The sequence below is a fragment of the Haliotis cracherodii genome, unplaced genomic scaffold (assembly GCF_022045235.1).
Source record: "Haliotis cracherodii isolate W230 unplaced genomic scaffold, xgHalCrac1.p SCAF_15, whole genome shotgun sequence".
Taxonomy (NCBI): Eukaryota; Metazoa; Mollusca; class Gastropoda; order Lepetellida; family Haliotidae; genus Haliotis; species Haliotis cracherodii.
In genome coordinates, this window is record NW_027266270.1 from 15422108 (window position 1) to 15710465 (window position 288358).

The 288358-nt window shown below is 40.4% G+C and overlaps 2 protein-coding genes across 5 annotated transcripts; one reads left to right on the plus strand and one right to left on the minus strand.

The window, feature by feature from the left end:
* Positions 1-44992: 44992 nt before the first annotated feature.
* Positions 44993-209187, minus strand: LOC139462312 (gamma-aminobutyric acid type B receptor subunit 2-like). 4 transcript variants are annotated; one of them, XM_071243946.1, is made up of 23 exons: positions 209118-209187; positions 151820-152494; positions 112825-112965; positions 95413-95595; positions 87996-88097; positions 87040-87105; positions 84257-84451; positions 82513-82722; positions 81054-81114; positions 80434-80511; positions 78700-78850; positions 74654-74786; positions 72569-72676; positions 64662-64784; positions 62857-62958; positions 61914-62138; positions 55600-55758; positions 54926-55064; positions 53737-53893; positions 52319-52456; positions 50230-50375; positions 46873-46931; positions 46314-46402 (listed from the first exon to the last, which is right to left on the minus strand). In XM_071243946.1, exons 2-22 carry the CDS (start codon positions 152051-152053, stop codon positions 46888-46890), a joined length of 2895 nt encoding a protein of 964 aa, XP_071100047.1. In that variant the 5' UTR covers positions 152054-152494; positions 209118-209187; the 3' UTR covers positions 46314-46402; positions 46873-46887. The 4 variants fall into 4 exon arrangements, with proteins under 4 accessions (XP_071100044.1, XP_071100043.1, XP_071100045.1 ...); XM_071243943.1 differs by lacking the exon at positions 46873-46931 and having other exon boundaries at positions 44993-46402; positions 82546-82722; XM_071243942.1 differs by lacking the exon at positions 46873-46931 and having other exon boundaries at positions 44993-46402.
* On the plus strand, positions 156382-159080 carry LOC139461546 (uncharacterized). Its single transcript, XM_071243028.1, has 2 exons — positions 156382-157140; positions 159072-159080. Exons 1-2 carry the CDS (start codon positions 156382-156384, stop codon positions 159078-159080), a joined length of 768 nt encoding a protein of 255 aa, XP_071099129.1.
* Positions 209188-288358: the final 79171 nt, after the last annotated feature.

Here is a 288358-nt window from a genome sequence, read left to right on the forward strand (position 1 = left end):
AAGCACAGCTTCACTTCATTTGATCGAGCGTATATTAAAGTGCAACACCATAATCAGCATCCCCATGGGTGATTCACTACACTCAAAGGTCAACACGGTCCGTGTTAAGTGTTACTTTGCTGTGGGTTCAAATCATCGACTTGACGCCCAGAATGATTTGTTGGTCGAATTCCGAGCAGCCTGGCAATCCCTCGACACTACCGTGAAGAAATATCAAAGCGGAAGCGGCGAAAATGTGTTCCCGTCTATTAGAGATTGAGGCGATACATTGAAAACGATGGACTAACGGAGATAGAATCGCCAGAGTTGACCATCGGTGACTAATTTAATTATCTGCGGTCATCAATCGAACGAGAAGCGACGCCGCTGAAAACGTCAATGTGCTCAACAGGCTTTCTGTCTCATGGAATATACATCGTGGGCTTAACATGTCTATAGTGTTCATCCATACTGCAGCGATACCTTAGGACGTACCTAAACAGTCCTTCAACAGGGTAATATCTTAGCATACATATGCGTCCTGATGGAGGTCTCAGACGTTTACCACTTCGGTGAAACCCACGAGCACGGGTATGGTGCTGACAAACCTAGGAACATAATCGGGGCGAACCGAGATTCGAACCCACAATCATCTGTGTTCTGGCGTGCCCAAGGGACGCAACTCTGCACAGCGAATCGCGACGCCTTAGACGACTGGGCCACCCGTGACTCCTGATGGTTAGTGAGTTGACCTAAAGCCATATGTGTTCTAAAGTGTTGTGTGCTCAGTCCAGTGGAATAGGTGATTGGTATAGGAGTTGTGTCAAATTACACCCCAACCTACCCTGACTCCGCCACTTGTGTATCCTTATAATATTACACTACAGCCGTGCAGTAAAAAACATGTAACCGTCCTCTACACGACAGCTATGTGGATTTAAATGTATTGATTATTCATATCTGATTATGATTGGGTGACCATGAGTTCGATAACCATGTGCAATAGTTACATGCATCAGGAGATTTTTTGACGAAGTTTATTACTAGAGATACTTCAGGTAAACAAAAGGGAACATTAACGTTATAAGGTCATTACCAGGCACTTCATGGAAATGAAAGATGTGTGTATGACTATTTTGGCGGAAGTAGCGTAGAAAATAATTCCAATTAAAACAGTACTAAATGTAACAGTTAACAAAGACTGTTCGCATTCCATTCCACTCCTCAGTGGCCTTAAACATTACTGAGTATGGGTTGAGTAGGCACAGTGTATGCAGTGGTGCTCTATGTCCATACTAGACACAGTTGTTTAAGTGACGGGTTCATCTACCTGATCTAGTAGAAATCTAAATGAAGGCTTCATCCATCACCACAGAGTCTATGGGAACTCGGTGTGATGGCAGTAAACGCTTCTGGTTGACTAGTTGCGTTTTGTAATTTATATTGCAAGTGTATATCTCCCTGCTTCAGCTAAAAAAAGTGGGCCTTCATTTTCTTTCACTGGACCTACAGCTTTTTTTAAATGCCGGACCTTAAGGGTCACAGTTTACTCTGCTGAGTTTCAGACATTGGATGAATAGTAATCTCTACCAACTGATTAGTAGATTGTACTAGTCTATGTCATGTTTTTGCGAATAACGAAGGAGGTACATATGTGAATAAATAACAAAAGATAGAACAATGACAATCTCATAGGATGACTGATTACCATCAGACAACATCAGGTTTAATGCTCTGTTTCAGTCTGAGTTGAAGTATCCTTCTTTGACATGATGTTTAAGTGAAATTAGTCTGTCTGTTAGGATGTTGATCAATATACGATCCCGATGGTCAAATAGTCCTCCTTGGACGTCATAGCGGGGGTTTTAGTTCTGGTAAGGCTCCCATATGCCGTCTCGTTGATCATAATGCCAATCGCACAACCATGCCAACCTTGAAAACATATGCACGATAAACATGTGTACACCCGCTAATCTGTCAGGCCTGATGAGAGAGCTTTAGCACGAGTAGGTACTGAACCCATTGCGCTCAATGCAAATCAGGTTATTGATGTTACAATTTGAACAAAAAATCATATACCGAAGGAAACATGTAAGCAATAACACAAGAACTGTTTCCTTCATGGACGTCCGGACACGAAAGATTTCGTATAGATGCCAGATAGACCACGTTAATTTGTGCACATGTCCACGTGCCAGTCAAGTCCAGATTGTCCAGTGACACAATGCTAACGGGAAAAGCCATAGATTATTTATCGGCAATAAATGATGCAAAAACGCTAAATTCATCTACATCCTAGACGCTTGCAAAACGAGCAAAGTAACGTGTGTGGGGGCAAGGTAAAGTTCAAGGGGACCAGTGAAACAGAACCAGATCCGCATCAGGTGACCTTTCGTTTTCGCATCTCCAGCGGGTGGCGAGTGAATGTTGTAACTATTGGTGAAATCACTGTGAACGTAACATCAAATACTGGACAAAAAGACGACAAAGGAACAACCAGTGACGTATAGATCTAAAGAAACAGCAAACGGATTCGTTCCCTTGGGATCGTCATTTTAGTACAAACCGATTTGTCGCCCTCTCATGGTTACTCTATCAACTTCCTTTCTTCTTCAGGCATAACGACATTACTCAACATGTTGTATCACATCCAACTTTGACATTTACTCTCACGTGGGTGTTTTTCTTAATATAACCGATCTCTCGTCCACAGGAAATGGAAATTCTGATGATTATAAACAAATTATTGACAAATTAGTTACTTCCCGACAGGTTTTACGTCTGCAGTATCATTGTCCAAGTCGAAGTGGTCTTTGTCGTCATTCAATGAGGCTTTTGATTAAGTTCTGTTTATTTAATTTTAACATTCCAGATGACACAATCTCGTAGAACTATGGATCAGGCAGTGCCCGTATGTGCTGACGAAGGTGCACGTTTTAGATGCCCGAAAAGCCTTATAGGTCAAATAGATTTAGGGTTAATGCCATAACTCTTTATGTCCGAATGTCAAGCAGATGGAAAGTACAAGGGTGTCCAAAAATATATGAAGACGACAGATTGATATGGTGATAGGGAATGTGTACTTTTCCTAATCAGTACTTTTTCCTAATCAGACAGACCCGTGTAGATTCCGGGGTAGAATAGGTCTTCAGCAACCCATGCTTGTCGTAAAAGGCGACTAACGGAATCGGGTGGTCAGGCTCGCTGACTTGGTTGAAGCATGTCATCGATCCCAATGGCGTGGATCGATGCTCATGGTATTTATCACTGGATTGTCTGGTCCAGACTCGATTATTTACAGACCGCCGTCATACAGCTGGAATATTGCTGAGTGCTGCGTTAAACAACAAACCAACCAACCAACCTAATCAGACATCAGACATTCTAAAACATGCCGGATGTCAAATCTATGTTTAAAATCTTTAATGATGCAAAAATGATGAAATGATGATGAAAAATATATTGATTGGTCTAACAAGAGATAAGATGATACCCCGAGTTTCTGAAACGGGATGCTTCAATGACTGGGCGTTATCTGACAAAGATCGACCCAATGGATGTTTGGTCTGAGGTCTGTTTACAACGTTGGAGGTATCACGCCTGCCTAAAGGTGAGGTGATGTGAAATTGGGTTTAACGTCGCGTCCAAGATATTTTCACTTAAATAGCGACGTGCATGCGCGCGTGTGTGTGTGCTTGTACTAGTCGGGACTGATGCCATGCCGCAATTTAACATGAATACAAAGTGTACTCACTCTAAACCGACCAGCCTTTGTTTTATCCCCTAAATGCCGAGCGCCAGACAAGATAACAAGTATCATCTTTTAACGTCTTTTGGTATGACGCAGCCGGGGATCGAACCCCGGGCCTTCCGCCCTCCGAGCGGACGCTCTACCACTAGGCCACAGCAGTGGTCGGCCTGCCTTAAACACAACAGGTATTCAATAAGGTGCACACAAAATCGACATGTCGAAATATGCCTTTCTATTAATCAGTTCATCAGCAAGGAGTATATGCTTAATGGTGTAATGCGAAGTTCTGTCAATGATAAGGTTGTAACATGGCTGGTTCACTTAAGTTTCCATGAAGAGACTGTGGACACCACAAAACCTTGGATACACCACCAGTGGAATTCGGGATTATATGTACATGGTTTGAATTCCAATTCGTCTCATGGTAAGGTTGCCGTCATTCACTCATAGCCTTATTCGCCATTACCACTGTCACCACCATCGCCGTCATCACGACATTCGCGACTTTACTCACTATCGCTGCATTCACGATAAACGTTATCCACATCACTACTCCAACAACCATCCCTCCAGCACCACGATCACAACCAGCTCAACCATTCCTAGTAATAAGCACCATCACTTCCATTCCCATCATTATCACCATCTCCATCCATTCAGTCCACACCATCATCACCATCACTTCCACAATCACACAGGGGCGGTCGGGTAGCCTAGTGGTTGAAGCGTTCGCTCGTCACGCCGAAGACCCGGGTTCGATTCTCGACATGGGTACAATGTGTGAAGCCCATTTTTGGTGTCCCCCGCCATGATATTGCTGGAATATTGCTAAAGTCGGCGTAAAACCATACTCACTCACTCCTAAATCACACCAACCTCTGTCAGAAACCATTTCCCAAACTATCATACAGCCAAGGTACGCATTTAATATTTACTAATTAAAAACTGAATAGAGGTTTCTAAAAGCCTGATTGTTGTTTGATATCTGGATGCTATAATACTGAATGTCATTTTAGCCAACGTGTTTCGATGCACGGTTTGGATATGCATCATTATGTAATTTTGTTATTAGTACTCAATTCATTAAGGCCTTTATCAAAACTAAAACTAAACCCAAATCAGTGCTTCCTGGGAATTATTATAAACAAGCCATAAAACCTACATTTATTTGTGAAACTCTCAGTCAACATCAGAAGACAGAATGAGAGAGAGGGGTGAGAATCTTAAAATGTGAAGAAAGCGTTAAATATTTACATCGAACGAAAACATTCAACAATTTCCCTTAGATACTCAAGAAACGCCGGAGGTAAAATCTGGTCTTATTCCGATGATGTTCTGACAGAGAATGAGAGCTCACTCACACATTAATAACTTTCACATTTAAATTTTCTAAGCATGAGAGGAGCCAATTAAGCGCGTTATGACTTGAAGAGAAACTTTATCTTTAGATAAAAGCCTCTCACGTCGGCTTGTAAGAGTGTCAAAAAATTAGACGAGCATTCAGAAGAAAAAGCCCGTGTTGTTTATGAAAAATGCAAGATATTGAAACGTGATACGCCCCTGACCTGATCGATGTCCTAAACGCATTCTCTTCTCAACCACGACCTTTTTTACATTATGCCACGTTGAACGGTTAATTAAATTTGCTCAAAATTAGCCGACTTTAACAGTTTCATAGTTAGAAAACCCTCGTTTACGCGTCGCTAGATTAAAGAAACCGGTGTATACATTACAACATGAATTAATACCGGAAGTGTCGAATCTTTTACACATGTGACCATGTGACCTAAACCAGAGGGGTTGGCGACGGATCTCATGAATATTGATACAATTATTGACCTCTTGACCTGAGATCTTAATCAAATGGCGAACGGCATTTAATCTCTGAAAATAAGAGCAATAGAAAAGCTGATTCTCTGGTTTAGGTCCCAGACTTGGCCTATTACAAGACTTGAATCAAGGAAGCTGATAATGTTTATATTTCTGCTCCCAGTGAGTGATCCCATTTTAGCTACCGAGGAGCACGACTATATGTGTGCATGGAGGCCTCAGAATAACTGGATGGCGTCATCCTTCAACAGATTACCGACACAGGCCACAAACAGCTGTCATTATAACATGCGTCTGTGCAGAGAGCGCCATTACACACAGACAACAATTAATCATGTCGGGAAAAAGTCGACGCAATGCGAGAATATTCTCTGTTTGTTTACAAACATACAACTCTCGTGTCTGGCATATTCTGTGCGTGAAATGAAATATTGGCTTCTTCACTCTGAAATAGGTTGTAAGAAAGAATTGAGACTGTTACAGATAGCCACTTGTTGGGAACGTGATGCTTGTTACACTGTTTGGCTCTGCTCCGAGTGGGCGAGGAAGTGAGTAGAAGAGTGTCCGCTCACGGGTAGTTACTGTTACAAACACTGACATGTGTCAACATGGGGAAAAAATAGATTTTCTAATAACATTATTTCACTACAACATACATGTATGCCATATGTTAGTGATTGTTTGTGTCGAAACATTCTAACAATGAATTCTGCGTTTGGCAATTAAACTCCGGTATATTCACTCAGATCTTATCAACTTGTGTGTGTCGGTTGTTTACAGTAGTATCTTTGCATAGTGAGTTGATCCCCAAAGTTCAGGCATTATAAATTCATATATCCATAATAGAGACATTCCACTGTAAACATAGTTAGCTAACATAATACGGAAATGTGTTAATCCTGACGATTTAATTGTGAACGCCTCCGTCCAGATTAACTTGCATGTACAGATTTTATCATCTGAAACCTATAGCTGTTCGATCTCAAAATGATTTTCCTAATTCTACACTTTGTTCATCAAACATCCAACCAAACCAGTTTACAATTTATTGTGTCCCTCATTTTCTGAAAATGATCAACCAGGTGATAGTAAATTACTGATTCTTATGTACAGTGCAAATCAGAGGATGCACACACGGTAGTGGAATAAATCTCCTAAATACGCTTCTCTCAATCGGAACAAAACACGGCTGATCTTAGACGAAAAACAAACCCAAATAGAAAACCTAATTAGTGTGTGGCCACAATATGCAACATCTCTATTGAACTAAATATAACTTATTAGAACCTACTGTGCAGCTATGCAAAACGTTTTGATAAGAGATTACAAAGAAAAGAATTGTGTAACAATGTTCAAAGAATACGAATTAAGTCAAGTGCAGCTTCGTCATAGTCAGAGTGAAGGTGCATACTCCAATAATCTCGCTCAAAGTGAAAGTCATTTCTCAAATAGACATGACGGACCTTTTCTTCGTCATCGCCTCAAAATGTGATAAATATATAGTGATAATAAGTAATAAAGCAAAGTCGCCAATAATTGTAATAAATTGAAAGAAGGCAAACAACTTAAACTTCACAAGTGCCCTCCAAAACGATTTTCCTGACAAAATAGGAAATAAGATATGATATTATAACACGAAAAACAAAGTTCAGTAGTCTTTAACATACATCTAACACATATAAGAAACAAATCTCGATTGTATGTATCTGTGTCGTTAAGTCACCAAGCACAGCTTTAGTTCGTTTGAATAAGGGTATATTAAAGTGTGACACCATTAATCAGCATCTTGTGGATATTTCACCACACTCAAAGGTCAACACGGTTTGAGTTAAGTGTTGCTTTGCTGTGAGTTAAAATCATCGACTTCTCCGCGTCAGATGCCCAGAATGATTTGTCGGTCGAAGTCCGAGCAGCATGGCGATCCCTTGACACTACCCGTGAAGAAAAATCAAAGCGAAAGCGGCGAAAATGTGTTCCCGTCTATTAGAGATTGAGGAGACACATTGGAAACGATGGAATAACGGAGATAAAATAGCCAGAGTTGACCATCGGTGACTAATTTAATTATCTGCGGTATTCAATCGAACGGGAAGCGACGCCGCTGAACGACGTCAGCGTCCTGTCTCATGGAATATACTTCGTGGGCTTAACATGTCTACACTGTGCTTCCATGCGGCAGTGACACCGTAGGATGTACTTATCTAGGCTATTCTTCTACATGGGAATATCTGTAGTCTTGAGAGTGTCAGCTAATTATAAAACGTTGAGTATGCGACGAAACAGATTCCACTGGGCGGATATGGCAAAATAGTGGCGAAAATTGTATGAATGGAGTTCCTGACGAAACGTGTGAGATGAGAAGGTGCACCACAAAGAGTAGCATGGATAGTGCTCCATAATGTGGTATGTGTCTTTGTAGAATAATGTCTCTATATACGAGGGGCATTCAATAAGATTTGCAACTTGGGCATTTGAGTTTACACAAACAATGTCAACTTGTGGCATGTGTGACACTAGTCATAACATCAGGTTGACACGTGTCATAACAAGTTCCAGACACATCAATAAGTTAGATGGGGTGGCTTCATTCACCTAAGGGTGGTCACAATCATGGATTCTCTCAAACATGAACTTAGTCCTGTAATAAAGATCCTAAACAAGGAGGGATGCAAAGCAAAAGAAATCCAGATGTGAAATGTGTGAATGTAGAAATCACCAACCCATAGACGTAGCCCCCAGTGACTATTTCCTGTTCCGGCTAATGAAATGGACCACACCTGGAAGACACTTCCAGGATGACAAGGACATAGCGGCTGCCACAGAGGCGCGGTTAGAGGGCCAATCTGCGCATTTCTATAAAAAGTGGTATTAAAAGCTGGAAGGACAAATGGCATAAGTGTATTGAGGTGAATGTGGATTATATTGAAAAATAAAACTGCAAAAGATATTCTGCGACTTGGTCTCATATTGAAGTTGAAAAACTTATTGAGCGCCCCTCGAATGTGTAATTAAGTCGCTTAATAAGTTACGTTTGCGTTACTTTGTAGATATACATAGATGTATGTACATCCCTACTGTAGCTCTCCCTCTGTAGATGAAGGTATCTCAATTAGCTTTAGTAAAGACGTATGTCTACCATAAGGATGGTTGTTTATTAGAAAGACTGAAAAAAACGTGAAAAACGCCAGTTAGAGGCAGCTCATTTTGTTACTAGGTTACCGAAATATACCACTGTGATGCTCCCTGTTATGAAACTGGTTGGAATACACTTGCAGAAAGAAGAAAACTGTACTTGTTTTAGAAAATTTACAATGGTGTAGCCCCGTTGTACTTTTTAGCCTTTGTTCAGCATTAAATCAAACTCACTCAATCATAAAAGTATACATTCTGTCATTATCAAAATTCTCAGATAAAAGTCATAGTTTAACGCCACTGAAACGGCCTGAAAAAATTTTGACCTGTTTTTTTGTGCTAAACTTACATTTGTATGAGTGAACATGTTTCACTTTAAATGACAGTGGGATAATACTGATGGACAATGTTGATCTAATAAGACGAAGTTGGGAGTGTTCATGAAGGACTCACACATGCAATTAAGAAACAGTCAATATACAATGATTTGAGAGACAATGATAGAGCGGACCTCAGGAACTGCACACAAATGTCTGAATACAAGTCCCGAATGTTCTATGTCCACACACGGCCGTGGTCGCTGTCTTTGCCGAACGTGACGATACTGTTATCATTACGACAACTCTTATATGTAAATTGTTCTTACCGAAAAGCGTAATTAGCAACGCTTGATGGTCTACCTTCGCTCTTACCGCAATTCATATATAACTATTTCATAATCGTTTGCATTTGTGAAAAACAAAATCGGCAGAACAAAAGCCTTTCGCAAACGGAGTTTTCTACCTAACCTTGTTTCAATTTTCATGAGAATCCTTGTGTGGGATGGACAAACCAGTGCAATTTGTTGTTCTTCTCAATTAAAAATCTGTTGATGTTTGATGGTCATATTTCTTTTCACATTGGCGTAAAGTATGTTTAACCGGTAAAAATCTGGTATGATTCCTGTGAAGCCTGTTTCGTCGGATAAAATTATATGTTTCTATTATCCATCGTAAATTCTTTTGATATGGTTTAATATGAACAAGCTAGGGATATCGGCCAAACAAATGTGTTCTAACATGTTATGTGCCAAGTCCAGAGCAATAGGTCTTCGAACATGTTATGTTTAATCCAGGGCAATAGGTCTTTCGAGATTTTATATTCTTTTAGGGACAGCTGCAAAACCAGTTATCTTTTTTTAATAAAACTATGAGTCTGCCTATTTTCGTAAGAAAAGCACTTTGTTTGACCGCCTGAGTCGGCCAGGCCTTGTTTTATCACCAGTCAGGGTAATAGCAACTTCACCCTTTTAACGTCTTTTGAAGTCCGAAGACCTTCTGCTCTCCGGGCAGATGCTCGAAGATGCCTACTAAACTACAGAGGCGGTCACAGAGCATAATGACACATACAAAACCAAGTCAGTAAGCCAAGTCAGTATGACTACCCGATACACTTTGTCACCTCTCACGACCAACAATGATGTGCTGGGGACCTATTGTTTTATAGTGCAAGCCCACTGAGCCGTATTGTAACAAGGATACCACCCTCTGACACATGATTCTGACTCTCTGAGCCGACACGTCCTTATCTTATCACTAAATGTCAAAAGCCAGTCAGGGTAACAAAAACTACTACCTTTCAACGTCTTTTGACGTGGGGGCACGGGTGGCCCAGTCGTCTAAGGCGCCGCGATTCGCTGTGCAGTTGCGTCCCTTGGGCACGCCAGAAACCTATGATTGTGGGTTCGAGTCCCGGTTCGCCCCGATTATGTTTCTAGGTTTGTCAGCACCATACCCGTGCTCGTGGGTTTCACCGAAGTGGTAAACGTCTGAGACCTGCATCACTTCGGGCTTTCCTCCCACTTTAAGCTGACACGCCGTGATATAACTGGAATACTGTTAAAAACGGCGTAAAACCAAACTCACTCACTCACTCTTTTGACGTCCACCGACCTTTTGCTCCCCTGTCAGAAGCACCACTCACTAAACCACGGAGGCAGTCACGGCGCATGATGACACGCACACAGCCAAGTCAATGAACCTGACTACCCGATACACTTTGTCACCTCTCACGACCAGCAATGGTGCGCTGGATACCTATTGTGATCCAGGTACCCACGGGGACCAATAGTAACGGTGTTGTCTTCACGTATCAAGTAACCAGAACTATTGGCTTTGCGCGCAATAGTTACTATCGGAAAATTACATCTCGGGAGGGGACTGAGGTGGGGACGATGTCAAATCTCACGCCCACCCACCCTGGCTCCGCCACTGGTGCACCCTGGTTGTGTTGAGACGCAGTTCAAGATCTATCTGACTGAACAAACCGTGAAGTTAAAACAACATGTAGCTGTTTTCTAAACAACAGATATGGCAGTGGAAATGTATTGATTATTCATATCTGGTCACGGTTAGGTGACCATGAGTTAGATTACCATCTGAAATTGTGTCTAAAACGTGGGATACTTGATGGCAATGAAAGAGAACATTAACGTTAAAGGGCCATTGCCAGACACTTCATGGTACATGTAATACAAGGTGTATGTATGAGTACTTTGGCGGATGGAGTATATGAAATAATTCCCATCAAAACAGTACTACCCGTAACTGTTAAAAGTGCCCGTTCGCATTCCATTTTACTCCTCTCTGGCCATTTACATGCTGAGATCAGTTTTGAGTTGGTCCAGTGTATGCATTTGTGACCTGTGTCCATAATAGTCAACCTGATGTAGTGGAGATCTCTAGTTATGCATACCCGTAACGACTGTGATTAGAACAGAGATAGCCACTCGTCGTCCTAAACATCAATGATGGACGGAAATTGACAACAACACACTTATTTAAAGGTCTAGTAGATTATACTAACTATCCTGTCTGGTAGATTGCACGAGGCAGTGGTGAGAGAAGGGGTATCCTATGTGGAGGGGAATGTCCAAGTAACTCTCCATTCAATTAAAATGATTGAGCCGCGCGCAACCCTCACCACCTCCGAAATTATGTAAATTGTAAATGCCAGGGCGCGACGGAGCTTGGTGCACGTGCAACAGTGGCAGAGAATGTATTCCTCGTGCATCACGTAGTATAAATACAAAGAGTTCTGGTTGATTTCTCAAATATTTTCCACAGGACAATATTTCGTCAAAGTTGTAAAAGTAGCCGTGTGTTTTCAGAGGGGAATATCCTCCTGAATTGGGACCTCGGCTACATTATTTTTCAAGTTTGAAGAAAATGACGTCACAGATGTGTTTTAATTCAGTTTCGGCGTCAAGACCACGTAACATTCCTCATTTGTTTATTTGATTTACCCGTCAATTACCTTTTAGTAGTATTTCTTACGTAAATAAACTTAAATGCCACAGAAAAAATCATTATATATTATCTTTCACCTGTATTGTTTATGTTGTTTACTTGTTTTTTGCAAATAGTGTTAAACAGCTGTCAACAGGGCCCCCAAAATGACCAAGAAGCGAGCCTTTGTTAAAGTGGAGTAAAACTTAATACAAGCTTAGTAAATATACTGAAGATTATTTGAAAGATGGATAGTAATCTCTAACTAATTGATTAGTAAACTGCACTATTATAGGCCGTGAAAAAAACATTTTGAATATACATGGACAAATGCCCTGTTCAGTCTGCAAGGTGCGCTTCACAAGATTAAACTACAAACTACAATTATAGTTGAATACATGGTTTTGCGAATAACGTAGCAGGTACATATATGAATAAATAACAAAAACAAAACAAGGACAATCATATGGGATGACATATTACATAAACAACTTCACGTTTAATTATATGTTTCAGTTTGGGTCGAACTATCCTTCTTTGACATGACCTTTAGGTGAAATTAATCTGTCTGCTTGGATGTTGTTCAATTTGTGTTCCACATGGTCCAATGGTTCTCCCCTGACGTGATAGCCGAGTTTTCTGTTCTGTAAAGGTTCCCATATGTCGTCTCTGATCATAATGGCCAATCTCACAACCATACCCGCTTTGATAACATATGCACGATAATCTTCAGTGAGATATATGCCACCCGCTAATCTGTTAGTCTTGATGATGGAGCTTAATCACGCGAACGCGTTCAACCTTTTAATCACGATGCAGATCATGTTAGGGACTGTCATAATTCGAAACAAAATCATAAAATGAAGAAAATCCGTAGGCAATAACACATGTCTTGTTTCCTTCATGGACGTCTGGACACGAAAGATGTCACAGAGATGCCAGATAGACCGCGTTATGTTGTGCACATATCCACCTGCTGGTCAAGACAAGATGGTCAGATCAGGAAGGACATTGACCATGCAAGCAGGTGTTCGTCAAGATGAGGCACTTGGACAGTCATGCACATTCGAATAATGAACTCACACAACACATTATACGACTTTACAATCCAACTCGTTAAATATGGTAAATGTGTTACACTACTTGTGGTAGTCTTTTGCCATGTCATGCATCACAATTACACTCAAGCAATCACATCCTCACTAGAGTTATTTAGTGAGTGAGTGAATATGGTTTTACGCCGCTTTGAGCAATAATCCAACAATATCACGGCGGGGGACACCAGAAAAAGGGCTTCACACATTGTACCCATGTCGAGAATCGAACCCGGGTCTTCGGCGTGACGAGCGAAGCTTAAACCACTAGGCTCCCCGGAGTTATTTAGTTGCCAATGGCTATGTTATACTGTGGTTCGTGTTATGTATCAAAGATACACGTGTCCTTTAAGCCTATGATAAACTATATATGACACGGTTCATATCAGGTAGGCGTATGATATATTTATATATATGATGTCTGTAAAAAATATGTTTTGGTACTGCAGTCCATAGAACAACTAACGAGTCAGGTCAAAACAGTATTTCTGAAATATCAAACAGAAACAAATACCTGACAATCATTCAAAATAAAAGACTTCTTTGTTATTGAATCACTCAAAAAAATACATCTCTTCCTTTATCTTCTAGTGATCTATCTATAAAAGAGAAATATCTACTCTCAAACAGCCTCTAAAAAGAATGAATGAATCATCGTTTGGTTGTCAAAATGTTCAAAACCATGTATGAGGTGAAGTGAGGTGAAATGTGGTTTACGTCGCGTTCAGGATTATTTCACTGATATAGTGCATAGATACCCCACTCATACACAGTATACTGGCTCGGAGCCGACCAGTCACAGTACATGTATGACGTTGATACTCGTGATGTTAATTCATCAAGAAATATTTAAGCAACGACATAAGGGTCTGTGGCCAGTTCTTGTTTATCCCTTAATGCCGATCGCGAACGTCAGTCAGGGTAATAGAAGTAGCTTCACTCAACATCCTGTGGTATGAGGCAGCAAGGGGATCGTAGCACCGACCTTCCGCTCTCTGTACAGACGCTCTGTCACATTAATACCAGTGTGTGAATATAAGTTTCAAATTATGAAAGACAACGAGTACAATTAACTAATACCTTTTTGCCTATGCCTGCAATTGCTTGTCAGTAATTCAAAAAACCCTACCACTATTATTGCTGGTTATTCCCATCCTCTGTTTCATAAATTACGACAAGCTAGTGATTTTATTAGTTCAACTTCGTCTAATTTCTAACAAACAGTAAAGTTCTATGGTAAATATCTCGATAATAAATATTTTTTCAAACAACGATGTGCTTCTTAACAAAGCAGACATCCTAACTCAGTGATTCAGTGATCTATTTTGAGACACACTTGTAAGCTGTGTTTAGTTAACAACGACTAGAGTTATCTCCCTTATGTTCTTGCTCTTCCCATGCCCGTTAGAATCCATGCTCATCGAATACTTCAGTCTCTCAACATAACACGCCCGACATATCGTGCAGATTACCCCCATTGAGCTTTGACTTGAATCACACATTCAATCCTACCCATCGAACAGTAATCAGCTAGTCACGTAACTGAAAGAAACGTCTCTGACACGAAAAGCCAATCGATTGGGGGCAGTATTTGTAGAATTTATACCTCTAGCTGACATCTGCTTTTGTCTTCCAAATGGCACAATAGTAAAGTGAACAGCGATATTTAGAGAACAAACTCTTCGATTCCAGTCAGAAGGAATCGCGGGAATGTTATCCGTATACGAGGGGACAACCTGATGCCACAAGGACTAACTCTTTCACAAAAGCACAAATTCATTCTTTGAAGGAGAATCTATAAAAGAAGTAAGGTTAGCCACACGGGACAGTTAGACAGTTAGACAGTTAGACAACACGTCTACCCTGTGTAATGTTCACCACGTTATTATTTGGTCGCTCAAATGTATGGAAGTTTCTCAACTGAACATTGATAAAGAACTTGATATTCTTTCCGAGGCAAGGGCGTCAACTGACCGTAAAAGTCCAGTTTCCAATCTTGTTAAGCTAGGCTGGAATTCCGGAGTTACATTTTGGCTGGACAAACGAGTCTGTGCATTGTCCAATCATAATCGCGTAACGAAATAGACATCCGATTCGTAAACAACAAGTACATGTATTTCAACGTGCATATTTCGGTCGACTTCGATTTACAAAGCATGTGTAACCCAACATATATTTGGCAAATCCTTTCATGTTTTTAATCAGGGTGGTCAAGTGATTTGATGCAGCTCGCTGGGTAAAACCCGTTTTATTGCGTTAATTAGCGATTGGATCGTCTTGGCTGGGCGCCGCCATTTTGTTTAAGGCAAAGGCAATGTATGTGAGAGATGGAATCCGATTGGTCAAAAGGATTGACATAGAAGGGACATAACACGTAAAAGGTTCTAGGATCGAGCCTGGAAATTCCAGCCTAGTTTGGCTAGGATGGAACCTGGACGTTTAAAGCATACATCTACATACTTCATACCTGTTCAGTGGGTTATAGTTTGTTTTCGTCCAATTTCATAGCCGAAGAACATTTATCGGCAATAAAGGATGCAAAAAACGCTAAATTCATCTAAATCGTATAAGCTTGCAAAACGGGCAAGCCAAGGACACGTTCAGGGGGAGGAACAGAACCCGAGAAATCAGACATCAATTCTGCATCAGGGGACATGCTCATGCTTTACATGCTCCCGCGGATGGCTTTTGAATGCTGTAACTATTGGTGAAATCACTGTGAACTTAACATCAAATATTGGACAAAAAAACAGTGTAACGCCTGATACGTTTAGATCTAAAGAAACATCAAACGGATTCGTGCCTTTGGGATTGTCATTTTTGACAAACCGATTGGTGATTTGTGGCCTTCTCGTTGTCATTCTATAAACTTCGTTCCTTCTCCAGGCATGACGACATTAGTCAACATGTTATATTACATCCACCTTTGTAATTTACTCTTACTTGAGATTTTATTAATATAACCGATCTCTCGTCCATTGGAAATTGAAATTCTAATGATTATAAACAAATAATTGACAAATTCGTTACTTCCAGGTTTTACGTCTGCAGTGTTCATTGTCGTTGTCATTCAATGAGACTTTTGATTTAGTTGTATTTAAGAAGAGGACACATAAAACACGGTTTCTCTCCTACGGAAAGCACGCTTTCGTCTACAAACTATTTAAAGCCAGTCTCAAAACAACGCCAAAATTGACAGGTTGCGTAAATGTAAAGTTGATGAAAGTTAAAACTATGGAGGACATGGATCTGATGTTTGTCGACCATGACCGTGCATCCTCAGCAGACAGCGCTTGTAGTGTGTGGTCTCCTCTCCGTCTCTTCTTTCGAGACAGACCGACATATTGTTCACTTGAGTGGCGGTTATAAGGGAACATGGGAATATTTGGGGAGCAAATAGTTAGAATTAAGAGACTTGGCAGACAATGTTTACAGTTCCATACATAAAACATGCTCTTGCAATATGTAATATAGATGTATGATCAAGCGTCTGTCTGTGCCTGATGGTTTAATAAAGTAGCCGGTAAGTGTTTGACGAATGTTAACAACATGCCATTACTCGCCATGACATAATTTCAACATTCCAGAGGACACGATCTTGTAGAACGATGGATCAGGCAGTGCCGATATGTGCTGACGAAGGTGCATGCTTTAGAAGCCCTAATATACTTAAAGGTCAAATGGATTTAGCGTTAATGCCATAACTCTATATGTCTGAATGTCAAGCAGATGGAGAGTGCAAAGGAATCCCAACATATATGAAGACGACAAATTGATATGGTGATATGGAATGTGCAGCTTTCCCTTTTAAGACAACTTACTAATAGACCTCCCATCAAACATTCTAAAACATGCCGGATGTCCAATCTAGGTTGAAAATCTCTAACGATACGTTTATTGTGGTTTATGAAAAATATACTGATTGGCCTAACTAGAGGCAGGATGAGACCCCGAAGGTGGTACCTGACAAAGGTCGATTTAATGTTTGGTCAGAGCACTCTTTACTACGTTGGAGGTATCAGTACTATCTGAAACTCAACAGGGCCCCGTTCCACAAAGCGATCTTAGCGCTAAGTCGGTCGTAACTCCCATTCTTTAACCATAACTTACGACAGTCGTAGCGCTAAGATCGCTTTGTGGAACGGGTCCCAGGTACACAGAATCATCATGTCGGATTACGCCTTTCTTTTAATCAGTTCGTTAGCAAGAAGTACCGCCCAGATGATCTTACAGCTGCATATGTAATGCGTAGCACTGTCAACTGTAAGGATGAAACATGTCTGGTTCACTTAAGTTTCCATTAGGAGATTGTGGGTATTCCGCGACACCACAAAACCTTGGATACACAATCAGTGGAATATGAGATAATATGTCCGTGGTTTGAATTCCGATTCTTCTCGTGGTAAGGCTGCCGTCATTCATTGCACTCGTAACCTCAAACACTACTATCATCACCATCATCCTAATCACGCCTTTCACTACCATAACTCACTATCGGCACAATCACCAAAAACTATTTGCCACTTCACCACCTCCACTCCACCATCATACGGAAGCGTAGTAGGGCCAATGACCAATGTGATTTTTTTGGTCTAAGTATCTCCTACGTAGGACTTAGTACGGACTGGAATAACTATCTCCTTCGTAGGAAGTCCTACGTTGGAGATAGTAAGTCTTACGTAGGAGATACTAAGTCCTACGTTGGATATAGTAAGTCGTTCGGAGGAGATACTAGGTCCATTGTAGAAGATACCAAGTCCTACGTAGGAGATAAAAAGTCCTACGTAGGAGATATTTAGACAAAAAGAAATCACCGTGGCCCTACTACGCTTCCGTACCATCATCACCATACAACTACTAGTATATCCACCATTCCTAGTAATAACCACCATCACTTTCATCCTGACAGCACTGCTATCTCCACTCTCCCGACCAGATCCCTACATTCCACACATCACCACTATCTGTACCGCCATCAAACACATCACCCTATCAACAACAGTCAGAAAACATTCCCACACTAGCATACAGCCCAACTGCAATTTAATGTTTACGAATGTAAACCTGATAAAGGTTTCTGAAAGCCTGATCACTGTCTTACATCTAGATGCTATGATGCTAAATGTCACTTTAATAACCCGATTTCGATTCAATACAATGTAAAGTTGTTTTTGGTCCTAATGTCATTTAAACTAATATTCAAGCAAAATCAGTGTTTCCTTGGAATTATTATAAACAAGAAACCATTAAATCTACATTTATTTGTAAAACCCTCAGTCAACATCTGAAGAAATGGGGTGTGAATCTTAAAATGTGCAAAAGCGTTAAATATTTACATCGAATAAAAACATTTCCCTTAGATACTCGAGAATCGCCGGGGGTAAAACCTGGCCTGGCTCCGATAATTTACTGACAGTGAACGAGAGCTCACTCACATATTAATAACTTTCACGTTTAAATTTTCTCAGCATGAGAGAAGCCAATTTAGCGCGTTATGGCTTGACAAGAAGCTTTACCTTCAGATAAAAGACTCCTAAGTCGACTTGTAAGTGTGTCAAGCAAATTAGAGGAGGATACAGAAGAAAAAGCCCGTGTTGTTTATGGAATAATGCAAGATACTGAAACGTGATACGCTACCCTCATAATCAATGTCCTAAACGCATTCTTTTCTCAACCACGACCTTTTTACATTATGCCACGTTGTACTCGTCTACGCGTCAAGAGATTAAAGAAACCGGTGTATACGTTACAACATAAACTAATGGCGGAAGTGTCGACTCCTCTACACAAGTGACCACGTGATCTAAATCAGAGGGGATGGCGACATAAAACGGGCGCTGTTGCTCATGAATATCGATTCAATTCTTGACCTCTTGACCTGAGGTCGTATTCAGATGACGAACGAAATTTGATCTTTGAACTAAGAGCAATAGAAATGCCGATTTTCTGGTTTAGGTCCAGGACTTGGCCTATTAAATTTGTTTGTGTGTTTGTTGTTTATCGCCGCACTCAGCAATATTCCAGCTATATGACGGCGGTCTGTAAATAATCGAGTCTGGACCAGACAATCCAGTGATTTGCATTATGATCGATGAGTGGATCGATGACATGCATCAACCAAGTCAGCGAGCCTGACCACCCGATCCTGTTAAAAGACTTGCATCAAGGAAGATGACAATGTTTATATTTCTGCTCCCACTGAGTAATTTCTTTGCAGCTACCGATGAGCATGACTACTTGTGTGCATGGAGGCTTCAGAATAACTGGATGCCGTCATCATTCAACAGATTACCGACACAGGCCACAAAGAGCTGTCATTATAACAGAGAACCTTCTCTGTTTGTTTTCAAACATACAGCACCTGTCTGATATATTCTGTACATGAAATGGAATATTGTCTTTTTCACTCTGAAATAGATTGTAGGAGAGAGTTGAGACTGTTAAAAACAGTTCCTTGTTTCGGAACGTGATGCTTGTTACAGTGTTTTATGGCTCTGCTGCCAGTAAGTGAGAGAACGAGTGGTTCTTTTTGGAGAGTGTGTGAATGAGTGGAAGAATGTATTGGAGTTTTAAGTAATTTCACGTAAAACCTCCTCAGTCAGTACCTCGTTAGTCCGGGACCGTTCCCTCAGTTTCTGCTACAAACACTGACATTTGTTAACATGGGAAAATGGAGATTTTGTGATAAAAATATACCACAACGGCACATGCCATATGATAGTGATTGTTTGTATCGCGAAATTATAACTATGTGTTGTTTACAGTGGTATCTCTACATAGTTAGTTGATCCTCAAAGTTCGAGCATTATAAGTACATATCCACAATAGAGGCATTCCACTGTAACCATGGTTAGTTAATACGGACATTTGTCCTGATGATTTTATTGTGAGTGCCTACGTCCAGATTAACTTGCATTTACAGATTGTATCATCTGATCATGAAACCTTTAACTGTTCGATCTGAAAATGCCCTTCCTAATTCTACACTGTGTTCATCAAACATCCAACCAACCCAGGTTACACGATTACTGTGTCCCTCGTTTACTGAAAATGATCAACCAAGTGACAGCCAATTACTTATTCTTATGTACCTTTTTTCAGTACAAATCAGAGAATGTCACAGTGCAGTGGAATATATCTACTAAATACGCTTCTCTCAATCGGAACAAAACATGGCTGAACTTAGACGACAAAAATCCAAATCGAATACCTAGTTAATTGTTCTTTTTGGCCACAATATGCAATAACACAACTTGAATACAACTTATTTGAACATACAATGCATATATGGCAAACGAGGTCGGCTTTTCAGCGATTGTTCTGCCGTCGTGACACTGAGTGCCGCATGAATTTACTGTAAGTTTAGTTTACCATTCCATGACTTTCGCAACAGTACACGTTACGGTTTTGGTATGGCGCGTTGGTTAATGAAAAAATCATAAAATGTCCAGAAGCGTAAGAAAGTCATATTCTGACGTTGAAACGTACTTAACAGGCCATATGGAAGTGATGCAAACACGTCCACATTCCTGCCCCTATCTCCCCGCTAACTGCCAAACATTGATGAACACAGAACATTGTTTCTGATCATCAAGAAACTTTATTTAATCTGTCATCGCCTTTTCGTTAATTCAGTTAGAGTATGTCCGTGGATGACATCCACACCGTCTAAACTTGAACCTGGATACCTGGATTATACGTTAGAATTCAACTACAAAGGATGATCCTTTTGGTTATGTTTGTCACTGCTAAGCTCATATAATGTTTTGTGAGGAACTATTTTATTCAACAGTATACCTGGTTGTATTGTGGCTATCAGATTACACACGAGGAAACACGTACCAAATGAATTTGTATTTACATCCTTCGAGGTACCAAAATAGGGCAAACGCGAAAGTGCATACGGATTGTCCCATAATGAAAGTCATTTCTCAAATATACATGACGACCTTCTCTTCGTCATTGCCTCAACATGTGATAAATAAATATCTGGAGATAATAATTAAAAAAAGAAAGTCGCCAATATGTGTACCTTTGTTTCAGCTGGTTGATAGAAAGCGGATGTGTCACAAACCTTTCACCGGTAAATGAAACAAGATTAAACATGTAGATTAGGCAGTGCATGAAACATGTCACACAGGGACGCAACTACATACACAGTCAAATTCCAAATTCCAAAGTTATTGATTGGCCTGAACGTGGTATCACGTTTTGAGTAATGATCAAAAACACCTTTAAAACCATTGCCTGAAGGAGTTTTGTAAGAATGATCTCTGAGCCATATATGTCCTACATATGAGGGCTATATTTGTAAACTTTATGAACCTGATCGTTCTAGTTGTTGCCTTTGAACAGGTGACTGGTGAGTTTGTAGGATACATCTGTAACGTACAAACAAACAAATTAAGCAAACATCCTGTGTGTTCTCATAAATCCTGTGATCGAAACAGCTTTTCTGCAATAGAAAAAAGAGCTGGATGTCCCTCGTCAAAATGGGCCATTGGATAGCTTCGTGCGTAAAGCGTTCACTGGTAACGATGAAATGGCAGGTTCGATCCGCGAAATGGTTATTACATGAACTTTCTCCGCGTCCATTACCACGAGTTTGCAATATCACAAACATCAACTTAAAAGTTACATCAATATCTGGTAGAAACCGTGAAGTCATAAAAGTAATATATTGAAAGAAGGCAAACAACGTAAACTTCAAAAGTGCTCTCCAATACGATTTTCTTGACAAAAATAGGAAATTATAGATGATGTTTTAACACAAAAAACAAAGTTGTGTAGTCTTTCACATAAATCTAAAACATATGAGAAACAGATCACGAAATCGATTGTTTGTAACTGTCGTCAGGTCACCAAGCACAGCTTGAGTCCGTTTGAATGAGGGTATATTAAAGTACAACGCCATTAATCAGCATCCCGTAGGTATGTAACCACACTCAAAGGTCAACACGGTTCGAGTTAAGTTTTACTTTGCCGCGGGTTCAAGTCAACAATTTCTCCGCGTCAGATGCCCAGAATAATTTGTCGGTCGAAGTCCGAGCAGCATTGCGATCCCTTGACACTACCAGTGACCAAAAGTCATAGCGGAAGCGGCGAAAATGTGTTCCCGTCTATTAGAGAATGAGGAGATACGTTGGAAACGATGGAATAACGGAGATAAAATAGCCGGAGTTGACTATCGCTGACTATGTCAATTATCTGCGGTATTCAGTCGAACGGGAAGCGACGCCGCTAAACGGGCTTCCTGTCTCATGGAATATACTTCGTGGGCTAAATATATCTACGTTGTGCTTTCATACGGCAGAGACACTGTAGCATGGAATTATCTAAGCTATCTTTCTACAGGGGAATGTCTGTAGTCTTGAAAGTGTCAGCTAAATATAAAACATCAACGCCAGAGATTAACCTTGAGTATGTGGCGAAACAGATTCCACTGGGCGGAAAAAGCAAAATTATATAAAAGAATGAAAACTTGGCCTTGTGTACCGAGTTTCTGAAGAAACGTGAGATGAGAAGGTGCGCTACAAAGAATAGGATGTATAATTTTCCATAATGTGAGATGTCTCGATGTAGAATAATGTCTCTATACGTGTAATTAAGTCGCTAAATGAGTAAAGTTTGCGTTTTTAGATATATGTACATCTCTACTACAGCTTTCTGTATAGATGAAGGTATCTTTATTAGCTTTAGTAAAGACGTAGGTCTGCCATTAGGATGGGTGTTAATTAGAAAGAATGAAAAAAGCCAGTTTCAGGCATCTTGTTTTGTTACTGGGTTAACGAAATATGCCCCCGTGATGCTCTCTATTATAAAACTGGTTGGAATACACTTGCAGAAAGAAGAAAGCTGTGCTTGTTTTAGAAAATTTACAATGGTGTATTCCCTTTGTCCTTTTTTTTTTGCCTTTGTTCGGCATTTAATCTAACTCACTCAATCATATCTGTCATTATCAAAATTCGCACATGCAAGTCGTAGTTTCACGCAACTCAAACAACCTGCAAAATGTTGACCTGTTTTTTATCTGCTAAGCTTACATTTGTATGACTGAACATGTTTCACTTTAAATGGCAATTGGATAACACTTAGGGACAATGTTGATCTAATAAGACGATGTTGCGAGTGTTCATGAAGGACTCACACATGCAATTAGGAAACAGTTAATATACAATGATTTGAGGGACAATGATAGAGCGGACCAAAGGAACTGCACACATATGCCTGAATACATGTCTCGCTATTTTTGCCGACCGTGACGATACTGTTATCATTACGACAAATCTTATATGTAACTTGTTCTTATCCCAAAGGGTAATTAGCAGCGTTTGATGATCTACCGTCGTTCTTGCCACAATGCATATATAACTATTTCACAATCGTTTACATTTGTGAAAAACTAAATCGGTAGAACAAAAGCCCTTGTTCAATCTATGTTCAGCTCTCGCATGCGTAGTATTCTTTCCAACCTTGTTTCAAGTTTCATTGTAGGGAATGACAAACCAATGCAATGTTTTGTTCTTCTCAAATGGAATTCATTTGATGTTTGTTGGTCATGTTTTTATTTACATTGGCGTAAAGTATGATTAAAAATCAAGTAATAACCATGAGAAGCACGTTGTGTTTGATATAGAGGAGTAACCACTGTGTTCAGTTGTTACCGAAAAATATACACACGAGTGATTAATCTGTCACGATTAGAACGAGCCTTTTGGCAGATTAATCACGAGTGTGTAGATTTTTCGGTAACAACTGAACACAGTGGTTAATCCTTTTTCACCCATAACAATACGCCATAAAAAGTCGAGCTCGTAGTTGAAGATTTCCCGTGTTGAGTAACCACTCGGGATTCTCCCCAGCCTCGTTTTCGAATATGCTCACTAAGACAACTGCACCATAAACAGGTAAAAAGGATCTAGCGAAGACAACTCACACGAGTTTTCCGTGACAGGCAAACCACTTGTTAGCATTCATGTTATGTTTTTTTTGTTAACTATTAAAAGCTGATGGGAGTAACGTTTTGAGAATTAGTAATGTGATTTGATATTTGTTAATGGTTTTGGATTACTCGGCCCATATCTTTATTTGCATTCGTCTCGCCGTGACTATCATTCTCAATGCGCAACACTAAATAGGCCCACTTTTTAGTGTATGTAAATACGTTATTCGTTTATTTGTTCGCTTGAAACAAATTTTATAAACCCAATTAAGAGGAAATTAAATATTGTCTTGTATATTGTGAAATATTGTTAACGAAAAACAAGGGCCCAAAGGAACTGTCAGCAGGATTGATCAGGCAAGATTCTATAAATACCAACACAGGCAACTAATCAACTGATGACATCTTCTCAAATCCATCAATGGATTGTAATATTTTTGGACGAAATTTCCTTGTTAAAACTCATTTTACAGTGAATAATTTGATATGTAAAATGATGATTATTTCATGTCATCTTTTTTTTTCTTTTTCTTTTTTCCTGAACATGGTGAGCACGTGTTTTTATTAATATATATAAAAAAAACTTATTCAGTGGACAATTTTTCTTTTGAACATAATATTTAACATCATGACACCAAAAATGTTACTAAATGAGTCATTTAATTTCCCCATATTTGTGAAAGACAAGAAACAATGTGAATTTGACAAGCACAATACTTTATTATGTGTGAAACATAAATACATAGGATATATGTAAACAATAAATCATCATTTCAGTAGTTCTACAAATATTTGCATTTTAATACCCTTGTAATTTTACATTGCTATTTTACTGCAACAGTTACCTCCAAACTTTATTCTTTTGTTATTTTATCAGATTAGAAGTTAAGACTTACTGATAATAGGTAATTTAAAATTAACATTTTCTTCTTTTTAATCTTCATGAAAACAAGACATAATAATAAATATGTATTTTAGTGACCTGTTCATATGTGATTTTTTTTGGAAAAAGTATTAAGATTAAAATTAGACATTGCTAATGTAAAGAAATGAGGTTTATGGTAAAATGTTATAAGAGGACCTCTTGTTGGTCACTTCATCACCCATAAATTTGAGTTTTTCTTTATTCTGAAAATAATTAACTGTAATATTGAGTTTCTACCTAAAACTAATAATATAAAATTAATTTTGAGATTATTTCATCCTTTCTAAAATACAAAATATATTTTAAGATGTATACATGTACATCATTGTTGCAAAAAAATGTTGTTGTTTTTTTTAAATACATAATAAGGTTGATTGGTGCCCACCATCTTTATCTTCATCATTTTGTCTGCTCCCTATAATAAATCAAAATAGCTAAGAAAAAATATAAAGACATATATTACCTTCTGGAGTTTATTTAGATTTAGGTATGACTTAATACATTCAAGTTTAAACGGGGTAATGTTGTTTTTTTCATATTAACGAGTTTCTTAATTTCCTGAGATAGTATGTTTAAATAATTGAAGTCTTCATGTTTAAAAAATACCAAATAATTATAGGCCAAAATACATTAAATATAACTCCACCTGTTGAAAGGGGTAACAACTGCTGTGGTTGCAAAACATCTCGGTCGTGAGGTGTAAGGTCCGCCCGGCAAAGATTGATCGTTTCCTGCATTAAAATTGAGTATTGCTTTAGATCCAAATTTTCTGAGTGTTTATTTTCTTAAAATATGAAATTTAAGTCTCGATTATTCTAATATAACTATGAATTATGTTTTTGATCGATCGGCTCTAGATCAACACTTCGTTATAACGTGACATTTCTTATGTGGTTGACAGTTGTTTTTAGAAAAAATACCAAACAATATGGTTTTGTTTCACTATTTCATCGGTATTTTTACATGAATTAATTAACTGTTTCATTAGCTTTGTTATTAGCCTTCAAAACGCCCAGTAAAGAATGTACAGGAGTTGCTCACCTGGTCCCGTAATATCGATGCCGTATCTCGCTTTGGTTACCGTCTGCAACTGAATCTGGTACGTTGGGAAGCCGAAATTCTCTGATATATCTTCACATATCACACCCCTTCTTCCCCCACAAATTTTCTCTCATTCACCAACTTTCGGCAATGGAAACATTGTCACTACGGTAATGTTTTGCCAGCTGGGGATTTCCTGTACTGGACGACCTCGGGTATCCCCGATCCGAAAATAGTGCCGTCAATTATTTTTAGCCAGCCAATCAAAACGCGATGACACACTCTCCACTCTCAGCCAGCCAATCAGATTGGGTGAAAAAAAATAAACCACTGCGAATAAACCACTGCTGGCGATTGAAGATCAAGCAATGTTATGGGAGAAAAGATTATACGCTATTCTTATCCATTGTAAATTACTTTGATTGAACTAGATAGTGATATCGGCCAAACGACTGAAACAGCAGTGACGTGTAAAACATCCTCAACTATATCTTGGCATACATTTGCCTTTCGATGGTTACTGAGTTTACCCAAAGCAAAAGGTGTTCTAACATGTTGTGTGCTTAGTCCAGTGCAATAGGTCCATGAATATATTGTCATTAATCCAGGGCAATAGGTATTTCAACAATGTTGATGGGATTTTTTAGTGTGAAGATTTCGTAATTTGTTTAGATGGAGCTTCAAAGCAAGTTCTTTCTGACTATTTTTATAAGAAAAGCACCTTGTTTGACCACCTGATCCCTATCATGTTTCGCTTATATAGCGACGGGCATGGGCGTGTGTGGCTGCTTGTACTAGTCCAGAGTGTAACAAGGATACCACACTCAGACTCCGAGTCGACCAGTCCTTGTTTTATCACTTAATGCCAAACACCAGTCAGGGTAACAGCAACTTCAACCTTTTAACATCTTTTGATGTCCGAAGACCCCCCTTCTCTCCTGGCAGATGCTCTACCCACTTCACTACGGAGGCGGTCACGGGGCATAATGATACGCACAAAACCAAGTCAGTAAACCTGACTACCCGATACACTTTGTCACCTCTCACTACCAGCAATTGTGTGATGGCTACCTATTGTGATCCAGGTACCCAGGAGGGCCAATATTAATAGGTGTCTTCGCGTATTATTTAAGCAGAATTATAGGTCTCTATAGCTCATATCGAAAAATCACATCTGGGGAGGGGACTGGTGTTTATGTGTGTGTGTGTGTGTGTGTGTGTGTGTGTGTGTGTGTGTGTGTGTGTGTGTGTGTGTGTGTGTGTGTCGTGGTTGACGAATCAGACGCCCACACACCCTGGTTTCGCCACTGGAGTATCCTGGTTGAGTTGGACTAAGACGCAGTTCAAGATCTATCAGAACGTGCAGTAAACAACAACATGTAGCTGCTTTCTAAACAACAGCTATGATTATTCATATCTGGCCACGGTCAGGTGACCATGAGTTGGATAAGATCTGTGTCCATAATAGTCTCCTGATCTAGTAGAGATCTCTAGTTGTGCATACCCCTGTGATTAGAACATAGATCACCACTCGGTGTCCTAAACATCAATATTTGACGGATATTGAAGACAACACATTTATCAAAAGGCCTAGTGGATTATACCTACTATCCTGCCTGGTAGATTGCACAAGGCAGCGGTGGGAGAAGGGGTATCCTATGTAGGGGGGATGTCCGAGTGACTTCCATAACAATAAGTGCAGAGCGCAGGGATCGCAAAATGACCAAGAAACGAGCCTTTATTAAAGTGGAGTAAAACTTAAGTCAATATGATATACTATTACAGTTAGTACATTATGAGAAGAGTATTATCTGAAAGATGGAGACAGTTTTGGAAATAGACATTGGTCATAGGCCCACAGATTTGTTCACGGGCTGATAGTTTTAAATTTCAGCAGGCCCTTAAGCAATGCATGGTTTTGCGAATAACGTAGCAGGTACATATATGAATAAATACGGAAAAATAAAACAATGACAATCTCACGGGATGACATATTACTTACATACAACTTCAGTGTAATGTTATGTTTCAGTTTGGGTCGAACTATCTTTCTATGACATGATCTTTAAGTGAAATTAATCTGTCTGCTGGGATGTTGTTTAATGTGCGATCCAGATGGTGCAATGGTTCTCCCTTGACGTGATAGCGGAGTTTTCTGTTCTGGAAAGGTTCCTAAATGCTGTCTCTTTGAACATAATTGCCAATCTCACAACAATACCCGCTTTGATAACATATGCACGATAATCTTCAGTGAGATATATGCCACCCGCTAACCTGTCAGACTTGATCATGGAGCTGATTCACGCGAACGCATTCAACCTTTTAATCACAATGCAGATCATGTTAGGGACTGTCATAATTTGAACAAAATCATATAATGAAGAAAATCCGTAGGCAATAACACATGTCTTGTTTCCTTCATGGACGTCTGGACACGAAAGATGTCATAGAGATGCCAGATAGACCACGAGATGTTGTGCACATGTTAACGTGCTGGTCAAATGCAGATGGTCAGATTGGGAAGGACATTGACCATGCAAGCAGGTTTTCGTCAAGATGAGGCACATGACATTATCAACTCGAGTTGCACACCAGATGAGATACCACATGGACAGTCGTGCATGCACTTTCGCACGATGAACTAACACAGCACCTTACAGACTTTACAACACAACTTGTTGACTATAAAGGTTTACACTACTTGTGGTATCTTTTCCAATGTCATGCACCGCAATTACACTCAAGCAATCGCAACCTCACTGAAGTTATTTAATTGCCAATTACTATGTTATGTCTAGTAATGTATCTAAGAAATATCTACTGACGTGTCTTTTAAGCCTATGTCTATATATGACACGGTTAATATAAGATAGGTGTATGAAATATATACATAATGTCTCTAAAACCTCAGTTTCGATAATCTGCTTTCTTGGTACTTCAGTCCCAGGAACAACAAACAAACCCGACGAAAACTAATGCTGGTTTTTCAGCAGTATCAAACAGAAACAAATACCTCACATTCATTCAAAATAAAAGACTTCTTTGTTATCTAAATACTCATCAAAATACATCTCTTCCTATATCTTCTAGTGATCTATTTATAAACTGTATTTCATAAGTAGAGAGAAATATCACCAATTATCTGACAGCATCTAAAAAGATCTTGTTTCTTTTCAATCTCTGTTGAAATATTATGTCACGACATTAATTTTCTGTCTCGAATTGCCTTCTCTGAAACAGACATTGTGTTCATTTAGATTTGGTAAATACGTCAAGACCGCCACGTGTTTGAGGTGTGGTGAGCTGCGGTGAGGTTTAACGTCGCTTTCAAAAATATTTCACTTATTTGTGCATGCACGTATGTGAGTGTCTGCTTTTTACTAGTGCGAACTTATGCCAGCTTTAAAGTGTAAGCCCATTGAGACACCACGCCTCAGTTTAACACGGATCCCCCACTCAAATACAGAATACTGACTTCGAACCTGGCAGTCACAATTCATTGTGTCCATGCTTAAATTTTTTCTAGATAATTTAAAAAATAAATATCACGAGTGTCAGATATGCACTATTCTTTATGTCTTTGCTGTAAAGATGCATATAGGGAAGTACATGTCTGACGGTGACGCTCGTGTTAATTGATCTAGAAATATTTAAGCAACGGCATTAGGGCCTGTGGCAAGTCCTTGGTTTAGCCTTTAATGCCAATTGCGAACCTCAGCCTGGGTAACAGAAAGTAGCATCATGTAACGTCGTTTGGTATGATGCAGCCAAGGAATCGAAACACCGACCTTCCGCTCTCCGTACAGACGCTCTATCCACTTGACCCCAGAGTGTGTCAATACAAGTTTGAAATTATGAAACAAAACGACTGTAAGTAATCAATACCTGTTTGTATATGTTTGTCAATTCAACTTCGTCTACTTTCTAACATGCAGCAAAATTCTATGACGTCTAAATTTTGATAATAAATATTTTTCAAAAGACGATGTGCTTCTTAACAAAGCAAACATTTGAACTCAGTGATTCATTGATCTGTTTTGTGACATACTTGTAAGCTGTGTTTAGATCACAACGACTAGAGTTATCTCCCCTATGTTCTAGCTCTTCCGATGCCAGCTAGAAGCCATGCTCATTGAATACTTCAGTCTCTCAACATAACACGCCCGACATATCGTGCAGATTACCACCACTGAGCTTTGACTTGAATCACACATTCAGTCCTTCCCATCGAACAGTAATCAGCTAGTCACGTAACTGAAAGAAACTTCTCTGATACGAAAACGCAATCGATTGGTGGCCATTTTGTTTAAAGCAAATGCAGTGGACATGAGAGATGGAATCTGATTGTCAATAGGAGGGACAGAGAAGGGATATAACTCGTAGTAGCCACTTGTGGCACTTCGATCGAGCCATGTAATTCAAGCCTTTTTTTTGCAAAGTTGGAAACTGGAATCCCTGAGATTCGGTGGTGGCACGTGGTCCTGTGCACAGCGCACAAATCACTAATCAGGTAAAGTTAAACAACGTCGGTCTCGGAGAGTAGATGGGTGGGTGACCACTTTAAGCAGCTTGACTCCTGAGAGTTTCTAGGGCTTCGGTCCTGCCCCACACTGAAGCACACGTGGTGTCTCCTTAGACAAGTGACTTTGTTCAAAATGTGCCTCTGTTTACCCAGCAGTGAGTGGGTACCCGGTAGGATGAGGTGATAATGTGGCTGTTAACCTTCTAGTACCTTACATGCAGCTTGGGCACGGGTGGCCCTGTCGTCCATGGCGCCGCGATTCGCTGTGCAGCTTTGCTTCCCTTGGGCACGGTTCGCCCCGAAGAAGCCGCCAAAATGTCAATTTACAAATCAATAGCGTGTGTGTCCACCTCTGGTTGCGATGCAAGCAACACATCTTCGTCTTATGGAATGCACCAGGCGTCGCACAAAGTCCTGTGGGATATCTGTCAATATCTGCTGGAGCATGTTTCGAAGTTCCTGGAGTGTCTATGGAATACGTGGTTGACGTCGAGGGCGCCAATCCATCTCATCCCATTTGTGCTCGATTGGTGAGAGATCAGGAGAGCGAGCCCAGCCAGGGGATGACATTCAAGTTGTTTTGTTGAAGAGAATCCCGAACAAGTCAAGCAATATAAAGCCTGGCGTTGTCATGTCGAAAGGTAATGCCTGGGCAATGACACGCAAAAACGGTAGAACAACAGGGCCGACGATCTCGTCGCGGTAGCTCTGTCCATTGAGATTTTCTTCTACCACTATCACACGGGTCCTCTGTCTTGTTGTAATCCCACCCCATACCATAACGCTGCCGCCCCGAACCGATCTTCTTCCATGATACAATGATTGACGTAACGTTCACCTCGACGTCGGTACACTGGAATCCGTCCATCGCTGTGACTGAGTTGAAAACGAGACTCGTCAGTGAATAGAACTTGTCTCCACTGCATGGACTGCCAGCGTAGACGCCGTCTGCACCACTGTAGACGTGCTTAACGGTGATTTCCTGTCAAAATTGGACGTCTGGCGGGTCTTTTTGCGACAATCCCTGCACATCTGAGGCGACTACATACGGATTGTGAAAATATTCGTCGAAGGCCAAGGATGCTTCTTGCTGTCACTGTTGCTGGCTGGAATCGATTTCGTAGGTGTGTTGTTCGAATCCAGTTGTCTTGTCGATTATTGGTTACGCGTGGCCTGCCACTCCGAGGATGGTCTCTGACTGCATTCGTCTGTTGCAAACGTTGTCATAAACACCAAATGGTGTTTCTGAGGACGTTACATTGTCTTGCAACATTGACTCGATCCTGCTTCAAGCATACCAATGGCCCACAGACGCTTATTTTTGGACAGGCGGGGCATTTCGTAATGTTGAATAATTGCGTAATTTTGTTGTTTTTCTGAGTGGTTGTTGTCAGCACGATGCTAAACAATGCATATCGAATCCCGTTAACGCATGTTTTTATACCAATCCTTGGGTAGTGAAATGCATTGGACTTGCATAAAAGTCAACTTTTGCCTGGAATGCATGCTTTTCTGTAGCAGTTGCGTTTTTGTGACTTGATTCCATACATGTACTACAATGTTGAAAACCAAACTTTACTTGTTTGAAAAAAACACTAAAATATTGGTGTCACAGGAACTTTTGTTGTTGAGTATATATGAAGACGACAAATTGATATGGTGATATGGAATGTGCAGCTTTCCCTCAACGTACTGGTAGACTCTCCGGCTACCTCCCATCAGACATCCTAAAACTTGCCGGATGTCCAATTTAGGTTAACGATACGTTTATTGTGGTTTATGAAAATATGCTGATTAGCCTAACTAGAGGCAGGATGAGGCCCCGAGGGTGGTACCTGACAAAGGTCGATTAAATGTTTGGTCCGAGCACTCTTTACTACGTTGGGGGTATCAGTACTATCTGAAACTCAACAGGCTTTCACTTACTGGCACACAGAATCAGTATGTCGCATTACGTCTTTCTATTAATCAGTTCATTAGCAAGGATTATCGTCCAGATGATCTTACAGTTGCATATGTAATGCGTAGCACTGTCAATTATAAGGATGTAACCTGGTCTGGTTCACTCAAGTTTCTATAAGGAGATTGTGGGTATTCCGCGATACCACAAAACCTTGGTTACACAGTCAGTGGAATATGAGATTATTTGTTCATGGTATGAATTCCATGGTAAGGTTTCCGTCATTCATTGCACTCGTAACTTCATATCCCACTATCACCACCATCACCGCAATCACATCCATAACTCACTATCGCCACAATTACAATAATGATTACCCATATCACACCTCCAGTCCACCATAACAATAATCTCCACCATTCCTAGTAATTACCACCATCACTTTCATCCTGTCATCACCAATATCTCCACTCTCCCCACCAGATCTCCACAATCCATACATCACCACTAACTCTACCGCCACCACAGGCATCACCACTATCGCAACTCTCCCAACCAGATCTCCATAATCCATACATCACCACTATCTCTACCGACATCACAGACATCACCACTATCGCCACTCTCCCAACCAGATCTCCATAATCCATACATCACCACTATCTCTACCGCCATCACAGACATCACCACTATCGCCACTCTCCCGACCAGATCTCCACAATCCATACATCACCACTATCTCTACCACCATCACAGACATCACCACTATCGCCACTCTCCCAACCAGATCTCCACAATCCACACATCACCACTATCTCTACCACCATCACAGACATCACCACTATCGCCACTCTCCCAACCAGATCTCCACAATCCACACATCACCACTATCTCTACCACCATCACAGACATCACCACTATCGCCACTCTCCCAACCAGATCTCCACAATCCATACATCACCACTATCTCTACCACCATCACAGACATCACCACTATCGCCACTCTCCCAACCAGATCTCCACAATCCACACATCACCACTATCTCTACCACCATCACAGACATCACCACTATCGCCACTCTCCCGACCAGATCTCCACAATCCATACATCACCACTATCTCTACCGCCATCACAGACATCACCACTATCGCCACTCTCCCGACCAGATCTCCACAATCCATACATCACCACTATCTCTACCGCCATCACAGACATCACCACTATCGCCACTCTCCCAACCAGATCTCCACAATCCATACATCACCACTATCTCTACCGCCATCACAGACATCGCCACCACAACCGCTGTCAGAAAACATTCACACATTAGCATACAGCCCAGCTGCAATTTGATGTTAACAAATGTAAACCTGATGAAGGTTTCTGAAAGCCTGATCGCTGTTTTATATCTAGTTGCTATGATACTGAATGCCACTTTAATTTTGGTGCAGAGTTTCGTTTCAATATAATGTAAAGTTGTTATTGGTTTTTATGTCGTTTAAACTAATATTCAATCAAAATCAGTGCTTTCTGGGATTAATTATAAACACGAAGCCATTGAACCTACATTTATATGTAAAATCCTCAGATAACATCTGAAGAAATGGGTTGTGAATCTTAAAATGGGTAAAAAGCGTCAAATATTTACATCGAATAAAAACATTTACCTCAGATACTCGAGAATCGCCGGGGGGAAAACCTGGCCGATAATTTTCTGACAGTGAACGACAGCTCACTCACATATTAATAACTTTCACATTTAAATTTTCTCAGAATGAGAGAAGTCAATTAAGCGCGTTATGACTTGACAAGAAGCTTTACCTTCAGATAAAAGCCTCCTAAGCCGGCTTGTAAGTGTGTCAAGCAACTTAGAGGGTCATTCAAAAGAAACATCCCGGTTTGTTTATAGCATAATGGAAGATATTGAAACGTGATACGCGCCTGACATGATCAATGTCCTAAACGCATAGACTTCTCAACCACGACCATTTTTTTCAACGATAAATCAAATTTGCAACAAATTAGCCACCAGTAACAGTGTCGTCGTTAGATAACCTTCGTCTACGCGTCCAGAGAATAAAGAAAAGTTTAACGATGTATACGTTCAAACATGAATTTATAGCGGAAGTGTCAAATCTTCTACACAAGTGACCACGTGACCTAAATCAGAGGGGATTGTGGCGTCAAACAGGCACCGTACCTCATGAATATTGATACAATTCTTGACACCGTGACCTGCCGTCGTATTCAAATGAGGAACGAAATTGCCACGTCTATTTTTGATCTGAAAATTAAGAGCGATAGGAAAGATGATTTTTGGTTTGGATCCCAGAGTTGGCCTATTACAAGACTTGACTTGACAATGTTTGTATTACTGCTCCCACGGAGTGCTTCCAGTTCAGCTACAAAGAAGAATGACTTCTTGTGTGCACAGAGGCCTCAGAATATCTGGATGCCGTCATCATTCAACAGATTACAGACATAGGCCACAAAGAGCTGTCATTATAACATGCGTCGGCAACGAGGAATCACGTCAGACAACGTCGATGCAATGTGAGAACCTTCTCTGTTTGTTTACAAACATACAGCTCTCGTGTCAGGCATACACTGTCCAGGAAATGCAATATTGTCTTTTTCACTCTGAAATAGATTGTAAGAAAGAGTTGAGACTGGTAAAGATAGCTATTTGTTGGAACGTGATGCTTGCTTCTCTGCTTAATCAACTCCTGCGAGTAGGTGAGTGAGTGAGTTAAAGGAAGAATATATTGGGCTTCCAAGACATACGCTCGTATAACGTAAAACCTCCTTAGTCAGGACCCGGTTTGTCCGGAATCGTGTTAACATGTGTTAACATGGGTAACTGGAGAATTCATTTGTTCATAACGATACATAAAATGGACATAAAATAACGATACTCCCTAACATACATAAAATATGTTAGGGATTGTTTCTATCGAGAAATTATGACAATTAACTTTTCGGTTGAACAATAAACTCCAGTGTATTCAATCAGGTCTTGTGCTGATGCGTGGGTTGGTTGTGTACAGTAGTACCTCTCCATAATGAGTTGATCCCCAAGTTTCACGCGTTTATACATGTATTCACAATACTGACATTCCCCAGTAACCTTTGTTAGTTAATACGAAAATTCGATTTCAGCGTCCCTGTCACAGTCCAGATTGACTTGTCTTTACATTATTTTTATCATCTGAAACCAATAGCTGTTCGATCCCAAAATGAATTTCCTAATTCAACACCGTGTTCATCAAAGATTTAACCGGCTCAGTTTACAAGATACCTGTGTCCCATATTTACTGAAGTCAGCAATATGGCTAACATCAACTTAAAACTCCCTACATCAATATCTGGTGGAAACTGTGAAATTTGTAAAAGTAACAAATTGAAAGAAGGCAAACAACTTAAAGTTCTAAATGAGTTTAAATATGAGTTTCAAAAGTGAGTGAGTATGTTTCTACGCCGCTTTTAGCAATATCACATCGCGGGACACCAGAAATGGGCTTCACACATTGTGCCCATGTTGGGAATCGAACCCGGGTCTTCAGTGTGACGAGCGAACGCTTTAACCTCAAGGCTACCCCATCGCCCCCATCTAATACCAGTAGGTGTTTCATCACACTTAAAGGTCACGGTTCGAGTTGATGTTTTGCTGTGGGCTCAAATAATCGACTCCTCCGCGTCAGATGCCCAGAATAATTTGTCGGTCGAAGTCCGAGCAGCATGGGGATCCCTTGACACCAACCCTGAAGTAAAATCAAAGCGGAAGCGGCGAAAATGTGTTCCCGTCTATTACAGATTGAGGCGATACATTGGAAACGATGGAATAAGGGAGATAAAATCGCCAGAGTTGATCATCGGTGACTAATTTAATTATCTGCGGTATTCAGTCGAACGGGAAGCTACGCTAAAAACGTCAATGTTCTTAACGGGCTTCCTGTCTCATGGAATATACATCGTGGGCTAAACATGTCTAATTTGTGCTTCCATACGGCAGAGACACAGTAAGACTTACTTATCCTTATAGACGAGCTATCCTTCTATAGAGCAATATCTGCAGTCTTAAGAGTGTCAGCTGAATATAAAACGTCAACGCCAAAGAAACACCAGTCATGATTATTCGACGAAACAGATTCCATTAAGCGTTAAAGCCAAAATAGTGGTGAAAATTATATGAAAGGGTCAACACTCAATCATGTGTACCGAGTTCCTGAAGCATCGCGATAGAAGAGGAACTGGAAGGTGCACTACAAAGAAACGGGATTATAATGCCCTATACTTTAAGATGTCCCCCTGTAAGAATAATGTCTCTATTATAAGAGTAACGCTATATTTCCGGGCATTATCATTTGTAGAAGGTCGGGGTCTTCCATTAACTGCCCGACGAAGGAGGGCAGTTGAAAAGATCGAGGGCTTCTGCAAATGATTATGCCCTACAAAATAGCGTTACCGTTATTATAGCTAAAATCGATAGAATTTGTTATCAAATAAAACAACAATATCGATTTAGTAACGTTTAGTGCAATCAATATGAATTTCACTGACCCACTTTTACAGATATGGAAACGTCATAGAACAATCCAGATGAGGTCATCATTGAACGTAACGTCACCTAACAACGGGCGTGATTGTCGTCAAACAATATGAGGGCATTATCAAGTTACAATGATAACATTTTCGTTGTGTTCATTGTAATTCCTGCATTCTGATTAGCTTAACTGGTCACTAGTTATTGCATTAATTTCCCAATGAATGTAAAAAATTAAGCCTCGCCCACCGAGGCGCACTTCTTTTATGTCCGCGGAATATCGGGGAATCTCAAAATTACAGTCGAGGGAATTCCCTTTCTGCTCACGTGTATCGCCAGGCACAGGATATTTAGAGAAATTCATGCATATTCATTGTCCAAACTACCTTTTGAACCCGAAGGCTAAGAAGGAGTGAATCAGCAAACATGCAGGCTCGTTCGCCTGTTTTTTTCCCCGCTCCCCTCGATTCCACAACTTTCATCTTCGGGTTTCCTTTTTTTCATTTTTTCCAACACTGTGTTTATCCCGTTTGCAGGGAACTAATGTTTGAATCTGGCGGTAGCTGACCATGTCATTTGAAGCAGCTGCCTTCTCCCGGACATATTTGTTCCGGTTCATAACAGTCTGACTGTTGCAACTCGTCTCTCTTTTGCCTTAATTGACAGGTCCTATGAACATTGTTTTGATCCTACTCTTCACTGATTGGCTACTGACTGTGTAGGCGTGTCAGGTTATCTGCATAAATTAAACGATCCCCTGATTCTTGCCACGCCACAGTATGTATTCCTATACCTGGAATGTTTATCAATCTCGTCAGTTTTGTCTGTTTTGATATATACAACTGTTTTTGATTAAACTATTTTAAATAAAACATGTTTTACGTTGTCGATTTAATTATAAGGATTGACTGTATTTTTTTCGGTACGCTGAGGTATGAATGGAAAAACCGATGTGCAAACCTTTGTAAGAGTCCGCTAAAATACACAGTCAATACTGAAGTAGCCCGCTCATTTCCGATAACATGCGGGCGTTTTAATGATAATTCCATCCATTTTAGCTACAATTATGTGTTTTTAAGTCGCTGTTTATGTTATGGGTTTCTATTTAGATAGATGTGTGTCCCCGTCTAGATGAGGATCTCTGTTTAGATGTAGGTCCGTGTACAGTGTTGATCCCTGCAAAGATGGGGATTTCAGTATGGAGATGGACCTTTGTATAGCTGTTGTAGGTTTCTATTTAGATAGAAACGTGTCTCGAATTTAGCTTTTTGTATAGATGTAGGTATCTCTAATTGGAAAAAAAACTGGAAACATTCCAGTCAGAGGCAGGTCGTTTTGTTACGGATTGACGGAAATATGCTCCCTGCGATGCTTTCTATTTTTTGACTGGTACACCTGTAGAAAGTGGCCCCCTCCTACGTGTGTACTTGAGTGAAATTTTAACAAGTACTGTTAATTGCATATCTGTGTTCAAGTTACGAAATGCACGAAATGTATATTTTCAGTACAATTGAACAAAACATCATGTAGGTCTCTGTTAAGATGTCTGTCCCAGTCTAGATGAGGATCTCCGTTTAGATGTAGGTCTCTGTATAGACATAGGTCTCTATATGGCTGTAGGTCTCTGTTCAGATGTAGGCCTCTGTCCAAATGTACGTGGAGGTCTCTGTTCAGATGTAGGACTCTGTTTAGATGTGTGCCCCTGTCTAGATGAGGATCTCTGTTTAGGTGTGTGTCTCTGTTCAGATGTCGGTCCCTGTTAACATGTTTGTCCCTGTCTAGATGAGGATCTCTGTTTAGATGTATGTCTCTGTCTAGATATAGGTCTCTATATGGATGTAGGTCTCTGTTTTGATGTAGGCTTCTGATTAGATGTGTTTCTCTGTTCAGATGTAGGTCTCTGTCTAGATGTCTAACCCGGCCTAGATGAGGATCTCTGCCTAGATGTAGCTCTCTGTCTAGATGTAGGTCTTTGGACTGGTTGAAATACACCTGAAATATTACCAATACTGTTGATGGCATATCTGTGTTCAAGTTACGAAATGCACGAAATGTATATTTTCAGTACAATTTAACAAAACATCATGTAGGTCTCTGTTAAGATGTCTGTCCATGTCTCGATGAGGATCTCCGTTTACCTGTAGGTCTCTGTATAGACATATGTCTCTATATGGCTGTAGGTCTCTGTTTAGATGTAGGCCTCTGTCCAGATGTAGGACTATGTTTAGATGTAGGTCTCTGTTTAAATGTGTGTCCCTGTCTAGATGAGGAGTGAGTGAGTGAGTGAGTGAGTTGGGTTTAACGCCGCTTTTAACAGTATTCCAGTTATATCGCGGCGTGTCAGCTTAATGTGGGAGGAAAGCCCGAAGTGATGCATGTCTCAGACGTTTACCACTTCAGTGAAACCCACGAGCACGGGTATGGTGCTGACAAACCTAGAAATATAATCGGGGCGAACCGGGATTCGATCATAGGTATCTGGCGTGCCCAAAGGACGCAACTCTGCACAGTGAATCGCTGCGCCTTAGACGACTGGGCCACCCGTGCCCCCGTCTAGATGAGGATCACTGTTCAGATGTAGGTCTCTGTCTAGATATAGGTCTCTGTAAGGATGTAGGTCTCTGTTTAGATGTAGGTCTCTGTTAGGATGTGTGTCTCTGTTTAGATGTATGTCTCTGTTTAGATGTATGTCTCTGTTAGGATGTGTGTCTCTGTTAAGATGTAGGTCTCTGTTTAGATGTATATCCCGGCCTAGATGAGGATCACTGTTTAGATGTAGGTCCGCGTACAGTGTTGATCTCTGCAAAGATGTGGATTTCTGTATGGCGATAGGCCTTTGTATAGCTGTCGATCTTTGTAACAACGTACATCTCTATATGGATGAAGACATCGATCTATATTTCGTTCTTTGTGAAGATCTAGGTATCTTTTCAAGTGTTGGTCTATGATTATCTATATCATTCTTTATAAATATATGTCTATATTTAGATATTGGTCTTCGTCTCTGTTTAGACGTCGGTAAATGTTGAGACATGTATCTCTGAATAGATGCGGGTATCTATGTAGAGATATCTTTATATATAGGTTTCTACACATATTGGTCTCCACTTAAATATAGGTCTATATATATGTAGATTTCTGTTGAGATGCAGGTCTCTCTTTAGAGAGTATTGTGCTGGTGGTAATAACTTACATCAAGAGTGTTGTTCTGTTGATGGTAATAGCTTACATCAGGACTGTTGTTGTGCTGGTGGTAATAACCGACGTTAGGAGTGTTGTTGTACTGGTGGTAATAACTTACATCAGGACTGTTGTTGTACCGGTGGTAATAACCGACGTTAGGAGTGTTGTTGTACGGGTGGTAATAACCTACATCAGGAGTGTTGTTGTACTGGTGGTAATAACTTACATCAGGACTGTTGTTGTACTGGTGGTAATAACCGACGTTAGGAGTGTTGTTGTACTGGTGGTAATAACTTACATCAGGACTGTTGTTGTGCTGGTGGTAATAACTTACATCAGGAGTGTTGTTGTGCTGGAGGTAATAACTTATATCAGGACTGTTGTTGTGCTGGTGGTAATAACTTACATCAGAACTGTTGTTGTGCTGGAGGTAATCACCTACACCGGGAGTGTTGTTGTACTGGTGGTAATAACCGACGTTAGGAGTGTTGTTGTACTGGTGGTAATAACTTACATCAGGACTGCTGTTGTACTGGTGGTAATAACTTACATCAGGACTGTTGTTGTACTGGTGGTAATAACTTACATCAGAACTGTTGTTGTGCTGGTGGTAGTAACTTACATCAGGACTGTTGTTGTGCTGGAGGTAATCACCTACACCAGGAGTGTTGTTGTACTGGTGGTAATAACCGACGTCAGGACTGCTGTTATGCTGGTGGTAAAAACCTACATCAGGAGTGTTTGTGTATTGTTGGTAATAAACGACGTGAGGAATGTTGTTGTGCTGGTGATAATAACTTACATCAGGACTGTTGTTGTGCTGGTGGTAATAACTTACATCAGGAGTGTTGTTGTGTTGGTGGTAATAACTTACATCAGGTGTGTTGGTGTGCCGGTGGTAATAACTAACATTGGGAATGTTCGTGTGCTGGTGGTAATAACCTACGTCAGGTTTGTTGTTGTGGTGGTGGTAATAACTAACATCGGGAATGTTCGTGTACTGATGGTAATAACCTACGTCAGGTGTGTTGGTTGTAATAACTTATATCAGGAGTGTTGTTGTGCTGGTGGTAATAAACGACGTCGGGAACGTTGTTGTGCTGGATGTAATCACCTACATGAGGAATGTTGTTGTGCTGGTGGTAATAACCTAATTCAGGGCTGTTGTTGTGCTGGAGGTCATAGGTTACATCAGGACTGTTGTTGTGCTTGTGTAATAGGTTACATCAGGACTGTTGTGGTGCTGGTGGTAATAACTGACGTCAGGAGTGTCGTTGTTGTGGGAATGACACAGATGTTTTGTGGCCGTAAACACACCCGGTGTTTGGTGGGGGCAGTGACAGTGGAATGTTTGGATAATGTCCCCATGCATTTTGGGGTGGTAATGTTGTGGAAGCAGTAATGGCACTAAGAGTCTTGTAATAGTAATGTCACCAGGGATATTGTGGTGGTTATGGCATCAGGTGGGTTGTGGTGGTAATGAAAACATGGCATTGACACTAATGTAATATCGGCATGTGTATTCAAAGCGGATTGAGTCAGCTAATAAGTATAACAAAGTATGTTTTGTAGTAATCGCAATGAAACTGTATGTGTTGTGGTCATCAGGACACCACGTTTGCTGTTGTAATGGTACCAGGGTTGTTGTGGTTATGACACCAGGTGTCCCAGGTACATGCCGACACAATACGTCTTGTGTAAGCAATGACACCATGTGTGTTGTGGTAATGGCACCACAGCGTTGTGGTGGTAATATCAGCAGGTATGGTGTGGTGGTGATGACACCAGATGTCTTTTTACATAGAGGCGCAATATGCCTTGTGTAAATAATGTCACCAGGTGTGTTGTGGTGGTAAGGGCACCATGTGTGCTGTGAGAAAGTCATATGTGTTTTGTGTGTGAAGTGATTACATATGCACAGTGTGGTAATAACTTGCCTTTGTGAGAAAGGCATATGTGTTTTGTGTGTGAAGTGATACCATTTGCGCAGTGTGGTAATGACACCAGATGCGCTGTGTGGTAATAACACCAGATCTGTTATTGCAATACTGACACCAGGAATGTTCTAATGCATTTGTGAAGCAGAAATAAATATTCCTGATCGGATGAAACCTAGCATTACTAGTGTTACTTCTTGATAGATCTACTTAACTAGAATTACAGTAAACTACGTTTATAACGAACACGCTTATAAGGAACTGACGGATATAACGAACTTACATTTTTGTCCCGACTATTTGTTGTAGTTATGCTATATCTGTATATAACGAACTACGGTTATATCGAACTAAAATTAATGGTCCCATTGAGTTCGTAATAACCGTAGTTTACTGTAACATACTTATTCAAGTTAGTTGAATGGTATTGTCAGTCCTGACCATTTGTAACATATTCTCGAGAATATAGGCATTAAATTCGAAATAAAAATTTAAACCGGTATCATATATCTCATTTTATGTGATGCTCGTGTTTGTGGTTCCTTTGTAACGGAATATCCTATGTTACCTTTCCGATCGTGTAATACGGAATTAGGATTGGCATTGTGTAGCTTGTAAATAGAATGTCATATGACTTTTGCTAAAGTACGGAGTATAAACCTTAAACTCTCAAGACTTTGTTTTCGTGTTTTTTATTCTTTCATAATACTGCAGGGATAAAAGAGCAACGGTGAAAAGGATTAAAACTTCATGTTCTTGCCTATCGGTTTCTCTCCCTTTTCCAATGCAGTTTCAAAGTTTTAACAATACATCGTGGGACTACTCCGACAAGATCACATTAAAGTATTGGGTTCGCGGCTCCAGTAGATCAATGACTGCTTGACATGGAAGACGTGGGTGAGGTAAATATACAACTAGGTGCAACTGGTACAATATGTTCTTTTACACGGTATGCCGCTCAGAAATGAGATGGCTAATCCGACATCTGATACGCAATGGAGCCACCTGCAGGCATTAGTCAGCCTAAGCACGCGCAGTAGGTGTGTGTTTTATATCACGTTAGATTATCCAGGCACTGATATATACAACCTTCTCACTAATACTGATGAAAAAGAAATGAAGGAAGGGACACTGCACACTACACGAATAAATCCATTTCCATTCGTGCCATTGGATTTGGTGTGGGTGAGAACAGTGGGCACATTGCCAAAACATTTATCGGAGGTGGTTACGAAATTCCAATCAGAATGAAATATTAAAAGTCGAAAGAAACAAATAAGGAATACTTAAAAATATATTAGGATTTTATCTACATTACTGCTAATTCCTCTTTTCAACGACAGGAAGTGTTTTACCTTTTGTAAGAGCATGAACTGTACATTATTTTTCATCAGTAATTGTAGTGCAACACAGTGAAAAAACAAGATGTTAACATAACGCCGCGTCATATATACATTATACACACATACACACACAAATACACAGACACACTCACACACACACATACACACACAAACAAACACACAGACACACTCACACACACACATACACACACAAACACACAGACACACACAAACAAACACATACACACAAACACACATAAAAACATACAGACAAACACACACACAAACACAAACTAAATCACATATAAACACACACATACACACAAACACAAACACACACAGGCACAAACACACACATACACACAAAAAGAAATATTCGGCAAATAGTTCCACATGTTTCCTTATTCAACTACGTAAGTACACACACACACACAAACACACACACAGATAGACACACAGACACAGGCATACAGACACACATATACACACATACAAACACACATACACACAAACACACACAAGCACACTCACACATACAAACACACACAAAACCATATACAAAAAAAACATACATACACACACATACACATACACCAACATACTTATACACACATACACACACGCATACACACACTCAAACACAAACACTCACAAACACACGCACACAGACATACACAACACACAAAGTAACAAATACACACAAACGCATACACACATAATCACACACATACACACACTCAATGTTTGTGTCCCTTTAAATCCTACAATTTAATAAAAAATATGTATATGTCAGGTTTTATGCCTAAAGGAGGCCACTCTGCACGGGTAATTACGGCGCCTTAAACGACTGTGCCCCCGTGATTACACAATAGCACAATCTGTAGGCCTGACAATACACATCTGAAATGAAAACCCTCCATTATTATTCATGACAATTCATCAACTACAGACTCGACTAGTGGTAGTCAAGAGATATTAAAAAATACTTTTCCCTAATGAAGCACATAACACAAAGAAGTAACATATCAACCATTGGATCATCTACCACGCATGTGTATAACATTTACCTAAAACGGTCTACGTTACATCACCGCAATCGTGAGGATTACCACCAACACATTGGGCATATTTGTTCAACGCAGAGGAGAGCATTGAAGATAACACCAAAACTATTTCTTGTTTATTACTTGATTTACGGAAAATTCTGCATAAACAGGGTATCCGTTGTCGAAATAGAATCAGAATATCATTGCAGAACAACAGCTTTTTAAAGTGGTCAGACGATAGTATATATGGTTGGGTTAATAGAAAAACATTAACAGTTTTAGAGCAACCAAAGCTCTTTGATACCGTTTACATTACGGGCTTCGAAAATAGGTGTCATTTTAGTTAAATATATTCACAGACAGGAATTAAAGTGACTGTCTAGGTTCAATTTAATTTAACATTTGTCAAATTAGGGTTCGATGGTAAGTGATAAATCACAAACGCCTAATTATAAGAAAGAAGGTTGTCCTGGGATTCGTCATGATGCTTGTCACAGTTCCACATGGTAAAAGCATGCTTCAGATTTTATTTGTAAAAAACAGACACGTGCATCGTTTCCTACAGGATTTATATATAAGGAAAGTAAAATCAATATTGTAGTATCATCATCGTCCTTTGTTGGACCAAAAGCCTTAATTCCAATATGTGTATCGAAACTCTTGATAGACGTCAGTTACAATCAAATGTTTTATGACACTGTGTGTGTTTTGTTTAACACCGCTCTGAACAGTACGTCAGTTATACCATGTCCTGTCAGCTTGATTTGGGAAGAAATCACCAAGTGACGCAGGTCTCATAAATCTATTCCAGATTACACAATCGATAGTTATCCAATGAAACCCAGTGCTATCCAATGTTAACCTGGAAATAGTTTCGACTCCGGGACATTTTGAAATCCACGGTCAATCCACACACAGAAAGTTTGTAAATAGAGTTCAATCCATGTTGTTTCCCAGCTTGGAAAGAAAGCTTTTTCGCCCAGTGTTTTATTACTCGACGATGTGATCTAAGATATGAGAGACGTAAAAACTGTTACATATTAACCACGGGGGTTACACACGAACATTTTAAATGCGCCTTTGGGTGTTTTCGTTTCATGTTGACAAAACATATATCATGTACATGTCAATTGCAAAAAAAAACGCATTAAGGTTAGAGTAAAAACTTTTATAGCAATTAAAAACCCAAAGACATGTTGTTCCTACTGGCCGGGGGGAGCCGGTCTACAGACTGATAGTGATGTCACCGAAAGGCATCTTGTCCTTACGTTTGAAATGCTGGAACACATGTCAATCAACTTGCATAAATTAAACGTCACCATAACAACAGCCAATCAAATATCAGTTTGAATCCCAGATCTAGAGCGGAAAATAAAATGATCGTCAACTATTGGCTGCCTCGTCCGTGCCTCTTGATGATGTGTGAATGCTCGATGCGCATGCGTAGTCCAGTGATGCACACATATACACACATTTGGAGCGTGCATTTCTTATTGCCACAGCCACATTGAGTGTAGGGCAGAATATACCAGTACACGGTGTCCTCAATCGTTTGCTTCCCATAAACTTATGATGATGTTTCCGTTTTCGATGACCACAAGAATCCACAAAACGATGCCACCAAAACACGCACCTGAAACCGTCTATGTCGGCTAAAGGTATATTTTCTTTTTTTCTCACCACACAATTTATTCACAACCCTCAAATATCTTCCACAACGTCACACTGAAACGTCACTCTGTGAGGGGACAGCTGTCGAGTGAGTTTAGGTTTCGCCCACAGTCTATCCATAGCTCTCACGCATATTGGGGCTTTCTTGCGGTCATTTTTCACAATGTTTTCTTGCGGACTATTTTCCGTCTCACTCTCTGTCTCTTCTGTAGCCTCTGTGATTGGCCAAATATTGCACGGGGCACTGTGACGCCTCCCGCGTCCTAATTTCGCTGTTGAGAGGCGCGCTGTTATACCTGTTTATTGTTAAAAATTATTAGTGGGTAATATACAAATGACACAACTCATGCAACGACACAATGACGCATGCTCAAGTAGAAGTTACACCAAAATGGTTACATAGTCTAACAAATACTTACAGACTTACCTGTAATTAGAACAATACTATCAGAACAGGTAATAGATAATTACTATCTACTACGTCTAAATAAAGCGCACAATTTAAACTAGGAATGTTATGCTGTTAAAGCTTAATATGCCTGATCTACAAACTAAACAATATGATCTGAGTTGCCTAAATGCTAACTATGACGAGATATGTCAATGAATGACAATGACGACCTATCTCAATGCATGACTATGAAGACTGCTCTCAATGCAGGACCAACAACAGTGTTATGTTAGTGGGATAGGAGTACGTTAGTGGGACAGGAGCAATGTAACAGCAAGTGTTAGTTCAGGACGAGCATAGCCCGACAAAACATACCGCCAAACATGCATACTATGAAAGCAGCGACCTGGTCGGGTCGACATCGTCATCATTCTCTGAAACAACCAAGGCGTTAGTTATGTTAGTGAAATGGAAAAGGGGATGTTGGTCGACCTTGCCACACACCATTCTGTATTGCTGCATCCTGAACCCTCTTTTTTTTAAATTCTAAATTTTGAATTTCGGCTGCGTCACTCCATCGTCGGTATAATCTCAGTACATCTTTTTTTTCAAAATACAAAGCCTCTTCAGATAAAATTTTGTATGGTTTTACATGTAACATCAGAAAAGTATCACAGCGTGATTCAGTGATGGTCTTTGGAACTTGACTTTAACAAACCTTCAGACAACTGGTGGTATGGTGACTTATGTGGCAAGACCGAGAGCATCAGACGGCAGCGTCGTGTTAGTAGAGTTAATAAAGACATCCTTGCTGTTGGGAACGTGGGCTAACAGTAGCGTCTCGCATTAAGCATTGTTGTCCCAACATCCAAATGTCAACTTTTATAATAATGCCAGACATGAGACAAGTTGGCCTACACCCAACAGCAAAGACAGAGCAGTTCGTTAGCATCATGCTTAATAGAGACGTACTCTCAAATGTCACGCCTTATAAGCCCTGAATGGACGGGAGAATGGCTTGCATAGATTTAATTTAATCAATATTGTTTCTTATTGTAATGACAAAAAGCTGCAAACACATTTCTGGTGAATCCATCTCACTGTATATTTGTATCTGAATATTTTCTTTATCAATATCTTGTAAAAATCATATTTTTTCTATCAGTTTAAAATTTGTAGCGAAATTTGAAAGTTCAGAAGAAGTCAGAATTACAGAGACATTAAAAGTGGCTATATTTGGATGTCTGTTCTGCCTACAGCACTTGAATTCTCCTTCTGAATCTAAAGTGCACTGAGTTTCTTATAACTGAACGTCAGCTGATCTTGTGCAATTCTGAGTAGGTTATGGAAACACCTTTTTATGTAAACTTCTATGAGATACACTCTATAAGACATTTCCACAACACAACATTTTGACTAATTGAATGCTTTTTTGCTGAATTTAGCAAAACTATTTAATCAGGCCGGAACCTAGATCGTACTTCCTAACGACTGATTCTAAGTTACCGCTGGAGTCAAATATAATTCATATAAATACTGGAGATGACAGTCTGAATTGTTTCCTATGGGTTGCTTTCAGCTAAATAAATGTAAGGTCCTTGCTCACAGTCGTATATTTACAAACTTATATTACATGCTGAAATGGTAAGTCACGTGATCATGCAGAATTCACAAAGCAGAACATGAAATGCACGTACACAGCGTGGATGAATGAGTTGTATGATTTAAAGTCAAACCACGCACACAAATCGTACCAAATTGCATTCAGTCTGAAACAAAGAATTCAGAAACTGGCATGCCGACGTAATTGACAAATGGGTATATAGACCTCCTTAAACCGGATACTTGTATATTAACACTCCGGATTGAGGAGGTTTCAAGTTCTTGAGTATGATGATAATTATGGATCCGGCAGATGTTTGTGAGTTGCATATGTCATGTAGAAGTTGCATATTGTGCATTTTTCGCGTGTCATGCCAGGACTTACATAAACGGTTGCTGGGTAACTGCCATTGGTGTAATATTCATATCTATCAAAAATGCTTGGAAATAATCCAGTCGACTTTTCTCTTTACGTGCGTCTAATCACATTTTGCCATCTTCGACTGTGCGCAGTGCCACATGTTTCATCCCATTATTCATGGTGCTTTGTCACTATCAGAAACCAGCTGCGTAACATTCGAAATTTATTTTCGTTTGAGACGACGAAAATTAGGTTTCTATTCAAATTTTCAACGATGAAGGCACCGTAATTATATCCGAGGTCAGATGACTTGTATGCAAAAATATTGATTAAAAAAACACAGCTTCGTGAACGAAATACAGACCAAGTTGTTGGTGAAGGTTAACCAATACGTTTTCAGTCAGTCGCTTCACGTGTTGCGCAGGGTGATGTCGTGACAGTTGCATCAACGAAAGTTTGTAAACTGATAATCCTCCGGCGGCAAATAGAGATTAACATTGAACATTGAAGTCTTATGTTTCGTTACAGAGCAATCTGGAGCTTTCCATCTGTGTTTCAGTTGGATAATTTTACTAAAAAGAAGAGTCTATTACTGTTAGTGGATATATGGTCGAATCACTGATCATGAAGAGTCATAATTGCCTCTTTGAAGGCTTAGACGGACTGAGGGATCAAATCGACCCCTTTCTGGCCGGCATTTCACATATTTGTCTTGTTTTGTTCCTGCCGATGTCTCGCTTGGCTTTAATCTATCTCACGACAATTACGACCATTTTCCGGTCGATTACTACGCGTGCGACCACTTTACGGCTACGGCGATATTGTCATAATTCCATTACACACAGCGTGTGTGATTAATGGCCCGTTTCTGCCAGGGCTGAGTCAGTCTACTCAAACAAAGAGATTTGCCTGCCGAGTGACGTTAGCGCGACATCGATGTAATTAACTAGACAAACGTAATTAAGAGTAAGATATACCCTGGAAGGTGCGTCCGTGACCTGTAACATCAATGGCCGATATTTCTCGCCAAACTCGTGCCAAGATCTAAAGGAACTCTTGACCACAATCCTGTCTACATAGCCGGGCATAACGTCATAGGTCACACCCGAACAGCTTCATCTTAAGGAACTCTGTCAGCAAGTCTCTATTCCATCCCTCATCCTCATCCCTGAGAAAACACTTTTAGGACATTGGGCGTCCTCCTCCGCCTCCAGACAGTATTATCTTTATATGGCGTGCGGCATCACATCATGGCCAATATTGTTTGTTTTTTAAATTGTATGTCTAAAGCATCTGTCTGTGTAGATTATTGTAGTATGTTTAAAACAAACGTTTATTATTTAGATGTATTCAACGTTTTAAATTTTGGATTTATATGATTGCATAAGAAACTGGTATTGTTTTAAATCAAACGTATTTTTTGTGTGTTCAATATTTCAATTTTCGTTTTCAATTTTGATATAATTGCATTAGTAAGTAATATATATACGCTACGACACACGATAACTATAGTAAGAACACCATGCACACAACATATATATATATATCACACGTTAGGAGATACTCATATACTAGTATTAAAGAACATTCCACAGTAGTTTGTTAGTGCAGGCAGTCTACATGTACGATTGGGCACGGAGGTTCAGTGTTACTTTCACAATGGTTCCTGTGAAAAATAACATTGTCCTTTCGGCACAATCTCATACTGCCTTAATGTTAGTGACAGAAAGTCAAGATAGGAAATAGGGTTCGCTTGCACATGCGCAGACCTTGTAGACTGGGAACGCTGATTGGCTCACTGCGATCTTGATCAGTCTCCGAGGAAACGTCCGAGTCTGCGCGAAGCCTGGAGCAGGAAGGGCGAGCTATGCTTTCTACTGTTGGGTGCTCTTCTTTTGCTATTCTATCAGGCATGCTGCAAACAGAACCATGATTAACATTCGATTAACATGTGAAAGAAAACGTCTTTCCTTGTCGTTTTTTGCTGTTGAAAAATCGATGCGATGATGGGATTTGCGAACGACACGTGTGAAGCGGGAAACAATGTAGTTTTTCACGTGGCAAAAAGTCACCTGGTTACAGAGGGAACGTGATATGAATCTCACTTATAAGATATCTATAAAACTGAAAAACATTAAATGAATTTATGGTTTATCTAACGTATGTCTTATATAACTTCTTCGATATAACTTCATCATTTCTTTCATATGTTTTCGCCCTGAGACATTTGTCATGTAATTGAATAAGCATCGCTGTAAGCACAATCAACAACTACAACAGAAAAACAACGTGAGCAAGATGCTCTTTGATCAATCCATGAATGAGTGAGGGAATGCAATTGGTTTAATGCCCCTTCGAACAGTATCTCAGTTGGAAAATATGTTTCGAACCCCTGACAGCGTCACAGCACAAGGTGTTAACAGATGGTGCTTGCTGTTGCCTTGTCTGGCGAGCGACATTAAGGGGATAAATCAAGGACCTGTCGGCATACTGTGTCTGAGTGGGTATTCATGTTAAACTGAGGCATGGTATCTCAGTGGGCTAGCACGATTAAGCCAGCATAAGTGCAACAGACACACATACACGCACGCACGCACGCACGCACGCACGCAAACGCACGCACGCACGGACACACACACTCACACGTGCATACACATCGTTGCATAATCTTGAATCACTTCACCTCACCTGAAATCTATGACAGATATGACCTGCTTGGGCGTACTGGCATAATGATACCATCGGCGGTGCTTAATCAAACACTACACTCGGGTCAATTGTTCGTCAAAGGACAGGGGGCAAGGGTGGCCCAGTCGTCTGTGGCGCAGCGATTCGCTGTGCAGAGTTGCGTCCTTTGGGCACGCCAGAAACCTATGATTGTTGGTTCGAACCCCGGCTCTCCCCGATTACATTTCTAGGTTTGTCAGCACAATACCCGTGCTCGTCGGTTTCACCGAAATGGTAAACGGCTGAGACCTGCATCACTTGGGGCTTTCCTCCCACATTAAGCCGACAGGCCGTGATATAACTGGAATACTGTTAAAAGCGGCCGTAGACCCAACTCACTCACTCGTCCAAGAACAGGGAAATCTACTATCGTGTTGATAAATTGACCCAATTCGCTCTAACTATTTAAGACCTATGTCTCAATTTCATGTAAGTGAGTGAGTGAGTGAGCGAGTTGGGTTTAACGCCGCTTTTAACAGTATTCCAGTTATGTCACGGCGTGGCAAATTAATGTGGGAGGAAAGCCCGAAGTGATGCAGGTCTCAGACGTTTACCACTTCGGTGAAACCCAAGAGCATGAGTATGGTGCCGACAAACCTAGAAACATAATCGGGGCGAACCGGTATTCGAACCCACAATCATAGGTTTCTGGCATGCCCAAGGGACGCAACTCTGCACAGCGAATCGCGGCGCCTTAGATGACTGGGCCACCCGTGCCCCCAATTTCGTGTAAGACACAACTTGTCATCTGGACGGGCTCGGCGGTCTCAGGCGTAAAGTTGCGTCCCTTTCGGTGTGCCAGGAACCTATGATGGTGGGTTCGAATCCCAAATTCGCACTGACTACGTCTTTTAGGCCCCAAAGTGGTAAATGTCTAAAACCTGCAGCACTTCGTGTTTTTCCCCCACATCAAACTGACATGCCATGATACATCTGAACTACAAAACGGCGTTAAACCCACTTAGTCCAGGTAAGAAAGTTTCCGATAATATTAAAGAAAACCTTCCGACCCATGAACCAATGTGCCAAGGTGAGACGACAAGGTCATCAGATGTCCATGCAAGCTTTTGTCTCCGATTCTCACTTTATTAAGACCTGTTACACATATACATGTACACGTTATATACTTACCTATCAAAATTAACTTTAGCTTTAGGTATGTCTACTTCGGGAGGTCCCAGATAGACACCTCCGAACGGGTCATCGTCGTCTTCCTCCTCCTCGGCCGGAGATAACACGTTGCAGGTGCGCGAAGTCATACCCTTGTTTCTTAGCAACAGAAAAGTACTTATTATGAGTTAACATCTTTGCGCGTCATATGCTATTTGATGTATTTTGTATGTTGGAATATAATCAAGCCATAACATCAGAGTGAGAAATACCTCAGCATATGACCATTCAAGACAATGGTCAATAGCGTGATCATCAACCCATACTCTCATGGTATAACGTCACACAACTAGCTTGGTATTAACGCTATATAAACCGTTTCGTCTTTAAAGTTGCCTCTTAGAACTTGTCCTATAATTCGAAGACTTAAGAAAGAGTATCACCATACAATTGATTTATACATCGGGGCTCCATTTCACAAAACGATCTCTACTTCTTCTAAATGTGTATTGTTTAGATTTCTTGTTGATACCCACTCCATACAATATTATCTGAGAAAATCAGTTCCAGTCATTTAAAGAAATATATATATTATATATATCCAAGTTTAGGCATTCATTCCACATGTTATCAATTGAAACTAGAAGATACAAAGGTTTACATTTATCCGATATGATATGTCAGGTATGTCCCCTAGAAACAGATGATGAATCTTATTTTATTCTTAAATGTGTATGATAACCTAAAGAATCTGTATATAAAGCAATACTATTGGATAAACTGTCTGTATTTAAACTGACAGTGAGTGTACAGTTATTTACTGTTACCAGTGAAAAGAAGATGTCTTCTCTTGGCAAATTTCTTTATTGATATCAACTAAGAAATAATGAATTACTGTCCATGGGTATATTCGTCTTCAAGCACCTGCATTGACAGTTTAAACATGTAATGAATGCATTGTAGTGATATGCTGTAAAGATTAAGGTCAATAAAGAATTGAATTGATGCTAGGGTAACTATTTTCGAACGTCTTGGCAGAGAAAAATGAGTTCCGCCTGTAGATTACTCGATAACATATCTACAATAATCGAAGAGCAAATATCCCTTTTGCAAAACCAGGGCCCACTTACAGATTGATTGAGTAAGATTTTATCCCGCGTTTAACAATATTCTATCAATATCACGGTCGGGAACACCAGCATTGAACCCGGGCCTTCGGCTCGAATAACGACCACTTTAACAGATAGGTCATTGTATAGCGCTTTGTAGAAGAGGTACAATCGTAACACCATGGAAGCTTTATGAACCTCGGTCTTAGCGGCACGACTTCGGTGACTCCCATTCTTTAACATAGGCGCAACAACGTTGTCGCAGTGGTAATGTCGTTTCGTTGAACGATCCCCGGAGCCCTAATCTGTACAGAAACTACATGAGCCTACCTGAGATCCGCTAGCTCTATCACCTCTGGTCGAAGTCTGTCAGTGAGTAATCGGACTTTGGAGGTCCTCGCCGGGGGCGGGGAGTCGGCCCACAGACTCGTGGTGCCACTGACCTCGGAGTACGTGGAGGTGCAGTCAGCCTCAGAGGCACTGGAAGCTGACAGGACATTTCAGCATTAATGATTCAGCATTTTGTCAGTGGCTATATACGTGCATGGTACTGAAAGTTCAAAGTACGGATGATGAGGATGACAACATCTGGGATGCATACGGTGAACGTGAATCCGGGTACAGGAGACGGTTAATTGACGGTATGCATACGATGTAAGGAGGCGGTAGACGGTGATTTTGGGGTGTAGACGATGTACAAGACAATGGGAACTCAACCTGATTAAAATCGAATCTTTTACTCCGATACGAGTGAGGGAGTTGGGTTTAACGCCGCTTTTAACAGTATTAATGCTATATCCCGGCGTGTCAGCTTAATGTGGAAGGGAAGCCCAAACTGATGCAGGTATCCGACCTTTACCACTTTAGTGAAACTTAAGAGCACGGTATGGTGCTGATAAACCATAAGAAACATAATCGGTGCGAAATGGGATTCAAACCATAGGTTTCTGACGTGCCCATGAGACACAACTCTGCATACCGAATTGGTACGCCCTAGACTTAATGGCCACATGTGTCTCCTTCACTGATACGATACCTCTTGGCGCGGAGAGGTATAGTATCGGAGTAAAAGATCTGATTTCAATGAGATTGACGGGAACCAGGTTGTAGACGGTGTACAGGAGGCGGTAGACGGGAAACTGGGTCTTTGGGCGATATAGGGGAACTTGTAAATGATGTACTGGAGGCTGTAGACGGTGAACCGGGGCTTTAGGCGGTGAACATGAGGCGGTAGACCAGGAACTGGGGTTGGCAGAAGGGAATAGGGCTGTAAACGGAACGAACCATGATGGTCAGAGAACGGTGGGCGGTAGATTGGGAACAGACGACGACAGAAGGGGAAATGGGGGTAGATGAGGAAAAGATTGCTTGGGAACAAGAAGCCAGGGATACGACGACGGGTTACGGGAGACGGGCAACACACGGCGGAAGGACGATAGAGGTGCTGGCACGAGATGTAACCAGAGACGCTGGCACGACCTTCGAGCTACCGTGCACTACTAGAAACATGGTTACTTACAACGAGATATTTTGCTAGGCGAGACATCCGAGACCCTGAGCTCCAGCACCTTCTTGTGCACGGCGGATCTGATGCCTAGGTCATACGATGACGCCTCCTCGCCTAGCTGCTCCAGTATATGCTCTATCTCGGAGGCTCGCTGCAACAACATCACATCTTGAAAATACGCCTCAGCAATTAGAACGTTACTTCTCAGCTGCAAATCACAATTTAACGTCGAAATGGACGTTTATAAAAATGCTTCCCTCATGCACTTATAAAAAATATCGCGATCGATTTGGAGACGAATATTGATAGCTACTGATTTGTCTTCATCCGTTATGAACCGGAATGTAAAGTGTTTGGAATACGCAAGGACTGGACTAACAAGGTCCAACTAGAGTTCGCTCGTTTCAGTGTATGTTGTTACCGAAACAAGCGAATATCAGTATAGTTTTGTCAATTTAGTACTCAAGATCTTATCCATCTCCAATTCAGAACACATACAGAACATATCATGAACACATGTGTGTCTGGAAAGCAAAAATCAACATTCAACATGAATATATTGTCATCCACAAAAATATGTCATAAACGAACAACGTATCAGTGTATTTTCAGAACAAAATTACAGTTCCCTGACCATGAAACCGCACTTGCAAAGCTTACCGGGTGCTCACTATTACTGTACTTACTTGAGCTAAAATCTCTCTTAATTTCCTATTTTCATCTCCTATAGTTCTAATTTTCAGCTGGAGTTCGCTGCTATCTATGGCGTCTTTCTTCGACGTCTTCTTCAGCGTTGCTCGAACACGCGTGTCGTTACCTTTCGGGTTCCGCCGCAGTGTAATCATCTGTAACATATGCCAACATACATACACTGTACCAATACATGTTACATACTTATGTGGTACACAGCATGCGTTAACAGAATGCACACGAAAACGTACATGTTGTCCCTTTGACGTTTGTTGAATGGGCCTTTAAATAATCGTATTTCACCTGATCATAAATGTCATCAGTACAACATATTTCTCCGATTCGTTAAGATAACATTCCGGTATGACTCAAACACCCTGTGGCCTGACAAGAGATTTGACTTGCATACATTGACGTACATAACTTCTGAGATGATGTCTTTGGCATGTATGTATCTACATCATCCGCCATCTGGTTTCTTCTCATTTATGTACCATAAGGAACGTCAAGTCATAAGACGTTCAGTAGCGTAGGCCAGACCTATATGGACAAAGACGTTCAGTAGCGTAGGCCAGACCTATATGGACAATGTAAGTGCCTTAGTGTATCGCTTTAGTAATACCCTGTGGTCCACAGCCTGTAAATGCATAGCTGGTCAAGGCACAGTTGACTGTGATGGGGACTCCCATTATACACAAGTTGTTTTATGGCTTGACGCTGGGGCTCCCTCCAGACTGTTGCGGTTATGTAGGTCTGTCAATTTGTCTTGCTAGGAGCTGAATCTCACCAAACCATAAATAATCTAAGCTGAGCAGGTCCGTGGAGTCGATTGTGTGTGTTTGGTGGTGGGAATCTTTACACGCTGTTTATCGGTCCCTCGTGAAACATATTCGTCCTTATGACGACCAAAAGCGTGTCTGATATTCGGTAGCAGTAACTATCCTATGTAACAACGAAAATGTTTATTTCAACAAGCGACTATTATCTCGTGAATTCCCAGGTTTTAGAGGGTGGTTGAGAGATGCAATCATGTGGTTGAGAGAGAGAGAGAGGTAGAGAGAGAGAGAGAGAGGGAGAGAGGAGAGAGAGAGAGGGAGAGAGAGGGAGTGAAAAAGAGACAGAGACTGACACAGAGAGAGTGATACGATTTCAAATTTAACTGATCATCAAAGCTATGATTGAAAATCGTACGAGCGAAAGTTTCTATGTGAACGAAGTGTTAACAGACAGGCGGACAAACGAATATGATGGATGGCCGGAAATGCTGATAATAATGTCCTTAATATCAATAAACCTGACCGCATATCCTGTTAGTGCTATGTCTTAATGCACTTTCAAAAGAAAACGAAGTACACATTTCCGAATTCAGGATTTCTATAATAAATAGACGTTGCTGGTTTACTTGTTAGCATGCGCAGTAAGGCAATGATTGCTTTTGTGAAAAAATTAACATCCGTGAAAATTGAATATTTTCTTTACAATGATCCGACAATGGAAGAAAATAACTACTTTGGCTGAACAGGAAAAGCGTCATTGTGACAGTTCTAAGCGCAAGGAAATGGCAGATACCGCGTGACACATGGCACAACCGTAGTTGATGCCAAGAGCCATTGCCAATGGGCGAACATGTACGTTGAAACAAATATTGACATTATTGCAGAAACATCATTCATAATTCACTAAGTTCTTAGATCATTTTGCGATAATCGGGTTATATAATAATGAATATTTGAAATGGCATATTATGAAATGGTATTGGCTCGGTCTGGTCTTTGCAAACTGAAGACTGTGGTAGATGTAGAACTGAACGGAAGCCTTGGTCTTGATCAAGAGAGTTTGCAGACTTATACTCTAAAGAGATGGTGGGGTGAGGTGAAATGGGGGGTTAACGCCGCGTCCGAGATTATTTCACTTATATAGCGACGTGCATTCTGATGCCAATGTATAGTCTTTGCCCACTGAGATACCACGCCGCAGTTTAACATGAATACCCTACTCAGACAGAGTATACTGACTACAAGCAGACCAGTCCTGCCGAGTACCAACGTCTTTTGGTATGACTCGACAGGGGATCGAACCCCGGACCTTCCGCTCTCAAGGTGGACGCTCTACCACTATAGCATAGAGGCGGTCCACTAAAAAGATGCAGGCTGCACAGCGTCGATATGTTCTGATTGATATAAATGAAACGACAACGAATATATTCGATATGTATAATTTCTCTAAAATTTTGCGAAATACATATTCGCTGCGTCAGTTTTACTTTTTAGAAATGAACGATCAAAATGTCCAGTGGGCTCCTGGCTCAGAATCAACGACAAGAACAACAAAGTGACGTCATCGGAATGGTTTAATGTGACTGTGAATATATCCCCACCAGATGAAGGTTTCAAACGTTAACCTGCTTTGTGAAGTACCCGGGAAAGGGTATGTCACCTTGAAATGACGTCGACACTCCGTCAAGCCTCTGGGAAAGGGCATCTCAACTTGCGATGACGTCGAAACTACGTCAAGCCTCCTGGAAAGTGTATGTCAACTTGAAATGACGTCGACACTACGTCAAGCCTCCCGGAAAGGGCATGTCACCTTGAAATGACGTCGACACTCCGTCAAGCCTCTGGGAAAGGGCATCTCAACTTGCGATGACGTCGAAACTACGTCAAGCCTCTTGGAAAGGGTATGTCAACTTGAAATGATGCCGACACTACGTCAAGCCTCCGGGAAAGGGCATGTCCACTTAAAATGACGCAGACACTACGTCAAGCCTCCGGGAAAGGGTATGTCACCTTGAAATGACGTCGACACTACGTCAAGCCTCCGGGAAAGAGCATGTCAACTTAAAATGGCGTCAAAACTACGTCAAGCCTCCGGCAAAGGGTATGTCTACTTGAAATGGCGTCGAAACGACGTTAGTACAATGGCAACATATCCCTTCCACACCACGACACGACGAATACACCTATCACAAGTCGAGTGGTATATGTTAGCTCGGACGTCACTGGAGCTATATTCTGTTTGAAAGTAGGCATGAGTTGCTATCAACAAAAGGTCAAACGATGCTGTACATGACAGCAATGCAGTGTAAGTGGTCCATGTCATCACAAGGATACTTGACATACATTGTTATTACCTCTGCATAAACGACATACCATCCCACTTTCCATTCGCTTCACGACATCGTGTCTGCTTGCAATTTAGCTGTCAAACCCCCTTCTCAACGAATTGTATCGTGACAGTTCTATTTTCCAAAAACCAATCTGTTACTGCTTTTCATTTCTGAGTTATTGGCATGTACTGGTTTGGCACGACGAACAAGTCAGATTCGGAGTATCATAACCGCAAAAACTTGCCATTAATGGCGGTAGTGGATACTTATATTGGACAGGAGACGTAAACTTTGACGTCGTCACCGTTATGCATAATTCTTTACATAGATGAAGTGTCAGGAACCTGACATGACATATATACAGACAGTGACGTTATATTACCACAGTTGTATATGGATCCTACAGTGGGGATGTTATGACCATCCATTAGTCTGCTACATGTCAAGGACTTTGGCTCAGCAATTCGTCATTAATGTTAGCTAGGCTATACCCCTTCTATGCCACTGGTCAAGGTGGAACTACGAATGTGGCACAATGCTTCTTACTTAGCTATACAATAAATCCTCGTTATTCCGGAACCTTGGTTAAGGAAACAATTACTGTCAAGAATGTCTAAAACACTTCAATGGACATTATTCCGCGAACACGTTATCTTCGCAATCGACACAACGTACTTTTGGTACCGACAACTATGTAACGTCTCTTTTATCAGATGAGAACCAGTTTATCGTTGAAATGGTGTTGTTATGGAAATGGAATCTTAAATATGACATTTTGTAAAGGAACAATGTAACACTGACATTATGAAAAAGAACTAGCGAGGAATAGTTTATCCGTCTGTCTGTCTGTCTGTCTGTCTGTCTGTCAACTACAAGTCTTACGATTGTCACGTGGAAACAATGATGGAAGTTAGAGATGGAATGATATAACCTAACATATGTCACATGAAAACAACACGGTTTAACATCTTCTCGAGGAAACAATGTTGGACGTCAGAGGGGAAACGATGTGTCCTCATATATGTACCATGACAACAACAAGGCTTAGTAATGTGACGTGGAAATAATGAACGCCAAAGGGGAATAATGTGTCCTTGTCAATGTAACATGAAAACAAGGCTTTAGATATTCCAGAGGAAACAATGTTGGAAGTCAGAGAGGAATAATGTGTTCTTATCTATGTACCATGAAAACAACAAGGTTTACAATTGTGGCGTGGAAACAATGTTGGAAGTCAGAGAGGAATAATGTGTTCCTATTTATGTACCATAAAAACAAAAAGGTTTACAATTGTGTCATGGAAACAATGTTGGAAGTCAGGGAGGAATAATGTGTTCTTATCTATGTACCATAAAAACAAAAAGGTTTACAATTGTGTCGTGGAAACAATGTTGGAAGTCAGAGAGGAATAATGTGTTCTTATCTATGTACCATGAAAACAAAAAGGTTTACAATTGTGTCGTGGAAACAATGTTGGAAGTCAGAGAGGAATAATGTGTTCTTATCTATGTACCATGAAAACAAAAAGGTTTATGATGGTGTCGTGGAAACAATGTTGGAAGTCAGAGAGGAATAATGTGTTCTTATCTATGTACCATAAAAACAAAAAGGTTTACAATTGTGTCGTGGAAACAATGTTGGAAGTCAGGGAGGAATAATGTGTTCTTTTCTATGTACCATAAAAACAAAAAGGTTTATGATGGTGTCGTGGAAACAATGTTGGAAGTCAGAGAGGAATAATGTGTTCTTATCTATGTACCATAAAAACAAAAAGGTTTATGATGGTGTCGTGGAAACAATGTTGGAAGTCAGAGAGGAATAATGTGTTCTTATCTATGTACCATGAAAACAAAAAGGTTTACAATTGTGTCGTGGAAACAATGTTGGAAGTCAGAGAGGAATAATGTGTTCTTATCTATGTACCATGAAAACAAAAAGGTTTACAATTGTGTCGTGGAAACAATGTTGGAAGTCAGAGAGGAATAATGTGTTCTTATCTATGTACCATAAAAACAAAAAGGTTTATGGTGGTGTCGTGGAAACAATGTTGGAAGTCAGAGAGGAATAATGTGTTCTTATCTATGTACCATGAAAACAAAAAGGTTTACAATTGTGTCGTGGAAACAATGTTGGAAGTCAGGGAGGAATAATGTGTTCTTATCTATGTACCATAAAAACAAAAAGGTTTACAATTGTGTCGTGGAAACAATGTTGGAAGTCAGAGAGGAATAATGTGTTCTTATCTATGTACCATAAAAACAAAAAGGTTTACAATTGTGTCGTGGAAACAATGTTGGAAGTCAGGGAGGAATAATGTGTTCTTTTCTATGTACCATGAAAACAAAAAGGTTTATGATGGTGTCGTGGAAACAATGTTGGAAGTCAGAGAGGAATAATGTGTTCTTATCTATGTACCATAAAAACAAAAAGGTTTACAATTGTGTCATGGAAACAATGTTGGAAGTCAGGGAGGAATAATGTGCTCTTTTCTATGTACCATGAAAACAAAAAGGTTTATGATGGTGTCGTGGAAACAATGTTGGAAGTCAGAGAGGAATAATGTGTTCTTATCTATGTACCATGAAAACAAAAAGGTTTATGATGGTGTCGTGGAAACAATGTTGGAAGTCAGGGAGGAATAATGTGTTCTTATCTATGTACCATGAAAACAAAAAGGTTTACAATTGTGTCGTGGAAACAATGTTGGAAGTCAGAGAGGAATAGTATGTAATTATATATGTCCCAAGGACGCAACGAGGCTTGTGATTGTCACTATGGAGCAATGTTATATGTAACTAGTAAACAAAGTCGGTTTATGAATATCACGAGGAAACATTTTCACCTAACACATTAAGAAGGTAAACAATTTAGCCTGATATATATGTACTGGTACGACATGAGGAAACAATGCAAGGTTATCATTGTAAGATGATACCACGTTCACTTATTAGGCAGGGCAGGAGCAATGCAACCTTCTATATGTCGGGAAATAGTTGGGGTCTATCATTGTTACAAGGAGGTTATGTTCACTTCCTGAAGTCAGAAGGGACATAAGGAATCATCTTATATTATCACTGATATTATAAACACAGATTTCTTTATTACTTTTACAATGACACACTGTTGATTTTTTTATGGTGAGTGAGGAAGGTAAATTGTAGTGTTGAAATAATGAAAGGTATAACGTTACATGTGTGAACTTACCTTTGGCATAAAGACAAGGCACAGTGTGATTGTTGTACAGAACAGGATACAGAGGCTAATGATGATGAAGAAGGAGTTGGGTTGGTCCTTGATGAGGAAGGACACGGCACCCCCACATACGCACATAATGACCACGTTGTACACGCTCATGCCGATGTACTTGGAGTCGTTCAACGCGGGGATGCTCACGTGTCGTGTTTCCCACGCCAGAAAACAACCAAATACCTGAAAAATAAATATAACTTTACTGTTTTCATGTTTCTCTATATTTATAAAAAAAAAAACATCTATGAACTGTTTCTGTTAGTGCAAACAATTTGAAATTGCATTAATATTTTACATATTTTACAATTCATTAGTAAGTTTTATGTGTTAAAAGACGAACGTCTGAAAGGACGGTCGGGTAGCCTAGAGGTTAAAGCGTTCGCTCGTCACACTGAAGATGCGGGTTCAATTCCCGACATGGGTACAATCTGTAAAGCCCATTTTTGGTGTCCCCCGCCGTGATATTCCTGGAATATTGCTAAAAGCGGCGTAAAACTATACTCACTCAATCATTCAAACGTTTGAGCGCTTTTGGTTATTGGGACAGTATTGTGTGAAGGGCTACAGAGCTGACACCACCATCCTGGAAATGTGTCAAAACACAATGCAATGACACCTGCGTAAGATATTCAGAGAAGATGAAAATCATTCTTTAAATTCATTTACAATGAGCATACATACGATGACACTTTTTAACAGTTCGTATCACCTATTGGTGACATCTGGATTGTGACCCATGGCGCATGGGTCTCAACAAAGTGAGACACGTCAGGGACCTGCGTCACTTTGTATTTTCCTCCCCTACTATTGATACACCGAGATAGAAATGACATACTGTTTAAAGGTGCACTAACCAAACCCACTATCTCCATGTCGGGGAGTACATATGTTCACTTACTAGGAGCAGGCCTTTATATGCATATATAGATCCCAACCAGATCTCCATAAATTCGCTCTTGCAGTATTCTAACACAGGTGTTACACTGTAGTCATCATAAACCTGAATGAGAAAAAAAGGGAAAGTCATGAGAAACAGGCTTCGAGTAGCTTATCAATAGTGATGGGTATTGCCCCTTGAACCTGTATTGCAATACGTATTGGACACGAAGCCACGGTATACCGGTTATACCGCGCAACTCTACTTATCAATCAACCCATGTATATTACAACCTGGTGGGAAATCCCAAACTCAAACACCAGTATTCAGTATAATTGCAATTGTCAAAAGTCATTTATGCTAGGGAAGAGTTACATTACTGACATATAAAGTTACACACATTTTTCCCGTACAGAAAATACTCTCTACATTCACGATCCAGACCTGTTAGAAGAGGCAGAGATGTCTGTTCGTGTTTTTTCTTGTCGTTTTCTAATGACCATAAGTTGAGTTGCTACCAAAAAACGTGCCACTTTGAAGGAGGCCACGAGTATTACATTACTGTAAATCCATCGAGTTCTACAAACACGATCACACTGGAATAGGAGGACAAAACTAATTCAAACCTTATCTCGTTCACCAATTTCTAGTTTATATCGCAGAAACGTAAAGCGGTAACAGGGTATTACCCAAACGTGCCTCTAACCCCCTGACTCAGATTCCCGGTCCCCAGAAGCTGCCGAAGCATTGTGTCCCGCACGACGGGTTGTCTCAGCGCCAAGCAGCAACACCAGACTAAGCTCAAGCTATTGGTAGTGAAGGTGCGATAGTGATGGTGTCTCAGAAGTAATTGAATGTGAAGCTCTATTCCGGCACGGAACCACCGAATACAACACGAGCTGACCTCCCCATGAGAGTTCCACTCCTGTCGGTATAACCTTCGGCCTTCTCGATAACAGCCGGGTTGAGACTTCATACGTAATACACTCATTGTCTACGCCGGTGAAGACATGCTCCTGTTGTATTTTTTTCATTTCCTAGATTGCCCATCACCTTTTTAAGTCCATTTGAAAATTCACCCCAATCTAAATTGCCTATACATGTGTAGATTAACGTGTGAAAGCTGAAATGCGAGTTAACCACACAATTGTAATTATAGTAAGACAACGACAGTATATATAACTGATGAAATCCATCACTGTCACTACAGTCTACTGCCGAGGTTGATGTTGTCGTGGAGGGTGAAGTCGGAGCTATTTAGTGAGCTAGTGCAGCTTAACATGCCAACATTTAAATGGATATACATTTCAGTATCAGATGTAATACTCTTTGTGACAGCAGATGACAATATCAATGAATGAAAGTAATGGAACGGCTGTCATAGGCTTGAAGCAGGCAACACCATGGTCAAAGCTTGTACTCGTTATCTGGGTTCGATGCCCTAATTGGGGTCAACATGAAGCTCAATCTTGACACACTCACCTTTACCACTCCCTCAGTATATGTGCCAAATGGTTTTATTTTTTTAAGCATACCATGCCTTTCACGTTGTCTCTTTGACTGAACGTAATCAATTAGCACAATTACTACATCCTTGGTCCTCTGAATTGGGTTGTACACCTGTGCCAGGATGACAGCATCAGGTAGCGCCAACGTCCATCCCGAACAACTCTGAGCAACTTACCACCGGCGCCCGATCTTTTTTAACTCTCACCAACTCACCTCCGGTGCCAGGTCTTTCTCGGCCCTCTCTATGGGGTTGTACGCCTGCCACGATGGCAGCATCCAGAAGCACCAGCGTCCACCACCAACTCTCACCCACTTACCTCCGGCGCCAGGTCTTTCTCGGCCCTCTGTATGGGGTCGTACACTTGCCAGGCCACAAGGATGACAGCATCCAGTAACACCAAGACACACACGATCAGAAACAGCTTGTAGTCCTTGATAACCTGGGGATATACACATCGACCTCAGGAACATCATGAACGGGATATAGAGAGCACATGTGTCACTTAGTGGGAACGTTGGGTTTTTATCTTGGTTTTATAATAAACAACTTTCAATGTCCAAGCTATTGAATTTGTCAACAAATTCACCCTGATTTACGTCAGCTTAATGTGGATGAAAGCCCAAATTGATGCAGGTCGACGATTACTAGTTTTGTGAAACTCAAATGAACCATGGTGCTGACAAACCATGGCTCAATGACGAACCCACAGCTTGTTGCCACATATAAGGAAAGCAGCCTCCTTACCTTGAATCACGTAAAACATAAGGCGTTCAAGGTTCGAGATTCGCTCGGTTATGCCCATTGGTTTGTCAGCATCATACTCATAGTTGGTGTTTCAAGTGGTAAAGGATCTGACCTACACCATCCTAGGTTGACACACAGTAACATATGTATACGACTGTTAAAAACGGGGTAAAATGCACTCAGGTGAACAACTGACTTGCACTTGCATGTGTTTGTGACGGGTGCCACCGGCGGGGCAGGATATCCTCACTGGTATCATCACTATTAGATAGTGATTCACAAACACACGCTCATGATACAGTCGAAATCATACAATCGACTTTGTTTTTGACACATATTTTTTATGATTATAGAAAGGGTGTTGTGGCTTTTATTTATCATTATATAGAAGCAGCTTCCATAATATGTAACGTTCCTCCTAGTAATATGTCGCATGTAGTTGGTTGCGTCAATAATCAAGTAGATACAAGTACTGATTGCTATGTGACCCTTTTTTCCCGATGGTATGTGTGCCCATCTATCTCTTCGAACATTATGTTAGTTACATACTCAACAAGAAATCGTAGGGATCGTCAAACATGTATATATACCGTCCACATGTAGAGAAACTTCGTCTTCACTACAAAAAGATATCCCGAAAAATATTCATGTCCCTAACCTTTTTTGTTCTGTATATCGTGACGTACAGTTTCATGTCCAAGAATAAGACAGGGTGTGCACGTTTTGGCATGGTTCTGATGTACCAAAGTGTTTATCGGAGAGAATCGGAGAACGAAACTAAGGATCAGCGGATTCTGGAAGAAACAACTGCTCAGTGCACTTGTGGCTCTTGGGTCCATTTGGTGTACTCCGCACAAGTCAACGGGCAACAAAGGAGAAGTGATATGACATGATTTTACTTTTAGCCAGATCCTGCAGCATGTGGTTCAGGACAGGCTATTGACTTACTCGGGTAGAACCTTTCACAAATACATAAATGTTATATGTTACCATTTATATAAATGTCGAGAGTGCCGCGGGGTTGCATCACAAGTTCTCGTGTGTAATCCTGTGAACTTACGTAGATCAAACATGTGTTTTCCCCTGAGGGGAGTACGGCGTCTTGTATTGCTGGGTCAAGGACACCGGCTCCCCCGGAGGATGCTGAATTACGTCTTCAAAACGTTAAGACAACAAGAAAAGAAGAGCAAGTATATATACACGTAGGAGGCAATGTTTATACAGTAGGGTAGATATTGTATACTGGAGTAGAGAAGCCTGTTGTGTACCTGTTGTGTTGTGTTGCAAGCCACAACATCCAGTGGGAGAGAGTCACAACCCTCTACTCCAGTATACAATATCTACCCTACTGTATAAACATTGCCTCCTACGTGTATATATACTTGCTTACTGCACTCTGTAAATCACTTGCTTGATAACGGTGTTAGAACCTACACCGAAACGTCGCTCTTAATTGTAATAAAGAAGTTGTTCATCCATAAATTCTTATCCTTACTTAGTACTCCAACTTCTAAATGCATATCAAAGAAGTTTGTAAGCATAGTCAAGACACGAAGAAACCACTCGACTGACACCAGTACAATTTAATCTTCAACATGGCACTATACTTTATGAAGCTATGATCACGTCCGTATGTGAGCAATTTCAATCTTTTTAAAACACCAACATAACCTGAGGGCTTCAAGAAGTAAAAAAACGACGTCATTCTCTACCTATTCATCTGAGCGATAAGTACTATATAAGTCACATTAGGCGTAACCGTTTCACAAATTGGACATACACGTACCATTATTGTCAATCTTGGACGTCTCTATAGAACGTCAAGATCCTACACCACGAAGGCGTTCCAATAGCACGCATGAGAAGGTGGAATGACGGTAAAATACACATCAGAGTAGCTAGCTCCGTACTAAAGTGTATTCAAATTGGATGGAACCAACAATAAACCAAGCACAGCCTTCACCAGTCTCACAATTGACAACAAACAATATTTCATGTTATGGGACAGAGAATTTCTGATGTGTAAAGCGCATCATTGTGAACTAACTTTACAGTGCCGCGTCTAGACAGCCCAAACAGGCGGAACACTAAATCTCTCATTTTCTCCACATAATGCTGCTAACATTCTCTAATGCCAGCTTTATACGGGACTGATCAGGGCGTAAATATCCTTGACTTAAACTCAGCATGATCGAAATTTAAACATGGAATTCCGTTTTCAGTTAGAAATCGTTATTGAGCCCTGTGAAATGCCAGAACGCAATGCACATACTGACATAATCTATAGTTAAATTACCACCAGCAGTATGCCTATTGTATTGACCATCTTTGATGTACACGTTTGATGAGCAGCTAATGCAGTTTTGAAACATGTCGTAAAATGTTTTCCCTTGTAACTGGAGATTCACGAAATTGAATTATCATATTCACACATTTATTGAAGTAATTGTTCGTTATTTTTCCCATTTCGACGTGGGCGCTAGGGATACGGTATAACTCCGTGAAATGAGAGGCGGTGAGCACCGATCGCTTTACACTCCACTCGCAGATGGGACGACGTGTTGCTGAATTTGTTCTCATACGATGTTCTGAGGCAATTATTCTGTGTGCGGCCAATTAACGATGAGGTTTTATCTTTTTCGACATCGCCATTCTGTCTGAAGGGATAATTCATACACGACATCGAATACGAACATCTTAAAAATATACTGTTACTGTACAATAACCAAGACATGGCGAACACCATTTACGATACAGCATCCCTTGAGATGAAATGTCCACACACAATAAACTTGTCGCATGGTTGCTCTAGCAGGGAAATGAGAAGTGCTAAGTGGCTGTGTTGAGTGGAAGACGAAATGGTAAACATCCATTACAACCCCTCCTCAGTCCCTCACCCCACAAAACTTTCTGAGGTCATCGCGCCTTTCTAAAATCATGCCCTATTTTCCAAATCGGTCGCATATTTTTCTGCCTGACCCGTATATGAATTTACGGTTCTATTGTCGTTTAACGAGGAACTACTACATCAGCTACGTGGCCACGGGCTGGCCATCGCTCCTTATCCAGCCGCAAGTAATGACTTAATTGGGTGACCGGAAGCGAATAAATCCCAGCATTCCTTCCATATCCGGCGCCTTTTGACGCGGGCTCTTCAAGGCTCTTCAAGAACCCCCCTCCCCCCCCAAAAAAAAAAGAAAAAAAAAAAAGAAAAAGATTACACTTGAAATTTTATAACGTCATGCATCAATTTTGTAGGTTACTGTTCAACCTGTATCTCCTGAGAATTACATTAGCTGAACGTTTCTTCTAGCTGCGATGGAGATCGTTCACCCTTCAAATTGATGGCGCTCATTGCGGGATCATACCGCATCGCTAAGCATTCCTCGGAAGGGCTATATATAGCAGTTTGTCCATTTCATCTTTACGATCAATATACCACAGATTAATTAGCTTATCAAATTAAAAAGTATTTGTCGATTGCTCCATGAAGGCCAGGAATTACCCAATCCAGCAGTGTGGTCAGTCACGTGATACATCATTCAGAGCCCAGCTGAGGCTGACAAGGGGTATAAATCACTTTGATTCTTCCGATAATATAATTTACAACCCCAGAAATACCAACCAGTCACGGTATATTACACGGTATTCTTACTTTACGGAGAAATAAGATGAATATTCCCCCTGACTACATTCAGTTACTCATTGATCCAAAATTCCCTAGATCAAACAGTATCATTAAGGACCTTCTGACTTCCCAATTTCTGCTATTACATTAGTGGGTGTGAACGGTTTTACGCCGCTTTTACCAATATACAAGCAACGTCGCGAGGGAGAGAAAAGGGCTACATATCATACCCATTTTGGAATCGAACCCAATTCGTCATCGTAGCGGGCGAACGTTTGAACAACTTGACACAGCAACTACCTTCTGTTAAATAACGTTCTAATTCATTTTGAAGGCAGCAAACTGACAAGGCCTCTACTATGTTACAAAATTAGTGCCACAGTCATCTGGTTTCTCTTAGGCTAAAGACTCCTACTATTCAAGACTGTCTGTTACTGCCCGTAGTTGGTGTAAGTAATAGAGTAACACACAAGTGATTATTGATGTGTCCCTCCACCCAGCACTGTCTATCATTGTTACAGCGTTGATGGTACGCTAAGCATTGAAGACTGGTACTTTGTTGGTAAACGCTGGGTTTCACGTCCATACCATTTGGAACATTGCTCAACGCTATGGCTGATCATGGTTCTACGGCGGGACAAGAGCAGTCTCGGCTCGCCTAATGACTTTATTGATATTTATAACATCGCTTCCCAAATGGAAAAAAGGTATGAAACACCAAAGTACGATAACCGCAGGCGATAAGGATGCAACACAATTAAGTGTAAAATCTAATATGGTCGACATAGCGGAAAATCACGGATTTGACATCAACAGTCTTACAACGCTTTGATACTGACATAAGCATTCCGGCGCCGGTATAGAGGCAGGCCCCCGAGCACGCAATTTTAGAATAACAGCCCATATATAAGTCCTTGATCGTTGCTGTAAATCACCTTGAGCTAACGTCGGTAGATCGCTGGTATGTTTGGTAGGCGCCCGAACATAGGTATGTGCTTGTAGACACTGATTTCATGTTAAAGTGTAGATAATCAATTACTCTGAATACCATTACCTTCCACTTAGTGTGTCTGTTATAAGATATATACATGCCTCTAAAGCTTTAATGCTTGTAAATAGCTTGCACGCGAGCGAGGCCTTCGTTTTCTCGGTGAAAAGTCGACCAATGATACACCGTCGAGCATGCCATAGGTCGTGCTTATCTACCTCAGATTGATATTAAATGTACTACTAGTAATTTTTAAAATAGTGAAATATCATTGACGTTTTTGGGCCAACATTGAAAATGAAGACTGTTCACATTTACGTGTGTCAGCCAATTTAAGCGTGTGAAAAACTACTGCCATTTGCTTCTGTGTTTCAACAATTATCAATAAATGTCATATCGGGAAAATGGGGAAGAACACTTTTCAGATCGGATATGATCAGTAATGCCTCCAAGTTAAAGTGTCTTTACACAGACCCATTGATAATACTCTGTTCGATAAAACACGCGAGACACTGACATGCATCCGGGCCATCTGAGCCGCGCTGATTATAACCAGAAAGTCTCATCGGAATGGAGAATGAACATTCCTTAAAAACCAATATTAATCATAATGCAATTTCGATTTTATTATTTCAATATCCTAGTCGAGCTTATACTTGAAACAAATGTTTTGAAAACAAAGTAATAAAACTGCTTGGAGCTATTTCAATTTTCCATGTCAATAAATCCCCAACAAGCAACGGCATGTAACACTTGTACTTCCGCATTCTCTGCATGGTGAAGACCCGTGGCTCCAGCAAACTGGCACACGGAGCCATGTGCTTTTCATAATTCTGAATCTGAATATAACATTAAGCACAGCATAAAATCCTCATCTGCTGGTTCGGTTTGGTTCAAGTGGGGAGAATGATAAAATACGTAACCTATATCGATTTCTGTCTTTGAAGGAATGCGTAACATAATGGCATGGCAGTTGAAGACGCCAAAATGAAATCTCTGTATGAAATCCAATATGGAACGACTCAGTTGCAAGGTTTACGTAAGCAAATAACATGTTTGGGATATCTTAACTTCTATTTACCAGATGTATAAAAATACTATTCTCCATGCATGAGTGAGTGAATGAGTATGGTTTTTACGCCGCTTTTAGCAATATTCCAGGAATATCACGGCGGAGGACACCAGAAATGGGCTTCACATATTGTACCCATGTCGGGAATCGAACCCGGGATTTCCGGGTGACGAGCGAACGCTTTAACCACTAGGCTACCCGACCGCCCCCTCCATGCATGATTCTTAATTAGCAGGCATAAGAATATATGTCTGGGCATTGCAAACCTCACTTCTTTGGATTTCATAGTGATAATGAATATTGCAGTACGATATTAATAGTGAAATGTCTGAGGTTTTGCGAGTAGTCATGTGTTGAGGAATAGAAGAAATGAGGACACCTTTAATTTTATTTGTAATATCTCGTGTGCTTTCTACTGACATAGATACAAATGCATCTAGCAAAGGAAAGAGGATCGTAGAGGTCCTGCTTCAAAAGTTTCCCCAGCACAATACAACTCTACTGAGAATGAGGGATTGTGGGACAAATCAGGAAATATTTTCGAACAATAATTATGGAAGGTTGGTTTATAAGTGAAATCGAAAAAAAGCAATTATAAATTGCCCTGGATTGTCTTGATATGTATATTTTAAAATTTAAATAAAGAGTACGCCAATATCTATAACACCTATGTTTCGGATAAATGATAGATAAGGTAACGTTTTGACAACCAAATGTTAATTTCAATTCAAAATCTTAAATCCAAAGTGTGCTTAGTGTGGTCTAACGACAAGCATTGAGGTACAGTTTTACTCTTCTGACCAGCAGGGCCTATGTAGGAATTATAAAGAAACATCGAAATAATATAGAAAGTGTAAATACTTAGTCACAATCATAATGACATATCAGTGTAGATATAGAAATTCAAATTGATAACCTCACTAAGGTTACTGAAGTACCAAGTGAAGAAGTCAACGCTAGCAAGAATCTATACAGTGACTTCTTTTAGTTGACCAATATCAGAATATGCATCGAAAGTCTGGGATTAATGCTCAGCCTATGGAAATAGATTTGAAGAACTACAGTTTGGAGCAGCAAGGATAGTGACTAGACGTCAAAAGATTTCAAGAATAATCAAATGACGAATTATTCCAGGTATAGAAAGAATTCATTTGACGATAAGCAGTGATCATATCAATCAATCATGACATGATAATAGTCTGCTCAAAAATACATCCCAGGAACCAAAAGTTTCCAATAATGGTATACTGTTGAACCATGTTTCTGTTGCTACAGATAATGTCAACTTAGTATTGTTACATGTCCACGCCCTTCGCTAACGTATCACTACTATATCTGTCAAATGGTTAAATATTAGCGGTACTGCACATTGCACATATTTGAACATGTTTCATATTGATGTTATAACTAAAAAAAGACTGTGTATATTTCATTGATGCCATAGTCTTGAAATGCCAAAACGGAGATGATCTCGTAAGTGGATAACTTTTGTACAATCTAATTGTGTTTTGTATATAAACTACATTGATTAGACATAGGCTACGGTGTTCTTGCACTACAAAATACGTAATATGACTTTACGACTCAACAGGTTACCGTTCACATGCGTTCTGTCATGTAAGCCAACCTGACGGCAGTGATTGAAACAAATACCGCCATTCATTATACGTTTCCTCTGCCTGATTCCCAAACTTCTGTGTAATGACGCTCAGTGTGCTTGGTGATACATGCACCGTCGGCACTAATGGCCTATTTGAGACTAATCAGATACACAACAAAGGATGAATTTACCTTCTTATTGAGTTTGATGTTGGTGAAAATAGCGTGTACCCTCCACGTCTTACTGAACATGGCTCCAAATGCTAAAGTGAAGCCCAAAGCTAGCACCCAGGCACGGATCTGGAAGAAAACGTTACATGTTAAGGCTGTGGTAAAAACAGTGTTACTACACTTCATCTGATTTAACGCTGGATTGGTGTCAGGAAGCGATGTGAAACAACAACCTCGTCTGATCTAATGACCCACAGAGAACATCGTGTTAGCTGCCACGACTTACCAAAGGATCACAACAGATAGGCGACCTGCTCAGCCAAGCTGGTGTAACAAGGTTATCACGCTCACACAAAACACAGAACATGTCTCAAAGTTAGATTAGGACGAGCATGTACTATAGATACCAGAAGGTTGTGATCAAATAATGTTAGCAGTCGAGTTACATCACATTATGTTGTATTGACGAGTCTCAGACCGCATTGAAGTTGAAGTAAATGGGGTCATTACGGTCAGATAACACGTGGAAACTTCTGTCGCGGGACTCAAATGAGAATATATATCTACACAAAAATGCTTCTGAGGCTGCACCTAATAGAATGACTTTCGGAACAGCGTCCATTCCATTGCATTTGTTTGTAATGTGTTAGCAAGGTCGAGGAATACACGCAGGAGTATATTGACTGACAAGGAATTGAATATACGGGTAGTTTACGCGTATCTGTTTGATATAATGACAGCACATTCGAGGAACTGTTCTTCTCAAGGCCAATCAGATATCTGAAGAGGATGTTAATGAGGCATTGAAATAATGGCGCCTATCTATAAATCAATTAGAGGCTATATACACCTAACAGGCTCTCGAAAGATTACCGACATTTGTTTTGCATAGCGTACACTTCATATTAAGGACAACGGTTCTTTCATTCCTGAGTTTATCGCGCCATTAAATAATCAATACATGCACTCTTAACAAACTGTTTGTGGTCTTAATATATATTCAATGTTATGGTAATTTGTTTACATAAAATTCATAATTTATATCCTTACATGATTGATCGATAAGATAAATATGAATATCGACTGTTGAAAAACACAAAATGAGACCAGGAGCCTTGAGGGTTGTTGAATGTCCCTAAGTCAGGACGTAACACAATGTGCCCTCCATTTAATATAATTCGAGGAGATACTAGGTGGTTCATAAAAACATCAATGTTTATTGGGAAAATAAACATATTGTTCTCAAAAAATAATATCGAACGCGTCTGTCATGGATGCAAAAATCACATGAGGCATTGACGTCGAATTCAGGTGATTCGTCTCCACTCAGCTTTTTTTTTGTCACACTATATTGGCCAAAGCAACATCAATGCGCCATGCGGAAAATATACAGGAATATTTATGCATAGACAGTCTGACATGTTACGCGTACATTAAATATAGCTGGATTTCTTATTTAAAATTGACATCTGAATCTTAAGTATACATGTGTATAATATATAATAATATGATACCGTGGACGTACTGTATAGGTAGACTGTATACTTATGTATGCTGCTCTACACAGGTGTGCCATGATATATTCGAAAATTTATTCTGTAACTGATTATGAAAAACATTAATTTATTTCAAACGAAGAACATGTCATGAGAGTCTCTATGGAGTGCAACTGTGAAGCAACATTTCGAACATATTTGTGTAGTTAGTCACATTTTTACGTTGCTAAATGTGTGGTAAAGTACCATTTCATTACTAAAAGAAAGATTTTACAAATTATATAATTAAGAATCCAAATGTTTAAACATTATTGGTAATGGTAAAAAAGTACTTTTCCATCAATTAGATGTTAAATCAACACAGTTCACTTCAACGTATCATAAATATATTTCACATATTTGTGACATTTCAGCCTAGTTCAAAACATGTTCATAAATTATGTTTCACTCATATCTGTAGTCTTTATTCCTTCCTTTCGTGAATTTCATCTGCAATTTGAGTATGAATGATGTTTCTAGTGTAGTCATAATAATCCATGTTATATCCATCAACAAATGCTGGTTTAATCAACATCTAAATTTGTAAAAGTGAATGAAACATTTAGCTCACCTGACACAAATAGCGGAACAATGAAGGGGAGACAACTCCACCGTCCGTTCCCAACAGGAACACACTGAGGTAACACAGGATACATCCAATGATAATCAGGTTGTTCATATTTGGACTCGACATCTTGATATATCTAGAAAAAAAAACATGATAAAATTGGTCACAATCTTGACGTGACTGGTAAATAAGAACAACCAAAACATGTGTTTAATCAGCAGAAATCTCTACTAAACTCCGTGTCCATTGTACGATTCCGACTGTATGATAAGTAATACTATGTTCTTATGAATTGCTATCTAACAGTGATGACTCCAGGTGTTCGCCAAGAAATGTTCAGGTCATTCAGATTGAGACACCACATTAACATCACCGTGACATAATAGGGATTGTTGTACAAAGATTTGTGTTTGTTTGTTGTTTAAGCCATACTCAGCAATATTCCAACAATATGACCGCGCTATGCAAATAATCGAGTCTGGGGCAGACAATGCATTGATCGACATCATGAGCATCGATCTTCACAATTGGGATACAATGACATGCATCGGCGAGCCTGATCACCCGATCCCGTTTGTAACCCCCTACGACAAGATAGTTTGCTGAAGACCAACTCTAACACGGATATTGACGAGTCTGTAACATCGAGGGTAATATTTAGGATACATAATGCATGACTGCTTATTCTTTCTGCAGAAATTCTGCGTTGTCCAGAACTCACTAAGGTGTGTATATTTGGCAAAATGCCGAACTGTTTTCTGTGTATGGCCAGATGGTACGACTATGTTTGATAGTGGAATAATATTATAAGGTTTTTTTTCTGAAAGAAATGACCAGTCACAGCCTGAGATCCATTCCTTGTTGTAAAACATTTTTAGAAAAACACAACCAACCCATCTTTCAAAATGTCCCTCAATGACTTGCTGCATCAGGATCATTTGGCCTGTTTCTTATTTTCTTGTTAACTGGCCGTGTTCGGAGTACGTGTACGTGGACATTTTGATGTGACTGTGCATGACTTTTGATCCTTTGACTACATGATTGAGCACGTCGAGAGGTGACTGGAATGACATTCATTAATCAAATCTGCAAATTGTATATCACGCTTGTTTATTCTCCACTAATAATCTCTTGGTAATCGGCATCTGTTTGCAATATCAATATTTCTATTTGTACAGTCCTAGCTAAACTGCCGTTAAAAAGAAAGTATACACCCATATTTGATGGTGGCTAAAATGAAACGGACAAGAAATGGTTATTCGATGGTGATGTGTTTGAAACGGGTATCATAGTTGTGTTGTAGCCCTCAAGTTTTCCGACCGCCTCCGTGGTCTAGTGGTAGAGCGTCCGCCCGGAGAGCGGAAGGTCCGGGGTTCGATCCCCGACCGCGTCATACCAAAAGACGTTAAAAGATGGTACTTGTTGTTACCCTATATGGCGCTCGGCATTAAGGGGCTTAAACAAGGACTGGTCGGCTCGGAGTCAGTATACTGTGTCTGAGGGGGTATTCATGCGGCATGGTATCTCAGTGAGCTAGCACTATAAATGGGCATCAGTCCGGACTAGTACAAGCAGCCACACAAACACACACACGTACATGCACGTCGCTATATAAGTGCAATAATCTTGGACGCGACGTTAAACCCAATTTCACCTCACCTCACCATAAGTTTGCCGTCTTTCGGTGACGTTTTAATAATATTTGTATGTTTTGGTCAAATCCAAGTTTCAAGTGTACACTTTGCTTTTTCCCTCCAGTTAAGTATAATTATTGTTACAGCAGGATTTCTTGGTCAAATCAAATTTTCAAGTGTTTTCTTTCTTGCACCTTCTGTTATGTTAATATCAACCGAAATGTTTTTTACTTAGTGAATAATTGATTTGTATGAGAGCTTTGTCTTCTTATAGTTTACATCATCTTACACGCTTTCTATCATAGAGGCGACTTAGTGAGTCAACCTCGTTATGCATGACAATGACTGAGCTATAGAATATAATTTTAAACAAGGGAACAATGTTTTTCGATTTATTAAATTGCAATGTCTTGCAATTGGGAAAAGAACTCTGCAACGGCACACATATCGGAAAAGGCAAATTGATAGAAAAATATTAATTAAATCCATTTACGTTTCCTACTTCGCGACCAGTGTCGATGCGGCATCCATTATGACAATAGCTGCTGGGACATTAGAAAACAGAGAAAAAGGTTACCTGTTACTTACGTTCAGTACATCACACAAGATAGAGACATATATGATGCGTTTTTAAAGATATATAGTAGGTAATTAGATTCTTGAGTAAAACATCGCCTTCATCAGGAGCTCTGGTTCCCGGCTGATTACCATACCATGTTTGGCGGCTGTGTTCTCTGCCTCAAGTTCTGTATCACCCACACCATGACGTTCACATTGCCAAAGAGCGGATCCCCTTATTTGCATTTCGCTTAAGGAACTAACCCTTCGGTAATCACACACGTGGCGGCCCCGTCAGGTCATCAATAATGTCTTTTCTGCTGCACTTTGCGCTTTAATCAGGCCACAGACAATTGCCTGTCACTTTAACAACTCAAGCAGCCACGAGTAGGGCCCCAATCAAAGCAATTTATAGTCACCGGCTCAACGAATCCAGCCAACCAGCTGAATTTTTATGTGCAACTTTAATAATGCCAACCAACTTGCAAAATCTCAATCGGTATTGCCGGGCCCCAATCTCGGAGGAGTGATTTTTAGAAGTTTATGAAAATTTTGATTTGTTCAAGCGCCTAGGGCTGACGGTCTGAAATGTGTTGAAATCTGCATTTAGTCTTCCCAGCATTAACCCGTATTGGTAACGACATAGGATTTACGTGTTGAGGTTCTATAGTGAGCCCTCCTTCTGAAACCGGCGATTTCTGACAGGCAGGAATCAATTGTAGCATTTTAGATCCTATTATGCCGCATATTGACAATAAAATCCAATAATTCATTCGCCTTAGTCGCTGGATCGGCATTATGTCTAATAGCAGCTTGATCGACTGGGCAATTGGAAGGCAGTACCCGCTACGTCTAAGGCCTCTGCGAACTAGTTTAATACGGTGGAATAACGACCGCAAGGGCTTTGATTTTTTCTACGGTTTATGATAGGCCAGGGACGTTATACCCTCTTTGACAAAAAACTCTAATCTTAAACGTGCATAAGATCTGTCAACCTTCTAACGCTGATTTGAACTTTACAGCTCCTTTCAAAGTAAGGATATGATATACCGGCCCATGCTTCATCAGTTGACTGTCGTACTCAGCATGGTTTGTTGCAGGGATTTTTAAGCTTAACGTTGTAAATGAAATTTCGCCGTTTTCTCTTTCAGTGTTAATCTAATTATCAGCTAATATGCAGTTTTATAAGGGCCTGGATAATGTTGTTTGTGTAGAGGCAGCATTGATCAGGAAGGTTTTAAAGCTCTTATCACAATATTGTTACACATTCTCTGAGATGGCTAATTGCTTCTAAATAGTGTCCATTTGTAGACGTTGCGTTATGGGACATCGGTTCAGATCACTATATTCCCCTCCTGTCGGACTAAAGATGGCCTGCTTTATTCCTGAAAGTGGGAAGGTCGGATGCTTGATGATCTGGCACCAACGTTGGTGTCCCGCATTACACCATCAAACTTAATCTGGTATATTTTCCAGTCATAATCAAATACATTTGGCCTTCCGTAACGACACATCGAAAGGTTACAGAGGAGTGGATCAATGTCATGCAATTCTTTGCTCCTCGTCAAATTCGACACGAATGGCGCATCTCATTGGAAGGTTCGCATCAAGGACCGCATAATATTAGATTCCAGTAGATAAGGGCTCGTCTTGAGCGGGATATAGGAAGCGATCTGTCTCCGACGTGAGAGTCGCTGTCTGGATGAAAACGGACCAACAACTGATCAGCACTGGAGGGCATATATACTTCATATATATATATATATATATATATATGGACATTTGTTCTGAAACCAAACACAAAAGCCTAAGACCAACCATTTTGGAAGGGATAACTAACACAGAAACACATATCACCTGTGTCTTCTGTACAGAATGTTGAGTGTTAGAAAGCCCACTGCCATGATGATACCGAGGGCAGCCAACACACACAGGCTGCTGTACACGGCCACGGACACCCGGCGCATCTCCGGGTATTCAATGTTCCGGTCTTTTGGAGGCCCACTTCCTGTTAAAATTGAAATATTAAAACATTTCGAGTCTTATCCGTATATAATGTCTCAATTTAATAGCTCTATATAAAAAATAATCAGTTTGAGTTCAGTTTCCGATTATGTCCACGCTCATCAATCATACATGATTAGATATGTTTGTGTTGTTGGTCAGATTTAACACTGACCAGTATTTCAGTATGTCGGCCTGACATTGTTCGAATAGTGCCTCTGTTCACCCCACAGTGATGGGGTACCCGGTAGGATGAAATGGCAGTGTGGTTGTAAACTTTCTAGCGCCTCACGGGGAGCTGGGGTTGTATACTCCCCAGGGAGCTGAGAAGGGTTGTTGAGTGCACACTAATCCATTGACCGGAGTAATACATGTCTAAGCGCTTACAGCATGCTTATGCATGGAGTACAGCGCTATATAAATGGAATAGTTGTAGTAGTAATAGTAGTAGTAGTTGTTGTAGTAGTAGTTGTAGAAGTAGTAGTAGTAGTAGTGGTAATGGCAGTAGTAGTAGTAGTAGTAGTAGTTGTAGTAGTTGTAGTAGTATTAGTGGTAGAAGTAGTAGTAGTAGTTGGAGTAGTTGATGTAGTAGTAGTTGTAGTAGTAGTAGTAGTAGTAGTAGAAGTAGTGGTGGTAGTTGTAGTAGTAATAGTAGTGGTGGTAGTTGCAGTAGTTGTAGTAGTAGTAATAGTAGTAGTAGTTGAAGTAGTATTAGTAGTTGTAGTAGTAGTTGTAGCAGTACATGTAGTACTAGCAGTACTTGTAGAAGTAGTAGTAATACTTGTAGTAGTAGTAGTAATAGTTGTAGTTGAAGTTGTAGTAGCAGTGGTGGTGGTATAGTAGTTGTAGTAGTGGTGGTGGTGGTGGTGGTGGTAGTAGTAGTAGTTGTAGATGTAGTTGTAGTAGTAGTAGTGGTGGTGTTATAGTAGTTGCAGTAGTGGTCGTGGTGGTTGTGGTAGTAGTAGTAGTAGTTGTAGTGGTGGTGGTATAGTAGTTGTAGTAGTGGTGGTGGTGGTTGTGGTAGTAGTAGTAGTAGTAGTAGTAGTTGTAGTAGTTGCAGTAGTGGTGTTGGTGGTGGTGGTGGTAGTGGTGGTGGTATAGTAGTTGTAGTAGTGGTGTTGGTGGTGGTGGTAGTAGTAGTGGTGGTGGTATAGTAGTTGTAGTAGTGGTGGTGGTGGTGGTGGTAGTGGTGGTGGTATAGTAATAGTAGTAGCAGTATCCTTGGAGGAAAGCCCAATGTGAGGCAGGTCGTAAATGGTCACTACGATCACGACTGACAGACCAAAGACCATAAACTTGGATTCTGGAATCGAACCTGGGACAAGCTGACCCTGGCAGGATCAAAGAGAAATGCCACCTTTGATCAGTTGCTCATAACTACTTCAACTATTCCCAATTCGATAATTGAACCAGTGATGTACGAAGAATTTAGAAGATAACCATTTCCAGAATCATATGAACTGTCTATCAAGATCCCATTTAGATGATGGGCATGTATATATTATTCCCTATCAAATGTTGACGATGCAAGGTGCTCGCAAAACGGTGAAAAAGAAAGGCTGCATAGATTATTCGTAATCGTGTCACCTCTCCACTGGATTTCCCGGTGAAAGTTGAGACTATCTGTTGAGGCGTGGTATTCACCTATATCCACCATTTCCCCATCTGGATAAACATAAACGTCAAAGAATTTTCAGAAAACCAGGTAGTGAGTGAGTGAGTGAGGTGATAACATGTTAACACTTGTGCTAAACTGGCGGGCAAAGAAAGCACGCACCCATGTTTGATGGTGCCTCAAAATTAAACAACCAGGAAATGGTTATTCGATGGTGATGTATTTGATGCCGGTGTCAAAGTCGGGTTTTCGACTTTCAGTTTGCAGTGTATCAGCGACTGTTTCCAGCCTAGTAACGATTTGATAACGTAAGTTTTAGTCAATTCCAAATGTCAAATGTATTCTTTCTTTTGCCAGTCAGTTTACGATAATTATTGTTACAGCAGAATCGCCACTATGCAAGAATGAACCCACGTATCCACGTGAACATCAGTATGACAAACGGACGCATTACCTACAAGGCTACCCGCTAAAGATATATATTTTTAGGTAAAAGATAAGTTTACGTTAGTAAGTAATGTTGCAGGTATAACACGGCCAATCATCTTTGTATCCGTGATATTTGTTTTTAACAGACACTCAACATCCTCACCTGTGATTTGCCGGATGCGGATCTGCCCGAGACGATCGCCATTGTTGAATTGAACCCTGCCCTTGAGATATACAAGCAGGTGAGTATATCGTGGTGCAGATGCATCTTCATCACATTTTACAGAAACTCTTTATGACACATCTTACATGAGAATTTGTCAACAGCCAATCTCTCAAATGTAATTTTAAAGTTTACAAACTACAAAAAAAAATTTCGCTGAAAGGATCTATTTAAATTGTGCGTGTTTGAACACGATTTCTACTATATCAACTGGCAGGACAAATGTTTACAATACAACCACCTTGTAATAGCGTACTTAGCTACCGATGAAAAGAAACGATGACGATTATTTCTTTTGACATTTCGTGCACGTCAGTCTTTGATTATTGATAATCCAGCTGATTTAGGCATTCTTACAATGCCTTTTTTTTCTCACACATCAAGCGAGCCAACGTTAGATTGCGTTTTACTTTATACAACCTAAATCTATATCATCCCTGCGGCAAATGCCAAAACCTGGAACTTTATACACGATTACATCAGTGAAAAAGAAAATTCCAATCTGATCTTCGGTAACAAAGTCTTACAGAAACGGATATTACAACATAAGAAATGTCAGCAAACAGGAAACAGCGATTTTAACCCGCCTTAAGTAATATCCTGATTCATCAGTAAGGAAGAGATTTATAGGCTCACATATAATCTGTTCAAATCATTCAAATATTCGGTTTTTCATATATAGAGCTTAGAAAAATTATTATTGTGGGCGATGACAACACACTTTCCGAGTGTTTCAACACAACGGCGTTTTGGGAGCAATACATCAGTGTCATGCTGATGTAGCATACTTCTTGTTAACATGGTGTCAGTACAAAAGATTCTTCAGTTAATAGTGAGTGAGTGAGTGAGTATGGTTTCACGCCGCTTTTAGCAATATTCCAGCAACATCACGGCGGGGGACACCAGAAATGGGCTTCACACATTGTACCCATGTCGGGATTCGAACCCGGGTCTTCGGCGTGGCAAGCGAACGCTTTAACCACTAGGCTACCCGACCGCCCCTCTTCAATTAATATGTATTATAATGTTCAATCATTACCACATGCAACGAAGTCAAACAGATCCAGAGGAATAACTGACGTTCCTTCCAGATAAACAATGGATAATGGATGTAACGACTTTTGTTGAAGATGTTTATGTTAACAGAGGGATAATGAGTTGATATAATCGTAATTCAAAGAAGTTCGGATTTCACAAAGTCTCAAAGAGCATGCGCAAGTGATCGACTTTTCCTATGTCAATACAAATCCCTTAAGGGAGATAACTCACGTTACTTCTAAGATAAGTTTCAAGACCGGATGTAACAGACTGATTTATTAGGTTCCGTGGTTTTTGAAACAATAAATCAAATAGTCCCTAATTATCATGACGTATTGGGCCAGACTCTAAACGACTGTACCGTCACTCCGAGGAAGTTCGTCTCATTGAGCACCTTGCCGACGTTGGGCCCTCTGAACGTGTCCTCCGAGATGAGGTTCGGGCTGGTACCCACAAGAAGAGTGTCGATGGCTTTGGCGATCACCCACACACCGTCGTAGGCGTAGCCGTGAAACTTGCTGAACTGGGTACCGCTCCACTCTTTATAGAGGGCTTCGTAAGCCGCTGGACGCTGAAAGGATTAGAAACACAGTCAACGAGAGTGAGTGAGTGAGTTGGGTTTAACGCCGCTTTTAACAACATTCGAGTTATATCACGGCGTGTCAGATTAATGTTGGAGGGAAGCCCGAAGTGATGCAGGTCTTAGACGTTTTTCACTTCGGTAAAACCCACGAGCACGGGTATGGTGATGACAACCTAGAAACATAATCGGGGCCCACAATCATAGGTTCTGGCGTGTCCAAGGGACGCAACTCTGCACATCGAATTGTGTAGCCTTGAAAGAGAAAAATCTATCTATAACAATACCCTTGTCGCAGTACTGTATCAATAACATCATCAGGGATATGACAAAAAGAGCTTCACATATCGCATCAGTGATGGAATTAAATCTCAGGTCTTCATCTTGGTGGGAGAAAGACTGACCCAAGGCTCCTCTGCGGATCCATGTTTAAATAATGTTGTCAGGGACTTTACATGCGGGAGCGATATCTTTAATTCTAAAGCAACTTTGAACACTAACATTTAAATATATTCACAGGACTCAAATTGCATCCGAGGGATTTGACAGTTACATAATGAAGGGACTATGTCTACCCCAACCTCAGCTTAAATCTAGGTACTGAAATAACCTCATTGTGTGAAACTTGAACATTACGTCTGTGTAATAAGGATGTTACGTGAATACAGATATAGACAAATTGGGAATGAAGACACACTAAGCTGTTTTTAAACGACTGGAAATCTGTCTGAAAGGCATTCTGCTTCAGCCTTATGCTCTTGTAAGTTAATTATAGTGGAGCGGCGACGGGGTCAGTGGAACTGACAAAATAATACAGTTTAGACGCCTTCAACTTCATGTATGACTTTTGCAGAAGTCGACGTAACGCTCTATAAGTCCGGGGGCACGAGTGGCCCAGTCGTCTTAGGCGCCGCGATTCGCTGTGCAGAGTTGCGTCCCTTGGGCACGCCAGAAACCTATGATTGTGGGTTCGAATCCCGGTTCGCCCCGATTATGTTTCTAGGTTTGTCAGCACCATACCCGTGCTCGTGGGTTTCAACGAAGTGGTAAACGTCTAAGACCTGCATCACTTCGGGCTTTCCTCCCACATTAAGCTGACACGCCGTGATATAACTGGAATACTGTTAAAAGCGGCGTTAAACCCAACTCACTCACTCACTCACTCTATAAGTCCATAGTGCTCCACGCGTGCGAATCCTGTGTGAGATGTGTAGGGAAACAGGCAAATCTCATGGGTGAATGAGTTGGGTTTAACGCCGCTTTGAACATTATTCCAGTTATATCACGGCATGTCAGCTAACTATGCAGGTCTTAGACGTTTACCACTTTGGTAAAATCCATGAGCACGGGGTTGGGGTTGACAAGCATGGCAACATAATCAGAGCTAACCGGCATTCGAACACATCTCATGAAAGGCAGTCTGAGAAATGTGAATACATTAACAGTACATATTCAAGTCCCGTGAAAGATGGTTTATCTCATATGAGTCTAAAAGAAACAATTAGACGATTGGTCTTAAACTAACCAATCCAGAGACAGTTGTTTCGTTACTGCTGCTCAGCTCCAGGAGGTCGGTTGTTAGGCAACCGTGCACCGTATCATTCATTTCCGACTTTGTGCACGTGATCTTCGAGTCAGGTTTTCTCCACCATCCCATATCCTCGTACTCTCCAACAATCATCCACTGGTAGCGAGCGCCGTACATTTGTTTCTTGTGAGCCTGTCTTGAAGGATAGAATAGCACAGTGAGACCCCGACAAGACGCACCACTAATACAGTGAAATCCCGACAATACGGACCTCTAATACAGTGAAACCCCGACAAGGCGGACCTCTAATACAGTGAGACCCCGACAAGACGGACCTCTTATACAGTGACACTGTCAGTACCGATACCATGCCTTCCGATCGGTTTAGAAAAGTCTTCATATATGAAGGGCACTACATTATAATTAAATGATAAATGCGTTAATTGCACCAGTTGGCAAATGCACTTAGCTTAACTGTCCTGCCTAAAGGAGTTCCACTGTAATACTTATCAACGATTTATCAATTGAATGTCTTCCAGGACTATTGTTATTATAATAAGAATTCACACAAATAACTTTTTCATAGGAAATCATGAATCCATTAGTCTAATTAGAACTGTCCTTATCGACAGCAGTGTGTAATCTCACCAAATCTAGCACAATTTTCGATCGATGTGTTTCAACCAAAATAATGTCTTTGTTGGTTACGAACACATAATGGTCGCTGAACACAAATAAAGAATCTATGACAAGTAAATAACAGTCTATCCTGCTCAATCTTTTTCGATCTAAGACTGATGAAGATAATGGTTGCATAATTCTCACGTGCCTCTCAGATATATAATATTATTCTCAATGGTCTCTCTGACCGTTTAGAGTTATAGCTCCCACATGTTACCCCAGCTGTTTAGATATATGATTCCCACGTACATCCAGTGTGAGAGAGGGTGGCAGTGTTGGTTACGTAAATATGCTGACTGCACGAGCACATAGCAACGCCATGACTCCGGCGACAGTATATCTAGCCTCGTTGAGACGCTGCACTTGTGTTTACACAGAAGACGGTTTAGTGGTGCCAGACAAACTCCCTAACCGCAATCAATATAGAAATTATCCTAGAAATGGTGTTCAAACATCACTAAGCTGTGCACACGTACCTGAAATACGAGTTTGTAATTTTATGATGAAAAAGGCATTGTCCAATATCTTGAATAGTTGCGTTGCTGATAAATGCGGTATTTCTACATCCGGGTCAATTTCCCCTACCGTTCACAATAAACTGCGCTTTCATTCAGTCTTCTAGTATTGTCATCTATTTCCTGTGCATTTGTTCATTATTCATTATCTACTGAAAATTGTTTCTTTGGCCAACTTTGAATTGACCTTGACCTTACACCATTTGCGCCAGCGGCAGACATAATAAGACTACCCGTTTAGAGAAAACGTACCATTGTAAAACTGTTTGATTCGTGACATTATTATTGACCAATGCATGATTTCATAGATGACACTTCAACAAACTATATTCCACACAAAATAATCTAAAAACCATCTGTTTGTTTCTTCAAGCTTTTATGGTATATCGTTGGTGAATATATCCCTCAGCATGTTAATAGTAAATCCCTAAACCCACTCTGTAAGTACCATAGGCACTGCTAGCCATACCATTAATAGATCACCTAAATAACTGCGTGAGTGTGAACACTCACCAGTATAAACATTTATCTTCCAAAACTGGTTAATTTATACACACAGTAGGATATACATGAATGTATCCATTTACCCCCAAAATTTTGAATGGCTACCTGGTATGCATGTGAGGTTGTGATTGGTTGATTAGTATGCATCTCGTTAGGAACAACTTTCGTTCAAAGTAAGGAAAAGAATTTATGGATGAACAACTTCTTTATTACAGTTAAGAGCGACGTTTCGGTGTAGGTTCTAACACCGTTATCAAGCAAGTGATGTACAGAGTGTGGTTAGTAAGTATATACACGTATATACAAGTAGGAGGCAATGTTTATACAGTAGGGTAGATATTGTTATACTGAAGTAGAGAAGCCTGTTATGTATACACAACGGTAGTGATGACAATCATGGGTGACGTCAGGGACATAAACAAATGTTAATATTAATTCTTTTCCTTACTTAGTACTCCAACTTCTAAATGCCTATCAAAGAAGTTAAAATTTCGTTCATTAGACCAAAATGGGAACAAACACAACTCATTTAGTTATTCTTAATTAAACTGTTTTAAAAGTGCTACGGTTTGACATTTGATAACCGTTTTTACTCACGGTACTTTGATAGGTGTAATATATCTTGAAGAAACTTAACCACGTGCACTTTTTTGTGGGTATTAAGCTTTATAGCAATGCGCACTTCATCTGTGTTAATCCTACGCGAACAGACTAATATACCCTTAAGACACTGTCATAAAAAGTCTGCTTTCAAAAATGACTAAACATTATCAGTGAATTTACATGATAGATAGTATCTCGTCCCCGTGTCTCTTTATTATATGACTTTTATATACTAGTATTTGATATGCAAAAACCAAACGTAGACGCATCTGTGCATGCACTTACATTGCAAACGCTATCATACACCTCGTAGTTTCAGGTCATCCTTTGAAGTTTGGACTGAATTATTTATTTCATCCCAGCAATGCTTTCAACAAAGTAAACTCATTAATAGTCTATGACGTAAGACCTATCCAAAGTGCCTGCAGCCTGAGAACGAATGTGAGCTTGAAGCATGTTCTTGGCTACAATACGTACGGTACAGAAGACCCGTCTGGCGGTGCTTTCGTCAAAGTTCCCCAGTATTATCCGTATATCCTCCGCCTGCGAACATAAATAGTCCGTCAATGAATGCCCATACAGAAACATGGGCCTTAACGTGTAATTTTATCAGTTATTTCCAATATCTACCCATGACGACAAGATAACGTCTAGACTCGAAAGGCGAACACAATCTGGGATTTGGCTACCGGAAAGTACCAAAACATTTTCCTGCAAGGCAAATCCACTTTTGGTTACACGACGTCGTCGCGTACACTGTTATGTTTCATTCAGTATACTAAAGTGGCTGTGTAATAAACGCCGAGGAACATCGGAACAGTTGCACTGTAATTACCATGTCTGAAACTATGCACTCTCTTGTTGTCGTCTGTGGATCAAACAGAGATTTGATTATTACTCTTACGTGCATTATATGCCTAAACGATACGAAGTTTGTGTTCAAATCCCCTTTTGTACTCTGATCCATGGTTGATGTGCTGCATTGCCTCTCTTTTAACACATATATTGTCTTATGGAATTATGTTTTATCTTCTATATTCCCTTAACTGCAGAGACCGCCTCCGTGGTCTGGTGCTAGAGCGTTCGCCCGGGGAGCGGAAGGTCCGGGGTTCGATCCCCGGCCGCGTCTTACCAAAAGATGTGAAAAGATGGTACTTGTTGTTACCCTGTATGGCGCTCGGCATTAAGGGGCTAAAACAAGGACTGGTCGGCTCGGAGTCAGTTTACTGTGTCTGAGTGGGGTATTCATGTTAAACTGCGGCATGGTATCTCAGTGTGCTTGCACTCTAAATCGGCATCAGTCCGGACTAGTACAAGTAGCCACATACACACACGTGCATGCACGTCGCTATATAAGTGCAATAATCTTGGACGCGACGTTAAACCCAATTTCACCTCACCTCACCTTAACTGCAATATATTATTGTACTCACTTTTAATTTTTCTAATGCCGCCTCCGGGTCCACCGCGAAACTCTGTTCCTGGTCAATCTTTATGTTTGTCTTTTCTAGGAGTGTCACCAAGCGGTTGTGTGCCTGTTAGCAAGACAAAGAATGTATATTGTATGTAGACCTGTATGAACATTTGGTGATATCAATGGTGTATACAACAGGTTATAAACAGGTGTTCATATCGATTGCGTATACATACGTGTATGAACATGTGTATGTATATGGGCGTGTATAAACAAGTGTTCATATCGATTGGGAATAGAGACGTGTATGAAGAAGTGTTCATATCGATTGTGTACACATACGTGTATAAACACGTGTTCATGTCGATGGCGTATACAGCAGGTTATAAACAAGTGTTCATATCGACGATGTATACATACTTGTATAAACAAGTGTTCATATCGATCGCGAATACAGACGTGGATAATCAAATATCAATATCTATGATGTACATACAGAATCGTTTAAATAATTTTTCATATCGATGATGTCCATAAATATGCATGTACATGTTTCAAATTATTCATGTCCATAAATATGCATGTACATGTTTCAAATTATTCAATCCATCCTGCTCTGGCATTTTCACTGGGTGCCAGGCAGCCTAAATCCAGACCTTAAATACGACAAACCAAAAAAACCATTAGGGTTCAGGTCAATTGGTCAAAAAATAAATGCCGTCTGAAGTTTATATGAAATATGTGAAATGCTGGACTTCCTCATCTACGTAAAATTTGGAGTAAGACATTTCGGCAAGAGACAGGTATCATAAGGGGCACCAATTGTGCTCCCCTTCTTGCTGACCTATCTCTTTATGCATATGAATCGGAATTTCTAGTCGGATAGGAGAATCAGTTTGGTCAGGAAGTTTAACTCTAGCTTCAGGTTTGTCAAAGATCTGACATCGTTCACTAACCATCAAATAGACAATTCTGATTTACCCACCTGAACTAAAATAAGGACTTATGCATAAAGATTCAGAGTTACGAAAGACTGTTTGACGTGAGAGATGACTTCATCCTTCCAACAGGCACCTTTCCCTTCATGTCGAGCAATATTCCTGCAGGTCTAGCCTTTGTGTTTACATTTCACATCTTTTGAGGTACAATACAGCACGCTCTTTCTACCAAGATTTCAAACAGCGTCAAACTACTCTCGCTCAGTAAAGCTTTCAAAACGTTTGTGGTAGACATGTGGAGGACATTTCCAAATTTGACGCATCAGTGACTGAAATGATCAGATGAATAATTGACTTGCCTATACATTTGTTTGTGACGTGTGCCACCAGGATACGCTCACCTTTTCGCAAACACCTGGTATCATCACTATTTGATAGTGATTCAAAAAACACATGATCCCATATTGCTTTTGGCAGAGAAAGGTGTTTTGTCGATTTTATTGCGTGGAAATTATCTGCACTTGCCCATTTTATATAAATGGCTCCCCCATCAATGTAGGTGTTGTTTCATGTAACTGTCAGTGTTAACGTCTATGTCAAGTCTGCTTGAGTGCATCCAATTATGACATATAACATACATCCTGAACATAGTTAAATTCTTTTTGTGTGATAATATATGTTAACTCCAGCCTTTGATTGTGTTATGTATTTAGAACCAGGAATATTTACAGAAGCCTTGACGTTTATTGTGACTGTGTTTGACGTGCGTGTAGGGTGGTTGTTACAAACAATACCATCTCGTGGTGGTGCCGATATTGATTCAAGAAGCAAGGAGGTAATTGCAGTTCGGGACACGAGTGTATAATGCGATTACCACTCCCAATTACGTCACGTTCGAAAGCACGGACGTGATAGAAGGCAGCCTTCATTAATACAATTTTAGCAACACGTAAAAGGGGTGATAATTTCAATATCACACTTCCATTTAATAAATATGAAAGGATCTGTTCACTAATCGATGGAATCTTTTTGCCCTAATTTTCAGTACTAGTGGGTTAATATCTTTAAGCCATGACCCTGATTAAAAAAGGTTACCAGAATAGATCGTAATGGCATTAACGGCCTCTTAATAACACTCATTATAACTCTAGGTCATAACATGAAATATGACCTAAACAGGTGCTAAAATAGGTGCAGGAATAGCTCATCGAAAATGTGAAACTGGTGCATTTTTCCTGTTACGTTATGACGAAATATGGGACCAAAAATTAGTTGTTTATGTTTTGTTCCACTAACCTTGAGTATCCCATTTTATAAATGATCAAATCACTTGATATTTTCTTACATACCCATTTCTTTTATGTTTGCCACACTCATCTCAAGTTTCAAACACTTAATGCTGTTGATTCGCAAACGCTTGCCACCATACTGCCGCATGTAACACTCCTAGCCCCTTTATTCAAACGACTGAGCGTTTGATGAAATTAGTACCCCAACACCACCTGCAGGCCCATCTGTGCCGTATCTGAGTCGATACGTGTATTTCCGGCGGATTATCGAGAAGGTTTATTAGTCCATGTTGTGTAAAGAGAGGACTACTTCTTCCGGCTGTTCACCCATTACGTGGTGTTACTCCGCAGACATTACCGGATGTAACTTCTCAAGTGTGAAGCAAGGAGCACGAAGATGACAGTCCCGGTGGGCAACTGTCAAAAACTCTCCGATCTAACACAGGCGATCAGAAAACCGTTCGTCAGAAAAGCATAACGAAGGCCAGATGATGCACTCAACTTCATTCGACTGGGGAATGAATAAGGAAAAAGCAAACCGAAAACAGAATTAGATTCACAAGTTATACACAAGAAACAATGCCACCATTAATGCTTACAGTGATGATTATTTTAGTGAAGAGTGGTTTCAGCGCGTTTGGCAAAGTTCCAGCAACTTCCAGAGGGGAAACCATGAATAGAATTCACACATTGTATTCACGATGAGCATAGAACCTGGGTCTGCGGTGTGGCGATCAAACGCAATTAATCCAACCACTAATTGCGGTACAAAGGACAAACAGAAAAGATATGTCCTCTAAACGTAGACAGATAGACATATGTTGAATAGACATAAAGATGAAATGGGATCGACTGACAGGTACAGATAGACAGAGTAAGTGTGACATATACAGACAGAGTCAGAGTCAGAGTGAGTGAGTGAGTGAGTTGGATTTAACGCCGCTTTTAACAGTATTCCAGTCATATCACGGCGTGTCAGCTTAATGGTGGAGGAAAGCCCGAAGTGATGCAGGTCTCAGACGTTTACCACTTCGGTGAAACCCACGAGCACGGGTATGGTGCTGACAAACCTAGAAACATAATCGGGGCGAACCGGGATTCGAACCCACAATCATAGGTTTCTGGAGTGCCCTAGGGGCGCAAATCTGCACAGCGAATCGCGTCGCCTTTGACGACTGGGCCACCCGTGCCCCGTGAGAGTCAGAGACTGAGACAGACAGAGTCAGAGGGACAGCGACAGATACAGATACAGGAAGATACAGACAGAGAGACAGATACACACAGAGTCAGGGAGACAGGGACGGGAAGACAGAGCCAGCACCAGAGCCAGATACAGACAGTCAGTGAGACAGAGACACATCCAGACAGAAAGACAGACACAGAGACAAGGAACCAGAAGGATACAAAAACAGACAGAGACAGAAGGACAGAAGGACAGAGGCAGAGAGACATATAAAGGCAGACAGCGACAGAAGGATCGAGAAAGAATGGCAGAGACAGAAAGACATATACAGAAACAGAGTCTGACAGAGAGGCAGAGGGATCACTAAAGAGAGACAGAGAGGTTGTGAGACTTGGCGATGTCGCCGTGACATCTGGGAGATGTGGAAGTGTGCTGAGACGGCATTTTCATTTGGCTTTTTTTTAGAATCAACATCCCATAATTCAACCGTAATTCCATTTCGCCGAGATGCAGGGCAGCTGTTATTAAATTATTAAAACAAATCTGAAAAACTGCTTTATCTTGCTGTCATGTAAACGACTTGTGATATTGTCAATGCTATTTTGATTGCTTCTTGCTGAGGGAACAGGCTTAAAATGGGATTTGTTGCAATGTTATATCACTTCTTCTAAACATAACTTTTCTCGTTCATCACATCCATTACGATAGTTTAAACAGTGCAAGATGAAGATCAGCTTATACAACAAATACTAACATGTATGATGACGTCAAAACAACTGAGCTAGCATGTGATAATTGACTGGCGAAGGAAAGTTCTGGGAGTTCTTGTATTCAGGTTTTTTTATTCACGATTGTGAAAGACCCATTGCTAACTAAATAGAACATTTCCATATGAACAGACATCAGGTGTTTCACCATTCGAAATATCTGACCTTTCGGGATTCATTCACCCGTTGTTGTATGACATTTAAGGCAAAAGTGCCGAGACAACAAGATCAAGTATTGCAAGAAATAAAAAGATGTGTTAGTTAGTACGTTGATGTCAATTCAATACAAATCGGCGAGGTATTGATATTACCGAATACATTAAGTTCGTGAAATACTAGAGTGTTTATTGATCAGTAAAATAAACCGAGCTAATAAAAGTAGAAAATGGTTTCTTGACTACTGAAAGTCAGCCATGGTATCAACGTCAGTCCATAAATCAAACAGATCGTCTTCAAAGTTATCTTATCGCAAAGACTGACAATATCGCATTTCGGAACGGAATCCTGGCTAACTGGAAAACGACAAACAAAGCTATTCATGTGTCAGATGTTTCTTTATAAGTGTAGACACAATATATACTCAACAATTTAAAGGTCAATATGGAAATTCATACATTCAAAGGACGGTGGAGTAGCGGTAAACATGGAGCGGCAGATAAAGAATTCGCCCCACATGTCGAATATGTGTTTTCGATTCTTCACCAGGGAATACATAGTGAAGCCCATTTCTTGATCCCCGCTGTTGCTGGAATATTGTTGAAAGCGGCGTAAAACTATACTCACTCTTACATAAGATTTATTTTTTCTGCTGAAATATACTTCACATAATGCTTACGCATTAGTTGAATAGTGGGGCAAAAAAGGTTCATGTGAAAAATGACTTCCTTCAAGAGACACAAACTTATCGTTTCTATCACAGCATTTGTAATTTCCAAAAGTGCTGTGAGTTGTCAGATACGCTGTAATGGGCTCTTAAGAAGACAACTGACAACTAAGGACACCACTAGAGAAGTAGGTATATTGGAAGGGGGTCATCTCGACGTCAGGTTGGTCGTTATTTAAACATGACTCATAGCGTTATTGGCAAATCGTCGTACAAACTGGTCCTATTGGGAGAAAATCCAAAGAACTATTCAACAAGAGAGTCCGATCACCTGTGCTTCTGAAAGAAGTCATCCATTCAAGTCTTTGAAAGTCATTTCGAAGTTGCCAGAAAATGAAGACATGAAACGTTTATGGAGACCACCTTTTTACTGTTTGTGACGACAAGACAATTTCTTGCTCCTCCGTCTTTCAACGGATGATTACGATGTTGAAGAAGTAACCTTTATGCGTCGTTACAAGCAATAAAAGACCCGTTATCCTTAAAATGTTTCATGTGTTCAGGTCATCTATTCTCAACTCGACATTGAAAGGAATGTTACAGAGCAATGTCGACACAAACATTTCGGAGCATCAGTCGAACTTCATCATCTAGAGTTAAGAGCTTGGTGTCTGGCTCTGTGGCCATCTCTGTCTGTGCATCACAACTGGAATGCCAATAAGTTGCAGTGTGTTTTGCTCTCAGATGAGTCACATTTTAGTTTGATTTGTGCGATGGTCGACGCAAAAAAGGCGAATCAAAAGGCAAACAAAAAAATGGACGATTCCCGAACTGCTGTGTAGAATATGACAGATTTGGCGGAGGGTCAGTCGTGGTTTTAAGGAGGAATAGGTTTGAGTGGATCAAAGGACTTGTACACAAGAAGGAGTGGAACTTGTGCGATCCTTCATCTTATTGATGGATCTTATGCCAGTGCCATAAATGGTGATAACAATTTCGTTCTAATGGACGATAAAACCACACCAGACCAGAACGAATGTATCTTGAGAGGTAAATAAGAGTTGGGTTGACCAGAGTATTGACTTGACTTCAATCACTTTTGGTTGTATTGGCAACGCTTACGTTTTCTTCCATTTTGCCAATTCAGAAAAAAATAACAGCGATCATTAACCTTTCAGTTAAAATTTATTTACTAATAACGTCTTTAGTTTCAAACGGTCTTAAAATCTCCAAAAATATAAGGGATCATGAAACATAAATGTTATGATCGGTCGTCCGAAGAAAGTTCAGATTTAAAAAAAAATGACTGGTATAGACTTGTCAGAACTAGCAGCTAACACACCCTCAACAGTCCATGTGGATTAGGCAATTCTTCCGAGCACTTGGGGAGAGGGGTCATTCTTGATTTTGACATCATCAGTGAAAGGGCGTCTAATCGCTTTGAGACATTGGTATTCTTGATTTCCATTACCCACAATAACACGAAAGCTCTCAGTTGTTGCTTTAATGCAGTATTTATGGTCAGATTTGGAATGCATCATCCACAACGTGATGAATACCTAAAGGGGTTATTGGCATGCTTCACACTGGTGGAACTCGGTGAAAGTTGGGCAATATGTTCAATGAGTCTCTGTCTGTGATTTGCAGACATTTGGAAGGGTTTCTGCAGACATTCCGCACAGGGCGCTCTAGCTCCTGGATCGATTGTTCAGGCGTTACGAAAACGAGCCAAAAGAACAAATCAAAACGTTGTTCACTTGCGCCAGGCCGCTGGAGTTCAAGTTACTGACCAAACGCTTAGATGTTCTCTTTATGAAGCTGATCGACATGCTCGATGACCACGTGTTATACCATCATTCACAAATCCACACATTCCAGCCAGACGCCAATGGTGTTTTGAGCGTAGAAACTGGCGGAATCGGCGATTGTATCATGAAATGCTTTAAGATTAGTCCTGATTCACTCTGGATTGGACTGGACGAGACTTTATTTTTCGCATCCTTCCATAACCATCACTAGATACCTCTTTGTATTTATGTCATCATCTGTTGTTTTCGAATGTTTCTTTATATATTTTTTTTCGTATGTGTTGGACCCGTGACGATTTGGGTTGGAATAGATTTTCAGCAGCCCATGCCTGCCATAAAATATGACTATGCTTGCGTAAGAGGCGACTAACGGGATCCGGTGGTCAGGCTCGCTGACTTGGCTGATGCATGTCATCGCATCCCAGTTGCGTGGATCGAAGCTCACGATGTTAATCACGATGTAGATTCCTGAAATGCCTTCATGTACACTGTGTTGTGAAGTTTAAAGCCATACCAAGACATACGTCACCAATTTGAGGAATCGCACAGTGTCTACAATTGCCATCAGACACTGGCACTATCTCATCAGAAAAGTCACATACAGGCATCAACAAAAGATCAGACTCACGTAATTGTACTTGGCTGAACCTTTCGGATCAAACTGGAACAGCGTCCCCACACGTGTCCAGTTGTAGCTCCTTAAGAGCGCCAATCTCGCTGGGTTGAAGTCAGAGTCACTGGGTACCGTCCTGAAGAAGAATGGGTATTTATCCCTCTCTGACAGCAGTGGGTTCGTGTCGGCGTAGGAGAGCTGAAGGAAAATAGTCATTGTTAGATTGTGTGTGTGAGTGAATGGGTCGCCGCTTTGTACAATATTGCAGTTATATCACAACGTATCATCTTAATATAGGATGAACTCCGAAAGAGAAGGAAAGCAAAAAAGAAGGCAATCAACCCACGATTGTAAATGTTGCTGGCAAATCATGATCAAGGTGGATCTGGGACTTAACCTTACAATCAGTGGATCCAGGTACAACTAATGGACGTAATTCTACACTGGGAATTGTGGCGCTATAGATCTCTGGGAACCTGCCCCGACACAAATCTTTCTTCATCATATACATGCAACTAATCTGTAGCTACAGTGACTGTACATTCTGTTGTTGAGGTACTATGTGGCCCAGTTGCTCATGTGCCCACTTGCTTGGGTTATACCACAGATTAGGATTAGAAAATATAGCATAACGCTTTCTAGAACTCCACTATTTTAATCTGTCACCGGTTGTTGCTCCATCTATGCACATATAACGTTGCGTTAACGATTTGGTGAAATTTACTATGCACTTGTTGGTTCACCTCGGGGTGATATCGCTTGAATGTTACTAACAGCATACAATTTCACTCAGTTGGTGTTTTATTGTACTTAAGTCTAATGTGGGATTCATTAATGCACACATTAATTATCCCCCGCCACGAAGTGGAAGGGAGAAATAGGAATGGGTGCCGTCCGTCCGTCCTTCCGTCCGGCCGTCCAGCCGTCCGTCCGTCCGTCCGTCACATTTCGTTTCCGGAGCAGATCTTGAAAACCGTACCATATTTCTTCACCAAACTTGGCACATAGATAGATCTAGTGGTGAACTGGTGCCTTTTGATAGTTTGGGATTTTTAAAAAAGTTATTTTTTGAGTTTCCATGGCACCGACTTTGATTTAGACTGAAAATGGCGGTAGTCCTCGTTTCCGGAGCGGATCTTGAAAACCATACCATATTTCTTCACCAAACTTGGCACATAGATAGATCTAGTGGTGAACTGGTGCCTTTTGATAGTTTGGGATTTTAAAAAAAGTTATTTTTTGAGTTTCCATGGCACCGACTTTGATTTAGACTAAAAATGGCGGTAGTCCTCGTTTCCGGAGCAGATCTTGAAAACCGTACCATATTTCTTCATAAAACATGGCACATAGATAGAGCTAGTGGTGAACTGGTGCCTTTCGATAGTTTGGCATGTTTAAAAAGAATATTTTTTTAGTTTCCATGGCACCGACTTTGATTAAGACTGAAAATGGCGGTAGTCCTCGTTTCCGGAGCAGATCTTGAAAAACGTACTATATTTCTTTACAAAAAGGCCCAGTGAACATAGTTCACAGGAGCTAATGCATTGCACACACCCGACATGTTATATTGGCGTGGGATGTGAGTATTTCATGCTTGTTTAGTGTCCATGTAAAATTAATTTTATCGCAAAGTACACAATAGCAGACTCGATAATTCATTGATGACCGACACATATACTTTTAAAACCGCCTGTATTCACCCTCATTTTTTATGCAGTAAATAAGGTTCATTCTGCAAAGCTCGGTCGAAGTTACCTAAAGAGAGACAGACAGGTTTGACTATATTAACTCAGCGTAGGCTGATAGGGATACCAGAATCAAACCTGTGAATACGAGATACAGTGACCCCACCAAGAGTTACTATGATGACATGTAATCGGTTTGAATACGGTATCCCTTTATCGTCGGGAGTACCATAATCGTATGTGACAGCATTGTCATCGAATTAACCATTGTAATCAATAAACATTGAAAGAATGATAAATAATTGAAACGTCATCTCCTTGATCACGAGACGTTTCACCGAAACGCGTAGACTGGAAGATATCACCCTCGACACGTATGATGAGCATGATACCCACGTAGTTCTCTGAAGAGAAGGAACCTAGTCTAAAGCAGATCACATTGCCTGGTAGTTCACAGCTGTTACAGGTTCGCGCACAGAAGTGTAGTGTTACTGACCCACAGAATCAGTCTAATGACTCCCATGAGACCTTTCAACGGAAGTAATTTAAGATAAAAGCTGCAAAACATAATTACTGACTACTGTTGAAACAGAACTCAGTGCTCTAAACAGATAACGTACTGCTGATCACCCTAGGGACTCGATGGTACATAAGCTTATTCAGGAACGTTTAAATAATCCCCCATAAAACACTGATGTATGCAATTTCCCCAAGTCCCGCGGGATACTATCAATGTATAGACCAATGTATTTTGGTTTGTAAGCCATTGAGGAATGTCTTTCATGTAGAATCGAGGTCACCACACGTACACGTGGTCTACTCATGTCATGCCGATTGGTCTATCCTCTCAAGAGTATGTATCGTATTGAGATAAGTTTCACCAACATAGTTTTTAAAGGGCTGAATTAAACAATGTTTTATCCGATAAAGGTGTTTGGGTAATAGATCTTATGATAATCTAAAGGGAATTTCACGTTTGGCTTCAAAATGAATACAGAACCACGAGGTTCTGTAGCTCACCTTGGACATTTGGATTGTCGTAGATCAGCTTTAGCATTACTTGAGATATAGATTATTTCTGTTGGAACTAATTCCTTTCGTCGTCACATATGGGAGATCTTGGAGAAGAATAGGTCCCCTGTGTCCCATGCTTGTCGTAGGAACTGCTTTACAATGTGTGAACAGGCCTCCAAATGTGTGTCGATTATGATGTATGAGCTTCTTGTGGTCACCTTGCACATTTGGATTGTGATGGATCAACTGCAGCGTTACTTGAGATAGCTTTTTGTACCAGGTTTTTTGGGGAAATCTGAGAGTAGAAATTGTGTTTCCCATGCCTGTTGTAGGAACAATGTGTTACCAGGCTGAACGTGTGTCATGTCGATTATGCAGGTCATACAGCGAACTACTGATCTGCCTGGGACTTTTTTGTAACAAGACGCTTTGATGCAGCACGGACTTATGACACAGTTGATCTCCGTCCATAGATCCATCTCAATATTCCTATTAATCTGGCCCAAACTCGATTATTTACAGACCGCCCTCATATTGCTGTAATATTGCTGAATGCGGCGTTAAAAAACAAGAAGAAATGAAAACACATATTGTGTCAGGATGCACACAACCGGACAAAATGACCAATGAAATTACTTCCCAAACTAATCAATCTACGTAAGCCTGGAGTGACGTTATTGTGCAAGAGTCCTTCCGTATCCTAATTTACATATATTTGGAACTAATAACTGTGTTATGGCCCTCATCGAAAGTTTTGAAGTAGTGTTCCTTCCCCACAAGAAAATAAAATAAAGTCATTTCACGCATGGGAAGTTTGGAAGCAGCTGTCATTCCACCGATGTCACTCAACCCAACATGTATTCGAAAAATGGGGTAACTCATCAAGGAAACTTGGAAACCAACATACTTTATGACGACAAGTTTAATACAGAAAGACCGCCTCCGTGGTCTAGTGGTAGAGTGTCCGCGCGGAGAGCGGAAGGTCTGGGGTTCGATACCCGGCCGCGTCATACCAAAAGACGTTAAAAGATGGTACTTGTTGTTACCCTGTCTTGCGCTCGGCATTAAGGGGCTAAAACAAGGACTGGTCGGTTAGCAGTGTGCTAGCACTTGAAATCGGCATCAGTCCGGACTAGTACACACACACGCGTGCATGCCCGTCGCTATATAAGTGCAATAATCTTGGACGCGACGCTCAACCCCAGTTCACCTCACCTTTAATACAGAAAATATATACAGATTGCTCTAAGTTAGACTATATCCTTATCCATATTTGAAACATTTGAAACATTAGTAGAAACACGCTGTATATTTTTGACGTCAAGAAGTATTTCCTAGTGACTGTAAACATTATTGTTGTCACAATGCCCCTGACAAAACGTCCCAAGGAAGCATACATGTAGTTACCATTGTAAACCTGTTGAGTCAGCATGTGTTTCTCTGAAGGTTCAAATACCTCCTGCTTTTTTGCATGTCCAAAAATATCAATGGCTTCAACGGCTTTAATTATATTGGAAAAACTATTCGAAGATCAAAAGCATATCCTCTTTAAGAGCGGGCATCGCCCGTGTGCTTTCTGAAACAACATAGGTTCCAGTTGCAAGCACAAATGTTTGTGACAGAAGCAATTAAAATGTTAGGTGACAATTTGTGACCGTCTAGTTGTGAGTTATCGTATTTCAACGGTACTTGGATGCTTATGGTATCAACCATTGGTTTCGCTTGTTCAGAATTGAATACCTCCAAGGCTCATTGATAAAGATGCCATATTGTAAGCGCGGCGCAAACCAACATACCTGTAACGTGGTATTGAATAATTATATTTATCCCATTTGTCTTGCATTGCAATGTAGCGCAGTGATAATAAATTCTTTAGTTCAAAATTTATGAAGACAAAACACGCCTGTGTGTTTCCCTTTTAGATTCTCACTTGAGAGCTGTGATAATCAACGCTAATAGGCAGCAATAATATGGATTGATTTCCAGCCAGTTAAATACACTCCGTCCATTTGTATCGCTTTAACTTCACCCCATTGACGCTTTAGATTTGAATGGCTCCTCTCCCTTTGATGGATATGGCATTCCGATTAAAATGTTGATGTTTCTTCCACATGCCACAATACACTGGAAATAACATCGCTGACCATAACAAACTCATGCTCCGGGGCTATTCTTCAGGGAAATTATGTCAACGTTAGAATGTAAGGCGTTGCCAGAAAATCTGAACCATTAAAGTTTTCTATGAATAGTGATAGAGGTTTGTCACAACAAACTGATAGCCTCTGTCCCAAGAGAGAGGTTATCAGCCGAGGCTCAGCGCAGAAATGCCACAATCACACAGCTACAAAAGCGATCCATCCCAAAGTCCGTTGTAGTTATTTCCAGGAAGTGCTGCTTTTGGCATGCTTTGTGTTCTTGTTTTCATGTTCCATCTACACATCCCAAAGCCGTTGGCGACAGGGAATCGACGTCAAGTCTGATTGTGATAAGCCTTAACCAAACCTCTCTAACACAGACGGTGAAATGAGATGTGTTATCACAACAGTGCTTCCATCACGTGCACTGAAATGCGTCTACCACGGGGCCACGGTATTGAATAAACACACAATGCCCAACACAGGATAGTGTCGCAAACCAGATTTATTGGCGCGTGTTATAAGTGTAAATGTACTACAAGAAAGCTATGTATACAAGCGCAACGTTCCCGACCTAAGTGATAGGGGGCACGCAAAGTAATAATTCACTTGCCGGTGGGTCTTGAGTCGTCACTGACTCATAACGGGTTAGCTAATTGGTGGCTGTCTGTCTATGTCCTCCCTCCTACCGTGGAGTCTCAGCAAACAAGTCATATTGAATCAAGTCCCCATTGGACGTACTCTCCTAGACGGTCACTGTTTTCCATTCCGGCGGGGTCTGCAGAATAACCTCATACGACGATGGCTTAATTCGGTGCGACAAGCCACCTGGCCGTATTCTGTAGCGGAACGCTATATAATGACCCAGACTCACATAGATCAAGAATACAAGATGATCTTTGATGGGCTCGACAGAGCCGCAAATTATTATTAGATAGCTGTTAGACGAGCGGTAGAAATCTTATTTCGGTTTTGCCTAACCTGTCATGGCGTGTCCATGACTGGTGCGTTACACCGGTGTGCTCTGACCCTGTGGGTACTGTCATTGTCATGCTAAAAGGAAGACAGCGACCAGACAATTCATTTGTAGCTTACTGCAGTCTGGTGTGGCCTGGGGTGGGCTCACTTATCAGTAGTAAATTACATGAACAAGAAATAACCTATTCAGGACGGAAAATAATACATTGGTCAACATTTAGTACTGGTGTCGCTTCAAAAAGCAAACCCTATCTCCCGGGAGGGAAATGGGGTTGATGATATTAGGATGTATAATACCACATGTTAGACTTAATCCAACATCAGCTAAAGCGTGGTTCAGGCCACTGCAACAGTTATCAATTGCTCCTTGGAATTTAATTGTTATTGGCAATGCGTTTCTGTTCAAGTACAGACCAGCTGCTAAATTAAACATCTTGCTTAAAACTTGAGGGCCCAAATTATTAAAATTAGTTGGAAAGATTAAAGGTTTTACACGTTTACTGGTATGAAATCCATAGATACCGGTATGGCCATCTATAACTACTGTCTCTTAAGTGTCCGGGAATATGATCCCGCGACCAGTGGTTCTTGACAGCTGACAGACCCCTTCAATGGTTTGAAGTCTTCACGATAACTTATATACCCTCGTCCATTCTGGTAGTAACACTTAATTACAGCTACACAGCTATGGAACATTTTACTGGCATTTACTTCGAGAATTATGTTTGAGAAGATTTTATTTTTCTGCTCACGACCAAGAGACTGCCGAATCCCGAAAACGCTAAAATGGCATTACTTATGTTTAATATACAACATAACTCATCCCGACTCTCAAGTGAATACGGGTGTATATAATATTCAAGTTTGTTTCAAACACGAAAATAATGCTGAGCATAAAATGGGTTCCCAAGCCTTTTACCATGGCACAATTACCTTTCTCTTCCAGAAGTCTCTCGGTCATCAAGGGTTTTCATTATTTGCAGCGACATCAATTTTGAATAGAAACACATATTGGATTAGGAAGGAAAAGTGTTGAAAAGATGGGCCAATCAATCGAACAGTATCTAAGGGGCATGTGGTAATTTCCCGGCGGGTTCGAGCCTCTGCCATGTGAATATTTAACAAGGTAGCCTCAGGGTCCGTTTCTCTGTAGTCCAATCTGTGGGGCGAGGCAATACGCCTACAGCTTCATGCGTACAGGTTACACAGGAAGTCAACAGCCACTGATGTCGGTCGGTGTCACAGATATAACACTGTACATTGGGAGAGGTGATGATACGGAAAGAAATGGATGAGTTAGGTGGAATATCCACACAATTTGGTTGGTAGATGAGTTGTAGAAATAATTGTTTTAATTCAATAACATTGGTAGTTACATTGAACCACCGGGTCTTTTGGCAAAGACATCCCACCTTCTGGACGATTATTTTTTTGAAAGTCGTTTGATAATTATAGGTAACATTACTGAGCTACCAAGTTTCATGAATCCATTTTATTATGTTCTTGTAAGTTCAGTTAGAGCGTCTCGACAGGTCTTTATTCGAAGACTTTGCAGCGGACTCTGATATCACGACATTCCAGGCGTCCATTGACGTTTCATAGGATGTGAAAGCTTAAAGGCAGTGTACATTTTCTATCTTGACGTAGTACTTAGTGTCATGTGCGAAACGTGGACATTTTCCCTGTGTAACTGTTGAACTGGTATTAATATACTATAGGAACTGGCATTTGAAGGTTGGTGGCACTTCACCGTTACTGACAATTAGCCTAAAGCTTGTTTTGACAATGCTGTATCAAATAGATGCTCGTGATTAATTGCAAAAAAAAAAGGAGAAGAAAAAAGCCAAAGACCATTTTCAAATGTAAACCTGTCATCATGTGTCTAAAAATAGATTCTTCTAATATTATGAAAAAAGCTTCACAGATAGTGTTCAAAGGAACCCCCTTGAGAGAAACAAATATTGGATAGGACTCAGAACAGCCAGAACACTGTGAACACATAGTGAACAGCAATGGCACGCAAACAAGAAGGAGAGGATATGAATAAACTGTAAGATAGGAAGAATGAACGTGAGATGACGATTTAACAGTTTTAACTGAAGGGTGACGGAATTGAAACACCTTTCAACAAAAGACACTAAATAGGCAAATGTGACGTAAAAGGATAGATGAACTTTTTACTTTAAGTTTTGAAAGTTTTATTACAAGCACTAAATGCATATTTAATGTTGTGGTAAGTGGAATGTGTATTTGCTTGAAGGTGTTATCCAGGGCTGAGTGCACAGTAGCAAATGGCGTGATTCAATTCAATAAAACTGCTTATTCTTCTTTCTCCACAGCACAACATGAGTAAATATTTTATTACGAACAGAAGGAATTTATCGCCTTGTGGTAAGCACATCAAAGGCGTGAATATTGGTATATAGTCAGTGTCCCGCGAACATTCAATGAGCGAATACTCTGATGGTTATGTGGTTGTAAACAATAGATCATCTAAACCACAGCGGTCGTGCATATAGAATCAGTCTTGAAAAGGCAAACTCACTAGTGTGAGCTTATATCTACACAGGTTCGATTGCGCACTACAACAGGGCATACTTCTGAGTTGGTCTGATCTTGTTCACCAATAACCAAAAAAATCCACAGTCAGTGTACATTTTGAACACCAAATTCCCATTTTTATAGTCACCTCTTACGACAGCCTGTTTGCCCCTGTCACCAATGAAGTATAGTCAATGCCAATTGACGGCGTCCTGTCTTCACTAAAGTTGACTGAACTCATAAACAACAATATATGGGTATTGAAAACTAGATATCATTTGGATATATCTTGTCATAAAGTAATGGAAATTTCAGGCATTCTCTAAGTATTTTTCTTTTGATCTTTTTCAACCAGCTGAAAATGTCATGGTACGATAACACATACTGTGTTAACATGTCGAACATGTCGTCGGGATACAATAACACGTAATGCATTAGTCGGAAATATCATCAGGATACGATAACACGGAGTCCATCACCAGAAACGTCGTCAGGGTACGATAACAGGTAATCTGTTAGTGGAAAACATCGTCAGGGTACGATAACACATAATTTGTTAGTGGAAAACGTCGTCAGGGTACGATAACAGGTAATCTGTAAGTGAAAAACGTCGCCGGGGTACGATAACAGGTAATCTGTTAGTGGATAACGTCGTCAGGGTAAGATGACACGTAATCTGTTAGTGGATAACCTCGTCAGGGTACGATAACAGGTAATCTGTAAGTGAAAAACGTCGCCGGGGTACGATAACAGGTAATCTGTTAGTGGATAACGTCGTAAGGGTACGATAACAGGTAATCTGTAAGTGAAAAACGTCGCCGGGGTACGGTAACACATAATCTGTTAGTGTATAACGTCGTCAGGGTAAGATGACACGTAATTTGTTAGTGGATAACGTCGTCAGGGTAAGATGACACGTAATCTGTTAGTGGATAACATCGTCAGGGTAAGATGACACATAATCTGTTAGTGGAAAACGTCGTCAGGGTACGATAACAGGTAATCTGTAAGTGGAAAACGTCGCCGGGGTACGATAACAGGTAATCTGTTAGTGGATAACGTCGTCAGGGTAAGATGACACGTAATCTGTTAGTGGATAACCTCGTCAGGGTACGATAACAGGTAATCTGTAAGTGAAAAACGTCGCCGGGGTACGATAACAGGTAATCTGTTAGTGGATAACGTCGTAAGGGTACGATAACAGGTAATCTGTAAGTGAAAAACGTCGCCGGGGTACGGTAACACATAATCTGTTAGTGTATAACGTCGTCAGGGTAAGATGACACGTAATTTGTTAGTGGATAACGTCGTCAGGGTAAGATGACACGTAATCTGTTAGTGGATAACATCGTCAGGGTAAGATGACACATAATCTGTTAGTGGAAAACGTCGTCAGGGTACGATAACAGGTAATCTGTAAGTGGAAAACGTCGCCGGGGTACGATAACAGGTAATCTGTTAGTGGTTAACGTCGTCAGGGTAAGATGACACGTAATCTGTTAGTGGATAACGTCGTCAGGGTACGATAACAGGTAATCTGTAAGTGAAAAACGTCGCCTGGGTACGATAACAGGTAATCCGTTAGTGAATAACGTCGGCAGGATAAGATAACACGTAATCTGTTAGTGGATAACGTCGCCGGGGTACGATAACAGGTACTCTGTTAGTGGATAACGTCGTCAGGATAAGATGACACGTAATCTGTTAGTGGATAACGTCGCCGGGGTACGATAACAGGTACTCTGTTAGTGAATAACGTCGTCAGGATAAGATGACACGTAATCTGTTAGTGGATAACGTCGCCAGGGTACGATAACAGGTACTCTAGCTGTTAGTGGATAACGTCGTCAGGGTAAGATGACACGTAATCTGTTAGTGGATAACGTCGTCAGGGTAAGATGACACGTAATCTGTTTGTGGATAACGTCGTCAGGGTAAGATGACACGTAATCTGTTAGTGGATAACGTCGTCAGGGTAAGATGACACGTAATCTGTAAGTGAAAAACGTCGCCGGGGTACGATAACAGGTAATCTGTTAGTGGATAACATCGTCAGGGTAAGATGACACGTAATCTGTTCGTGGAAAATTTCGTCAGGGTACGATAACAGGTAATCTGTAAGTGAAAAACGTCGCCGGGGTACGATAACAATTAAAATCTGTTAGTGGATAACGTCGTCAGGATACGATAAGACTTAGTCCATCATATGAAAACGTCGTCAAGGATCGAAAACACGTAATGTGTTCGTCGAATAAGTCGTCAGGACAGGATAACACATAATCTGTTACTCTAAAACGTCGCCAGGTTACGGAAACAGATAATCTGTTAGTGGAAAACGTCGTCAAGATACGATAACACGTAGTCTGTTGGTGGAATACGTCGTCGAACGGTAACACTTAGAAGCCTACCGCAAGCGTCACTAGAGTACGATTACATATCATCGTCCAATCTGAAACACTGTCAATTGCAATGACCAAAAATACACAGTCAGTCGAAAAAAGATTCAGAAGACCAAAACATCAGTGTACGATAACACAAAGTCAGCTCGCCGCTCTTACCTTGTTGACAATGGAATAGATTGAATAGTCGGTGTCGTTCCTGTCATCAGTGACGTAAATCGAATACCAATTGCTGATTTACAAACTCACAAACGACAATCAGGGTATTGAAATTGTAAAGAAATGTATCATTTTGGCAAATGTTTGTAAGGAGAGTAAAGAGAATTTCAAGCAAAATCCCAGCCTTTTCCTTGACCTTGTTGTTGAAATTGACATGGCGCTTTCATCACCGAGTAATCAGGAGTTTTGGTGATTAGATCTCTTCGCTCGGGTAAAATACTCAAAATTAATTTTGATTCAACATGAAAACTCACTCAAAAAGCGAATTTAAATCTGTTTCAAAGGCTTTTCAATTAAGTGACATGTATGGAAAAACTCTGCGGGGAAAGTTTCCCCTAAATCGGAAAAAAGACACTGATTTATTCGCCATATGGCGGCATTAGAAATACAAAACAAGCCTGTACTTTGAAAATATTTTCAAAGGGTTTGATGCTGTTTATTGATTTAACCCAGAAGTATAAAATTAAACAGAACAGCATTAGAATTCCAGAGATGATGAACATCCTCTCCGCACTCTTTTCTATGATTTTTTCACGTTCAATTATCGTCCTTTAGCTGCCAGGATCCGCTAGCCGTGAGTTGAAATCCGGATGATTATGCTCCGAGGTTTGTCAATTTGGAAAAAAAAAGATTCTTGCTCTTGGGGTTCTCCGATGTGGTAAACGCCTGCATGCGAGCTGCATCCCTTCAGGCCTTCCTGTTACATAGAACTCAAATATTCCCCAAAGCGTGGTTAAACCCATTTCAGGCAAAGTAGTTCTGGTCATTGAGCAAATTAGTTTTTTGTGTCGCTTTGAACTCTATTTTTGTTGCTGCACAGAATATCACCCAAATGTAGGATTAAAGCCAAAAGAGACACATGCATATGGACAGTACATGGGGTGACACTTGGAATCAAACCCATGACCACCTGGTCACGGCAATCTGCAAAATCTAAAGACTACCGTTAGTCAATCCAAGATTTTTACTAATGTAAGCTGGCTGGCTGGCTGGCTGGCTTGTTGTTTAACGCCGCACCCAGCAATATTCCAACTATATGACGGCGGTCTGTAAATCATCGAGTCTGGATCAGACAATCCAGTGATTGACATCATGAGCATCGATCCACGCAATTGGGATCGATGACATACATCAACCAAGTCAGCGAGCCTGACCACCCGATCCCGTTAGTCGCCTTTTACGACAAGCATAGTCACCTTTTACGGCAAGCACTGGTTGCTGAAGACCTATTCTACCCCGGAATCTTCACGGGTCTAATGTATGCTCCAAAATATCTTCACCTGCTAGCCCTTGTTATATCACTGGAGAAGGTAACGTTTTTTGACACCTGTCCTCCAAATATCTTTAATAATGAACACTGTAATGACCACGTGGCGCGTGGCCAAAATGCACAACACACGGATAAGGTGAAGTTGATCGCGTTCAGCAGCTTGACGTTTCTAGGGCTTCGGTCCTACCCACACTGAAGCACGTATGCTGTCTCCGTTGTCAAATACAATATGCCTCTGTTCACCCAGCAGTGAATGGGTACCTTGTACGATGAGATGTCGACGTGACTGTATACACATATGTACGTGTACTTTTCCACATTGTTACATATGTGTGTATCCTTTCACGCCTGCACGTATAGGTTTATATTCAATTTGTAGTGATGACGTAGGTGAGTTCATGGAGTGCAACTCTGGGAGAAACACTCTTACAACTTCATCGTGGACGTCATAGAAATTGTCGAAGCCATACAATGAGTAAATTCACTCTGCAGTCAGGGTGCGGTAGAAAATCCGTATTTAAAACCCCTCTGAGGTATGATAAAACATATTCAGCTTGTTGCAAACGTCATGGTAAGATTATCGACCAGTCAAAAACGTCGCCAAGCACGGTGACACATAGACAGCCTGTCGTACAGGGTACGATAAAACACACCAAGGTTCTTAGGCTACTGCGTATTGTGTGCGGTGTATTCACAGTGACAACCTTTATTAGCCAGATTGTATTGGGGTTATTACAGGGTTAGGTGGGCACATCAGTGGCTACACAGGTGCACCACGCCACTAATGGACAATCCTCACCGGAGACCACATCCCATCACAACCGCCGACATTGGTCGCACATGACACACTAGTACCAGCTAATGTATGGCCACGTTAATGGAGAAGCCCCGACCTTACGGAGAAGTCGCCAACAAGACAAACACACCGTCTCTGAAGACCCTACTAGCCCTAAGCCTGTCTAGTCACCTAGTTTCAAAAGCCTCAGCATGCTTTGGTCAGTTAGAAGCCTCCGATCCTTTTCCGTATCTGATAGAATACGAACACAGGCGGTTATTATACGAAATAATGCTAAAAATATTTACACATCGTATCCGACATCGCATTTCGTCAGTGTATTGTGGGAAGTTGTTACATAGGAATGCACTGTTTGTTCAATTACCGGTATTCTTCCGTTAGGACCAGGAGGCAGATGTTGAGGTTTGATCTGTTTTCTCAGCGTATGAAGATATATAGAGTTAAAGCTTAATACCGTTTCCGATCCAGTCTGAAGCTAATGCTCTAATACGAACGTTAATGCTCTATGAATTACTGTATTGATTTGTGTTATCAGGCAGCATAGCATAAAGACATCAGAGGCGGAGATGCAGTGGAAGGAACGTTACTAAACGTCTCTATTAGATATAAATACCATCTTGCTTCGAAAAACAAAAAAAACTGCGACTGCTGACATTTCCGAGGGTCTCATCAACAGATATAAAGTGCTAACCGATCGAAGTTCTCTCTTTTTTACATTGACATTTGAGTGACTCCCAAAATGAGATTGACGGCTAACGTGGTGATCTGCAAATGCAACATTACTTTCAGCCACAGCACCAACGGAAATATGTAAGGGTTACGTGTGATAAAAAAGGCCATTGATGGTAACATTAAATGGGAAGGATGGGTGGATGTTGTACCACTGAAATGTCGCCATCAAAAGGGCAAAGAGCGTGAGATATCAACACTCACATCTGTAAGTCATGAACAGTGTGTACAGACGGTAAAAGATATTGCTCTGGTATTTTTCGTCCTCTACTTGGCGGCCATCTTTGATTTCGAAATGGTTGGCATTTTAAGTATTGTCAAGATCATTCACTCAAGATCAAATTCAAAGAATCAGGGTCCAATTTATAGAGCTCTACATTTGTGTACATATACATACACTACTGCCTAGAAATTCACTCCACCTTACACGCGTGGGCAACGCGTGACGCATCCCGTTTGGAACCCGTCCGCTACGCGTATGAGACCCATGAGCAACGCGTGGCACACTGATTACAGAGGGAACGCACTTCTGACCAAATGAGGACCCATGTTAAGATGAGATGAGACTTATCAGTGTTAGGTTTGAGAAGGTTTCTTGTCATCCAATTCTGTAAATCTGCACAGCATCGTTGAGCATTTATTTGGCTATGTGAGAAATGTTCAAGGCAGGAACAAGGCATAAGATAACACTTTATTATAGCGTGTATGTATACGTACATTTTCTTTCTTCGACATGAATCCCAATCTGTGCTTATCAATACACACTAAGTTGGCATGATAATGTAAGCTTCGTTTTAGGATAAAGCAACTCTTGGGATGTGCGTTCGATTGCCATCTTTAAGCACCAATGCAGGCGTAAAGTTAAGCCTTGCAACTGTCACTTTAACAAAACCAATAAAGACTGTAACCTAAAACCTTGGCAAAAAGTCACTCCCAACTGAAACACTGGAGTTCACGCGAAGTTTAATATCATATTGCATGGCTCTCAAATCAGAGTCAAATGTGGCTCAGTGTAGTATGAATACATGTTGCCGATGTTATTTAACACTGTAGACCCTTTTAGGCTGTGGCAGAATTATAGCCCCTCAATCTCCCCACACAATCCAACGTCACCATCTTATATTTCAATAGAAGGCAACTTGCTTTTTGTCTCTTTCAGAAAAAGAATCAAACCGACTACAACCAAAATCAAAGACCTCGCAGCAATAATTATCACATCAGCTACTCTCAAAGCTTTCATTAAAGTAAATATGAAGTCCGAAATAAAACACCGGATATTTTTTTCTGAAATATTAGGCTTCACCATACCATGTTTCAGACGTCATCATCAGGCCGGAGGTAGTGAACGTTTTTAGCGACAGAATGTAGCGGGGAAATGAGACGGTTTTATAATTTAACGTGGAGCGATGAGAATCGAAATTGGAAGTCAGTAAATCAGAGAATACTTTGATATATGCGAACCATTCCCATCACTGTTGCGTACTGTGTGCGTTTTTGTGTCCGTGGGCGTTTGCATGCTGACGTACCGCGAATCAATCATAAGGTATCCGCATAAAATATCCTATTGAAGATGTGAGTGAGACGCCGAAGTCATCAATATCACACCACTATCACAACGTGCTGTGGTTCGGGCAAGACATTCCAGCAGTTTACAATGTGAACGATGACACACGACAACCAGTATCCACTAATATCCTATATTTGGGTTCGGAGCTTAAGAGTGTGTTGATATACTTTTACGTCAGTTATATTGCGGCTGGGTGTAATGTAACTGAGGCCTGCATATAAATGTGCCAGTCAAACCAGTGGTTGATAGCATGAGCAACGACCTAATCTGTCTTGAAAGGTTCGGTGAGGTCACAAATTACAATCCCCCGATCCTTATCAATCAGACTTCTTAAGCGTGTTGTGACGTTAAATATTAACTCACTCACTCACTCACTCACTTAAGCGTGAGGTACTTGGGAACAATGCTGACCCAGAATCCAACGGGACTAAAAATGTTCGATATTTGACATATACTTTGTAGAGTATCCGTCATGGTTCCAGTATTTGTCATTATACATGAATGCCAACTTGTGCATTTCCGTGTTAGGCACAATGATGATGCAGATTTAACCGTTTACCCAAGATGTGATTAACTTTTCTGACCCCGACTACTCAACAATTGAAGCCAATGTTGGTATGCCCTAGCCATCTACATCATGATACGTGGATGTGTGTCCTCCTAACCTCGATGTGCAGAGTTGTATACCTTTGTTGTGTAAGGATTCGCTTGTCGGTTTGAATCAGGGTCTGGTGAGCATCATGCCCGTAATTGTGCCGTAAGTCTTTCCTTTCCTAATCTGACGCTGTCATATAACAGATATTTTCTAAAGCAGCGTTAAGTCGACGTCCTGAAGTAAGATCATCAGTTCCGATTTGTTTCGATCTTTAGTTTAAACACGTGAGTGACACAGTCTAAGTAAACACATTTGTCTTGGTCTTTTCATTGATCTATTTGTTTCAGCCGTGGCGTCGCTACACGTTCATTTAGACTTCATAGTATTATGGTTTCACACATATGAGTAGGGATGTTTATCATTGCGCATAATAATGAGGAATAATTACAATGCCAAAGTTTGACAATTCACTATTCATGCGAGATCACACTCGTAAACGATTTCGGTTTGGTATATTAAATATAAAACGTCAACGCCAAGGAAAACGAAAATCTCGATTATCCGCCGAAACAGATTCCACTTAGCGCATAAGACAATATAGAGGTGAAAATTATATGAATGAATTACTGAAAAGCAGCGATGATACCAGGTGTTCGCGAAAAGGGTAAGCATGTCCTGCCCTACCGTGAGCACCCACTATTCACACAATTCGCACTAAAAGAAAGTGTTTGTTGCCTGGCAGTACTCCCGCCTTGCAAACACTTAAGTTCAACTCGTAAAGGACACCCAGAGGTGACGTGAGTTGAAAAGAGGTTTGACGTCGAGTACAATATTATTACACTTATAAGGCTCGTATGTGTGTGTGCGTGCGTGCGTGCGTGCGTGCGTGCGTGCGTGCGTGCGTGCGTGCGTGTGTGCGTGCGTGTGTGCGTGCGTGCGTGCGTGCGTGCGTGTGTGTTTGTCTGCTTGTAGTAGTCCGGACTAATGCAGATTTTATAGTGCTCTCCCACTGAGATACCATGCCACAATTTAACATGAATAACAACAAGTACCATCTTTTAACGTCTATTAGTATCACGCGGCCGGGGATCGAGCCCCGACCTTCCGCTCTCCGGGCAGATGCTGGGGAGCCGGTCACGTCGTCCAGAAGTTGAACATTATTCACGCACAGCACACATGTAAAATATACATCGTATTACATCATTGCGTAATACGACGCCATGATAACAAAGTCAATTTGGCGTCATTCTAACACCACTAGTTTTGGGACTCTGTTTCAACAGAAAAGTGCCCACGAGAACTTATTATGTGATGTGGATTAGAAAGAGCTTTCGAAATGCACACAAGCGGACAGTCGTTCGTGAAATCAGCATGACTGTCACATTACAGCTTTTGTAAGAACCCCAAGCTATACCCAATACTTGTATGTGCATCATTCTGCTACTCTGAGTAAAGGTAAATGAGTAAGTGACTTATGTGTGTAATATAAGTCCACATACCTGGAACATATTCCAGTATTTGGAAATCTGAGAGATCGGCCCCGTCACTTGGAAGCAGGCGTCTCCGAAGAGGATCACCTTGGTAGAGTTGTGATCATCCATCATATCGAAAAACACCCGCGTTGCCATCGCCATGTCACACTGAAAGATGAGGAGGATACTATAGATAAAGAACGATGCAGATCATTTATCAAAGGTGGGAAATTAAAATAGGAGAATAAAGTGGGAATTGAAATACCGTAATCGACGTAATAAGCGCCCAGGGCGCTCTCAAAATTAGATATAGGGGGCTCTTATTAGAATATTATTTTGGTGGAAAAACAGAGTTGAAAGATAAATTTCGTGGTTTATGCTGACGGCCTGACTGTTTATATACGACAGATATATTTTCCAGAATTAAATTGCCCATAATTAATGGTGTACATAACACACGAGTGCGTATTATACACGAATAAATATGTCTTGTGTACATTGCTCAATCGGAAGGGGTGCTAATTGGGATTGTTCACTTGCCAATATATTAGCAAATATCGCCGTGGGCGCTTATTAGAGCGGGGCGCTTATTACGTCGAATACGGTAGTTCATATCTGAAATGTTCGGCTTTTTTGTGTTGGTAGACATATGTACGAGTACAGCTAATAATGGTGTCTCATGGAAACACACGAGAGTAATAATGTTGATGTCATTTTTACAAGATATATATATTTATTCATTTCTGTAGATTTCGAAACAGTGTAAAAATACAACACTGGGACGAACTGCCCGGGTATACATTTTGCCAAATGTTTGCCGTGTATTGATTACAGATGCGCCCACGCGTCGGGAATTATTTTCTAAACTATGCTGTAACGTGATACTATGGTTATTGGTCACGTATATTGCATTGGTATGACTCAGTATTGTAGGTGTTGATGTGTTACTGATGTTCATCCACCTCCTTGTTGGCCTACATTTAAAAATGTCTGGTCCTGTTTATCCTGATAGCTGTTTATTTTGAGATAACATTACGAAGAAACGTTTGATATAAAAAATGATATTCCAGTAAGGAAGGAATAATTGATTTAGTTTAGATGGTGCAGCTTCAACCTATATACAAATAACGTCTGTTTAGAATATTTATCCTTTTCCATGTCATCTGTTGAACCAAAGTATGTGAACATATTGCCTGCACCAACTGTCAGGATGAGTATTATCCACTGTCACATACCATGTGATACCACATCAGTGTTTTCAGACACAAGGGACGTTTTGTGTAAACCCTCATACTAATTGCTAGCATATACGCAGACCAGCTGTTTTGCCAACCTTTCACCTCGGCATGGACCCATCGTACGTATACTGATAGTTTGACGTAGGCAGGAGTGAGTTAGTCAGTTCGTGGCTCGGAATCTCTGTATAGATTAGAGAGTCTGATCTACACCGCAGCACCGGGACACTTCAGTTCGTGGTTAGGAATCTCTGTAAGATTAGAGCGTCTGATCTACACCGCAGCACCGGGACACTTCAGTTTGTGGCTAGGAATCTCTGTATAGATTAGAGTGTCTGATCTACACCGCAGCACCGGGACACTTCAGTTCGTGGTTAGGAATCTCAGTAAGATTAGAGAGTCTGATCTACACCGCAGCACCGGGACAATTCAGTTCGTGGCTCGGAATCTCTGTATAGATTAGAGAGTCTGATGTACACTGCAGCACCGGGACACTTCAAGGATCGCTGATTTGGTTGATGCAAGTACCCCAACTGTTTGGATCGATGCTCCTGATGTCAATCACTGGATTGTCTGGTCTAGATTCGATTATTTACAGACCGCCATCATATAGCTGGAATATTGCTGACTGTGGCGTTAAACAACAAACAGACAAACAAACAACATCTTGATTCAATGACACCTTGATTGAAACTACTTTAGCACTAATACCAGAGAAGTGTTCTCAATAAAAGGGGACATTGCTCTTCATCCATGTTCCGTTCATCTACAATTGTATCAATGTAGACGATTTCACTGGAAATACTGGCTTCTGGATAAACGAGGTTAACCTGCATTCACGAGGGGTAGGGTAGTAGTTTTGGTTGAAAATGGCGAACTTGTAGAATCAAAATGACAGTATGACAGTGGTTGAATGTTATATCAAGCATCCCAGATTGTATTTACAAAATGGTTGTCAGTGGCAGCTAAGTCATCTGTATCGACCCAGGCGTGTCAAAATCCTATTACAGTAGGCCCGAATCCAACATTCCCACAAATAGAAGTGTTGGTCTTTCAGCACAAAACTCTAAAATAGCAACGTCTACATCAATTTTGGGCGGTCCTACATTACGCAGTCACGCCGTGATGTAACAGAAACATTGTCCAAAGCCGCGCGAAACACAACACACTTGTTCACTATTAAAACACAAATAGACTATGCAGTATGATAGACAAATTCTGACTTGTTATCTTCGAGCAAAATTACCTTAAGATTTGTGTTTATCGAGTCTCACTACCTTAACACCTGTTATATAAAAACAACAAAAGAAGTGATGATTCCGACAAATAACCAATTCGTAGAGATCTTATGAATTAAGAAACAAGGTAGACAGACACCCAGCGATCCTGGCACGTCCAATAACGCTACATTCCAAACTAGCGTGCACGTGTACATTACACTGCAAACCTTAATCAAGTTCAACGTAACTCTTGACAACTTACATAATTAAATCTTCCGGACTTGTTTTCCGGCTTCGGTTTGGTGTCACTGTACCCTAATGTGATTAAGCACTTATCATTTGTTTGCTACCACAATGTTATTTGCCAGACATCCGGATTCTTGCTATGGGCATGCTTCCCACAGAGACAGAGAGTCGCGCTGGTAGATCACACGAAATATATTATAGTAAGACTTCCTTTGCCACCCTCAATAGTGATATCAAATAGATGTCACCTTGAGTTTGTATTTAGTTTCCGTCCGCGAGAGACGCGCACTCCACACGCAGATCTGGAAGTACGCATTTGCATTTCTGATGCCGGTAGGTGTGTAACTATTGATTGAACTGAGTTATTTAAGATGGTCATGTCACGATTGCAATGTATTGATGACATGTTAAAATGTTTTTTGAGAGAGGTAACATCAATACCGAACTAAACTATTGACAGTTTGGATAACTTATCAAATATGAAATTATGCTTGTTGACACTTTTCGTGAGTACTTTTACAATTCGTCTTTTTCACAAATACACATTGACTGAGGAGACCTTAAAATTCCCATATACCTGGACATGTTGCCTTGTTGTGTGATCACAGTCATTGAAAGATCTACTAGAGACTTTACGTGAAGGTCGTGTTTAGCAGAGACTACATTGAGTTCGCAAGCTGTGAGTGAGTGAGTGAGTATGGTTTTACGCCGCTTTTAGCAATATTCCAGCAATATCACGGCGGGGGACACCAGCAATGGGCTTCACACATTGTACCCATGTCGGGAATCGAACCTGGGTCTTCGGCGTGACGAGCGAACGCTTAAACCACTAGGCTACCCGACCGCCCCTCGCAAGCTGTGTATTGGTACAGTGTTATATCAAAACGTATAACAACAGCAACCGGCACTATGTTCACAAATCTGTAATACACTATCTGCACCGAAACACGAGATCAGTAGTCATGGGTAACTTATGTACTACATACATAGTTCAATAACCCGTGTACAGATGGATCAAGTTCAAAATATCCACGCACAACTTGCCTCGTGCTTCATTTCTTAAAGAAACTGATTGTCAATTGTCAAATCAAGAGCTTAACAGACAGGCCACTTCAAAAGATTAAGTCTCCGACTTGAACTTGAAAGCCCTATTGGTATATAATTAGTTGTTGAATTGTCTCGAGGGGTACATGGTGTGATCTACCCTGTGTGCGGGCCAATGCGTCCTGAGTCAGACAGCGCATGTATAATGGTTTATATTTATCTTCGACGTCACTACCCGAGTGCAATGCATGTAAAATGTTTATTATTCCATGTTACTACCCGAGCATAGCGCATGTATAATGGTTCCGTGTCAAAAACCCGCGTAGGGCACGTTTAATGGTTTATCTTTCGTGTCACAACCCGCGTAGCGCATGTATAATGGATTTTCTTCCCTGTCACTACCCATACAGTGCATGAATAATGGATTTTCTTCCATGTCACTACCCGTACAGTGCATGTATAATGGATTATCTTCCATGTCACTACCCATACAGTGCATGTATAATGGATTATCTTCCATGTCACTACCCGTACAGTGCATGTATAATGGATTATCTTCCATGTCACTACCCGTACAGTGCATGTATAATGGATTTTCTTCCATGTCACTACCCGCACAGTGCATGTATAATGGATTTTCTTCCATGTCACTACCCAAGTGCATTGCATGTATAATGTTTAATATTCCATGTCACAACCTGCGCAGTGCATGTGTAATGTTTAATCTTCAATGTTACAATCCGTGCAGTGCATGTGTATGTTTAATATTCCATGTCACAACCTGCTCAGTGCTTGTGTAATGTTTAATCTTCCATGTTACAATCCGCGCAGTGCATGTGTAATGTTTAATATTCCATGTCACAACCTGCGCAGATCGTGTGTTATGTTTAATATTCCATGTCACAACCCGCGCAGTGCATGTATAATGGTTTAGCTTCCATGTTACAATCCGTGCAGTGCATGTATAATGTTTAATATCCATTGTCACTACCCGAGCCCGGTGCATGTATAATGTTGAATCTTCCACGTTACAACCCGCGCAGTGCATGTATAATGGTTTATCTTTCATGTTAATATCCGTACAGTGCATGTATAATGTTTAATATTCCATGTCACAACCTGCGCAGTGCATGTATAATGGTTTAGCTTCCATGTTATAATCCATGCGGTGCATGTATATTGTTTAATATTCAATGTCACAACCCGTGCAGTGTAAGTATAATGGTCTATCTTTCATGTCACTACCCGAGCCCGGTGCATGTATAATGGTTTATCTTCCATGTCACTACCCATGCAGTACATGAATAACACCTCGGAGAGACCTGTGTCAAGTGACTTTTAATCGACGACGATAGATTAATGTACACGATGCCTCCTCTCGCCTTACAAGACAGGGACAACATTAAATTTTACCGTGGATTTATCTCTCACACCAAAGTCCGTTAAAGCGTTCCACGCCAACACTGGCATTAGTAAACTGATACGATTTTTATTTGTAATCTCCAAAATGGGAAAGAAATAGCACAGTGAGAAATCTGTTAAACATTTCCAGCAGCTGTTCGTCCCTGGAGGTAAGGAAGTTTTGCTAAATGCGGGATTGGTTGGTAACGCACCGTCGGATACAGCACGTCATGTTTCAAAAACTATATCAAGGGGCTTGCAATTGATACGTGAGGGCCATGAAGAAATCCAACATCCTATGTCAATAAGAAGCACCTCTCGAAGCGCAGAGCGAGGATGCCTCAGCAAACTAATCAACCGTTCTTCGGGATTGCCTCTTGTGCTGAATCTTTTTAACAAATTGACAGTTTATTTATATAATTTGCTTTATACCTACCGTGCCTACACACGTGAGAAGTAAACCGCTCCTCGGCTATGAAGTGCCAAAGGCCCGGGTTCGATCTCCCACATGGGCATAATGTGTGAAGCTCATTTCTGGTGCCCCCCGCCGTGATAAATTCTGGAATATGGCTAAAATCGGCGTAAAACCATACTGGCTCACCCAAGGCTATGTCACATAACAATCTTGAAAATACAGTTTTCTTATCAGAGTTATTCTACCACTTGATGCGATGCTAATAGCCTCATCAAATATGTAAAGTATGGTTGTCAGTTAAAAACAAAGTGACGAAAATGAACGTTTTCTACACTTCTAAAAGACTTTTCGCAAAACATGTCCAATGGACAAATAATCACCCTATTGCAGGCAAGATAGATGTGTATGGTTTGCGATTCTCAAAGCAGACCTGTTAACGCTTAACCGGTAGTTGTAAACCCTACTGGGAGCTGCGAACGCAGTTAGAATGCAGACTGAACCTTTCAGTCTGAACAGTGCTAATCCCGGCGCTTTATGCATGCCCCAATTTGCCTAGGAGTTTTGCGCTTATTAAGTGACCTATTACCATTATTATATTGTGGTTTATATGTATGTGTGTGTGCAGGTCTTTTTTATTAGGAATGCATTTTTGAATGTTCAGTCTCTTGGGAGAAATAAATATCCGACACAGATGAGTCATTCAAAGACGAATTGAACATTAAATCTAATTATTCACGAGATACCTTGAAGATGAACTCATGCATTTAATACTTTTGAAGTACATTCGTGGAAGGAGTGCAGAATTCGAATAGATCTCACAGCGTGGTATTCATGTACTTAATTAATAGCAACCGACAGTGATACAATTTGAAAGTTCATATGCGACTAGCAAGCGTGACCCTGGGAAACGTAACTGATGAAATGTGACCCAAGTTAACAAGTAAATTAGATTTCTGATTTAGGTGTATTACAGCTACACCACACCAGCCAGAGAAGTACTCAAGTAGACGAGACACATTAAGTAGACCGTACATGTTGGTTCACATCAGGGCTGCAATGTTATTGGCTATTTCATGGAGACATGTAAGTGGTCGAGTCTGACAAATATATATTTATGTCCAATGTACGACGTCATCAAGTTTCAAGCTCCTGTTCTCACCTCCACAAATGACGTCATGATGGTTTATCGTGAAATAAACCACACTTCGTTCTTCATTGTTCCTTGCGTTTGTTCCTTGCAATTTATCGCGTAGCTATCTTATCGCGTTACGTAGAATATATATATGTATAGAGAGAGAGAGGGAGAGGGAGAGGGAGAGAGAGAGAGAGAGAGAGAGAGAGAGAGGGAGAGGGAGAGAGAGAGAGAGAGAGCACAGTAAAGTTCTAACTCTCAGACACAATATAGTAATAATTAAAAAAGTTTCATCAGGCTATCAGATTGAAAGCACTAGCCAATTAAAACTGTGTTCAATATATATATAAGCGCTTTAATAGTGCACCACTGAACGGTTATGTGAAGAATATGCGACATACAAGTACATTATGATTACAATAATTATGATTATTAATATTACAAAAATGTAGAAAATACACCTTAGAGGTAAGACGTCCCTTTGAGCAATACGGAGTGGCTAGTGCAGGATCACACATATGTGACATCTGTGATTGTGTGAGAGCGTAATTACAGCAAGGAGCGATAACAACTCGGGGTGCAATGCACCTCCTTGCCGTGATCTCATTGAGAAACCCGAACACGTAATTTACCAAATTCAATCCGCACAAATTAGCAAAGGCTGAAAGACAGGGAAGATCACTTTATCCCAACACGTAACACAGATTCATTTACGGGCACGGAAGACTATTCAGAGAAGAAAACACTTGACTGAGAAGACTATCGGCAACGTCTTGTCTTGACAGAGTAATTAAACTTGGACTCTGATAGATCTTCAATTTTCCACGCTCAGTCTCTGAAGTTGGCCCCTGGCAGCTGGGGGTTCACATGCTATTCAATGGGAGAAGTTGACCAGTTTTAGGTCGCCCTCTGATATATTACCATCCGTGCGCGGCATCCCCTCTCACTCTCAGCATCGACTCAGGTCATAGATCAAATCCCACGTTAGACAGAAAATCCAATTAAGACTATTCACACTTGTGCTTTAAACCCCACATTTTATACTATTTCCCTCACGAGTAACAAGATTGGGCCTTAGCTGATGTGTAGAGGGCATTGACGTCTTCAAATTAGTGCTGGAACCATTTGTTTACCCATGCATAAACATTCAGAAAATTATGAGTAAACAAAGTTAGGAAGGTCGACCCTTTCATTATTGGGTGTACTAAAGCCAAGGCGTGTGGTGCTGATGACTGACAGCCTGGAGAAAGACTCTGGCACAAGAAGTCAATGTTGACTGTCCGTTCCTTCTGATGGCACGGCCTGGATGGTAATTACAAGACACACACCGTACACAGTCAGTTAAGTCCGGAAAGGTGGGTGGTCGGCCACTGGATACATGTTACTGTTAGCGTGGCCTGCACGGGTGACCCAGTCGTCTAAGGCGCCGCTATTCGCTGTGCAGAGTTGCGTCCCTTGGGCACGCCAGAAACCTATGATTGTGGGTTCGACTCCCGGTTCGCCCCGATTATGTTTCTAGGTTTGTCAGCACCATACTCATGCTCGTGGGTTTCACCGAAGTGGTAAACGTCTGAGACCTGCATTACGACGAGCTGATATAAGGACGTTGGGTTATTGTCGCTCATATTTAATGCAATACTTATTACTTAAGGACAGTGATGCAAAAATATATTTTTTGTGTCCAGTTTGATTCAGTATATTTCTGAGAAGTCAATTGTCAAAAGTGTTCGCATGAGATATTACGGTTTATATCTAACGCCTGGGATCCTATTTTGGACAACATTCTGCTTAAAAACGAATTTTGTTTTAAGTTTATCCCAAGGATGTTACAAAATAGCCGTCAAGATCTCGACCATGCGATAACAATAGCATCAATATTAATATTTGTCAAAACAGTGCCGTGGGGATGTGTTATTTATTAATAATAATGTGGTGACCTTCATGTCAAATGTTACGCCTGTTTTTGTTCAACGCGCACGATGTAATATTCCAGCTTTATATCGACACCACAGCCTGTAAATAATCGAATCCGGACCTGATAATGAAAGCGAAGAAAACAAATCGTTAGAAATATCTGCTAAATTCAGCAGCAGCAAGTGTTATTAATCACTGTCAAACATTGACGATGTTAGGGATTCCCGAAAAAAATGAGAATAAGGTGCCCCATCGGTGGCACTCGTCACAAACACATGCAAAGGCAGGTCCATTGATCACCTAAAAAACGGAAACATATGGTACAAGTCAAAATAGGAAATTGCATCGGACATAAATTTTGTCATTGTCACATAAAATATTATGTAAAAGTTCTACTAAGACCTTCACCAGTGATTTTGACATTATCAACCAAGTTACCGATCCTTACCACCTGATCCAATTTAGACACATCGTACGTCAAGCATTGATTGTTGAGTACCTTCTAAATGAGTCTCGTATACGAACAGCAGTAATACTTGGAACTTATGTAGCCAAATCTTTCGAGCTGAATACATTATATGAACTTTCAGGTATTATCCCAAATACAAAGCATAACTATATTGCAACTGTACATGTACTTGAGACCCGTGAAGATCCGGGGTAGAATAGGTCTTCAGCAACCCATGTTTGCTGTGAAAGGCGGCTATGGTTGTAAAAGGCGACTGACGGGATCGGGTGGTCAGACTCAATGACGTGGTTAATGCTTGTCATCGTATGCCAATTGCGTGTGTAGATGCTCATGATGTCAATCACTGGATTGTCTGTTCCAGACTCGACTATTTACAGAACCGTCATATAGCTGGAATATTGCTGAGTGCGGCGTTAAACAACAAACAAACATGTACTTCTGGTTTAACAGTATCTTGTTGACGCTGACACTAAACAATACTCAGCGAGGACTTCTAAGCGATTTGTATAATTATACAATTTCTGCTGACACGCCTCTATTATTTCATTTGAGAAGCTCGATATATAGGTTGTCTGTGGTAAACTGTGCCCATGTGTAGTGATTGATTGTGTTGACGTATGCGTTAATTAGTCACGTGCCGATGGCGCCACCTGGTGCCACTTGTCGACTAGAAGGTCAGTATCCACTCGTAGGTCAATATCCCACAAACGTGAACGAGTTATTTTCTGCCAAGAACTACTGACGTGGACGGAAATAAGAGCGGGACAAAGTCAGTCGCCTATTTGTAGAACAGAAGAAAAGTAATGACAATGTTGGGCTGATGTTTATATAACACGCCACCGCCAGTGAATAATCAGTCTCGATTTGCCGCAAGATTCCAATAGGAGTAAAAGGCAAATTATTGGCCACAACTATATGAATGGATCACAGTAAATCAGTTATGACACCTGGGCCCACTTGCACAAAGCGATCTTAGCGCTAAGATGATCGTAACTCCCATACTTTAACATAGGCTTACAATAGTCGTAGCGCTAAGATCGCTTTGTGCAAGTGGGCCCAGGTGTTCGCGAAAACGGTAAGCATGTCTTCCACCATCTTCCCGAGGCAAGAGAGTTAACTTACTTTAAAAGTCCAGTTTCCACCCTTGCCGAAATAGGCTGGAATTACTGGGCTCGATCGTAGCGCCACCAGTGGCTATTACCAGTTATGTTCCCTCTAAGCCTCTCCTATGGACCAATCAGATTCCACCTCTCGTATCACTTGCATTTGCTTCACATAAAATGGTGGCGCCCAGTCAGGACGATCTGATCAATGATCAAGATCTATATTGTGATAAAACGGGTCTTACATCGCGAAATGCATTAAATCACGTGAGCACCTTGATTAAAAACGTGAAAAGGTTTGGAAAATATCTGCTGACAACGAGTTGGCGGTGCACATGCTTTGCAAATCCTGCAATCGACAGAAATTTGCACGACAGTTTACGAAACGGATTACGATATCGGTGCGCGATTTTGATTGGACTATGCATAGACTCGTTAGTCCAGCCAAAATGTAACTCCATAATACCAGCCTAGTTTGGCAAGGGTGGAATCTGGACTTTTATAGCCAGTTAACTCTCTTGCCTCGGGAAGATTGTCTTCCACCGGAAGTATCAGCCCCTCACACAATTTGCATAATAAAGGTTTTGCTGTCTGATGCACTTCCTGACGTACATAAAAGCGACAAAACTATTTGCATATTCACAAGAAATATCTGCCAAAAGCAGAGTCGATTGTTCAATTCCGACCATATCGTGAACACTGGTCCATGAAACACCATCAAATAGTGATGACACCAGGTGTTCACGAAAAGCTGATCTTGCGTCAGCGGTGGTAAAGCATACAATATGAACCTTGTCTTAGGAAGGCATTTAGAAGTGAGACACATAAGTAAGATAATTTATGGATGTCACCGTCTTTATAATGAAGAACAAAACGTTTCGGAGTATATAAAATTATGCTTACTCCTTCATCAGCAATTACTGATGAGGGAGTAATCATATATACTCCGAAACGCTGTGTTCCTCATACGAGGTTGACATCCATAAATTATCTTCCTAATATGAACCTACATACACATATCTTGGTGTCTCCAACACCTGGTGCCAGTTAATGTTGCCACCCTTACTTTCAACAAGTGTCAGTTTAACCTGGTTTCTCAGTCGTGATACGTATGACAATCAGATCCAACATGCCGCACAGACAACGGATATTCATGGATATGAAATGTTTAAAAACATTGCAACGCTATACACATTTTCTCTTTCGCTGCGGATACTATCTAAACTTTAAAATACAAATGTTTCATACGTTACATGTTAAACAACTGTTCAATGTTGCTCCTGACAAGTCAAACTTTAATTTTGCCGCAGATCTTTACTGTGTAAAACCGGAATCAGAAACTTTAAGACAATATATAAATGAATTAGCGAGTGCGGTACACTTACATGTGAAATACAATTATCTGTTGTTCAAAGAGGAAATCACGAATACCACAATTGCTGCAACGAATCGATGTATAACTCTACAGAGGATTGAGTTTTGTCAACATTATAAAAGCCAGTGGCTGTATGTACATGGTCGCGCATCCCTGGGGACTTCTGGAAAAAGTCAACATTACGTGAAAGTCGTACATAGGAGACAGTGGATTAAGGTTTTTTTGTTATGTGTTTTTGTCTCATGCTGTTTCATAACAAACTGACGGGGATGTTAAAAAATATAGTGACAACCGGCTTTGAAACCCTTTTTAATCAGTTCTGCAGTCAGCTCACGTCAAGCGAGTGGGTACAGAGAATAGGAATCACCCAATGTAAATAATGCTGTAGAATGAGAGTCGCAGATCACAGGGCCACAATTTACTACACGTGTAAGTTTTGGTAAATTTCCTTATATAAAGTATATTGTAAGATGGATTAGAGTGTGTGGCGCTATCCTATTGGTTGAAAAAAATCCTTCTTGACATTTCATTGCGAGTGAGTGAGTGAGCGAGCAGATTTAACGTCACATCTGCAATATTTCAGCCATATCGTACCGGGACCAATTTATACATTAATAATAGATACATTTCGCCTATTCAAAAACCTGTCAACAAAGGACAGCAAAACGAAGAAGATTATCACAGATATAGATATAAAACTAGTATGGAACTATAAAAGGAAGTAACGATTCAAAACAATATATGATAAAATTGGGCTATTGATGAACAGCAACTGAAGGTAGATCACCATACTGGGGACCATGGGGACTTACAGTACCTTTGCCACCTGCATTGACCCCAGGTGTTGACGACTATTGAAAAATTAAGACGAAATGCACAGGGACACATATTCTACGATTAAAATTGTGGCGAGTGAGTGAGTGAGTGAGTTTAACGCCGCTTTTAACAGTATTCCAGTTATATCACGACGTGTCAGCTTAATGTGGGAGGAAAGCCCGAAGTGATGCAGGTCTCAGACGTTTACCACTTCGGTGAAACCCACGAGCACGGGTACAGTGCTGACAAACTTAGAAACATAATCGGGGCGAACCAGGATTCGAACCCACAATCATAGGTTTCTGTCGTGCCCAAGGGACGCAACTCTGCACTGCCTTAGACGACTGGGCCACCCATGCCCCCTTAAAATTGTGGCGGAAATAAGACTACTTTGAATGAGGTGATGGTACATATCCTCTCTGGAGACACCCATTTTACACTGCTTCAACACCCATCGAGGGCACAGCCAGTAACAATCTCAGTTATCAAATTTCTTTCTAAAAATAACATTTATTGATTACAAGACATGTTCCAAAATGTATTTAACAATTCTATTTCTTTAAAAAACATAGAATTAAATTGAGAACTAATACTATTCAAAAAAGATCCTAAATTGATGATTTGAAACATTTATCCCTTGTGATGGAAAAATCAACACAGTCAAGCAGGACATGCTTGACAGTGATTCTTTCATCACAAGGGATACAGAATGGAGTCACTGCGAATGGTTAGGTGAGGTGAAATTGGGTTTAACGTCGCGTCCAAGATTATTGCACTTATATAGCGACGTGCACTCACGTGTGTATGGCTGCTTGTACTAGTCCGGACTGATGCCGATAAATAAATAGTATTATCCCACTGATATACCATGCCGCAGTTTAACATGAATACCCAACTCAGACTTAGTATACAGACTCCGATTACTTTTTTTTGTTTAGAAGCTCGATATACATAATGGGTATCTTTCAAATGAACTGTACTTAAATATATGGAGTTAGATGTTCATTCTTAAAATGAAATAGTGTTAAACTGTATACACACAATACGTGGACCAAGTCATGCCAGATATATAATTGTTCACTGTGATAAGATTATACAGAACACAATTACATATGAAAGGACAGACTACCTTCCCATATAATAGAAATGTTTCGAAGGACATTAAGTTCAATCTTTTTTTGAACATAATTATTTTCAAAGAGTGTCCCTAGAATATTTAATGACAGACATACATTGATACCTTTGTTGGTGCGCCTGATACGGTATGTTGACATACGATGAGCGGGGGTTGCAACTGGGTCTAACACCATCTTCAGACCGTTCCACGCATGCCAACATGGCGTTAGAGGTACGTGGCACATGTCTTAGACGTTTATGGATTTGGTGAATCCAACAAACTGAGGTGTCGTGCTGCCAAACTAATGATCACACTCAGGTAAATATGGGATTCGAACCAACGATCACCGGATCACAAGGGACGCAACTCTTTACAGCGATTTTACAGCCGTAGACGAATAGGTCATCAGTAGAACATGAAACATAGTTGACGTTGCAAAATATTGATTATGTTGTGTGCTCAACAGCAAATGTAATTATGATCATTAACATTCATTTGCTGAAAATCATAATAATTATGATGATATATCTGTAGGTTATAACTGAGAAACCACCGTACTGTGTACACAACAAACACATTTTTGAAACGTCACGCGTCTAAGTGCGTATTAGTGTCAACACGAAAGTCACAGCGCCAAAATTTTCCCCTTTTTTCTGCTGTACATACAATGTACCTCAGAGGGAGTGAAGAATATCAGACATTTCTCCAATCCAATTGAAATGTTGATTAAATTATAATTATGAAAAAAATGAAAAAACGCATCTCCAGAAAATCTACTGGGTCCATCTGCAATCCAATGTAACACAACAACTCGATTGATCTTCACGCAACCTATGCTTGTCGTAGCAGGCGACTAACGGGATCGGATGGTCAGACTCGCTGACTTGGTTGATGCATGTCATCGTATCCAAATTACGTGGATCGATGCTCATGATATCAATCACTGGATTGTCTGGTCCAGACTCGATTATTCACAGACCGTCGTCATATAGCTTGAATATTGCTGCGCGCGGCGTTAAACAACAAACAAACAAATAGATATCAATTTTCACAGAAAAACAGATGATGTATATAATTTCAAATAGCATGACAACAAAGCACAGCCATAAAGTGAGTTCAGCCTATGTTCTTTACATGATTAGAAAGTGATGGGTTTTTTTCATATCATATCTTGACAATCTGGTGTTCTTGAATTTATTTACGTATGTCATAAATTACGGGTATTGTCGGTCAGTAGATCCTCATCATACGTCACATGGATCAGATTATGTTATAGACTGACATTCCCATCTTCAAGCCATCATGCCAAAGGCCAACATGAAGATACCAGATCAAACATTTTAACGCCATGATAGGCCAAACTGGCAAAGGTATAAAGCACCACATTGTCTGTCTGCCAGCTCAAATATTATTATATATTTATATACCGAGACAGAAATGGACTTGAGGTCGCTGAACAAACTTCTCTTTAAGAATGTTGTCATCAAAATTATATGTTCTCATACAATTTCAGCTCACATATGTTTGAATACCTACCTCCATGTTTCACCATTGACTTATGCCTATAATAACCACGAGAAACCCCGTCAGTCGGCGATAAAGGAAGACGTTATGGAATGAGTTTTTGTGTGTATTCTGATACCACTAATGTACGCCTTGGGCTATGCCTATTAATGTCTGAACATCATCTAACGTTTGAGAAACCCAATTTTCACTTTTTCAGGCGACTTGCAAGGACAAAGAACAGATCATGTGTGGGTTGAGGTTTTTGCAAGATGAACTGGAAAGATTTTGTGTCACTCCCGGTCCGTTTAATGTTACAGTTTTTTTTATTGATTATAATTACATGGTGATAAGTGGCTTTTATGTATGTTTTAAGGAAATATAGGTTATTCAGTGATATTCGTCAATCAGGTTAAAACAATATTGAAAAATATCTATTTTTTAGGTGTTGTGAAAATGACACGTAAACTATCATCTGTTTGTGGTAGTTGCCACTGCATCTTACTTTCGGATCAAAGGTGATGACGAACTGAAGATATGGCAGTTGAACAAATTTATTAGATTAGTTGTAAGATAGTTTCTCCTTGCTTGACACTTGACAAAACTGATAGGGACCCTCAATTAGGGACGGCTTCCAACTACAGTCTCCAAGACATATGAGTTGATAGCATTTCTGGTAGACTCGTTCATGTCGTATCAGCTTCTCAATGCTCCGCTTACTAAACCATAGCTGCGCGTTGAGATGTAGTGCAAGATGTATCAATGGTTGACTACTGATTGTGATTTAACTAATATAAGGGGCAATCGGTTAAAGCGTCCAAGCTCAAGTTCGACTCCCCACATGGGCACATGTGTAAACATATCACATGGCATGGCTGTGATATTGCTGAAGGCAGGGAGACAATCACCAATTCATCAAACATTGTCTCTTCGTTTTTATAGATGGGTGTCGGATTGGCTAGTGGGTAAAGCTCATTACAACGCAGTGTGCTCTTCACGATGCAAAGTATTCCTCATTCCTTGATTGTGTTGTTAAACGCCGCACTCAGCAATGAGACAGCTATATGTCTGGTATAGACTCGATTATTTACAGACCGCCGTCATATAGCTCGAATATTGATGGGTACGGTGTAAAACAACAAATAAACAAACACACATTGACCGATGGTCACAATGATTGGCTGGAATCGTTGACAACAGTGGCGGGCATTAGCTATAGGCTTAGTGAAACTAACAGTCTTACCAAGTTTCATAAGCACCTTCAAATCTCACTTGGAGTGTCTGCTAACTCAAACGGCATGATGCATATAACAATAAGGTTTATTGAATACCCAAATTACACATACACAGCATCACAGTTTAAGAAATGAACTAATTAAATTATGTTGACCAAGGGTAGTAATAGGCAAAAGATTAATACCCATTAATATTCGATATTTATAGCGTGGCCTGAGCACGTCATGAAGAGCTCTCCGCGCCGAATAGTGAGAATGCATCAGCTCCAGTAAAGCCATGGATTTGACAAGATATTTCCTGGTACACAGGCACCTGTTTCTCCTGCCACTGTCAACACATACGGAGACATGGTAAGGACGACACAATGTCTGTGGATTGACGTACGGACCAATCAGAGCGCATCGCTTGTCAGAACCAGATTGAAACGCAGGAAGTTAGCATCAGTGTCAAACAATGATACGTCTCATTCCTCATTATGTCGGCTTTCTGCACTTGACAGTTCTGTGATTATGCATTTAGTAGAATTGGAATGAACAGACATTAAAACATGGAAACTACAACCGTTTCGCTAACACCTGGTGTCATCATTGCAGCACTGCAGCTGTTTGTAGGTCTCGGTCCTCGAATTTGTCCATTTTGAGTCTTTTCTTCTTTTCTGATTGTGACCGATACCTATTTCTACCCGTAAATCATTTAGCAAGGGATTTTAGTGTACCGGCATCAAGTATTAATGCAGATGAAAGCCATGGTGTTTTCAGATGAAGGATTGTAATCGACATATCATTTACAGTAAACTACGGTTATAACGAACTCAAACGGACCCCTAATGTTAGTTCGTTATAACCGTAGTTCGTTATAAGCATATATACAGCATATGTACAACAAATGGCCGGGACTAAAAATAAGCTCCTTATATCGGTCAGTTTGTTATAAGCGTGTTTACTGCAGATATCAATTAATTGTTGCTCTTCAAATTCAGATACCATATTACTGAGGAATAATCAACCAGGCTAATTGATGATTCTTCCAATATTGAAAAACAAACGGGTGCGGTAAGCATTTGCTCAGTCTTTAAAAGCAACTGACGAAGCTGGTTGTGCTTAGGGCAACTTATTTAGAATGTTACGTTGAGCATATTCTTTCAGCTATCGCATGACAACAACCACCCAGGGTGTGCTTTGAGTTTCAAGGTCTGTAATCATAGATGGATGCGATATGCGTAATGGGTGATAGTTCCCAGATCAAAATAAATATTGGCTCAATACTTCAATTACGGATCCTCTTGTCCGAGGGTTCTATCCATTCTGCGCTATTGAGTAAAATAGATTTGTTATAGACGTAATCATTGATTGATGGCGTGAAGACAATGCAAACACTTAAGCGGCGTATAAATCAATTGTGTCTTCAGCCCACAAGACAAATGAAGGCATGAAAGGGGGGAATATATTAGAAGTATTTCCTTAATGAGTGTTTATTTTATCCTTACTGCAGCACGTCCAGTGGGGGAAAGTTCTTGGACCACAATTGAAATGAACAGCCCCAGCAGGTCGGTGAAAACGTATTAGGACGTCTTGTTATCATTCGCCTGTCATCTGTTTGGTACAAATAGATGTGGTCGTGGTTAATTATGACCATCTCGTATCTATTGATGATGCTTTCCCCACAGCAGTCAATGCTTAGGCTGTGTAAGGTATGTAAGTGTGAGGTATTGACCATTTGTATCATAATGGGAGGCGCTTCTGCACTAAACCGTTCATAGAAAGTTTTGATTGATTTTTGTCGTCTTCCGACCGAAGTGCTAATACTACGAATTTTCTGTCTGAGCTTGTGTAAACATAAAGAGTAAGTCTAGGGAACTTGAAGAATATAAACGGACATATTTTCTCATTTATGTCAAATTTATTTTCAAACTTAAACAGGGAGACATTGATTGTGGTTCATCACCATGTGTATTGATCACCTATCGTCCATGATACGGTGACATTGGAGAATATTGGGAATAACTCGAGTTGATTTCGGAGTTCATAAAAATTCCTTGAGGTCGGGAACTGTTTAACCAGAGCCAGTCATCTTCCATGAAGACAGATTCGGCAAACAAGTACAATTTAATAAGACCTGACCGAGTCCGTTTAGCTCTGCTATTGACTAAATCTGTTCCCGCCCTTGGCTGCCACATGCCTACAGTGATCGATGACCCTGATTTGTTAATCTTTGGGGTTTATAGTACCGGTAGCCTCACCAACAAAGGTCTGAGCGAGTGTCACTGGTCACTTGAAGCATGGCTATTGGTCCAGCGCCAGACGGATTCGGACCAGCGTGTTGTGTCGTGCCATTCATGGTCGCTTGACCTTTCTTTGAGAATCATTATGAGTTTTTTGCGACACAATGTGGAAATATATACTGCGGCTCCGCGCTATCGAAAGGTGATGTTGAGATCTGAGGGTTACGCTTTCCGGTTGCGTTGCCTATGCCGCAGATACAGGATACCTCATGGCGTTAATGAACAGACAACACACTGTGGCAGCATGGGGAATGGTCATTTGTTTAGATCGCATTTCAGATGAACAGATTAGTTTTACTTGAATGATGAATGGGAAGACGCTTGTATTGATCTTCCAATGTCGTGATTAGGAAAGATACATTAGGTGGAAAAACAAATCAAATAAGTCTAAGAAAATAAGGTAAACACTCTACCGAGCATTTCAATACAACTGTTCTTCAACTTGGCATGCTGGGGACATTTCTATACCCCTGCAAGACCTGTGTATTTCTGAACACTTCACGACACAGTATTTGAGTCGAGTGTGCTGACTTAACAGAGAATTGGGTCGGTACAATATCTCCCTTTGCCGATTGGGTGTTATCTTATTCGATGGCATAAAGCGTCAGAAAGTATAAACTTGTTAAAATTGGATTTGACAAAAAATACGTTTATGAAAACGTTACTAGGCTGAAAACAGGCTCCGAACACTGCAAACCTAAGATTCAAAACACAACTATGATACCCGTATCAAATACTTCCCAATGGAATAACCATTTCTTGTTTGTGTCATATTTAGCCATCATCAAAGAAGGTGCATACTTTGTTTTGTCCGTCAGTGTAGATCGTTACTCCTGCTGCTAACCACTGGTTTGCCCGACTAAGATCCAACAGCTAGAAATGCTGCTCGCATAGTGAAACAACAGTCAGTCATCTCACTGTCAGATATTGCATATGAAGTGTGATTAAACGGGTACCACAAACGTTAGAGTGGGTGAGTGAGTTTGGTTTTACGCCGCTTTTAGCAATATTCCAGCAATGTCACGGCGGGGTACACCAGAAAGGGGCTTCACACTGTACCCATGTCGGGGAACGAACCTCTGTCTTCGGCGTGACGAGCGAACGCTTAATTAACCACTAGGCTACCCGACCGCCCCCACAAACGTAAGAGGAAGGTGAAGAGATTGTGTAGGTATAAACAATATACAGATTATTAAGATTTGTGCAACATCGGAGTAACCATTTTCTTTCTTACTATTGTTATCCTTCATAGCATGAGTATCGAGCCGGAAGATGAAATAAAGTATTGAAATAGTCTACGCACACTTGATAGCATGTATGAACTCATCTTGATAGAAAGGACACTCTATCTAACAAGGGAAATCTTCAAGGAATTGTACATCCGGGTCCTGGAGACAGACGTATCAATGTTCCAGACAACAGCAATTCAATTGGACTGATATTCGGCCAACGCCATTTAGCGCTTAAAGGTTACCGTTCCACAAGTTCAGAAGTGATGATAGCTCTAAAGCAGTAAATTCTCCAGTGAGTTGCAGGTAAACTGGAAGTCGAGATCAATGATGTGAACTAATGTGATACCACGTCCGCCATCAGTTAAACCCGTAATGACCTAGCTCTGAACCTGATCGACCTCACATCAGAGGTCCATGTCACAAATACACTCCGACTCAGATGCAGAGGCTTCAAATACACCAGAGACCCCCAGTCCAAAGATCTATATCTCTAATAATTGAAGGCTAGGCCGCTTCTCCTGTTTGAGCTGACAGATGCCAAAGTCTGGTCCGCCTGAGCTCGAAATTCAACGAATTTCTTTACTCGCATGGAAAATTCTGTGTCTAATCATAAGCCTTTAGATGCCATTGAAGACATGGGGGTTGGAAATGCAGTCCATTGCTGTAGATATCTAATTTAATAGTGCATCTGTTCTGTGGTTAAATTGACCATTCTACATAATACAACTGATTAAATCATGAGTCGATGACTATTTTTCATAATATGTTAAACTTATTATAAGGAAATTGCACCTGTAATGAACCAAACTGAAACGACATAATTCGAAAACGTATCATAATGTAAATGTGATGAAATTCAGATAGTCAATATTTTTAGTTTCCACTTCAGTTAGAGAACTATTTAATATCACCGAGAGCCCATGTTTAGCCTGAAGACCCAAATGTCATCCGTGATTAACTGGGACTTTTTCTCAGACGGTGATGACTGTAGAATGTCAAGGGCTCACGTAAATGTGAACTGGAATATCCCTATCAAACGTTGGACAGTGTAGAGTGAAGGAGATCCAATTACAAGGATGCATTTGGTATTCCATGATCCATCTGAGATGTAATAAATCATCGATTCAGACAAAAAAATGAAGATTAATGGGACATATTAAACTGACGATGAAACCATTGGTAGTTCCTTTTTCAATAACGTTTACGCAGGGTAAATTCTCAAATAGATTGGTTTGTATACAAGTCATTGCAAATAAACTATGAGTTTCTGAAAGCGATGATAACTTCTCCTTATTGCCTCCCTTTCAGTCTATTATTCTCATATGTAGTAAGGTGCTATCCTCGTCATGTACTCGGTCTTGAGATTGTGTCTAGACAAGCCATTATAGGATATGTCTAATATCCCCGTTCACTGCCATCACCACTGAGGCTTCTAATTCCCAATATGACAATGCTAACCAAACCAAACACCCTGACGGGCACACAATATGAGATTAATGTTGATGGGGGATCTGTCTCTGAAGCCAGGATGTATATTTCTTTTGCTTATCACCACCTCCATATGATACTTATCCTTCATATCGTCTTCCGATTCTGCATGGGAATAGTTTTATGGAATACATGTCAGGTTATGCGTTTTGAGGGCAAGTGATTACAACTCAAGGATGCTACACATACAGTCATATGATGTGAAGGGAAGATAAAGGATACAGAGCGAGATCCACTGACTGCCTCCGAAGTATACCATAGACCATTAAGAACGATGTATAATACGCGGGTGACATTAACGCAGAGGGATGTCAACGAACTTAAAGATTGCATGTTTATATGCCGGACGATGTCAAATAGAAATGGTTTGGTTGTGATTATTTGGTGATCTTTGACACTGCTTTGTGGATGTGGATAAGCCTATTCAACGTTAAACGCTCAAGTGGCACCGTATCACGAATACGCATACGTCGTTTGTTGAGCGTTATCGCATCTTAGATTATTTGGACGTCATTCCATTCCAATTGTCTCTCTCCTTTATCTGGTGGTTTACGTGCAATCTTACCTACAATGCTGAAACATCGTTTTATCCAAAGGGACATTTGACACCACGCTCTCTGTACATGTGATGCTTTATCTCATTTACAACGATAAACCGTCACTGTTTCAATATCACCTTGACGTCACACTGCTGGAAGAACATTTTAAGAGGGGCTCCTTCCGACGCCCTTGGCATTCCTTGCACGTTTCATTTTGCTCATAAACCCAGATAACGTGTCTGCTAACTAAACATTTATGGTATTTATCAATATGAGTGAGTGAGTATGGTTTTACGCCGCTTTTAGCAATATTCCAGCAATATCACGGCGGGGAACACCAGGATATGGGCTCCACACATTGTACCCATATCCTGGAATCGAACCCGCGTCTTCGGCGTGACGAGCGAACGCTTTAACCACTAGGCCACCCGACCGCCCCTTATCATTATGAAGTCAATGAGTGAATATGGTTTTACATCGCTTTTAGCAATATTTTAAAAATATCATGGTGGGAGATATCTGAATTGGGCTTTACACATACGCCTATATGGGGAATCGAACCCGGACCTTCGGCGTCATGTGAGAACACCTCAATCACTAGGGTGACAGTTAATTATATCTTTATTAAACATAAACAATATACGAGTATCACACATAGAACTAATTAGTAACATATTGAACCAGGCTGGTGGGTATGTGGATTCGCTTTTAATTGACACGCAACATATTGACACACAATCAGCATATCCTAAAAAACAATTTTAACAAAAACCTCCAACGTGCCTGACGTATTATTTTTGAAATAGGGAAGAAAATTACTATCCTTAAATCTCATTTGTGTCGTTTGAATAAACACTCAATGCAGCGCTCGCACACAATAACAGATGTTTCCGATCCTTTCAGAACAATCAGAGCTCTTTCTGAAGAGGTTTGTTGGAAACAATATGTGGTATTATGACACAGTTTTTTTCAACTACTTCCGACAAGTAAGGTCCTAGATGTGTTGTGCATGGCGTGTCAAGGACACGTGACCTTTCCTCGTGAAAGAAGTTGTAGACGTTCTCCGTCAGGATTCCAAGAAGAAGTGGTCGGTACAGTGTATGTTTGCTCGCAGACTGATGTTCACACAAAACATGCCGTATGAAATGGACAGGTTCAAAGAGGAGGGAAATTGAATTCCATTCTAATTTTGGATTGGTATCAGATGAGGATTGTCAATATCACATTTTTAAACAGCGGGAGTTCCATACCGACTGCAGTAAATGTACATGTCTGGAGATGAGGTTACTTGTTATCGCATCAGATGTAAGCAGAGATCGCGTTGAAGCTTGATGAAATACTTTCCATTTACCATCACACAAGCTTCGCCGTAAAGCATTAGGTTTTTACCATCTATCGATCTGCAAATGTCTCACTTTCGCAAGAATGCGCGTATCTTACAATGATGGAATCAAACTAAACGAAAGGGTACCTTGGCACTCAATGTTTAGCTTACACGCCGAATTCGATACTTGGTCGATGAAGAAAAGTCACGTTTTTCAAATAAATTCATATTGGTATCTTAGTAATCATCTGCAATAATTCATTTTAAGAACATTTTTTTGCAACAACAAAAATAAACATAAATGAATGCAGCCTCTTTTTAAATTATTTACCGAATCGAACAAAAAAATAACGGCTCTGCGTATGCGTTCTGTGCCAAATTCTGCATATTTCTTGCTTTTGACATTACAGCGAGTCTGTCCATACAGTGCAATCCCCAACAGCACAACAAAGCCCGCAGACCATCACATCACACGCCTCCAACATACACCGACTCTCTTCCTTGTCCCAGTCGGCTACAAATAGGCAGGTTGCCGGATTCGGATCTTAGGACGTGATGCTAGGGGCAGGGTTACGACAAAACATTTCAAAAAGCACCGACAAAAAATGCCTCGAAATTTACAAAAACGTAGCGGAAAAATCCTCTTTCAATGATTGGATTTGTATGAGCGGGATGAGACAGGGCTAAATAGCACGTCCGTGGCTGGGGCTATCGCGAGCAGGACATCACCAGCCACGATGGCTATTAGGAAATGGAAGCTGCTCACCACATTTGGCAAAAACTATTTCCCAATAAACTCAAATTTCCACCAAAATGTCTCAAATTGATTTTTTTCCAAAGAACCCTTACATGTGTCCAGAAAATTTCGTTTCAACGTATTCCCTGTTTTTACTGGGGCATCTCTCGACATTCTTCTATCCAAAATCAATTGCCTTTTTTGACAGAAAGCTCTCTCTTGAAAAACTCATTAAAGGCCCCCTAAAGCAGGCATGTGGTGTTCTTGGGGACAGATTCTTCCCCAAGAATGCCAGTAGTTGAATGAATCAGGTCGGCCAACTAGCTAGGACGTGCACTCCCATAAGTAGCAAGTGAGTGATAGGTGCCCAGGGCTCTGTTGGTCCACCTTCTCCTTTCTATACCTCTGTGGGTGGCTGTCAAGTTATCAATTACAGCTATGCTACTTGAGAAAGCTGGAATACAAAATTTGAAATAAAAAAACGATTAATTTCATTTTGATGGCAATGGCTATTATCCTGTATATTGACAAGGTATTCAGTAGCATGAGCTACCAATACAACACCCTGGTCAGCATTGTGGCCTGGGTAGGAAGTATAAACAGTTTGGCCGTGGGTGAAACATGTCAATCTAGTATTAATACAAACTTGAGAAACATAGGAAAATCATTCAAGTAATGGGTTTATAGTGACACACACTGTGGTATTCATACACTGTCTACAAATGCCATAAATGTATAGTGAGTATTGGGCAAGAGTGACTAAGATGTCTGTGTTGCTGCTAATTATGTCCCTGATCTGTGCCAGGATCATCTGTTGGTGGGTTCGAATTACATAGTTGCCAAATACAACATACCATGACCAAGCAACAAGAAATCCACCTGGGCCCATTTCACAAAACGATCGCAGCACTAAGACGATCGTAAATCTCATACTTTAATTGGACTTACGACTATCGAGGCGCTACGATCGCTTTGTGGAACGGGTCCCTGCACGTCTTGATAGGACTCGGGCAGCTCAATGCTCGTTGGCTGAATTCGTTTTAAGAGTGAGTGGGTGGAGGGGTTTAACGCCGCTTTTAACAGTATTCCAGTTATATCACGGCGCTTCAGTTTAAAGTTGTAGAAAAGCCCGAAGTGAGGCAGGTCTCAGACGTTTACCACTTCGGTATGGCATGACATACGGCACGAGTATGGTGCTGACAAACCTAGAAACATAATCGGGGGGAATCGTGATTCGAACCCACAATTATAGGTTTCTGACGTGTCAAAGGGACGCAACTCTGCACAGCGAATCGTGGCGCCTTAGACGACTGGGCCACCCGTGCCCCCAACGTTTTAAGAGGGATTGCTGGGGGTCAGGGTTCCATTCCACATATGGGTATAACGTGAAGCCTATTTCTGGTCTCCCGCCGTGATAATGCTGCATATTACTATAAGCGACGTAACACCATACTCATACTCTCAGAGAGCAAAGAACACAGCAGAATATGAAACTTCTAAGATCATTAGTTTCGACTATATACGACCAACAGAGAATTCCAGGACACTGTCCCTGAACCATTCAAATGCATATGATGTCAAATCATCAGTCTGAAATCACAGATACAACATCGACTTTAAGTTGGTTGGTTGGTTGGTTTGTTGTTTAACGCCAATATTCCAGCTATATGACTGCGGTCTGTAAATAATCGAGTCTGGACCAGACAATCCAGTGATTAATATCATGAGCATCGATCCACGCATTTGGGATCGATGACATGTATCAACCAAGTCAGAGAGCTTGACCACGCGATCCGTTAGTCGCCTTTTACGACGACTTTAAGTGCCTCTGCCGTGTACCGAAACCAGGTTGGCGGGACGTTCGTGCTCAGTTTCAGGTACAAAGGGTTACAACTCAATTCCTGGAGATCTCTAATACGCTTATCCTTTTGAGTAAGTCTGCAATGTTCTCCAAATGTGTTACAGAAGTATTCTTTTAACATCATACAGCTTCGAATTCCCAGGAGTATCAGGGTCATCATCCTATGTGATAAGTGTATTCACGACGACCGGTTGGGGCGTTTGGTTGGTAGTGCCTTACCTCCACAAACTTGGAACCTGTGACTTAAATGTGTTTTTGAACTCATCCATTGTGTGGTATGTGCCAACCATCTAAAATGGCGTTTGTCTTTCAACACTAAGACTGGGATCATGTGTGATCTAAAGTGGAAAGCATCTTCGAAATAACACCGACCCGCTGTGAAATAAAACAGAAGTTTTAAGTCTTTGATTGGCAAGTTGGATGAAAATTGACACTTTTTTATGGATAGCAAATTCTCTTATTTTTCGTCACGACGTCATGCTCCATCATCAGGTGATCCTTCACCAGATGACGGAATAAGAAATGCCTCTGAGACGTCTTGACAAAGATTGAAGGAAGCTGGTATCCATGACAAGTGTCAAGTATTCCAATAGAAGTACTGTTCATAACGTTATAAGAACCCACAACACTACTAACATATAGACACTGCATATGGTTTAGTGAAAGAATAGATACCGTTAAAACTACTTGTAAATCATATTGATCTTTGTATTCGTTGCATACAAATATTAGAGGATATAGTTATTGTGCATAGCAAAATATGATTGGTAGGTATTTTTGTTGACGATAGATATATATTTTGTAGCTGGCTAAATTATTCGTTCTTCAAAGGCCCATCTCTGGTGTCCCACGCTGTGATATTGCTGGAATATTGCTAAAAGCGGCATTAAACCATACTCACTCACTCGTTCTTCAAACAGAGCATTTTATTATGGGGAGTAACCCTCAATGATTAAAGCACAATCAATCACTACAGCCAGATATGACCACTGTAGGATAATTACACACATATTTCCTTTTATCCAGAGAGATTTCATGGTGAGAATACCAACTCAAATAACTGTTTTGGGGGGTCACAGATCAAGATTTCAAGAATGTTCTGTTTTAAATACATATTTTTAAAGAATTCTCTGTTAATAGGATCGATAGAAGTAACAGTTTGTCCGCTAAAGGCATTAGTCAGTTTCCGTCGAAGGCAGTGAAATGGAAACAGCGGCAATGAAACAAGATGTCGTATTAAAAATCTCGTTATTTATCCTAAAGAGCATCCCGGATGCGAAGCATGTTTTCAAGATAATTTGAGTGAACTTCGTCATTCGCCACACGTCACACTTAAAAGTTAGTTTGAGACGCAAATGAAGAAGGAAAGATATGGCCAACTTCCTATTGACACGAGAGTCGATAAGGACGCAGTCAGGTGACTTAGAAAAAGCCAAGTGGGGATGAAGCATATAATAGGCATCGACACCAAGAGAACCCTCGCAAAATCCCGCGAGAACGAGATGTCAGAATCTCAGGAAGATGTAATTCCTCCAGCCTCAAGGACACCTGGCTTATGACGACATCCAAGAAGCCATGATGAATGATTTCTTTCGGAAGAAAGAAAAGTGATATGTATCTAAATATTAGGCATAAAAAAACACCATTAGTAAGTGAATAAGTATCTAAGAATCAACGGCATCAGTATGAATGGATGGATGGATGGTTTGTGGTTTTACGCAGCACTCAGAAATATTCCAGCTATATGACCATCTTTGGACCAGACAATTCAGTGATTGATATCATGAGCATCGATCCACGCAATTGGGATCGATGACATGCATCAACCAGGTCAGCGAGCCTGACCACCCGCCTTTTACGACAAGCGTAGTCGCCTTTTACGGCAAGCATGGGTTGCTGAAGACCTATTCTACCCCGGATCTTCACGGGTCCAGCATGAATGTGTCCATCTGACACAATTTGTGGTATTGTAGTCCGACTTGGTTCAGGCCCTCTGGCTGTTGATTCAGGGAATACCTTCAAATAACGTAACCACAAAATATACACTCAATCAGCAAGGAGTGGCAAAATGTGTTGATTATTGATAGTTTCGCTCGCATCAATTCATGAATAATATTTACAAAAGGAGACAGGGTGATTTATCACTTGTATATATTTGCATATACTGCTGTGGTAAAGCTAGTGTGAGGAATTTTTTTTACGCCGCTTTTTCAGGGCGTGGGACACCGGTAACAAGCTTCGCACATTGTACTCTTATGAGGGATCGAATTCGGGCCCTCTGAGTAAACCCTTGCCCCTTACTACTGGGTTTACCCAACAAACTCTCTTGCAGTACAGAACTCGAGTAAGGTGGTATTGTCACTTGAACGCCCCAGCTGAACTATTCACTTTCTTTGTAGGATTTTTCAAATATTTGTAAATTTCACAAAGAGCGAATTTTTACATGTACTTCGGGGACCGTGGTGTCGAGCTCTTGACAGTGCAACCTTTCAGCATCCACTATGGTCAACGGTCTTATTTATTTAGGCTGTTACACGTATCACATATAGACATGGGACCCGTGACATGGGTAGAATAAGTCTTCAGCAACCCAGGCTTGCCCTAAAAGGCGACTTTGCTTGTCGTAAGAGTCGACTAACGGGATCGGGTAGTTAGAGTCGCTGACTTGGTTGATGCATGTCGTCGATCCTCATTGCGTGGAACGATGCTCAGGATATCAATCACTGGATTGTCTGGTCCAGACTCGATAATTTACAGACCGCCTTCATATAGCTGGAATATTGCTGAGTGCGGCGTTAAACAACAATCCAACCCACCAACCAACATACACGTGGATCTGCAGGTGTGTATACATGTAGATGCTGAAGGTAAGGACAGCAAGAGAACTAACGATAGTCGACATAAATAGCTATTCTATCCTCTCTCGTATTAAAAACAACATCTTTTATTTCTATATTCTAACGTGTTGAATGATCAAACAACAGACAGTATGAAACTCGCATAATAAAACACATTGGGTTGCTTGTGACTCAAAAGCAATTCTGTCTGATTATTTGTGACGAGATCATTAATGGTTCTATGATAGCATCATCGTCGTGGTCCGAAATGGATCATTCATGTTTAAATATCTATACAATCATCACCACACGAGTCGACAATCTAAAACGTTAAATTAAACCAAATTAGAATCCATAAAATCGTTCTTTGCTGAATGCATCTATAAGATGTGCTTCATTTGATAATGGGTAGAATAATCCTAAATTGATCGTCATGTTGATATGAATGGGATGAGTAGCAACTGGAAGTGTTCAGCATGATGATACATATCACACTGTCCCACAGTGTTCTACATCTGTGTACTATCATCCAACCATCACTTGTAATCATGGGTTTGTATTAAGGGTATCAAGGGCGCCAATCTCTGCAGAGACAGTGGTCTTCAGCTTACTACCAGAGAAACCCTCTGCTATTGCCGATCGGCTTCTCCTGGTTTCATCTGGGTTAGTTCCGCGTCAATGAAGGATGTCTTTGGCCTCTGAACTTGGCCCATAAACCGCTGCGTGGTCATCGATCAGCTTGGACGTAGAGATATTGTATAAATCACATCGGAGACAGTCCAGATGAGTGGGACTATGAACCTCAGTGGAACAGAGTCCATCACTGTTTCCTGTAGAGGTCACGGACAGACAAATCCCACAGAATCAAATTGATCTATGGTGACCGGCTAATAAGAAACGTATTTACAGAATACATGTTGATTTGATGCCTGAGAATGTCTGTGCATCAATATATCTGATGATCTATGTACTGTTCCATCCTTGCTGTGATGACGTTTCAAAAGGAGTCGTGCTTCACCATTCAATACATTTGAGGCTGGCAAATACTGTGTGCAGAATAAACTGTTAAATCTGTTGATCAGCCTTTGCTTGGAATGACAGGGTCGATCGTTTTATGTGTGGCAGAATATCTCAGATTTGGAGGTTAAGATTTTAAATCGGGGGTATAAATCTTGACAAATCAAAGTCTTTCTTGAAAACACACAGTATTAACAGAAGACAAATTAAATAAAATGCCACCACTGGGAATCGCTACAGGCGGTATTCAATTTCAGTGACAGAATATTGAATGTGGGCCAAAATTATAGCCATGATTATAAAAAATAGTTCTTTTAAGGATTAAATGTTGAATTATACCAGCCTGACCTTTAACATTCTGCTTTATGTTGCAATTTAAAGATTAGGGTCTTTAATATCTGAGTGCTGAGAAATCCTCGGATTAGCGCCATCAGCGTACCGTGAAGAGCTGTACAAGTGAAAAGGTAAGGGTTCTTTATTCGATAAGAAGGGTGGACAAAGCTAACAATTACATCAAAGTATGATCCAAAATCAGTTATATGAAGACATCGTTCATTTCCTTTGCCGCAAGTCAATACAGAAAACAATTCTCTGTTAGTTTATTATCATGCTTTGAAACATGGCAGTTGCCTCCAACTATGACTTGATGCAGAGAGAATAGCATGACGTGATATATGATATGTTGTTTGCTGTTTAACGTCAGCAGTATTCAGCTATATCGATAATAATCGGGTCGAACAGACTAGTGGTTGATATCATGACGTCTCACGTCATCGGGTCACAATGACACACAGTCAACCGAGTGTGACTGCTGGATCCCAGTAGCAATGTTCTGCTGATTTATAATTCTAACGATCAACGATAATCGGTATGATCATAATTTTATTTTATGAATAATCAAACGTATAATGGAACGTATGATAAAATCATGATGATATGTATGATCAAATGTAAACTATTATGTAGAATCGTTGTAGGAGAATATATATGGTATTTTGTACAACTTAGAGGATCTTATGAAATTAAATCTTTAAATGTGTGCACTATTCGCACTATAGTTAATACAGTTCCCCCAAAGTTCTTTGATCAGGGTCACAGCATTCACGGTCTCAGTAAAGCCTTAAAAAAATAAATGAAATGCATGAGAAGGAACGTTTCACGCTTCAGTGACTAAATTGGTGTCCGATGCAATTCCCTTTTTTTGACGTACCATATTTTCCCGTGTTTTTTCAGGTGATCAATTGACTTGCCTTTGCATGTGATTTTGACGGTAGGGCAGGATACGCTCACCTTTTGCGAACACCTGGCGTCATCACGATTTTACAGTGATTCATAAGCACGTGGTTATGATATAGCCGAAATTGTCCAATCGACATTTCTCTTGATTTTGGAGTGAATTTTGTCGCTTGCATTTACTGTTAGTCCTGGTAGTCAATTGGTGACATGACAATGTGGCGTTACATCTCGTGGTGGAATACACGTATGCTTTGACAGAGAGCTGGCATGTCAGGTCGAGTATGCATGACTTATGGAGTGGCCAATGCAACCGCAGTAGGACATATAGGTAGAATCGTAGAATTGGATCCGCTCTTAAATCAACACATAAGTAACATTGAATGGATGGATTAATGAATGAATGAATGAATGAATGAATGAATGAATGAATGAATGAATGAATGAATGAATGGATCCTGTGTGGACCCGGACTAGAGAAGGTTTCCAGAACTCCCAGAATGTGGATCCGCCCTTAAATCAACACATATGTAACATTGAATGGATGGGTGGATGGATGGATGGATGGACCCGGATCAGAGAAGGTTCCCAGAACTCAATTTCATTTCGCTACCATGAAGATCCGGGTTTGAATAGATCTAGATGTTTGTCGTAAGAGGCGACTAACGGGATCGGGTGGTCAGACTCTCTGTCTTGCTTGTTGCATATCATCGTATCTCAGTTGTGTAGATCGTTGCTCATGGTATCAGTAATTGGATGGTCTGGTACAGATTCGATTATTTACGGCCCGCCGTCATACAGCTGGAATATTGCTGAGTGCGACGTCAAACAGCACAAAAATCCTTTTCGTAAGAAGCGATCGTATCCAGACGGCATGCGACGTTGCTCATACCATCAACCATTATTTATCTTGTGCAGATAAGTTATATCTTTGACCAAATACTCTTAAAGAAAACGAAAATCGTTCTCTCGAACAGATGGTAAATGGGAAGTTTCTTATTTCTGTCTGTTATTAAATATTAACATAGTATCATATAATATGGTCCTTTCATCCAAATTCTGAGATCATTTCTCAAAATCAGTTATATCATTTATATTCGAGGTTTCTATTTTGAAACCCATTAATAACCGAATGGGCGTTAAATAGTATCTTTCAGAGATTATTAGACCTTTGTCTCTAGTCTCTTTAGCCCTCCAATTGTAATCTCGCCTACTACATGTACGTGTATCTTCAATTGACGTTGGTGTGCGATGGATACTATTTTAATCTTCAGGAAGATGAATTTTTACATAGGGCATAAAGACCGAGTGCAGGGGACACCCTCAATTCTTTGCCATCTTCAAAGCAGACCAGATATGAATCACGATCTATATATACCTACAATAATTTTAAGGAACGATACTGAGAATATCGTGCATGGAAATAGTCCTGCAGTCACCATTATACCACCTTATGGCCTCCTAAACTTGTTGAGGGTCTGGAAAATCTATTTGTGAAACTGTTAAGCAAAGGTTTCAATGAAGTTCCCCACTTTCACATTCTTTTCATGTTGATGCTCTTCCGTCATGTCCTAAAATACCAACATTTCCTGCAAACGTAGCAAACGTATATTTAGAAAAGGTATTTGAAACTCTTTGAGTATGCTCTAGAATGTTCATGTGCTTAGCCGTCTATCGTTGTGAGTGGTGGAAGAAGGCAACTGTTGGCAGTTGAGCTACGTCCTCACCAGAGAGACTTTGCACCTCTCAAACAGAACCACGAGAAGCAGAGAAGAAGCTAGCATCAATGCCGCATCCAGAATCAAATGAGACTATGTTATCCTTTCAAATCGATTTAAAAGGCCATGAAGCTTGCTGGGAACATTACCATCACTCCGACTCTAAAAGCCATCCGTTTAAATAGGAAAATTGAGTAAAAATTGTCAGCCAGAGTTAAATGTACTTAGCTTTGATCCGGTACGTGTGATGCCTATGTTTTTGCCCGTTCCCCACTGTGTTGCTTTCTCAAACGAGTTTGTAATTGTTCCATTAATTGAGTAATAGCGTGCACAGACAAACTAATCTCCAGGCTTTCTCGCTTGTAAGCAGACGAAGATGTCCAACAGTTATCATGGTTCTCTACTATGCTTGAAGATTTCATTTTTCATGTCTTTAATTTTTAAAGAGAAAATGTATAACACACAATCTACAGTATCAATCTTTCTTGACGGAATATCTAAAGTATAATAATGCGTTTGGAATGGAGGATTTCTCATGTATCTGATCAAAACTAATATTTCTATTTTCGACATGTATTCATTTGTAAGCGGTAAACATGAAAGGAAGCGGGAATTAGACTGAATACTTCAAATCGGTGATGGGTTTTCGTTGAAGTAGAAAAAGGATATTACCCTCATGTGACCCTTCTCCTGAAGATACACACACATCGCTCCTTTACCTCTTGGCAAGATCAGCCATTCCACGGTGCACATTATGATACGTGAGTGTGGGTGTTAGATGGGTTAAAAACCGCAGTTATAGTTTCAGTTATGTCTTCTTAAAGGGTACCACGTCCTGGCAAAGCGTCAGTCCCAACCATTTTGATTTAGTTTTTTTCGAAACATTTCGTTGTCAGTCTTTTATTTGCGTTTGAAAGGTGCACCCTACAAAATCAGCTACCTTAATTACACATTGACAATGCCTCTCAATTTCACAATTGACACTCATCAAATCATCTTGCCCTTGGGATGGGCAACGATCCATGGAGCATAGTCCAACTGTAAAGCTTTGCGTGGCGAAAACCACGATCTCGGGAAGGATGCCAAGAAACCTAGCATCAGAATCGGCTTCAACTTGGATATTAGGGGGCAGATATCACTTACTTCGTTAGCACACTACCTCATATCTACCTACTCTTAAAGGAACATTCCGTGAAGATTCCGGGCTACAATTGGTCTTCATCAACCTATACTTTTCGAAAGAGGCGACTAACGGGATCGGGTAGTCAGGCTCGTTGACTTGGTTGATGCATGTCATCGTATCCCAATTGCGTAGATCGATGCTCATGATGTCAATTACTGGATTGTCTGGACCAGGCTCGATTATTTACAGACCACCGTCATATAACTTATATATTGCTGAGTACGGCGTTAAATAACAAACAAAATCTTCAGGAACAGCCTTAAAGATTGTCCTCCTAAGGTTCAATACCATCTGGATCGTCCTTGGCTTAGCCCACTATGAGCTCTGCAACGACTCAGAGAGTATTGTTTTGGGGCAGATGTGTGCAGAATTCGAAGGACACAATAATTCCCTTTACACTGTATCTGCATGAGGAATATCAGCGCATAACACGGAGTAAACATATATAATAACTGCAAATAATAGATTTCAGTACCCCATTGAAGTAATGCACCATAGAAAAAGACATTTTAGGCCTACTGATTCGGGAATGAATGCGTGTAACTCAGGTCCTCATGGAACCGACATATTCTATTGAATACACTACATAACAAAGCAGAGCACATTTCACACAATGTGGATGGGCTAATGATGCTACACTGGCAGTATGAAAGCACAGTACCTCATTAATTTCTACAGATGATAATGAAATCACACCGACGGACAATGGTCAATGGAGAGCGGCAGTGGACATCGCGCGAGAAGCTCGTGGTCATCTCGAGGATCAAGTCGGCACCCAGGGATTGCTCAGTAATGGAAACTGTCGTTCTGTGGCCCATACTTAGTCATTGATTGAATGAAAATACTGTAGAATAAATGCCGTGTACCCTGTGGGGAGTTGCTGCAGACACTTGGCAGTTGACAGCCCTGTTTAGTATGTAATTGTGAAACTGAACCACTTACAGAGAGTGTGCTATCCCAAGTACACTAGCAGCTTGTGATACAAGGCTGTGTTCTACAAGCTAGTCTTATCGTGACTTGTGGTACAGTGTCATACCAGTCGGTGTCCTGATCATGATGTTACGTAGACCGTTTCTTGGTCTGTGGTAGTGTTGTACCAGGCCGTTCCTTGGTCTGTGGCAGAGTTGTACCAGGCCGTTTCTTGGCTTGTGGCAGAGTTGTCCCAGGCCGTTTCTTGGGTTGTGTTAGTGTTGCACCAGGCCGTTTCTTGGCTCGTAGTAGTGTTGTACCAGGCCGTTTCTTGGTCTGTGGTAGTGTTGCACCAGGCCGTTTCTTGGTCTGTGGCAGTGTTGTGCCAGGCCGTTTCTTGGCTTGTGGCAGAGTTGTGCCAGGCCGTTTCTTGGCTTGTGGCAGAGTTGTGCCAGGCCGTTTCTTGGCTTGTGGCAGAGTTGTACCAGGCCGTTTCTTGGCTTGTGGCAGAGTTGTACCAGGCCGTTTCTTGGCTTGTGGCAGAGTTGTACCAGGTCGTTTCTTGGCTTGTGGTAGTGTTGCACCAGGCCGTTTCTTGGCTTGTGGCAGAGCTGTACCAGGTCGTTTCTTGGCTTGTGGTAGTGTTGTACCAGGCCGTTACTTGGCTTGTGGTAGTGTTGTTCAAGGCCGTTTCATGGCTTGTGGTAGTGCTGTACCAGGTCGTTTCTTGGCTAGTGCTTCAGTTTAAGCCTTCTCCTGTGTTGCTAGTTCCACAGTGCTTGTAGTAGATTCTGCAGCTGTCTATCACACCGTTTGTATCAAGGTGTCTGCAATAGAATATATCTGCCACACCGTTTGTATCAAGGTGTCTGCAGTAGAATCTGTCTACCATACCGTTTGTGCCAAGGTGTCTGCAGTAAAATCTGTCTACGACTCCGTTTGTGTCTGCAGTAGAATCTGTCTACCACACCGTTAGTGCCAGGGTGTCTGCAGCAGAATATGTCTTCCACACCGTATGTGTCAAGGTGTCTGCAGTAGAATCTGTCTACCACACCGTTTATGTCAAGGTGTCAGCAGTAGAATCTGTCTACCACTCCGGTTTTGTCAAGGTGTCTGCATTAGAATCTGTTTACCACTCCAGTTTTGTCATGGTGTCTGCATTAGAATCTGTTTACCACTCCGGTTTTGTCAAGGTGTCTGCAGTAGAATCTGTTTACCACTCCGTTTGTGTCAAGGTGTCTGCAGTAAAATCTGACTAACACACCGTTTCTGTTACACGTGTACTTCCAAAAAAAAATTCAAACAAATTCATTATCTTAAATAAATCATTAACAACGTGTTTGTTGCTTATACATATAAATATTTCTACACTGAGATATGTGATGAGGTCTGTACTGTCTGAAGTAACTTTCTTAATCATGTCATCAGGTGTGAAGAAAAGATGACTGTACATACAGTCATGGATGCTTTAACTGTTTGAACCGCCGAGTATTCACAGTGCCGTAACTATGACAACTATGTACTGTTTCGTCTCACACCAGTTTCATGTCATTGAAATGCAACCAGACTCAGTTGCCTAATTACAACGTACGAGACACAACTACCAATGTGAAGACACCGTGACTTATTCGCAGCCATCCAATGTGAATTAAACTGTTTGGTTCTATGTTTTTCGCAAAGCAAACATTCTCAAGGTAAGTGAAATAATATAGCTGGCCTGTTTACAGATAAGCGATCGATATGGAAAAACCCCAACCTAACGGTAGTTTGATATGTCGATGGCTGTGTATACATGAAGCCTCTTTCTTATAGACTAATTAATTGTTTGATATGGTGCCCACATCGTCTATACACGATCAATGTCAGTTGATAAATATTTCCTTCGTTACATGTCTATGGATTCCACTATGACATTTTACAATCGATTAATATTGTTGTTCTTTTACGATTTCCATGGATATATACCTGTCTTTCTTGTGGACATCCACTTGTGGGAACTGACTTGTGTAATTATCTATATCTATTATATCTCATTTTAATCGCTCGTTGCACTGCTCTCAACACAAGGGGCTAATTGGTCTTGGTTTCGCAAAAGAGAGTAATGCAATCCTAATGTGAAGTAATACTGTTCATGAAACGATATCCAACTACCTTAATGATGGAGTCACGGGTCAAAGTGTAGTCAAATGACAGTGTGTCATGAGTTAAAATGCTATTTCTGTTCAGGTTATATGGTTGCCTTTTGCAACGTGAATACCATTAAGTGTGAGCAGGTACACTGATTTTAGTAATATGTTATGAACATCCTTGCAGGACACTAAGATCTGGCTTCTTTGAATGTGACCATGCAAAGAATCGAACCCGGTTAAACGATTCTTGATGTTTAGAAACTGAGATGGAGAGTTCATATGTAAAGGGCGCTGATATGAATCACTTTTATTGATAAAAAGGTCAACTTTACGAAACTTAATTGTTTTTATCTTCAATTCAAACTGAGAGTCTTTTCGTAATCATTACATAACTGTATCACCCGCTTGTAGAAAATGATGTTAAAATCTGAATAAATGGTGGAATAAAGTACATTTAGGCGCTTTTCAGTAATATCGAGCTACATCACGTCGGAGGATATCCATGACCTTCAGCGTGACGAGTGAACGCTTCAACCACTAGGCTATCGACTGCCTATACTAGAACGACAATACGTTGCTGATGTCTTACACGTTCTCGATTGAGCATGACGTATGACCTCGACAAACTGGTTTTTTGGAATCATCTTTTAATGAAAACAGTATATTCGTCACCCCTACTGCAACTGTGTGACAACACATGCCGTGGGTGACTCTCCAACAGGTGTTAGGCCTGTATACAGCGGCTGTCCACAGGCCAGCCTACCCGACCACTACCTGGGGACAAATAAAATGTTGTTGATGCGCCCAGTGTAATGTAACCTTTTCATAAGTAGTATATGGTCTACTTATTTCAGTAATACATATCTGAAGACGTCGTGCCCAGTTCCCTGCTGCTGAAGGAGTCTGTAGTTGCCCCCTAATGGTTGATGACAGGAGATGAGTGGTCGCCGATATGCTTCTAGTTGCATCCCTGCACGAAATGTCTTCGCTTCCAGCATTAAAGAGTCCTCATTACCGCACATCAACGCAACTCTTTTTAAATCACCACAGCACTTCACCTATGGATTTAAGCCACATATCCATGAAGCGGGTTATTATCTATCTACGTCCGTTCTAAAATAGATATGTCCCCAGTGTATGGATGGAAATGGTTCGATATATCTGAAAAAAGATACCTTACCTCTCTACGTATCAGCATGGTGACTGCCTACGGGCATGACACCATGCAATGTGATCCCCGACGGCACATCAAGTCACTGACAGCCGTCATACTGACAATACTAACTTACACCAGAGTTAGTTTCGTTTCAAAAGGATCACATGATGAAGCCATACGTTTCAAGATCCTTTCTCCCTGCCATACAGTGTGTACCACTGAATCTAAGATAACTCAGTAAAGAGGTAATTTCGTGGTATACTTGCCGAGAGCTCATTACACACAAACGTTAATTTCGGAACAAGAATTGTAAGAAGACACGCGCTGAAAATATCCAAGGCTTGTCTACAGAGTGTCGAGTGTGTTCCAGGTTGTTGTCAATCACATACGTGTCTTAAACGTTTCCGATTCCTCATGAAGTGTTCTCAAGACGTGATGCTACTCGACATAAGATCGACGCGTTGCTTTTGACACTGGATACCTTTTAATTACGTCATGTTAACCGCTGATGTCATGTTTGGTGAAATGCTGAGTTGGTAAACATCGATGATTATCGAACGATGTTTTCAAGGATATACAGTTCAAATCAATATGTAAGTTGAATATAAAACAATGTATTTGTTTTGGCAATTAACCATCTTAAACATCTTACAGTAAAGTATCTGTGAAATCCTACAGTAAACCACCTGGCAAATCCTACAGTAAATTATCTGGCAAATCCTACAGTAAACTATCTGGGAATTCCTACAACAAACCATCTGACAAATCTCACAGCAAACCATCTGGCAAATCTCACTTTAAACCATCTGGGAAATCTTACAGCAAACCACTTGACAAATTCTACAGCAAACCATCTGGGAAACCATTTTTTAAATCATCTGTTTTCTCCCTCTCTGATGTTTCACACAACATTGATACTCTTGAATTAACAGTGTGATCTTGGAACATATTGGTCTACATTCTCAAAGAATTGTCGCCATGCATCATGTCACTAAACCACTTGCATCAATTGATTTTAACTTTACTTTACATTTCAATGCAATTATTTCATGCAAAGAAGTATCGTATGCCGTATCTTAATCAAACCATATCATATCATATCATATCATATCATATCATATCATATCATATCGTTGAAACTGTTTGCCCTTACCTTTGTGTCATTCCAAGTCATCTTGAGGTTATAGCGGTTGAGTATTCCGGAATGATTATTTATATGCTGCAATGCTAGTTCCACTGCGGGTCTGACACCCCGTCCAATAGCTCCCTCGGGGATGTTCTCGTCCGTAGGGAACAACCCCGCTATGTATACATCCTGTTTTGTCTCTGTGTTGGAAGCCACCCCACAAACAATGCACAGTACCACAACCAGAGCAACCATACTCATTCCTGTCCTGAAGCAGTCAACAGTCCAGCTACGATCAAGAGAAAGTTGTTTTGTTTACAAGTCATGTTCCCTTTGTAACATTGCCCTTTGATGTAAAACACGCTTCTGTGAGCATCCTCCAGCTTGTTTCCAATGCTACGGATAGCATTGCCCTTCCTGTAGTGTTTGAGCCTCTTGGGATCAGTCCAATGCAAGACAGCATGATAGCGCTGTTCGTAGATCAAGAGATCTGAGAAATCTTTATTGGAGTGCGAAGTTTTGAAATCGCATGTTGACACTCCTGATGTTTTAATCCTTCCCGCGCTTCTCTCGATTGTCGTCTGCTAGTTAGGTATCGCAGAAGCCGTTTGCTCTCTGGCTCGCTCTCACCGCCTCACAGCCGCGTGCAGCGCTCTAGCCGTCAACGAGTGCCACCTTTCACTAGCGCCCTCTCCCGGTCATCTGCCAAAGCAAAGAAGAGATGTAAATGAGTTTTAACACAGTCTGTTGAGCAAGTGAATGGTAATATAAGCGCAAGTGGTTAGCCTATTCTGAAGTCGATGTCCGTATGGAACTGTCCAATTCAATTTAACCTTGTACTACACTCGTCGTGTATATATCATTTCACGACCTATGGTTGCCACAGAAATGACGTAGATCAGCAATTTGGTCAACAATGGTCTTCTAATGGACATGATAGTGTTCCTCCTCTCCCCTCCCCTCATCTGACTGAATGATACGCCACCCCGAGCATCAATGACAAACGCTACTTTATTCCATACACCCATGCATGCTTAACTCTCACAGAAACACAAGTAGCAGATTGAAGAAACCCAGAGGAACCAATTCAGCTATATCGCTATTTGCACTGATAGATTTCAGATCATTAGGATTTTATGTACATTTGTTCCTTTAACTGAAGATGTGTTCCATCGATTTATTAATATACCGGGATAACTAAGAGCGCAATAAACGCACTTCTTATTAAATAATTGGTGATACAATCGCTAATGAATGCATTGAATCGTATGAGTCGTGTACCACCCCCTTCCCAGCGCACAATTCTTTTTTTCTATGCTACAAGCATTTATGTGACCGGTCACAACCTCCGTAGATGTATTATCTTGTATGGTTGAAATTAAAAGTAATAATCATGTGTGAATTCAGCATCAAAGCTAACCTCCCCAAATTTTACTGAAAGATGTAATTACATAACCGTCATGTAGTAACAGTCAATTTGTTGATTGGAGTAGCAGCCTGACCGCCAGCTGTTTGATATTGACCACATAGCACCAAGTAGCTTCTGTTGGTCAGATGTATCAGCCAAAACGCACCTGTTTCCCTCTGTTAAATGTGAGTGTACCATTGATTGTGTTTAACTCTGGCGACACTAACTACTTATTAGGGCACATCTTTCATCGAACACATCTTCGAGATCGTAACATGTTTGCTGCATGATAATATCAATATTCTCCCTACCGTTTGTCTCGTGTAACCGGCTTTAGTGGTTCGTCCCTGTATTCCGTTGCGTGTACTGCTGAAACCCTCAGTTAATTGTTACATTGTGCAGTTGTAATGTGGGGGTTCTATCCTGGTTGCTAGTTATTTTTAATGAGGAGAACGAGTGGCGCAGTCATCGGGGGTGTTCTATTGGCTGTGAGTAACCATGCTGATTTTGGTTCGAATCCCAGATTCTCACGAATAATGATCCGTAGTCCGTCTGCTTATGAAAATACCGTTCGTTTCTACAATCTGCTTATCATATATTAGGCTGACAGGCTGCGATATTACTAAAACAATTTGTCAAAGTGGCGATATGCATGTTTCAAGACAAATTTAATTACAAACTCCATTGCCTATTTACCTCTGTAGAAATATCGGCATAAAGGCATGATAATTAAATATACATAATTGGGGCGTAACATGTAACAAGGCTATTTCAGTAGTGTAACACGATGCGTGTTTGACTGCAACACCTTACGACAATACGGACATTAACTTGTATACTTCTCACACAATTGAAAAGTTTCACCGATTGCAACCGTGAGGGTTTTGCCAGAGGAGAGGTGTTATGTAATATCCTGATGATTATCCGGAGACAATATCATTAAGCTGCGGAATCTGCGTGTGGCACGACATAGCCCCAGATCTTGTGTTAATGGAATCACGCAAATACCTTAATGTATTGTGGGGGCTTATAAAAGTACATACTCAAAGACGATACGCAACGCGCCGTTGTTACCCTTTCCGATAACAATGAAGAGAATACAATATTAAGACAAACTCTCCATTTCAGAACCATCTGTGATTTTAGTCTTATTTTCGTTCCTCCCCTCTTTTACCACAATTATTTCCTAATTAAATATGTCTAATATAACAGTCATGCTTATGACATAATAGATGTATGCATGACTGATCACGTATTCTGTTTATTTCATTATATCATGATATACATATTTCATATATACAGTGTAATCTACTTAACATTACATATATGTAATGTATATAACATACTTATAACTCCGTTATAGTACAGCAAACGTAAGTATAATCTACATTATACCTAATCAGAATGTACAAACGAGCTTCGCCGCCACAATGTTACATTGTCCATGCCTACCGTCACTGTAAATGAAGAAAGTCATGTCCTTGGAAAATCCATTAACGTAATGGTGTAAAAGTGCTCCTTTTATTGAAAAGTCGACATTACAATGTTTCAAGGACGGAAATTCACAATCATAGAGAAATTGTATACAGGTATCGTTGCAGGAAGCGAACAGAATATCCTCCGGTTGAGACAGCCAAGGAATCGATAATCTGTTTACCTACTTACGCGCGTTGAAAATAGCTAATATAGATGTGTCATATGCACGACAAAAAACGTTGAGTGTTCCATCTTTGATGTGGCTCTGTGAAGTAGTCATGTCGCCATTCCTTGTTTCTGACCAGAAGAGTCCACAATACAACCATGAATAAGATCAGGTTCCGATTGGGGACACAGACAGCGCAATGTAAACACTGTCAGTAAATAATACTTCCATGTATCCAAAATAATCTGAATTTGTTGTTTGCATAGTGTACAGCAATCATTTATATCGCATTCAGTTCATCTTAGTCGATCATAGAACCTGTTCATAGTGAAACCCCGTTAGTCCGGATTAACGAGGCATTGTTTTTTGGAGAGATGTCCCTTGATTTAGTTTGAATATCATACGATTGACTCTGCTATGGTTGTTGAAATGATTTTGTCGCTTTAATATCTATATATGTGGACGTTGTTAATAGTGATCGTCCACAAAAAGAGGTTTCCGGAATTACAGGGTTGAATTATGATATGAAACTTTACTTCGTATTGAATGTTGAGTTAAATTAATCTTCTCAGGGTAGCTGTATTATATATACCAATCTGACACAAATGGGATACTGAAATATCATACAACTTAACTTACGATTGTTTCTTATTGTATGCAAATGTTGCTTTCAGTCCGTATTAAAAAATACCCAATGTTTTCCACTTTTAAAATCACGACGCACTTGTTTTCTACCACAACATAGTTACAGACGCACCGTGTGCTTCACTAGTGGCCATACATAATGGGAATGTGTTTCTCTGATGTGCCGAATAAGCTCTTTAATCGTCATTCCCTACACGATGTAACGTAGACATTTCTATTTTAACCAAACTATACCTCAGCTGTAAATGATTTTGTATGGAGTTGTTCCTGATGGAAGTACGGCTAAACGACAAGCCCGGTCCCTTCAAGATGCTAATTCACAGCAAATCTCGGACTCTTAACAGAATCGCGCGTACAAGAGAAGCCCGAGGCAAACGTTTGGCGAAACAGGCTGAGGATGGTCTGCTGTTTTCACCACTCACTGCTGCAGTCAACGATCGCTATGTACAGTCCTGCCGTCGGGGCACGGTACCGCAGCCGCTGCTCTGTGGTCTGCAAGCTGTCACCACCGGTGGGGGAATGTGTGTGTGGGCTACCTCAACTGCCACAGATGTTGGCACTGTCCTCGACAGAAGGTGTTCTTGTTAACGTGCTGAGATGTGGTCTGTGGGTGATCTGGCGTGGTCTGGCGCGAACAGCGTCATCTATGAGTAGTATTCATCAACGTGTGCTATTCATCAATGTGTGCTATGTATCAATGTGGTCCGTCATCAGTATCAGGGCGTCTACTTTTCATTATAGATTTCAGTCTTCCATGAATGTAGTCCAATGTAGTCTTTTCCACTCTTTCTATCAATATGGTGACTTCCACCATCCCCATCATTCCGATCATCACCATCACTGTTGTGTCCTCTCCCCTCACAATTAATGTGGTGTCTGTCACCCTCGGCATCAATGTGGTGTCTTCCACCTCACCATCAATGTGGTGTCTCCACCCTCACCATTAATGTGGTGTCTTTCACCCTCGGCATCAATGTGGTGCCTTCCACCCTCACCATCAATGTGGTGTCTTCCGACCTCACCATCAATGTGGTGTCTTCCACCCTCACCATCAATGTGGTGTCTTCCACCCTCACCATCAATGTGGTGTCTTCCCCCCTCACCATCAATGTGGTGTCTTCCACCCTCACCATCACTGTTGTGTCCTCATCCCTCACCATCAATGTGGTGTCTTCCACCCTCACCATCAATGTGGTGTCTTCCGCCCTCACCATCAATGTGGTGTCTTCCCCCCTCACCATCAATGTGGTGGCTTCCACCCTCACCATCAATGTGGTGTCTTTCACCCTCACCATCAATGTGGTGTCTTCCACCATGACCATCAATATGCTTTCTTCAAACCTCACCATCAATGTGGTGACTTCCACCCTCACCATCAATGTGGTGGCTTCCACCCTCACCATCAATGTGGTGTCTTTCACCCTCACCATCAATGTAATGTCTCCCACCATGACCATCAATATGCTTTCTTCAAACCTCACCATCAATGTGGTGACTTCCACCCTCACCATCAATGTGGTGACTTCCAACCTCACCATCAATGTGGTGACTTCCAACCTCACCATCAACACGCTTTCTTCCAACCTCACCATCAATGTGGTGTCTTCCACCATCACCATCAATGTGGTGTCTTCCACCCTCACCATCAATGTGGTATCTTCCACCTCACCATCAATGTGGTGTCTTCCACCCTCACCATCAATGTGGTGTCTTCCACCCTCACGATCAATGTGGTGTCTTCCACGCTCACAAACAAGGTGGTGTCTTCCACCCTTACCATCAATGTGGTGTTTCTCCCCTCACCATCAATGTGGTGTCTTCCACCCTCACCATCAACTACCCTGACCCCATACTTCCTTACTTCATGGTGTGCATGGTCCTCATAACACACGGAGGACCACCTGAACACATACTGGCTTACTTTAACTCATGCAGGGTCTTCTGAACACATACTGCCCCACCTGATCACCTCCTGGCCTACTTTAGCTCGTGCAGGGTCCTCGTTACACAAGCAGACCCACATGTACACATAATGGCCGACTTGAACTGGTGCAGGATTCCATGTGCACATGCAGGCCCAATGAACAATCACTTGCCTACTATGATTCGTGTAGGGTCTCCTGAACACATGCAGGCCCACCTGAACACCCGCTGACCTACTTTAACTCGTGAATGGTTTCCACTGCTACCTCTGACATGTGGTCTCAACTGCCACTACATTTACAAGATGTGATCGCTGTCTGCCACCACGGTACAACAGAGGTCGATATGCCTCTGCTGTTTCTGCCAATATCAATATCTGACGCTTTCTCTCTGCTCTGTTCCAAGCAGTCGGCAGAAGAGGAGGAATTAATTTGACCAGAACTGCTTCGTTCTCTCGGGATGATGTGAGAGCATTAATAACCGAAATAGGCCGACCATCAGCCGATGTTACACTTTGTTTGAGATCTCGAACACGAAAGTATTGCGCCTTCCTGATTTTCCTCCATTTTGATTAAAGTTCAATACACTGATAACAGTTTATTTTGCGTGATGTACCGTGTTCTACTCAAGTTAAACTGTAAGTATGTAAAGCGTTCGCTTGACGGGCATGTATTCTACGCTTCAAATAGCTGCTCGTGATGACGGAGTCTATCCGTCGATCGTGATTTAGCACACATGACGAGGACGATGGAATGTATACGTCAACGATGAACACACACGAAGTGCATACAACTGAAATTGATTCTTTGAAAACTTAGATGAACAGATTTTAGGCTCTCTGTCTATGTGCCTGACCGTGTTTGCGTGATAAGCACAGAGAATATCAGCATGTATCTTAAATTCTTTACTTTATTTTGGGATGTGTTGGCAGGTCCAAACCGTCTGTATTTGACAAAGCACGAGGCGAGATAATTTGAACCTCTTGAAAGCATTATGACGTAAAGGCTTTAAAATGAATTGAATCACTTCTTTTCTGATACAAGCGTTCGACCTAAGTAGGTTTATCAGTTCTGTCAGGTGGAATAAACTTCATTTTATACATAAAGTCCCTTCTGATGTGGGGTTTATTTGTATCCCGTCGGGGGTGTTATTGTCGAGTTCCTCGTTGAGATCAAATGGCTTCACATCAAATCGTTGTATTCAATCATATCAGTTTACACGAATGACTGGCATCCATGGGAATGATAACCCTAAATAAGACCCCTTTATTGTTTTGACTTGATGCCTTAGCATTTAGTACATAAAAGATTTAAATCTGATGAATAAAATGAAGAACAGATTGAAGATTAAAAATATTTCGCTGCACAATTCCCTGAAAGAAATGATACAAGGCCATTTCCCAACACAGTCTTTCACCATTAAAGTGAGAAATGTGAAAAACTTGTATGAGGTTAAATAGATTAATTCATGACGAAAAAGCAGACCATCGACTTCAGATCAGGTCAAAAGGCTCTACATGTCAACTCACGGAGGAGTGCAGTATATGGGGTTCTCATACACGCTCAGTAACGTGTGCCAGTGCCCTCAATATAGTTTTTTCTTTCTTTGAAAGAGCCAATATGAATTTGAACGTTTCATGAAATAGTGTTGCTTTCTGGCAGTCCCAGTGAACTTACATAGTGCATCTAGGTATCGTAAACTTACAACAGAATCGTTTTGTAACAAAAAGAATACTTGTTTACTTGGCTGTTTCAATGGCTGAGTAGATACAGCATGAGGAATTGTTGACTAAAGTATCCCCGGGCAAACTTCGCCCATTTTAAATAAGTAAATTTGCTGTCACACCATCACGGCAAATCTGGATTCGAACCCACTGATATCAATCGCAATGTTTGCACTGAAGTAAATAAATACTATACCATGTACATACTACCTATATATTCATGAAAAGTGACTCAGTTCTTCGAAAGACCAGTGGATCCAGGCATGTGCAAGGAATGCAGCTTATTGAAGAACATTTGACTTGCCTTTGCATGTATTTGTGACGCGTATCCCCAGTGGTGCAGGATACGCTCACTTTTACGCAAACATCGGGTATCACTGATAGTGAATCTTAACACACAACTATGATATAGTCGGTATGATACAATGGGCTCTTTCAGCAGTGATTTCTCATGATTTAGAAATGGTTTTGACGCTTGTATTTATATCTATGGACCACTAAGCATGTATCAAATAACAACTTTCCAGCTTGAAGTCAAATACACATAACCCAATACCTGGAGCGAATGTGTAATTAAACTCTTTTCTGATTTTTTTTTAAATCTCTGATAATGAATTCATTTAAGGCCAGAAAGTACCCTGTACCGATTGAGCCATTTACCAGCTCATTTTCAAAGTGTGACAAATACGGTTTAGTTTTGGTGTGAGGAACTTGGAGAGTTAAAAATGTGAAGTTGTTGGGATAAGTTCAAGATGGCATTCAGATGTCACTTCATATCAAAATTAAAACAACGTAGGTACCATTGATAAACTCACTGAAAAGCTGACATCTAGAGTAGAAAATAACCATCTCCATCGACCAATTTTAGATGAAAATAGAAAACTTCAGTACAAATGGTTGCGGGGCGGTCGGGTAGCCTAGTGGTTAAAGCGTTCGCTCGTCACGCCGAAGACCCGGGTTCGATTCCCGACATGGGTACAATGTGTGATGCCCATTTCTGGTGTCCCCCGCCGTGATATTGCTGGAATATTGCTAAAAGCGGCGTAAAACCATACTCACTCACTCACTCACTGACAAATGGTTGCTCTGTGCAGAATCGAACCCGAATGCCTCCAGAACGAACACACAGCACACAAGGCTTAACTGCTTTGGTTTCTCGTAATGATGCAATGCCTACATCTTCTTGTAATGTCATCCCTCAGATGTGTATTTTATTTACGTCTTCTATTCACGGTTAGAAATTGATCAATTGACATACAGTGACCATGATGCACGGATGATAATACACAACCCTTATTTACACACAGGGATATCGAACGTGAGAAATGTGTCTATATTGAGGTGATTTCTCTTGTCCGCTGATAGTGTATCTTTCAGTAACCCTTGCCATCTATAATGTAATTAATGGCAGTCTCTACACATAACCCCTCACCCTTGAGGGATCAGACCTGAGGTCTTGCTGGTTGCTGAGTTGGCGTCCAGCACGTAGATAACATAGACGTTTCTTAAGTCAACAATCGAAACCTCGCTCACATCCACTGACGAACTGAACGTAGGAGAGCATGGTGTTCCACTAGCGTGGTTACTGTGGGCTTTAAGTACACTTGCCACATTGCCTGACATCTTGTGTCTAATATCGTAAAAGCTAAATGACGGAATGATGTAGAAGCTTTGGGAATCAGCTTAAGTAGCAGCAAGTAGTAGATGTTGTAGTAGTAGTTGCACCAGGGGTAGTGCTGACGCTAGTAATAGTAGTAGCCGTATTTGTGGTGGTGGTTGTAGCAGTAGTAGAAGCAGTAGTAGTGGTAGTAGTAGAAGCAGTGTTGTTGTGTGTGTAGTGATGATGGTTGTAGTAGTTGTCGTAGTCGCAGAAGTAGTAATTACAGTAGTCGTAGTAGTGAGTGAGTGAGTATGGTTTTACGCCGCTTTTAGCAATATTTGAGCAATATCACGGCGGGAACACCAGAAATAGGCATCACACATTGTATCCATGTCGGGAATCTAACCCGGGTCTTCGGCGTGACGAGCGAACGCTTTAACCACTAGGCTACCCGACCTACCCTAGTAGTAGTAGTAGTAGTAGTAGTAGTAGTAGTAGTAGTAGTAGTAGTAGTAGTGCGGTATCATTCTAGAGTTTTCTCCATGACATTACAACACTGTCTAACCCCAATCTCCAAGCTACATATAACAATCCTGGCATCGAGGCCGCCGTTGACGGTGTCGCACCTGCAAGTCTGAGAGTCGTCCCGGCTGCAGCTCGGCAAATATTTGAAGTACAGCGTGAAGAATGAGAGTAAATAGAACCCCCTCTATATCGGGATTGATTCTTGCTTCCCAAGTGTCGGTTGTCACGGCTGTCAGCCTCCCCATCTTCCTCATACACCCGCCCGTCAGCAGCCGCAGCATGTACCCTGGCCACCGTGTCATAAGCTAAAGACCCAAGACATAAAAAACGGATACGTGTTGATTGAACGAAATTGAAAGATATTCGCCAGTGACAGCCTTCTTAACTAGGTAATCGGAATGTCTACAAAAACAGCCATTGGCTGTGAGTTTTTTCCATGCATAGCCCTTTGAGTAGCGAGTACGGGAGAGATCTCGCATTAGTTCAGCATTCCAATTCACACACAAGTAATTGCATTTCAGGTAAAGCATTTGTCCTGTGAGTAGAATTAGTACGATTTTCTCACAAAGGAATGGTAGTCTGTCTATTGTAGCTGGGAGCGAGAGATTCCTCTCTGAATAATTCATCATTCTATATAAAGAGGCGGTCTGTATTTTCATTTTCAACGCCTTGAAAGCTTTGCATTGAACCCTGTGGTAAAATTATATTGGTTAAGTACATCTATTACATTAGGAGAGCATTCGGATAGTAGTAATTGGTTATATTACCAATGTGAAACTTCTTTTTGTGAGTTGGGGGTTATTTTGTGATTGTCAGTTACTTTAATATTCAGAAACAAGCATTACGAGATGTTGATAGATGAACCAAGTACGGGTTATTCTTTTATTCGTCAATAATTAAAACCTCGAGAAATAGTTTGTTTTGTCTCATGAAATTTCAACCACATTTCAAGTCACTTTACACACTCATTATACTGAGTGCTCATAACACTAATTATAGAGTCTCATTACTCATACTGGTTGAAAGATAGAATATGATGCATTTTCGATATTTGAACGACTTATTTAACGGCTCTCAAATTGGGTTAGTTTGTGGAAGCAATACTGTGTATCATCCCTACCGCTGATGAGGCTGTGACTTCATCTTTCATGTATAACGCCACTAATCGATAACGTTAGTCATTAGAACAACTGGTTTCAGTGAATATATTTGTAACTTTGTTGTTTGACACATCTTCTTTGCAAAACACACTGGGTAGGTAAAACATACATAAAACATCCACGGACACTGTTTCAAGATTCTAACCTAAGCGCCTTACCCAAAATTATTTCAGGACGGGTATTCCATGATCTCTCGTTCATTGGTCGACTTCTGAGTATTTCATTTACACAATACTCGATCCTGCTAACATGTTGAAAATTAACTGGATACCTCATCATGTTCATGTAATGCAGGTGTTTGTTAAATCATTGACAATATAAACAAAGTCAAACGAAACTATATGAAAATTCTTTGAAGAAATCCAGCACAAAATCCCACAAAGTATGCCCATGGCTTACATATGTGTTTTAATCAATGACAACAAAATATATATACTCCAATGGCAATCAACCATATTGTGTTATTTTAGAATGGTTTCATGAACAGTTGATTACAAGGCTCATCTATGACATTGGTCATCTGATCATGTTCAAATAGTCTTAAACCCAACTCGCGACATCTTCACCTCATTACGTATCTGTAACTAATGACACAGCGGTACTGGTGTGGTGTGAACACTCAAAAACATATCTCAGGTTCCCAAGCAAGTTCCTTTGATGCCTCAGTTCAGAGAGGGCGTCTGCAGAATATAATAAGATGCAATTGTGACCTCAAAGACAGTGGTCCAATCATATGTCATTACAAAGAGTCTGAGCATCTAATGAATCACTATTACGTTTGTGTAGTTCCTCCACAAGGCCATTCTGCCTAAGAGCACGCTTTATTATTGGTTCGGAACGTTTGATTGAATGGCCAGACAACCAGCTAGGTCAATGAAATAGGTGAGTGTGTGAGTATGGTTTTTGAGTATTTTAACAATGTTCCTCCTCTATGACAGCCGGTGACATCATGATCAAGGAGAGAATTCACAATGCAAATCGAACCCAGGTCTTCTACTTAAATAGCGAACCCTGTCGTTACTATGCTACCCGACAAGTTAACAATCAACTTCCTTTGTCCACTCTCTCTCTCTCTCTATGTGAACTCCGACATTCGGGAGACAGAGATGGTGTCAGTCGGAAATGACGACACATGTTTCAGTGATAACAGAACACGCCTGGCTAGCATGTATTTAATGAAGTATCCATTTCGCCAGGCAGAATAACACGCTTCGTCAAATTTTGAGTTATATATAGTTTTCAAGAAAAGATCCAATCCCGATTGACAACATATTTCAACCAATTAAATTGAAGCACACATTTCAATTCAATTTACAATCTCTCGAGAGTTCATGAACATCTCGTCAAGGACTCGTCATCCACATAAATGTCCTTCAAGAAGGTTATTAGGTACACCAAATAACGGGATGATACTTAAATATTGAGTTCCATGGTAACTGTCTCTCTCTCTCTCTCTCTCTCTCTCTCTATATATATATATATATATATATATATATATATATATATATATATCGTGAGTGGTATGCATATCTTCCTTATCACCAAATAATTGAACGATATTAATTTGTTTGAGATGTCCATAAATAATTCTAATTTTACATCAAAGTAAAAATCTAAACTTCTATGTAAAAGTTTGGTGCATAAGATGAACTAAAATGACATCGCACATAGTTAAAGAGTTCCTGCTTGTACAATGCAATATACATGCCAATATGGGTGGCAGGGACATATAATTGATAGCCTTCCTTGCCCTTAAGGTGAAGGTCGTTATTTTTCAGCCTAAAGTACACGGTTGCACATGGGGAAAGGGGATAATTTGCGGATGCAAGATCACTCCAGACAATAAAGCGGGAATGTTGGGGATTACGGATACTACGGGAGGTTAAATGATAGAAAATTAAAACATAAACCATTGAGCGTAATGGCCGCAGCGCTGAAGCTGATGATTGATGGAAGAAAAAAAGCAATTTGGCTGATATAATAACCATAATCGCCTTGATTTATTAGAACAAGAACAAAACAGTTTGGCGCTATGACGCTGTGGTGTGCCAGCGTTGTTCGACTTCTCATAAGTACTCAGCACACCTAGCCGTCCCCTCTTGCATCACAGCATAGCTCAACGTTGTACGCTGTTAATGATTTAATAAAACCAGCAGCATCGCAAGAGAACGGATTTGCATCAATATTGAAAACTTTTTGTCATGTTTCCTTTGGTAAAGTTTTGATTTTGTGCTTCATTACCTTATAGGATTCCTCATTGAATTTTTACACTTAGCCAAATAAAGCACATAAAATAGGAAATTAAATCTAATTTTGGAGTGTAAAATAACACGTGGGTTATATTCATAACATTCTATCACGTGTATGTGGTTCAATACGGCGAGAGTAATTGATAGCAATGAATAATTAAACTCTGCATGTGGACTTCTTCCAGGATAGATGTATGAAGTGAAAATATTATTACAGATTGGAAATCAAGATATTTAGATCTTTGTGGCAAAGAAAGTGTTTTTCATCTTATTCTATGCATACTCTGGTTTTGATGTAATCCTGTGTTTAATTAACATTAAACATGCCTTTGCAACGTGTATAAACCAGAATAAAACATTACAACTTTATGTAAGAGACGAACTATGGGAGAATAATGTGTTCAATAAGGTGTTTGAAGACACATTTTTACACATTATCAATACATAACAAGGTCTTTACATATGGTCCAAACAACAAACTGGTCTAGTCAGACCTGGTCTCATTCTACCTGGTCTAAGCGGTGTCTAGTCTACCAACATGGTCTAGACACAACATGCTTATTCTAACTGAACAATACCTGGGCTTTCTATCTGGCCTCAGCACCTTGTCTACCTTGTCTGGACACAACCTATTCTCTCTATCTAATCTTGACATCACTTTTTTTCTACCTGGCATCAACGCCTCCGGGGCTTTTTACGTCGTATAGACACCAAGTGAAGATACACCCGATTCTCTGCCTGGTCCAGCCACAAGCGGGCTTTCTACCATGACATTATATTATATCATAATACAATTATATATCGCAGGTATCCAGGTACTAGTATCTGCTCAATTGCGGTTATATTTGTTTTTCGACCAGTAATCATTCTGAACTCCCTGGGGAATGTAAACCCAAGCTGCCTACGGGCGCTTGAACGCTAGAGGGTTTTTACATCCACCTCATAAATCGGGTACCCAATCCCTGTTGGGTGAACATAGACACATTTGAACTTAGTCACCTGCCCGTGGCGACATCTAAGGTTTTGACACTTCAACTGTGTTTCGGTTGTATGTACGTTTACGTGTTTCCATCATCTGGTCAATTACCATAGGACGAGTGGATTCTTTTGAGTGCACGGACCTAGGGTGAATGAACTGTACACTCCGGGTGGTGACAACACTGTAAAGACGTGTAAACATTGTTGGTCCCAAGGCTGAATAACAAACCGATTACAAGCAGAATACGATCTCAGCACCTGGCGCTTTCTGAAATGCCTGCCCACTCCTCCCCCCATGACATATTGGCAAGAATACTTAGGGCGACGGTTTGTAAGAGAAAAACCGACAAACAATTGGGTATAGTTAACTGACCATATTGCAATAATGAAGTGAACGTCACTTCTGGAAATGGATATCGCTAAGTTAGTGCAAAAGTAGTTTCGTATTGACGTGTAGATCAAAATTAGCCTGAATTACCAGTAGCTGTCTGACATGTAGGGCTTAAGGACAACGTAATGATGGCATCCCACTCGTCTTGACGGCAGAACTCGCACTAAACATTACAGCTAGAATCATTATACACGTCTCTGTGCGAGACTCGCCGTGTCAGAAACACTTCTTGTTAGAACCACATTTAACCAATTACTAGGACCTTCTGATTCGCCCGCCTCAGTGGTCTAGTGGGAGAGCGTCTGCCCGGAGAGGTGAAGGTCCGGGGTTCGATCCCCTGCTGCGTCATTCCAAAAATAATTTAAAGATGGCACTTGTTATTACCTTGTCTGACGCTCGGCAATAAGGTGCTAAAATAAGCACTGGATGGCTCGGAGTCAGTATACTCAGTGTCTGAGAACATGTATGGTTCATAACCAAAGAAGCTATTTAAAAAAACAACACAATTACCAGAACAAAACAAACAGCGATTCCCATACATAAGGTTAAAAAAGACACCAAGGACGTTATTCCTGATACAGTCGTGCTTCACCGATATCGGTGGCACTTCTCCATGGCCGTGCTGAGGTAGCCCCACTGTTACACTGTGTGAAGACTAGACAGCATTGTACTTGGGGCCTTGTTGACATCACTGACAACATCCTGATCATTCCCGACTGTCTCAGTGGCGTTGTTTGGGATCGTAAATCAATAAGAATTTGTTTTGTAATGGTATTTACTGTCTCATATATGTTTTATACACTGTCCTAGTATTGCCGAATTCCAACAGATCCCTCGCAACATATGCTGGTCGTACGAGACGACTAAATTAAGCAGGTTTGTCTGGTTCAGAGTCTACTGTTTGCAAACATCCGTCGTATACACGTAGCTGTGATATTGCTGAATAACCCATTGAACAAGAAACAAACAAATATGTATACTGACATCAACAATATATTACTGGTTCTACGTTTGTCATGACCAAGGACACCGTTATCCGATTGATCAAATGCGTCAAAACACGCCAATCTCTCTTTATATTTTGTGTTTGAGTCTAAAGGAGGCATTGTTATTGTTTATCAATGTTTACAACTACATAAAGCATAATGTACAAGTGAAATGTAGAGAAAGTAAAAAAAATAATAATATGTGGTTTGATGATGAAGTGTGTGAGTATGGTTTTACGATGGGTTTAGCATCATTTAGGGACATCATGCAACACCTGCAATTGTCTTCAGACATTGTGCCTATATCAGAATCGAAACGAAGCACTCGTCAAGTGCATTATGCGAATATAAAATCTCTTTTGTAACCCGGGGGCACAGGTGGCCCAGTCTTCTAAGGCGCCGCAATTCGCTGAGCAGAGTTGCTTCCCTTGGGCACGCCAGAAACCTATGATTGTGTGTTCGAATCCCGGTTACTATTAGATGAGAATGGAAAAGTCAGTTGGTAATCGTATGTGAGGCAAATGTTATTTAGTAGCGGTTTTGCGTATGTGTGGCTATTCAAAGATGTTGGTGATAAGAACAAGTTTTTATATGCATTTAGAAGACGTTTAAGAGATATATATATTTCAAATCATGGTACCACAGTCAAGAGTCGTCTACTTTTTTAGTGCATTATGCGAATATAAAATCTCTTCTGTAACCCGGGGGCACAGGTGGCCCAGTCTTCTAAGGCGACGCAATTCGCTGAGCAGAGTTGCTTCCCTTGGGCACGCCAGAAACCTATGATTGTGTGTTCGAATCCCGGTTCGTCCCGATTATATTTCTAGGTTTGTGAGCACCATACCCGTGCTCGTGGGTTTCACGTCTGAGACCCGCATCACTTCGGGCTTTCCACCCACATTAAGCTGACACGCCGTTATATGACTGGAATACTGTTAAAAGCTGCGTTAACCCCAACTCACTCACTCACTTTTGTAACCCGAATTATACATAACAGTACTCAGAGACAAACGGTTGGTTAGAGCAAAGTGTAAATTTCGAATATCTCTTTACAACTTTCGAGTCAACATTATTCGTAAAAGGTCATAGTTAAATATACCTCATACAGAATCTATATGTAAAGAATGTGACTTTAATTTAGTAGAGGATGAATACCATGTCTTTTTTGTATGTTAGAAATATATTCACTTGAGAAATACTTTTTTTTACCTCATTACAGAACTATAATAAAGGTAATATTACGTTTACAAATTTATTTAAATTGTTTTATTTGATATTGATGTACCACGCTTGACAGCTAGATATTTATGTAAATTATTGAAACAGAGATGAAACACTCTGGACATGTCACCTAAAATGTTATTAATCTTACAACTGCACTATGGACCATGTGGCCTGAATTACGAAATAAACTTGATTGCCTGAATTGTCAGTTCTGCTCGGATTAGCAAAAGAACGAAATTTGGCAAAGGGACTAATTTTAAGCGTGTATATTGATCAGTAATGGTCAACTGACTAATTCCCACCTGAACTAGAAATAAAGAAAAGTGAAACTGTCTTATCTGTTTTATCTTTAGGTATATGCATTAAGATGCATAGTGATAAACAACTAACCACAAGGCTGTCTGACATTTCACAACTTTTGAGGTACAATCGAGCTGCTCTTTTCAAAGAGCGCACTACGAATCTTGCTTCACATTTATTATGTAAGGGCTAACTTAAGGATTTCAATAGTATGGTTTGCAACATTTGACGTTTCACTGACCAAAATGATGTCTGATGCAATTTCCTTTTTTAACTTGTACCAAATATTCCCGGTTTGTTCATGTGAACATTTAACGTGCCTGTGCATGTGTTCATGGCGGCCGCCCCAGATGGGACAGGATACGCTCACCACTTTACTAACACCTGGTATCAACACTATTAGATAGTGATTCATAAACACATGCTTATGATATAGTCAGAATCGAATAGCAGACTCTTATGATTTGTGATGACAAAACATAGGGTTTTGTTGAGTTTATATATTTGAGATAAACATGAAAGATGTTAATGAGACATTTGGTTATTTCGACATATCAGATGTGGATGGGACATGGGCCTCCCTTGAGGTATGAGATTAGATGAGACTTCGAGATCCAGAAAGTATCGAACTTCAGGATAACGAATATCAGCTTCATAGTTCAGAATCATGGCTGTGCGCCAGCCAATCGCAAGCCCGATCAGAAGCTTAGCACTAATGGTTTTAACAATATGGGTTTACCGAGTAGCCAAATACCACACATGGATGGAAATGGATAGTCCTTCATTTACGATTTGGCATTACATATACATTTCTCTGAAAGTACACCTCGCATTTATCAGTACTAACTATGGTGAACAATATGCTGATAGCTGTCATATACAGACACAGCAGGACGACCACTGAAGCCATTGGCTTTGTAAATGTTACGGATATGCATATTGATGATCCTTGACGCATTTTGGCCCATCGGTATCGTTAGAATGCATATTGAGTAGTTTATTATTGTCTGCGAACGGCAATTTGTGTGTCAAAGATAACAGCGACGAGGGCATCGATGAACGCAAGACATGTTCATTACAATCTTTATTTGTCAAGACATCATAGAAATGGTGGCCATTTCTTATGAATACCGAGCAGAAGAGCTATAAATACTTCCAGCTTTTCGCGAGATTATAGGTTGTATTTCCAGTACCAGGGATCAGCATCACTTGGTAAAAACGATTCCACAATGAAGGCGTCTCTACTAGTCTCTTAAAGCAACCTCATCACATTGTTCTACCGTGCAGTTCATTTTCACTTAAGAAAGTCTTTAAATTGAAGTCATCATCTTAAAGGAATACTTTTACACTAAGTAATTGTATAGTTTATTTTCATATTTAGGTACAGAGAAGTAAAGTAATGAGTTTCCTCAGTTCCCGAGTACACATCGCGAATAACAGGCAACCAGGATAACATGGAATGTGTCTGAGGTTGTATATGGCATACAGAAATCAATTGAAATGAAACAAATTATGGTAGGGTCCCGAGAAATAGATCAGGTATGTGTCTGAATACAGGCATAATATTACCAAGATGTGTGCGATAGTGAATGTTTGATAGAAGACATGATTGGCCATCGAGCGTTCAGTAGGCTCACGCTCCTATCACTCAACCTGACATTCTGGTGGGTCCTTTGCTGCCAATATCCACTCCTGAAAACCGATGCTCCTATTGGAAAATATGACCGATAATTACCACTTTTTATGGATCAAAACCACTGAACGACCGTTTTTCTTACGCTTTCTACGATCTGTGTTGATGAGGTTCGGGAGGGAAGTTGCTTCACGCTCGCTATAGTTCTGCCCGGCATGGGGAACACATGCAGCGAGCAAGTGTATTCATGTCTCACACATATTTAAATGACACTGTTCTAAAACTGACCGAAAATGTAAATCATCACCCACTTGAATGAACACATTAATATTTCCGGTGAAATAGCCCGACATATTACAAGTTTTGACATAGCAGAAACAACTCATTTCTTGTGATTGACAGATGCAAGGTTATAATCAATAGGAGTGGCATCACCTCACTGGATGGTTCATCACAACTCTATACATCTCAATGTTTTCTACTAACATATCCAACACGCTATTGGCTGATGTTCAAATGAATGATGCATGCTTGCATCTAAAAATAGGAAAAAAAATATGTTTGCACCAAATCAAGAAGTATATTGAATCAACACGAAAGAAGATGGTATGTATAAGATTAGAATTTCTTCTTGTTCATTGCTCTTCGTCGTGGCAATGGTATAACATTGAGTGTTACATATAACATAAGGTGTAAGGGTAATTAAGTAATGAGGATAGCATAAGTAATAAGGAGATTTTTCTCCGTGTGTCGAGTGATCAACTTTACCATCACATCTCAAAACACATAATGTGTATGAACATTATAAAAACGAAAACTGAATCAAATTGGTAATTTTCTGTTGTATCCTGTTAAATATACCCAAACAGCTTTGAGGCATATATCACGTCAGTCTAGTATACCATGACTTACAATGGATACGTGTTATGCGGCAATGACAGCTGAATCAGCCGTCCTGTCAGAATGCAAGTGAAAATCACCCGAATGGAAGTGTAGCCTTCCCATATGTTTTACATGACTAGAAAATGAGGAAGTAAGTTAACTAAGGGAAAGACGATATCTGAGATTAGCATAGGTAGCTAATAAAGGAACAAATTCAAATGATATTCTAAAAATCACAGAGACCCAAGTGGTTGTGAATCCTCGTGACAAATGGTAACCCTAATCCGCAATCCCGGTAGGAGACAAATAACACAGCGATACAAGTACTAGTAGTAGTAGTGTGAATGTTTTTTTAACAAATGGTTACCCTAATCAACCACTTTGATACGACAAAAAGACACAGAGATAGAAATAGAATAACACAGCGATACAAGTGGTTGTGAGTGAGTGAGTTGGGTTTTTTTACGCCGATTTTAACAGTATTCCAGTTATATCACGTGTCAGATTAACGTGGGAGGAAAGCCCGAAGTGATCCGATGCAGATCTCAGACGTTTACCACTTCGGTGAAACCCACGAGCACGGGTATGGTGCTGACAAACCTAGAAACATAATCGGGGCGAACCGGGATTCGCACCCACAATCATAGGTTTCTGGCGTGCCCAAGGGACGCAACTCTGCACAGCGAATCGCGGCGCCTTAATCAACTGGGTCGCCCGTGCCCCCACAAGTGGTTGTGACTGTTCTTCACAAATGGTAACCCCCATGAACAAACCTGGTGAAACAAGAATAACACAGCAATGCAAGTAGAATAACACAGCGATGCGAGCGGTTGTGAAAGTTCTTCACAAATGGTAACCCTCAAAAACCACTCTGATGGGACAAAAATAACACAGCAATGCAAGTAGAATAACACAGCGATACAAGCGGTTGTGAAAGTTCTTCACAAATGGTAACCCCCTTCAACCACTCTGATAGGACAAAAAAACACAGCAATACACGTAGTGTAACACAGTGATGCAAGCGGTTGTGAAAGTTCTTCACAAAAGGGTACCATCATCAAGAACCCTGGTAGGACAAAAATTACAGTGATAGAAGCGGTTGTGAATGTTCTTCACAAATGGTAACCCTAATCAACAACCACGGTAGGACAGCAATAACACAGTGATACAAGTGGTTGTGACTGTTATTCACAAATAGTATCCGTCGTCCACAATTCTGGTAGGACAAAGATAACACAGCGACACAAGTAGACAAACACAACGATACAAGTGGTTGTGACTGTTCTTCACAAATGGTAACCTTCATCAACAACCTTGCTGGTTCAAGTATCAGATAAGATATTTGTGTGGTTGTGGAGGAGGCAATCATATTTATCAGACTAGAAATGGGTTCTCTCTTCAGCAGTTGCATTATCTCAGATAGTGATATTGCTTACGCTATCGGGTTGTTTCTGTAATCAACTGCGCTACATTTCGCCAAGTTTTGATCCATGTAGCGAAATAATAACAACCTACTGTTTAACGCAAGGGCGACTTTCCGGCTCCAGGTTTTAAATCCCCTGTCAAGTTGTCTGACATGTGCTACTTATCTTGTCTTTTCTATATTTAAACACGCAAAGAATTCTTTGTTATTATTTGTGTGAATTAAAGATCATGGCCCGCACTCTGAATGTCTGCTGGAACGCTTAAGAATGACGGAATGTTAACGTTTATTTCGGTTAATGGCTGTTTTGTACTAGACAAAACTAGGTTAGGCTGGGGTTAATCAAGTCGCTGAAAACATGTCACGCAGTTCAACCCTTATTCAATTAGCCCAAAAGTAATAGAAGGTTGTCTTCATCGGAAATCAAGACCAAAGCACTACCTTTTATGTTGAACATGATTGTTTTCATGGCTTACTTTTTTTACACACGGTAGAATTAGGTCAGGCTCTTTAATGATCAGTATCTCGAAAATACCTCAGGGTTTTCAACCTTTTATTTATTTAGGTCAAAGGTATTGGCATTTTAGTCTTCATGTAGAAAATAAGACAGGAGATAATTACTTCCAAGACCATCTGCTACGTACCATCGAGCGTCCCCGCCGGGTGGTGCTGAACCTTCCAAGTCAGGCATCGATTCTATTAGGTAATACGTGGCTTTGCGCCCCGCGCTAAAGCCCTCGAGTTTACACGATCATACACATTGAGTAACAAGTGAGATGAAGTGCCCTATTCCTTCATAATAACGGCTTACGAGGTCGAAACCTTTCCAAGAAGTCAGACTGAGGTCACAGCGCTCGTTGTCAACATCGTTGATGAGCTATTTTAGCATTATTCAAGTTGCTTTCAAAGCTGCAATGGATTAAGTGAGTTATTTCTAATTTAATTTCTTCATAAAAGAAACATTAGTACCATGAAATTTAAGGGACTCGGGGAATAGAGTTATTTACGGTTACCACCTCTTATATTGGTACAAGGATTTCAGTCATTTGTACAAACAGCTTGTGATGAATAAGAACCCAATAGGCTATTCCATGTTATATATCGCTGTCTAGTATGAACTTCGGGGGGACCGCGTGAAAGAGGTATTTACGGTTAACACCATTTATCATGGAAGTAGTATTTCAGTCACATGTACAGACACCCTTTTCATGAAGAAGATCCCATTTGTGTATTTCTGGTAAGAGTACGTTCCCAGTGTTTTGTTAGAGGGAGTGAATGTGTGCCCTGATATTTAATATTGTCTATCATTTTGGAGGATTTAGTTCGTTAAATATTTACATCACCTTCTTATGAATTATTTTCAACCGAGATGCTTTGTTTGTAAACGATCTTTTTTTTGGCCTTTTTACTCCTGCTTGTGTCCTTATTATGTAAACAAACGCGTGTATACTGGAAGCGATCCTGTAATATTCACAACAGTAAATTGCGTCCGATCAATGTCAACTATCAACAATCTAAATCAAAACAGTGTGTGTGTTGGGGTACGAATATACGCAATCAGCCAGCCTGACCACCCGATCCATGTGTTCGCTACTTACAACCTGCATTTGTTACACGAAACCTAATAAAATGTTGACGTGTTGATGAAGTGTGTGTGTGTGTGTGTGTGGGGGGGGGGGGGGAGAGAGAGAGAGAGAGAGAGAGAGAGAGAGAGAGAGGGGGGGGGGAGAGAGAGAGAGAGAGAGAGAGAGAGAGAGAGAGAGAGAATGAGGGGGGGGGTATCCCTGAGAAGGCCACCAAATTAACTTTCCTTTATTGTGATATTATAATTTAACCCTCGAAAACGTGATCAACACTACCTATGAATGGGTGTTTATTAAACATAAACTGTCAATGTAGAGAATAACCAGTCCTGATTTTTTGCCGAAACAGATTCCACTTGGTTCCACTAAAGGGCAAATAGATGTGGAAATTATATGAATGGCCCACTGAAAATCAGTGATGACACCAGGTGTACGCGAAAAGGGTAAGCATATCCTGCTCTTCCGCTGGCACCAGCCATTCATACAATTTGCATAAAAAGTTTAATCAGTTTTTTTTACTGAAAATGCGACGACAGCCTGTAAATAAACCAGACAATCAAGTGATCGGTGAACCAGAACATCCATTACACGAAGTACCATCACTGATTGTGTTGAAACTAATAAAAACGATATGTTAATTTTGAATTACGTCTGCTGTGTACAACTGCAGATATAATGTTGTTAAAAGGTACCAAAAAAGTGAAGAAATAAATTCGTTTCGCAACACACCTTTCGTTTCACCAAGATGGCCACACTAATATCTGGGAAAAGCAATATTATGCATTAAAACTACCCAGGCAATATTACTTGAACCTGCTAAAATTTAGAATTTCGTGTTACGACTGCTATTGGAGAATGGAAAATGGAACACTGTACTTATCGATAAACGTGTATTTTCATCATGTGATAGTAATGTCCTAGGTGATGAATACCATGATATAATTCTATGTTTTAACAATTAAGAAACCCTACATATCTGCAAATTTTAGAAGGACAAAATATTCTGTATGTAAAATGTTCTCTTTGTTATAATCCCATAGAATATATGTTTTAACGAAACTTGCTAATTTCAGTAGAATAATGGCCAATGAATGTGAAAAAGTCGCAATCCAAACGAAATATTCTACTCTGTTTACCTCAACGTACTGTGTACACAGTCTTGAGTGGAATAGAGTTGTATTCTTAAAACCATTTTGTAATCGCTACTTGAAATCGCCATATTTCACTGAGCACTGTTTATCATCAGTATTGATGACATTCAAATGCCATAAGAAGACTGTATGATATATATATATATATACTATTGCATTTACTAAATACATGTGCGCAGAGTATCTAATTTCGGATATGTAGAATAGTGATCACGTTTCCGAAGTGGTTTTCAGCGATAATGCATCATTATAATATTTTAACTCTATGAACTCTATTTATACATTTAAGATATTTGAAGACAAAGAAATCCGCAAAATGAAGTAATACATTTACTTATAAGGTCAATTAATTGTGTATCGTTAGATTTGATGACTATTGTCCTGGTTGATCTGATATGTATGAGGAACAATGTATATATCCACATACAAAGCTGCATCTGCTCTAATAGGTTGATGAAGACGTCTGTTCAAAAGTACCACATCATATTTTGTAACATATTTACCTAACACTGAAACCTAAAATACCACTTGTTTTTCTTTCCTTAAAACATAAAAATATAAATGCTATTATTATTGCTATTAACTAAATTATTATTAATTAAAATATATAATGTTGAGCTTGCAAAGAAACGGGGAAAATTACAACATTACCAAAACAAACCACCTGATTGCGAATGCATAAAAATATCAAGTTTGTCACCATGAAACATTGATCCAGTTACGTTAATTTGAAGAGTACATTTGTTTACAACTTTACCGCGTACATCAATAAATATAAAAAATATCCCATATACTTGTATGCTGTCAATTTATATACGAAGCCTGTGATGTATGAGAAAAAATGTGGAATAAAAAAGATATTGCCCAATGACATGTTCCTGAAAATCGTTGTGATCCTTACCATGTTGGCATTTATTATTTCCGTCTGTTACGGATAGGATAATGTGTATATGAATGGGCCACACGTGTACTACAAAGTATACTCTAGTGTCATCAGGGATTATCCTTGAACAAGGTTTCTCCTCTAGGCAGACATGTTTATGTCTATATGCTTATTTCGTGATCATCAATTTACCATTATTCCCATCAGAGCTGCAAGACTATTACTTCAAAGTAAATGACAAGTAGGCTTGACTACTCTTATTCCACTATTATTTCCACACTCTGCTTCAAATAATACAATTCAATAAGCTACAATTGTTATGCGGGGCTAGAGAAGCTATGCGTCTGTTAGCGGAACCTTTGAACGCGGTTCTCCAGTGATAACATCCAAGACATCAAAGAGAAAGTCGACAGTACCGTTACAATCATCTACTTGATGTTTTCATGCTAAACCAATAAAAATTGCCATATTTACATTCTATCTATGTGATAACATTATGGCCTGGTGCTACTACGGCTAATGTTATCAATTGAATTACATCGTTTTCAGCTCATACAGCGAGAATATCTGACAGTTGCATAATTTGATTCTATGGCGCTGAACGAGATTGGGGAAATAACTCATGCTCAGACTCGTGACACGTGCAACTTGGTAACCGAACCTGCAACCTAAAATAGAAAAGTTGGTGTGCTTAATAAACATCCTATAAATTATTATTTTTATAACAGGTTTCTTAAAACAGATTTTAGTTTATTCGATCAAGTCATAATTTGTAACGTCAAATAAATGGAGTATCATATTGGTTTCGTAAAATATAGTAAAATAGTAAAATATTATACTAGATCATAATTATCTCTGTCAATATATTGTGTATGAACAGAAATTATATACTGTGTTCATAAAGAGCTCTGGTAATGTCTCATCGGTAAGCTCACAAAGTGAGAAAGAAATTTAACTAATCTTACTAATTGATAATATATATCTGAAATACGAATATGTGCAAAAATATTATTATTTTTTAATTAAGATAATGATAATCCCATATAATGCTTGGTTATAAAAATAGTTATTGATTGCATTAACCAAATATGCTGGCATTGATAGAAAATATTGAAATTGGAATTAAAATTCATAGAAATAAACATAGAAAATGAAAAGGGACATTGAAAAATGAAATATAATCCATTCATATCCCGTCGGCTTGTAAATACTCGAAACTAGCCAGACACTAATAGTTGACAGCACGGGTCCAGCAGTGTAACCACAATCAACTTATTCGGTTACTACACCATTCATGAGACGCTGACACCCATCTACAGTCGGGGTGAGTGAGTATGGTTTTAAGCCGCATTCAGCAATAGTCCAGCAATATCACGGCGGGGACACCAGAAATGAGCTTCACACATTGTAACCATGTGGGGAATCAAATCCGGGTCTTCTGCGTTAACCAATAAGCTACCATACGGCCCCATATTGACCCGGACTGCATATGGAGACATATATGAATAAACGTTCTTGTTTTTCGCCGTACGTCCTACGTAACGCATCTGCTGATAATGTAGAAAATCGGTATTACATCACGAGATACACACTTAACATTCGATGACGTACACGGCCCGAGTTACGCTCTTGTTTCTCACATGACGTACTATGTGACGCATCTGCTGACAAGGCAGAAAATGGATATGACGTCACGTGATACGCACAACACAAGTGATAGACCGAGATGACCTACGACAGCCTGGTGTAAAAATCACTGCGACATTTTCTCGGGCAAATACCAGTGAAGGGTTTCACCGCAGAGGCACTAGAGGAGGTCTAGAAGTAGCGCCTACAACTAGGAAGGGAAATACATCACAAGATGTATGTCTTCTTAAAAGATGGCGCACTTTAAGACAATTTACATGTGTTTCTTGACAATGAAATCTGATTATTTATTTATAACTGTATATTTTGTAGTGGTTTGCCATTTGTGCGTAAATGAATATTGTTTTTCGGCGATTACGGTTATCTTGTTCATTATGTCAGTTACATCACGGCGTGTTGGGTTTACATTGGAGGGCAATTGACAATAATGCAGGACATATCATGTTCAGCAACTTTGATGAGGCTTATAACCGTAGTAACAGAATTCGGACCATAATAGGACAAAGGCAATAAGGTGCTTGGACCCGTGAAGATCAGGGGTAGAATAGGTCTTCAGCAACCCCTGCTTGCCGTAAAAGGCGACTATGCTTGTCGTATGTGGCGAGTAACAGGATCGGATTGTCAGGCTCGCTGACTTGGTTGATGTTTCGTATCCCAATTGCGTGTATCGATGCTCATGATGTCAATCACTGGATTGTCTGGTCCAGACCCGACTATTTACAGAGCGCCTTCATATAGCTGGAATATTGCTGAGTTCGGCGTTAAACAACAAACAAACAATTAAGTGATTAAATTTGGTTAAGAGATCGGTCGAATACCTACTCAGTAGAATGAAGTTGGTCTGAGTGTATTCCTTGCCAGTCAGTCAAATCGAGGTAGCCAGCATTACATGGTAGCCTCTTGTCAACTGCTTATGTATTAATATAAGTGGTGTAAAATAATAGTGAATGGGTGGTGGGTGGAGACCAGAGATACAGCTCTGCATATATTGTAATATTTATTTTTATCTTTTAATCTATGTGTTCCATAATAAAATAAAGCAGGTTTGATTGTACGATTCCGGCTACACCATGAGCATGTGTTTATGAATCACTATCAAATAGTAATTAAATTGTCGCGAAAAGTTGCCATACGTCAAATTTTTTTATTTTTTTTATTTTTTACATTAAATAATTAGCAATTCCCCTCCGGCGACATACCATACCAACATTATATGAACTAAATGAAAAAACACGGGTATATATGGTACAAGTCAAAATAGGGAATTGATTCGGACATCTTTTTTGTCAATGATGCGTCAAATTTGGAAACGTCTTCCATAAAACCTTTTGAAAACTTTACTGAGACCTCGAATGTTGTGACCTTGATCAAACAACGTGTGAGCTAGAGTCGCATGACGCTCTCTGAAATCTTGGTAAATACAGCATGCTCGATTGTATCTCAAAAATTGCGAAATGTAAACACCAAAGGCTGAAGCTGCTGGAATATTGCTCGACATGAAGGGAAAGTTGACCATTGGTAAGTTGAACGCATCCCCCGCGTCAAACACTCTTCAGGAGGGTGTTTGTCACTCTGACTCTTTATGCATAGATCTATATATGAAAGCTCACAAAAACACTGAAAAACAATGAAAACTGGTTTTACAAGACAATGGTGGAGCGAAATTTGATATTGCATGTAAGAAGACGACGATGGTGTATCCAGCTATATGCGGTGCCTTAAGCTGGGCCAGCTTTGTCATTTCGTATTACCGATTGTTCCCGGTAGTTACTACATGGGTGATTGATGCGGACATACGCGTGGGAGAATCTTTGGTGTGCGAGTGTGAACGTTGGGGTTTATATCAGTTATTACGACAGTTAAGTAGGCACTATCTTACAGTTATCGATTTTTAGTAATTATTTCTTGTCGTGTCTTCGTCCATTACTCTTCAAATAAACCCGGAAGTACATTTCGCGATCTTCATACATAGGTGTATGGGTGTATTGCATGAATGGTTACCTTATATAAAGACGAAGAACATGCTACAAGATACAAACCTGCATGATGTTGTTTGCTTAAGTCATATATATCAGTGACGTTGGGGAAGTAATCTAAACGAATTTGATGCACAACATTATCCTATTTCACAAGGGTTCGACTTATCTTAGTACCTGATAGATACGTAATCAGCATTCTGGAGCATCACGATGACAGGAACAAGAATTGTTGTTTTGCTGAATGTGGCTCTTTATATCCTAACTGACCAGTCCACAGCGGTCATCTTGGCTATCAATCACAAATCCCCTAATTTATTTCTAGGTCCAATTAGCGAATGCAATTATCTTTATCAAAGAGTGGACTTAATGATCAGGGATAAAAACGGCCCTCAGCCTTCACATTCTGCCTGCGTCGAGCGACGCTGAAGATTGATGACTTTTGGGGGTAAGCCTATTCCGTCATATACAGCAGATTGTGTGATAGAAAGTACTTAAGCGTGGCAGGGAGGGGGTTTTTGTGGGGGCCGAGAGTGACAGGGGGTTGTCCAGTCCTCCCTAGCCATAATCAGTGTGTCGCTGCCCTGTCACAGTCGGCTAATTAACAGATATCAGGAACTGTTCCCCCAAGTGCAGTTTAACTACGATCATCGACTCAACGCAACACCAACAAGCCTCGATCCCATTCTTTCTCAACCAATCAGCAGCTCTCATGACAAACGTCCCGCTTCTAATCCCCGCCCGGACGCACGTGGAATAGAAATTTAGACGTGTGGAGACTAGAGAGACATTTCTCTTTATAAATCTATATCATCTTGAAGCGTTGGTCTCCTGCCCTTAAAACAGGTGTGAGAAGAGGGGGAGGAAGAGGGGGAAAGGGGAAAGAAGCATCCTCTCCCAGTATCTCCTTCATCAAGAGCTGCAGGGAATATTGCAACATAATGTCATCATCCTGGTAAATAATGCCAGTTCTAGATCACCAGCTTCATCGCTTCTATTGTTTGCAAAGCATTCACTTCATTAGGGGCGGTGGGCTAGCCTAGAGGCCGAAAACCCGGGTTTTATTCCCCGCATGGATGCAATGTGTGAAGCCCATTTTCCGGTGTCGCCTGCAGTGATATTGCTGAAATATTGCTAAAAAGTGGCGTAAAACCATATTCACTCACTCATTTCACTTCATTGACCTCTCACATCTTTTTCATATTGTCTCTGTAGATGAAGTATTTCAAGGCAGAGAAAAAAGAAATTAACTTAATTTTTTAAAGACGCTAACGTTTTATTGTGGTCCATTGGAATTTGGGAGCTAGAATGATATCAATAATGGTAGGATCTGCACCGAGAAATACAAGGTTGATGTTCTATAACGAACAGCAATGAATATAACACTTCTTGTTGTTCCAAGAGAAAAAGACACATGATCGAACAAGCCCAGTCCTCTATGGCGCCGTAATTAGTTGTGCAGAGTTGCGTACCTTGGGTACGCAAGAAACCTCTGATCTTCGGTTCGTATTCCGGTTCGCCCCGAAAATGTTTTTTTAGGTTTGTCAGCACCATACCTGCGGTCGTGGGTTTGACCAAAGTCTTAAACGTTAAATGCCTATATCATGTTCTTCCTTTTCTCAAATGTGGAATACTAGAATATTGTTGAAAGAGGAGTCAAAAGCTCCATCTTGTTAAAAAGGAAATACCACATTTCTGTACTTGGAATTATTAAATCTTCTATTTCTTAACAGCAAGTGGATAATATAATAAGGCGTGATGGCATCCATGAGCTGATGTAGCATACTGAAAATTGTTTGAAACCTTGGAATCTTTACGTTTACAGGAATACACTAAAGTGAGGGAGTGTGTGAATTGGGTGTAACGTGGCTTTTAACAGTAGTTCAGTTACGGTGTGTCACGTGATGCAGCTCCGCATGTAACGGTATCATCGTTGACGGGCAGTTATAAGTGAGCAGACGGATTTAACGCCACTTTGAACAATAATCTACTTATGTCACGGCGAGGCAGATTATTGTGATAGGATCGATCAAACTGACGCACGTAGTAAATGTTTGCCATTGTGATGTGATTGTGAGCAAGGGTATCAGATAAGAGACACTTGTCAAGAAAACGGGTATGTTTGTCATAAAAAAGGCTAGATGTGAGGGATACAAATACTAAGTCTTACCTTACCTGTTTGAAACCATAAATAACATTGTTTCACATGGGTTGCCATGCATATACTGCATCACACATGAAACATTTCCAAAATATGAAATGCAATTCAATGAGATGACATGACATTCCAAGATGTACGTCGAAGGAGGGTTCATTGGTAAACATATAAATCATCGTCAACATCCAGAAAACGAAAGTGCCACATGTCGTTAGTCGGCCGCGAGGGACATTACGAGCTGAAAGGTCATGTCAACTAATGTCTTCGAGATAGCATAATCTGGAGAGATCTATGTTTTTTTGTCGCTGCGTTGGTTCGATCCGCCGCATACCGGTGTGAGATGTCCACAACAGACATCACGAGTTCCAGATCGTCATCTGGGAGTTGCCCCCCTTGGCGAATTGTCGATAAGATCAAACCGTCGGATCAGTCATGTGTCACTGTACGGATGATTGTGTGCCCAGGGGACGACTCTAGAGTTAAAAGGGTACTGGTAAGGACAAGTGCATCCCAACCATCAAACATTTATGAACGAATTTAATCTGTCCAACACACACAAGTACCCGACCTGTTGTCACTTTCCATAACACCGCCTGGCATTAAAATATTTACGTTCCGCAATGCATAATGCCTTTTAGAAAGGCCATTTTGAAATCCCTTGCTTCTGGTAAATATTTTAACAATATTTGTTTTACATGCGGGTTACATCGTTCAAGGCATTTGTAAACTTTTTTTTAAAAGTTGTATGTCAGTAACGCATCAGGGATCAAAGTGGTGTCTGATGCTATTCTCTATTTTGAATGTTTCCCGTGTTTGTACGAGTAAACGCTTGGAGGAAGCGAACAATGATTTGATTCATCATCATTAAGCTGAGAGCCCTTGCCCCCACACCCATTGGATTCATTGGAAAAATGAAAAAAAGACAAGATCATGTGTATTGGCTTGGATACGTCTGAGGCTGTATACGTAAACGCTGTATAATTTTGTTGCTTTGGCTTTATTGTGAACTTCAGATTTTCTTAAGTCTACATTTGAAGAGCTCAGAGCCACAAGGGCCAATGTCATGTGATGAACACAAAAACATTTTGCCTGCTTATAAACATATAAACAGCAGTCATAAAAATGTTGCTGTAAAAAAACATTAAAAAAAGGAACTAAACTTACGTTTTTAATTTGTGTAAAGGCGGAATTCTCTATTTTGGCCCTTTTTACCTTAAAGCATTGCAATGGGATTTAACATGTGAGAATGATAAAACTACTACTGAAAGTATCAACACATATTATTGAAGGTCTAATAAATCATTTAAACTAATGCCTAATTTGCTGATATTGTTCAAACATAAAAATAATGTTTCCAAATTTCCAAAGTCTCTTGAACAACCAGTCTCAACCACACACGGAAATGAGAGCTAAAAGGGCCAAAATCTTGCAAAGTGACTTAGGCCCACTTGGAACATGACTTTGGCCCTTTTACAGGATTTCTAAGTAGCTATATATCTAAGTAGCTATATTTCATAGATGTTATTTATGCAATAATATGCAAAAAAGGCTCTAGTGCATTTTGGCCCCTTTGGCTCTTAGCTCTTAATTTGTATACTGCGCGAAATACGTATAGGCTTGATCTTCCAATTTGTCAATTTTCTTCCCCTAGGTAAATTGACTGATCCTCCCTATTCTTCCATGCCACGTTAAGATGAAGAATGTTGCATTTATAGAGTCAAAAGGATGAGACAAAGAGAATATGTCAGGATCTCACCAGTCACAGATTCATCAGGTAAAATATTACTTCACTATATGGATGACACATTAGCTTCCGCATTGATAATAACTGTGATAACTGAAATAATGGCCAAACCAGCATTTACATAAACTCACTCACTCACTCGTCATTGTTATCTCACTGTGTGCTATAACTGAAATGCTCAACCAAACCATACTTGAAATGGGTACAGGACTGCATAGATGGACGGTTCACTGTGCGGTCTTCTGCAGAGGCAGTTACATTAATGATGAGGACATTTCCGGGTTAAATATATATTCCAGCCCAGGTCCCCGCAGTGCCATTGGGTTATGATTTGAACAGATTCTTTCATATGGTAGACGTGCATGAAAACTAGAAGGATTATCTTGAAAGGCGCGTATGTGGCTTGGAAGTTTCACAAATTGTAACAGAGGATGAAAGTCACAAGCTTAACATTCCATCAATCTTACTTTAAACCTGGCCCCAAACTAATTTTTGATGATAGATAGTGACATTAGGTTTCATCTTTGACAATACGGTATTCATCTAAGAGGACATAATGTACTATTGCTGAGGTGGGGCTTGCATTGAAATGACATTGACCGTTGCCGGAAATCGAACACAACATAACCAGACAGAAGACCTTTCTTAGATATCGTGTACACACAGCTGAAATAAAATTCAATATGTATAGGTTTTTAAAAACGTTCACCTAGGCTTGATCCAGGTCATCCAATCAAACGCCTACAAATACCTCAAATGTATATTGTATGCATTCGAAAAGACAATTAGTCACCGTTAAGGCTTCAAGAAACCTTTTGTTGGCTTTTGATGAGGGACTGATCTTGAAAGTGACCCTCACCTTTAACATGTGTTGAACATGTAACAGATGTTGGGAAAGGTATAAATGATTCATCATTACTGAGCGCTAATTGGTTGTAATTTGCTGAACTCAAATGGGGTCCCCACAAGGGTTTGTGATCTCTGGAGACCCGGAACTTTCTTGGAAGTTAGCCAAACTGTCTTCAGATGGGGACCACAGCTCTCGACTTCGTTAGGTAAATGCACAAAGTTTATTGTCTTAAGTCTATTTTGTTAGATTCATATCTATCGACAACTTTAGTTCAATTCAATCTTCGTTCGGTGTAATTTGATCGTATTTCTTAGGAAATGCAAAATTTAATAAACGTGAACAATTGTGAATGCCACATACTGCGTGTTAAATGTTTCAGAAATATTTTTATCACTGTTTGAGTTGTACGAGTATTGTCGAGCTAATACTGAACTGTGATACCAATAGTGATTGTTCCACTAATAACACTCACTTTCATTGTCTTTGCTGACACTACACTGATCATGAAACTATAAACATAGACAGAAGCATGCATTTCGAAGGAAAACAATTAAGGGAACAAGACTGATGAGCAAAAGAAACGTAACCAACCAACATTGTTTGTTCCAAAACAGATCATGCAGAACCAATATCAAAGAAGATACGTGTATTCTCAAATTTCATGAAACAACATCATAACATCAAAACCCAAGGTATTGCGCACAATTTGGTGTGTTTAGGTCAGTTGTTCAGTAATCGATCAACCATCAAGCACATGAAACTCCCCTTAATCCTGGAGGGATGTCAGGAGGGCATGTGCTAACTGATTCTTGTTGTAAGAGCAGAATAGTCGTGCACTAATTTGACGGTCAAGTTGATCCCACAAGTGTTATACGGGTGATAAGTCAGTGATCGTGCTAGCCAGGGCAAGACGTTCATGTCATTTGCTTGCATTAAAGTTGTATGGGGCCTTCCGTTATCATGCTGAAACAGAGTTCTTTTGCAAAAGCGGTAGTACAACAGGGTGGAGTAACGCTGTCAAGGGATATTTCCTTTCAAAATAAAAAGATCTGTTTTAACTTGGGCACAGATGCAGTCCAAAAACATAATGCTGCCACCTCCAAACGTCTTTAAAGCAACACCGTGACGTCTGTGTTATGCATATGGTGTCAGCGTTATGCCTCGTAGTTGTCTGTAAGCTCTGATATCATACCGACGCAGTCTTCTGGACATTGTCCAGCGACTGACAGAATGGCCAATGCTGTTGCGTTAATCTTGGCATGTTTTTGTCACTTACCAACAGTTTGGGTGTGAACAGTACATCGTTCCTCTTTGATCTGTATCTGTGTTGGTATGCTGCACGTGCTGCAATATTTTCACTTCAAACTCAGTTTCCACTGATCTGGGTACTGTAGCACATACATTACTTATATTAGCAATTTCTTTTTGTTGATTGGTTGTGTTGGCGATTGATTCTCAACAATTCGGGTTTTGGACCCAATTTGTCAAAATTGTATTTGGTTACCTTTCTATAGTTCTTCAGATTATCTTATAAATCACTCACAATCATACAACGGTTCAAGCAGATTATGTTTCTAGTTTTGTCAGCACCACACCCGTGCTCATGGGTATCACAAAAATGGAAAAATAGAAGCGACTAGACCATTTCCATAAGCATAGGAAATCCGATGATAATTTACTTCGGGCTTGCCTCACACAATGAAGCTGACACGCCATAATATAACTGATATATTGCCCAAGCGTGTTTGGCATGTTTTTTTGCATTGAACAGATAACTTCGTGTCCTCTTTCAGAAGGCTGAACCAAATGTGGCTTCTTTAGCCAATACAAGGAGTGCCAAAACTCTTGTGACAATATTTCAATCAAGACTAATATATTTGTAGCTCTGTCTAAGACTGAGGTCTAAATACACGTGTTTCGCCATGTACTGACCATCGTGCAACGCTTGCAGAAACATGACCATGTATTTTTCTTTATGAAACTCATGCCGAATTGAGGTCTCTTTTCATGTGCCACAGCTTTTTAGGTCGGAATTGAATCTGTCTGTGGTGTTCGTCCATCTGTTCTTTATCTGGTTTACGTTTAATTGACTGGGATGGATTTGATGGTTTTCTACAAAATCTGAAGAGATGCTTTATATACAAAATGTCAATACCAAAATATCAGTCTGTCTGTCTGTGAGAGAGTGAGCTTTATATATCAAGACAGCTTCGTTTCCGTTCGATAATCTTCTGTAAGCCAATGGAGTGTGATAAAACGTAGATTTATCACAAATGTCATGAGAAAGTTTAACATTTGACATTTTCCCCAATAATATATCATACTGGGCTTTATACGTTTATTGAATTATTCTGTTGTTGATTCACGTTCGGATTTCGGCTGATGTTTATGTCAAAAGACATACCAAAGTGTTAGGAACAAAGAAGATTGCAATAAGTCTTATCTGAAGAAATTTCATAGGAATTTACCATTAACTCCTTCCGCAAAATATTCGACGTGACGAGCGATCTCTTTAACAACAAAGTTAATTAGGATTATTCTTTGATGATCTGAAAGAATGGACATCAGTGTCTGCATTAACATAGAACCAAATCACATAGCAACAAGTACCGCGTTTACTGATATCATTACCGTATACAAGGATAAACTCAACAAGCAGCAGTTATCGTTGATTTAACTTCCTTTCCTTGTTTGTCTTAAATACAGGCTTTGTGCATTTGTCCTTCGACCGACGCCAAAGATATCCTTAGAACAATACGAGTATCGTTGAAGGTTAACATCCATTATGCTATTGTGTTTCCAGGGATGTTATAATACCTTAATTGTGATGCTTGATGGTGATCGGCTTAGCCACAAGGGCAAGCTCTGATGCAGTCATCGTGGACATAATACTGTTATAAGTGCCATGCCAAGAGGATAAATGTTGTGTATTGGCCGTGATATTGTGGTTATTAACTAAAGGCCATTAGAGAAGCTCAAGGATAGTGATACTTCCGGGGGGTTATAGCAACGACAGAAGGGCTGCTGTCAGAACTTCACAGTGCTCTTGATATTGTGTTTACCTGTTGTTAACTGTGATAGCACCATTTCATCATATCATGCGTGGCTAGTTGTCAAAGCGTTCGCAAGACCAAAGTTCCATTTCTTGAACGAAAATTGTAGGTGTTCCACGTCACGATATTGTGAGAATATTGTAAAAACCTCCCTTTATATCACTGATGCCAAGGCATTCAAAGTGCAAAGAATATTCTTGTTTTTATCAATATCACGTAGTGATGACCGGTATACTCTCCAGTTTTGTTATCAATTAAATGAATGTCAAGTTTTAAAGGTAGAGTTATCTTTCCTTGCCTCTAGCGATATTGTTGCTGAGGAGTTTGAGGAAGAAACAAAAGCAAGGACATTTTGAAAATAAGCTCATGATGGACCCAAACCATGAGGTCGCCGCAACCCTATAAAATATGTGTCTAGATCCTAAACACAAACCTAGGTACGGTCCTTGCGTTTAGAGGCATAAACACCTTTCATGTTTAGGTTCAAGACACGTTTAGGATTCACAAATGTTTAGGCCGTTAAAGGAGTTAAAGAACAAGGAATTCAATGCTGATAATATATAATTGAATTTCATACCTTGTTTCACTCACCACTTGTACTAAGAACCAAAGCATCAGAATAATTAATGTTTAAGGAACTTAGCCCTTCTCTACCATTCATGGTTCTTACATGCTGCTGTATAAAACAATAAAAAAGAGAATTCCTATTTGAGTGTATAATTAAGTCTGTATCAATGTATGTAGAGGCAGTTTTATCGCAGAGAAATTGTGACAGTGCCACGGGCACTGCGACTAAGCTGGATTACAACTATACTGAACCGCAAAAGAAACGTCACCCCAAATAACATTACATGAAAAGATGTCATTTAAGTATCTGGGTATTTTTTTGTCAAAGTTTCTAAAATTTAATATTAACTTCTCCGAAAAAAAGAATTTTGATGATAAAAAAACACAAAGCAGATGACATTAAAACCGATCGTCCAAACGCATCACGGCAACGGCCATGGAAACCCGATGCACGTGAGTACCGTGCAAATTGAAATGCACATGCGATCCAACATTTATGGCCCTATAAAAATCCACCCAGATCGGATAACATTCATTCGTTATTGAAGTGCTACCACATGCCAAAAATCACAAGAAATCAGCGACACCAAGCCCTTTGACGATTTCAAGCTGGACAAACCGCCCGACAAGAAGCCAATGCATTTTAAGTCCACGTAAGGACCATCCATATACGGGTTCCCGCAACGGTACCAGACCACCAACACTACAGATGAACGACCACGTAGTGCAAGACCAAGGGTCACCACCCGACGCCAGGATCGTCAGATTGTGTGACAGCATATTCAAGATCGCTTTGTAACTGCTGCGGAAACTGCTCGACAGACCATGGGGACACACCAGCGACACATTAGTGCGGACATCGTGCGTCGACGATTGACGAGCAGACACTCCACTGTCACAGGCCACACCGAGGACCCATTCTGACACCACGTCATCGCTTGGACCGACTTCAGTGGGCAACACAGCACCAGCATTGGCGCCACCAGCAGTGGAGAAGAGTCCTCTTCTTAGACGATAGCCGTTACTGTATCTCAACAGCAGATGGCAGAGAGAGAGAGTCTGGTGACGCCGTGGGGAACGTTATTCGGATGCTTGTGTTGTTGAGAGAGACTCGTGGGGTGGGCTGAGCATCATGGTGTGGGATGGAATTGGTCTTGCACAGAGGGTCGGCCCTGTGGTCTTCCAGAACATCGGTTCAGGGAGAGGCAGTGGTTTCACAGCAGCTCGTTCTTGAGACCACACGCCATACCTCATTTGGCACGTCGCCGCAACAACCACGAGTTTCAGCCCGTGTCCACACTGCGAGAGCAACAAGAGACTTCGTCCAGCAGAATGGCAGCAGACTCATGCAGTGGCCTGCCCTCAGTCCCGATTTAAATCCCATTGAGCACCTGCAGGACGAGATTCAAAGACGGCTGAATACGTCCGACCAAGGCCGATAACTGCAGCTGAACTGCGTCAGGCGTTCCTCAGAGTGTGGGCTCAAGTGCCTATGGCCTTCATTAACCGCCTCATCCATTCCATGTATCGACGTTGCCACGGCAGTCATCAATGCACATGGCGGACACACGAGTGACCGAGTTGTGATGCCATTTTCTCAGAGACTAGTGTAGTACTAGTTTCACTTTAAGAACATTTGACAATTTAATTTTAACCTTGATAATCAGTTTTGCCAAGTTTCATCTTTTTAATATGTGGAATGGTGGTAACTCGTGGAATGCCGCTTTTGGGGCTCAATGTCAACATCTATGCCTCACTGCGTCGTTCGAAACGTCGATTTACTGTTTTTCTTCTTCTTTCACTTGGGAACATTCCAAGAATCCCGCCGAAGCAAGTGCATAAAAACACCCCTGAAAACCCAAATTTAAGCCGTAATGCTAAATGGCGATTTGTTTTTTGACCTCACATCTAATCAATACCTTCATCTCTAAATCCATTCTGTCAGATGCACCCCTAGCACACCAACCTGAAAACGTTCAGGTCCCATAATTTTGACATCTTTAGGACCAAACATGTGGAAAAGACCTCTATACATTTCTCCACCACCCCTTCCCCCCACGACCCACCCACGTTATCTGCATGCCTCGATACGTATAATTTCATTGTAGGTAATTCAAAAAGGGGGCGCTTTCCATGTGTTTTTTATCGTTTAATGGTGATACAAAATACGGGGAGGGGTAAACTGAAAAAGGTTAATTGTCTATCGTAGTAAACAGATATACTATCAGTGTCGGTTTCCGCCATACAGAAACAACACATTAATAAACGAAACCCTTTTTCAACCTCGATGGGATACAAACATGCGCCCTATATATTTGTGGCGCTTCCGTTGTCATTAATGTCAATTTTCCTTGTCTCTATTGATATAGCTTGGTTTATTTGTACAATGTTATGTTAATATTGTGCACCAAGTTCGTTGTAAGTCCTGGTGGTATATGTGTTATGCAGGTGCCTGTGAATCTGATTTGCACATCTAATTTCAATATATATTATACATCTCATCCCTGTTAGATTTATTGCCTAATTGTATGAACTTTATTTGTACATGATTAAAATGTAAAAGTATTTAATTCTAAACATGTTTAGATAATGGGTATGTTGTGTTTAGGTGGTATTTAGGCTGAGCGACGAAAGCTCATTTCATGTGTTTAGACCCTAAAAGCCTTCAGATAGACCACACCAAATGTGTATGTCTGTCTTGTTAACATTCTAAACACATCTTTTACAGTACAGATGCCATATTTATAAGCGTTTACGAGTAAACGTTTCTAGTATCAGGTTAATACCAAAAACATTAATTTTTTGACAGTGTATGTCATTATAAGTATGTTCTTAGTACAATCAGGTGAAACAAGGTTTGACTGTTTTTCATTATATTGTACTTGTCTCGAAAACATCCCTGGAACCCTTCACATAGAGAGGTCGGATCCTTCCTACTGGCAAACAGTAACTTAATAACAGTGTGACACGTATGTGGACTACTGGTTCCGTAGGAACATGATACGAATTGCGATGTGCGTTAACTTAAACAAACGATGTTCTACATGTAGATTCAAAAAGTGGAATTTACGTCCCAATGAATGCCAACTAGTTTACAATATTTGTTACCAATATTTTAAAGGTCAAAGACCCACATTAAATTATATAAAATATCAGTTTTAGCAGACATTTTGGTAACATATTTTTACAAAATATATGCCATAAATGTTGAGGGTACATATTGCTTTTTGGTAGTTCTAAACCTCATCTATCATCTATTGACAATAAAGTTTGCAAACACAACAGTGAACATGACGAACAATCATAGATCAGTGTTGATAAAATCAATTATTGTGACTAATCTGTAACAAGTTTCTGCGGTTGAATAGCTCAGGTGTGAAAGTGTTCGCCTGTTGCGTTGCCGATCAATGTTGGATTCCATACATGGGTAGAATGTGGGAAGCCAGGTCATAGTGTCTTAAGCTGTGATGTGGAGTGACGTTTTGCTCACAACCATGTAGGAAATATTCAATGGCAACGCCAGACAACAACCATTCTCGGGTATCCTCCAAAATAGTGGGGAAAATGATATGAATGGATCTCTGAAAATCAGTGATGACACCATGTAGGTGCAAAATCAGGAATAATTCCGACGTTATTCGAGAATCGAACCCATTATGAAGATTGAAGTCTCATGCGAATTGATTTACCTTATTAAGACGCAACCAATAAACAAACAACTCCACCACAAGTTAATCACGACCATATGGAGGTATGCGCCTGTTTGTGTTATCGCCTGCATATCAAATGGCTTGAGGTGAGGTGAAATGGGGTTTAACGTCGCGTCCAAGATTATTGCACTTATATAGCGACGTGCATGCGTGGGTTTGTGTGTGTGGCTGCTTGTACTAGTCCGGACTGATGCCGATTTATAGTGCTAGCCCACTGAGATTCCATGCTGCAGTTTAACATGAATACCCCAGCCGACCATTCCCCGTTAATGCAGGGTAGCAACAAGTACCATCTTTTACCGTCTCTTGGTATGACGCGGCCGGGGATCGATCCCCGGACCTTCTGTGCTCTGGGCTGATGCTCTACCACTAGACTACGGAGGTGGTCTTCAGTTGGCATGAAAACTATGAGGACAAGTACAAAGGATGGAATGTTCAACAGTTCTATTCCTATACTTGTAACATATTTCAGAATGCACAGAACGCTGCTGTTTTACGTCAATACCTAGATTTACATAAATTGCCATCTTGAAGCTGATTCAGTGGTAGTCAATAAAACACCCAATTACAGAAGGAGACAGGCGATTGTTATGAACGATCAGCTACGGTTTTTAACATGCTTGTGAATACGATATTAACCCGTGCTTTCTGCTCATCTTTACTCCGCAATTAGCTCCTTCAATAACAGCGATGCACCGAGCCAGTCTTCAAACCCTCTTTGCCAACTGTAAATTCGTTTAATATGAACTTTTATTTGAAGACATAAAACCCGAACAAGAGGGGCGGAGGTTTTATTAAATACAAAGCAGCCTTTTACCAAAGCAATTTCCCATACCTCCGTAATTACGTAATGAAAACAGGCATGGTATTCCACTCCAATGTTTGATAATCAAACGAATTAAAAACTGCAATTTCCTGCTTTATACGAGTCTGGCGACCGTCAATCGTTATGTTTTCAAATCGGAGACTTGAGGACACTAGTATAAGAGGATGAGGGAAGAGGGTAAGAGGGGGAGAAAAGAAACCACGTAGAATGCGTGGAGATTGAGTAGTGGCGGGAGAGATATATCTCAATGTTCCGTCGCTTATTGACACGTGCCCGATGCTGAAAGAAGCCTAGCCCAGCCTTCGGTTATCACAATGGCGATTTAATTCTCGCGGACTTTTTAATCTCACTCAAGAGAACGCTTCAAAAGGACGAGAAGTGAGCATCCTCATCGAGAATTACCATTCCGGCCTTTCTGAAAATAAACTGCTTTACCTCCTACGGCGTTGGCTTCGATCTGATCGTGTGTGGAAGCAAACACTAACGGTTGTGGTAAAAGACTCAATGCCAGTAAATTGTTCCCAACAGCTGTGCAACTTGACAGATGGCTCCTTGGACCAGATATTAACCCTTTATGTCAGCTCATTTGACTTGGTCTTAATCATTGAAGAAAGATGTAGTGAATTAGTGAGTGAGCTGGATTTTACACCGCTTTCAACAGTATGTCATTTTATCACGTCGGGTTTGCTTGTTGTGGGGAGATATCCCGAAGTGATTTAGGTCGTAGACGTTTATCACTTTACTGAAACCCACGCGCGGGTACGGTGATGACAGACGAAGGATCAATATCAGGTCGAATCTTAGATTCCTCAAATCCTGTTGCGCCAAAGGGACGTTACTCTGCGTAGATTGTTGTACAGTTTCGGATCACAGGATCCGCTGACAGTAGATATGAATCCTAAATTCGACCCATTTACCAGCACAATCCACCTTTATAAAGCCGAGGTGCTAATATGTCTAGGACCTACGTTACTTTAGGCGTTTCTTCCACGTTAAGTTCACTCGCCGTGACTCGCCCAACTAACTTACTGTTTCATCAAAAAATGATACATATGCTGCTGTATAAATCGACCTTACCATGTTATTTGTCTCCTCAGACAATCAGTAGACATTGGTCATTAGCAATACCCTCCCTGACGCCCATCTGATATTGAACAGGTTAGAACACTTCGTACAACAAGATACGATTGCTCTAGAAAACTGTTTATCCTGCTTGCTGTGGCTCGAAATGAAGTAACTATAATTTAACGGTATACCAGAGGACCGAAGTTAAGTGTGGACGTATCCACGGAAATACACTAATGTGTCTTAGTGATCACCTTTTGATTCTATCGTTAACTGGATGTGAACTGAGAGTGATTGGTATGAATGGATGCCACCGTGAGAGGAGTGGTTTCCGGCAAGTATCCCGTCGGCCAGCGGTGCAAAGTCCTCCAGTACCCTGAGATAGCTAGAAGATGATCGGAAGTCCAAAGAATTTCTGGCAAATTAGGCCATTTTAGGTCATAACCAGGCTATAACTTATATGATCTTAATGTTCATAGGATACAACATAAAAGTAATTCAACTTGTTCATAATTGGATGCTTTGGTATGAAAGACAATGTCAGAGTTCTGTTTCACGTGGTCGGATATTACTTGTATTCTGTGAAATTTTAGTGTTTCTACAAAGAAATGCATTGGTATTGAATGGCAGTGTTTTTCATTTGTTTACCTTAGTCCGGTTTGGGAATGTGAATAAAGTAGTGTTTTCCACTGCGTCCGAAATATGTTTCCTTTACCAAACATTGTGACTAAATGGACTTTTGACTGTTCAGCTTGTCTTCGTGTAAACAAGCCAACACCGACCCGCAACTCATTAACCGGGCAAACATTGCGCGGACCTCGGAGAAGACGACTAACGCGCGGACGTGAAAGAGACCGACACGATCAATCCGATGTAATGTGTAAATGTAAGCATATGCAAGCTGTAGGCCGGTAGTGTGGCACAGATAAAAGGAGTTAAGTTGAGTCACTTTTTATTCATTTGGTTCAAGTATCCGATGCATCGGCAGAAGGACTAATTACATTAATATAATCCGTTTGGTCCGGCAAATGGCATTTGTGTCGTGCAGAGAATACCATAATAAGATTGGTGGGCGTGCCCTAGTGAATTTGAAATGACACAGTTCATGACTTTTAATGCCAGACTCTATTGTCACCTGCTGATAACGAGTGCGTGATGTCACGGCAGAATAGGAGGAGGAAATATTAAAGCTGTTCAGTGGACATTTGTCTTTTAAAAGTGCTTAGCTGGTCTTAATGATTACTACGTGTATTATATACACATTTAAAGGTTTACAACTCTAGGATAGCACTGGTCTATGTATTTCAATAACAAAACTGATTACTACCCAGATAATGAAACATTTTATATATGTTCAAACCTTGTTCAATGTTTTGTGAGATTAAACACACGAAGAAGTGAACTGTTGATCCCTGTATAGCAAAAACTTCAATGAACATTATGAATGGTTTACACTATCTCATACACTCACAAACTTTTACATCCATGTGTTTATATATCACAATAAAAAAACATACCCCATTGTAACGAACCAAACGTCACTATTTTCAAGTAATTCAAAATCAAATTTCAAAATCATGTCCATTCCAGCCTCTGTTGTTTATTATGTCTTGCAGAACTTCCTTTATAGGACAAAAACATAAGGGGAAGCAAGAACGTATTGTCCATTGTTTACTGACTTGTGTCACGTGACTGATCATACACTCCCACACTACGTGTTTGTCGAACATTTCGTCGATGTTTTGTTGGCCTTTTAACGTGTGGGAAATGTATGTAGAGGTAGGTGTTTATCGATAGATCGACCTGTGGCAAAACACTGTCATTCCTCGCCTCATTGTGTAGAATGCCAGCGGTATCACGAAGTAGGATACGTGAGGTAAACGAGTTATCAGAAAATGTTTTGAAGTAGGCAAGTAACAATGAGATGACCGCCCGGACTGTTAGCGTATTGTCAAGATCCGCGTTATATTGACCCTTATAGATGTTTCTGATGGCTGAATGACGGAAAAATGGGCCGGAAAGTTAACCTAGATGTTTTGTTGCGTCCTTATTGTCTTCATTGTAGACTGTTCATTTCAATCAATATGCACTTTAGTGAATACCGCGTTATTGTGGCATTTAGGAACTGTTTTACCAACACTTGCTACAGACAGAATGTGTCTATTATCGTTGAGAGGTCATTGCTGTGTTTAGTTCTCCTTTTACAGATCCGTTGAAACTAAAATTTATAATGCCATTTTTAAAAATTCACATAATCGAGGGTGTCCTATTTCAATGTCTTGAAATGTCACACTTCGTCATCTCTAAGGATATGACTCTTCGTATGAAACTGACATCTTGTAACATTGTTTGGTTGACATCCAAGATTTGTCCAGAACGTGTTCATTGATTCCTTCACACACATCAGCATAACACCAGGAGTGAATATGATATTGCGGATCTTGCGTACAACACTATTCTCTCATTTCAACATCGCTAATGTGTTATAATAGGACAATCATTCTTGAAGATTTCATCAAACAAGAGTATAGCAATGTTAGTTTCAGCAGTTAAATATGTGAAGAGAGTCTAAGATCTAAATGTTAGCACAGACTGTTGACGCTCTTGCTTTGTATTCTTAAAGATCACTTAGCAGAGAACTGTCGGCTCGAGTTCCATCGTCCAATTCCGACCCTTGTGCCATCAGCACTGTTCCGTGGTCGTTGGTTTCACTAAAGACTACAACTATTTCGCTAGTCTACCTACTACGTCAGGGTGACACATCGTGGACAACGAAAATACAATTCAGTGCGGAGTTAAACCAAATATGAAACATTTACTTCCATAGTTCAGTCACGAGGTTTCCAAGTCGTGTTACTCCCATTACAAAGGGCGAAAGATAGATTGTCCCTTGATGACAACCACATTGAAATGCCACGGTCTCCTGACACACACGATGGCAGCATTGGAACATTATTAGCAATGCAACAAACGCTAATGTCAATAAGGCAATTGTCTGTCACTTGCCGTGTTTCCGACGACGGTACACGTCAACATCGTATATAATTGTGTCGACACCTATTACCTTCATGACAGTATTGTCTACTGTCGTCATAGATTTGCACTGCTTATGAATAAATACACATAATACAGCTTGAAGATGACGTACATGTAAGAAATTGGGTAGCCAAGAGGGTAAAGCGTTCGCTCGTCAAGCTGAACACCGAATGCTCGGTGCACCATGGGTACGATGCGATGTGAGCTGTGATAACCAGCGTTGAGGTATTGCTAACGTCCATGTATTTGTAAGAGCGGCGAAAATCTATGAATCCGTTTCAAGCGTTATATACTGTCAAACACCGTTGCGTCGAAGTAGAAGGGACCTACGTAAATAGTTCGAGTTATCCGAGGTTCGACACAATCGAAAACGATAAATAAAGAAGGAATAAGCAGGGATCAAACTTCTACTTCGATACAATAAAGTTCGACACATCAACGTTCGACACAATGGTTTTTTAATGTACTTATGAGCGAGTGAGTGAGTTGTATTTACGCCTCCTCGAAAGTATTCCTTTTAAATCACGGCGTGTCACCTGCATGTGGGAGGAAAGCTTGTAGTGATGCAGGTCTCAGACGTTTACTACTTCGACGAAACCCATGATCACTGATATGGTGCTGAGAAGCCAATACTTGTCACCAAGCCTCCTTCTGCAACTTTGGCAACCCGTACCCACTCTATACACTACGTATGACACGGGGACGAACACACCATTATACTCTTTTGTTGAGTCGGGTACCCGCAATGTGGTACACTAATGCATGAAACCCTTACGGCCTAGTTGATCCCTGGGTAACGTAATCTGGTATCTGTTTTACCGGTGATAGCCTCCCAAGGCTGTGACCGAACATCTCGGTTTGTAGTTTATCTTGCATTTAGTCCAAAAATGACGGTTACGGCCTAGGATGTCTGTCACCGGTAATACAGATGGCAGACGGCGATTAGGCACTCTCCCATATCAAAAATAGACTTTCCTTAAATTAAAAAAATAAAATATTTCCCAGCAGATAAGACTACAAACAATGACTGTTCATACAGCTTTATCTCACATGAAAAGAATTAAAGAACTGCTTCTCATCACATTGTCACATAATAAACTTTTAATAATATTTCTTGTAATCTGTCAGACCACGATCATTGTTGTATCATAACCCATGCATCAAAAATAATAAAATCTCTTACATTAATACCCACAGTTTGTCTCTGTTGCGACCGCCTCCGTGGTCTAGTGGTAGAGCGTCCGCCCGGAGAGCGGAAGGTCCGGGGTTCAATCCCCGGCCGCGTCATACAAAAAGACGTTAAAAGATGGTACTTGTTGTTACCCTATCTGGCACTCGGCATTAAGGGGCTAGAACAAGGACTGGTCGGCTCGGAGTCAGTATACTGTGTCTGAGTGGGGTATTCATGTTAAACTGCGGCATGGTATCTCAGTGGGCTAGCACTATAAATCGGCATTAGTCCGGACTAGTACAAGCAGCCACACACACACGTGCATGCACGTCGCTACATAAGGGCAATGATCTTCGACGCGACATTAAACCCAATTTCACCCCACCTCACCTTGTCTCTGTTGCATACAAAATGATCCAGTCCATTTTTCACAAAGGGAACATATCTACACGACCACTGGACCATAACGTGTTGTTATAAAACTGTAGGCAAAGTGGAGTGTAGACGAAAAGACACCAATTCTAATCAGAAAGCAACGGTGTGGCATACTGCTGGTTTGGAAGCTGTAACTGGCTGTTTTCCGGGTACCAAAGTTTTATCTGAATTTAGCACACGTATCTGTGGAATATGTACCGAAATTCTATTGTCGTACGTCGGCTTGAATATGAGTATGTAAGCCAACAAAATAAATAAACACGTTCTTTTGGCATAACTGTCTAACATATCTACAATTTCATACTAACTTCTATATAAGAATCTTGCACGAACACCTTGAAACATATATACAACAACTGATGCACATCCGATACACCACCGGTGGGAATACAAATGATGGAATGACTTTGATAGATATACCAGTATTGGCTACTTACGCGACAAACCAGTGGTCTGAAACTCCAGACTGATCAATCTGAATTGGGTCGGCGGTGAACTTAGTGGTGAAGGAGTCCCCTCATTGCGTCGAAGACTTGGTTCAATTCCCCTGAAGTGTACAATGTGTGAAGCACAGTCTTGACGTTTCCCAACGTTACTGGAATATCACTGAAAGCGGTAGACTCAATGACTAAAAGTGAATCAAGACTTCTTGAAAGGCGTGTTAGATTTAGTATACCACTGGTATGACGTATTTTGTGGTTCTATGTTTGTTCAAGTAGTTATTGCTCTGTCTTGATTTGTCAATTACACTTTGTCATCTCTACTTTGCAAGGGCAAATATACGTAGGTGAATCCTTTCATAGAACTGACGTTACGTTACTGACCACGTCATAGACACGTGTTTATACGCGGTCACGCTATAACACGTTGGTACCAATGTCATAATGTGTTTTCAATTATGTGTTTGACGATAGTCATGTTTAGCGACGTCAAACTGCTACGAAGGCCTTCTTCGTTAAAGTTTGCAATCTGTTTTGAAATAAGCGGTAACGTAACTAGTACCCATACTAACATGGCGATTATACTAGGTGACAAGATTTGGCGAAATTAGAAACAACTGATACATTTACAATTTATTTTGTGAGCAAAATCTGTAATTTCGTGTCAATTTTTAGCAAGAGGTCCGTGGCATTCGGTATGATTATAACGCCTTCGCCGACATCGACACCGTCCGGTAATTGGAAGCACTACAAGCGACGTCGACGACAACGACTGACGTGTGTTACCAAATAAGGGAAACCTACAAACTTTATTACGTTTAGAAATAACGCTAAGCGCGGGAGGGAGCCCGTACCGAAATTCTTCCAGCAAGACTTAACCCCGAAAAGCAGTGGTGGGGTTTGCGCTGGTGTCCGCGTCATAAAAAGCTAATATCTTCTGAACGGGCACAGCGTTAACACAATCCTATTAAAAACGGATTGAGATGAACGGGGACATTTTGTGGCGCCGTTGCTATTAAACCGAGATGGAAGGAGCGAGTTATCGAATGTGAAGTAGCAGTGCCTAGTATGAAGGCTGTGTATAGAGTTATGCACACACGGCACGAGGGGACCTTTGGGCCCTTCGTGCAGTCGGGCAAGATGGATCTTTGATTCGGTACATGTAGTAAAAAAGGAGAACAAAAATTACATTTAAATATGAGTCTCATGACAAAAAGTGGATGTGTCGGGAATATTACAAATATGGGCCAAGAAGCCATAGTATGAAATAGCTGCGGGATAAAATGTCAAATATAGCTGCAAATTAATTTTGAGATTGTACGACCTTGTTCGAGGAGGGATTTAATTGACAAGGTTATTTCTTTAACCACACATAGCATTTACAATGCGTCGTTGCAGCTCTTGGGTTCACGCAGTTCATGTACAATCATATACTGGCTGTGATGACATCGGGATAGCCGAACATTCGAGCATGGACTTAACCAATGATAAACACACGTTTACAATTTGCATAACGACATGGGTTCAAAATATTGTATTTAATTTATACAGTGTGTGTGTGTAGTGAATAAATCCGTTTCAATACCACTATTGCAGTTACTTTACAACATGTCCCGGTGATCCGAATTCGAGACTCAGGTAAAAAAAATACATCGTCGCACACAGATTCGAGATATCGATAAAAGTTCCTCTCGACTTCGAACTTAGTTCATATATTAGTTACATATACTCAAGATATACATAGTAACTTCGAGGTAACTCAGTTAGATAGACAACATCTAACACGAGTCTCGATAATGTCAGTTAAATCCAAAGAAGTAAGTTATGTATATATAGCTGTGCAGTCGAGCACGTCCCTGTCTGTTCCTGTTCCTGCTCCTCGCAGGTTCAAATCCAGCTTTACAAGCCTTTGTCTGTCAGCGCCGCACCCGGTTTTGTGCGTCTTTATCAAAGTGGTAAACATTAACGACCTGCGTCAATTTGATCAATCATCTCACATGAGTCTGTCATGCCGTGATATATGAAGAATATTGTTTAAAGCGACGTTTACACACTTATGAGTGCCGACCAACGACTGCACCGTCAAGTGAGAAAGCGAATGTAGCAGTCCAAAACCATTTGGTAATCATATGAAGGCGTGTTCTTGCCATATAATTATAGGTTTTATATTTTCTAGATCCATACCGACATTCTGCATATATCTTTCAAGAAACTCTACAGAAATGTTTCCGTGCACCTGAAATCTTCCAGATACCTTAGAATATCATTTCGTTGATTGCAGTTCAACATGTCATGCAACATATGAAAAAATATCCTTCTGATAATGTATCCGAAAGGTTTCCAGATAGTTTCCGAATAATTTCCGGGGAGTTTTCCGAAAACTGAAATACCTGTCAATTGTCGCTTAGTAATTATGGTTCATGGTTGTATATTAAACTTCGAAATTATAATTTACCTTTCTGATAAATGTTTAGACCCAGTGATTGAAACACGAACCGTGAGTGTGTTACATGAGAATGAATACGTCACGACCTTTCAGCAGTAATTCCCATTGTGCCTTTAGTCATAGTTGTGTAGAAGGGATATGAACAGCAAATCCAGAAGATTAATTATGAATGTATCTGGTTAAGAGTCTTCATAATGGGTAGTTATTAGGCTAGGCATGCACGCCCAGCTAGTGTCTACCTTCCAATGTGAATTCCATTTAGCTGCTGACATTGTGATGTATTATACATCCAACAGTTAATGCCAATCCTAATGTCAAAGAGTTCATGTTTCAGTTTCACACAGGGCACTAATTACAAGATCAAGGGCTAGACTGGAAATGGTCTCCAGATAGTGATGTACATTCCCCTTTATATATAATAAATTGTTGAAAATATAGCTACGATATGTATGTCGTCGTATTTTGTCATGAATCACGTATTTTTTTCAGAAACGGTGTGTTTGTTAATTATACAATATGTTTCAGTCAGCTCAGTCAGAATACCATCAATACGAATTGAATGTGTCTCTTACAAGTCGGTATTGCAAACGTATTGGTCATACTGCTGCAAAAACGTGTCTCTAAATAACTATATACGTTATTTTGCTGTACAAACGTGTCTCTGGACTACCGATATATGTCGTTCTTCGGTGTAAATGTCCCTCTAAACAACCTGTTTATGTCATTGTGCTGTACAAACGTGTCTCTGGACTACCGATATATGTCGTTCTTCGGTGTAAATGTCCCTCTAAACAACCTGTTTATGTCATTGTGCTGTACAAACGTGTCTCCAAACAACAGACATATGTCGCACTACTGTTCAGCCGTTTTCAAACAACCGACATGTGTCATATTATGATGATGAGGTTTCTCTGAACAACCAACATGTTGTTATTCCAGTGTGAAAATATGTATAGAAATGGCGGGTGTATGTCCGCTACTAGATGCACGATCATGTGACATAATCCACAGTGTGTAGACGCAGGATTTGTCGAGGCAAACAGAGATTTGTTGAGTAAAGTTACATGTACCCCTTTAAAACCCGGATTTTGCACGCACAAGGGATCAGGAAGCCTCAACGGGAATGCTACTTGCAATAATAGCAACAACTTATAAGCAGTCTGAATTTGCAAAAGATCAATTGCTGTAGCCGCGCATAACAGCTTGATCGTAATATTTCATTAAAATGAACATTTGATCAATATTTACTGGAAATACTCCACGTTGATCTGGTTGTGTTATGGACGAGTTTATTATAGGTTGTCCTGATGTCCGTGCTTGCAACTCTGCGGCACTCAGTAGCTTGCCGCACATAACAGGTCTTCTCGATTCTTTGATTATGATCTGAATAAAAACTTCCTTATGGTGGGTATAGGTGGTAATCCCCCGTATCGACCATGCTCGTATCCCGACTTGGCTTGCGTCGTTGTACTCAAAAAATACTGATTGCTTAAATCGGATTTTGATTACGAATACCTCAGCAAAGCTGCCAAATATTGACCTCGGTTTGGGGATCAATAATCCCGGTCTAAGCTCAGATCTGTTTCTCTGCCGCTCTGAAACACCTACCCGGAGTGACTGGTTCAGATGGACTGCTTCCACGGCGTGAACACTGGCAAAGTGACAGTGTCCCTTTATTGGCAAGCGCCCCGCAGGATGTCGACCTGGCACGCGGAAGACAATTTGTTTCTTAAAATGGAGTGTTCGATGAGGAACTGCAATGTTTCCCTATGTAGAATTGTTCTCTTGCAATTTAAATCGAGATTGGGGTCGAGGCATGTGAGGGTTTATGTATGTCGCGTTCCCTGTTATGTGGCGTTTGCAGCATACATGTATGTGTTATGTGGTATTTGATATGTGGTGTGTGAGATGACTGTAGCAAACATCTAACACCTGCATCACTTCGGGCTTTCACAACACACCAAGCAAACACACTGTGATGTCACTGTTCAAAGCGGTGTTAAACCAAACTCACTTACTCCCTAACCGCGTCAGCGCACTCCTGTCGTACTAAAAAGCATAACATCTACCTCAAATATGAATTTCAATGTTTCCAAGAAGGGAAAGATGATTTCAACGTCCACCAACTAAGTCCCTCCGCTGCGTATGTTTAGCGAGGAAATGATTGTAATACCGATCTCAAAGATACCGATCTGCTGCGTTACGATGAGCGTTGCACATTTCACTCAAACCGGATTAAATCTCGGCGGATCCTGATCGAGCTGAATACGATGAAGTGAGATTTCCTCCAAAAAGCGTACACAGTTTAAAATGAATTCTATTACAGCAGTGAAGAAGGTGCTGTCATTGAGGAGATTTCAATCGATTATAGTTCAACGTGGTGTTAGGAAACTATCAGAAGTTGCATTCATCTCACCGAGCACAGATATCTTCCATTGAAGGTGAAGGTCGATAAACGTACATGTAGATACGGCCTCTTTTGGTACATCACTTGAATCTCGCTACATCAGCCTCCTTTATCAGAAAATACATATATACTGTTATATATAATTATGGCCATTTGTATTCTTTTGAGCATCTTTCTTTTTCTTTTCAGACGTGACCAAAATCGTTTTCTTTTTCTTTTGCAAACAGCTAGTCCATTACTCTAAATTCCGATAAACAATAACTGTTTTATTGGCACGAGAAAGGTGATGGTTGGTGACAAGCCTCTTGGATGATGATGGGGGATATTCGAAACCTAACCAGGCGCAGATCCATACACTTTTAAGTTCTTACTTATTACATTTAGTCGTATACAGCATGTCAACACGGTGCATTTGAAAACGGTTGTAAAATTGCGTGTTTTGACAAACCAGGTCAGAATTAAACAATGGATCAATTCATGGGGAAAAGTGGCATTCAACGTTTTTAACTTCATAATTGAATTGATGTCCTCAATTGGAAATTCCGATTAACACGGAACGCATCAATGCAGTGCTCTTTGTACTGTTGTAAATCAAAGCGCCACGGCCTTAGGGGTGTTCACATTTGTAGAACAGTCTGTTACATGGAAGGTGAGGTGAGGTGAAATTGGGTTTAACGTCGCATCCAAGATTATTGCACTTATATAGCGACGTGCATGCACGTGTCTGTGTGTGTGGGTGTGGCTGCTGGTACTAGTCCGGACTGATGCCGATTGATAGTGCTAGCCCACTGAGATACCATGCCGCAGTTTAACACGAATACCCCACTCAGACACAGTATACTGACTCCGAGCCGATCAGTCCTTGTTTTAGCCCCTTAATGCCGAGCGGCAGACAGGGTAACAACAAGTACCTTCTTTTAACGAATTTTGGTACACGGCCGGGGATCGAACCCCTGACCTTCCGCTCTACGGGCGGACGCTCTACCACTAGACCACGGAGGCGGTCATATTACATGGAAAGAAACAAGATAAGAGTAACAGTTAAATTCATAGAGTGAGTGAGTGAGTGTGAGAGTTAGGTTTTAACACCGCTTTTGACATTCATGACCAGCTCGTGTTATTCCGGTACAAGCTGACCCTCGTGGCCATTTTTGCGACTGGGTTCCGTCCAAGGGCACATGGGCATAGTTAAAAGAATTGTCAACTCGTGACGTAATGATTCACGTATATTTCCCCCAGGTCCTATATTTTCCAGATGCTATTTTAAACACATCGGGACATAAGGTATTACAGTATGAATGAACACGTTTAACTGTATCTAGGGTATATTTTTAGATTCAAGACATGTGAAAAAAACACACAAAATAATTCCTGAGGGATTCTTTGACCGAAGTACTTGACGTCATACGCGCATTCTGATTGGTTTATCGTATTTTCGCACACAACATTCAACGATAGGGAGATGAGTCTTCTTGCATGTTACGGAAAAGGGCGAGTGGTGACGTATGCGCTTTTGACAGTATTTCAGTCATATCACGGCGTGTCAGCTTCATGAAAGAGGAAAGTTTGAAGAGATGCAGGTCTCAGACGTTTACCAATTTGGTGAAATCAACGGGAACGGGTACAGCGCTTAAAAACCAAGGATCGTAATCTAAGATTCGAACCCACTATCATTGGATCCTGGACACGACTAACGTACGCAATTCTGTACAGCGAATTCCGGCGCCTAGAACCATGTCTATGGACATATATGTCCCTGAAAAGTGAGCATATGAGATAATTACATGTACGATATATGTTTGGAAGACTGTGTCCTCCAGGAACTAAATACGATATTTGAATTTAGCATCGCTATTGGTAATCTTCCAGCCATATTAAATCGGGGGATATCAGAAATGGACTTTGACGATCTGTGGGGAATCGAACCCGATCTTCGGGTGACGAGCATCAACCTCACACGAATATTGACATAATAAGAACATTAAATATGGCCAGTAAAATAACGGTTTTCACTCGCAATCGAAAGGAGCTAGCTTTTGTATGTTTTAAGTAATGTGATTATTCAACTATTCCCTTGCACTGACAGACGGGAATGTAGAATAGTCAATTATTTCAATTGTTACCCGAGAAGGGTTTAACTCTCTAAACGGGGGCAATGTCAAAACCCTTTGTGTAATAAAACTGTTAAAAGCGTCGTATAACCCCACTCAGCCTCGCATCGTTTCAAAATATTGAACCCCATGTTTCAACTAATGACAGTCTTTGTTCGATTCCAGTTTGGCACGATTGATCATTAAGGTTATTAAGAACGATCCCGTAGGTTCTCGCTCAGTCACGAGACATTCCAAAAGCTTTATCCCAACTGTGAATACCTCGGGGTTCATTTTCGCATAAGGCATACATGAGCCTATAACAACGAAGCCGGTCGATATGCATTAGTTTGACATGCAGCATTGTAATACCCCTTTTCTTATTTTACGCACAATTATTCGATGTAATGATTGCAGATACATGAATACATATTCCTTTATTCCTTCTTGAGGCTTTTATTTCTAGACAACATAGGACACATATGCATGTCGAACAACGTAATCACAATGGCTGGATGATCATGACGCCAGGACGTCGACGAACGAACTCGCACTACATGTAGGGGACGTCAAAAACGGTTAACCAGTTTGTTATAATGTACAAGAAAATCGCGAGGTACAACATAAACTTGAGTGAATGAGGGAAATAATACACTTCTTGTAGCATTACTCCTGGATGGGTGAAGGTTGGAGTACTTTTCAGTTAACCACTAAAGACCATTGTAACAGACAAAATGTATATGGTTTCAGAACGTAAAACAAAGGAAACAAAATGCAAATACCTGAAGAAAAACTGGAAAGCAAATATAACAAGGTAGACTGTTTCTAAGCTGCAACTGTTCAGTGAATATGTATAGCAGGATAGCCACGCTAAACATTTATTAATGTACCATGAATACACTTATTTTGGTAGACGGTTGCTTATATTAGTTTTGAATGGTATGTTAGTCCTTTAGGCACATGCTCGTGTCTGACTATCCCGGGACTGTTATCTCGGGTTATGACGATAGGCCATTTCAACATGATAGCCCATTGCTATGGAACAATCTGCCACTAGGAATCGGAGGAACGGAAAATCTGACAAACTTTAAAAAAACACTCAAAACCTATCTCTTCACGAGAGCCTTTGACCAGATCAATCATAGTGTAAGCGCTTTTGAGCAGTTTTAATTGTAAAATGCGCTATACAAATTATCTAATCAAATTTAAAGTGGAAGGTCATTGTGGTAGCCCTGGGGTTCATGCGTTCGATAGTCATAGCGACGACCCCTGAGGATTCGGGTTAGAACCGGGCAACATAAAAATTATGCTTGAGAGGCGACTGAAGGTGAAAGGAAGATGACGTATCATCTAACACCGACGTGGTACGCTGTTCATAATATCAAACCAGTCCAAATTGGATTATATACAAGCCCCATCAAATAGTTCACATAGTGTTGAGTGTGGGGCAAACCTGAAACATCGATGATCCCGGTTCCATTCTCTTGACGGTTATTATCTATTACAGTCATTATTGTTCTCCGACCATCATGGCATTTCTAAAATATTGCCAAAACGCGTAAAATATTACTCACTCTCTTCTATAAGAAGCTGCTTCAAAAAGCATGAGGGTGGTCGGGTAGCCTAGTGGTTAAAACGTTGGCTCGTCACGCCGAAGACACGGGTTCGATTCCCCGCATGGGTACAATGTATGAAGCCCGTTTTCCGGTGTTCCCTGCCTTGATATTGCGTTGAATGTAGCTAAAAATGGCGTAAAACTATACTCACTCAATCACTCTCTCAAAAGGCAAGTCCGGTATCATCATGTCTCGAGACAAAGTGCCGAGTAAAATCACTAAGTGAAGAGATATGTCAAATGTCAGTTGTCACTAACGAAATCAGGTTAATCGTGTAACGGAGGTTGTCCTTCTGGTGGAAACATCTGATCAATAGGGAAAATCGCCCGACGGGAACCGTTTACAGCACATTTTGAAGGACTTGTTTCACTGGGTCATCAAGTGACGTCTTCGTCGTTATTGTCACCGTGCTGTGGATATATTTGTTGTGTGAAGATAATCAAAGTTGTATTCGCCATAACTCATGGTCATTCTTCTACTCTGCTCTACTCGTAAATCTTGTGTGTGGTCCTTTCATCAAAACAATCTCACACGGTTCATTTTTAAAATGCGTATAAAGTAACTGTTACCATAACGACCGTTGACTATACATTTGATTCAAGTTAATTCAAGCCATTGGTTATCAGCAGCTTAGAACAAGGTATTTACGGTCCGCGTTTAGAAAAATATAGATCTGTTCGTATTTACCAAAACACACTACCATTCAGCCCTTTGTCAAAACACGTTTCAAATATAATGTGTTTATGGCTATAATGGAAGTTTATTATAGACAAGCTGCAGATCGAGTTGATGTTACAACGAAGAAATGAAGACACTCCTCGTACAGATTTAGGCACGTATGGCACTGGTCCTACTATTATAGTATTATAAAGAGTACACGCAATGACATTGTCATATTCTCATTATATTCACATCATCAATCGATGCAAGGTTATGTTTGAAACCGACACATGTTTAAGAAAAGTTATGACACTACAGCCTTATTAATACCAAACAAAGTTTAACTAATTGATATTTTTTTGCATTCACTAAGCACACATACACCGACAATGAATATTTGATAAGTTACAATTGACGTGTACTTGTTTTCGCGACACAACAATACTGTCAAGTCGAAAACCCGTCAATATTGTCGCAAGGAGTTACAAGAGTAAAAGTAAATACACGAAGCCATTTAACGTCAGTTAAGTGCATGCGCAAGACAATGCAATGTTGCTTTCGGCGTTTGTTTTTATAAACGGTATAATAGGTGTTTGGTCTGACATCGACTTAAGACGTTTAAGTGGCAATAGCCGACAACGCTGGATCGACCTACTGGGTCGATTATCACTTAGCTGTTGACGGCTAAGGTATATCGGACACGTGTGGCTTACTATTTGCCAGACTTCGTTACTATACTGCAGGGGTAAGCGACAAAAGACATTTCTCTGGTTTTATCTTCACAATGTACACGAATACATAGAGACCACATGTTAGATTATTCTTATTACACTATCATTGTTCCTTGTTCCCTTTGTGTTGACATATTATATGTCATAACATATAGATCAAGTTTTAAAATGCAGATGTAAAGGAAGGAATAAATGAGTAAGATACATGTATTCCGTAATAAAACGTTTGAGTGGTAATTGTAACCTTTTGTAGCATGTATTTCGAAGTGTAAGTGGTTACTTACCAACTGTGTATGTAACTAGGGATTTCTTTAAAGTGTGTTTATTAATGTTGAGTAAATTGTCTAAAGTGAGTAATGTAAAAAATACAACAAATAATTTGACCTACCTGAAAAAATCCCTCCTGTCTTGATGTGGCTCTGACTACACACTATCCCGTTTACAACCAACTATGAACTGTAGCTGCAGAAGTTGCTGGTTATCCAACTAGAGCGCGCCGTTAGTTCTACAGAGCGAGACCTGGGCATGCGCACAAGCTTTAATTTAGTTGATAATGGGTACCAATAGACAAAACCCGGCTAAATCATTGACCATTGATCAGGAATACATTAGTGTAATCCTAGGCAACGGTTGGACAGAGCATCAACAGTGTTTATTTAATGATTTAGGGTTGATGAATTGTGCCATAATCATTGTAGGCCATTCTTCCAAAGAACAGTAGACAATACGCGTGTGTTAGGACCGAGGCAACACACGAAGAGTGTATACCAATAAAAATGTTTGATTTGGCGATAACGAAGGTACATTAAAGACACATTTTCATTCAATTAGAAATAATGTAGTAATGAATACTATTGTTAGATGGATTTCAATTATGACAGCTTATTCAGACTGTTCAGATGATATAATTTCATTCGTGAATATTACAGACGTATGATACGTCCCGTATTTTTGATGGGCTATATTTGGGTTCATCAAGGCTATCACACAAAACAGTCGAATATTTCATGCATTATTTAAATTCAGATTGTTAAGATGGCGATTAGTAGTGAAAAGCTCGGTTGTCACTATTGATGTAAATATTAAATGATAGTGTTTTGTTCGCCCAGTTGCCATGACTGTTGCATCCTGATCGGTTCACTGAAGCAATTCCGTATGATCTCTGTTGCACCAATAACCCAGTTCGGTAAATCCCAGTGTAAAGACAACAATAAATGTTTGATTAACTAACAGAGGCCTCAGTGCTGTCTTTGCTGATGGAATACAGATTTGAATAGTTTATGTGATTTGGGGACGCGCACAAGCAGATTTCGCTGATTTGTATAACTAATGTGGCAGGTTTTAAAGTATTGTTTGGTCTTCAAACTGTTAACGATGATCGTCGTCTATACAGAACCGTGACATTAGTTATAGAATATCACTTTAAACATGAATACTTTAAGACAATTGCTTTCCACATGCCAGATTCTACAATTGCATCTCGAACCATTCAGCGGAAAATATATGCTAGGCATGTAATTGCTGTCTGCATTAACACCTGCAACCTACATGTATATTTTGGATGTTACATATATTTCTACGTATATACATACATCAGTGGAGAACCAGGGGTCAGTATACATAAATATATTTCTCAACTGGGAATCTGTTGAAGATAGGTACTGTACGTACAAACGTAAATGATATTTATCTGATACATGTACCTCCGGTCTGGTCACTTAAGGCCATGCCTTACGAGTGAACAACTTTGTGAACGCATGTATATTAATTAAAGACATAACACTATGGAATCCTAGAAGGGACATTGTCGCGTTGTCGCCCTTTCAAAAACATGCAAAAAGAGTCCAAATTTACCAAAGCGCGACAATAGCCATTTGTCTCATTGTTGCCCTTTGAATAATATGTTTTCACTTTACCAAAAGGCAACAATGCGACAATGCGGCAACACTACACTTTTCAAGTTCAAAATATGTCTAGTTGTCGCATTGTCGCTTTTCAAAAATGTGTAAAAATGGCGTTAAAATGCGGGACAATGCGACATATTGTCCCTTCTAGGATTCCAAATAATTCCAATAGTTCGTAAATTCGGGTGATTGCACTGTGAACGGTGCCGCCCTGATGACCGTTGTTTCACTGGAGTCTACAAACAGACGCAACAAACCCATTTCCATAATCATAATGATTATAATGATCATGATTGTTCGATTCCGACTAATTATGAGAATATGTTTATATATCATTGTCAACTAGTCATGATACGTTGTTCTAAAAAAGGTGAGCGTATCTTGTTGATTGGTGAAAAGTTGAAGTCATCCCTCTTGTCGTCCTGTCTCTTTTATTGTTCTGTTATTCTGAATTTGTATGCATAGATGGGGCAACGTCAGTGGTCTGCTTCATTTCTAGTTCAGATGGGTAAATCAACGGACGGGAATTGACTTTCCGACCGTTACTGAACGCTATCAGGTCATCGATATTCCTCAAGCTTGTTTAAAATTCTTGGCCAAATTTCCGTGTTATGGTTTTGCCAATCCGAGCAGAAATTCCGATTCATATGTTTAAAGAGACTGTTCAGGAAGTATAAGAGCACAGCAGGTGCCCATGGGGAACCCCGCTACTTGCCTAAATGTCAAAACCTAAATGTCACGCAAATGTTATCTGTGATGAAGTCCAGTATTTGACATATTGTTTTCTCAGTAAATATCAGATGAAATATGCCTTCATTTTTGGCAAGGTGTTCTGAATCGTAAGAGGTAGTGATGATAACTATATCCATGGCAAATGGCCAATGAATCAACGAATTAAGGTTTTTCTCAACTCTGTCGTTTGGGATAGTGGTGTACAAAGTTGAAAGGTCCACCTAGTAGTACTTCCCATTGTCTCAAGTACTTTCTGTTAATACAAAGAACGTCCTTCCTGGGTTATATAAAGTATTATGGTTAGTCTTTAAAACAGTTAGTCGTTAATCCCTTTTCTACTTGCCTAGTCTACCCAGAGATAATAGCCCATGGAAACCAACGGCCGCACCGACCACCTCGACACGAGACTCCATTATCCAGACTATGCAGAACACCAGGGTAAAAAACCTAAAAAAAGTCATGCTGTAATCAAGTATCATTTCACACCTTAATTAGAAACTTACCTACCAGTAGCCTTGCACAGACACATCCAGCTCAAGAGATAAACTCAGCTACCCCAGCATAGGCACAGACCTCATTTGATACAATGAAAAATCTATCTACTATGACTCATTGTATATGCTACTGTAGCAAGGACTGTTGCCATTGAACATAAAACAAATGTGATCGGTGTTAGAACTGTGAAGATAGAGAAGATAGATCAGAATATTGCTTAAATTGAAGGCAATCTAACAGTTATACTCTAGACTTAACTAAACCAAGGAGAAAGTATTCTTAATGTAGGATCGTGTGAACACTCTGAAAAGTAAACTATATAAATGTCAGACAGCTTCTGACGTCGACGAGACATACTATCAGGTGCATTTACTGGCAGGCAGAGTAGATGATTGTCACAATGATGGTGACTACTTCCATGGCAGAATCCACCAATTATTACAACAGGACTGTGAACTGAGAGAAACTATGTTAGAACTTCAGTGTCGCGCAATGGAGAAATGTCTGCTGTTTACAGGATGTACTGAATCTGAGAGTGAAAACATGTCAACTGCAATAGACACAATTGTGAGTAACACACTTGAGATAGATTCGACTGATCTTAATATTAATTTTGATGTCAATATTTGTAATGATATTTTAAACACTGACATAAGCGCACAAGAAATTGAATGTGCCTTCAAACTACTAAAGAAGGCATGTGGCCAGGGTAACATTATTAATGAATATATCAAATCTTCAGTGCCAACATTCGTACCCTTGTATACCAGACTATTCAATCTTATACTTGTCACTGGGATGTTTCCCGAACAATGGTTAAATGGAATTATTCGTCCGATCTTCAAAGGTAAAGGAAGTGAGTGAGTGAGTTTATGCTTTACGTCACATCGGCAATATTTCAGCCATATCGTGACGAGGTGAAGGAAGTACAGATGACCCTGGTAACTTTCGGCCCATAAGTCTTATAAGCAGCCTCGGAAAATTGTTTATCTCAGTTATTAATTAAAGATTAAATGTTGTAGTAATAACGTTCTGTTAGAATCACAAGCGGGTTTTAGACATGGCTACTCCACAAATGATCACATTATTACCCTGTATGAAATTATTAATTTATTTTAAAGAAAGAAAAAAATGTATTGTGATGTCATTGATTTGCCAAAAGCTTTTGACAATGTTTAGCGTATAGGTTTATGGAAAAAACAATATTGGCACAAGGTATTGATGGGAACTTATTCGTATTGTTGTTAATACGTACACGTACGATGGCATTTTATCATCATATATTGTGTGTACAAAAGGTGTATATTCAGAACAATATCCTTGTCTTATTGGTGTCCGTCAAGGAGAAAATGTGTCTCCAATGTTGTTTTCATTGTTTCTAAATTTTCTAGAACCATTATATTCTCAAAACTGTCCTAGTGTTTTTTATTGAATCCTATTCACTTATTGGTCTGTTAAATCTATCCGTTGTTTTGTTCGCTTTTAATCATTATAATTTACAAAATATGTTTGATATCTTTTCACTTTGCTGTTAAAATGGAAGTTGCATATCAAGACTAGTAAAACAAAAATGATAGTTTCAAAACGCTTTCAAAATCTCTATACAAGCAAATTGTGAATCTGCCACTAAGGCAATGTTCTTTGTATTACGCAATAGTAGAACATTTAATCTATCTATGAAATATCTATAATTATATCTACTCGATGCTATAGTAAAACCAATTCTATTATATGGTTGTAAAATCTGGGGGCTTGACAACTGTAAAGCAATTGAATCTGTTCATGTATTTGTTTACGTAAACTAATTCCCATTAAGAAACGTACGCCTTTATACATGTTGTATGGAGAACCTGGAGCAGTATCTTTAATTAACTCTATCAAAAGTCGAATAGTATGTTCAAATTTAAAGAACTTTTAATTGTAAAAAATAAGTGTTATAAAAAAACTCTGTAAATTCTTTAATATCATTATGAAAACTGTAAAATCTTCCATGCAAACCACCCCGCCTTCTTATGTTTATACTGTTTGTAAGTTTGTACCTCGATATGTCGAGTATGGCATGGTAAAACCAATTTCTATTCCATGGTTCTGTTATATGGTTGTACCTCATATGTCGAGTTTGGTATGATAAAACCAAATCTATTACATGGTTCTATTATGTGGTTTACACACTGAACTTATTTGTGTCTTTCCTTGACAGGTCATGCATGCCAAAGTCTATTAGTCAAACAAATAGTTATATAGGCAGCCAGACCTAGGACGACAGCTGGCATGGATTTTGTTCTTATTCTGTTTCCTCCTGTCCAGTTTCTACCAATGACAACATGACGCACTGACATAACCAACACAATTATATACTATATGATCTCCAACATATATGTTTCGATGTTTATGTGAATATGTGATTATGTAATTATCAACATGGAGTTGGCTCAATCAACTCATTAATCTTCATATATTTAATTTCCATCTTCAACTGAAAGTGAACTCTACAGAATAATTGTCCATTTGGAAACACATGTATGGTCAGTACAGTGAATGAGTGTCTGTGCATTTGGTCAAATGGATGATATACGGCACAAAGAGTCTGATATACGTTAAATAGCAACGTTCGTTTAATAGACGAAGTGTTTTTTGTTATACAAATTTCTGTTTCAACATTGAAAGTATTGTGTTAACTTCCGACTGGTTTCATCTCGTTTACTGTGAATGTAGTGGATGCATGTTTTAATATATAACACGGTGTGAAGCACAAATAACGAAGTATGAAGCCGATAATTCTATCAAATTTAAAAGTACCAAGAACTCGAGAAACATCAGACGAACAATAATAGGCTTTCTGCTTGCCTGCCTGCCTGTCAGTTTGTCTGTCTCGCCTTCCCCCTCCCTTCCCCTATGTTCGTTTGTGTGTGTGTCTCTCTCTCTCTCTCTCTCTCTCTCTCTCTCTCTCTCTCTCTCTCTCTCTCTCTCACTCTCTCTCTCTCTCTCTCTCTCTCTCTCTCTCTCCGTTCCTCCGCGTGTATCTTCATGTGTCCCTGTGTGTGAGTCCTCCCCATCTTTCCCCCTCTACTGTTCTCTTCATGTATCTCTCTGTCTCCTTCACCCTCTCTCTGGTCCCCCTTCTCTCTCTCTCTCTCTCTCTCTCTCTCTCTCTCTCTCTCTCTCTCTCTCTCTCTCTCTCTCTCTCTCTCTTTCTTTTGTCATCCTAATATTGAGTTATAAGCTCCATAAAATTCGTCATATATACCCTATTACTTGTTTGTTCTAACAGTCAAAGGAATTGAGACATACAGCTAAACGATTCTATACATGCGAGAGACGACGATGGAGCTAGCATGCTATTACCGTCCCCTGCAGCTGTAAGCGGCACCACCACGCCGCCCTGCAACAACCTCCACTGCCTGCCACACATTACTACATTCCCTGTGACATTCGTGGATGCCCAGATCAAAGCGGCTTCGAGTACTTTAGTCCTTATTTCAATCAACAAAATTCATTTGTTTTGCATCGCATGTCCCTGAAAATTTGTAAAAAGTCGTACAACGACAATGAGGCATGTTGATAAGGTTTCTGGTGGCACTACTGGGAACTTCTCATACATCTTGCTGTGAACTGTTAAAGAAAGATTGCTCCCAAATTAGACGTTTTTCTGAAAAGTGTAAATGGCAAGACGACATATGATTATTTTTCAACACAAGCACATATGGATGAATATCATTGTTTGTCGACCGCCTCCGTGGTCTAGTGGTAGAGTGTCTGCCCGGAGAGCGGAAGGTCCGGGATTCGACCCCCGGCCGCGTCATATCAAAAGACGTTTCGAGATGGTACTTGTTGTTACCCTTCCTAACGCTCGGCATTAATTGGTTAAGAACAAGAACTGGTCGGCTCGGAGTCAGTATACTGTGTCTGAGAGGGGCATCTATGTTAAACTGCGGCATGGTATCTCTCCGGCCAACACAATAAATTTGGCATTAGTCCGGACTAGTACAAACACGCACGCCGGTACGCACGCACGCACGCACGCACGCACACGCACTTGCATGCACATCGACGCGACGTTAAACCCCATTTCACCCCACGTCAACATTGTGTGTCGATGTGGCATGATTTCAAAACAGGTTTTCACAACATACTAAACAATGAATTCTATATCCATATTATTGTTTCGTGCGCTTTGTGAAATATGAATTATCAAATGCACGCGCCAAATTCAGTATATACTAATTAATAGGCAGTATACTAACTAACGAGATTCACAGTCGCCATTATCCCTCGAATGATTGACACTTTGCACACAGTCTCGTTTCACAACTAAAACACCGCCTCAGTGGCCTAGTATATAGGGCATCTGTTCGGAGAGCGGAAGGTCGGTGGTTCGGTCTCCAAAGGGTATTCAAATATGGTACTTGTTGTTACCCTGGCTGGCGTTTGACATTAAGGGGATTAACAAGAATCAGAGTCGAGCTAGCACAATACCACTGGCATTAGTCCGACTAGTACAAGCGGACACACACACACACACACACACACACACACACACACACACACACACACACACTGACACACACACACACACACACACACACACACACACACACACACACACACACACACACACACACACACACACACACACACACTGACACACACACACACTGACACACACACACACACACACTGACAATTGATCACATGACATTTTAGGCAATACGACACAAAGCGACACAAAGCTATATGGAGATCAAGTTGCAATTTGAACGACGCGACACTACGTGACACAAAGCTATATGGAGATCATGTGACACTTGGTACAACACGATACTACATGACACAAAGAGACATGGATTTCAAGTAACAATTGGCACAACACGACACTACGTGACACAAAGCTATATGGAGATCAGATGACAATTGGAACAACATGACATTACATGACACAAAGCTATTTGGAGATCAGATGACTATTAGCACAACACGACACTACATGATACAAAGCTACATGGAGATCAGATGACAATTGGCACAACACAACACTACATGACACAAAGCTACATGGAGATCAGATGACAATTGGCACAACACAACACTACATGACACAAAGCTACATGGATATCAGATGACAATTAGCACAACACGTCACAGCATGGTGCCAATCTGGACAAATCGTGTGACAGTGACGTCATACCGCCTTCCCTGGGTATATTTGGATAAACGACCATTGCTTGACATACACTACAGATCACAGGTTCTATAAAATGTAAATGCCATCATGTGTGTTTTGTTAATGGAGCTTTGTACAGAACAGACGAAACATTATATATTATATATAAGTCGTGAGAGGGATTCTGGTTGAGATTAAATAAATATTTGTTTTGTAATTTCCATTCGTGATATACAACGTCTTCATAAAGAAAATGTTCACATTTCATATATATGGATCCATTTCTAGGCCAAAGTAACGTTTGTATTATAACATATAAGTACACTGTATTTATTTCTTCATGCTTTTTTTCTTTGATTTTTTGTTTTTGCGCCAGCTGGTAACAGACCCTGAGTTCGGCTGATATTAAAAAGAGGATTTAATATATTTAAAAGTATAAAGAAATATATGCATTGTAATAATATCGAACAACAGTCTATGCAAAGACAAACGCACAGTTCAGCTAGTCCAACAGCTTTGTTATCTAGTCGCTTAAACTCTCAACTTAAAAGTCTTCCTTTTCCTACTTTGCTTTCTATTCTATCAAAGTGAAGATTTACATGAATCTGGCGTGTGAGGTATTGGATTTCCAAACAGTTCGAATGCCAGGGGTCTTTATCCAGTCAGTTTTAGCCTTTCATCCAACAATAACTGCATTAGTCGGTACCACTTGTCACTGTTGACACATGAGTGTAAACAACCGCTACTCAGGGCAGGAATACATTCAAAGAAGACAAAACAAATACTATTTTCCTTTCAAGTTCTGATTAGATTGAGCAATTGGGCCTCACGAATGGTCTCTAGTAAACGTTTCATTCAATACAGAATTAGCAGATAATCTACAAGTTCAGAACAGCATTGACCCCTAATAGATTTCATATGTTCTATAAACGCATCCACACTATGCTATTATGACTGTGGGCAATGTCCAAGTTCCAGACACTTGCAATAAATACAGATTAATCGGTGTTTAATGTCAGGTAGTGATGAATTCCAAAATGACTAAACTAATAGCTGAATCATTTGTGGGATGTTTGTGATGGTTTTCATTTTGCTTTCCATTAGCGTGATATCAAAGCGAAATTATCGTCATTAAGAAACGCATTATTCTGGTATTAGAAGTACCTGGGGAGAGTGATCCAAAACTGACCAGCAAGTACTCCCACACTCTTATAGGTACTGTCGATAGCCTAGCTTTGGTGGAGTTTGAATTTCCTTTCTCAGGGTTGCCTGTTTGAACGACCGGTGAGATTCGGACACACAACTGACGATAAATTTTAAGATGGAAACATATCAACTGACAGATGAAACGGGAATAATTTCGTTTTCAATCTTCCCCCTGGCCGACGATCTGCCACAGGAGAGGCTTTCCCGCACGTTGTTCCTCATTTGACTCTGCCTGCAGTGAATGAAACTCTTTTTTGCTCTATCTACAATAACGTTATTTATCTATATGTCCAAGCGATAACAATGTCGTAATAAATGGATTAAAAATCTGTCGACAACTGTACATTGTGGCATCAAAGGGACCGATCATTTGATATTATGGGTGGAGGGGGTGGGGTGGGGTCGGGTGGGGGGGTTGCTGGGATTTAATCGAAAATTGCTTGAAATAAATAATAATGTTTCCGAAGTATATGTTCTACAGGAAGAGTCTTGCATTTGTTGAACATGTTCTGTACATTGTATGCGATCATCTGGTATCATTACTGGATATACATTCACACACGTGCTGATGATGATACAGTGGGAATAGTACTCTGGACACTGAATTTAGCAATTTAGGAAGGATTTCAAAGGGTTTGTGTATAGGTAAAGTTTGACATGACTTTTGTGCAGCACATGTTTCACTGGAAGAGTCTGCCATGTGCAGCACTTGTGACATGTGTAGCATATATTCTGACAGTAAAGTCTGTCAGGTGTAGCACGTGAATGACTGTCAAAATCGTACACGTGTGGCACATGCTCTGTACTATTTTTCCCATCGTCTACAAGATCATCCCCAGAACTTTCATACTTATTTATTGAATCCCTTATTGTCTCTGCATGGCAATCCTGATCTATATACACAAGGTATTTCTCCAATGCAGCCGGCTGTTTCATATGGCATAACGTGCCTGCGCTAGTTAACAACGTTTCAAAATAAAATAAGGTGGGTAAAATTTAATTACTAGTAATTGAAACACGATGATATTACTGGAAATTGTTTAAGGGTAGAGGTTCATTGGTTTGTTTCTCTATTTGAAACCAGATGTAAAGTCAGTGTTCAGTGGTGTAAAGGGTTTTCTATATTGCAACCGATATATTTAACATCGATTTAACCTGATGTTAACCAGATTTATGTGGATGTCACACGTATATGGCCAACGATATTCATTTGAGAGAAGTTAACACAATAACAGTTTTGTAGATCTGAGCATATTGATGTCATGTTGACAGAAAAAGGGTGAGTTAAAAATAGGCTTTGATAATGTACATACGTATTTCAGTGAAATCACGGCGTGTCAGCTTGATAGCCCATGAGGTGATGCAGGTCGTGGACGTGTACCGTAAGTGCTTGCAGACAAACCTAGAACTATAATCAGGGGAAGTCTGGGATTCGAGTCAACATCCATATGATTCTGGCACGCCCAAAGGACGCAAGTCTTCACAGCGAAGAGCGGCGCTCAAAAAGACTGGACGTCCTGGCGTTAAAGCTGAGATAAAAGACGAATCAATAATCTTTCCTATTTTGAAGCTTACACTATATTAAGATTTGGATGGTTGATATAGATTGTTACTGTACAAGCACGTATCTTTTCGAAGTCGTTATTTTGTTCTCAAATACTTACACTCAGCTGATCTCGATGTCTAAATCGCCCAAGTACACTTTGGCTGTGTCATTTAGGACCAGGAAACTTACAAGAAAAAATATTTGCATGCTTGAGAAGTATGGACATGTTATTGAACAAAAAGCACATGTTCATCTGTGTCTTGATCATTGTCAACATCAATCACGATCAAACAATCCTGTAAAGGCCGGGGGTTCCAGCACTCCTTCCCACAACACGCCTTTAATTCTTACCCTGAAATAATTTGTATTTGTATCAACAGCTGTTCATAAGGTGAAGATTGCTCTAACACCCCACCCACCCCGACTAGCCAACATCAACATATATACAGAGTATTTGCTGTAAAACCGAATTCACTCTTCCCCACTCCCCCATCCCCTTTAAGCTACAACAATGTATCATTCTCGTGAAACGCAAAAAAAAACATTCACAAATATGTTTTCGAAATTAAAAATATTGTCTTTTCTGTGGCCTTTGAATGATGCATGAATGTTCCTTTTGATGAAGTCAGAAAAAACCAAAAAGGAATAATAATGATAATTATATTAATAATTATAGGGAACTCAAATCAGTTTTATCCATGGCAGACTTTTGTAAATACAAAAAAAACATATATAAATATTTACAACCTGAACAATTAACATGCTGAATCTAAATTATGTTTTGTTTGTTTATTTATGTGTTATTCAAAGCCGCACTTATTAATACTTATTCCAGCTATATGGCAGCTGTCTGTAAATAATCGAGTCTGGACCAGACAATCAAGTGACTGACATCATGAGCATTTAATTAGGTATCATAAATGTGATAACAAATATTTGATTCTAACAGTTGGGTCAATCGGTACAACACCATCACGCTATACATTCTGTCATATACTTTACTGACTGATGGCATGATAGTTTCTGTGATCAACTTGTTGCCTGGTGCATTGTTGGGACCTACACAGTTGCAATGATTTGGTTGGTTTGTTGTTAAACGCCGCACTCAGCAATATTCCAGCTATATGACGGCGGTCTGTTAATAATCGAGTCTGGACCAGACAATCTTTTACGGCAAGAATGGGTTGCTGAAGACCTATTCTGACCCGGATCTACACGGGTCTGAAGAGGAAGGTCATCAATAATATAGAACTTGTCTTCAGTTACATATCCAACGCACAGATCCTTGTATGCTTTTCCTGTTTTTCTATCCGTTCAAAATCTTCCACTTTTTCACGTGCAGTAAAATAAAACGGAAGATATGAAATTGTCGGTAGCATTAACTTTATCAAGATCAAGAAATGATCATTCATATTTCAAAGCACACACTACGTGCACATCCCTTAAATTACAAACCACATTCCTTCCTTACTCCTGGCATGGAAACAAAGACAACTTCCGTTGCAAGGGATGGGGGAACTTCGGTGACATATGCTTTGACTGGTTTCCTGGCTTGCTTAAAAACAATTTCAGTATTGTCATTTGGATACAAATTCATACATATTTCGTGTGTTTTTTTCTGACTTCATATTTATAAGAAACCAAAATGGCGATAGCGTCAACAACAAAATCAACGCACCACAATACAAGAATTACGGCAACCGGTATCTTTTCAGTAAGGACGTCGTGAAGTTTCGAAATGTTACACACGATGATGATGCCGCATCAGTGTGTGGAGATCTCAACGACTGCAGTGATAGTAAAGACATTTCACTGTGTAAAATATCATTATGTATTAGGAACCGTTTTACTTCTTTACATCAAGTTTCATGCCTTGAGACTATGATTGGATCAGGCCCGCGTCTTGCAATGATGCAACAACTTCAACAACAGCAGCAGATCGATCTCAGTGATGCCAATTCTCTCAATGATGCAGCGTGTGTCAGAGGATGGAAGACAGAATCCAATGGCCACTGACATATTGCCTTATTTCCCGACCAGCGTTCAGCGCCAACGATGAAGATAACGCGATCGCGGCCACAAAACTCGCTCAGTCACGGAGGAAAAAAATGATTTGTGATTCAGTTGATAAACGTACTCTATCCGTCTTCTATGTGAATAATTTACCTTGCAGTTGTAAGATTTGGAAAAAAAAACCATTGAATTAGTTTCAAACTTTTCACGCAGAATGATTTATTTAAGACCTCCCCCTCATCGTTGTCTCGAGGAAGGCACGGGGTATTCCGGTGTAAATTGTAATTGATAGCAGTCAAACAGTAATGGCTTTTGAAGCTGCATATGTACCTGATTCTTATTGCTTGCAATAGGGCCGTAATAAAAAGAAAACATTCCTTTGAGAGATGGGATAATCTGAAAAAAGATCCTTTCTTCCGTCTGTGAATAAAATATCGTAACATGCTTTTCGACAAAAAAGAAGACAGATTATTACAGTCGGTGAAGAAAAGTAGTGAAACAACTGTTTTGTTGCATTGGCAACTCAAAAAAACGAGAAGAAGTATATTTACTAGTATTGGTCGAAACTCACCGAATATAAGATGTCGTAACCTGAAAACTGAGTCTCAATACTAACAGGTCCAACAATCATATTGGTATATTTGCTCTCAGAATCCATTAAATCTTATAAAAAAACATGGTATAGCTGCAATTGTGATGACGTCATTTGACAAACAATCACAATTATCGTCCTAATGCATAACTCAACCAATCTCTGATTTTTTAATCATTCATGTTCAGACATGTGCATATTATAAACTAATGTGGTTTTCAACGCTGCATAATGGACATATAATGAACACTCACAGTGAAATCAAACATGCTCGGTTGAGTGAAACAACATTACACACTTGTTACAACATTTCGGAACAATCTCATAAAGAAATCGCTCTGTTTGTCTATACCCGAAATAACCTAAATGCATTATTCAGGCTAACGGTACCCAATAGGTAGCTCAATCTGTAAATTCAGTTGACACGTTTAGCATTTAAAATGAGCATGGAACATATCGAACTCAGCAATGTATAAATTGTTTGTTTGAGGCCTCGTGAAGCGGAGCAAAGTTTGTGCACGGTAATGGATTCATTTATGTTTAACTCAACGTAAAGGCATTTACTATAAACGATTATACCGCCACATCAGAGCTCGTTTCAGTGCTAATCAGTGGTCGATGAAAAATAGAAGATACAGGCCATGTCATTGCCACACATCACCTACTAGTATGTAGATTCAAAAGGGTGTAATAAGCATTGTAGGCTTTACCTTTGATGTCAGCTAGAGATATTATTTTCGTATTTGTTACAAATGGCAGAGCTGTTTTTGAAGTATAAGCAGTGGAGATTTCTTTTCTTCCTCGTTACGCTGTCCCGTGTAATAGGTGTTCCGCACCGTCAGTGACAGCCTACCGCAATCACAAGAGCGACGTTCATGTTAAGGTAATCAATATCGCATTTTTCTCCAATTCTTGACGTGCCAAAAATTGAACTGACAAACCACGTGCTTAAGTCTGCAATGAACGAGACTTGGGTGTTTTCTCCGACGTCCGCGCGATGACAGCCGAGGTATTACAGCGATTGGACAAAGGCTGAACTATACCTCATGTTGACGGTGCTATAATTGAAACACTTCACATTTACCATTTTCTATTGATTTCAGAACTTTTAAATGAGTTACAACAAATCGTTTTGAGGTAACCCATGTTCAAGAGATGACTAAACTTGCTGGGGTTTTTTTATCTTACAAGTGTACAAATCGATTTTCAAACGTACATCAAAAGCTAACGCAAAGCTGTGTTCAAGACCTAGCTTCGAGGATCATATGAAGACGCAACATTTTTTAAATGGTTAGAACAAATATTCGTATCACTATTAACTTGTGAAAATGTAATCATAATGAAATAACATCCGTTTCAGACGGGATAGCAATATATAGATAAAAAATAGCTTCAAGATCAATACATTTTTTCACGTCAAATACCAGTTGATCCCCGTCTGGCAATGCGGATACTTCTCACAATGTAGAAAGTCAAAGAAGATATTGACGAACCTTACAATTTCTGTTTACTATTGTTTTGCGTATGTCGTTTTTACCCAATATTAGCTCAGAAAAGGGCTATTTTAAAGCCATAATTGACCAGTCTGTCTTGGGAATCCGCTTAATTTCCGATGGCCATTTCCTGCCAGAATTAATGCAGCAAAAATCTCGGGCAACTTTCACTGGACTTGGAGACTCACGACCAGAGTTCCGCCCTAATCTTAGTCAATTATAGGGCAATCGCCATTCGCTAGTTAACAGTCCTAACTGTTTGTCCTGCAAACACGGTACGGATTGCAGAACGGGTGCAGGGAACAGCATGCGGGGAGTGTGGAATTGTGGGTAAACGTCAGAGACTTTGTTCTCATTACAAGGCTCGTGTGTGGAATCTATTTAAAGTCTGACAACATTGTCTAGTATTGATAAAGGATGGATTTGGTCTTACTTACGCAATTACTCTTCAAATGAAGGATGTGAATTGGGATCTCCAAAGAACGCGTGCGTGAGAGAAAAGAAAATTTGCTCTTCTGTCATTAGCCTATATTGTTCCTGTTCGCCAGACCAAGTGAACATCGCTTCGACAAGCATTAACGCCATCGATTCCTTGCTCGGTCAAAAAAATAAGAAAAAAAGTTAAGTGGAATTAGACATGCATTTTAAATGACAGTGTCAATAATTAACCTTGAAATCGTTGTGCTATGTCGACGATAAGAGATGTGTTAAGATGTAGAATTCAGTGGAAGCGGCAATAAGTTTACGCTTAAACCACAACCCCACAGACCCTGTATACAATGCAGTTCAATATTGCCCCTGCCATCAAACAATGTCGAGGAACACTACAGTAGTAATGTCACATAAATGTACTACTACTCGTTTCCAGCTCGTGTGCAATGGCATTTTATTTTGAATGCAGAATAGTGTTGTACCTTCATCAAGATAAACTCGAAACTTGAAGTTGGTGGACAGAAATAGACGGGTCGCCATAGAACACAGGTGACACAAGGATAACTTTATATAAACCCACTATTTCGGCCACAACAGCCAAACAAATTCATTCTGTTTCAATATTTAAAGAGTCAGCAGCGGTACAGTATGGAATCCTAGAAGGGACAATGTCGCATTTTTCGCATTATCGCCCTTACAAACGCAGGCAGAAAGTGTCCATTTTGTCCACTGTGGTTAATTTGGACAATTTTTACTTGTTTTTGTAGTGGTGACAGCTCGACAACGCGACAATGTTCTTTCTAGGTTTTCATAGTACATCCATGATATTCGGAAGACTCCATTACGTCCTCATACATTGGTTGGGTGAGTGAGTGAGTGTTGTTGTACACCTCTATTTGCAAAATGCAGCCATTAATATATTACGTGACATCAACTAAATGTCACATTCTGTACTACGTTATTGACACGGGTGATCGACGTGACCAACATTCTAGTTACTCCACCAAATCCTGCTCAGATTTCAACGTAAGGAACCGACCATGTGAAATTTAGGTATTTATTTGTACTCTTCTTCTTTTTCAAAAACCCATAAAAACAACACCACCCAAAAACAAATTAAAAAACAAAATTCCAATCCGCCCAAAATGACATACCAAACACACAATAAAACGAAACCAAAACAACAATCTAAAAGAACCTAAATAAAAGAAATAAAAGCAATATAACATTACCACTGGAACAAATGAGAAACAAAATGTGTTGTGGATCCAAAAGGATGCATTTGTATTCTTGGCTGAAAGGAAATCCCAGAAAAAACATACTGTTTCTTAGAAAATAATCAGCCTTCCTCAGTAAAACTTATTTGTGGCTTGACCTCGTTCGTCACACCACAACGGGGCCCTGGTCACTTGTCATTTTATTGACCACAACAATAAGGTCAGTCGGTCAACTTCCATTTAGCACAGAAAATAACATACACGCCAGGATTGTGACTTATGAATTATATGTAGTGATCTTCACTGATTAACTTAGCCTTCCAGGAAGAATGAAGGGAGCATGGCAGTAAGATTACAGAGCAAAAGCCTCAAGTATGAAGCAAATTTGATGAAGTCTGATTTTAAACCGACGCTGCCAGAAGATCGGACAAGGCAAGTATTTACCGCTTGGATTATTGTCCACGGTGAGAGCCAAAACCTCATTATACCAATCAACCAATAGTTCATGGTTAATCTAACAAAACCCATAAATTGGATTGTGGGCGCGAGGTAAGCAAGGCCACACTCTTGGTTTGACCAGTGCATTAATAAAGGGGGACCAGACTGAGACTCCGAGAGCCGGTGAGGAGGACGACCCATAGTTGGCGATCCGATCTCCCCTTAACCTTCAGCTTTACGTCAACCAGTGGGAAAATCATGTGGAGTCTAAACGTGTGTCGTACTGAAAAACATCACTTAGCCTCTCTGCGTGTCTCACTGTATAACATCAAATGGCGTCTCTGCATGTGTCACAGTGTATAACATCAAATAGCGTCTCTGCATGTGGCTCACTGTATAACATCAAATAGCATCTCTCCGTGTCTCACTGCATAAAATCACAATGGTCTCTGCATGTGTCTCACTGTATAACATCAAATAGCATCTCTCCGTGTCTCACTGCATAAAATCACAATGGTCTCTGCATGTGGCTCACTGTATAACATCAAATAGCATCTCTCCGTGTCTCACTGCATAAAATCACAATGGTCTCTGCATGTATCTCACTGTATAACATCAAATGGCATCTCTCCGTGTCTCAATGCATAAAATCACAATGGTCTCTTCATGTGTCTCACTGTATAACATCAAATAGAATCTCTCCGTGTCTCACTGCATAAAATCACAATGGTCTCTGCATGTGTCGCACTGTATAACATCAAATGACATCTCTGCACGTATCACACTGTATAACATCAAATAGCGTCTCTACATATGTCTCACCGTATAACATCAAATGGCGTCTCTGCATGTATCACACTGTATAACATCAAATAGCGTCTCTGCATGTGTCACACTGTATAACATCAAATAGCGTCTCTGCATGTGTCACACTGTATAACATCAAATAGCGTCTCAGCATGTGTCTCACTGTATAACATTCAATAGCGTCTCTGCGTGTGTCACACTGTATAGCATCACAATGAGCTCGAGTCTCTGCATATGTCACACTGTACAACATCAAATAGCGTCTCTGCATGTGTCACACTGTATAACATCAAATAGCGTCTCAGCGTGTGTCACACTGTATAGCATCACAATGAGTCTCTGAATATGTCACATTGTACAACATCAAATAGCTTCTCTGCATGTGTCACACTGTATAACATCAAATAGCGTCTCTGCATGTGTCACACTGTATAACATCAAATAGCGTCTCAGCATGTGTCTCACTGTATAACATTAAATAGCGTCTCTGCATGTGTCACACTTTATAGCATCACAATGAGTCTCTGCATGTGTCACACTGTATAAAATCACAATGTGTCTCTGCATATGTCTCACTGTATAACATTAAATAGCGTCTCTGCGTTTGTCACACTGTATAGCATCACAATGAGTCTCTGCATATGTCACACTGTACAACATCAAATAGCGTCTCTGCATGCGTCACACTGTATAACATTGAATATAAATATCGTTTTTGCATGTGTCTCACTGTATAATATTAAATAGCGTCTCTGCGTGTGTCACACTGTATAGCATCACAATGAGTCTCTGCAAGTGTCTCACTGTATAACATCAAATAGCGTCTCTGCATGCGTCACACTGTATAACATCAAATAGCTTCTCTGCATGTTTCACACTGTATAACATCAAATAGCGTCTATGCATGTGTCACACTGTATAACATCAAATAGTGTCTCTGCATGTGTTACACTTTATAGCATCACAATGAGTCTCTGTATGTGTCACACTGTATAAAATCACAATGTGTCTCTGCATATGTCTCACTGTATAACATTAAATAGCGTCTCTGCGTTTGTCACACTGTATAGCATCACAATGAGTCTCTGCATATGTCACACTGTACAAAATTAAATAGCGTCTCTGCATGCGTCACACTGTATAACATCAAATAGTGTCTCTGCATGTGTCACACTGTATAACATCAAATAGTGTCTCTGCATGTGTCACACTGTATAATATTAAATAGCGTCTCTGCGTGTGTCACACTGTATAGCATCACAATGAGTCTCTGCCTGTGTCACACTGTATAACATCCAGTGTGTCTCTGCATATGTCTCACTGTATAACATTAAATAGCGTCTCTGCGTGTGTCACACTGTATAACATTTGAATAGCGTCTCTGCATGTGTCTCACTGTATAACATCACAATAAGTCTCTGCATGTGTCACACTGTATAACATTAAATAGCGTCTCTGCATGTGTCTCACTGTATAACATTAAATAGCGTCTCTGCATGTGTCTCACTGTATAACATTAAATAGCGTCTTTTCATGTATCTCACTGTATAGCATCACAATGAGTCTCTGCATGTGTCTCACTGTATAACATCAAATAGTGTCTCTTCATGTGTCTCACTGTATAACATCAAATAGCATCTCTGCATGTGTCTCATTGTATAACATTTAAATATCGTCTCTGCATATGTCTCAATGTATATCAATAAATAGCGTCTGTTCGTGTGTCACAATGTATAACATCACAATCAGTCTCTGCATGTGTCACACTGTATAACATCACAATGAGTCTCTGCATGTGTCTCACTGTATAACATCAAATAGCGTCTCAGCGTTTCTCAGTATATAACATCACAATGAGTATCTACGTGCGTCTCACTATGTGACATCAAAATAGGTCTCAGCGTGTGTCGCACTGTATATATCACAATGAATATCTGCATGTGTCTCACTGTATAACATCACTTAGCGTCTCTGCGTATGTCGCAGTATATAACATCACAATGAGTCTCTGCATGTGTCTTACTATATAACTTCACAGTGAGTATCATCTGCAACATGCATATGTGTATATATACGACGATGTATCCCAGAATTATTCCAGTATTATCCAGGTACTACATAGTTGTACCCGAACGTACCATGCGATTCCATGTATGTTCCCTATGATTTGCATTAGTAAGGTGACGATCCATAATTTAATCAATATATGATTATTTAAAACTGTTTAAGTACTAAACAAATTCACCCTTGGTTGATCTGACCTTCTATAACATACTGTCTAGTCTAAGCAAGGACTATTCAAATACAGCGAAATCACTATCTAAATTCACCAGGGAGTTGGCCTCCATTATAGGCGCATCTTACATAAACAACATGATAGATTCTGCCCAGAAACACCACGGGGTAAAATAATTACGTCCTTTTCCTCTCGATTCTCCAAACATGGACATGCTATTGAGTCTATCCCCATCTCTGACAGGACATGTAGATACAACAGACATAGACGATATAACCCAACATCAGCAACACCAACAGCAATTTGTATTCTTGTGCTTAAATAATTACACGGAGCTGTCAAAGTCAATCAAAGCTAATCATGGCGGGCAATCTCAAATGTCATCAACAATGAGACACAAAGGTTCTGTTATTTCTCCCTGTTACTCACAAGCCATAATACGACTGTAAATCACCAACGCGCATCAAACACCTCCCAAGACATTAGCTATGACAAACGGCAATGATCGTTGACTCTTTCCGTCTCTGGATTGTACTCAATCTGCGCAGGATCGAGGTAACCTAGGTCGGAATTCCATTGGAATTTATCGGACCCCGTGTGGTTTAACACTGTGATGGATCGGAGTTTACAGGAACGGATGTCCCTCCTAGTGCTTCGATCCCCACTACGGGGGCCGTGCTGACTCACTCGTTTATATTTTAAGACAGAATTAGTTCATTAAAGTGTTCGCTTTAAATCCCATGTGGGCATATGGCAGACTAATCGAGTTGGGTTTAGCTCAGCTGTTACTGGTATTTTACCTTGTTCAGGGCGTGTAAGCTGTGTGTAGGAGTGCGCGGGCTTGTATGTAATGAAAACACAATTGAATTCGTAAATGTTTATGATAGAAACAAGTTTGTTTCACGGACACGGTGTTTATAACTAGAGTACTGTGTGACCCCGGTCGCTGTGATTGTGAATCAGTCTACATAAAACACACAGCACCATTGTAAACTTAACAGTCAGATATTTCGTCATGTTTGTGACATTCTATCATATAGTGTAATCGATACGTAGTTTCCGAGACGAGGCGTCCTTCAGAATATCATTGATCAGTGCTTTCTTTTTTGGTTCCACGGTACACTTTCTGCATTCCAATGTAAACTTTTCAGTACCCTGTGTTTGTTAAAGTTGGGAATTGATTTCAAAATGTTATTTACTGGGGTTGTTTATATATTTTTTAAATTTCTATTTGCATACTTTCCTTGTTTTAATTTCTATGATTTCGAATCATGTTTCGAAACGTGTAATATACTGTGATTTTGAATTCTGCTAAACAATGTTAATGTAGCAGGTTCTCATCGTAGAAGTCAAATTTAATATATTTTGAAAACTACAGTCCGACGTATTTTTAAGCAAGTGTTTCAGATTCAAATCACACATGGACAGCAATTCAACTCTAAACATCTCAGTGGAACCAGGTTATCTCGCCCTTGACGCAAATGACGTTTAGAGCTTTAAACTTCAGTGATATCGGTTTATTAAGACTCTATCTGACATGAAAACTCCACCTTCGACCCACCAAACATCAGAGATACATTTAATCATGTGAGGTAGAAGCAAATGTAATTGTTCCACAGGTGAGTAGTTGATCTCAGGAACAAGCTTTGCGAAAACAGTTGAATAACTCCAGCGGAATCTAGGCCAGTTCTGGCCATTCAGCAGAAACATTGTAATCCGGTCGCAGATATTCATCACGGGTAAAACGCAGCCTTGCGGAACACCAACACTCACAATAATGTCTTTACAAATTTTCGTGTAAGCACATTGCGAGGTTTTCCGAGTCGGCTCGGCTAAATGAAATGTGATGGCAATGTTGACAGACATTTGTTGGCTTTGATGAAGACAATGATTTGATCAAGGGTTATAAATATGATCGGGCTGATTTTTATGATGGAATTCTGCGGCTTTATTTAATGATACGGGAAGGGGGCTGTTCTTCAGCTGACGAGAGGAAACCTCGTAAACACTACCGAATCCTGGGAAATTCAATTAATCGTTTACAACAGCCTCAAAGACTTTGAGGATGCTAAGGGGACAATTATATGTTTATCGTTAATAATCCATGAAATAGAACCTTTTTTACAATTTGCGTTGTTTATTGCTGGGTCACGTGACGACCACATGCGTAGGAATATGGTCTGAGCTTGCCATGCGTGGCAATGCTTTGGCGGGGTTAATATCTGTGTTGTCATTTCTAAATAGGCATTATCGGCTGTCATGCCTCAAATGTAGAAGCTCCTGGATACGTTATGTCATGCATGTATAATATCATACAATAATAATTAATTGCACTGCCCGTAACATATATTCTAAAGTTGCATATATGTTAGTAATGAATCTAGACCATCAAAACAGAGACAAACAGCCGCCTTGTTAGAGGGCTTTCTATTGTTGCATGAACTTGACTACCATGTCGTGAGCTTGCGACCAAATTCTATTTTTCTGCAGCAGCAACAGGAGACCCATGAAGAACAGGGTAGAGAATAGGTTTTCAGCAACCCATGCTTGTCGTAAGAGTCGATTAACGGGATCGGTCGGTGAGGCTAGCTGACTTGCTTGAGGCATGCCATCGTATCCCAATTGCGTAGATCGATGCTCAAGATATCAGTCACTGGATTGTCTGATCCAGACTCGATTATTAACAGACGCCGTCATATAGCTGGAACATTGCTGAGGCATACAGCGATTGACATCGTTAGCATCGATCTCCGGGATACGATGGCATGCATCAACCATGATCCCAAAGACCTATTCTACCCTCGATCTTCACGGGTCTCCTCAAGATGTATATGCATGCGCTAATATTTAAGTTAAACTGAATCCTTGCTTTATGTTTAACTAACAGACCTTTGCTGATTTTTCATCTTGTATCATCTATATGGCCAAGCATAGACGGATCTTGATGTACGGACGCCACATCGCGTTGACGAGGTGGATTAGGGGATGGAAGGGTGAGAATGGTAAACTTGTAGCTCCAAAAACTCACATTTCCCGCTGAGAAAACAAATCATTTAATCTTGAAAAAAAGTCGATTTACCATTTCATAACTTACAAGCACTTTTCTCCAAACATGTAAATGTAATTTAAGCACAAAGAACTTGTCGGAAGCTCCGCTGTGCATATCGAAATATTGGTATTTGCTGTCGCCACGCAGTATAGCGTGCTTTGAAAACTCCGGCACTGGCGTCACATCTTCCCCGAGGGGTGGCCTCAAGAGCACGTGCTTTATATGTCAAACTCTAGTGCGTGTTAGGTCTCCGCGCATCATTGAAACTCACAGCCTGATGGGATCTTATCGGAAGTGCTATAATACAATGTCGAAACCTTTATTGAAGATTATTTACTTTTCACACACTCGCGATTGCATTTCAACTTTTATGACAACAACATTGATTCGTTTGGCAGCAATATTGAATTTTGACGGTCACGGGCTTTGGTGATCGAATAAATTCCAATTATGGCTACCGTGGCTTATTTGATGGATATGTTTCTTCCATCAATATTTCATCATCGTGGAAAGCGAAACTCGTTGGAGGTACGGAACACTATTCGTTAAATCTGGGAAAGTAATTTCAGGGGAAACCGTTCTTAAATGACACAAATCTCCGAGGGCCCGTCGACATTTAAAATAAATCGCTTCCTTGATATTCTTTGTGACTTCCTACTTCCGAGTATGTTATGAAGACAAGATAATCCGTGTGTTGATATCGCGACAGAGAAACAAATCACTGCCTCTGGCCTCACAAGTCAGTTATAATTACAAGTATCGTAAAAGTCACAATTCCAGCAAAGTTAACGGTGTCAGGGATTTCCTTTGCACAGCCTGACCTGACTGAAATGGGTAGGGAAATACCATCGAGTGAATTGACGTTCATGCCAATGATGCGGTTTCATTTCGCTTCCAGAGAATTTTGAGAGAGCGAGCGGACATTGTTCTCTGCCACAGTCAACACTATTCCAACTGCAAACCTTGGAGTCTCGACCTGTAGTTGATATTCACGCCGTTTGGGTACGACGACATGCAATCAGATCAGGGACCCGTTCCACAAAACGATCTTAGTGCTACAACAATCGTAAACCTATGTTAGAGTATTGGAGTTTCCGTCACCTTAGGTCTCTAAGGTCTCAGGACCGGAGCCCTGATCTGATTGCATGTCGTCGAAATCCAACGGCTTGGATCGTTGTTTATGATTTCATTAAAACTGATTAATTGGTGAGTGTCCAGAAATTGTCCGGAGAAGCGGCGAGTGTTTCAAGCGTACTATAGACCGGAAAAGCCTTTCGCCTCGCCTTGTACACATGCTAACAGCCAATCACATTGCACCGGTCCCTTTACGCATGTGATGGGCAAAGCTTATTTCAGGAAGCAGTAGGTTTCGTATTTTTGGCATGCGCTTCTCTCGTATCTGTCCCGCGCAGTGCAGCGGGATTTACTGATTAGTTACTTTTAGGATATGTAATCTATCAGTGGAATTCAGGCACGCGCCAAATAGTCAAACGAAACCATGTTACCAAGTTTATTGAGATCACATGTTCCACCGCTATGCACAGTTATCGGACAATCGGGCAATCGGTTGTGTATTATTTGGTTACAACAAGAAATGAAAGTAAATCTTCAGTAAAATAAGACGTTGCTCATAGCGATGAGGGGGGACTATTATTAATTGATTCTTTTAGATACGTACACTCAACATTGTCTTTCTTATTGGACCGCGTCCGTGGTCTAGTGGTAGAGTGTCCGCCCGGAGAGCGCAAGGTCCGGGATTCCATTCCCGGGCCGCGTCATACCAAAAGACGTTTCAAATGGTAGTCTGGTGTTCGGCACCAATGGGGCTTAAATAAGGACTGGGAGGCTCGGATTTAGTATACTGTGTCTGAGTGGGGTAGTCATGTGAAACTGCGGCATGGTGTCTCAGTGAGCTAGTCCGGACTAGAACAAGCAGCCACACACACAGACAATCCACATTACATTTATGTAGGTTTCTATTCCAGGCAGCGTTAAGGTAACCGGTAACGTTATCAGTTATTTGTGGATGACACACACACAAACAAACAAACACACAAATAAACAAACACACACACACACACACAAACAAACAAACACGTGCAAAAATCTTGGACGCAGTCTTGGACACCCAATTTCACCTCACCTCACCTCACCTCACCTTTCTTATTGTTTGCAATTGTATTTATCTGTCCTGAAGATGAAATTCTCCATCCACTTTCTGCAGCCCCATGACCACACTCCGCCCACCACGTCGCATGCAGATCTGTATGCATAAGTGCCTACATTCGCCTAAAGAGTTACTGAAACAATTTTATGCACCAGTGATTTATTTCATTCAATTTGACCCCTTCGGGTACATTGGAGACTAAGCCAGGTACAAATGATAAAAAAAAAGTTGTAACGAGTACTGGTCATGATCAAAGTATTCGGCTCGCAGGATATATATGACAAATGGATCCAAGATAGATGGATAGATGGCTGGCTGGCTGGCTGGATGGATGGATGGAAGGCTGGCTGGCTGGCTGGCTGGATTGATGAATGGATTGATGGATAGATACATAGATAGATTTGACCCTTTCTTGTTTGCTTGTGTGTTGTATATATTTTGTGTGTTGTATATATTTGGATCCAAGATAGATAGATAGATAGCTGGCTGGCTGGCTGGCTGGATGGATGGATGGATGGATGGAAGGCTGGCTGGCTGGCTGGCTGGATGGATGGAAGGCTGGCTGGCTGTATGGCTGGCTGGCTGGCTGGATTGATGAATGGATTGATGGATAGATACATAGATAGATTTGACCCTTTCTTGTTTGCTTGTGTGTTGTATATATTTTGTGTGTTGTATATATTTGGATCCAAGATAGATAGATAGATGGCTGGCTGGCCGGCTGGCTGGCTGGCTGGCTGGATGGATGGAAGGCTGGCTGGCTGGATGGCTGGCTGGCTGGCTGGATGGATGGATGGAAGGTTGGCTGGCTGGCTGGCTGGCTGGCTGGCTGGATGGATGGATTGATGGATAGATACATAGATAGATTTGACCCTTTCTTGTTTGCTTGTGTGTTGTATATATTTTGCACAGCCTCACAAATACAGACTTGACGCTGTGAAGCATACATTCTTGCCTCTTCTATCTAAGAGCGCAGGAAACATCATTTCCAGTTACAAAATTTGATAACAGTGTTTAGATTCGATTTAATACATCGACGGTTCGTTCGGGTGATGACCCGATTTTGAACGTAGGTCAAAGCCGATCTCGCAATCAGAAAAGCATCTGGATTAGGTGTTGATTTCAAGCCCAGGAGAGATAAACATTATATGGTAATTTTAGTTAGTGATAGGAGTGATGGCGCTGCTGACGTCACTCCCAAAACGAAGCTATTGTGCCGTGTGGATGCATCATATTGACCATAACAGAATAGAGATAGAGTAACCTGGATAATCGTGGATAATCGTGGCGTCGATATAGCCTAATTAGGGTTAAACACTAAGTGATGTTTTCAGTTAAATAAATCATTGAAGCAGTCAACGTTCGCATTCAAAAGAACAGAACATCTGCCAAGTATTCAAAGAGAAAACACAGTACTCAAAATTTAAGACATCTTTGAAGTTGATGAAAGCTTCGCCATGTGTATTATATACGTGGGTGAACTCGGTTTAATGAACGATTGACTTCAGTGCAACGGGAAACACTAGTTTTTAAGCTCCATTTTCAGATATGTGTATCACGCAATGCAGTGTCATTTTGTTCATATTGGCTGGTACCTGTCTGTAATTGCCTCGCGTCGCCTTTATGATGCGCTCAGGGATACTTCAGGATCAATTCTGAAAGAAGAATATGCTATTTGTACACTCCTTATGTCTTTGTCGATTATAGGCAAAGATATGTCCTTCTTTGTGCTAGAACTCTGATTATTAACGATATCAGATTGAAAAATAGTTCCAACAAGTTAGGTTCGGCCAGTGTGACGGCCATCATCCAACCATATCCGCTGATCTGTACAACCGTCCACATCCATCTGTTGATTGTCCGCTGATCTGCCCCCTTGGTATGTTCTGAGAGTACAACCGTCCACATCCATCTGTGGATTGTCCCCTTATCTGCACCTGATGTGTTCTGACAGTACAACCGTCCACATCCATCTGTTGATTGTCCTCTGATCTGCAACCGATATGTTCTGACAGTACAACCGTCCACATCCATCTGTAGATTGTCCTCTGATCTGCACCCGATGTGTTCTGACAGTACAACCGTCCACATTTATCTGCTGATTGTCCGCTGATCTGCACCCGATTTGTTCTGACAGTACAACCGTCCACATCCATCTGTTGATTGTCCGCTGATCTCACCCGATATGTTTTGACAGCACAACCGACCACATCCATCTGTTGATTGTCCCCTTATCTGCACCTGATGTGTTCTGACAGTACAACCGTCCACATCCATCTGCAGATTGTCCTCTGATCTGCACACGATATGTTCTGATAGTACAACCGTCCACATCCATCTGTTGATTGTCCGCTGATCTCACCCGATATGTTCTGACAGCACAACCGACCACATCCATCTGTTGATTGTCCCCTTATCTGCACCTGATGTGTTCTGACAGTACAACCGTCCACATCCATCTGCAGATTGTCCTCTATCTGCACACGATATGTTCTGATAGTACAACCGTCCACATCCATCTGTAGATTGTCCTCTGATCTGCACACGATGTACAACCGTCCACATCCATCTGCTGATTGTCCTCTGATCTGCACCCGATGTGTTCTGACAGTTTATTACCCACGTTGTGACGATACAGGTGGTACGATACTAAATCCTTGTTTTATTCGTTTTGATTGGATAACCGTGACTTCATTTTTCATTCATAAAAAATCGCGAGACGTCATTCATTTGCAACTACAAAGCAGAACTGAAGCATTCTCATGAGAGCGGGAGATATTTGCAAAACGCTTTATTAAACCAAACAAGATAGTCACACGCATGAAATTCGGTTTGCATTTTTCCTTAAGTTATGCAAAGAGCTTCTACAGAAATTATACAATCGAGCTAAATACATTTTCAATGTACGACCGATCAATAGATCAAGGATCCCAATAAGCGTGACACACCCGACTCTCAATCTGATTTAACGTAAAAGGATAAGCGTGGTGAAATGAAGTCAGTTTAAATTCTGGACAGATATCTAGACTTACTTGGGATGATCCGGCTGTGCCATCAGTGTCCCCTCCAAAACGTTTTTGTGCAACTGTTTTGGTAGTTGTTTGACTGCACGACCAGATCACTCAAAGTGAACATTTCCGATACAAATCATTCGAAAACTCCGTAGAAGTGTGCCTGACTTCTGATTATGTGGCCCAAAATATCCCAAATGTGAACAATAACATTCCCTATCTCCAGTGTAAAACACTGTGAGTAGATCATGGTTGTCTTTTCTTATTCTGGTGGTGACTTTGCCCTTCGATCGTTCGAAGCTGTGACTGACATGCAAGCAGACTTGAGTTTGTTGATTTTCACGTCTTCAGTGTAGGGTGGTACATTTAACACGAATGTCTTTGGCGAACACTGTGATTTTCCCCAAAATGGTACGGACATGATATAAATTCTGCTGATAGATCAAGGACCATTTTGATTGCGCAGACGGGACACCGGCAGTGCGAGTGGCCGACTGTTGGACCGATATTCAAAGCGCTGCGCTAATGTGACTTTTTCAATTCTTCTTGTAGCTGCCCTGCGTACTAATAACATGGCGCTTGAATTACCATAAATAAAAAAAGTTCTTCAAAAAGGATCTTGAGCGTGGGTGCTGTTTTGTTTGTAAACACAACTGCAGGCGCATCTTGTTAATGCGTATGCATGGAAATGTCAACAATGCCCATATTTGGGCATATATCAATATTCATGCGCAATCAGATTTTGCAACCGGTTTCAGTTTGTTCTGTCAACGAGCGAAAGTTGTTAATATATGTATTTACACTTAAATATATATTTAACGTAAATAAATAAAATACCACACTCATTCTCGTAAGATACCATTTTTACGAAACTCATGAAGTTTCTATGGCATATGACCTAGCGAAAGCAGCCCCTCATGGTTTATTCTCCTTGCAGAGTTTTAATTTACAAAAACCCTCACTCGTCGTTTATTTTTTAAATGGTGTACACACCTGAACAACAACTGAAAGCTGTTTTTTTCACATTCGCGATAAACTTGCTGGCTTCTATGTGTTCCGATTTACGGGTGTTAATGTGCATATAATGGTCTGACATTTAACAACTTCCTACTCCCATAAAATGTAATCACCTCTATTCAAGGATGCATTAATGTTTCATTTAACTTACGGAAGAGTCTGAAAATGTTTACGTGAAAACATAGACGACGCTAATTCAATATTTGCAGATGAATCACAGCAAAGGGCAAACATTCCTGAATAATGTATTCTCTTGTAAATGAAAGAAGCGACACTAAATCAGCAACGACACTTAATCATTACATCTAAATCATTTGTTCTTGCCCCATGAATCAAGTGCTCTTGCGCTATCTGTGCGTGTGTTGACAGTTTCCTTACTCCCGGGACTGCGGGATCTTGCGCGGAAAACAAAAACTGACAAAATCTACTTATTGCAATTTGCTTTCAACAACATGAAAGAATGTTTGTGTTACAAGTGTTAATCGTATTACGTTGTTGATTCCGTCAGCTACTCCCCAGAGTGGATGTGTCAGGAAACTGCATTCACGTGAAGATCGAGTTCTAGTGTTGCGTCATGCTTTGCATAAAAACCCCATGCAGCCAAACATACCAGTCGACTCCACATTTTCGAACCTACATTGGTTTGCCTACTCCAGGCTCGAACATATTTTGCAGACCACCATAGCTCAAAGTCATTCTAAGAAGTACTTAGTCAAACCACTTCGATCGTGCACTCAGAGGGAATAAATTGGTTTGAACGTCGCTTTTAACAGTGTTTCAGTTATCGCGGCGTGTCAGCTTGGTGTTCGTTGAAAGCTCGAAGTGATGCAGGTCTGAGACGTTTACCCAGGCAGGGGTTTGGTGCCGACAAGACCAGAATCATAATCACGGTGACCCTGGGATTCGAATCTTAATCATATAGGTTTCTGGGGGTTCGAACCCCGGCCGAGTCATAACAAAGACGTGAAAAGATGGTGCTTGTTGTTACAATGTGTGGTGCTCGACATTAAGGGGCTGAAAGAAGGACTGGTTGGATCGGAGTCAGTATAGTGTGTCTGAGTGGGGTGTTCATGTTAAAGTGTGGCATGGTATCTCAGTGAGCCAGCGCTATAAAATCGACCTGACTAGTACAAGCAGCGACACACATACACACGTACATTCACGTCGCTATATCAGTGCAATGATCTTGAACGCGACGTTGAACCCCATTTCACCTCAACTTACCTCTAATGTATACTCAACTTCTGCATGATGTTAGGTTCCGGAAGAAGCAAAGTAGACAAAGATGAATGTAGGACTGCATAACAAAGTTTCAGATCAGTCCGGAAGAAAACCGCGTCCGTTACCCCAGTATTTGGAGATGGTGAATGGGGAAGAACAGTCGTCTCTCAAATGTTACAGACAGAGCCGAACAACAGTTGACACTAAGATATTAGAGCCGAACAACAGTTCACTCTCAAACGTTAGAGCCGGACAAAAGTTGACACTCAGATGCTAGAGCCCAACAAAAGTTGACACTCAGATGTTAGAGCGGAACAACGGTTGACACACAGGCGTTAGAGCCGAACAACAGTTGACACTCAGATGTTAGAGCCGAACAACAATTGACACTCAGCCGTAAGAGCCGAACAACAGTTCACTCTCAAATGTTAGAGACGGACAAAAGTTGACACTCAGGTGTTTGAGACGTACATAACTTTACTCTGATATATCGTAGCCGAACAAGAGTTGACACTCAGATGTTCGACCGCAGAAACAGTTGACAATCAGCCGTTAGAGCCGAACAAAAGTTGACACTCAGATGTTAGAGCGGAACAACGGTTGACACACAGGCGTTAGAGCCGAACAACAGTTGACACTCAGATGTTTGAGCCGAACAACAATTGACACTCAGCCGTAAGAGCCGAACAACAGTTCACTTTCAAATGTTAGAGCCGAACAAAGGTTGACACTCAGGTGTTAGAACCGAACAACATTTGACACTCAGGCGTTAGAGCATAACAACAGGAGACTCTCTTGGGTGAACAGGAATTATTCGTGGGAACAGTTGACTCTCGCGTGCCAGAGCCGAAGAACAACGGGCTCTTGAATTCTTTTGTCTGAACAAGACTCCTGAGTCTTAAAGCCAAACAGCAGAGAATTTTATGCAGTTTGGTAATCAAAGCATCGAGCATCAAGGATTTCTCCCTGACATATACACTGACACATCATTGCATATATTGAATAAACGATGTCAGCCATATACCGACGGGGGACACCCTAAACAGACCTCAAACAGTGTACGGATAGACACATAGGTGTCAAACCGTGACGAGCTAACATCATAACAACATTGCTATCACTCCCCCCAAGCATTCTAGACCCGTGAAGATTCCGGGGTAGAATAGGTCTTCAGCAACCCATACTTGCCGTAAAAAGGCAACTATGCTTGTCGTTAAAGGCGACTAACGGGATCGGGTGGTCAAGCTCGCTGACTTGGTTGATACATGCCATCGATCCCAATTGCGTTGATCGATGCTCATGATGTCAATCACTGGATTGTCTGGTCCAGACTCGATTATTTACAGACGGCCGTCATATAGCTGAAATATTGCTGAGTGCGGCGTTAAACAACCAACCAACCAACCAACCAAGCATTCTAACTGAGATCAGTTTTTGATCACGTAAAATCGACAATTCTGTATGGAGGGAGCGGAAGTACTATAAAGATACCGCACACGGAACCGACAACATGGAACACCGACCAGAATAATGGTAAACGTTGACCCATTGACCTCAAAGAATAAGGTGAATAAACATACACATTCTCAGTTCATTGATACAAGGAATACGGCAGTTGCTCCAATCCAATACGTTGTTAAAAAAGGTTTACACTTCTTTCTCTACTTGAAATAGATTTCTCTGTGAAGAGTGCACAGCTGCAGCTGGTCTCCTCCAGCTGGACTTAGACAGCTGGGTAACACAGATTCCGTGCTGAAGACAGGATGGTGCAGATATGGATCCCTCTGTCTATATTAACTCATACTCAGATGACATTAAATAGCGTTTGTCTCTATGGCTAACAAAAAAAATCAATTTTCCTTCTAATGTCTTTGAAGGAATCGAGGCAATATGTCTTGTGTCTAATCTTACTCGTGAACGTCGCTAAAAGAAGATCCAGAAAAAAACATGTTCTGCGGCTGATCTCGTTTTAGGTAGTAAGTTAAGCCATTCGTGATTTATAACTCAGTGAGAGTAGAGAACAGCATAATTCCAAATTAAAATCGACAAATTGACACAGTAGAAGTCATTTTTCTTCAGGAAGACGTGCGGAGAGAGATGAACTAGCATTGTCGGGAGAGGCGAGTAAATCTGCCTGTCGCATCCATAGTGTTCCCACACTGGTCAAGATTGATAAGGGAAAAACAGTCCTAGCAGCGACATATTAGGTGGACCGGCATTGACACATGATGACAGGCCTTGAAGCTGTTTCATGAAGTCTTCTAATACCGCTTCTTGACGCAAGGTAATCGAACGGAGAAACGCCACTGCGCCACATAAAGGCTACACACCTGTTTGGTCTAATCCAGCTAAGTCTCTCAACGGCCACCATCATCATAATCAACAGTCCGACTGAGGTACTCTTGCCGCTAATCTTCAACAGACTTTTAAGGATATTGAAAGTACATGGTCAATATTATTAAGAAAGCACATGATCCATCACGCATTTATGTAGAACTAAATATGGTCCTCATATAAGATAATGAACGGTCAGTAACACTCTATGTATATATACATTGTACCACAAGAGATTCTAATGTGAGGATTCATTACGGTAAGAACATGGAGGGGTAGTGGCGTTGGTAGGTCGTCTTGTTAGAATTAAAGGCTGTCAGTGTTGACCAAGATAACGTAGGACGGCAAATATAGGACAAAAGATAATCCGGCATCTTACAGGTATATGCCGCTTTGGAAACGGGATCGACATGACAATGATAGTTTACACAACAAATGTATCAGTTTCATTCAATTCTCGTAAAGGGAATGTCATCATTATATTGACACTTTCATGTTAAATAAGGATGATGCACTACAGGGATGTAATTTTAAATATTATCTGGGTGACCAACGATATGCTTTTGAAACATAATGCGCCTGCTGGGATACCATTATTGGTTGATGAAGTGGTTTAGGATTGGAAGCCCGGGTATCTTCAGAACATTTCACGGTGCACGAATGTCTGAGTATCCATTTTCCCTTGTCCTTAAATTGGAAAGCATCATGTGTCTGCTGTATTAAAACTCATTATGTGGTTTTATACGTTACAGTTGATTTGAGTTGATTCCTAGCTTCTCAGATTCTGTTATTCATCTTATCACCACAGTCGGTAGTTTTTGTGCAATGACTTAACAACATATGAACAACGCATCAGGGTGACAGGACACAGTATACGACTAGCTCGTACACTTTTTATTAAAAACCTACTGTTAAAAACTTCTTATGTTGCTTTAAATCTTTACTTTTAGTGGACACGAGATGCGTTTTTAATTCGAAATGTTTGGACGGGATGTTTTATCTAATGGATATTCTTTGTAAAAAAGCGGAATATATGGTGGAATGTTTTCTGCAATGTTTCTGTTACAAAGCCTGCGTAAGCGTTCTTCTCTTGGGGTATTGGCCCATCTACCAGTCTTTTGATCAATAGGAAGACTTTGGTAAGATGTTCTAAATGTGAGAATGGTATGGTACAGGTTCAGAAAAAAAGAACTTTATTTCCCCAGGCCTGGAAGAAAGTATCTCTCACTGCCCTCACAACCATGGACACAAGTCAGTTTCTGTTAAACCATTACGGTGAATGGAAGACGGCAGTTAAACCACAAACGTTGAGAAGACTTTCAACAAAACTACGTAACTGATGCTTCAGACTTTCAGGAGATTGCATACGCCGCAAAACAACTTGGATCATTTAGTTTAGGACAGAAGCTAAAAAGTCACATTCTAATATGTACATGAAGTGGGGCCCTTCCACGTTCACCATGTAGTCTGGGGGGTAATTTAAGGTACTGACGTTTACTACAATATCTGAAAAACTATCGGACCTACTCCAGTCAAAGTTGGTATGAGATTATTAAACAGTCATACATAAGTGGATATTACATTTCAAGACAATCGGTGCATGAATTAAAAATCTGTCTATTTAGCTATCACTATATTTCATCAACAACCAGACCTGTTCGTCACGTGTGGAACGAGCATTCATTGAAACAGCCATCTGCATAATGCTACCCCTGTGTCACAGGGCCATATGACACAGTTGAACCAATCAACTCAACTCGAAAGGGTGCACGGGAATCACGCACGCACGAATACGGTGTTAGCGTTGGGCGTCTCAACGTGCGTGATTCCCGTGCAACCTTCCGAGTTGAGTTGATTGGTTCAACTGTGTCATATGACTGTTTAATAATCTCATACCAACTTTGACTGGAGTGGGTTCGATAGTTTTTCAGATATTGTAGTAAACGTCGGTACCTTAAATTACCTTCCAGACTATACTACAGCATGGTGCTGATGGCCTGAGGCAAGTGAAAAGTTTTAGAAAATGAAAATAGACTCTTTCCATCTAGCATCTCGTAGCTCCAGACTTGCGATCCATGCAATAAAATGGGTTTAACTATAACGTCAAATACCTAGGTTAAAATTTATTTTTCTTTTACACAAGCAAAACATGGCTTTAGATGCGATCTCTAATAAACTTATAATAGTATATATTAGTGTTTTATTTTTATACAGGAGCGGTCATGTGGCCTAGTGGTTAAATCGGTCGCTCGTCGCGCCGAAGACCGGGTTCGATTCCCAACATGGGTACAATGTGTGAAGCCCACCATGATATTGCGTGAATATTGCTGAAAGCGGCGTAAAACCATTATCACTCACTCACTATTTTTAATGAATTTTATTCCAAGGTAATAAAGACTATATCTACTTTTGTACAACCGAATTAAAATTACAATTTTGTTTTCTTTCTAATTCTAAATATAATATATTTAGTTTTTGATATGTTAACATCAAGTTTCCGTTTGCCACAATAAGAGTAATTGTAATGATATTCGATCATACCTAAATATTATTGCATACAGTAGGAACAGGAGTTGGACACAAAATATTACATTAAACTTATCAGTACTTTCTTTTGCAAAACCACTGCATTCATTTGATTTCAGATGATGTTCAAAATTAAAATAAAAAATATGGAGAAAAGAAGGGTTAACAGATTATAATACTTCTGAAGAATTCTGAAATTTCATTTCGACATAAGCTGGTTTATATCGAGAACTCGTGTTAATTTAATGTTCATTATGCAAGTAAACAACTTTCCCAGACAGCTTAAACGGGGCGATAAGAGTTTGGGTCTTGCACATTACCTTTTTCTCATAAATTGGTTTAATAATGCCTTTCAATCGTGTCGCTGGTGGAGATGGTCAATCATTTTTTATCAAATCTATTGGTGATTTATTACGCTTCAATAATTTACGAGCTGTACTGATTTCCTCTTGTGTACATTTGTTATTAAGAAGAGGCACATCGCATCTGTTATAATTGGTGACATTATCGTCCATGTCTTCATCATCGCTATTGGAAGTACATCGCTTAAAGATTTAAAAACAATGTGTAAAATGTTTCTGTTGGGCATATTTTTCTTTTCGGTATTTTCTTTGCGAGTGGCTCGCTTTATTTATAAATGATAACATTAGACCATTTTGTGTTTGTATATGTATCTATTGAGGCATTTCTTGTATCTTTATCTTCATAAAGATGCAAAGTTTTATTGACAAGATTTGAACGTTCCAGAAAACGTTTTCTAACTTTTGTATACTGTTTTCTTGCATATCTTCATTTTACTCTTTAAAAACAGTGTTTATGTTTCATATTTTCAGACTCTCGGAAACGGTGCTGTTCATTGCAAGGGGCACGGGGGAGGCACCGCAAGTCGCTGTGCAGTGTTGCGTCCCTTGGGTACACCAGAAACCTATGATCGTGGGTTTGAATCCTGTTTCATCCCGATAATGTTTCTGGGTTTCTAGCACAAGAAAGTGACAAACGGCTTAAACCTGCACCACTTCGGGCTTTCCGCCCACATTAAGCTGACACGCCTTGGCATAACTGAAATACTGTTCAAAGCGGCGTTAAACCAAACTCACTCATTCATTTTCTATCCACTACTGTCCAACGGCTAACATCAAAAGTTGTGATTGTTTCCTCGTTCAACACGTGCGCAGTGTTATAGGCTTTGGTATTTATAAGTGTATGTTGTCGCCGTGGAAGCACATGTGTATTCAAAAAGATTAAGATTAATATTTTGACGAAGGGCTTCTGATTTTTTTTCCGATTGTAAGGTTTGGGTTTATTATCTTTTGAATCTGGCAGGATTTTTGCTCAATAAATGAGACATTATCCTTATAACTTATTGATAATTGCGCTGGGCTGTGAACGTCTGAGTAAAGTGGAGACAACTGGAATGTTTCAAAGTCGTCGAGTTAAGGTAAACTTGTGGATGATGAAAGTACGAAATCTAACACGCTTTTGTCTTTATACATAACTTTGCCAACTAATCTATCATTGCTAATTCGGTCTTTGCAGATGCTAAGATTAAGGGTTGGTTATATTTCTAGTAATTTAAGATCATAGTTATTTAGTATTGTCGGATCATGTGACCCGCGATAACGTGGTAATTGTCAGTGATCTAATATACTCACCGCCAAAAGAAACGCGAACAATAGAAACATATTGAGAAGTATGTGCGTTAAGAATAGATGTTTCCAATCTGTACAACTAAGAACAATCTAAGAATTAAGTGTTACAACAGAGTGTATTTATTCGTATAACTTTTTACTGCTCCTGAATTCCAAACTTAACACGCTAATCATGCGCGAGACAAATGCTGCATCTCGAGCCATGGGTCTATGACGTCACGTGACGCGTTCATTTTCGCCGCTTCAGACAACATTCTAGTATGTTCGTTTGTGCGTCTAACCAGTCTAATATCTCTTGAATAGAATACTCCTTCATAGTTTAACCAACATGTATGGTATTCAGATTTCTTTTGTCGGTGGGTGGTCGGGTAGCCCAGTGGTTAAAGCGTTCGTTTGTCACGCCGAAGACCCGGGTTCGATTCCCAACATTGGTACAATGTGACTGTGAAGCCCATTTCTGGTGTCCCCCTCCGTGATATCGCTGGAATATTGCTAAAATTGGCGTTAAACCATTCTCACTCACTCACTCACTCTTTTGTCGGTGAGTATATAACGTCAGGTTCAAACTGATCAATCTCCATGTCCAATTCCTCTTATAAATGTTTATTAAAACAGCAGTAGTCACAAAGGTTACTGTTCAGGACATTACAATCATTAGTCCTCCTCCTCAAAGTTGTAACGGAAAGAGGCCATGCGTCACTTTGTACCCTCCCACGCGCATAAAATAACTCGGACGTTTTGTAACGTATTATAACGTTACATAACCAAAATATTGAATGTCATTTAACTGAAATCGCTAACTCTCCAAGTGTCCGGTGAAAGTGGTTAGCTGTTACCTCAAAACGAGCATTAACTGCGTATCTCCATAGTAGGTTCAATTATACAAAGTTACTGTAACACGTTCTTACTCTTGAGTCAATAATTCCCCCAGATAACTATAGATTCAATGTTCAATAGCATTTTTGCATACTCAATCATAATTTAGGAACAAAGTGACGCGACTTAAATAACCATCAATAACAAAACCTATGTTGTTTTAAGTGTTCAGCCGTGTTACAGAACCTTAGACTTTCATCTCCGTTGTAATTACGATGACAGTATGGTAGATTGATACGTACAACTTCCTCACCCTCTGTCAAATCCTCATTCACACCGTGACGACTCGCAGCGCCGTCAGCTGGGCCTTCAGTGCCCACTTCCGCGGTACAGTGTCTAAATGATTGAATGACATGCCAAGCTGGATATTGAGCATGTTAGGATCAGTGCTGGCACATCCATATCCCTCATCATTTATACACGGCAGACGTTTTACGCGTTGAATTGCAAGCCTAATAAGCTGTGTTGCGAGAGGAACGACGCTACTTAAATAGTTATAGTTATAGCGAAGCTAGAATTATTAAAAACTACATCACCTCGGTTTGGAAACGAAGGCGTCGCGGTCAAGAACATTGGAACGTTTGTTGTTATTGGTCTTGCGCAGACAACCTTCAAGTGATTGGTTTGGAGAGGATGTTTCTTTTGAGTACATATCGATGGCTGAAAGCGAATGACCATTTAATAATCGAGGGAGGAGGTGTGGGGATGGGGGGTGATGGAGAAAATATGCCCTTTTCTAAAACATGTGATCTCATAACAACAAATTTTAGCGCCAAACACTATCTAATGGTAGAGTTAGTTCTCAATTCTCCAGCAGGGATATATATTTTTTAAATCTAATCACTTGACAGTTCTTCCCCGTGATAAACTGGCGAAAAGCGTTAGGATTTTGTTCATTTTTATTAATGCCTGAGAAAGGGAGTTATGACATCTTCTACTTTGCACTGTTAACGGTGAGGTGAGTTGAGAGGAGGAAAAGTTGGGGTGAGGAAAGGTGAGTTGAGTTGAGTTGAGTTGAGTTGAGTGCTGCTCCTCGGACAGACAGGCGTAAAAGAAAATGGCATTCCCAGAAGACAAGTTAGGAAAGAATTGTTGAAAGAAATCCAATGTAAAAATTGCTGACGATCGTATGAAGGGATCACACAAGGACTGGCCGGCTCGTAGTCAGTATACTGTGTCTGAGTGGCGTATCAATGTTAAACTAGGGCACTGGGCGAGCAGAATAAAAATCCGGACGCGTCCAAGCAGCCATCAACATACACACGCACGCTCGACGCAATAAACTTGCAATAATCTTGTACGCGACGTTAAACCCCATTTCACCTCACCTTTTGGATCAAATTTGTGTCAGTCATGAATGAGAGTCGGATATGATATGCATCACTGATGATAAGATATGCATCAGATCTGTGTCAATCATGGAAGTGTTGGACCAGTTATGTATCACATTTGTACCAGTCATTATCAGAACAGATTAGAACCAGATTGAAGCAAAGTTGGGTCGGTGATTAGCAGCGCTGAACCAGATTGAATCACGTATCAGATTTGTATCACGCATATATGAGAGTTGGATGCGGCGTACATCAGTCATGTTATGTGCAGGAGCCCCTATATACTGTGATGATGGTATGTCGAAAACACCACACTGATATATGAAGACACGCCAATGCATGTCCATCTTCAGTGGAATTGCATGCCGAGATACCCATCCATTACACACGGTGACAATATGCGAGATCGACACTGCAGACACTCAACAATAAATCAATCGACTCAGTGCACATTACAGTCAAATTGAATTTTTGAAATGGATTCAAAAGGTAATTGGCAGCAGAGAAGCAAGTGCGCTTCCCCACCCTATACGCATCCACCATGCTGTGATTGTCAATTTGGTTGAAATTGATTTAATTTCAATGTAAAATATTGGGATAAAGACTCTTAATGTACCTCATGCACCAACGAAACACAATCCCACCCTTTCCTTTCAATAACCCGACATAACAACAGCCGACTGAGTCGATATATCCACGGTAACATTATCTGACATAGCACCTTAATCGCTTAAGCACATATACATGGGAACCCTGACGGCTCTCAATATCAAGATGGCGAACATGCCCTTTATGGCCTGAAATCAATTTCTGAACATATCATAACTATTGCAGAGCTTGCTCTGAGCGTGTAATTGTTGCAACGGCTTTAAGTTGCATGTTGTCTTTGAAGTATCAAACGCGATTCTTTCACAAACGTTCATCACCGTGGGACGCCCTGGCTTGTTTAGTTGATCGGACAAGTACTGCGAAAATGACCATGTTATTAGCAGTTGTAAGGCAATCAGCGTCTGTGCTCGCTGAGGTACTAACCATGAGATACCAACACAAGGAAGCTGCTCGTTTGATCTGACACTGTGTCTTAAAGCTTGGTCGACTTCAAAGCCAAGTTTAACTGTAAATGGCAATTTTGCTCTGTCAGCTGTCTGCTTGTGGCTAGGTGATACCATGCCTACATCTTGATATCCTGGCTACCATGTCTCACAGAGCGCCGATGACAAGGTTGTCTTATACTGCCTTGCTGGCGACTGATGACGCCTCCAGCGGATCAACCTACTTCAGATTGGCCTTGACCCCGTGTTATCATCCAATCATTTGGATATTATTTCCGTTTTTATAGTTTTGTGGGCAGACATAACAGAAAGTGGAATTACGGGTACAATTTTACTCCCATGATTAATTTGATTTTGTTCTTCACTGGAGTTGCATGTACTGGCCGGATAAAGAAACACAAAAGTCACCGATGGCTATCCATGAAATGGAGAAAATCGATCTGAATATCAGACATCTGATAATAAATCTAATGACCGTTATTGTGTTATGTGTACACGAACATAATCTATGCCTTATGTTTCTATTTGGGGAAGTATCTCCAGACAGAATAAACACTGCTATTTTTTGCCTCCATAGGTACGTTTGAGATGGTTTGATATAACAATGCCTTGGTGTTTGTCTTGTATCTCTCATTTAAACACCGAGTTGTGTCCCGACAAGTGATGGTTCTGGCACGGTTTGGAGAAGCAGCTCTGCAGAGTGAGGTGCGGTGTGTGAGACAACTGGACAACTCATGCAAGCGTCATGAGTGTGATGGATCTCAACGTCAACCAGCCGTTCAACTCAACGTCATTCTACTAATGACGTGTTACACAAGTGTGTATGGGAACGCCAATATACATGTACACATAACATAAGGAAGAATGAACGTGGATCGATGCTCATGATATCAATCACTGGATTGTCTGGTCCAGACTCGATTATTTACAGACCGCCGTCATATAGCTGGAATATTGCTGAGAGTGGCGTTCAACAACACATCCAACCAACCAAGATGAACGTTGTCAGATCACATCTTCACGGTCACAGATTGTAATTTATAAACTATGGTGTTTTCGTTTATAAGTTAATAGTTCCGAAAACACTTCCAGAGGGTATGCCAAAAAACAGTTAGTATTCAGCTGGAACTGTGCAAATGTGACCTCATATTTTGACTCATAAAATAATAATCGTCACATGAACGTAGGCCGCAGGCCAAAGGCTTGATTCGCGAAGTTTGACGAGTCAAGCAATAGTTGTTAATTATTCTATGGGGTCAGTACATGCAAAGAGATTGTAACCATGACTATTTCCGGACAATGATATTGTCCAAATCATAAGCACTTGCTGTGAAGCATCTCACAATCGGCAAATTGAAAAACGACATCTGGCAAGCCAGTTCTTACGACCTTGACCTCCATGTTCCAAACAAGAGTAGCCTCACTTTGGGAGTAGGCACCACAGTGTCATGTTAGAAAATTGCTTCTGTCAATCGGCTCACCTATTTTTTTGTGAATCCCTGGCGCTTTGATACTATTACCATTGACTTACACAAAGAAACTACTGGAAAATCATCTGTCGTGTGACAAGGAAACCTAAACTCCTCAACGAACTCAGATGTGATGTCCACTATGACGTTATGACACTGATTTGCAATTGGTTAGCTTCGTGCTGTGTTTGTTTTGAAGTTTTTAAACGGGTTTTGAAACAATGTATTTTGTTCTCAATCACTTTTAGTTCACATGATTAAAGGAATATCAGTGAGAAAAAACAATGTTATCACCATGTCATCATCAATGCCTCCTTTGCGGCCTTTGACACGGAGATCCATCCTCTACATCTTCAGTGCTCGCATTTAGTTATCCTTCTCCAGTGCTCACATTTAGTTATCCTACACTAACGTCTGGCTCCATTCCCATGGTTCTTGCGATCGCAAAATACAGGCCTCGGTTTTCATTACCATTTTACCGACCAATCGAACGTCCACATAAAGGAAAGGGAAAGGGAGGTTACTCGTATTACCTAGAAGCCAAAGCCAGCGCCACTTTTTATGGACAGGAAGACATCCTTTCAATCAAAGATATGTTTAAACGCTTTTTGTGCGTGTTAGTCATTTTCAATGTTGAATTTCTTGCAAAATCAATCATAATCAACGGGACTGGCCAACCCAACATTGAGTTTAATTTTGTAACTCGCATTCCGATTGGTACGTTAGACCTAGTGGCGTAGCCAATCAAATTGGCAAATGGAAATCAAGGGCAGGTAATTCCAGATTGCAAGAACCACGGCAATGCATACAGGGGTTAGTGTAGGTTTACCGAAATGCTAGTCCTGGACCCACTTGCACAAAGCGATCTTATCGCTACGACTATTGTAAGCCTATGTTAAAGTATGGGAGTTACGATCATCTTAGCGCTAAGATCGCTTTGTGCAAGTGGGTCCTGGAGATATAGATGAAGACAGAGATACAGTTATATAATAATGATGCTCTCTCATGCATGTGACCTAGGGCATCATTGACACTTATGGTGTGAATCGTTGCTCATACTATCAACCACCAGTCTGTGTGACCCACTCTCTTTTACATGCCACCATGATAGTGAGTGAGTGAGTGAGTATGGTGTTACGTCGTATTTAGCATTATTCAAGCAATATCACGGCGGGGGACACCAGAAGTGGGCTTCACACATTGTCGGGAATCGGACCCGGGTGTTCGGCGTGACGAGCGAACGCTTTAATCACTATGCTCTCCGACCGCCCCTCTGCCATGAAAAAGCTTGACTATTGTTGTGGTGTTGCTCACTCTTTGCATCCACCCAAGGATTATCGCACTTATATAGCGACATACATGCACTGTGTATGTATGAGTGTGTGTGGCTGCTTGTACCCGTCCGGACTAATGCCAACTTTATAGAGCTAGCCTACTGAGAAACCATGTCGTAGTTTAACATGAATACCCCACTCAGACACAGTATACTGACTCCGAGCCGACCAGTCCTTGTTTTAGCCCCCTGATGCCGAGTACCATCTTTTAACGTCTTTTGGTATGACGCGGCCGGGGATCGAGCCCAAGACCTTCCATTCTACGGGCGGACGTTCTTCCACTAAACAACGGAGGCGGTTTTCCCCTTAATGCTTAACGCCAGGCAGGGTAACAAAAAGTGCCATCTTTTAACGACCTTTGGTATGACGCGGTCGGGCTTGAACGCAGAAGCAAGCAACCATCTCCACTTACCCAATCATGCAGTCACTCTCTCAATCCGATTTGTTAACAACGCTTATCATGATAAATGCGACAGTTTCTTACAAGTAACTAATCGATATCTGGTCCACTGACAGCGATCTAAATGTCTTCACAGTTGATGTAAAGATTTGCTCTCTCAGCCCCTGCTGATCATTAAACATGCACTTTGTTTACATCATCATTTGGCCTTGTCCCAGTATGCATTGATTATCTGCTTTCAAGGACTTTAAGTTTATTTTAAGTTGTTCTTTTCAAAGTGTGTATTAATTGATTATTATGGTTGTCTAGTTTGGCTACAGTTTCATTCGTCCCCAGGGCGGGGAGGTAGTCTAGTAGACAAAGTGTTCGCTTGTCACGCTTAAAACACAGTTTCGATTTTTGTCATAGATTTATTTCATGAAACCCGTTCCTTGTCTCATTTGCTGTTGTATAGTAACTGTTGTATTTCTGTTTGAAGCGGATTAAAAGTATTTTCTCACTCAATTGACTTCAGTTGAAATTCACGCGGCCTAGTGACGTAATCAGTTGAATGGGTGAGTGAGTATTGTTTTACACCGCTTTTAGATAGATTAAAGCAATATCACGGCGAGGGACCCCAGAAGACAAGGTCTGGTCGGCTCGGACTATACTGTGTTGGTATGTGTGCTAGTATAATATGCTAGTAACATAAAACCTGCGTTATTCAGAACTAGTTCAAGCACACACACACACACACACACACACACACACACACACACACACACACACACACACACATACACATGCAGTAATCTTGACACGCGGGGCGGAGGGGAGCCCAGCTAGTCGTTAAAATGTTCGTTCCTCTAGACTAGACTCCGAAATACACATGTATACAATGTGAAGCCTATTCCTGGAGTCCCCGACGTGATATTGGAACATGCAAACAGCGTACAATCATACTCACTCATCCTGACATCCAGACATGTCACATTTTATTTATAAATCATTTGCAGTCAAATAACCTCTCCCTTCTTGTCAGACAAACCCTAAATTTATTTAATCAGTTCAGGATCAACCTTTTTGTCTTGAGACCTAAAACTTTATCAAAGTGATACACTTTACTTAGGCCAAATTTCAGTCGAATATTGTATGCTCTATAATTATCCATTATGTATCGATCTGAAGATCCCGAGCAATTAGAAAACACAGATAAGTTGCAGTACGGATTGAGAACTATCACAGTACGTAGGGATAAGCCATGATCGACATGATCAAACAAGGCATGGAAAATATCAACATCTTCGGAAATGCAACATATACAAGCATGTTATTTGAAGAAACAGTTGTCCATATTAAAGAATACTGACATATTCGGATAATGTATTCCTCCATGACTGCTGGGGCGTGGTTAAACTCCACAGTGGAGGCATCTGTTGCTTTCACAAGAAACCTATTTACATATTATCAGTACGATTGGAAGCGATCACGGAAAGCTTATGCACAAAGTGGAGGAATCCCAACCAGTGGAACGGTCGCTTCTCGGCTGACGACGGAAGCATCTGTTTGCCATACAAGACGTTGTCTCTTGAATGTATTGCTTGAAGCATTACCGATTACAGGATCTATATTATATTCAGCCCAACAACACGGTTAAAAATCGTTTTATTCCATGTGATAAAATACCCTTTGTCGTTCAAAGATCTCATCTTCCATTCCAAACATGATCATCAAATATATGATAGGATTTTTCACTTATAATTGCAATGGTCGCATGGTCTGTCAATTCAAGCTTTGTCCAAATATTTTATAGACATGTTTCAGGAATATTTATTCAATTTATTACCAATTTCCCGTCGGAGTAGCTATTCTCCCCAGCTGTCTTATACACATGTCGCTGAATGTCTACCGTCTAAGTGCCTGAAATGACGGAACTGCCGTGTTGACGTTGGTATTTAAGCAGGATGTGAAATATATTCAACCCCCAGTACAAGTAAACCAGTGTGTAAATAACACTGCCAAATAGAAAAGGTTATTGACTTATATTTAATGTGTGGTTCAAAACGCGGCCTTCAGGCAAAATTACGAAAACGTTATCAGTCGAAGATGAACATATTGTGTTTATTCAATATGCATCCAAGTTGAGTATATATGCACGAGCAATCTATATGTGTATATTGCCGTCCATATTTGATGAGTGCGATCGTGAAAGGGGCTTCTTTAATTTCTCGCCCGTCAACAATCGTGACGACGAGTTTGTGTGAAGACAGGGACTATTATTGATTGGGTGATAGACCGCCACAGCAAATCTTACGTTGGGCCTTGGGACTAGGTCAACTAATCATATAATGATCCAAGAAACTATTGAATTACAGTGTCAATTTGCATTGAATATTGATAAGTTGTTAAATCGACGAAGCCCGACCCCACATCGTCTCCCAGCAGAGGTTTTGTATAAGCTAGAACTAGTCCAGGGAGAGTAGCATCTCCGTCCCTTTGAGTGTTACAGTAATCAGTTTCACTTGTTACTCGGGACCTGCCTCTAGGCAAATCCACCTCAAGCGCTGCCTACTTCCGTCATGCGCTGTGGATACAATCTGCCACAAGTGCAAACTTCACTTCCATGGTCGCTGGTCGATGTATTTGAACAAAACTACTTCTCAGATAATTTCAAATATGTGTTTTTACTTTTAAAAATTCAGGACAAAGAAATCAAGACCAGAAGTCGTCTCTTTCCTCCTTCCGTGTTTTGAATCAATCAGAGACAGAGAGTCAATGAGGTATTCCAAACACCAAGTTTGATGTAACGATTAATTAAATCCTGCCTCTTCACAAGGTCGCTATTATTAAAGAGAAATAGACGATATCAAAGGTTGTGCAAGACTTGATGTACCGTGCTTCTTGTGCTAAGATTCGTATCATTATCTGCTTCACATACGAAATACCTTTAAAAAAGCATCAAAGGAACGTTATTTCATGAACTCGTGATAATGCTCCTGAGTGTACACTGGATGAGTGAGTGAATGATTGGGTATCTCGATGTGTTACGAGTACGAGATTGACTCGAAAGACAACTTCCTTTTAATTACTTACTGAAAGATTGAGAGAAATACCAAAGGACGTTGATTCATCACATGCTGAACGCTTGATGTGGAACCCAGATTGACACAGGTCTTCAGACGTTTATTACTTTGGGGAAAGCCACGAGCACGAGTCTGATGATGATAATGAGTGAGTGAATATGGTTTTTACGCCGCTTTTAGCCATATTCCAGCAATATCACGGCGGGGGTTTCACGCATTATACCAATGTCGGGCTTCGAACCCCGGTCTTCGGCGTGACGAGCGAACGCTTTAACCACTAGGCTACCCGACCGCCCCCTGGTGGTGATAAACAGAACAATAATCAGGGTGAATCATTGTTGTGGGAATGAAACACGTACATGAAACATATACCCTCCAGGAAGACACAACTCCATGTTACTGTCTGAGAACTGCATCTGTTTGCGTGAAGTCAACCAGAGAATTTGACAGAGGTGAGAGGCAAATGCAATAATGAAGACAACTGAGAAAGGAGGTAATACGTTCTAACATAGGGCAAAAAAGTACACGACGATACAGTTTTTACTGAAACATCCCTGGACAGAATATATTGGAGATTAAATTAAACAACATGTTTGAATGATTTCTATTCTTAACGATTTTCCATGTTAGATGACGAATTTTTCGATTTACCTTCGTACTTCGTGGTATTAAGAAACTGTTAACTGGCAATGAAATGGTGGTTATGACGATGTATCATGTACCCGTGTAACTTATGACTGATGGAACCCGCGCGAAGTTAACTGATGTTTCATATAACCCGTGTTTCATATAACCGTAACCTGCTCAAAGGGAACTGGTGATGATGTAACACGACAAGTTAATTGATAATGATTTAAACTGTGTCAAGATAAGTGATGATGGTTCAACCTTCACCAAGTTAACAGGTAATGCCGTAACCTGCGCCACGTGAACTGGTGATGATGCAAGATGCCTCAATTAATTGATAATGATGTATCCTGTGTCAAGTTAACTAATGATGGTATAACCTTCATCAATCTAACTGGTAAGGATGTAACCTGTGCCAAGTTAACTGATAATGGTGTAACCTGTGCCAAGTTAACTGATGATGGTGTAACCTTCATTAATCTAACTGGTACGGATGTAACCTGTGCCAAGTTAACTGATAATGGTGTAACCTGTGCCAAGTTAACTGATGATGGTGTAACCTTCTTCAATCTAACTGGTAAGGATTTAACCTGCGCCAAGTTAACTGATGATGATTTAACCTGTGCCAAGTAAACTGGTAAGGATGTAACCTGCGCCAAGTTAACTGATGATGATGATGTTGATGATGATGATGATGATGATGATGATGTAATATAGAGTCGGTTAAATAATGATATAATCAGTAAACAGATGGTGGTGTAATATATGGAGAATCTCACCCCAGTGTCTTTTGATATCAAATATATGTTCACGAGTCGATAACAGTTTGAAAGTCCGAGGCTAGCCGATTGTTATGCAGTCAGTTTAACCGATGGTGACGTAATATGGCCAGAGGTGACTGAGGGGCAGGGGGCATAATATAGTCCATTAACTGATGATGACGTAAATGGTGTCAGTTCATTTGCGATGCAGTCAGTCAACCAATCATGATTAGTGAATGTGATTTTACGCCGCTTTTAGCATTAATAGTCGTGCGTAGATCCAGAGGGGGAATCGTGGGGTAGGGTGGGGAGGGGTGATTGTTGTTACATGGATGCGCATCACCGTGTTTAAATCATACCTATGATATGATAACGCATTTAAAAACATGTAACCGAATTATGAAACTACGGTTTGGATGGCTAACACAAATTGCTTGCACATTTTGCATTCATCTTGCATTGTATTTATTTTGAAGTGCACATCCCATTTAATAAATCCGTTGTGCACCCTTATTTTCAAATGTGCCATATCTGCTGTACCTTATGGCTATATGCAGTCAGCAAAATGTATACTAAGTAAAGCTGAAAGAGTACGGATGAATGATGCTGTCACCTTCATCCATTCCCATGCTGCATGTTACATGTTTTGCCTATGGACACGCTGATGCAACTATCAGACGTGTTTGCTCATTCTGCTCAGCTACCCTCACGGTGCAGTTCAACAAATCAGTGTAGACGTTAACGTTTCAACATGTCATGCCTACCCAATCACCGTCTCAAGGTTATAGCACTGATGGAACATAACAGTAACTGGGTGAATCGGATCTAACGGTGTTCGGGGTGTGTCAGCTTTATGTGAGGTTGATCGTAGACGCTTACCACATTGACGAAACCGGCGGGTATTGGGAAGAAAATCTTGGATTCAAAGCCAAGTTCAGTGGTTCCTGGCACGACTAAGGGACGCAACTCTGCCTTAAATCATAAGACACCCTTCGACAGCAGGTAACTATGGCACTTAACGGTGATGGAGGGTTTCGATGACACAATGTACGGTGACAGCAGGTTTCTATGACCCAAAGAAAGATACGATGACAACAGGTTTCTGTGACAACAACAAGAAAGACGCCATGACACCAAGATACACTGACAGCAGGTAACTATGACACTAAGATACAGTGACGGCATGTTATTATGACACCAAGATACAGTAACGGCAGGTCACTATGACACCAAGGTACAGTAACGGCAGGTCACTATGACACCAAGGTACAGTAACGGCAGGTCATCATGACACTAAGATACACTGACGGTAGGCTACTTTGACACCAAGGTACAGTGACGGCAGGTCACTATGACACCAAGGTACAGTAACGGCAGGTCACTATGACACCAACGTACAGTAACGGCAGGTCACTATGACACCAAGGTACAGTGACGACAGGCTACTATGACTCCAAGGTACAGTAACGACAGGTTATTATGACACCAAGGTACAGTGACGGCAGGTAATTATGACACCAAGGTACAGTAACGGCAAGTGACTATGACACCAAGGTACAGTGACGGCAGGTAATTATGACACCAAGGTACAGTAACGGCAAGTCACTATGACACCAAGGTACAGTAACGGCAAGTGACTATGACACCAAGATACAGTGACGGCAGGTTACTATGACACCAAGGTACAGTGACGGCAGGTCACTATGACACCAAGGTACAGTAACGGCAGGTCACTATGACACCAAGGTACAGTGACGGCATGTTATTATGACACCAAGGTACAGTGACGGCAAGTCACTATGACACCAAGGTACAGTGACGGCATGTTACTATGACACCAAGGTACAGTGACGGCAGGTTATTATGACACCAAGATACAGTAACGGCAAGTCTCTATGACACCAAGGTACAGTGACGGCATGTTACTATGACACCAAGGTACAGTGACGGCATGTTACTATGACACCAAGGTACAGTGACGGCAGGTTATTATAACACTAAGGTACAGTAACGGCAAGTCACTATGACACCAGGTACAACGACACAAAATGACCGTGTAACAGAAGGTCAGTATGAGACCAGGCTATAATTACGTGGAAAATGTTGACAAGTTACGACGACATATCAAGCAACGTCTGACCTTTAACTCCCATGATGTATTCGTGTGTAATCAAACTCACCACCAGAATGTCGGTCAAAAGATACTGGTGACTTTATACACCGACCCCCTCAGAGAATTGTGGTTTCGACCCATGTCACTTCTGATCAACTGATTTATGTCAGTCTTCGCACAGAACACAAGGCACAATGTCAGTTGCACAACGTTAAATAACGAAGTAGTGTTTTGTGGTGTACGTTTCTTATGTCTTTGTTATGTACTTCTATAGTTTCTTTCTGATGCATTGGTGTAGTGCATCTGTAGTGTTTTTGTATTGTCTCTCTTATGTATTTGTGTAGTGCCTCTGTAGTGTTTATGTATTGTCTCTCTTATGTATTTGTGTAGTGCCTCTGTAGTGTTTATGTATTGTCTCTCTTATGTACTTGTGTAGTGCCTCTGTAGTGTTTATGTATTGTCTTTCTTATGTACTTGTGTAGTGCCTCTGTAGTGTTTATGTATTGTCTTTCTTATGTACTTGTGTAGTGCCTCTGTAGTGTTTATGTATTTTCTCTGTTATGTATTTGTGTTCGTCTTCTGTTGCGTATTCTGTTTTTAATGCAGTTGTGTAGTTCGTCGGATGTATAATTATTTTTGGTGTGTATATGTTAAGTATTTGTGAGGTATTCGATACTCCATCAAATATAAGTATTTGTGAAGTGTATATGTGGTGTATCTGTGTAGTGTTTTGGCTAGATACCAATGTGCGCTGTAGGATTTACTGCTCACTTCTACATCTCTAATGCTCTTTTTGACCACAAATCATAACATATATTTAAATATATAAATCGATTTGCCACCTTTCCTTGCTTCATATACTTTATTTTGATCGAACGTGAAAGTGAGGAATTCAGATAAAAATCAAGAACAGTTTCGTGGGGGCCGCCTTCTTAATTTTCAAACCCTTTAACCGTTTTGTTTTTTATCTGAAATCGGCATCTTTCGTGTCCCCAGTCGTTACTGTAATTGAACGGCGTCTACGTCAAAGCTTAATAGATCATGGACTTATTGAATAGCAATGTCGAAGTTTGTACCTACTTGACGACTGTCCTTGTAGCGAAGCACGTTACAACAGAGAGTTCTGATAACGGAAACCATAATGAAATTAATGAACGAATAATACGTCAAGGTCAAACTCGCATGGTGCAGATGATTTTACAGAATGAAACTTATTTATAACATGTAGGTTTCAAAATTGTATGGCAATCAGAAGGATTCCATTTGCAAGCCATTACAAACCAATCTGGAACGGATATATCATACTGAGAGGGATAATATTTCTTCATAACAGGAGTATTGGAAATCTGATGAAATCTGAAACTTTCTGATATAAAGGAACTAGCAGAAACTAGAAAAACCCAAATACTTTAAAAAGAAACATAGAAACCTGACGAATGCTCACAGGAACTTGACAGAGGCCATCGGGATAAGGGGAACGTTTTCTAAAACATGAAAACCATAAATACCAATCTAACTTAATTAAACGGAAACTTTAGGTAATTTTGCACTGGTGAGTGTCCGCGAACAAAACCACATTCCATTTGCCGTGTGTGTTGTTCATCATATGTATTATTGTAGATGCTACCTTTCATAGTAGATTCCTCTCAAATCACCGAACCTCCTCTCTGAAAATCTCCCCCTACTTTGCATGGTCCAAAGACACCCTATGATGAAGATCAATCTGTAAGTTCCACTCAAGAATAATCCTAAAACCATCAGGCAAAACAATCTTATTTGTTGACACCATCAACGTTAATGAAACGTCGATCTGCAGGGATTAAGGACACGTATGCAAGCGCAAACTACATAGGAATGTGTCAGACTCTCTTATCAGAAACCTTGCTTTTAGAGTACGTGAGACTCAGGCAGTAGGTCAGCATACCAGGCCCTGACACGGGGATAGTAACTAAAGATGGCAATCCCTTCATTCTGGGACACGACAGAATGAAGGAAACACACTTGAAAGTTCAAGTTTAAATTGCGTTCATTTTTTCGGCTTTGTATAGGAGGAGAATCGAACGTGGCAGCGAGGAAGGATGTTTTCTCGGGCTGATATGCAATTAATCTTTTTTGACATTTTTTGGAGTAGTTTGTCAAACGTCCTGTTGCTTCCATCTGCCAACACTTGTTGAGGGAACAGGCGAGGATAATATTGCACAGGGTAATATGGGGCTAGGGTCGTGTCCTTGCCTCTGGGATTGGATTTAGTTCAATCAGAAAATTTTCGTAATGTCAAAGACACCACTGAAGCTGAAGGTTCTTTTCATCGTGTGTCTCGCTGAAGTAGTTTACTTCCGTAATGTAATGGTGATCTGTTACAATGGCGTCAGATTTGGCGGTGAAGAATATATGAAATGGGAGTTTGAATGATGTAACTCTCGTTGTGTCATATGTGGAATCTGAGTCTTACAGATTTATTTGGGAAACACATTGAAATATAAACACGAGTGTTATGTTGACAGAGAGGTTGAGTTTTGTTGAACGCCATTTGAGCAATCTAGGCCGTGTGCACCACGAATAGGCTTTACATCTTGTACTCGTGTTGGGAATAGAACCCTTGTCTTTTGTGTGAAAAGTAAGCGCTTTAAAAACTAGACAACTCTCCTACGCAAGCCGCAAATGGGGACGTCCGCTTATATGGGGTTTTCGGACTAACGGGGGCCGGATTAGGCAGGTTTCACTTTATTCACATTAATATTTTATGAAAAATACATTTTACCATCCTCCCCTTGGGAGATTTGGGGTAGAGCCGGTCTACAGTAATCTTTGCTTACATATAGGTAAGAATCGACTGAAATGTATACTCCCCAGGTAGCTGATAATGATTGTTGAGTTCACATCGACCAATTAAGCGGGGTAATATGATGTCTAAACGCTTAGAGTATGCTTATGCATGGAGTACAGCGCCATATAAATGGACTATTATTATTATTTTTCTTTTTTTTGACAAAATCAACACTGACGTTGAGATATGTCCCACACCCTTGGCTCGTTGAAGTAAACTGTTGAATGCCTTGTTTTCATCATGATTTAGATGTCCTAAGAGAATTCTCTGTCAAATGGGGCGGTCGGGTAGCCTAGTGGTTAAAGCGTTCGCTCGTCACGCCGAAGACCCGGGTTCGATTCCCGACATGGGTACAATGTGTGAAGCCCATGTCTGGTGTCCCCCGCCGTGATATTGCTGGAATATTGCTAAAAACGGCGTAAAACCATACTCACTCACTCACTCACTTCTCGGTCAAGTTATTCTGGTAGATAACTGAGTAACGACCGAAGCATTAATCATATTTAACAAATAATTGTCCGGTTGACATTACTGACACATATATATATAGCGTTATTCTCACCTTCACCCCGAGGGGATGGGCATTAGCTGGCGTGTCACATATTCTGCGGTGCTCAAGACAATTATACATGTCTCGCTGACCTAATCGTATCTGTGTCGTCGAAATTCAATCCCAACGTCACGCCAGCGTCAGCAACAGCACAACTTTATCTCCATATATTTACTTCATGACCTCAGGCGATTCTTTCAGATTAGTCTCTGAAGCTGCCGATTGCCGTGTCCTGCACATCATCAGGTGAATCCAGGTCAGCAGACAATAATGTCTTCTCAATATGGATCAAACACAACATTGTCACTTAGTTTGCGTAAAATAGCTTTTCTGAGTTCAGGGATAAGATAACATTTTAGTTCCTGATCATGTTAACCGCTTAAGTCATGGACAACATAGAAGCTTAATTCATGGATGATATTGCCTCCAAGGGCAATGACAATGTTATTGCGTATGTTATTGCCATGATTGCCACCGAGTTAAAGGTTCTACTACACCAAATCCAAACCAGTTGGGACAGTGAGGTTTTCGTAGCCTTCAGTGCAGATCGAGAGAGGTGAAGTGAAATTGGGTTTAACGTCGTGTCCAAGATTATTGCACTTATATAGCGACGTGCATGCACTGTGTATGTGTGTGTGTGGCTGCTTGTACTAGTCCGGACTGATGCCGATTTATAGTGCTAGCCCACTGAGATACCATGCCGCAGTTTAACATGAATACCCCACTCAGACACAGTATACTGACTCCGAGCCGACCAGTCCTTGTTTTAGCCCCTTAATGCCGAGCGCCAGACAGGGTAACAACAAGTACAATCTTTTAACGTCTTTTTGTATGACGCGGCCCGGGATCGAACCCTGGACCTTCCGCTCTCCGGGCGGACGCTCTACCACTAGACCACAGAGGCGGTCCTCAGATCGAGAGATATCTGCAGGCTGTGATTAGAGAATACTGTGCTACATTTGTATGTCTTATGAATGTACATCCATCCAATTATTAAAACTGACCATGGTTTTCTATATTCAGTTCTGTCTTTTTCAACATGATGACTTATGCTGAATGTGACCACAGCTATTTTCAAGTAGTAGACATTTGGTGTGAAACTGGGGTGGTGTGTTTAGCTTCCTGTACTCGGAAAAGGAGCTGGCTAAGCTAGTCATTTTTTATGTTTTTATTGCTGCTCTAAGGCCAAACTGTGCACACACGTACAGGTAATAGCTGTTGAATGCTTAGTTATTTAAAAAAAATATAAAACGTTACTATAGAAGTCTATGGGAAAACATTTGGTTGTGTGTAACCTCAAGGACATGATAACTGCGCGTGTTGTTGCTATGATTGCAACCCAGCACACGGACAAGATGACAGCGCGTGTCGTTGCCTTGATTGCCGCTGAGCGCGCGGAGAAGGTCAAAACTAAGCCCATGAACAAATCTTAGCTAGATTGCCGATTATCTCATAAACGCGATAATATATCATGATCATGAACAAAGAAACAGCCAAGATAATGACGAAAATATTACCCCAGCTCAAGAACACGATAATCGATTAGTTACTGGATAATGTAACCGATTAGTTACTAAATAATATAGTGATTTTTTACTGGATAATATACTGATTAGTTACTGGATAATATAATCCATTAGTTACTGGACAATATAACCGATTAGATGCTGTATAATATGACCAATTAGTTGCTTGGTGGTATAACTAATTAGTTACTGGATAATATAGGCGATTAGTTACTGGATAATATAACCCATTAGTAACTGGATAATATAACCGATAAGATGCTGTATAATATGACCAATTAGTTGCTTGGTGATATAACTAATTAGTTACTGGATAATATAGCCGATTAGTTACTGGATAATATAACCCATTAGTAACTGGATAATATAACCGATTAATTACTAGATAATATAACAGTTTAGTCACTGGATAATATAACTGATTAGGCCATGAAACACTATATATAACTGCTTTGTTCACAAACAAGCTCGCAAAGAGGCTAATAAATGAATATATAAAAAGGTCAACTGTTCGACCTATTCGTGAAACGTACGGTCAGAGTTATTGCTCGGCATACGTTATTCGTTTTCCCCAGCTGGTATATTAAAAACTATCAACAATGGAATTATTGAAATATTAGCATAATGTGTTCACTTGTTGCGGATACAATTGAAATACTATCCATCAAACTTCCAAAAGTAGTTTCTGTATTTATTTGCAATGGCGTGTCGTGTTGCATACATTTGAATAAAATCTTTAACTTATGTTTGGATTTAAAATACAAACTGATTCAATGAAATTATATTACAATAACATCGACACAGTCTGCATAGTATATAAACCTTAATATTTATCTACTATTGTAGCACTGATCAATGTGTCAAAGTCTTATGTCATAACAATAGCTCGTTGTGGAGTAGCAGTTCATGACCGACTTCATGTCTGTTTAGAATTTGCAACTTGCAAAAGAAATCACCCTCATCTAAACCGGACAATGCATGCGGGTATAACTGCCCTATGGTTCACGGACCACCGTCCTCTAACCGATTCCTACGGTCCTATCGTTGTCCTATTGTCCTGTATCAGTTTAGACGCCAGTCCCCACCATCTGTATAATTCCGTCTGATCGACCCTCATTACATACTGATATATTGCAACCCCCGAGGGGAACTTCTGCCAGCACCGTTAAAGCCAATTGGAACTATTTTCCCACGTGTCTTCCAGTCTTGTACAGGGATGAGGCAGGTTTTCTCCTTTCATGTACGTGTATGACAATTTGACTTACAACCTCCTGTCATTTCCTACCAATTGCTTTGATGTTCTAGGCCTTTCATTCCAATACTTGTAAGAGTATTTTTAGCAGGCAGTTTAAGTTGTGCGTCACTGCAATATTTACAAAAAGTGTACGCAAACCATTAAAATTACTCGTCTGAAATTGATATGGTATTTTAAGACGCAGACCATTTCCTTGCGGGAAGATCATTACCCAAAAGCATATAACGCATGTAAACTTAGAGCTTTCATTGTTATCAAATTCTAAAGGGCACATATATTTTGTCCATAACCGCTTTTATATATGTTTGCCTACATTTATGTAACGATCTGCATTTAGCATTTTCCCCGTCTGGTCTGTAGAATTGTGACAATAGGGTTGATTGGCCATTCATGTATGGAAGTTTGACTCCCTATCCAATCAACTACAGGAGTGTTTGTGCAGCTACCGCTAGGGCTCGCCATGGCATGGAGAGAGGATAAATTGCATTAAAGAGATAGGGTAAGATTACTGACGATCTGTTCATTGTCGTCATTGTTGTTGAAATCAGCTCCCGTGTTGACACAAAAACTTGAACTATTTCCATTAGGGAAAGAATTCACGTCGACTCCCAGCAAGGATTGATAATAGATATGGGACCGGTAGGTGACGTGACACCCCAGTACAGGGAATCGGTTTCAAGGGGCTGGATTAAGGAACAATACAGTATTATATTTGTTGGGAAAGATTCGCCTGAGTTCTCCTTCTGTTCTGTCGACTCTCAAATGAATTGTGTTGAAAGTTAACACCGTTAGGTGATATGACGAGGTTTGGACATATTGCATTTTCATTTCACACATGACATACTCGAATAATTCTGTAGATTTGTGACAACGAAACGAAGCTGGTGGTGAAAGCGACCGTAAAAAACAATATCAAATAAACACTCAATTCAGCGGAAGTAATATCAGAACAATGTAAATAAATATGGTCTTTTATTTACTTAGCATAATTTCATGTAAGTGAACGATGGCGATTCTATGACGGCTTTTTTCCGTATGGGTGCCTGGTGTCCGACGCTCGAGTGCAATTTTGAACTCAAACTGATTGGGATCGATATCTGTATGTCCCAATGGTGACATTTGTCATCGATTTGTTGACACGAACTGAAGCCATTCTCCGAGTCACTCCCAAACTCCGACGTCCGCGCTAAACCCGTGTTATCTGTTTATTTCTCCGACGTCCGCGCAATGCTCAGCCACTAAGACAGAGGAATTGTATAGGGTTTCACCGTCTATCTACATCTCGCTCTACCAGACTTGTCGCAGTTAATCCGACCAATGAGACCACTTAATTGTAACCCCAGGCTTCCATTACTGACAACGGTTCAATGGGACCATCATTTGATTACTGAGGTAGGTGGAAGAGCAAGAAATCCGTAGGATTAACGCTTAACAATGTTTTAGTCTTCTCAGGCATTTTATCTTAAGGTAGAAATAAAGTTCATGTGTTTGAGCTTCATCGGGTTCGATTACACCGTTGTAATGTTTTTTTCACGCGTTATAATTTGAGTAGAATTGGAGGTTTTCAGACAGACTCATCAAAGGAATGTCTACACCTTTTCGGGACTTACGTTCTCTGTTGATTTGAGAAGGCTCTCGAGGGTCCTTTTCATGATCGAATTATTTTTTTTCTTACACTTTACGATAAATAAGATTAATGGCAGGCGGTAATTGTTTATTTGCTGCCAGTTACTACTTTGAAGTTAAAATTAGCTAGATGGATATATCTATGTACTGAAATAGTATGACTTTGTCAGGCAATGGCAATCGTTTACCTTTCACGTTTTGTCAGTTCAAAATTTTTCGTGTAAAATTGCAATTATGAAAGGTTTGTTTACTGTCATGTACGAAGTCATTTACGTGTGCTGTCTTTTGGCTTAATTGTGATCCCTGTTGCATCAAGGATATTCTTAGCTTTCAAAGGGTTACAAGAGTTACCAAATTAATGTAAAGATACACTATGACACCGAAAAGTGATGGTGGGTCTAAGAGCATGGTACCAGTACGATGATACTCTCAGAGCTAGGTTTCAGTCAGCTAACTGGGGACATATCTTCTATGAAACTGATCGTCATCCTGGACTTCACCAAGTATGCTAGCTACACGCCTTTGTGACTGGAATCACTACTTCATCCCTTTTCGCGAACACCTGGTGTCATCACTGATTTTCAGTGATCCTCTCATATAATTTTCACCGTTACTTAATTATTCCCAAAGGAATATGTTTGGACTGATGATCGAGACTGTTTATTCTCTGGCGTGGACGTTTTGTATTTATCTTCACAAGATAGGATATTTCAACGATTGGGGAATGTTGTGCCGACAACTCAGACCGCGAGGCTGGGATGAACTTGATGGTTCAACTGGCAACAAATGAGACCAGAAGATCTGACGAAATTTTATCACCATTAATTCACTTAATTGATACCGCCCAGAAGTCACAACGTCGATATAATCCTTCTAAACACTTTCTATAATTGCAGTTTGATTGCCTTTATTGATAGATGACGATTACGGTTACAGAAGAACAATGAGAGAAGAATTCATGTGGAAATACGTGTGTTTTTTTAGTTTAAATACGTTCATTTGTATAAATGATATCCGATATTTTACATATCATCATTCATCCATGATTGTGTCCGGGTACAGAAAACATTGCCGTCCGTTTTTATGACTTTCACGATTTACTCCCAAATCGACATATCGCGTTTTCAATGGCTAAAGGTACCGCCGCACTGTTGTGTGACATATGTTTTCCTTGCTTATAAGTAAAGTTTTCATGCAATTTGTGTCGACTACATGATCTATCTTGATATGCTTATCAACTACATGGATACATCAGGAATATAAATATGAAATCTTATAGTGTAGCTATTTTTGTTCATCCTACAAAAATAACTTGTATACATTGACACAGTATGTGAAGCGACCCTAGATCTTGACATTGTGAATAATTAAGATAACGATTAATGTTTGTAAAACTTGTTATTAACAACATTCGGTTTGGGAACTATAAACCATATATTTCCCGAGGTCCTATTGCACACAATGAAAGCCTCTCAGGGATTAATCCCCTGAGTAGGCAACTAAAGGCATCTACTTACATGGCATTCATAAGCTGATATACGCTGTGGACATGGTTATCAAACGGATGAGCAAACATAAAAAGCCCAGTAATGCCATTGAAAAATTCGAGGCGGAAGCAAGCAGACTGGCCTGATCATTGAAATTGCGCAGTACCTCAAATACAAGGATGTTTTTCGTTTGGGGACGATATTATTTTTCCCTTTTCATCGTCTGTTTCAGGCTATTTCCGTTTTTCAAATATAATTGTGGTCAAACATTTGTGATGAAGTATGCCCCAAGATATTATAATCTGCAAAGTGGCTATGTTAAGTTTACACTGTTAACAGCAAAGGGGACATCGACCAAACTTCTACCTACTGTTCACTATCAACGCGGATCCGGACTTCCACCTTGCAATAAGTCCCAAATGACGTCACCCTTAGTATGTTTTGACATCATGTTTGTTTGTTGTTTAGCGTCGCACTCAGCAATATTCCAGCTATATGACGGCGGTCTGTAAATAATCGAGTCTGGACCAGATGTTATGAGCATCGATCCACGCAATTGGGATATGATGACATGCATCAACCAAATCAGCGAGCCTGACCACCCGATCCCGTTAGTCGCCTCTTATGACAAGCATAGTCACCTTTTACAGCAATCATGGCTTGATAAAGACCTATTCTACCCCGGATCTTCACGGGTCTTTTGACATCATGATACATTGTATGTCATCATATGCGTCCGTGACAACTAAACCCGCCTTGTTCGTTGAATGCAGCCTGAATATGGAACGAACGCGTTATCCATTTGCCAAATTATATGTCAGATTTTTCAAGTTTGGGTTTGGGAAAATAAGTAATTTATCATGATAAATGTTCATACGCACCAAACAGTCCAGACAGTCCCGGGTTTCGAACCTCTTCAACATTTGCCATCCAATCACATTGTAGCATAAACTTCATTATTTCACTAAGTCATAGGATTAACTAAAAGATTGATCCTTTGATGTTTCAGAAAATCTTGGAAAATTTGGTCTAATGTTTTAAAAAACAGAAGACATTGTTTGATGGATATACTGGCTGTCCTAAGAAATGTGTACTGAAAAACAATTTTCGGCGCCTCGGAGAAAACAATTGTCTCTTTTGAAGTAGTGACCGAAAAAATATCCCGTCGCTGACAAAAAATAGGTGCCCCTAGGATATTATACGGTTGGTCCCTAAAATTACGGTCACTAACAGCACTCGTGTTAGCAACAATGTTTACAATGCCGCTGATGACTTTATGGCATGAGTATAAGTGCAACCTTAAGATACGATCTGGATGTTCGGTTTCGCCTACTAGAATGTGAAAGGTGCAATCAGACATGATGCGTTGAGCCCGATGGGCACTTTGATACGCTTTGAAAGTTCAACAGGATCATCGCCTCCTGGTTCTAAGCAAAGCTGAAAGGCTGAAATCCTATCTGATAATCTTATCTGGCTTGGATACTTTGCATCAAATAGAATAGTGGAGGATGACACTGATATATTTTCCATAATTCATCCCCCAGTCTGTTATGTATAGCTGGTCATGTGGAACTGCATTCTGGATGATACAATCCTGGATGATGATGCTTGACAAGGTGAACATTGTGTATAAAGTGATTTCTGTAATCAATAATTGTCTTGGGGAAACAGCTGATTGGAATGTACATAAAACAGCCATCGGGGATTCAAATCAGGAGAAAATGCAACTTGTTTATTTAGTTATATTGCTGTGTCAAGAGTGAATGAATCATGTCTTCTTCGCTCAGGTAGACAAAGCCTTTTCCTGCCCCGGACAGGATGATTACACACCCGCATCTGCACGCGTGGAGATACATGCATTTTCCATCTGAAAGAGAAAAAACTTTTTATGGCTTTGTTTTAAATCTATATGGTAATGGGAATAGTCTGAAAACTCTTCTTTTTTATATCAGAAAATCAAAACCAACATTCTCGCATTATTAGCCCCGTCAGGAAGTCAGTCTTGGTGTTGTGGAGCTATTGTGTGGTGTTGATAGGAATCAATTCTCTCGTGTGGCCACGTCACTCACAGTCTTTGTTACGGTCAGTCGAGAGTAGCTTCTGTTGACAAACTGTAATTACAACTGTTTCATGCATGTACACTGAGATAGACTGTATGAGTATACAGTGCGTGAAGGTTTACACGACTCTTTTAGAACCACAGTGAGGCCAACACGTTAGATGCTAAGAGTACGACGTAACCACGAGACGAACACGTTGTAAAGGGAGACGACTACAAATGATCATACTCTCGGATAAACTAGGGGCGGTCGGGTAGCCTAGTGGTTAAAGCGTTCGCTCGTCACGCCGAAGCCCCGGCTTCGAATCCCGACATGGGTACAATGTGTGAAGCCCATTTCTGGTGTCCCCCGCCGTGATATTGCTGGAATATTGCTAAAAGCAGCGTAAAACCAAACTCACTCACTCGGATAAACTAAATCCGAATACATACTACTCACACAAAGTTAAGAACCACCCGATTCTTTCATATTACTGCATGATAGTAACACAATGAATATTATCTCTTGTCTTGAATGCAGTGAATCGAACCAACTGTCATTTCCACTCGAGGCGTGCTTACAATGCAAGCAATATCCTCAAAAATGTCTCAACCGGTTATCACAAGTGTGTCTGCGATACTTTTAGCAATAGCCTTATCTGGATCCGGTAACAACTGCCAGGGGTACAATTAGATAAATTTAGTATGCTTTCAACTTAGATTTGCAAGCGCTATGTTGAAAGTGAAACATAACACGTGAGAATGATTGCATTTGCGTCTGATATGATCGCATTTGTTCCTCCAGCTTCCGATCCTTGGGGATTATGTTCATCATGAATTGGGGCAATGGGAGTGGCGGGGATGGTGGAGGGTGGAAGTGGTGGAGGAGATGGTGGAGGAGGTTTAAGCGTCCGTTCGTCACGCCGATCATCCGTGTTCGATTGCGAACAATGGTACAAAATGTGAAGTCAATTTATTACGTGTCCACGCGGTCATAAAGCTTGAATACCAAAACCGTACAACCTACGTTTTCATTCATTAAGAGCCGTGACAATGGAAAACAGAACCTTATACTTTAATTTGCTTCACCTGATCCGTGGTTGTAAAACGAATGTGTGCAAGTGACGTACTTGTTGAAAATGCTGTTATAATAAATGTGATTCGACGACCTAAATTATAAAGTTTTATGACAACACATGAATACTTTTTTATATGTGTCACGTCCAAAAGTCGAATAACGTTAGTTTCAGCATGTCGAACTGCATCGCACATTGATATAAGTTTTATTGATATTAGTCAGAGAAACCTACGGAAGCCTTTCTTTTTTTATTCTTTTCTTGAAATTTTAAGTTAGAATCTTAACATTTCAACTCTATTATCTTGAAATTTCACGAAAAGAATAAAATTAGTATCTTAGAATTTTATGGAATTTTTTTTTAAAAATATAGAAAAAAATGGCACGAAATAGCATCCGTAGAAACCTTCGATGTAGTTGAATTTGGCCTGCATTCCGATACTAATGAAATTCATTTGCGATTGACACATTGGACACATAACTTGTATCATGAAGTCATTGCATGGCTTACGTCGATGCAGGTCATGCAGGAGAAATCTGCCACGGAAAGAGGTTGTTGACATTACAATGTCAAAATTCTGTGTTTTACATACACGGGTGTTATTGGAACTTTGATGACGACCGAGGGGTGGGATCGACGACGATTTATTTTTATATTTGTATTTGCTGAAGCCGTAATTGATCTGTGATTGGTTTAAATGTATTCCGATGTCACTCGTCCAATTACTTTCCCCAAAGCCATTTACCTCTTTATTAGAACTTCTAGTTACATTCTAATCAGTGGTAAGGTTCCCACGGGATTTGGTAATGAGTAGTTTGCAGTCTGGACATGACGTCACGGTTGCCGTCATCAGATACCCCACAACTACCCAGATCGTGATGTGGGAGAATGCTCCATTGAGGCCATCGCTTTCAGTGATAGTGATATTTAAGAGGTGATAATATTATGTGCGATTGGTCTGATAATCACTGCACAGATATAGCGTAAGTGGTGTAACTGGCCAGGTGACGTGAGTGAATTGGTTTAACGTCATTTTGAAAATTATTTCTGGCGTTTAGCTGCTTGTCGGTCGGATTGCTTGTTCTGTAATGTTTTGTTTGTTTGTTTGTTGTTTAACGTCACACTGAGCTATAATCCAGCTATAGGACGGCAGTCTGTAAATAACCGAGTCTGGACCAGATGTTATGAGCATCGATCCACGCAATTGGGATATGATGACATGCATCAACCAAGTCAGTGAGCTTGACCACCTCATCCCGTCAGTCGCCTCTTATGACAAGCCTAGTCGACTTTCACAGCAAGCATGAGTTGCCGAATACCTATTCTAACCCGGATCTTCACGGGTCTTGTGGATAGGAACGCCAAGAGGAATTGTTCACAATGGATTAGTTTGATGACGAATGTCACCGCAGCTGCACACTTTAAATTTGTCCAACTACAAAGAAAAAATAGCCAATAACTCACTGAAAAGCCAACACTTAGGTACCAATCGTGTGTTCGGATTCATAATGTGTTTGTACAAAAAGACGTTTCTAAAAACAGAGGTTAGTGACAAGACGTGTATATAATTGTATTTGCTTTTATTCCTCTAGGACGTGTGCATGTGTATGCATTAGACTTCTATTTCAGATGTCCCCGCTTTGGGGCTACATTAATGTATATTGCCTTATGCAATGGGTTTGTGCTTTGCAAGAGCGTATTATGTAGCTGTCAAGATTCGACAACCCGTTTCGGTTTTAGATCTAGCATAACAAATTGCCAGACCACTTAATATAACTGCCACGGGCCTTTTCATCAGTATACATGAGATCAGCATGGTTTGAGGAAGGAGTATAAAAAGGCATGTGTGTTTTGCTTTTTTGTTTTTTTATCCAAGCTCTGTACGCGTACGGACAACGGGCAAGCCAAGAGGGGAAAGCTTTCGTTCGTTATGTTATATAGAAAGCGCCATACACGACTGCATCGGTGATTTTATCAGTTCCGTTGTCTGCATGCGGAACTGTACATTGTATTCCGTACAGAGGAAGAGGGGTTGTGTTGTTACCTAGTGAACGAGGGAGAGGGTGTGTGTTGTTATCTCGTAAACGAGGGAGAGGGTGTGTGTTGTTATCTAGTGAACGAGTGAGAGGGTATGTGTTGTCATCTAGTGAACGGGGTAGGAGGGCTGTTTTGTTATCTCGTGAAGGAGGGAAGGAGGATGTGTTGTTATCTAGTGAACGAGGGAGAGGGTGTGTGTTGTTATCTAGTGAACGAGGGAGAGGGTGTGTGTTGTTATCTAGTGAACGAGGGAGAAGGTGTGTGTTGTTATCCCGTGAACGAGTGAGAGGGTCTGTGTTGTTATCTCGTGAACGAGGGAAGGGGGATGTGTTGTTATCTAGTGAACGAGGGAGAGGGTGTGTGTTGTTATCCCGTGAACGAGTGAGAGTGTCTGTGTTGTCATCTAGTGAACGGGGTAGGAGGGCTGTTTTGTTATCTCGTGAAGGAGGGAAGGAGGATGTGTTGTTATCGAGTGAACGAGTGAGAGGGCTTCTGTCGTTATCCCGTGAGCGAAGGAAAGGGTCTGTGATCTAGTGAACGAGGGAGAGGCGCTGTGTTGTTATCTTGTGAACGAGGGAGAGACTGTGTTGTTATCTAGTGATCGAGGGAGAGACTGTGTTGTTATCTTGTGAACGAGGGAGAGACTGTGTTGTTATCTAGTGAACGAGGGAGAGGGTTGTGTTGTTATCTAGTGAACGAGGGAGAGGACTGTGTTGTTATCTAGTAAAGGCGGGAGTGGGTATGTGTTCTTATCCAGCGAACGAGGGAGCGGTTGTGTTGTTATCTAGTGAAGGAGGGAGAGACTGTGTTGTTATCTAGTGAACGAGGGAGAGGGTATGTGTTGTTATCCAGTGAACGTGGGATAGATTGTGTTGTTATCTAGTAAAGGTTGGAGTGGGTATGTGTTCTTATCCAGCGAACGAGGGAGCGGTTGTGTTGTTATCTAGTGAACGAGGGAGAGGCGCTGTGTTGTTATCTAGTGAACGAGAGAGAGGACTGTGTTGTTATCTTGTGAAGGAGGGAGATTTGCTGTGTTGTTATCTAGTGAAGGAGGGAGAGACTGTGTTGTTATCTAGCGCACGAGGGAAAGGGTTGTGTTGTTATCTTGTGAACGAGGGAGAGGACTGTGTTATTATCTAGTAAACGAGGGAGTTGGTATGTGTTGTAATCTAGTGAAGGAGGGAGAGAATGTGTTGTTATGCAGTGAACGAGGGAGAGGGTTGTGTTGTTATCTAGTGAACGAGGGAGAGGGTTGTGTTGTTATCTAGTGAACGAGGGATAGACTGTGTTGTTATCTAGTGAAGGAGGGAGTTGGTATGTGTTTTTATCTAGTGAAGGAGGGAGAGAATGTGTTGTTATCTTGTGAAGGAGGGAGAGAATGTGTTGTTATCTAGCAAACGAGGGAGTGGGTATGTGTTGTAATCTAGTGAAGGAGGGAGAGAATATGTTGTTATCTAGTGAAGGAGGGAGAGAATGTGTTGTTATCTAGTGAAGGAGGGAGTTGGTATGTGTTTTTATCTAGTGAAGGAGAGAGTTGGTATGTGTTTTTATCTAGTGAAGGAGGGAGTTGGTATGTGTTTTTATCCAGTGAAGGAGGGAGTTGGTATGTGTTTTTATCCAGTGAAGGAGGGAGTTGGTATGTGTTTTTATCCAGTGAAGGAGGGAGTTGGTATGTGTTTTTATCTAATGAAGGAGGGAGTTGGTATGTGTTTTTATCTAGTGAAGGAGGGAGTTGGTTTGTGTTTTTATCTAGTGAAGGAGGGAGAGACTGTGTTGTTATCTAGTGAAGGAGGGAGTTGGTATGTGTTTTTATCCAGTGAAGGAGGGAGAGACTGTGTTGTTATCAGGTGAACGAGGGAAAGGGGCTGTGTTGTTGTCTAGTGAATGTGTGAGATGGGAACACAGGTCCACACCTAACCTAGGCCCCACGGGGAGATTTTGTATTTTAAGTAGTTGACACCTGACTAAATAGAACTAACACTTTTTCAATTAAGATATGTGCGCATGATAAATAAATAGACATAAAAAGCAACATGGCTATTATACATTTAAACCCTAATGTCCCTGTTGCTGTTTACATTCGACTATGTGTCAATATGGGCTCTGGTTACACATGTTAATGTGTTTCTCTAGTCAGGTTTCAGGTCATAAAAATCCGATTTGCCAAGACGAAGAGATATTTGATAAAAGTTTATACCTCTCATCGACAAGCGGATCTCTTTGGCTTTTAAAGTGAGTCAATAAAGCCTGTACGATTTGTTTGTTGCGGACGTGGCAACTTCAAGAAGACCAGAAATAAATCTGTTCAATTAGACATTGCTGGTTCAGTGTGATGATAGAATTGTAAGTAAAGAGTAAAATACTTAAATAAATAACCATGCTTCTCATTGTATACCGAAAACTTTTAATTATAACTGGAGATGGATTTGTAGCCGACTGCTTTTAACAGGAATAAATGTTCAGAGACAACCCTTGTTTAATCCTCTGTAACAGCAAGTAGCATCTTTGGTATAACGCTGCCAGGGGATCGAACACCGACCTTCCGCTTTTCGGGCAGATGCTTTATATCACCACACCTCGGTGGCGGTACAGTCCAATCGGTTCAATCTGATCTATCTTGCGATCAGTCTGAGATTGACCATGTGTGATTGTATCTTGAGGGCGGTCATTACAGGTAATGTTGTACCACTTGTACAAGTTCGAATCCCAGTTTGGTCATGATTATGATTCCCGATCTACCATCACAAAACCCGTCTAGGTCGGCATCATTTTGACCTTTTAAACCGTGATAAAACGGACATAATGTTCAACACGGCGTTAAACACAAAACACTTAGTCACTCATCCGTCGACACTCAAATTTACATTAAATCTCTCTGTTCTGTTAATTGGAACCTATCTGTACACGTATTAGTGCTAATGCCTAAATTTCAAATTTCAATATTTATTCATTGTCCGAAATATTGTCCCTATACACTTTAATGCCAGTGGTTATATTCTGTGTTAGGTTTCAAAGCTATGGTTATGAAGAACGTATTACAATCAAGAATTGCTTCGTGTGATATTTTATCCGTTGTTTGTAATACTAGATGTACAGATATTTCACACCGTTTGAAATGATAATCTGTCCTGACCAATTTCCATTGCAATGTGCACCCTATACATACAGGCCGTTCCCGTGAGGATCCGGGGTAGAATAGGTCTTCAGCAACCCAGGCTTGCCGTAAAAGGCAACTATGTTTGTCGTAAGAAGCGACTAACGGGATCGGGTGGTCAGGCTCGCTGACTTGGTTGATGCATGTCATCGTATCCCAATTGTGTGGATCGATGTTCATGATATCAATCACTGGATTGACTGATCCAGACTCGAGTATTTACGGATCTCCGTCATATAGCTGGAATATTGCTGAGTGCGGTAAACAACGAACAAACAAACAAACAAAACATACAGACCGTATCATGCAGTAACTATGGAAAACAAGGGCATTGTCGCGTTGTCGACTTCACAAAACAAGTAACAAAATAAGCAGTGTGTGTTTGGCTTCACGCCGTTATTACAATTATATTTCAGTTACGTGACGTTAATATTCGATTTTTAAAAGAAATTGAATTATATAATAAATTTTGATAGTATGTTTTGTATAAAATAAATAACCTTTTAAAATTGGTAGAAAGAATCTATATATGAGTTTGTTAGTGGTTGTATCCTGTTGGGATCCATGCGGGACGCAAAGGGACTGTAAGTCCCCATGGTACAAAGTATGGCGATCTACCTTTAGTTGCGGCGATCTATAACCCTTTATGTATTGCATTGTATTGTTACATATAATGATATATTGTTATGGTTGTATGTCTGTGATAGTCTAGTTATTTTATTTTCCATTGATGACAGGTTTGTGTTTTGTCTAAATGTATGTATTATTAATGTAAAACGTCTCGTCACGCATTTCAGCTTAATGAAAGCCCGGAACATTGTATTGACAAACATAGTAACAATGTGGGTCGAACCCGGCATTCACGGCCACAATCCTAGGTTTCAGCCTCCGTCCGTTTTCAGACTCAGCCATCCGTGTCCTAAGATATGGATCACAATACAGTGATAGTATCTATATGAAGTATCATTAAACAATGCGAAATAAATAAAATGAATATTAATGATAAATAATATGTCAATAGTTTATATTCGTTAATAGTACGTAACATAACTTGCTTTAACCCTGGGTGGTGACACGGGTGGGGTTGAATAGATTTGCGGCCCTTAGGCGTGGCAGGATCCTATTAATGTTCATCGAATCCCAGATTCTACTAACAATGGTATTACTTTCGTGGCACCATATACATATTGGTCGGTTTCACAAAGTTGTGAACTTTAATCATGCATGAGGTTTCATAAACAGGTCATCGTATGACACGCGTCTCAATAACATCTGGAATCGACCATGACATTGTTTCATAAGCAAGTCATCGTATGACACGCGTCTCAATAACATCTGGAATCGACCATGACATTGTTTCATAAGCAGACTGAGGGCAGTAGGGTAGCCTAGTGGTCACAGCATTGGCTCGTCATGCCTTGTTCGCCACCACACATGCTACAGTCTCAAGCCCATGCCGTGATATGATTGAGGGGGTTAGTCTATGGGGGGAGGGTGATTATGTCCTTGCCCTGAGCCTCCTCTTTGTCATCTCCAGCGAGGCAGTTTAATCTGATTACCTAGATCTCCGTCACTGCAGATTACAACTTCTCAGACTGTCGCAGTCGACAACAAACCATATTACATGTATTGCAGCGACTTAGTCATATTCCTGGACGGCAAGACACTTGCCCAATATGAGATACAACACTGCAACGTGTATGTTCAAGTCATTACATCGTTGATGACCAAGCAAACTGTCCACGAAGACACGGGTCAATGTTATCGTGACGTGACCAATTCAGGAAAATAAGTATGTCAACAAAACCCTCGTTAGTCCGGACCTCGTTAATCTGGAAACCTTACTGCTCTGAACACATACAATACAACGTGACATTAATCTGCTTCAAAGAGTCGTTATCCTTGTGAGATGGTGAAGTGAAATGGTGTGTTTGCGTGTGTCTTATGCGTGTGTGTTTTGTGTTTTGTGTGTGCGTGTGTGTGTGTGTGTGTGTGTGTGTGTGTGTGTGTGTGTGTGTGTGTGTGTGTGTGTGTGTGTGTGTGTGTGTGTGTGTGTGTGTGTGTGTGTGTGTGTGTGTGTGTGTGTGTGTGTGTGTGTGTGTTTGTGTGCGTGTGTGTCTGTGTATGTTTTATTCAAGCATTATCAAACGTTTTTTGGGGGTGTCACATGGAAAAATAATAACGTTGATTACAACACATCGACAAGTGCGTAAACGCAGATCTCTTGGGGATGCTTTAAACATTGGAACAGGGATGTTACTTGCATGTTTTGATATATCTCCCGTATTAGTTTACACAGTATATCATCTTTTTCCTGAACAACCGATGTTGTCAATGTCTGTATACTGATGTGAATGTACAGCCGTGTCATCAATGTCTGTATACTGGTGTAAATGTAGAGCCGTGTTTTCAGTGTCTGTATACTGGTGTAAATGTAGAGCCGTGTCATCAATGTTTGTATACTGATGAGAATGTAGAGCCGTGTTATCAATGTTTGTATACTGGTGTGAATGTAGAGCTTTGTTATCAATGTTTGTATACTGGTGTGAATGTAGAGCCGTGTTATCAATGTTTGTATACCAGTGTGAATGTAAAGCTGTGTTATCAATGTGTGTGTACTAGTGTGAATGTAGAGCTGAATTATCTCTGTCTGTATACTGGTGTGAATGTAGAGCTGTGTTATCAATGTTTGTATACTGGTGTGAATGTAGAGCCGTGTTATCAATGTTTGTATACTGGTGTGAATGTAGAGCCGTGTCAACACTGTCTGTATACTGGTGTAATTGTAGAGCCGTGTTATCAATGTATGTATATTGGTGTGAATATAGAGCCGTGTTATCAATGTTTGTTTACTGGTGTGAATGTAGAGCCGTGTTATCAATGTCTGAATACTGGTGTGAATGTAGAGCTGAATTATCAATGTTTGTTTACTGGTGTGAATGTAGAGCCGTGTTATCAATGGTTGTATAGTGGTGTGAATGTAGAGCTGTGTTATCTCCCTTTTATACTAGTGTGAATGTAGAACCGTGTTATCAATGTTTGTATACTGGTGTGAATGTAGAGCTGAATTATCAATGTTTGTGTACTGATGTGAATGTAGAGCCGTGTTATCAATGTTTGTATACTGGTGTGAATGTAGAGCCGTGTTATCAATGTTTGTATACTGGTGTGAATGTAGAGCCGTGTCAACACTGTCTGTATACTGGTGTAATTGTAGAGCCGTGTTATCAATGTATGTATATTGGTGTGAATATAGAGCCGTGTTATCAATGTTTGTTTACTGGTGTGAATGTAGAGCCGTGTTATCAATGTCTGAATACTGGTGTGAATGTAGAGCTGAATTATCAATGTTTGTTTACTGGTGTGAATGTAGAGCCGTGTTATCAATGGTTGTATAGTGGTGTGAATGTAGAGCTGTGTTATCTCCCTTTTATACTAGTGTGAATGTAGAACCGTGTTATCAATGTTTGTATACTGGTGTGAATGTAGAGCTGAATTATCAATGTTTGTGTACTGATGTGAATGTAGAGCCGTGTTATCAATATCTGTATACTGGTGTGAATGTAGAGCTGAATTATCAATGTTTGTTTACTGGTGTGAATGTAGAGCCGTGTCATCAATGGTTGTATAGTGGTGTGAATGTAGAGCTGAATTATCTCCCTTTTATACTAGTGTGAATGTAGAACCGTGTTATCAATGTTTGTATACTGGTGTGAATGTAGAGCTGAATTATCAATGTTTGTGTACTGATGTGAATGTAGAGCCGTGTTATCAATATCTGTATACTGGTGTGAATGCAGAGCCGTGTTGTCAATCTCTGTATACCGGTGTGAATGTAGAGCCGTGTTATCGATGCCTGTATACCGGTGTAAATGTAGAGTCGTGTTATCAACGTTAAACTTTGTATACTGCCGTAGATTAGAGTTGTGTTATTAATGTCTGTATTTTGGCGTATATTGGCGAGATTGAAGAGCCGTGTTATCAACCCCGCAAAAGAGTCGTACTGTTAATGTCTATATACTGGCGGGGACTTTTTTTATGAGATACTTTATCCTATTTGTTTGCAAATGATGATAATTTTTGTGTATATTTACATTCCCCTGCGGTGCTGTACGCCCATCATTACAAACTGACATTTAAATGTCGTTCAAGTTGAAACGAAGCACAAGATACTCATGAGGCATGATATTTTCAACTTTCTTTGGAGGATTGAATTTTATGCAATTATGTTTTTTTAATAAAACAAACGGCTCATCAACAATCCACAGTTCTTCGTCATGTGTAGGTTTTATCTGTTTTTCATTATCTGTATGAATTAATGAAATTTGTCTGGACCTTTTCATGTCCCGTTATCATGTTTCTAATGACAGTAGAATCTTGCGCTACATTGTCCACATAGCTCTGGGTTTATGTGTACGTCGTCCCACAGACAAGCCCGAAGTGATGCATGTCTCAGACGTGTACCACTTCGGCCAAACCCACGAGCACGGGTATGGTGCTGACGATTTTGAAACATAATCGGGGTGAACCGGGATTCGAACCAACAATCATAGGTTTCTGGCGTGCCCATGGGGCGCAGCTCTGCACAGCGAATCGCGGCGCCTGGGCCAAGCGTACGCGTGCCCCCTTGCAGCTCCAGAAGCAGACAAATTATGTCTATAACATAGACAAGTAACTTGAAAGGGGGGATGGTATTGGACCTGTACACCACCTTTTGTCTTTAAAAGAAAATATGACTAACTTTTAAGAGTCGTAATTCGCTGTGCGGAGTTACTCCCCTTAGGTGTGCCATGATTCCACGATCGTTAGTGTAGACATCATTTTCGACCTGATTTTGATAATAAGTTCGTCAACACATAATCATTTAAGAAATAACGTTTGCTCTATCCCATATGTAGTGTAACAAAGCATAGTCATGCTTTGAAATGTAGCACGAGGACGCTGTGGCTGCTGACACAGTGGTTTGTACAGGTTCGGGATAACCCCGGGACATACATGGGAGATGGTTGGCATATCATTTCTTCTTGCCATATTTCTTCCCAAGGGTTAATGTTATTCGACAAGTTTTTCCGTTAAAGGAACAATTTCACCGATCGATAATTGATGTTGATGCGTCATCTAAATTGACTGAAATGACAGAGCAATGCTAAGGATACGTTGGATCGCGGGGGGAGTTTGAATAGCGTCATGACTCCAGCCCAAATGTACTTTATCCCAGGATCTTGGATATTTTAGCAACGTATCATACAACGTGAAATAGGCCATGGGAATACGCTGGAAATTTTGATGTTTGCCAAATGTATAGAGGTATTCATCACAACAGATCCATTTAGTTAATTTCAACAAATCTACTTTGAAGATATTACACGACAACGACCTCCATCCTTTCGGCTTTCGTTCATTATTATACACAGAACATAACCACTACATCGCTCTCTCAATATTTGCTATCTGATGGATTTTGATTTGAATAGCGGTTAATATAATGGTTTGTAATATTTATCACATATCATGCTTAGGCTACCAATTAATAAAGACAGGCAATACCTTATGGTGTTAATCATGTCATTGTCAATCTTGGCGTTGTGCATAATGACATCTACAATCAATACGGGGTAGTGAAGCATAGACGTACAACAATACACGAGGCATCTATTGACGTTGGATGAAGGAAAAATGACAAATTATTGATAAGATTTGGATTATTTAGGCTTTATCCTCCACTGAGACAAATTAGTATGAGTATTATACATGAGATTACTATGAAACTGTTTCGACATAAGGGTAAGACGATTCATCACTACATAAGCCGGTTGACAATTTGTTGTGAATTGTAGATTACATAGGACACGGACAGGTAAATAGTAATCATATTGATATCGATCGACACATGCAGGAAAAACACTTTCTGTGTCAATTCGTATATCGTAAGGGATCTTTCTAACACTTTTCGATGGCAGCGTATTCAAACAAAAGTGACATTAATCGTGACACTACAATGCAAGATGGCAGTGTGTTAAAATCAATGTGATAATAATAACGACGTTCCACAACTGCACGATCACAGTGTATTGAAAAGTAGATGAAATTAATAAAATGACACTCTTCAACTGCAAGATGGCAAATATTGAAATGATAAAGGCTAAATTAACAATACATTCTACAACTGCTAATGTGACAATATATTGGAATAAAGGTGATATTAAAATAATGATTACAATGTATTGGAATGACAAAGGTGACATAATAATGAAACTCTACAAAAGGAAGATGACAATGTATTGAAATAAAGGTGATATTAATAATGACACCCTACAACTGCAAAAGGACAATGTATTGAAATAAAGGTGATATTAATAATGACTCTACAAATGCAAGATAATAATGTACTGAAATAAAGGTGATATTAAAAATGACACTCTACAACTGCAATATGACAATATATTTAAATAATGGTGATATTAATGATGACACTCTACAACTGCAATATGACAATATCTTGAAATAATGGTGATATTAATAATGACTCTCTACAAATGGAACAAGACAACGTATTGAAATAAAGGTGATATCAATAATGACACTCTACAAATGGAACATGACAATATTTTGAAATAATGGTGATATTAATAATGACTCTCTACAAATGGAACATGACAATGTATTGAAATAATTGTGATATTAATAATGACACTCTACAAATGCAAGATGACAATCTATTGAAATAAAGGTGATATCAATAATGACACTCTACAAATGGAACATGACAATGTATTGAACTAAAGGTGATATTAAAAATGACACTCTGCAAATGGAAGATGACAATGGGTTGAAATGAACGTAAAATATGTTTTAAGATAAGCCCTTATCATATTTGTGGCGGTATCATTATCGGAGTCGCCTTATATAAATACTTGCATCCGACAAGACATATCGATGACAAGGTTGACATGATGTAACTATTAAAATAGTTTTGGGCTGAACTATGCTTTAGTACACTACACATGGGAGTAGAGCAAACTCAGTATCTTGAACAATGAGAGCAAAATGTCATTCTTGAACATAAACGTATACATAAACACATGAACTTCATATCTTGTGACGGACGTAAAGCATCCTGCACAATCTGGCACGTGCAATATGCTGTCCTGATCCGTACTTTCATCTATACTACGTCAAAATGTTTGAGAACACCCACTGTTTAGTATATATTTCAGTAAAAGTATATTTACTGTACAGTAATGCAGTGATATGATGTCTAGTGATGCATGTAGATCATTTCAGAGGTAAAGTAAGCAGAGATGCAGTTGAAGCTCTGTAGGAACCCATATTGGTTGCGTTGTGGCGACATTCAAAATAACAGAAAACATGTGGAAATGATATCAAATGCAAACGTGTCCATTGTCACACGATGGTGTCAGCCTCCGAAACAAAACTATCAACGTGCTCTACGTGGAGGGTAAGCTTCTATGTGAATTAAAAAAAACTCTGTCTCCTATAGCATACATAGGATTTTGCAAAATATGGAGACGTATATAACATCTTCTTACTGCTAGATGTAAGGTAGGATACTTCGACGCCCTGGCGAAAGCCAGGGGCGGCCGGTGCTCAACTTCTGGTGCTGTCACTCGCTGCCCATCCTGTCATTACATGAATAGTCGTGCAATTCTCCAGTATAGTTTCTGGCATGTTAATCAAAGGAAGTAAAATGGACAAATTGCAAAAAAGTGAGAAATTAGGAAAACGTAAACATGTAGAAGGTTTAAAAATTCTTATCTAAATAAGCTTATCCTCTGGCTGAAGGGCGATTATTTGATATGATCATGTTTCTTCGATTCCGCCACCGACAGATGAAAGGATCCGGCGCAGGAGAATTCTATCAAAATTATATGTCCATCTTAACTACACCCTTTGAGTGGTGTGAAAGTAGTCATGCCGATATCTGACATGCGCTCCGTTTCCGACTTGAGTATTAAAATCCTAGTGATAAATCGACTTAAAAAGGTCAAAACTCTCTCTAGAATGGACACTGGGCTAGCTCCTACAATATTTAAAACGAGCATTTTTAGAAAACAAAGAGAGATAGAGATGGGTTATTATACGACCGTATTTTAGAGATGGACTGTGGCTAGTTTATATGCTTGTCCAGGTCTTCGCTCCTTCATATGCGCACATTACTCGAAATCTAAAATGCACCTTCATTCATACGACCATCGGAGATAAAGCAAGCTCTCATTGTACTCTTTTGATTTGGCCATCACATATAAAATCACATTATTAATGTCCTACCCCCACGTGGCCTTCACATTTAATGCACGTTCTTGTCCTCCTGCCTTCATGTGACCATCACATTTAAAGCACGGTCTTCATGTCCTATCTTCAAGTGGCCATCACATTTAAAGCACGGTCTTCATGTCCTATCTTCAAGTGGCCATCACATTTAAAGCACGTTCTTGTCGCCCTGCCTTCACGTGACCATCACATTTAAATGACGCACTTGATGCCCTAACTTATTGTGACCATCACATTTAAAGCACTTGTTTAATGTCCTGCCCTCACGTGACGATCATCGCATTTAAACCACCTTCTTCATGGCCTGCCTTCACGTGACGATCATCGCATTTAAATCACGTTCTAAATGTCTTGCCTTCACGTGACGACCATTACATTTAAATCACGTTCTTTATGTCCTGCCCTCACGTGACGATCATAGCATTTAAATCACGTTCTTCATGTCCTGCCTTCACGTGACGATCATCGCATTTAAACCACGTTCTTTATGTCCTGCCTCCACGTGACGATCATCGCATTTAAATCACGTTCTTAATGTCCTGCCTTCATGTGACCATCGCATTTTAAGACGTAGTTAATGCCCTAACGTCATGTGACCATCGCATTTAAACCACGTTCTTCATGGCCTGCCTTCACGTGACGACCATCACATTTAAATCACGTTCTTTATGTCCTGCCTTCACGTGACGATCATAGCATTTAAATCACGTTCTTCATGTCCTGCCTTCACGTGACGATCATCGCATTTAAACCACGTTCTTTATGTCCTGCCTCCACGTGACGATCATCGCATTTAAATCACGTTCTTAATGTCCTGCCTTCATGTGACCAACACATTTAAAGCACGTTCTTGTCGTCCTGCCTTCATGTGACCATCGCATTTTAAGACGTAGTTAATGCCCTAACGTCATGTGACCATCACATTTAAAGCACGTTCTTAATGTCCTGCCTTAACGTGACGATCATCGCATTTAAACCACGTACTTAATGCCCTGCCTTGGCGTGACCATCACATTTAAAGCACGTTTATAGTGTCCTGATGTTCTTATATTTTGCCTTTCTATGTCTGTCAGAAATAAAGCCCAGTATTAATGTCCTACATGCACGTAAACACCATAAATGACGCAACATATTGTATTAAATGTATTAGTATTCATATATAAACCAACCACCAACTACATACATATATAAACCAACTTCAATTATCCCCGCATTCTCATAACATAATAAAAGGTAGGTACTGTTCCATTGTTCCTGTTTTCAGTCTTGGGCTATTGGTGTTATTTATCTACTGTTAAGTTTAGAGGTGTTTTAAAAACCGCTTCATCTTTTTTATCATATTCATTTCATTTTACTTATTATTTTGATTAAAGAAATTCCTATCTTCAAAGTTGAAAAAAAGTCATTCTGTTGAGTTTTCTTCAGTTTCATTCGTTTTAGCTTTAGATCCCAAGATTCTCCTTTCCAATTTGACAGGGCTTAATTATTCTCAGTTTTTCCTTTCTTCGAATTCGTTTTTTGCAAATTTGTCTTATACAAATTAATGTCAATGACTTTTTGCATTTGTTCTGTGGATTTGTCAAGATCATTTTCCTGACGTTGTTTTTCTCCATCTCTCGTTTTTAGAAAATTAACAACAACTATCGAATAACAAGAAGCAGTGTTTCAAAGAATAATTTATCGTCTATTTCAAAAACTAATTTACTGATGTCAGTAATATCTATCTTATACTGGTTTAAGTTTCTTTGATGGTATCTTTAACCATAGCAATATATTTCTTATATCGTAAGAACTAAGTTTCCAAATCCCTTTTTCTATACCCTTAATGAAAAATAGATCCAGTGGGGAGAATCAATTCCAAAATGTTCTGCGGATTTCCAGGTAATGTCATTTCAATAAAAAAAACTCTCATCATGTTATTTGATCATGCTGTCTTCATGTGTATCGTTTTATTGTTTGGTTTATATCTCTCAATGTAGCGAGTAAGTTAAACAATCTTTTGCATTAATTAGTATCGCTACCATGAAAAAGATAGCAGTGCGATGCTCAACTATAGTTAAGGATCATGTGTTTGATTCCAGACACAACAACAAGAAAAAAAGTAAAAACCTAACTCCTTTACATGATAACGATATTCTTTATAGATCAAGGGCCATTTGGACAATATAAGAATAGTGAGGTTTATTTATCATATAATGGGTAGGTTTCTCGGCAGGATAAAGCCAACGGATAAAAACGATATCCCTTGGGGTCACATATGCAGATAGAGATGCCAATATCAAAGGTCAAGTAGGGACTACTTTAAGTTGTCATAAATAACCATCCGGAATCTGGATAAACTACAGGGAGAATTGCTATCATTATCAAAAAACAGTCTAATATATTGAAAACCAGTGTCTAGCTGTGACGTAGCTAAGGCATTTTATAAGGTTTGACAACTTTGGAGATATAAATTTCGATACAATTTTTCGAGGCCTAGCCAAGCGGGATCAGTAGCCATATCTGTGCTTGTAGACCTCTGTGGCTTGAAACCTTTTCCACAAATTAAAAAAAATTGGATTTGGCCGAAATATGTTTGAATTGTAACTTTGTTTCGTTTTGTCGCTGTGTGTACATCTGACTGCACTTCTTAACCTTATGACAGGACAGGTTAGAGTTAGAGTAGCTTCCCTTTGACAAAGGGCAGTTACTGACCGATGGATTGCCGCAAAAGGCAAGTAAAAACAATGTTGTTTTGCCTATATGCTGCTTCGCCACTGTATAAGAAACAGATTTCAGTTGGAACTATATTTGCTACTGTCACTAGCACACCACTTACCCTGTGCCGTAATACATATTAATGCGCACATTCAAGGAAAGTGCAATGTTTCAGTCATGTTTGTGAGAGAGGGAAAGCGATTTTCAAGCACAGAATTGAAGAATGACATTACATTAGGTTAGCACGCTTGTGTGTTTTGGGGATGGTAAATATCCTGTATTAGGAAAAAACACTATGTATTTAGCTCGCCAAGGCTCGTTAATTACAATGTTTATTCCTATTGCAGGATATTTACCATCCCCAAACACACCCGCGTCATAACCTCCATGTATTAGTATCCATGGTTTAGGTCTTGAGATAAACAATATTGCCAAGTGGGTGTTGCTTTCAAACACGTTTTGGAAGCTGAAGTCGGTTCGCACTGAATGTTTGTTTAAACCCCCCATTTAGGTCCAGATCCCATGTGGACTAGGGTTAAATTGTAGATATTGCAATGCCTTTGGAGACGGTCGTGTTGTCAGTTTCAGCAACGCGGTTAATTGCGTGTTATCTCACCCCAACGGCGTGACGGGGGTTTATGTCAACCACTGGCTGGTATTATCGCTTTTTGATACTGATTCATAAACACATGCTCATGATATAGTAGGAATCGTATAGTCGACTCTGCTTTAAGCAGATATTTCTATGGGATATGGAAAGGGTTTTGTCTTTTTATTGCCTGTCTCAGCTGAC

Bases quoted from the DNA above. Each gene is read 5' to 3' on its own strand.
- LOC139462312 (XM_071243942.1), bottom strand. From the start codon at position 152,053: ATGAGTATGGTTGCTCTGGTTGTGGTACTGTGCATTGTTTGTGGGGTG. The intron at 87,106-87,995 runs GTGAGTACAATA...TTATGTTCGCAG, and splicing joins CGGCATTAGAAAAATTAAAA to GCGGAGGATATACGGATAAT. The intron at 55,759-61,913 runs GTAAGTTCACAC...CATATGTTACAG, and splicing joins GCCTTGTCTTTATGCCAAAG to ATGATTACACTGCGGCGGAA.
- LOC139461546 (XM_071243028.1), top strand. From the start codon at position 156,382: ATGTGGTGTCTTCCACCTCACCATCAATGTGGTGTCTCCACCCTCACC.